The sequence below is a fragment of the Ambystoma mexicanum genome, chromosome 2q (genome assembly GCF_040938575.1).
Source record: "Ambystoma mexicanum isolate Mex_15411 chromosome 2q, UKY_AmexF1_1, whole genome shotgun sequence".
Lineage (NCBI taxonomy): Eukaryota > Metazoa > Chordata > Amphibia > Caudata > Ambystomatidae > Ambystoma > Ambystoma mexicanum.
The window spans coordinates 924,329,917-924,618,274 of NC_090924.1; positions in this window are offsets into that span (position 1 = coordinate 924,329,917).

Below are 288,358 nucleotides of genomic sequence, written 5' to 3' on the forward strand. Positions count from 1 at the left end.
CCTTCTTTCCAAATCACACACCATCACAACAAAGCACATCACAACACATCACCTCTCCTCACAAAACATAAACATCCTTCACGCACCCACAGATACACATGACGGAAACATGTAGGGGACACTCACACAGGGGTGAAACTCAAAAAAACATGGCAGATGTTTTCCCCCCTAACTCCTCTGGCTTGTGTCTCCACACATCAGCCGGTCACACTTGATGGTAGACGTCCCTTCCTATCTACTCAGGCTGCGTCACCACACCATCAGCCACTCTCACTAGTCGGAAGGCGTCCCACCCTTTCTGCTCAACCTTCATCTCTTCCATAGTTCACTCAAATCTGGCTCAGGCTAGTCTGCAAACCCATCCATGTCCAGTATCCACCCCTCACATTGGAGAAGTCCCACACCATAACATACACACACACCGGGTGAAGAGTGCGGTGTTGCCCAAAAACCACTAACCACCCCTTACACCGGAAGAACTAAGACCATACTAGCATTATATTCTAAGAGCGCGGTGTCGCTCCACTAATAGCAACAGTTGCAAACACAGATACACTCTGACAGTAAACGTCACACTCGCACACCTCTTCGAGAGCCACTCTTACACCTCAGAATGCTTCACACTCACACTATAAAAGTCCATAGCTGAACACCGCTCTAAACCTGAAATTCCTCAAAAATACGTTCGTCCCTCGCATTTATTAGCATTAATACTTTTGACATTGCAAAATACATAAAACCTGAAAGTGCGTGTTGCTATCATGCAACATAGCGCTAAAACTCCTCAATAAAGCTAAACTAAAGGTGAATGCCTTTTTAGTTGAAGAGCAACCTTCCACACTCACTGCCCCATCCACACACACTGCGCTGCGCCATCCATTACCTCATCAAAATGCTTCATGTGCAAGACACTTGTTAACGCATCAACCATTTTAAGTTACAACAATACCTGAACATTGCATATGTATTATTTCGTCCAACCCACGCTATACTATTACTAAATGGCTGAAGCTGATGAGCCAGCTTTATACCTATAAATCCTGTAAAATGTAAATAACAATGTTGTACACATTGAAATGTATGCGTCCACGTGCACATTTATTTATTTATTTATTTATTTTATTTGAATTTATAAAGCGCCCAGCAGCCCGAGGGCATCGTGGCGCTGTTACAGAATATTCACTTATGACATGGTACAGATAATTCATAGGCAGTGGTACAGGTGAAAAAGAAACATGACAGCGTTCCAGGGTTACATAGGAGCAGTATTAGAGGCGGTACATTTGGCAATAGACTGGTTGAAGAGATTCGTTTTTAGCACCTTCCTGAAGGTTGTGAGGGATTGTTCATTTCTTAGGTTATTTGGGAGCGCATTCCAAGCTTTTGGTGCTAGGACTTCGAAGCTTGTGCCGCCCGCTTTGACTCTGTTGAAGGCTGGGACGGAAAGCAAGCGAGCGTATTGATCCCGTATTGGTCTGTGTGCTGGGGCTTGGTGAATTCTTTCTGCTAGCCCCTGCTAGGTATGCAGGGGCTGTCAGGGCAAGGCGTCTGTGGGTGATAGTGAGGGCCTTAAATGTAATGCGTTCTTTGATAGGGAGCCAGTGGGCGTCTTTCCTTGCCTGTGTGATGTGCTCTCTCCCCGGGATGCTGAGGGTGGCTCTCAGGGTGCTGTTTTGTGCCATTTGAACTCTGTTGACGTTATTTGCGGAAGTGCCTAGGAGTAAAATGTTACAGTAGTCGAGTTTTGCGCCAATTGTAGCTCTCGCTATGTTAAGGCCGTTTTTTGGTGATAGGTGAGGTTTTACTGCATTTATGATTTTGGTAGTAAGTGCGGCTGAAGATGAGATGGCACTAACTTGTCTGTCCATTGATAAGGTGGAATCTAAATATACACCAAGAGTTTTCACTGCAGTGGCGGCTCTGATAATAGAGTTCTCTAGGGTGAAGGAACTATATTTGTCGTCTAGTTTTTTTTAGGGATTCTTTTGGGCCTACTAGTAGGATTTCTGTCTTTTCCCCATTTAGACACAGACCATTAGCTGCCATCCAGGCCTGGATGTGTGCGTAAGTCTTCTGGAGGGTGTCAAGATCTTGTTCATAGTTTCCTGTCAGTGGGAGAAGAATTTGAGTGTCGTCTGCATAGTTGGTAAAGGCTATGCCGAAAACTTCTAAGTCACTGAAAAGAGGAAGGGTGAATAGGTTGTAGAGAGTGGGGGAGGTACAAGACCCTTGTGGCACTCCGCATTCTATGGGTGATGGCGAGGCTGAGGCATGGTCGGAGAATACCCTCATGGCTCTACCCTCTAGGAACGAGGTGATCCATGCAGTGGCTTCTTGTGAGAAGTGGGCAGTGTCAATGAGGTGTTTACACAGGATCTTGTGGTCAACCAGGTCAAAGGCCGCCAATAGATCGAAGAGTAATAGGAGTGAGGTTTTGCCTTTGTCCATGGCTTCAAGTAGATGGTTCTTGAGGTCTAATAAGGCTGATTCAGTACCGTGACGGGGGCGGAAGCCGGATTGCCTTTTACCTAGAATGTTATGAGTTTCCAGGTAGGATTGGATCTGTAAGTAGGCAGCCTTGTCAAGAAATTTCAACAAAAATGGTACAGTTGTGATTGGACGGTAGTTGTTAGGGGAGTCAGGGTCAAGGATGGGTTTCTTTAGAAGTGGTCGTACCCAGGCTTCCTTAAGGGCAAGCGGGACTGTGCTGTTGGTGAATGAGGCGTTGATGAAGGTAGTGATTAAAGGGGCTAAGGCAGTGGCACAGTCTTTGACTATATTAGCTGGGCATGTGTCCCCTTTACATAGAGAAGGTTGGGTCTGTTTCATGATCTTTAGGACTTCAGGGATGGTGACTTCACTGAATGCAAACGGTGTGGGTTTGTTTGCGCCCTGCGGGGTGTCTGGAGTTCGTGATATTGCCGGAAGATTTGTAGTGGGTGGTGCAACAAAGTATAACAAAGCGTCACTCTAAAAACCTTCAACTAAAATCCTTATGCTGGAACAATACCCGGCTTGGAGTTACTTTATTGCATTGGGACTTTTGCTTACTTCACCTTAACAATGGTGCACTCGCTTAATTTCCTTGGGTGCGCCGGGATCCAACAACAAAAACATTGCGATCATCCTTGATCCTTCTTTTCAACCTGATACTTCGAGGTTCTATTACAGACATATCCCAACGCACTCCCCTTCCATGTGGGTAATTTCAAAAGCAAATGTTACCTCACGCTATTGCTTAGGAGCTCTGTAGGGACCTTTGTTCAAACCCCCTGCCAGCAGCCTTCATAATCCCAATACACCGTTAGCCCATGCAGGGGTGCTAATTATTCTCTATATCTTAAGGTGCTTTACTCAGGCATCTTTACATCTGTCCAAGTATCGAAAGCGCACTCCGAAAAGAATGCACACAGCGAATGGAGCGGCACTCCACCAACACCTACACGACAGTGTGACATCACCATATACACTGCTGGCATCTCAGAGAAAGGTTCTCCTGTGACCCAACCACCCAAAGGTTCCCATCACCAGGCCTCTAAAGAACCCTACACATTATTCACTGGGATTGGATGTCCCATTTCTTGAAACACAAAATATACCACCCCTTCATTATGTCATGGCGCTGAACATCCCAACCCTCAATGACATCAACATGTACTGACAGACAAAAAACTCTACATTCTCATTGGCTGGCATCCTTCAATATACAAGGTGGTTACCAGCTCAAAGATAATTAGACCTTCATGTTGTAGACAGCGTGAGCAAAAGCATCTCATCGAGCCCAACCAATAAGGTGCAGCGCGTACATCAGCGAGGTGAAGAACATTGCTGTACACCCAGTCCCATCACTCTGTTTGGATCCTTCCATCCCTCGCCCTTCTCGCCCCCCTATATCTGCTTGGCCCCACTACCTCACATTAATTCCTTTTCACGACACGTTGCCAACTGTGCTTGAAAAAACTTACAAGGCACTATTGCTGGATTATAATTTACTGTATTTAATTCATTTTTACCCTAGTATTCTTGCCTGGGCTTCTTCGTGCATGACACTGTGTCCTTCATGCTATCGGCTTGGATTGCATTACCCTTCTCATGAGAAAGAACTCCCCTTGCAACAAATAATTAGATACTGTCTGGCACCCTCTGGCATCCTGATTCACTGCCGAATGAAAACTTCAACTAAAAAAAAAAGCTGGCAGTCTTTAATATGGCTGCCTGAAAATGTTCTTCCACTGCGGGCCTACAAAGACATGACGGCCCTATTATTCACATGTTTCTCATGAAAACATCTACACCTACCCAACAACACTAAATCTATATAATAAACAAAAAACCCATCTCTTTGTCCTTCTATCTACCCCATATCAGTGCTATAAACCCTACCTGTTGACCCCAAACATCTTGCGCGTGTGGTTTACTGTGTAGCACCAGCTCCCTGACATATGACACACTATGTGTGCCCTAAATATGCCATGATGTCACACGTCACCACGTCACTCTCATAGTTTGCACATAAAGCCCCCTGTGGACATTGGATCTGCATCTTTGCACATGTTTATTGTGAAGATGTACAAATAATGGCAAGAATAATGGGCCTGGTCACGTTAACCAATTAACCCTCCAATGATATCAAAGAAATTCAACTATTGATATCCTTAGAGGAAGGAATAGAAATTGCAAATATTCAAATATGTAAGGACTTAAATATCGATGCAGACAATTTGATAGCCAATGGACGTAAGACAAAATCTAAATGTATACTCTATACATTTCAAGGAAATGTAATTGACACTTTCCATAAAGCAGTGTTCAAAGATATACATAAACCTATATATTCAGCAATTAAGAAAAAGTGCAGTCGAGCTGAAAATCTTACCTAGACTGAAAAACTTGATAGTCCTTCCAAATATGAGGACATTATTATCAAGGAAGCTGACAAAGGGGGCAATATTGTCATCCTCAACAAGATAGACTATGGGTCTGATTGACAGAAGCATTTTTTTAATAGCGTAATCCCATAGGAAAACACTCTATAAATCAGGCCCTATATCAACTCAGCACTCAAACATCTTCAAACACCAGGATGTTATACCAAACTTACAGCAAACCCTATAAATTAAATAATTCTACATGGAAAATTACCTACATTGAAATAGTACAGAAGCTGACTGCTCACTGAAGACTAAAATACTTTTAAATTGATGGACATATGAAGACTGTTTTTTTTTCCCAAACTATATAATGTATACACACCTTTACTAGATAGTAGGCTGATTACATGAGTTATAGGATGGATCACAAAAAATAATTCAAATACATTGATAAGATCATGAGACCTATTGTTCACAACCTTACATCGTACGTGAGAGATACACTGCATATTCTGCAAATATTGGACAAACTAGCATGGCAAGAAAAATATCTTTTTATCACAATATATGTGAAAGCCTTGTAGATTTCTATTGACCATGCACTAGCATTGACAATAATAGAGATTTTTCTACATTGAGGAATCAGCCACCTGCATGTTACACGTTGAAATGCTCAAAGAGCTTCTAAAATGTATCTTCGAAAAAAATATTTTTCTCTTTAGTGGAGAAGTACATAAAGTAAATGATAAAACAGCGATGGGTGCAGGTTTTGCCCCAAACCTTACCAAATCTTTAAGGGAGAGTATGAGCTGGTTATGCATTAAATAACAATGTTTTTGTTTCTAATATTGTAGCATTGCATTGATACATTACATCCTGCTCATTTGGAAAGGCACCCAGCACAAATTGTTACATTACACTGCATTACTTGATATTAATGATTTTGACATACCGATCAGTAACAGTTGCAGCAATATTAACATTGCATTTCTAAAAATAACAATTTATTTTAAGAACAGGTGGGTGGAACATAGACTTGTAGAAAACCCACACAAGTAAATGTAATGTTGCATGCACAGCATTTCCATCATAAAAGCACAGTAGAAATATCCTTACAGGAGAGTTTGTAAGAGCCCAAAGCAACTGTAGTGAACACAAATCACTTGAAATCGTGGAGGAAAATTAGGAAATTCAAATTGTATGTGATCCCTGTGCCTGGCACTACAGTATTATAGTGACTTGGCCCTGTAACCTGCCATGTTTGAACAATGTTTCTTGCTTATGCAAAATAGACTGTAGGATGTACTGCTATGTCTTTGCAATGAAAACCTCTCTCCTAGTTTGTTGGAATGCTTGCTTTCTCATCTCTTGCTTCTGGCGTTTATTCCTTTTGGCAAATGCAAGTGCACTCTAGGCTCTCGCTTTCTTAAAAAAAGCGGGACAGGAGAGCGGACATCATCACATCGCTAATGCTCTCACTTGCCTCAGAGCATATGGGAATCTTTAAAGACTGTAGGCACCAAAACTAACTGAGTTATGACACTGTGACTTCACTGATAACACTGGCTCACATGAAAGTGTGTAGCTGGTGTCAAAGGCTGGTATAATGAGACTTTGTTATTTGCTAGCAGGGTGAATGTTGTATGCAACCTTGACCTGTTGGGACCACCCCTTACATTGGAAAGCATGAACCCGGGTGGGTTTAAATGCCGGGGGCTCAGAAGGAAGGAAATGCTCAGACCTTTGTGTCTCGTGTTGTTGTTGAGTTAATCCTGTCACTGCTTTCTACTAATAAAGTGTTCATCAATCCACCAGAGTCATGAGTGGCCCTTTTTCTTGTCAAAATGGAGTATGAAATGATAGAACAGCGATTTATTCTGTGAGGATACAGTGATGAATCTGACAGAGTAATCGCTGATTTCTCAGCGCTGACCTCCTCTCATGGGATGGCAACAACTACCTGATCCTGACCCTTGGGGCGACTATATGAGGGAGGATCTCATGGGGAGAGACAGCCTCTGGGGAGATGTCATGGCTTCATTGAGTGGGATTTGGGGCCTCGTTACAAGTCCGGTGGTAACCGGTGACACCAGCGGTTTGCCACCGGACTCGTAACACCGTTTCTAACGCTTGAGATCCCTGTGCCACCGGGACATTGCAAGTCCCGGCGGCCTCGGATATCATGTGGCAGAAAGTGTAAGTGCCCATTCCCATACAGTCCCATGAGAATGGGGACACGGAAGCACCGGCACCATTGCTCAGAGGAAACATGCCCACTTTGAAGCAAGACGACACAGAGCAACACAGGTCCGATCCCCGGATCCACGCTGAGAAACCACTGGGTATTAAGAGCAATATAAATAACCTATCATGTCATGTCATGAAAACTCTGAAGGCGTTGAGTTGTAGTGTGGTGGTGCAGAAAGGGTGCCGGTACAGAGCGACCGGCACCCTTATATCCAGACCGCCATACTTGTAATGAGGACCATGGTCTCCCCCATTTTCTCTTGAAAATAACGCTCCCATATCTAATACCCTCATGGCCTTTTGTTATGTGCCCACTCTTTCTCCCGTGAAGAACAGGGAGATCACCCTCTCCAGTTCCACCTACCATTCATCCAAGAATCGTTCGTCATTTAAAACTATTGAAAATGGCTATTCAAGTCTTCTGAAACAATTCCAAAACCTGGACGTCATGTCCCAGAATGACCAAAGTGCTGGGATGAAGAACAAGAACAAGACTTGAGCAATGCAGAATGAGGAAAGCCCCAATCACAATGAGCATTGTAGTTTTGGCCCATAAACACTTGAACCCGGGAAGTTTAAAAGGCAAGTGAAGCAGGACATCAACATCTGCTGCTGGCATTAGAGAGCTGCAGCTCTCCATGAGGTTGAGAATACCAATGGTCAATTCCCGGTGTGGTGGAGCCAGGTGGCTCACCAGCAAAGAAGGATAAGGTTGCTGCACGAGAAGGACATGCTACGGGAACACTAGGAGCCAGAGAGGGACTCCTGGGCATTTGCAGGTGACCAGAAGCAGTGCTTTACTTACCAGAGCCTGGAGCAAAGCGAACACTGCAAGTGGAAGCTACGAGACCCAAAGAAACCTGGCAGAAGGGGTCGAAGAAGGAAGCCGACAAAGGTGCTTCTACGGTTGACCACAGGAGAACACAGGAATGCCAGAGAAAGCCGGTGAGTCTTCCCAGAGGCAGTGGGGAACCCGATGCACGTCGGCAGTCATATCGAATGCAAGTGAATGAACAACAAACCAGTGAGACAGAATGAAAGAAGGAACTTTAAATTAAAATGGGAAATATATTGCAAATGAAACCCTTCTAAATAGATAGATGTAAATTGTGCAAACATAGAAAAAAACAGGACAGGACATATTTGCAAACAAAGTGTGTGTGCGACTATAGAAAAGGGCAGTGAGCCTATGTGAATATAAGAAGCCTTGTCAGGAGAGTATACCAGGCAACAATCACAAGTGTATGACTATAAGAAGCCCTGGCAGGAGAGTATACCAGACAACCATCACAAGTGTATGAATATAAGAAGACCTGACAGGCGAGTATTCCAGGCAACCATCAAAAGTGTATGAATATAAGAGGCCCTGGCAGGAGATTATACCAGGCAGCCATCACAAGTATGTGAATACAAGAATCCCTGGCAGGAGAGTATACCAGGCAACCAGAACTGTGTTGTTTAATAAAAGTAAAACATTGTGTTGTTTAACAAAGAATTCCTGAAGATGAACATCAGGACTGTGTGCATAATTGTGTTGTTTAACGAAGAGGTCCTGAGAAGGAACATCAGGACTAGGATAAGACTGTATGATCAGGTGTTCAAGAGAGATATATCTGCAAAGTCAAGTTTGTACATCAATATTGTTGTGGGCCAAGAAATACACTAGGGACTGTTGAATGTAAAACTTCAGAGATATTGTTGTGAGACAAGAAAGGCACAAGGAACTGTTGAACGTAAAACTTCAGAGAACCAAGAGGAATCCAGGGGAAGGGAGCCATGCTCTGGAGCAAGGGCTTATATCATTGCAGAACCTTTAGGTTGAAGACATTTATTCTTCTTTTGTGAACACTTTTCCCAACCTTCCAAGATTAAAGATATTTCCTATTTCACCTTAGAGTTTAGTTTTAGTGTGAGGGTCAGAATAGAATTTTGGACACAAAAAAGTTTTTAGTTTGAACATTCTGATACCGACAGGTGCTTCGTGTTTGCTTCAGGTAGGGAAATTCCTCTTAGAACAGGCTCAGAGAGGCATTTTCCCAACCCCTTTATTTTTAATAAAAGTCTTTAACCAAAAACATGGCTAACTTTTGTTGGAGTTTCATTCCTGACTCCTCACAATAATCTCTTAGTGGTATTAGTGAAACATAAATAAGGGTCCCCTGTTTTATGATTATCATACGTAAATACAAATAGAAATCACTCTTTTTCACTTCAGTATTTATCTGTTAAAAATGTTTTAAAAAACTGAAATTCATGTCTCTTGTTGGATCTATAAGATGCCAATCATGCATTGTCGATTAAAGACTATGAAAAGTAACATAACAGAGAGGTTGAAAAATAATTGAATTTCTTTTAAACTTGTTAACATGGCTGCACATGTGCAGACCTTTATTTGTAGCACAAGAACGCAGCTCTGGGAGCATCTTATTATAGACATCCAGGTGCTAATTAGTTTTTAATGTAAATAAATGTGGAAAAATATTAGTTACAACTTAACACATAATAAATGCAGATAAATACAGATAAAATTACCCAAAAATAAATATGGATAAATACAGATGGAAATGGTGCAAAAATAAATACCATGAAACTCGGAGCCTTAAACATAAAACACATGGTTTATTGCAAGATACACAAACGAGAGTAATATCTCGTAACAACATTGGCCTATTTTGTTACTTGACAATGATTGAACTGCAAATATTCTAAACCCTTTATAGTATACACAAGAGAATAAACCTTCCATTCAAAATTATGAGTTCCATGAAAAATAACTTTGACAATAGCATGCCACAAATGCATGATGGCAATTGCGGTGGCATGGAATGAGGCGTCTTACCAACCGGAGGCAAAGTGGTGGCTATAAACATTTATTGAACAATAATCAAACCTAACTATCCATAACTAGAGGTGGTTTGCTTACCTCAACCAAACTAATATACGGGCAGTCAGGAAGTCTGTGTAGTCCAAATCAAATGTTCACTGTCATAGTCCAAACTCCTATTCTATCCCTACCACTTAAACACAAAGCCTGATCTAAGAAAAAGAGTTCTCTTTAACTCCTTAAGTGTTAAGGATGAGTCTGCTTGGCCTATTTGCAAAGACTTGATTAAAGCTCAGCAGTTAAGCAGTTAAATCCCCAGGAGAATGATTCCCTTCTCCTGGGTATGAATCTCTCACAGTGCTGTGGTCTTTGCTTCAGCAAATGTTCTGAGGTTTATACCCAAACAGAAAATAGTGACAAATTGGTATGACTAAAAGAAACAAAGTTCCACAATTTGGCAATCCCTAAAAAGAGAAAGCCTATAGTTGACTTTTTCCGGCACTCCAAATGCCAATCCCATTCCAGAAGATAAACTTTATTGGTGCAATCCTGCTATATTGTGTCCTAGACCTGCTTTGGCACCCAGTCAGCCTCAAGTGGCAACTTCTACTCTGCCAACCCCATCAGCTGCACACATTTAATTCCATAGCCCAGATTCATCACTCAGTGAACCACCTGGAGATAGCCACTCTACCCATATATGCTCACTAGGTGTTTCACAATGACTTTCAGCTATTGATGCAATATTTGATAGGTGGCCAGTCTCTTATGTATTTTCCACCTCACCCAAATCAAGCTCCTTTTCGACTTTCAAGGGGTTTCTGAATTAACCTCACCAAGGGGATGTTGCAGCATCTATATATATATAAAATGCTTGGGTATGGTTCTGTACTTCGCTGATGCAATTTATCAGTGTTAGGTTGCCCTCTGCTGTCCAAATGGCAAAGTGCACCCACTTCAACAACAGTTATAATTTCAAAATACGGATGCAATTTATAATGTTAGATTGCCCTCTGGTGTCCAAATGGCAAAGTGCACCCACTTCAACAACAGCTACCTTTTCAACAAACAGAATGAGCACGGTTCTATGCAGTTACCTTCACCTTCCACTATCGCAAACAATAGGAAATTACTTCTTTCCATCCCCACTTCTCTTCACACAGGGCATGGTAGGTCCAGTGTCAATGAAGAGTTAATTACCAGCTCAACGTTTCTCTGTCTAAAGAGCGAAATACTGTAGGACGAATGCCTCCTCATGAGCTAATATGGAAAGTAGGAGCTGTAATTATGTGACTATGCAATCTTATGCCATCACTGGAACTCTACAATGGAACAAGGTTGACAATTATGCATCTACAAAAACACATCATAGAGGCCTGTGTGATCGATTGAGCTTAGATACTGTTCTTGTACCACACATATCTCTCATTCAATCTGATACGATTAGCCTTTTCAATGACCATTAATAAGTCTGGAAGCAATCAGTGGTAATTCCAATATTTAATATGGGGGACAGAAGTGACCCTATGAATTACCAACCGATATTGACCTTCAAGATATGCTACAACGGTGCATGTTACACCGGGAACTGCTAGTAGTCGTTAATACGGTTGCTCAGGACAGATAACACAATAATTATTGTGCATGCAATTCGGAGCTCCGCTGATTCCTTTAATAAAGTTTACAAATTCCTTAGAATACTTGAAGATCCTGATAAGTTTTCAGAAGAGCTACAAGTAATAATCTATTGTAATAACCCTACCTGCGCCAATCTTAATCAGAGTTTATGAGCCAATATTCCTCCAGATGCTTTCCTTTTATTATGTGAAAGAAATCATCGGCCATTGCAAGAACCCCAGAGAGCTAATCTAAAATAGTTAACCAATTGACTTCTTCAAACCATTTCAGAAATCTGCACAAAAAGATGAACAGGATGAAGATTTATTCATGTAAAGAGAATACGGGTGAGAATACAGCTGGTTATTTTGAGAGGTTTAAAAAATGTTTTGTTAGCACACTGGGCTAATTTGGCAGAGGCCCTGCAACAAGCCATAGTCTCCACATTATTTATGGGTCTCCAGCTCAGAAATGCAGAGGGAATTTAATTAGTTAAAGAATTTAACTAAGGATTGTGTTAGCTGCACAGCATTTCCATGAGTGAGTAGAGAGACAGGAAGAAGGTTCTGAGACTAGACGGATGGCTCAGCAGATTCAGCACCCCCAATTTCCACAAGGGAGGGTATGACAGAGATTAGGCTTGCACCCAAGGGAGAGGAAGAAATAGAGGGTAAGGAATTCCTGTCAATGGGAGTTCAGAATAGACAGATGTTGAACCTGTATAATGACCAGTGTAATTATTGCAAGATGTTTGGCCATTGGAAATCTGAATGCATGAAGTGACCTGCTCAGGAGATGGCCCAGGTGTTGCATTCTCTTTTGTCACAGTCATTTCCATCACAACCTGTTTGATAAAACACACAATAGGACAGCCAGGGGCCAGTAATATTGTTGCACGAATGATTCTGCTAGAGCCTTCTGCTCATTATCTGTAATTTTTTTTAGTGGAAACAAATTTCTTCTTTGGCAGATACCAGACATGCTTGCTCAACTCTGAAAGCTTTTGCATTTCCACATGGGCTATGCCAGTGGTATTCAAACTTTTTTATGCCGAGCCCCCTTTTCGTGAAAATGCAGTTGTCGAGCTCCCTCCCCCCTTTAACTAAAAATAGTATTTCCAAGCCTGCCAGATGCCATACATGCATATCTATTTTCTATTGAAAGTAGTCACTGTACACCCTTTTTGAAGAGCATTGCACCCCCCACGCACCCCCCCTGGCCATCTTTCAAGGCCCCCTGGTGGTTGGGAGGGAAGTCCAACAGTTTGAAGGACACTGGTCTATTCTCTGATGAAGTGCTAAATGTGGTGGGTATTGGAGGTCAACTGATACCACATCCGGTTGCACAACCTGTGGCTTTGGGTTCTATTTCTACACATCAATACTTTTTCCAGCTCTACCAGTGAGATTATTACAGTACATTCTCCTGTGTAATATGTGTTGCACTCTTTGCTATTCTCGTGCTGGTCTATATTTATATTTAGATGTCCCATTGCATGGAGAATTTTTATTTAGGCCTGCTTTGCAAGAGTCTTCAAACTGGGCCGACTACTCATAGGATGATATTCTCTTGTTGCAATAGGGACTGTTAAACCATGTTCCTCTACGATTATGGTTCACACATGCAAATTGCCTGCACGTGTATGTAATCTTGAACCCGTACATATTACTTTGAAACCAGCCAAACCTCTTCTGTGTTTCTCACACTATCCCATTTCAAAATAATTGGAAGAGGGAATAAAACCTGTTATTTAAACTTTACTTCAGCAAAGAGTTATTGTTCCTACACATAGTCTTTGCAATACACCTAAATACTAAAAAGCCTGATTAAATAACATACTGCTTTGTCCAGGGCACATGCGCTGGTAAGGCAGCCATTGTGCCTAATTTTCCGGATCTTTTCTATTCCCACAACCTTTTTACTTGTTGTCAGGAATTTGACCATCCACATGGAATGGAATGATAGTAGACCAACTTCAGGAAAATGTGTGGGGCAAATCCACACACATTTTCCTATGCTCAAACTATGGCAAATGCGTAGGCTGTGTACTGTGGTCTGGACAAGGCCTACAGGCACCATCCACTGCTGTCATATTTAGTTGGAATGTGACAGCCGAGGAATGCACAATGGCATCTCCAGGAAGGAGGAGGATCAACCTTCCCCCGGCCTAGGGTCAGCCATATTAACTGACAAAGACTTCATGGATCCATGCTGCTCTTTTGTTAGGCCCTGCAGCTGGTGGTAGTGATTAAAATACCAACATAGAGTACTTCAAACAGGCCCCCAGGGGCCATAGCTGCAGAGGATAATGGAGGAGACTAGAAACTCACCAACCTTTCATTTGCAACTGTGTCAACTTGAAGCCAGCTCCCACCTCTCAGTATCAAGGGTAGTGAGCTGTCATGTCTGAATCTGTTGCTTACAGTAGGCCACCCCACTCGGGAGACCTCATTCATAAGGTAAGAGAATGTGGTTTACAGGAGCCAGAGAGACTGGTCTCACCACAGCTTCTAGGGAGACCTGTCACTTTAGCAGGGACCACACATGGAAAACCATTAACTGGAGAGACTCTTTGAAACCACAGACAGGAAGATGGGTGGGACTTAGTATCACAAGGGAGTGACACCAGAGCTCTTTCTGTTGAAAGAAGAATTCTGCCATTTTAGCTTTGGGGCACACCTTGTTCCTGGTTTCACCCCTTTACCTTTCATGTTGCAAGGCAATCTGATTATGACCTCACTCATACAGGAGATTGTTGGTAGAGACCCTGGGATTGGTTCTTTGAGGTAGGCTTAGCCTACACCAATCCCTTTGGCCCACCCGGCTTTAAAAGATGGCCGAGCCCCTCTTTTGACAGATCATCTGAAGACTTTGCAAGCATGAAGAACTTCCCTGTGACCCTGGCTGAAGGTACAGTCTGCCTTAAATCTTCTGCCAGTGAAGGAAGGCCAGGATATCCAAAGAGGGAAGCAAAATCCCTCCCTAAACATCTCCCAGGGAAAAGGGGGAGATACAGAACTCAGAGGACCCTCCAGCCGCACCAGAACTGGTATGCAGAGAGCACCCCACGTGACCTGCTTGGCTCTGCAGCAAGCTTCCAGGCTAGGAAGTGCCAGAAGGCCTCTGAACCTACAACCAATGACAAAGCAGCTGCCTACAACACACTCCATAGCTGTGGGCCATCCACCTTAAAGAATGACACAAGCCCATTGAAGAAGCTGGGAGAAGTGCATCGATGAGCATCTTCCGACGTACGCCTTAAAGGACATTTTCGAGCCAGTTGAGTTTCTCAATCTGCAACCAACGACAACACTGACTGTTATCAAGCCACAGTCACTTAAGGACATCCAAAACATCTCGACCAGTGCTTCAGAACCACAGATCAGCACTGACACAAAGATTCCTGACCCAGAGCTGCTGTGTAGGCCAGCCTGCAGCCATTCATTTAGCGTCACTCGCCGAACCACCTTACCGCCTGATACACGCAGTTACTCCTGTCTCAAACTCTGTCACAGAAGCCTGCAAAGCACCCTGAGGCCGACGTGACTCTGTTGTGGACCAAGAACATGTAAAGCACAAGGTACATTTTGCAGGTATATGTGACTTAGATGCGAATTTTGCTTCTTCCTAAAAGACATTTGCCCTTAAAGACATTTGAAGACCAATTGCTCCCTTTGTGCTAAAGCCAAGAATCAGTATCCAGAGTGCATTCATTTTCCTTCTTTAAAAACTTTCTTTCCTCTGCATTCCTTTACAGGGTGGGTTGTATTTCGTACTGTTGCTAAAGTCGATTTTCTTTGATGCAACCTTGACTGGACAGTCCCTTTTATCATTGCCTAATAATTGTATTTTCCCTGTGTTAGAACTTACCAACAATACATTACCTTTTGGAGATAAGTTTGCCGTTCCGTCCACATTAGTAAAATTGGACAAGGAGGTTTATAATTTGCTTATTATTCCAATCTTTTCGGATCCCTTCTGATGTATTAGAGGTGTGGGGCTGATTGATGGTTTCAAAACCGATATTCACGACTGGACCAGCGGTACCCCGGAAGTTGATTAGTGACACTTGTATTCCTGCAACAGCAACTCACTTTGCAGGTATATTTCTCTTCAGCATCCATACCCATACATGTTCTCCCTGCTAGCCAATATTTATTCATAGTTACTTATAAAAAATTTCAAATTCACAAGATTTCCACATGGGTAAGTTGAGAGCACAATTCTATTCTCTCAAATTTTGTAATGAGATCTTGATTCACTGAAATTCAAACAGGGGTCTGTTATGATCCAATATGTGGACAGCCTTCTGCTTGCAACCACTCATTCAAAGCTTCTCAGAAAGATGTGCTTGATTTGCTAACAGCTCTTGCTTTGAAAGGACATACGACCTTGAAATAAAATGTTCAATTGTGTCAGGCACAGGTCCATTATCTCGAACATGATATCTCAGCAGGTTCACACACTCCAACCCCAAAAACAAATGAGAGGTCTTCTTGGGAAAAGCTGGTTACTGCCACCAATGGATGATTGGCAATGCCTTGATTGTGAACTCTTGACAGAATCTTACCCTTGAATCAAGTGAGGCAAAACTGTCATATGTAAACTGATTTCTACGATGCCTAGAGCGTTACGCATGACTTTGACATATTGTGGTAGCAACATGGCTACTAGACATCAGGTACTACCATATTTAATGGTTATTAAGTTCATGCTTCCTAATAAGCCCTAATAAGCCCTGTGACTGTTTTCTGTCCTCTCAATAGTAAAATTCAAGGGTCATATAATTTCTGGAACAGTGATTGCTTTAGGAAATTCATTTGATGACGATTCAGCTTAAACTTTGGTCCTAAAAGGCCCTCTCACTCCTTTCATTGCTCTTATCATTGTTGCAGCTTACCAGTCTCTAACTGATACCATTTCTAGCCTGGGGTTTTGCAGGACTTAGCTCCTGAACAAGGGAAGTAGGCCCCAGGAAAGTTATAGGTTGCACAGTGACACATTGTGGAGCAGTCCAAATGGTTGCCTCATACCCCCCAGATAGCTTTTGCCTCATCCCGATAAACTGGTCCACTCAGTGGCTTATTCTGGGAAATAGTCAATGATATTTGTGGTAAACAGGGATAGTTTTGCTCATTATTTTGTAACTGTTACTCAGAAGTATTTAAGGCATGTTTTGTGTATCTTGCTCATAATGTGGGGCAAACTGTAAAAGCTTCACCTTCTGTGCATCCTGTTTCGGTGGGCCCCTTTTCAGATGTTCAGCTGGATTTCATTCAGCTGACTAGATAGTTGTCTGAACATGGACCTGATTACTGGATGGGGTGGAAGCATGCACTTCCGGCAAAGCTGAATCGGTCACTCTTACAAGGAACATTCTCCCAGAATGTATTCCTTGATTTAGCCATCCTGCAACTAGAGACAGTGACAGAGGCACACACTTTACTGGTCAAGTGGTCAGACATATTTGCAAGGCTCTGAATTCTTATTAATTTTTGTATTGCACCTATCATCGCCAATCCAGTAGAGCAGTAAATTCAGAAATGGGAACAAAAGGTACCAATTATCCAAGGTTTCCCAAGCGATTGACCTAAAGTGACCAGATGTCTGTCCGTTTGTTCTGCTTCATATCCACAATGAACCCAAAAGGAAGCATGGACTGTCATCCCAAGATATAGTTACTGGGCAGCGCATAGATATGGCTGTGATCCTTCCTTCATGTGATGGCAGGTGGATTTCTCTGTCTTCAGGTTAAAGAAAGTCTGCCAGAACCTGCTGATGGCTCTGCCCCAAACTCAAACCCAGAGATAAGGCGTATATGCGCGCGCATCAGAAAAAAACAGCGTTGCATCAATCGTGGTGGGGACCCCTCCAGAACCTGCTCATGACCCAGACCACTGTCAAATAGGAAGGGCATCCAGTGTGGATCCATGCCACTGTCTGCCAGAAGGTGCAGCCTTCAGGACCAAGCATCAGAACCGATTATGCCATCTCAGGAGATCCCTACATCACGCTCTTCTGCAGACACTGCATCATCAGGTTCATCCTCATCTAAATCTTCTCGTGTATGTTATTTTTCTGCGTTGAGTGCCGCAGCTTCCTCTACACCTCAGGATTCTGATGTGTCATGAACACAAGGCTCATCATCAGCTTCAGTCAACAGTGCAGTCTCAGCACCTTTGAGTGCATATATGGAAGCAGAGGAAGAGCAACAACAGACCTCTGCGCTCCATGGTTCCGAGCCCTCGTTTTCCTGCAAGTACCATTTTCATTCTTGCAGGGGAAGGGGACATGTACTTGCGTTTTTCTTTGAAATCACATTACTGACCTCACAAGATAAACAATAGCCCCACTGATTCATGCTAAGATTGCCCTGGGGATTACTGAGAGTGTGAGGAATAGAATGTGAAGCAGTAAGGAACTCCTGTGCACACGATACTTTTGTCTCCCCTTATATAACAGCATCATTGGGGTATTCCTGCTTATTTTTGGCATTCTGATTTTGGTGCCTTTCCTCTTCCACTACTAGCACATTCAGATGACAACTGCAGTTTACAGTCAGCATTATTTTTGATTTCAGAAAGGAAACCAGTTACATCTGTGTTAAATATGGCCCCTTTATCGTTCCTGTGTTTGTTGTCTGCATTAACTGTTCATACTTTAACACTTTTGTCATCCATCACAGGGCCCAGTTGTCTGCATAACTGCTGGCAATATGGTTGAATCCAGAACGGTAGCTATTGCAAGGTTGGCACACATCTTCCTCATGCTATAGATTCCAGATTTCACATGGCACCTGTCCCCTTTAATTTGGTGAGATTTGTTGTTCTTCCGGTGTTGGGGCTGGCGGACTACCACCATGTCTCCTGACTACCACCATGTTCTCCTTCATGCATTTGTCCTTTTCCCTCATTTCTGCGTCTCTTTCATATTGATCTTCCTCAACGGCCACATGGGGTATGCGTGTTCTTATCGTTCGCCCGAACATCACCTCTGAGGGTGTTTTCCCGGTGGTGCTGTGTGGTGTATTTCTGTAGTCTCGCATGAGTTAGTATAATAGCTTCTCAACAGGTTCTCCCGTAATGCGAGCAATTTGGGTGGTTCGTTTGATGTTGCTCATGAACCGCTCGACTATTCCATTGGCCTGGGGCCATAGGGGTGTCACCTTCCTGTGCCTGAAACCCATGTATTCGGCGAATCTTTGGAAGTCCTGTCCGGTGAAGGGGGGTCCATTGTCGGACTTCACTACCTTGGGTACTCCGTAGATTGCAAACATGCGATCCAGGGCTGGTATGGTGTGATGGGCTGATGTCGACGGCACTATCTGTAGATCAGGGTATCTTGAATATTCATCGACGGCCACCAGAATGTATTCTCCTCCCTCCATGGGCCCGAAATGATCCACTGCTATCTCTTCCCATGTCCCTTCGGGTAGTGCAGTCATGTTTAGGGGTTCTGGGAAGGTGTGTGGCTTTACGAGTGCACAGGTGGGGCAGTCTCGTAGTAGTTCCTCTACTGCCGTGTCTAGTTGAGGGAACCATAGCTTCTGCCTCAGCATCCTTTTGGTGGATACGATCCCTCGGTGTCCTTCGTGGGCGAGTTCTAGTACCTTCTGGCGCAGGCTGCGTGGTATCACGAGCTTTGTTCCTTTGAGCAGCATACCTTCATCTGATTTTGCAAGTTCCTCCTTCACGGCTAAGAAACAGGTGATGTCCTGCTTTATGTCTTCGTTCATGGTCTTTCGAATTTGTTTTGCATGCTTCCATCGACCCGTTTCTAAGCATTGAAGGATGGTTTGTATCCCTTGGTCTGTGTTTGATTCACGGGTTATGTGATCCATGTCTAGTCCTTGTGGCGTGTTGCTGTGGATGACATAACGTATGTACTGGTCAGCTATGGATGGTTCTGGCCCACACTCGTCTTTCAGATGTCTCGAAAGGAAGTCGGCGGGGCTCTGCTCCTTTCCCGGTCTGTGGGTGATGGAGAACTGATAGTCTTGTAGTCGGAGAGCCCATCGAGCTATTCGTGGTGGCATTTTTGCCTGAGGGTTGTCAAAGATGAAGACGAGGGCTTGATGGTCCGTTACGACTACAAAAGGTTTCCCATATAGGAACAAATGAAAATGTTCGCAGGCCCAAACTACAGCCAGACCCTCCTTCTCAGCCTGAGAGTAGGCTTGTTTGGTTTTGGAGAGGCTTCGACTGGCATAGGACACTATGTGTTTTCTGCTTTCTTCTCGGTCATCCAGTTGTGTCAAGATGGCGCCTAGACCGACTGGACTGGCGTCGACGATGAGTTCTGTCGTTCTTTTGGGGTCGAAATATGCCATGTTCCGGGCGTCGGAGATGCGGTCTTTGATTGCTTGAAATGCTTCTTGGCACTGTGGTGTCCATGTGAAGTCGGTGTTGAGCTTGGTGAGTGCTCAGAGGGGTTCGCTGATGGAGGCGAAGTCCTTTATGTACCTGGTGCAGTAACTTGCGAGACCCAAGAATGACCTGAGGTCTGATGTGGTGGCAGGCGGCTTGGCTTCTCGGAGTGCGCTGACCTTCTCCGGGTCGGGTGTCATTCCCTTCTCAGAGAATATGTGACCAAAGAAACGGAGTGTTTTCTTGCGAAATTCGCACTTTTCTTTGTTTAGTGTGAGCCGTGCCTCTTCCAAAGCCATGCACACTCTCATTAGCGTGTCATCATGTTGCTCTTGGTTTTGCCCGAAAACCAGGATGTCGTCGCTGTAGTTCAAGCAGTTGGGCACATGCTTGATGACGTTATGAATTTCAGACTGAAAGATTTCGGCCGCGGATAACACACCAAAACTTAACCGCTTGTAGCGGAAGAGTCCTAGATGGGTGGCGAAGGTGGTTATATATCGGGAGCTTTTGCAGAGTTCCAACTGGTGGTACCCTTTGTTGAGGTCCAGTTTTGAGAACACGGTTGCCCCATTCAACAGGTGTACCATGTCGGTTATTCTAGGGGCTTGGTGGCGTTCCCTTAATATGGCCTCATTTGGCCTTCTCATGTCCACACATATTCGGATGTCTTGGGAGTCCTTTTTGGGCACGGGTACAATTGGAGAGACCCATGGGGTGGGCCCTTCCGCCGGCTCAATGTCTGCCTCCAGCAGCTTAGTCAGTTCATTTTCCACTTGTTTTTGAATATTGATGGGTATTCCTCGGTAGTGTTGGGCTATGGGTGGGACATTGGTGTCGATGTGGAGTTCTGTCTGCCTGTCCTTTAATTTTCCGAGGCCTTTGAACAGTGATGGGAAAACTTGGTCTATGCTTGTCGTGGGGTCTAGATATTTGTGTACCATGAGGCGGTACAGTATGTGGATTAGTCCCATTTCTATTGCTGCTTGGTAACTCAGTGTGCATCCGCTCTCAGTGGCTGCCTCCAGAACGTGCATGGGGATCTTCTTTTCATGTTCCTTGTATCGACACGACGCCATGAAGAACCCTTTGCATGCCAGCAGGGTTTTTGATCCATATGGAAAGATGAGCGTTCAAGCTGGTTGCAGGCGGGGGGCATTTGGTATATTTTCGTAGACCTCTTCACTGATCACATTTACGGTTGCCCACGTGTCAATTAGAAATTCTGCTGCTGTCTGATTTACTTGTATTCGGAGTATTGGGCTATGTTCTTTTGCTGTGCTGTTTCCTAGGGTGTATAGGTATCCCTTCTTTCTTGGCGTTTCCTGGTGTCTTTCTAGTTGGTGTGCTTTTTCATCGGATGATGCACTTGACAGGCTGTCAGACTGTGACTGTTCGATGAGGCACCTTATGTACCTTCGTGGTCTTCTTCTTGCCTTGGGAAGTGGGGTCTTGTTTTCCCTCCATTCTCTCCTGTCGTGCCTTCTTTCTGTTGGTTCATCGTGGGGTTTGTGGCGCCCTGGTTCATGGGGCTGGCGTGCTCCTCGATGATGGTGGGGTGTTGCTTGACTTTGTTCCGGTTCCGGCATGGACTTGTGGTTTCTTCCTGCTCCTCTCATTTTGCTGCGGAAGATCAGGCACACGGCTTTGTAATGGTTTTCTCCACCATACGTGGAGCAGTTCTGGCCCATTGCGGGGCATGTTCCTTCGTGGGGGTACTCGTGTCTGCATCGGTAGCAGAAAGGATCACTGTTTCATGTGGTCCCCTCCAGTTTGTTGAGGCTCTCGTGTTTTCCATGGGTGATTTTTATGTCATCCAGGCCTTCAACTTGTGCGGCGAGGGCTGCGTTGGATCGTGCCAGTCGTAAGATTTCGTCTAGGTTGCGCGGCTGCTGCAGCAGTCGTTTGCGGAAGTCGGCGCTTTCACACCCCACTATGATTTGCGACCTGAGGGCCTCCTCATTGGAGTAATTGTTGAAATCACAGTGTTTCATCTTCGCTCTTAGTCTCATGACGAATGTGTCTAGGGTTTCACCTTTGTGCTGTTTGGTGGTGTGGAACACGTGCCGTTCATAGTCTACATTTGTGTGCGGTGTGAAATATTCGGTGAGCGTTGTTTTTAACTTGACGTACGTGTCTATGTTGCTCTCAGGTATTTCTTCAAGAATGTCTCGCACATTTGACCCTACGGCGTGATTTAGAAGGTTGAGCTTTTGTTCGTCTTCTAAAGTACTTGCCGCTTTGAGACACACTTCGAAGTCCCTCAGCCACCTCTTCCACCGTGAGCCAAGGGTGCCTGTGTCAGTGAGGTCGAAATTGGCTGGCAGCTGGGTTAAAAGGCTGTCCGTCATTTTCCTGTGGCCGGTGCTGACTGGCGTCACTGGAATGGTAAGTGAGTCTTCTTCTGAATTGCTCATGAGAAACAGTTCACACGTGTTATTTTAGCTGACCTGAATGGTGGTTCCCTTTGCCTAGCGCGGTGGGGCCTTGGTGCCAGCAGGGGGGCACTGCGAATGGGTTGCAAGTCTCTGGCGTGCTTGTTCAAACTTGTGGTGGAGAGGAGAGGGGCTATGTTCTTACCCCTTTGACGTGTTTTGATGGAGCGGGAGGTTCGCGCCTCCACCGCTCGTCTGCGCGTGCTCGTCTGCACGTGTTGCCGTTGGCGGGAGGCCAGTGCTCCTCTCCCGCCCGGGAAATGCAAAACGGGGAGTCTCCGCTCCACCTGCTGGTGTCTGGAGCGTGTGTGGACTGGGCCTCCCAGATGTTGCCGTCGGCGATTTCTGCCGCCGGATGACACGCTCTTGCGGGGAGCTGTCACAGCTGCTCCCCGCTGGTTTGTTGCGGCGCTCGCGCCGGAGGGCGGATGATGGGGAGCCTTTGTGCTCCACCCACCTTGGCAGGCCTCCAGGCACCCGAAACTCCGGGGCTCCCAGTGGTGTCAGGTGGCACACCACGAGCGGCGGATCGGAGAGCGCAGGCACGGCGGGACTTCTCGTCCGCCTCGTCGCCAGTGTAATGTGCCCAAACGTGGACCGCCTTACGCTCTGCTGTCGGATTCAACTCTCTACACTCTGAAAGAGGACCGACACAGAGCTGGGGTGCAACACATCTTTATTCCTTCACAGCAAGGCTCGAACTGCCTTTCGGGTGGTAACCCCGCCCCTCAGAATGCGCGGGTCGCAGCACGCGAAATAACCATGAACACAAACAGAGGACTTCTGTCCTCAGGAGAAAACGAATGAGGACATCACAGTAGTGATTTAAGATTAGCTTCAAAATCCTATGCCCAAAAACATTGCTCTGCCCATTATCCTCAATTGAGTTTTCATGTTTTCTCAGTTGCCCTCCTCCCAATCATGTCCACAAGAAACCTGCTGCCATTCGGTTATCTTCTCCTGCAAGAGTCTGTCTTTGCTATACTAATCATGGTTCATTTCTTTGGTAATACTCTCTATCTGACACACATAATGTTACTAATAATGGTGTGTCTTTTTCTTTTGCTGAATTTTCTTTTCACTGAATTTAGTTATGGAATTTACCACATCACTTCTTTAATATGTGGTCTTTCCGCTTAAAGCTGGAGCGTAATTCATTGGAATGGAAGCTGTTTTAAGGCTTTTTTGCTACCTACTATTATACACTTTACTGAATGCCCCCCAACTGCTAATGGGGCCTTACACAGGTACTCCATGTTTGGTACTGGTCTTCGGAAGCAGGCAGTAAACAGCTGTTGAGGCAGTGCAATTGGTGGCAGTTAGGTGCTGTTGAAGGCTGTGTCTCTTCCTGGCATTCATATATTAGGAATGAGAAATTATAAGATTAATGTGAGACTGTATGTGAGGGGCTTCTTGCCCCATGCAGCTGAGAATGGTAGTGCAAGGGGCAGTGTTTGATTGAGAGCTCTCTTCCCAGAGTATTTATTTTAGAAGATGGCTGGTAACCTTTGTCTTCGGGGAAAGTGCAATGCAGCCGCCCCAACTTCCGGAGCACGTAAACTCAAAGCCAACCTCTCTCCCGCCCACTCTCCACCCACACTTTAAAAAATAAATACATAGGCAATGCTGCCCTATACTTAATATTAAACCTATTTCCATTGACTTTTCAAAATATTCTATTGCTAATAACCGTTGGCTCGTTAGACAGATTTGGATGATCTTTTTCAAAGCAGCTATGTGGCATGGGCTCCTCTGAACTGGATGTCATGGAGGAAATTCAATAAGCAGTTCAAAGGTTATTTAGGAAAGAAAAAAGCGTTTTTTGGACTCCTCTATTCATTTTTCTATAGAGAAGAAGGTACTCCCAGTGAACATTCATAGTGGCAAAAACGTTGCCTTTTTTGGTTTTGGGTAAACAAATAAATTAATGAATCTTTTATAATATGCTGAGTACCGGAGACCAGCCTCTAACCGATTCGAACCTGTGCTGTCTTCCTTCCAAGTCAAACACGTTGCTCCTAAGCTATCCTCCCGGCACTGTGAAAACCGTCATATAGTTTTTTAAAAAAAATTGTTTATTGGTGAATCTGCGTAGTTACAACTTATCATGTCATTGTTTTGCACATTTGAACATCAGTTCACTAAGGGTGATTTTAAACATTTTCACCCCTCCACCCAACAACAATTACAACCCCCCCCCTCCCTGCCCTAGCCTGCCCCCAATCAGTTCGTCTTGGGCACCAGGATTGCCACTTCGATGGTCTCCTTGGGTCGAGTGTTCCAATCTTTCCGGGTGCACCTCGTGGGTCTCTATGTCTATTTCCAGGTCTGCCCCGCGGGGGGGGGGGCGTTTCAGTTCGTGTATGCTTACTTCTCCATTTAATCAACCGACTTCCCCCTCCATATCCCTGTTCCCTTCATTTTATGGGGGGAGCTCTTTTTATTTCATTCCCGCTCTGCGGTCTTCTCCCCCTATGTTCTCCCCTACATCTTCAACTTGTGGTCTCTCCGGGTCGTATTTTGACAGGAATGGGGCCCACTCCATGGCCCTCGTTGGGGTCTGACTGTGTAGTTCCCTGGGAGTTCTTCCATTCTGTATAAGTCCACTGCTTTTAGGGCCCACACTCTCTCAGTTGGGAACCTCTCTCTTTTCCATCCTCCTGCCAGGCACGCTCTGGCTGCCGAGACAAGGTAGTGTGGCATATGTGGGAGTTTCGCCCATTCCCCCTCAGTCGTTTCCATGCCAAACAGCACTACTAGTGGGTGCATGGCTCTATCAATCCCCTCTGCCCCTTTATCCACCCCAGGACCTCCTTCCAATACGCACTTTCTCACATTCCCACCACATGAGCCAGTAGTTGGCCAGTTGTCCACATTTCCGCCAACAGTGGGGGTCTGCTCCGGGAAACATTTTTGATATACTCATTGGGTCCAATTGCCACCTATATAAGAGTTTCAGCCCATGCAGCTTGTATTGTCATGCCACTGATGTGCAGTGGGCGTTCACACATAGGGACCTCCACTGCTCCTGCTCCATCTCCATCCCCATGTCTCAGTCCCATTTCCTCCTGTGTGTTTTTATGTCTTCCCCCTTTGCCTCGAGCAGCGCCTGGTATAATATGAATATAACATCCCTGATCCCCCTCTCTGTGTCTAACAGTTTTTCCATTCGTGTGACCTCCCTTTGTAGTTCTGCCTTCCACCCATCCGACATTAGCGCTCCCTTGAGCTGTAGGTATTTAAAGGAAGATATGCTTGCCACTCCCAGTGCTTCTTCCAGTTTGGCCACCTCTATGAATTTATCCTTTTTTAGGACCTGTCCTACCCTTTCTAGACCCACATCAAAGCAGTCCTGAAACCTTCCATGGTCTGGTATATAGTCCCGTTTTGGGGGGGCCCACATGTGACTTAGAGGCGAAGGCCACATCGTAACTCCCATCATCTCCCTCCTGATCCGCCATAACCTCCAGAGGGAGCCCAGGATTCTAGGTGAGTGCACAATGCCTGGTGCCGCTGATGTTGGTGCCCACAGCCAATCCCCCAGTATCACTGGTCGGAACAGATAGTTTTCTATCTCCACCGATTGCTTGTCCCCTTCCATTCGTAGGTGGGGTATAAGGGCTCTGAACTAGGCGGCTCAATAGTATTTCTGCATTTCCAGAAGTCCCACCCCTCCTTTTTCTTCGGGCTGCACCAATAGTTTATAAGCTACCCTCTGTTTTCCCCCTTGCTAAAGGAATCTCAGTATTTGCTTTTTTCTTTCTGCAAAGTGGGACTCTGGAAGTTCTATCAGGAGGGTCTGATATAAGTATAGCAGTCTAGGGAGGGACGTCATTTTGATGGCGTTCACCCTCCCGAGCCACGAGACTGTTAGTTTTGACCAAACTTCCAGATCGCTGAAGAGCCTATGCAGTAATGGGGGGAAGTTCTGTTTGTATAGGTTGTTCAAATCCCTCGGTATCCACACCCCTAGGTATCTCATATTGTCCCTTTCCACCGGGATTCCCAGTTTAGACCATTTCCTAAGTTGGTCCTCCGTACCTTCTTGGAGGGGGAGAAGGGTTGACTTGTTGACGTTTACTTTAAAGCCGGACACTGCCCCATATTCCTCTAGTGTCTTGAGTACCCTCTGTGTTGAACCTGTAGTGTCTGTGAGATATAACAGTATGTCATCTGCTTACATGCTGTGTGTTTGCATCCCTACTTGTATTCCCTGTATTAGATAGTCATTCTGTATCTTTTCCCCTAGTGGTTCCATTGTTAATGCAAACAGCAGGGGAGATATCAGGCATCCCTGCCTGGTCCCTCTGCTGAGACTAAGCTCCCTCGATCTCATTCCGTTTACCAGCACCCTCGCTGTTGGTCCCGAGTAGATCGTCCCGATCGCCCGGCACAACCTATCCCCACCCCCAATTTACGCAATATAGCAAAAAGAAAGCCCCATTCCACTCTGTCAAAGGCCTTTTAGGCATCCAGACTCAGTAGGGCCTGGTCGCTTAGGCTCCCCTTCACAAGCTCCATGAGGTCCAGCGTCTTTCCTATCGCGTCTGGGCCTTGCCTCCCCACTATAAACCCCATTTGGTCCGGGTTCACTATGCAGGGTAATTTACCTTCTAGCCTTGTTGCGAGGATTCTTGTAAATATTTTTTCATCTACGTTTAGGAGTGAAATGGGCAATAAGATCGGCATTGGGACGGGTCTCTCCCCTTCTTTGCGATCACTGATATCAGTGCTTTGCTAAATGTCGCGGGTGCCTTTCCAGTATCCAGTATGTGGTTGTATAGCTTTGCCATATGTTGCTCCAGAATTCCTGCATGATTTTTGTAAAATCAATACCTCAACTTCCATAGGGTCTCTCCCATACCCAACACCTTTAACTCAGCCCTTTTGGACAGCAACTCCTCTCTGATCCCATCAGTGTCCCCTTCCATGGCATGCATGTCCTCCTCCCCCTCCCTATCTCTTCCCTGATTTGCTCTTCCCTCAGTCCTCTCTCTCTTTTCTTCCTCGCCCCTTCTCTAATCAGTAGACCTCTACAGATGGCTTTACCTGCATCCCAGACTACCTCGGTGCTCACTTCCCCTGTGTCGTTCTGTAGAGGAGATCCCAGATATGGCCTGCACTCCAGCCACCCATTTTGAAATACCAGGAACATACTCGCCGAGATATGTGACGTATGAGAAACAAATAAACCCACAGAGAGCCGCACTAGGGCTCTGTCCAGTGCCCATCAGAAGAGCAATACCTGTTGAAGTGCCAATAACCAGACAACCACGGGCAGCACGGTACCCATTGAGACAACCGTATCAGCAGCTGGCACGAAATGAAGACTACTTACAAACTGTCCCCGGAGAGACCCAAAGGGCCATAATGAAAGACGAACGGTGATGACACAAGAGCCCGGACAGACGTACAGATGAATAGAAACAACAATCGAAAGATGACACACAAGGACGAAATGTAAAGAATAATGATTTAATGGACTTGGAAGAAGAAACGATGTTGACATATAAAGAAACGTAACCATGAAGTAAGATGAAAATATTCAACTAACAAACACCTGTAAATAGGCTTGGAACGCAAGAATCTAAGAAAACGGTACGGCTTCCTATGCTTAGTAGAAAAATAGAGCGGCAAGTGCCAACTATATATCTACCTCAATGAAGCACATTATACAAGTGCGACTCCATTTTACAAAAGCAGAATTAAGCCCAGGATGGTCAGGGTCAAACAGGCCTAGATTCATACTCCAGCTAAGCTAGAAGAAACAGCGGAATTGAAATTTAGAAAGATGCAGCCCATGCCTGGGAATTCGAGGACAACCCAAGGAAGGGAGGAGAGTGGCAACTTCAGAGAAGCTAAACTTTAGAGCATAGCAGTCTGCCCATGAAGGTCGAGATAAAGAGGCCCAGGCAGGTGGCGAGGCTGAAAGGAGAATCAAATACGCGAATAGAGGGAAAATGAAGCAGATTCACGGTGTACTAACACGTGACCAACCAAGCGCGAAGAGCTACCAACGTCTGATGTCACCCAAACCAGAGGATGCAATAACTTTTCCTGATAAGAAGCTACAGTTTCGAGGCCAACCCGGCCAACTAATTGACACATAGCCCTAAAGTACTGATTGATGGAAGGGAGGCAGGGTGAATCGTGGGGCACACTGCATCTGGGTGAACATTCTGCATGCTGCCAATTAAAGTGGAGATTTATGCCTATGGGTGTAACCAACCCAATCACAATGGACCAAATAATCTCGGGTCCTATAGCTAGTAGAACCAATGAGACGTTGTACTTATAGTGACGTCTTGCACGAGTGATGTAGAGGGATGGGCGTAGAGGCCCACCCGATAAGAGTTATCTAATCTTCACACTCTGTTACCATATACAGATATAGCACCTATACTTAAGTTTTCTCTGTAACCAATAGAATTGCATGACAAACTTTTGAGTGTTACATGTCAATGATGACAGTAATGTACTTTAACTATTGCTGTCTGAATGAAGAATCTGGGAGTTGCAGCGAGACAGACTTTGCACTACTGTTGATTTCCATTGTTTCCCCGTTTTTTGTACTTGTCATTAAATGGACTCCCCTTTGCCAAACCATTGAGTAGTCCTTATTTCATTGGTGTTGGAGTGAGAGAATCCCGCACCCCATCCACCTCAAGGTGCAGCTATCTCGTTTTAAAGTACTTGAGGGCAAGCTCTGATCCTATGGGCCCGTCAGAGGTTGCTCCGCCCTCCTGTACACTTCAGTTCGAAGTAATCAGTTATGTCTTTGGCTAGCTGGTCAGCGAAGACGAGGGTCCCACCAGAGGGATTCACTGTAGCGCCATATGCCTTGGGTTCTGTAGAGATCTATCACATCTAGGGTCAAACTGACCATGTCATGGTCCGTCCACCCCACTGGTGTGATGCTGCTACCCATCACTCTAGAACCCTGTTCCTTATTAAAGAGAAGCTAATCAATTCTGGAGTGGGTTTTGTGGGGAACTGAGTAGAAGATATAACCCTCTTCTCGTGGGTGTTGATTTCGCCACACATCCATCATACCTCACCTCTCCATTGCCCTACCAGGTGTCCCAGTCTTTCCGCCCCTCCCCCGTCCTTCCACTCCCTTCCTTTCCTGTCCCAGGTTTCATTAGCCAATGAATTCAAATATCCCCCATTATGTACAGGTCCACATCGAACCCTTGTATTTTATCGAATGCCCTCAAGAAGTTCTCTTGACCCTGGGTGGGGGCGTATATTGCTGCCAGTAGTATTCTCACTCACTCCAGTCTTCCCTGCAGGATCAACATCCTTCCCTCTAACATACTCATTGCCACACAGTCCTGTAGCTAACATTGGTTGTGGGGGATTATGCCAACACCGCCCCTTTTAACACTCCCTGAAGCCCAGTGCACCTGTCCTATACACCCTCTTTCAGCATTTGTTCCTCCCCCTGGATTAGGCGTGTTTCTTCTATAACGAGTATGTCTAGTGAAGCCTTCTGGAACTCCCTCACAGTTAGAGATCTTTTGGTGGGGGAGTTGAGACCCTTCACATTGAGTGTCCCCGCGGTCAGACCCTTCCGCAAATCATCCCTCCCCATCCTGGTTGCATTTCCCCTTCTCTCTGTGTCCTCTGCTTTCAGTTGTTGACCTTTTTCCACCCCATCCTTCAGTTAACTGGAGCCCGAACTCATAGTGTTCAGTGTTGGCCGTCCTGGTGCCAACCCCCTTGTAGAACTTATAACAGAACTGGTTAATGAATACAGTCCCCAACTTGGTGCATAAAAGATTAGTCTCAGGGATGCCCCCTCTCTCACAAGGGGCCACTTTGGAGCAAGGATATTTGCTCCCCTCCAGCAATTGACTAGTAGTTTCCTTGCCATCTGCCCGGTTTCAATTATCACATTGGCACTTATGTACACTAGTCACTGGGGTTTAGTTCTGATCATGGCTCCTGTCGTTGGGCTCCTTTCGGGGTGAGGGCCCAGTGATTCTACTGTATTTCCTCCTCGTCTGTCCTCTCCTTGTTCGCTGCGGGCCCAGAGCAGGTCTCGTACATTCTCTAATCATTGATGGGTCCAAAGGACTTCCTGGCTGGGCTTTGGTGTCTGCTGTGAGGTGTCTCAGGGCCTGCTCCACTTCTTCTGCCGACCTCAGCCGGTATTCCACTTCCTCCACCTCAAATTGCAGATAGAATGGGTAGCCCCATCTATACCGAACACCCCTCTCCCACAGCCATGTTGTAAGAGGTCTGCAGCTTCTTCACCATGCCAATGTAAGATTAGAGAGGTCCTGGTGTATTGTGATTTTAGAACCTTCAAATGCTACTTCACACTGTTGCTTTGCTCTGTTCAGAACCTCCATCCTGTCCTTGTAGCTCAGGAATCTTGCCACTACAGATCGGGTGCCATTCCCATATGGCCTGTCTCCCCTTTGCACTCTTTCGAGTTGCCCTATCTTGTCCCCCTCTGCTTTGAAAAGTTGGTGTATTAGGGCAATGACTTTCTCCTCCACCTGTCTCGGGGTTTCCCTGTCCGAATCCTTCAGTCCCAATATCCATATGTTGTTCCTTTTCTCTGTTTTCCAAATCATCCATTTTGAGGATTATTTCTTCCTCCTCAAGCTCCAGTTCCGTCATCCTCGCATCCAGCTTCATTTCTATCAAATCCGCGTTCAGCTGGTTGTGTTTGAGCCCTTTCACTTTATCTTCTACCGCTGTCATTCAGCCTGTTAGGTACGCCAGGGAGGCCTGCATGTCCCCTCTGGGGGCCTTGATCTCCGCCAGGATGTGCCCTGTGTCTTCTTTCGTTGAGAATTTGGACATGTCCATTCCTGTCACCATTTGTGTCACTTGGGTTTTGATTTACACTGCTCCTTCCTTTTTGGAGGTGTCCTGTCCTCCTGTTCTTTGTTTTTGTGCCCCTCGCCTTGTTTGATGATCTTCTCGCTTCGTGCCTCATGCGGTTCAGCTCCCACCAGACATGGGCTCCAGTGCCCTCTTCAGCGTCCTTTTGGCGCTCCACTTGTGAGCAGCGGGCACTGCGATGTTCCATTTCTCAGACTTCTTTGATGTTTTTATGTCCTCTTTCATCTCTCCTATGGAGACGTACCCCAGTCCGGCGCCCACTGCACTCAGGATTCACTGCCCTCACCTTAATGACTCTCTGCGGGGGCTGCAGGGTCGGGGCTATTATGGGGTCCTTCCCTTGGGCCCTCTCTCGGGACTGCTCAGGTACCGCTTGTCCCTGCTGCATGAACACTTTGCTTCCTCGAGTCTTGTGAGCTCTACAGTGTGGCTGGGTGATATCGGCAATCCTTTATGGTGGGGTCCACTGTACTTTTTGTGCGTGATTTCCCAATTCCGCCTGGGCTTTGCCACTAGTTGTGGCCTTGAGCTGTCTCATGCCCTTCTACAGCTCAGAGCACTTGTTTCTAATTGTGGTGAGTTCTTCTTGTGCTCCTAGGGCTGCGCAATGCTTTAGTGTGCGCTGGGGCGTGCTATTTTCCAGTTGCTTGGTCTACTTGGCGCGCTCAGCAACTGCCACGCCTGCATTCAGGGAGTTAACCTCTGTGCTTTAGTATGCTCCCCGAGTGGTGTACTTCATGCTGGGGTGCGCTCGGGTTAACACAGCCTCCAGTCCCCCCCTGGGTGTCCCATGGATGCTGTGTGGGTGTCCGCTTCTTGGGTCGTGCGTTGCGGGGGTGCCTACACTTTTCCTCTGTTGGTGGATTACAGTCCGCCCCAGCTCTCTTGTGTTCGAGCCCGGATTGTTCCCCCTCTCAGAGCTTTCCCCCGCTTTGCTGTCCTTGCCTCCTGTCACGGCCATTGTTGGTGGGGAGGATGTGTCCGCAGGTCCTATTCACCACACCGTTCTTCTGGCAGCTACCCCTGGTCCTACTTCATCCAGGCCGCCGTGTAGCGTGTAGACCCTCCACCTGTTCTGACTTGATGTCGTGGTATTTTCTTCCCTCGGCATGTGTCCTCAGTTGGTTTTAATGTCTTGTCTGGATGGATGTGCGTGGTTTGGTCTCCTCGCACCCAGGGAAGCGAGGGGCGGGCACACTGGCGGTTTCTGTGCTTGACAGTGTGGGTTTTAGGGATTGTCTTTATAGACGTGTGGCCTGCGGCTCCCCCGTTATGCCACCCGGTACACTTTGTCCCACTCTGCTCAGATGGCTACATCGGACCCCGACGTACCTTTCACAGTGAGCGCTCCGCTCTCTTCTTGCAGCGAGCCTCGCCCTCTGTCTTCCTTCTCCACGCCCGCAGGGGGCTGCTCCTATGCCTGTTGGGCGGACCGTTGCTGGTTGTCTCTGAAGTTTAGGCGGGTCGGTGATATCGCGGCCCCCACCAGACAGGGCCAGACCGAATCTCTGTGGCTGGAGTCGGGCGGGGAGCTGCTTCGCCTTCTCCTCTGTCTCCGGCAGTACGTGCCCTCTGCTCACAGCACCTTCTTGACTGCGCCTTCGTTCCGGGCGCATATCTCATGTGTTGAGGAGTCCGCCAGTGTGGAGTCCTTGTGCGATCCGGGTCATCCCATGAGGGTCTCTCCGGCTGCCCTCGCTGCCATGGAGCTTCCCTCTCACTCGTTGTGTGATGTGCCGACTGTGTGTATCTTGCAGTCTCCGGCGAGCCACGGGCCTTCCCTCCGCATTCCAGGGTTACCTCAACACCTCGGTATTCTGTCTCTCCTCCTTTTCTTTGGACTCTGTTTCTGCTCACGCAGAGAGCCGGGGTGCCTTCTCCCCACTGATGTGTCTGGATGCTACTGTCTTGGGCTTAGACGCTCAATATCATCTCCATAACGCTGGAGGGGACAGGAGCTACGAGCTTAGCGAGCCATCTTCTCCTCCACGCCCTAGTGGTCCATCATATAGTTTTTATGAAATTCGACATACAATGGGATACTCCAGTAAAAGAATTTTTACTATATCTCCCATGATGCATTGCAGCAACTGACACTATACATACTTTTGATTAGACTTCTGTTCTCTGTAAGTCCTTTTGAACACCCAAGTTTAAGATGTTCATCTCCTACTACAACCTCCTGATACACTGCTCAGGGGTTACACCTAAGTTCTCCCAAACGGGAACTGACCCATACTAGTTAGACAAGCAAACAATAAGGCCTGATAAAGAATCCTACAAAAGCGCGTAATATGCAGTTATGTTAATGTTAAAAGACATTTGTACCGCGCACTATCACCACCGGAGTGGTTCCCTGGCGCTCTGGCGGCTCTGAAAGAGGGGAGGTTGAGTTAGTGGGAGGAAGCAGGAAAAGTGCAAGAGAGCAGTGATGTGCTGTCGGCGGCCTCAGCCCGGTGGGTCCGTTGGCTGGGCCTGGGGTGTTTGCGGCCGGTAGTCGTTGTGTACTGTTGTGCAAGGCTATGTGTGTTTTTTTTTGTTGTTGCGATGTAGTGAAGTTTGTGCGGTTTGTTGTGCTGTAGGTTTTGGTTGTGTTTGGTTTGGAGTTTGAGAGGTGTATGCAGAAAGGGAAATTGTTAGTAGGGTTGGTTAGTTTGCGTCTCTATCCTGAATTGATGTGCTTGGCTTGCGTAGTCTCCCCTGATGCGGCTCTGTCCTGATCTGGGGGTTGTGGTCTTGACCACCTGGGGGGTCCGCATTGTGAGCAATCATATACATGTGCAACATCCGGGTCAAATTGAATGCCCCCTCCATTTGGAATCTGTGTGTGCATTAGCCACACCATTTCACAAGCCTGGTAGACAGTGGAAAGTCAGGGGGAGGGAGAGGAGGTGCCACTGAGGTAGTGTAGTTTTTCATAGACGCAGGGCAGTGGTCTCGGCAACACACGTATTCATACATTGAGTAAAGCATTTTAGTGTGGAAGGAGATGGAAGTTCAGAACATTTCCGTCGAGTTACTAGTCCCAACAATTGTGTAGGACTATTGGGAAGACGGAAGGTCAGTACTGAAACTTTGAACCAGTGGAAAGGCAATGATCCCGTATTTAAATTTTATGAAATGGGTGACGTCGGCTTGGGGTTTAATATACTTTAATGCTCTTGCTATTTTGTTGTGCTGTCAAATTTTGATTTTAACTTAGATTCTCAATACGATTGAACATTGGAATGTTACGATCTGGAGTCTGTTTTTTTTGTTCTAGTGATTATTTCAAAATACTAATGCTTTTGTTCCTGCATGCAAATTGACGAAGATGGGGGAGTCAAATGGTTTACAAGCTCTTTTATTGATGTATTTCGTTATTATGTGAGCTATGCATATTGAAGGGTATTTAAGGTATGTTGGGAAATATTATTAATGCATTAAGAGCAATCAAAGAAAACGATATGTACAGTCTTATTATGACCCAGTTTAAGAGCTTATGACTACAGAGTTATTAGAGAGAAAGCCAGGAATCAAGAGGTACCTTTCATTTGGAGATCGTAACATGAGCCATTTGAATAATAGTAGTGGGAAATGTTATATACGATATAGTCTTGTGATTGTAGAGATAGTACTTTTGAGTTGTTTCAGGGGGGCTTCAGAAGGGATGGTGGACAGTGGGTAGGATGGTAGTCTGCCAAATATACAAATGATATGTGAGTGTGATTTACACATTGTTCTGGGAGCTATACTGCTGACCCATCCACTATCCAAATGTCCATGGGCCACCATCAGCCTCCCTTTCCTAACTTTGTGCTGGCTAAACATGCGCACGTGCATTCTAGAATCCTCCTTCAAATCTCACATCTCTCCTCCAAGGGCATTCACCCCACACCACTTTGAGGCCATACCAATGGCTGTAGGTGCAATACAAAAACCATATAACAATCCTAGCTGCCAAGGTCCATCCTCGTCAAAGAGGTTTTGATTTAACACAAATCCATAAGCAGCTCAACCAATTGGGTATGTTGGAGGAGGGACAGAAAGTCTACCACAACATTATGACTTACTTAAAATATCATGTGGCTCAGATCCTGAGTCCTCCTGTAAGGCCAACTTTGTCGGCCCAAATCCCTCTAGTAAAAAACGAATTACAGAGCGGTCATGGCTAGCAGGGGCCTTAACTAGATCAACTAAACAGTTTTCAATTAGCAGCCCCAAATATTAAAGAAATGACAAATGTGGCTGTGATCTCTTGGAACTTGAGGGGCCATTTTAATATTTTAAAATAATTAAATTGTTTGTAACACTCTTAGACGCTATGAAATTATATTTATCAAGGAAACATTACTACAAGATGCTACCTTGGATGGATATGTTAAGAAATACCAACAGGGGGTTCAAAGGACAAAAGGGATACCACAAGGTGGCCTCTTAATTGCTATAAATTTATTTTGGGCCGCTCGTGTTTCAATTTTTTGTGACTGGTCTTTTAGCAGTGTGTATTACGACCATGGTAGATCAGAAGGATTGTAGCGAGGCGGTATTTCTCATTGGACACATTGAGATAAACTTGAAAATCTCTTCTAGATGGAACGAAGAAAATGATAATGAATATAATGTTTCAGGTGATTTTAACGTGAACTGTTTCCTGAACCATCGGAAACATGATAATCTGACAACCCCCACTTCTGTATACAAAAGCAAGCAATTTGTGAGGGACCGACAGTGGCTTAATTTTCCTGTAAAGTGAAATACGTTTAGACTAAATGGAAATATTCAAGGAGATCAGCATATTGAGGCAGTCGAATCCTGTATCAACTACAGGTTTGTTTCCGAGGCCTTGTATTATAGAGGGTTCCATTCTGTGATCTTAAATGCAGACTAGTGACCACAAGATACTCTGTGCAACTTTTTACAATACAGGAGATCACTGTGTCCATAAAGAGAAATCGTCTAATCTGGAATTTACCAGATGGTAATCCCCCGCTCCGAGCCTCCTCACAGCTGGAGGCCACCATCTTCCCGTGCTGGGGATCGAGGTAAGTGGTCCTCCCCTCCCCCATCCACAGAATACCCTTCCTAGCTAGCTTCTTTTCTGCCCACTTCAAGAGCAGACGCTCTAGGCACACTTCTGTCCCCAGCACGCCTGATCTGCGACAGGCTGTCATGGAAAGGATGAAGGGACTACATGTAGTCCCTTCATCCTTTCCATGGCGGCCAGGTTTGTTTACTTTGTCGTATAATTTTCAATGGAAACCATGGATAGGGAAAACTGACTTCCTTTTCCCTTCCACAAGCGTTTCGCAAAGAAGAAAGAAGCTTTTAGTCAGCATCAGTATATAGTCAGGCATTTAAATTTTGATGAGACCATAGTTTCTGAATTATTCAAATGAGTAGTAATTTACGAGCCCCGGGCCCAATGGCTTGTGCGTCAGGGTTTTTAACCATAATGGGCAAATATTCTCTTACTTTTTACGTGTATCTTGAATGAATAAGCTACCCACACTACCTGGAAGATTGAGCTTGTGGTCCACATATCTAAACAAGGGAGATACATGACCCCATGAATTACAGGCCAATTGCCTTACTGGATGCAGACTAAACTATTCTCAGCCCGGATCCTGAATTAACTTAATCAGTGGGCAAACAAACGTGCTATCCTAAAGAAAAATCAGGTAGGGCTCAGGAGAGGAGTGGGCACACATTTAAATGGATATATTACTGATCACATAGCTAGAAAAGCATGCAAGAAAAAGGTGCTGCAATTATATATGGCTGTTATAGACCTTTCTCTTAGGCCAGACAAAATCAATAGAAGAACAAGTTACTTACCAACTGTTAACGTTCTTTCGATTGGATGTTCCTCCAACGTATTCCCCATCCCAGATGCACTCCATCCAGCTTCAGCTGCAGTCCTGAATCTAGATTAACATTTTTGTCAAGCACTAGTCCAGCTACGAATCTAAAATTCTGAAATCAGTCTTGCATGTCGTATGCCTCTGTGTGTGTATACGTGGTGTTCACTGGTAGCAGAGGTAGGTAGCCAAGATGGGTGGGACAGGAATTCCCAGATGTGGGTCCTGGACTCCTGGGCCTTCTGTGATCCAAGCTACACCTCACTGATGATGCGCAATGAGGCCTAAACATATCTGGGCTTGCTTGTAACCTCATGCAAAATGGGTGGGGCGGGACTAAGCCTGATTTGCATATGGTCATTCCCCTTCTGTAATGGCATGGCAGGCTGGAGGGTTGCCCAGAGCAATAGCAGTGGCTTAGATTAATCATTAAGAAGCAACCAGCCATCCCTCTTCTGTTTTGCTGAAGCTGCATTGGCGACCCACCCAAACCTGCCCTCGCTCTTCTGTTTTCCTTTATTAGTACATACAAGAACACAATCAACTGTCAGAACCTATATATGACAATACCTGGACATCCCTCCAGTTCTTTGAACATGTCTTTACCACATGGTCAATTTTCTCCAAACCATTAGCAATGTGTGGGACTCTGTGCTGGAATGACGGGGTTTCTGCAGCATATGAATGGTGTTCAGTGCCAGGGCTCTCTGATGGATTGTTTGGGATTCTGAACGTTATGTATGAGGTGCAGTGCCAGAACACTCTGCTGGTATGACAGGGGTTCTGCAGTTTAGGAATGAGGTGCAGTGCTAGAGCTTTTTGTTGGAGTGTCAGAGGGCCTGCAGTTTATGAACAAGGTATAGTGCCAGAGCTCTGTGTTGGAGTGTTAGGGGTTCTGCAGTTTATAAATGAGGCAACGTGTTAGGGGTGTGTCTTGGAATGACGGGGGCTCTGCAGTTTATGAATGAGGTGCAGTGCTAGAGTTCTGTCCTGTGATGTTACAAATTCTGCAGTTTGTGGATGAGGCACAAGGCTAGGGCTCTATGCTGGTAAAACTGGGGCTCTGCAGTTTACGAACGAGGCACCGTGCCAGGGGTGTGCTTTGGAATGACGAAGGTTCTGCAATTTATGAATGAGGTGCCGTGCTAGAGCTCTGTGCTAGAATGTTAAGGGTTCTCCAGTTTGTAAATGAGGCACAGTGCTAACCACATGCCTACAACTGGCAGTAACTAAGGCTTTTATAGCTAAACAGACTAAATTAATCTACAAATGAAGATTTAACCTGTACAAAAATTAAACTAACAGTTTATATGCCTTGAAAAAGCACAAGTTTGGGCGAAACAGTAGCATGTGCCTCCAAAAAGGAGTAATGTTGGTATCTCTGAAAATGTAAAACACAAGACTGCATCTGACTAAGGTTATAAGCCCAGGCGCATCTGAACTTGGCAAAGCCTATTTATTGAGTTCTCACAATCCGACTGACTAGTGGGTATCAGTCAACAATATGTTCCGCTACCAGGTAACACAGCTAAGTAAATACAACTTTTTAATGAATACATAGAATGTGCACTACTCTCTGCTCACTACTTCACCATAATTGGGGCACAGTGTCAGGGGTCTGTGCTGGAAACACGGAGGTTCTGCAGTTCCTGAATGAGGCTTAGTGCCAGTGGTGTGTGCTGTAATAACGTGGGTTCTGCAGTTTATGAATGAGGTGCAGTGCTAGAGCTCTGTTCTGGGACATTAGGGGTTCTGCAGTTTATGAATGAGGCTCACGTGTCAGGAGTGTGTGCTGGAATGACAGGGGTTCTGCAGTTGATGAATGAGGCACAGTGCCAGGAGTATGCCTTGGAATGACGGGTTCTGCAGTTTATGAATGAGGCACAGTGCCAGTGGTGTGCGCCGGAATAACGTGGGTTCTGCAGTTTATGAATGAAGTGCATTGCTAGAGCTCTGTCTTGGAATGTTAGGGGTTCTGCAGTTTATGAATGAGATGTTGTGCTAGGGCTCTGTGTTGGAATATTAGGGGTTCTGCAGTTTATGAATGAGGCACAGTGTCAGGGATCTGTGTTGGAATGTTACGAAATCTGCAGTTTATGGATGTGGCGCAATGCTAGGGCTCTGCTGGTAAGACTGTGATTCTGCTTTTTATGAAAGAGGCACAGTGCCAGTGGCGTGTGCTGGAATGACGGCGGTTCTGCAGTTTATGAATGAGCTGCATAACTATAGCTCTGTATTGGAATGTTACAAATTCTGCAGTTTGTAGATGTGGCGCAAATTTGCTAGGGCTCTTTGCTGATATGACGGCGGTTCTGCAGTTTATGAATTAGGCACAGTGCTAGTGGTTTGTGCTGTAATAAGGGGGTTCTGCAGTAGGTGAATGAGCCACAGTGCCAAGGGGATGTGTGGAATGACACGGGTTCTGTAGTTTATGAATGAGGTGCAGTGCTAGAGTTCTGTCCTGGAATGTTGCGAATTCTGCAGTTTATGGATGAGGTGCAATGCTAGGGCTCTGTGCTGGTAAGACTGCGATTCTGCAGTTTATGAATGAGGCTCAAAAGGCACGACATCAGTGCAAGGCCCATGGGCATGGCTGAAGTCAACTTTGAACCCTAAAGTAGAGAAATAGCTATCAAAATTGACCCCGAAACCAACTAGCAAAGGACCTACCAACGTTCTGGACGAAAGAAGCAATAAAAGATATGCCTTGGGATCATGGAATACGAGGGGTCACGGCCATTTGACCATATTAGGAGACGTCGATTTAGGCCAATTCAATATCATATGTCCCCAAGAGACATGGCTCCAAGACAAACCAGCCTTAGACGGGTTTGTAGTTGAAATGTCTCCAGCAAGTAAGGGCCTCTTGGGGCGCCCGTCGTCGGGTCTCCTGACAGCAATAAAAATGGGCTCAGGCATGACAGAACCAACAAAGTTAAAGGAAACGTATGAGATGCTGGTCATTTTAACATCATGGAGCCACCAAACTAATCTACCGAAGAAGGAGCTCACCAAGCAATTGATCATAATAAATACATATTGGAATCCTCAACGAATGACAACCAAAGCCTATTGTACTAGAATTGGGGAAACGCTAGACTGGATCTACACAGAGTACAACAACGCTGACCTAATTGTGTGTGGAGATTTGAATGCAAATTGCAATGAACTAAATGAGGACAAAAAGAATTCTGGGCCACAAGGACTGGCAGTCGAACGAGGAAAGGCCTGGTGGTCAGTGGCCAAACCAAGGAACTTGCACAACATTGCAACATTGTTCCCGAAACAAATGAATATTCCGACATGGGAAAATCTAAACTCTAAAGCTACCCTAGACTACATATATGTAACTAGCAGTCCACTTCCCAAGATCCTAGAATACAAAGTCCAAATAACAATCCACAGTGACCACAACCTCCTGATTTGCACATGGCAAGGCTATCAGCCACATAAACAGTCATACAAGTTCAACGTCGAGCTAAACAACCAGCAATCTAGGGTCTGCCTTACGGAAGACGAAGTCCTAAAGCTAACAGTGAAATACGATCTTCCAGACCTTATTGACAAACAAGATCTCGCAGTGCGACCAAACTACTTACCGCTACTAATTTCCTATAGAAGACCTGTTACAGGCCACTTAAATAAGAAGGAGGTCACGAACCACATCTATGACAAATTGGTGGTGGAAAAAAGGAAAACAGTCTGGAAATGGAAGAGAACTGCAAAAAAAATGAACACATATGAAGCATGGGAGAAATGGCGAACCGAAAAAAAGGCTTACAACCAGTGGTTAAAACACCATAGACTACTCCTGTACCAACAAGATGCTGAAAAAATGTTGAGATGTCTAAGCACAAAAAAATCATCAGACTTCTGGGCACTAATTAAATCATCAAACCCGACAAGAACATAAGAACTTATGAACGCGGTCCCAGAGGAAAAATGGGAAACATACTTGGCGACCCAATTTGCCCTCCCGAAGCCCAATCCGTCGTGAGAAGAACTAGATATTACGTCCACATGGGTTGATGTATCGAATGCAGTTGACATCGAAATTGCCATTAATAACCTGAAAACATCGAGAGCACCTGGACCGGACGGCCTAACCAACTTGGACTTGAAACAGTCGCCGAAAGCATGGGCGGGGGTCCTCAGTAAAATATTCACCCCCTGCAGTCAAACAAAAATGGTTCCAGAAACGTGGCTAAAGGCCATAATTGTTCTGGTGTATAAAAAAGGTGGAAGAGAATATCCAGAAAGCTATAGGCCCATAGCGCTCTTGGATATTGTGGGAAAAATGTTCGCTACGCAGCTGCTGTATCACTTTAGAACTTGGGCAAAAAACGCGCCCTGTACAGACACCTTCCAAACAGGGTTCCAAAAAAACAGAGGCACCGCAATAAACATCTTGATGCTAAACATCTTAAAGGCAAAATTTAGCGAAGGCGCACCAAAAGCGTACCTCGCATTTGTAGATTTATCGAAAGCATTCGATAAAATAGACCGGGAGAAACTATGGTCTAAACTACACAACTGGAAATGTCCAGCGTCAATTTTGTGTCCCATAAAAGCCCTCCACGCCGACACCAAGATCAGGGTGAAACTGAGTAAACAGGGAGTCCTGTCCGAGGAGATTGCAGTAAAGCGAGGAGTCAAACAATGCTGTCCCTTAGCGCCAGCTCTCTTCATCGCCTTCCTTGGGGACTACCAAATTCACGAGGAAAAAACAAGAGCATTTCCACCAAAAATTGGGAAGGTGCCGATCTTGCGACTTCTTTACGCAGACGACGCCATTATTATTGACCAACCCCAAATTGGTCTGCAAAGCAAACTAGCAAATCTGGCAAGATATACTAAAGAAAACAATTTGGAAATCAATATAGCGAAAACAAAAATATTGGTCCTAGACAAAATAACGAAGAAGACAGTAAGACACCCGAAATGGTTTCTTGAGGGAACCAAACTTGAAGTCATAGACCAGTTCAAATATCTAGGGGTGCATATTGACAGCTCGTTCACAGACAAGTCAATGCAAGATCAGCTATGGGTTAAGGCGAAAAGATTAACAGCGCAAACCAGATTAATAGATAAAAAATTTGGAAAATGTTCCCTCCTTCCGGCGATCAATTTCTATAAAGCTAAGGTCGTACCAACAATCATCTATGACATGGAAACCTCACTGAATATACCGAGAGAGATATGGCAAAAGCTGGAAGGACATGTTTGGAAATCGATTCTAGGCCTACCAAAGTCAACATCCATGGCAGTGATTAGACGAGAATTGGGTCTAGTCTCTCTGTCATCCCTAGTAGAGCAGAGTAAGATGAGACTATACAGGAAAATCATGATGGCGGACACCCTCCCAATTTACGCCATCATCGCGGAGGAGCTCAAGAGTGGCACGTGCAAGGCACTCAACAAGTGGGCATCAACCCTCCAGGAAACTCTCAGAGAAATATCATGCTCGGAAGAAGATCTGAAGACCAACCCAGACCGAGTAAAAAGAAAAATGGAACTTATGGGCTGGATCAGGACGATAGATACAGCCAGAGCAAACAAGTTACTACTTCATCTTCCGCCGACTTTTAATATAGTCAAGAAACCCTTGAACTACTGCACGAAATTCCCAAATAAAAAAATGCGATCAACATTTTTGAAAGCCAGACTAAACCTGCTGATGACGCACGAAATTCGGACAATTCGGGCAACGAAGACAGATAATAGCTGTCGCCTATGTAAAGATAAAGAGCAAGTTGAAACACTGAAACATCTAGTGTTAAGATGCCCTAAGACACAGCAAAACAGAGATAAATATCTTCAATCATGTTTACAAGGGGCGGTGACGCTAGATGAAGAGACAGTGTGGAACAGGCTAATTTCAGGAGAGACAACAAGATGGACATTAAGCACGGTGAAACTAATAGAACTAGCCTTGAAATCTATCACCAACTCCCCGCCAGAGGGAGATAAACTTTGAAAACGTTGAAAACGGATTCCATGAGAAGAAAATGACCCTTGTAAAAATAAAAAAATTAATCTTTTTGATTAAAATTCAAGGAAAATAAAATGAGGCTCAGTGCCAGGGTTGCGTGTTGGAATGACGGGGGTGCTGCAGTTTATGAAGGAGATGCAGTGCTAGAGCTCTGTGTTGGAATCTTAGGGGTTCTGCAGTTTATGAATGAGGCACAGTGTCAGGGATCTGTGTTGGAATGTTACGAATTCTGCAGTTTATGGATGTGCCTCAATGCTCGGGCTCTGCTGTTAAGACTGCAGTTCTGCTTTTTATGAATGAGGCACAGTGCCAGGGGCGTGTGCTGGAATGACGGGGGTCTGCAGTTTATGAATGAGGTGCATAACTATAGCTCTGTGTTAGAATTGTAGGGGTTCTGCAGTTTATGAAGGAGGCACAGTGCTACAGCTCTGGGTTTGAATCTTACGGGGTTCTGCAGTTTATGAACAAGGTGGAGTGCCAGAGCTCTGTGCTGGAATATCAGGGGTTCTGCAGTAGATGAATGAGGCACCGTGCCAAAGGGCTGTGTGGAATGACAGGGGTTCTGCAGTTTATGAAGGAGATGCAGTGCTAGAGCTCTGTCTTGGAATGTTAGGGGTTCTGCAGTTTATGAATGAGGTGCAGTGCTAGAGCTCTGTGTTGGAATGTTAGGGGTTCTGCAGTTTATGAATTAGGCACAGTGCCAGTGGTTTGTGCTGTAATAATGGGGGTTCTGCAGTAGGTGAATGAGCCACAGTGCCAAGGGGATGTGTGGAATGACAGGGGTTCTGTAGTTTATGAATGAGGTGCAGTGCTAGAGTTCTGTCCTGGAATGTTATGAATTCTGCAGTTTATGTATGAGGCGCAATGCTAGAGCTCTGTGCTGGTAAGACTGCGTTTCTGCAGTTTATGAATGAGGCTCAGTGCCAGGGTTGCGTGTTGAAATGACAGGGGTTCTGCAGTTTATGAAGGAGATGCAGTGCTAGAGCTCTGTCTTGGAATGTTAGGGGTTCCTCAGTTTATGAAGGAGATGCAGTGCGAGAGCTCTTTGTTGGAATGTTAGGGGTTCTGCAGTTTATGAATTAGGCACAGTGCCAGTGGTTTGTGCTGTAATAATGGGGGTTCTGCAGTAGGTGAATGAGCCACAGTGCCAAGGGGATGTGTGGAATGACAGGGGTTCTGTAGTTTATGAATGAGGTGCAGTGCTAGAGTTCTGTCCTGGAATGTTATGAATTCTGCAGTTTATGTATGAGGCACAATGCTAGAGCTCTGTGCTGGTAAGACTGCGTTTCTGCAGTTTATGAATGAGGCGCAGTGCCAGGGTTGCGTGTTGAAATGACAGGGGTTCTGCAGTTTATGAAGGAGATGCAGTGCTAGAGCTCTGTCTTGGAATGTTAGGGGTTCCTCAGTTTATGAAGGAGATGCAGTGCGAGAGCTCTTTGTTGGAATGTTAGGGGTTGTGCAGTTTATGAATGAGGTGCAGTGCGAGAGCTCTGTGTTGGAATGTTAGGGGTTCTGCAGTTTATGAATTAGGCACAGTGCCAGTGGTTTGTGCTGTAATAATGGGGGTTCTGCAGTAGGTGAAGGAGCCACAGTGCCAAGGGGATGTGTGGAATGACAGGGGATCTGTAGTTTATGGATGAGGCGCAATGCTAGAGCTCTGTGCTGGTAAGACTGCGATTCTGCAGTTTATGAATGAGGCTCAGTGCCAGGGTTGCGTGTTGAAATGATGGGGGTTCTGTAGTTTATGAAGGAGATGCAGTGATTGCTAGAGCTCTGTGATAGAATGTTAGAGGTTCTGCAGTTTATGAATGAGGTGCAGTGCTAGAGCTCTGTCTTGGAATGTTAGAGGTTCTGCAGTTTATGAATGAGGTGCAGTGCTAGAGCTCTGTGTTGGAATGTTAGGAGTTCTGCAGTTTATGAATGAGGTGCAGTGCTAGAGCTCTGTGTTGGAATGTTAGGGGTTCTGCAGTTTATGAATGAGGTGCAGTGCTAGAGCTCTGTGTTGGAATGTTAGGGGTTCTGCAGTTTATGAATGAGTTGCAGTGCTAGAGCTGTGTGTTGGAATGTTAGGGGTTCTGCAGTTTATGAATGAGGTGCAGTGCTAGGCTCTGTCTTGGAATGTTAGGGGTACTGCAGTTTATGAATGAGTTGCAGTGCTAGAGCTCTGTGTTGGAATGTTAGGGGTACTGCAGTTTATGAATGAGGTGCAATGCTAGAGCTCTGTGTTGGAATGTTAGGGGTTCTGCAGTTTATGAATGAGGTGCAGTGCTAGAGCTCTGTCTTGGAGTGTTAGGAGTTCTGCAGTTTATGAATGAGGTGCAGTGCTAGAGCTCTGTCTTGGAATGTTAGGGGTTCTGCAGTTTATGAATGAGGTGCAGTGCTAGAGCTCTGGGTTGTAATCTTAGGGGTTCTGCAGTTTATGAATGAAGTGCAGTGCTAGAGCTCTGGGTTGGAATCTTAGGGGTTCTGCAGTTAATGAACAAGGTGTAGCACTAGAGATCTGTGCTGAAATATCAGGGGTTCTGCAGTAGAAGAATGAGGCACCGTGCCAACGGGCTTTGTGGAATGACAGGGGTTCTCTTGTTTATGAATGAGGTGTAGTGCTAGAGCTCTGTCTTGGAATGTTAGCGGTTCTGCAGTTTATGAATGAGGTGCATTGCTAGAGCTCTGTGTTTGGAATGTTAGGGGTTCTGCAGTTTATGAATGAGGTGCAGTGCTAGAGCTCTGTCTTGGAATGTTAGGGTTCTGCAGTTTATGAATGAGGTGCAGTGCTAGAGCTCTGTCTTGGAATGTTAGGGGCTCTGCAGTTTATGAATGAGGTGCAGTGCTAGAGCTCTGGGTTGGAATCTTAGGGGTTCTGCAGTTTATGAATGAAGTGCAGTGCTAGAGCTCTGGGTTGGAATCTTAGGGGTTCTGCAGTTAATGAACAAGGTGTAGCACTAGAGATTTGTGCTGAAATATCAGGGGTTCTGCAGTAGAAGAATGAGGCACCGTGCCAAGGGGCTTTGTGGAATGACAGGGGTTCTCTTGTTTATGAATGAGGTGTAGTGCTAGAGCTCTGTCTTGGAATGTTAGCGGTTCTGCAGTTTATGAATGAGGTGCATTGCTAGAGCTCTGTGTTTGGAATGTTAGGGGTTCTGCAGTTTATGAATGAGGTGCAGTGCTAGAGCTCTGTCTTGGAATGTTAGGGTTCTGCAGTTTATGAATGAGGTGCAGTGCTAGAGCTCTGTCTTGGAATGTTAGGGGTTCTGCAGTTTATGAATGAGGTGCAGTGCTAGAGCTCTGGGTTGGAATCTTAGGGGTTCTGCAGTTTATGAATGAGGTACAGTGTTAGAGTTCTGTCATGGAATGTTACTAATTCTGCAGTTTATGGATGAGGTGCAATGCTAGGGCTCTGTTCTGGTAAGGCTGGTGTTCTTCAGCTTTTGGTTTATTATTATTATTTTGATTTTATTGGTAGATGTTAACGAGGGACTGCCACAACCTTTTTTGTTCTGACAAACAATTATCACAGTCATGTGTACTGTACTGATGACACTCCCCACCCCCAACTCCTATACCTCGGCCACAAGCAAGGCCATCCTTGTGCTATGCCTGACACCTACATCTGCCCCACAGCTGCCCGATTCCTTACCAAGAATCTGGGGAGAACATCTGTGCTCCATAGTCCGGCCCTGAGCCTCCTAATGCAAGAATATTACTATGGGGCAGCCTTGTCTTAATGAGATAAGGACCACTACCTGACCAATCAGAGGGCCTAATTCTGAGACTGCCGGTGTGGTAAAAAAGTGCTGGTATTTGTGGATTCCGGCACTTTACTACACCAGCTGACTACGGGTTTGCCTTTGGGGCACCTGGGTTACCAGAGGTAAGCCAGGCTCGCTACTGGCAAAAACAGCCTTCATTACTGGCAGCCCTATGGGACTCCATGAATGGGGATTAATTCTGTCCCTCCAGCACTGGTACTCCGGTGGCAATGCCGCCAGACCGAGTGGCAGAAACGGTAACAGCCTTTGCCGGTATCCTGACGGGTTTACCGCCAGGAGACCGGCAAGGTTGGAATGAGGAGAGTGCCGTATGTCAGGCCAACGATTTCAAATTGTTCCTATGCGATGTGCACTTTCTCCAACTTGTAGCATTTCTTTTAGAAGTGATTGAGAAATGAATAAACACAAATAGACATTAAATAACTTTTTCCTTTACATTTGGTGTTGTTTTGTATTCTGGTACCTGATCACAAGTGATGAAAGGTCTTTGCTGCAAGCAACCAATGACCTACATATTTTGCTTTCGCCATAGCTAAATAAATACCATCAGAGATAACAAAATAAAAAATAAAATACTGCATACAAAGCACTCCCCTGCAATTACCTGAGGAAGTGCTCTCTGCAAGTGACCCATTTCTCTGCAAGTGACCTATTTCTTTCATTACAGCAGCTTGGAGTGGCTTTTACTTTTTGCTCATGTTTTGGGAGCCAATGTTAACCTTTGCCATTGTAAGGATGACTGATGTGCACACTGGTACAGGAACAGCAATTCCTTTACTTCAAGAATATCTTCTTTAGCTCTCTGCTATATCGCCCCAGGGCTACGCCTCCTGGTAAATCAACAGACTCATATTCTCCTGGTGACCTCACTCAATCTGGAACACTGCATATTCTGTGAGAATGCCACGGTTGTGTTATGTTACTAATGCGTTAGAAACACGTTCCACAGGCTATACCGGGTGTAAAAGTCAGGACAGCCCAATTTAACGGCCCAAGTGAAGCGATGCCGGTTAACAAGGGCGCTGGGAGCTTTATGCCAAGTATAGCCCGTGAAACGCATTACTAACGCTATAAGCACCCCAGGGTACCAAAGAGGTAACCCAGGGTGGTTAAAAAAAGCATTTTCGGTCATTGGTCGGGACGTGTGGAGATAAGATAGCCGCCATGGTTGTAGAAGGCGGAGCTCCATACATAGCCCCTCTTCTATCTCCATGGTGGCCGGAAAAGCAAAGCTGCTGTAGCGGCAGCATTGTGTACTGCCGCATCCAACAGGTAAGTGGGGTTGGATTTTCACAAAAGGGAATGGAGTGTGAGGGTATAATCGTGGGCTGGGGAGCCAGGCCTCAGGCGGCTTGGGATGCAAGCTAGATCAGGAGTATCCGCCCGTATTTCCAGCCTCCTGATTGGCCGGCTCCCGCTCGCTAGGTGCTCACGCAATCTATACTGTGAGCTGCTGCCATTTGCATGGTCTCCAGGCGCTCCAGCCTGCATCATTTACAGACAGCATTCGTAATGGCTGCGATGCATTTACATCCAACTGTGTTTGTGGTGTAGATTTGCTTACCATGATGTATTTGGCTCTTCTGTAAGGGCTGATTTGTAACCCCCTGCAGCAATTGACCTTTACTGACAAAGGTATTCTTACCACCTGAACCATAATGTGAACCTCTCTAGTGCTGCAGACCTTCACTAATGCCAGGTCAGATTCTGATGCATCTTGAACACAGGCATTCCAAGCATTATAATGAGAATGTTGCGTATTGATTTGCTGTATTTTAACTGGTCATAGTTAGAAGAAGAAGGCGTGGCTAAGATGCTGGGGTTTAAAAAGGTCTGGTGGTACAATAAGGCAATCCGGACTTCTGCCCATGGCGACATCAGAGAGGCACCAGTGGGTTCCATTTTAGCCCTAAAACATAAAATATGTCCCTGTTGATAGGAAAGGAAGCTCCAAATTGTTCGTTTGCTTGGTGCAGCATAAAGCCGTGCAGCAGCCCCAGATTTAGAACAGACTGCAGAGCAATTAAACTTCACATTTTCATTGTTTTTTGGAAATGTACATTGTAGATAAGAACATTTACGTCTATTCTGTAGTACATAACTTGTTCCAAAGCACATTATCGGGCTGCACATTTCAATCTATGTGTGACTAGATATTGTTTTAGAGCTGCCTCAGTGTTAAGGAACACCATTCCTTAGCAGCCTAGTCAATAAATGGTTGCAGGGCCTTTCTCAGACAGCTAAAGACCTGGCTGTTTTTTCATTATCCCTAAGCCTGCATCCAAGCTCCACTCTCGAATTAGGTTCACAGTGGCGTCAGACCATACACGCTAGCTAACCATATTATAAGCTTTCACCCTACCACAACCCTAATACCACACAACCTCTTGTTCATCTAGTATGTGAGTGGTTTGAATTTGCAGACCCTTTTTGTATAATTGGCCACAGCATCATTATTAATACTAGACCGTCCTCGGAAGGTCTATTTTGTGGAACAACCTTGAAGTTAATTATAAAATTCTGTAGCTTATTGCAAAAGGGAGAAAGAACATCGATCCAGTATCATCTATTACTATCATCTATTAGACAACTGCGAAACAGTATTCATTTAAATCTTAACACCTGAAGAATGCCCATGCTACTGGAAGACATCATGAACGGAAACATGTAGGGTGAATTGGAGCCTTATTGTTAGGTCTCCACTTTTTAGAATTAGAATATAGATCTTCAAAATTTGGTCTGGGCTTCATTTTTCTTAATTACAAATACCATTGTCTTGTACTACTGTTTCTGAGACAAAACAATCTTTCGTCAGGTTTTTTGGCAATTAGATTACTGTATGCCACTCAGAATGTAAAACAGAATAGGAAGTATTTTATTTTATTTATTTATTTGGATTTGTAAAGCGCACAACAGCCCGTGGGCATTGAGGTGCTGTTGCATTAAGACATCTTAGTTACAGGCATAGGCTTAGCTCATGGTTACAGTGAGCAAAGGACTAACGGGATGAAGAAATGCATATACATCAGTGCTTGTGTTTCAAAACGAGGTACATTCATAGCAGATTGCAAAGCATGGGAAGGCTTACTTAACATTTTCTTCGAAATAATGCTGTTAAGGTACAATTACAAAACAATAGTGTTTTAAGAGCTTTCCTAAATGCTGTGTGAGAGTCAATGTTTCTCAGGTGCGGCGGGAGGGAATTCCAGTTGGTTGCTGCAATGACACGAAAGCTAGTTCCTCCTGCCCTAGCCCTGAGGGTCTTAGTATGTGATGTGAACGTTGTTCATGTGTGAATGAGCTATTTGTTTGGTGTTCATAATATAGAAATGAACATATATATATATATTTATTTTCACTGAAAAAAAACTTTTGTTGAAAGACGGTTAAGCCTAGTTGATGTATCGCAACAAAACCCTTGATATTCAGTGGATGTGGTGAGTGATGACTAACCATTTTAACCTGTCGTCTCCCCATAGATGTCCTCAAGGATGTCGTTTTTTAAGTCATTGTGAATCTCTTCTGCGATATCCTGTACGTACTCATGGGTTTTGCAACATTTCATGTGATGCAGTTTTCTTTCCGAGCACATCTTGCAACGTTACTGCAGTAATCTCGTGAGATTCTCCTGGGATTCCATGAATAAACCGAAAATGTTCTACTCGTAAGTGGCTACTCAGCCCACGCGTAACTCCCCCACTTCACATGATGTCATCTTCCCCCCTCTAGCCTGATGTGATTGCATTCCTTTTATGCCTCCAAATAGCATTTTGAGCACCTTTCATTTTCGGCTTCCCTCAATATTCCCGTGGGAAAATCTTGCATTGAGCCGAAAAAAACATTGCAGTTTTTCTTTTCTGAAAAGCTTGTCAGCCTCTCTGCTAAAACTCACCATGGGAGATATATAAATGTTTTTGGGAACTAGGGGGCATCTCCACTGGTCAGATTTACCATAAAGCAGCAAAAGAATTATCTACAATGATTTGTGCCATGTTGTTCCTTTGCACAAATCTGTCCAGCGGTTTTCGCACCACGCGTGTTCACTCAATCCACTTTCTCTCTTTGGGAAAACGAATTGGACTAGGCCAAAAAGAGGTTTTTTTCTTTACATAGTAACATTTTCATCTTTTGACACATGTTCCCCAAAATGTCACGTTTTGAGGGGGAGCGGTGAGCAGGACCGATTTCATTTTTGAAAAATGTCACCCATATCCGTCCAGCGAGTCAAAAGGTATTTGCAATAGAATTTTCAGAAAAGTCTATGTATACAGACTTGACCTTAACTAAAGTATATTCATGTTCAATTGTGTAGATACTGTTCTTTTTACGTAATAAGATAGACATTTTGAAATTCATTTGTACTTAATAAGGTAGACATTTTGGAATATAATATCCAAATAGGTACATAGATAACTGTTGTAAGTAATACCAGTTCTTATGAAAAGTGAGGGAATAAGTTCCTAGTCACAGAGTACAACTTTTGTACATTTAGTATAACTGGCCCCACCATACTACAGTTGAAAAATGGTCACACTCATTTGGTTGTCCCCTCCATAACATGAACCCAGGGCAGTTATTTTACCAGAGAAACTTGAGTTTTTGAAGATCACCCAGCATGTTTGCAACCAAGACTGAAACCCAGACTCCAAACTCGGTGTCTGAGTCACTGCATCAGAATTTCCCTCATCCACTAAGCACAATGCAACAGCAAACCTGGCCTGCTCGTTCCTGCCTGCAATTATGTTTTCAGCGTCTGAACATCACCAATTAATCCCTGTGGTTTCCTAATCCTACTCTTTGGGCACTTTTGGCCCGGCATCACTACGACGACTCTTGCCATTCTTGCGTTAAAGAGGAAACACCCTTTGTGACCCACATTTGGAAAGATCGAATGAGAAGCTGCTGAACAAATTAGCTCAAGTCAGAAACCCATCAGTGCCACATATGTCTGCCTCAGTGTTTGTTTTCCGCTGCACGTGCTGTCTTGTGGCACCATTCCACAATGGGTCCCTGGTAATTTCTGAGTCCCTGTGAACCTCTGTGAAAAGCTAATGCTGCTGTATGTATGTATGTCCAGTGCTTTAAGTGGGCTAAGATATCGAGGGTAGGCTCTGACGCGCCATGCTGCAAATGTTTTCGGGGCGGGACCTAGTAAAGTTTTTTCATACCCTCAAATCCCAAAGCCTTTAAAAGAGGTGGGGCCTATGTAATTAAGAGTGACCTAACAGACCCAATCGATTTTTCATACGTGCAATGAAAGGGAGTGAATTCTACTTTCAAATATATACTAAACATAATTAATGTGCTTAAAAACATTGACCAAAATTAATTCAGGAAGGAAACAGAGGTCAACTCAACTCTCTACGGCACAAGTTGCCACCATCCGAGGGTCATCAAGAATATATCTACGGGGGAATTCATTAGAGCTCAACGCAATTCCCAAGATCAAGCAGTATTTGAAAGTGAATGTCAACTCCTTAATGTCCATTTCAAGAGAGGGGATATCCAGTGACAAGCACTAACAGAGCACATAACAGAGCACGAGAAATGGAAAGAAGCGGAACTCTCATCCAGCAACCTAAGAAGGACAAAGAGTATCCGCAGACAACTAAATTCATTACGAAATTCTGCAATGATAGCTATCTGGTCACAAGAATTTTGAGTTAACATTGGCATCTGCTGCATTTAGACAAAGACCTAAGTGGGTTTTTAAATCATATACCTGGACCCATATACACGAGGGCACCGACCCTCAAGAGCAAACTCATGGCTTTGTTCCTATCGGGTATGGTCACAACTCCAACTGTCAGCTGGCTACACCCCTTTCCCAAGGGCTTTGGCAAATGTAGGACGTGCACAATGTGCAAATATGCCCATGGCAATACACAGGAATGTATTGATGCTAAGGGAACTAAAATCAAAATTACTGAAAGTGTAAACTGCAGATCAAAGTACGTTGTTGATGCCATCCAATATGTTTGTGGACAGATTTATAATGGAAGCACCATTCATGAGCTTAGAGTTAGGATTTGTGAGCATATAGCGACAATATGGAGTCAGGATCTCAAATTCACGCTAGCAGTCCATTGGCAACACAGACACCAAATGGAGGTCAAAAAAGACTTGCGCCTCATTGGCCTAAAAAAGGTCTCCCTGGGAAAAGGGGGAGTAAACAGAGAATTGAAACTTCGACAAGCAGAATCCAGACTCATTTGTAAAATGCAAACCATGGAGATTGGCCTCAATTCGGATCATGAGATGGGGTGCTTTCCCTAGAGATGATGTATTTTCAATGTTAATCAGAACATTTAAATAATGGAATTAACTGTTCAGTTTTATCTAGGCATGGTTTCACAGTCAAGTAGTAATATGATGGGATCTCTTGCAGTATCACATATCCTTATAACAGCTGACCTATTCAGGCAGACACTGAACAACATATTCCCTTGTTAAATATACATGGGCACACAGCATTTCAATCGTGGGTGATTATACCCCAGGCATGGTCAGAAAGATGAATTAGAGTCAACATTGTGCAATCATAGTAATTACCCAGAGTATTCACTCTCTAACATGTTCAGGTTTTCTTATTCCTAAATATATTCATTATTTATTACCAATTGATCGAATAAACAAATGTGGGGTCAAAACGGTTCACAACACGGAATGTGCAAAATAGTTGTTTTTCTTTTATTCCAAACAGGTCAGGCAACATGTGACTCCTTATTCAGGTTTTCGTATTTCCTAATTATATTAATTATTTATTATCAACTGGTTCAATAAATAAATGGAGGACCAAAACGGTTCAGAATACATATAATAATAACCGTGTAATGTAATTTTTTCTCTTGCATTCAGGCGAAATGTGACTTCTCTTTAGATGGCGGACCAACGCATGACGTCATACGCACTCACATCACATAACAATAGTCCCTGATCGGCGCCCGCCGTGAACCATCACCAGCCAAAAATAGCACTTAAAAGTATCCTGCTCCAAAATGGAGGTAAGTGATTGATCATGTGATTACCTTTGGAACCGGTCAGATAGCACAGCCAGTAGAGTGCTTGCTTTGGCATCTGTGCAGCAGGTTCGAAACCCAGCACGGCCAAACTCAGCTGTTCATCTTTCCGAGGTCAATAAATGAGCACTGCACACCCTGGGAAAGCAGCGGTCATATGCCTGAGGATTTGTAGCGCTCTATAAAATGCAAACAAACCTGCCATTAGAGTTTCATTTTATTTTTATCTCTAACTGTCCCTTTAAAATGTACAGGAAATATGCCTTTCTGAAGATTATAAATTAAAGATTTGTGTAATCTGAACAGCACACTCGAGATGTTTTTGTCCAAATAAGGCACGGGGAGTTTGCCTCCCTTAAATCTTTAAGATACGTGCTATCGATACGACACATATGAGACAAGGAATTGTGTTTTTTCCGAGTCTGACAGGCCAATTATTTGCAATACACCACTATTTGCATCCACTGAATACCATTCGACGAATTTGGCTTCAGGCATGCAACAATAGATACGTGAAGCGTTTTTGGAAACGCTATGTGTTTGAATGACCGAGCTACTTGAACTACAGCATTTTAACTGGGCATCCGTGTTGTTATAGGACCAAGGGATCCAGCCCTTTCATTGCATCTCTTAACAGTTGTTACCACCGTATGTATTACCAGGTGAGCACACACACTGGAATACATTAGCAACAACTAAGGTGTATAATCAAGTCAATGGCACAATATGCGATTTCGTTTTGGAATTTAACAAGCATGCAGCAGTCACCGAGCCACATCACTTTGGCTAACTAGGACATATTCAGTATTAAGAATACTTCAAGCATGTACAATATAATCGATCACCTAATAGTCAATATTGGTTACACTGGGAATCTTGTACAACTAAACAGAGGTAGCACTGAGGTTCTTGAAGAATATGCATGATAACAATACGAAGGAGGTCACATTCCTTTTAAAAATTCAAAATTAAGTACAAAGGGGCACACGGTTAATTACTAATTACAATAATGTGTCATGAATCGTTTATTCATATGTATGTTGTTCTCCGCTCTCTCATCCATCCGTGATGCCCCCGCCCCCAATTTTTCTGTGAATGTACTGAATATGTATGTATCAATGATGGGAACAACTACTTTGTGTCGCTTCATTGTTTTAACAATTTGTGACCGTATCAATATAATGTTTTTTTTACTTGTTTGATATCATTTTAATGTTACATTTTGATATGCACAGCCCTGGTTTGAAAAAGGGGGGCCGAAACATGTGTCACAAATAAAAGGGCTATTTTAATCACCAATTAATGACCAATTTCTTATTTTCTGAACCTCATACATCTAATTATCAAATATCTGGATTTAAGAGAATGCATAGCGCTCAGTCAAGGATGTCTTCTCGTTTTCAAATCAATCATTTACCTTTAAGGTATGGGTATGCCTTAAGGACACCCGCAAAGAGCGACAGGCAACATACTAGAACCATTTTATAGACACAGTGGCGCAGAGTGACAGGTATATACCCAACTGTAATCCCTGTCGGGGTGATTTCCCAGGGGCCGGCAGGGCCGTCCGCGGACCTCCGGGGCTGGGGAGGCCCCAACTCCTCCTGCGTCCCAAAAGGAGTATGAGGCACACACAAGAGCAAGGTAGATACTGCTGTTTATTACAGAAACAGGCAGGGACGAACTCTCAGAACCAGATGCATCCGGGAGGCTTTCATCATTAGTGGGCTCGCAGGCCCTTTTTACCGTTGTATGACGCGCTAAGTGCGTCACCTGGGAAACTATCCCCAAAACCTAGCGCCCCTTCGGGTTGGCTCCCCGAGTGGTAGGGTCAATATAGTTACCTATAGGAAAGAGTGTTATTGGGTGGGGAAGGGTCAGGTGGTACGCTTGGGCCATCCCCAACAATTGCTACAACAAATTCGTTACAAGGGGACACTTGGTGATTGGCTAGACTACATTGGCATCATGATGCGCCCCTCATATTCTGCTTGGTTCATCTGCGAGCCCCCAAACCTGGGACCATCGTTGTTCCCAGCTCATGGGGTACCTGGTGCTGGCAACAATGTGTGACTATATGTCAGTGACGGACAATGGACGGGTCTGACTAGTGGCTGGTGTGCATGTCTTTCCCATCGCTGTAGGTGTCGAATTTGTCACTTTATTGTTGCAGACTGTGTCCCAGACGTGAGACCCCAGCGCTCTTCTGTCCCGTAGGCTTGGCATTGTGTCAGGTCGGCTTGGTGATTTGTATTTCGGCTCTTACGAGCGTTTAGCAGTGGCAGGTGTAACCTTGGCACGGGGAGCTTGGCATGTAGATCACTTTGCAGTTTTCGCCTGGGAGGCTTCTGCCTGGGGACTCTTGCTTTGCGGCCTACCTGGGCCTAGTTTCTGGGTGGCGGTACATGGTTCATAATATGGGGGTCGCGAGGGGCGACAGAGTGTCATATGCATTAGTAGATATGGAGGGAGGCGTCTTCATGGCGTTAGTGGCAAAAAAGCATCTGCAAGCAGATACACAAGCTCTTCAGGCATCTTGCGTTTCTGCCGTGCTGTAGGTGGCCTATGTGGAAAATAACAACAATGCATGTCTGTGGGTGTATACGGTCCTCTGTGTCATAGCACTGAGTATGTACTTCGTGTAGGTTGGTGTGTGAGTGACCGATGTGCATGGTGGCACGTGTGTTCTTTTCTGTTGGCTATGTCGTCATGGCATCTCTAATGATGATGGCGTTTGTGGTTACTGTTCTAATCGAGTTGGTCCATAAAGTCGACGTCAGTTCCACCTGAGGTTCCCGCACATGGTTTGCAATAAACCCACTTTCCAACTTAACCTTTCGGGTTCCTTGGGTTCTCTACTTTCACTGATGGTGGGTACAAGTCTGCTTCTATTATCTGCTGGCGTAAGCGTTCATATTCCTTTATAATGATGTCTGTGTGTTTGTCGTCTTCAGCTGGCATTAGGGCGTGCATGCCGATCATTTCTTTCATTTCTTCAGTAGTGCGCGCTGATCTTTCTTTCCATACCTTAATCCCCATCAGAACGGCCATTCCTAAAATTATGCATCCTGCCACAATCTTAAAATCATGTGAAAGCCAAGATGGCATCCAGGACCACATGTAGGAGAACCAGCTACCGTCCTTCTTCACTCCCTTCGCTTCTTTTACCATTTTGGCGTGCATTTTAGCCAGCTGTAATGCTGCCTCAGAAAGCGTGCCATTGTCCTCGTCGTTGTCAGGAACAAACGTGCAACATGAGCTCCCGATTTTTGCGCAAACACCTCCTTCCGTTGCTGTCAGGTGATCCAGCACGTATCTGTTCTGAAGCGCTACCATCCGCATTGCTCTCAGTTCTTCTTTTATCGCATTGAATCCATTAACGGTGGAGTTGATCGTCATCATTAGCTCCCATCGGGTAATCTGGATCCACTTCGTATTTGCATATGCCTGCATCCCTGGATGTATTATGGAGGAAAAGAACATCGCCGCCCTGCTAAACAGTCTGTTTTCTGGTGGAATGTCACTTAGCGCTGTTTGTGACCTTCCCCACAGGTAGTTCCCCGTCAGTGGTTTTCCTTGTCTTTTCACTCTGGACAGGCTGGTTGTGTCGTCCCGCTGCTTGCTGTCTCCTATCTTCACTGACCTCTTCTTCCGTCTGTTCCCTTCGTCCATTTTGGGGAAGTTCCCCATGTTGACGTGTTTCTGTGGTACTACCAAGGACAGTACATTGATGTGTACCATAGTGAATACTCCATTCCACAACAGTGGCAAGCTGTGGTATGCCTTTGCTCCGCAGTCCCAATAATGATCCATCAGAACACGCACCCCCCTCAGGAATCTTTATTGTTCTTTTGCAGCCATCATTTCTCCCAACATCAACTTCTCCGTCATGCTGGTAACACAGTGTTGGCGCTGTGAGTGGAAGTATTGCTATCGGTTCCTCGTCCTTATCCAACCATGTTACCAGTGTTGCACTCCTCGTCCATTCAGTGTAACATTTGTCATTCTCTCCTTGAACTGACATCACCGATGACTTCGCCAAAGTCACCATTTTACTTCCTATAACACCTTCTACCCACCCTTCTTTAGTGAATACCTTGCCATATATTAATATTAGCGGTCTGTCCCAGCATCCTGGTTCACCAACAACTTCCTTTGCATGCCATTTGCATGGTAGGTAGTTCAATGTGACCTCCTTTGTGTCTCCTTTGTCGGGTCCATCCATCATGTAATGGAGCCCTTGCGTCAGCTGCCAGTAGTTGTCATACATGGGTAGTGTTTTTATAAAGTTGTCTTCATAGGGGTACGTAGATCTTGATTTCCATCTTAGTGTTGCTTTTCTCCCTTGAAATTGCCCTCGTGCTTGGAACAGGGCCAAGTATATCAGGCACTCCACTGATGTTGCAGGTACCTCAGTTGCCACAAATGTTCTTGATGTGCTCATGGCGTATGGGATTAACAAGCACACATAGCAGTTGTCCTTAGTTATGCCTTTACCAATTTTGGACATATGCTGGTACCACATGTTGTTTGAGACGTGTGCAGATTCTGTAAGGTATGTGTCTACCCTGTGGGTATCAATAGAAATACTACGTTTATCTCTCTTTATGTTATATCTTGTACTACTTGTAACACCTGATGCGGTACCTGTTGCAGCCATGGTAGGGGGTGGGTTAGTAGAGGGTGATGCCATAACATAGGAAGAATAGTGTGCCTGCCAGACAGCGGCAGCAATTAGACCAGTGGTAAAAAATATCCCTAACATTTTTAATACAATTGCTAATACCATTGGCATACCTCTCTTACCTTTGCTGCGGTCCTGCAGCCACTTGTCTTTTAGATGGTATAGATGCCTGCCTGAAAATCTCTCAAAGTATGTGTTATTGGTGTTTTGGTCTTTTTATAACATAAACAAATTGGTGTGACAATGCTTCTGTGTTGTTGTCGTCCGCGGGCAGCATTTACCCCTGGCCAATGACATATGCGTTAGTGGCGTATATTCAATTCTCTTTACATTACCTATACAACAGTACTGCGTGGTACCTGCATGTGCGAGACAAAAAAGAAGAGAGCATGCACGTGTCCACACAGTGTGGTGTATATTGCGGATCGTTGGACAATGTTCTTTATTAGGTGGTGGATGGAGCAGGGTTTAGTCTATTCTGGGATCTCGTTACCATGGGGTGGGCTATGGGTGATTGGTCCTTTCTGTCCTTTGGGGGGTTTGGTGTCTGGGCTGTGTCGTTGTTGTAGTCAGTTGTCGTTGCTGATGCGTTGGCCCTTTCGTTTATGTGCGGGGGGTCGGTGCTTTGTAGGGCTTGATGTTGTGGAGGTGAGTTCACATGTTTTTTCCCTGTATTTGTATTGCTCTACAAGCTATTTTTTCTACTTGGTGGAGCCCAGTGAAGCGCGGGCTGTTCCACCTCCTATTGAAGTTCCTTAGGAGGACCTTGTCCCCCTATTTTACTGTCCACTGTGTAGGTTGTTCCTGTTCTTCGTTTGCTGTTCCTCCTCCCGTGTCCGTTCAATCTGTTGAGAGATAAAGGCGACACTAGTAACTAGGGAAGAGACATATTCATACATTTCTTCACCAAAAACATTGTGCACAGCATGACAGTCTTTTACTGCTCTTGATGGTGGTGTGAGTGGAATGTGCATTTGGCGTCCGGTCACCACCTCGTGGGGTGTGTGGTGATGGTCCGACCCTGGCTTATTTCTCAATTAGAAGAAGGCCAAGGGGAGGCACTAAAGCCAACTCTTTTTGGTTGTTTTCTGAATTTTTGCTATCTCTTCTTTTAAGAGGCCGTTGATGCATTCGCAGACGCCATTTGCTTGTGGGTGATACACACATGCAAACTTATGTTTTATCCCTAAGAGGGCAGTTATGTGTTGGAACATTTTGTTGGCAAAGTGTGGGCCATTGTCAGACCGTAGCACTTTGCATACTCCCCACCTCGGGAACACCTCCCTCACCAGAAACTTTGCTGCCCTGGAGGCATCTGCATGGGAGCACGGACCAGCCTCGATCCACCTGGAAAATGGGCATACTACTACAATCATGTATCTGTACTCTTGACATACGTTGATCATGTCGATGTAGTCAATGTGTAAGTGCAGGAAGGGTCCTTCAGGCCGGGGTATAGTACCTTTGATCACTTGCAGCGTGTGACCGGCCGTAAATTGCTGGCATCTGAGACAATTGCTAATGAAGTTTGCAACGTGTGAATTTAACTCAGGACAGAACCATGCTTCCTTTATTCGTGCTGCAATCACCTCTTTTCCTGTGTGTGTGGGGTGGTGTAGTTGGGCCAAAGCTGTTTTTAATAGGGCCAGGGGCATCACGATTTTGCCTGTATTATTCTGTCACCATAATGCGTCTGTGGGGGACATTGTGCATCCTATTTTGACCCATAGTTCCTTTTCTGCCATAGGTGCTGCTGCCTGCAATTCCATTATTTGAGTTTCAGGGATGGGTGTGTACCCATCCTTCTTCAACATCTATCTTACCCCCCCTTATTTTTTTGTTTTTTCTGGGAGGGTCCATGTCTCGCCAAAATACGCAGCATATTTAGCATGTGCGTCTTCTGTTTCATTACCTTTTGATATTGGATCATCCCCATTTGTATGGGCCTGACATTTCACTAGAGCTAATTCTTTAGGGTACTTCAATTAGCTCAGCAAGTAGTAGAGCAGGGTGCCGTCTACTCTTCTGAACCCTCTTCGTTGCCATTTTATTAACCCTGAGTACACTGTTGATGTGACGTATGCACTATCAGAATATATTGTTACCCTCTTGTCATTGCTTTCTTGGACGGCTAAAATCAGAGCTACTAGCTCTGCTGCCTGTGCTGAATAGTGTTGTGCTAGTTGGATGCATTTTACCGGAACGTACGTCCAATCGTCCCTCAGTCGTACCACTGCTGCGCCTGTTCGTCTCACCCCATCGCTCTGGTCAATTGTTGAGGACCCATCTATGTACATTATCTCTCCCCCCAGTAGGGCATTTTCCTCAACTTTCCTTGTGCTTGAATACATTTAAATGGGCTGTGTGCAGTCATGAGTGTAGTTGCCATCTTCCACTACCTCTGCTATAAACCATGCTGGGTTTACGTTACTGCACCTCACAATTTTCAATTCAAGTCTGGACAGTATTATTTCATAACCTGTTGCCCTTTGAGTGGTCCATGTACAGTGTAGTGGGGCACCCCATTGTTATTGACGAAGATTTTTCTACCGCAAATGCTGCTGCGGCCAGGCTCTGTTCGCACAGGAAGTGACCCATCATGACAGGATCTAAATGTCCACTGTAAAACGCTACTGGTGTGTGTCCCATGCTTATTTTTTGTGTCAGTACTGCTTTCATTACTGCTGTATCATGATGTGAGAACATGTAGAATTGTTCTTCATAGTTTGGTGTGGCTAGTACTGGTGCAGTTGAGATGGAATGTTTTAGTTCATTGAAGGCCTCAGTCATTTCTCTTGTCCACCCCAACTTTTTCTCCCCCATCTTTTCTTCTCTGAGGGCCTCAAGCAGTGGTCCTATGTATGAGCTGTAGTCAAAAACCCATGCCCTGCAGTATTTCCACCGTCTATCCACTCACATCAATGGACTCAATGAGGATTTCAGTCCAATCTAACATGTTTTGGCTTCCTTCCCTTGCCTGGGTTCTGCCTTGCAGGCGGCTGCCTCCTTCCAGCAGCATGTGTTATGCTCCCCAGCCGGGCGCTCCTCCGCAGGCTTGTGTCTGCTTTCCGGCGCTGCAGCTTCTTTCAGTTGATGTTACAGAGGCCGCTGTCATGGCGTCCTTTTGTATCCACCCAAGTGAGTGACATGCAGGTGGGGCAGCTCTCAGCCTATCCACACATCTCGTTTTTAGGCCCAATGAAATGGCGAGTTAGGCTTCCTGCCCTCTTTAGGCTATATGAACATTCGTGCTCGCTTTGCAGAGTGTTGCGAGAGGTTTTCAAGAATGGCTGCTCCCCTCGCTCGTCTGCATCATACTTTGGTCAAGCCGATATAGGTAAGACGCAATTTCTCGCGGGTTCCTTCTTATACACATTTAGTGTTCACTGTATACATCTGTCCATTCTTCTAATATTATTCATTATTTATTTTTTTCACTCAGAGGTTGTACACCTTTTATGCCAGTGATAAGGGACCACACCAGGCTACCCGACGAATGTGCTCTCCGCACTATATACTCCACCTTTCATCTGTGTATGCTATTTAGCTACAGGATTTAATCCACATGTGAGTACACACCTCTCTACTCCTCTCCCCATTTGGATAACTTCAATTTGTCCTTTCTTAATCTTTATTCTGATAAGTTCCCCCTTCCATTTCAGTTGTTGTTTTCTCCAATATGAGTCCTTACTCGATGCAGTTACACCAAGGGCCCTGTCGGTTCCGCTTTACAGGCATTACTGTCGTGGGCCCCTGAGCCCCCTTTTTTCACGCCTGTATTTCTAACTTACCCACAGCCTGCAAAATTGAGGTAATTGATTTCCTAATTTATTCTCTTTTAAACAACAACGGCAACTTTACTTTAATTTTGGAGTTCGCTCCCATTATGCTTTTAAATTTAATTTCATTTTCTTTCATGTCTGCTTCCCCACAGGGTTAAACTGTTGTGAGGTTCTTTCGCCCTGAGGAAGGCAACTTTCAACTATGCAAAGAAACTATGGCCAGACAGGCGGCATGTTAGCCGAAACGTTGTTGTGATGATGTCAACCTTGATTTTTTCTGAAATATTTTTTTGACACCTACACGTAGGCAGACCTGTCATTAGGATTATTGGAGTTAGAGTTTGAGTGGACACGGCTGTTCTGTGTAGAAAAGGAAGAACTTTTTACCTTAAGAACCGTCCATATACTTTCTCTCCACTAGTACTCCATTCCTTCTTTATTTCTTCTTTGTGACTTTATAAAAAGAACAACCTATTTATTTGTTCTTAAAACTAAATCAAATTTTCCACTGTGAATTACAATTCTGAGTGTTTTTATAATTTTTGTTATACTTCTCCGTTATTACAACTTTTGTTTTATTAGGATTTTCTTTGTTCAAAAAATAAATATTTCAAATGACTTTCTAGAAATTTGCCCTTTTTGTTTTCAGAGAATTTCACAAAAGTGCATGATACCAGAGTTTGGTACTTTTCTGAACAATTTAATCACGTTGACTTTGATACATAGCAGTAAGGGATCAATGGTGTTATTTTGGTCTTCTGTCCCCTCCCTTTCTGCTCATGGGACAAATCCCCCCCCTCTTCTTTGTATCTGCAGTATTGCATAGGCCTAAGAATTGCTGCAATTCTCTCACTGTCTGTGGCTGTGGTGTGTTCGTTTTGGCTTGTGCTCTTTGTGGTGCAATGTTTCTTCCTTTTTGTGAAATGATCTGGCCTATGTAGAGTACTTGTTCTTGGCAGTACTGTAATTTCTCCTTGTCTACCATGTACCCCTTTTCGGCTAGCACTGTGAGAATTTTCAGAGTCCTTCCTGCACTTCTCCTCTGTGGTGCTGCAGATGATGATGTCATCTACATATTTCAGCACCATACTTTGCATGTCTGTTTCCCAAATCCATTTGTATCACTCTGTTAAAGATGGATGGTGACTCGCAGTACCCCTGTAGTAGTCTTGTGTGTTTCCATTTTGTATTGCGCTATGTGAAACTTGTTAGATCTTGTGAGTCAGGGTGTAGAGGTATTGAGAAGAAGGCGTTTTTGAGGTCAATCACAGTGAACCACGATGCCTCTGCAGGTATTCCACACAGTGTAGTGGCTGAGTTAGCTGCTATAGGGTATTCTGCTTCTACAATGTGATTGAGTGGTCTTAGATCTTGGATGAAACGCCAGGACCCTCCCTTTGCCTTGCACACAGGATACACCGCAGTGTTGCACGGGGACTCTGATGGTACCAGTATTCCTCTATTCACTAGGGTGGTTATTGTTTCATAGATCCCCTCATCTGCCTCCTTGGATGGTGGGTACTGCTTTACTCAACTTTATCTTTACTCCTCCAATGCTTTTTATGCAACCTACATCATATGGACTAGTGGTGCATAGAGACGCTGGTACTGCTGCTAAAATCTTCCTCGTTGAATGGCACTTCTGTAGTGGCAGGTGCCTCCAGTGCCATTGCCATTTTTTGTGCTACTTCTTTGTATGTTACTCTCAACCAAATGTCAATGCTCAAACACCATCTCCCCATCTCCATTATCGTCTCAGAAGAGCTCCTCATATGATACCTGTGTTAATCGGCATCCCTCAGCTAAAGCTATAACTGCTCTCCATGCTCTCCCCTCCCTATCCTGGGCATGAACTGCAGTGTAGTCTGTGCTGCCACAATACTCTCAATGCTCACTGATATCATGGCCCCTTCCTTTTCACTAACCAGTGTTTCGGGTCTGAAAAAAGGTAAGCTGCTAGTCTCCTCCAAATCGCCCTCAAATCCTGGTAGCCATGCTATTGCCATGTCTGTTCCATATTGGAAGATATCTCCATCTACTGGTTCCGCCCTGGCCACTGTTTTGCCACAATAAGCCTGTACAATTTGGCGTGCTGCGAGCATGTTAATGCCTGGTGTAGAGCATAATAACGTAAAGGAGATGTTCATGTTCAGTCTGCTCATGATGTCCCTCCCTAGTATGTTAACTGGTGATTGCTTTGAGTATAGCAATGGGAGAGACATATCGTGATCTCCCACTGATAAGGAGATGTTATCAGTGAAGGGAACCAACCCCCGAGCCCCAGAAAATCCTTGAGTGTGCATAGCTTCGCCTGACAAGTTGAACTTTCCCTCCCTTATACAGGACCTAGTGGCCCCTGTGTCAACTAGGAAGGAAAATGTTTTGTCACCTATCACCACCTGTATGCGTGGTTCCTCCGCAGGGTTAGATGTTACTGATAGGATGGGACACATCAAAGACATCTGTGGGCTGTCCTATTGTGGGTATAGTGACTGTCCGTTCCCTGTGTAAGGGTTGTGACCCAATATTGTCACCCTCCCCAGCTGTGTCTGTTGTATAGGTGCGTCAGTGGATGATATTGCGTTGTCTTGTATTTGTGTAAGCTGCTGCACTGTTTGGACCTGTGGCTGTTGTGCTGTAACCGCCTGTTGTTGCAGTGTGCATGTTTGAAGTTGTGGCTGTGGTTGCATTTGTGCTTGTTGGGGTTGCTGTGTGGCTTGCTGCTGTGGTAGCACTCCCACCCCCTGTTGTGGCTTCTGTTGTTGGTAAAATTGTTGTTCCCCGTTATGCCCCTGCTGTCATTGTTCTCCCCAAGCTGCTTGTTCCGTTCTCATTCTACATGTGCGTGACATGTGTCCTACCAGCCCACATATCAAGCATGTTGGTGGCTCTCGTGCTTGCCATGGGTATCCTCCTGTGTTGTCTGAGTACCCCTGCTTTCCATATTGATTGTAACCCCGGAACCCTCCCCCCTGTTGTGGTGCAGCTGAGCCAAATCGTCTCCCTCTCATTTGTCCACCTCTCCCCCTGTAGTTGTTTGAGTACCCATTCCCCATTTGCATATAACCCCCTCCCATTTGTGCTGTATATGGTGGTGGTGGTGGCATCTGTTGTGCCATTATTTGTGCTTCTTGTAGTGGTGCTATCTGTTGATGTGTAGTGTCTTGTGTTACTGTGACCTGGGTGGTGGTGGGGGCTGTTATTAGTGGACCCTCCATAGCATATTTGGATACTTTCTTTTGAACTAATTTTGCTTCCTCTGTCTTTCTATCTTCCTCCTTTTGTTTCATCTTTTCTTGCCACACCCTGCAGTGGTGCACTATTGTCAGCTGTATCTCTGGCCATGCCTTAGCTTCCATTCCCACTATTTTCTTCAACTGTCTCTGCACTTGTTCTAGGAGCCCTTGAACCAGTATGTGATAAAGAATTGCTAGTGTTTTGTCCCATGGTTCCCGCGTTTCCAGGCACCACTTCTCCTGAATCTCCTGAATGTAATCAATAGGATCTTCATTCTCACGCATCTTGCGTGACGTTATTGCTCCTGTGTCTGAGGTGTCTGGCTATTGGACCCTCAATGCCTGCCATAGAGCGTGCCTACAGTTAGCAAATGGCGCTCCATCATGTGATGTGTCGTTTATTGTTACCCCTGGGAATCCCGCCGTCTTCCAAATGTCGTCTGCAGCATCCCCCAGTATTGATATTAGCAACCCTTTCACATCCCCTACCGCTAACCTTTGACCCGCAGTGTGTTTTTCCATTTCATATATCCACTTCCCAGCTCCTCCACTCAGAGATGGAAGTTTGCATTTAATATTTTCTTTATCTGCATGTTTCTATGGGACATATTGTGGTCTAGATCCCCCTCTCTCCAGGAGTAGCATTAAATTGTACTCCCTCACCTCCCCTGTCGTTCGTCTGTGTGGGGATATGTCAGTGTATTCGTCGTCTACTTCCATGTTAGGTAGCTCCTCGATGCTGTCAATATTACAGTATGTTGCTCTATCACTTCCTATGTTCTTGTTCCCCCTTCTGTTACCTTCCTGTCCATCCTGTGTATGTCAACTCATTCTTCCTGTCTGCGCCCCAGGAGGTCTCTAATCGGTTGACATATGGCGTGTGTAGTAGGGTTGGTGTTAGTGGCCGTGGTGCTTTTCTGTTTGTCTACTTTTCATTTCTTCTGTGTTTTGCTCTCCCCATGTCTCACATTCCCAGGGTGACCCGCAATCAGTACGTGTTATGTATAATTTACCTAAACTTTCCCTGTTTCGATCACTTCACCCTCCGCACAATCCTTCCTCCTCCTCACTGCAAAATCCATCTGGAAATGTCAATCCCCACTCTGTATGTCCCCCCCCACTGTTACTGTCTTTAAATCTAATAAGTCTATCTCCGTGTACTCACCTCCCCTCTCCGCGGCTCTCTGTGTTGATTTTGTCACAACTTCCTTATCCTGACGCGTATACTTTTTTGCCCCATGCTCCATCCTCCTTTCTCCTCTTTCTTCATTCTTTTTCTTTACTACCTTACCACCTATTTCTGCTCGTGCTCTGCAGAGTTCATCCATTACTGCGTCGCTCACTTTCCCTAATATCTTTTCCTCGTCTTCCTTGCTTCCCCATATTCCCCCTCCCTTTTCAATATGCTTTCTATAACCTTCCCTTTTTCATATTTTCACACGCTCACTGATATTATTTTCTTTTTCCATAGTCCCATTTCCCTGTCATTCTCTTCTCGCTCCTCCTCCTTCCTTCTCATATCCCATTGCTCCATGCGTGCCACTCTTTCCGCAATTGCCCTTATCCTTGCTTCTTCCTTTTTCCCTTCTTCCTCGTGTTCCTTCACCCTCGCCTTTTCTTCCTTATTTGCTTTCTTTTCTTCCTTTCTTTCCTGCGCTTCCTGCTCGAACTGTCTGATCAGTGCGCTCCGTACTTCCCTTAATTCTGACAGTCTTTCCTCCAACATCTCTTCCTTGTCTTGTGACAATTGTCCTGTCACCTTTTTACTTACCCCGTGCCCTGTCTGTAGGTGATCCATCTCTTCCTTACTTACCTTTCTCACTGCTTCCTCCTCCTCCCCGTTAGCTTCCCCTGGAGCTTCAGAAGCACCTGTGCTGTGCTGTGCTCTTCACCCCCGCCCCCTTTTGGTAGCTATCTGTTGGCGCGTATGGTGGTGGGCTGTATGCAGGGTTGGAATATCCCTCAGCTGCTGTTAGTTGTGAGCGGGCTGCTTCTCTCAGCTCTGTTACTGGATATAACCCCCCTTCCTCCTTTTTGCACTTCTTTGGCTTTCAGTATTTCCCCTTCACCTTCCTTCTTTACCTCTGACACTGCGAACGATCCTTCTGATTCTTCCTCACTTTCTTCAGTACTGGGTGGGTTTTTTCTCACTGTACTCCCACCCTCTCCATTCACCTTCTCCTTTTTTACCTCTTTCTCCTTCTTTACCCCCTGCATGGGGAATATTCCTGGTGCTCCTGGTGCACACCCCTGGAACATCTTCCAGAGATCGAAAATTTCTAAATGACTCGCTATCTTCTTCCCCTTGTATGTTTTGCATAGGTATCCTAGCAGGGCGTGTTAGGTACACATATTAAAGCTGCCATTAGGCGGCCAGGGTATCCTTAGCTTGTTGTCTGTTCCTTGTGTCCACTCAATGCTATATTTTACAATTTTCTCTCTGTGCGGTGTTAAAGTCGTGCAGATGTGTTGGAGTGGTGTTGTTAAAGCGCTTGCTCTGGGCCCTAATCCCGCTCCCGCCCCTATCCCGTAGTAGGTGGACATTTTACAATTTACACTCTTTTCAGTATCACCCTTTTACCTGGCCCCATAAGTTGGGGACTTCCGACTGTCCGCTGTAAGGGAAAGCAATCTTTTTATTACAATGCTTTTACTGTTCTGTTCTCCTGATGTTCAATTATGGCCCCCTTCGGCCGTGGCGCACAGAGCCCCCTGCGGCTGCGTGTCCTGTGTGGCTTGCTTTTGAGCCACCCCACCTTCCTGTGTTGCCGATACTTGGCACACCTTCAGCTTAGCTCCTCCTCCTCCCCCGTCCTCACTGCCCGTGCAGTTTTGTACTTTCTTATCCCCTTCCGCACCTCTTGTCCAGCGCGGGCCGGCGTTCTCTGTGTGCGCGGCCGCCTCTCCCCCTTCGCCCCTCCCTTACTGCGTTTTCTTGTCTCGATCACCCCTGGATGAGAACGAGATGATTATCGTGTCCTATACAAGCCCTACGGGTGACGTCACCAACCTTTACCACGCGTTACCGGTACGTATAATTACAAAGTCAATGAACGTGTGATATCATTGACACTTTTATTACTCGTTAACCCCACAGCTGTCTTCCCACCGCGTCTGGAGTGGAGTATTCAACAATCGATGAACAATTATAATCGGTCTGCGCATGCTGCGTCGCCTCGCGTGTGACACGCCCCCTCTCCGGGGGAGCTTAACTAGCCAATTATCTTCCGCACTTGGGGAACAATCTAGCTACCTCCTGCAGGAATACGTCATCTACCCGCCGAGCTAAAACACTAAATTAGTAGGGATCCTCATCTAATCATTGATCTACTACGTCAACTCATAGGAAAGCCACACCTCCCTTATACAGGTGTCTGCGATCTAGACCAATCAGCGCGATCCGCCAGTCATACGTGGGTGCTCGAAGCCCCACCCAATTCGTTCCATGACGCTGTAGGGAACGGCCCTCGTGCCTGTCCCGCTACACCTCACACATCTATCGCCACTTATTGATCAAAACCCTTTTCACCACACTGTAACAACCGCCCGCCACCCTCTTTACAATTCCTCCTCCCTCCCGCGCAACATTACATTGCTGGTTGTGTGTGCCATACTCAAATCAAGTCCTCGTTCGCCGGTGCCGCTCGACCGCGGGCACCCCTTCCAATCAGCTCGCCACCTCCTCTCGTCTGGACCACATCTGGACACTCGCCAACCGCGGGCGGGATACTTCTCAAGTTGGCTCCCAATGGCCAATCTCCAGATTGCGTTGTCCGGTCTTCTTGTAGTTCCGCGATGGTCCTGTAGTCCTCAAAAGGGGACAACGGCAGAGGGGGCCGCCTTGCCGGGTCACCTTGATGCAAGCGGTCTTGTGGTGGTTGCCCTTAATTTCGGCAAATCTCAAACATATCTCAGCAGTGCCTCCAACTTGTCGGGGTGATTTCCTGGGGGCCGGCAGAGCAGTCCGCGGACCTCTGGGACTTGGGAGGCCCCAACTCCTCCCGTGTCCCAAAAGGAGTATGAGGCACACACAAGAGCAAGGTAGATACTGCTGTTTATTACAGAAACAGGCAGGGACGAACTCTCAGAACCAGATGCATCCGGGAGGCTCTCATCATTTGTGGGCTCGCAGGCCCTTTTTACCATTGTATAACAACTACATGTGTCACCTGGGAAACTATCCCCAAAACCTAGCGCCACTTCGGGTTGGCTCCCCGAGTGGTAGGGTCAGTATAGTTACCTATAGGAAAGAGTGTTATTGGGTGAGGAAGGGTCAGGTGGTACGCTTGGGCCATCCCTAACAATTGCTACAACAAATTTGTTACAAGGGGACACTTGGTGATTGGCAAGACTACATTGGCGTCATGATGCGCCCCTCGTATTCTGCTTGGTTCATCCGCGAGCCTCCAAGCCTGGGACCATCGTTGTTCCCAGCTTGTGGTGTACCTGGTGCTGGCAACAATGTGTGACTATGTGTCAGTGACGGACAATGGACAGGTCTGACTAGTGGCTGGTGTGCATGTCTTTCCCATCGCTGTAGGTGTCCGATTTGTCACTTTATTGTTGCAAACTGTGTCCCAGACATGAGACCCCAGCGCTCTTCTGTCCCATAGGCTTGGCATTGTGTCAGGTCGGCTTGGTCACGTGTGGCGAGACCGTGGCTGGAGCAGAATTATAAGCATTTGATTTGTATTTCGGCTCTTATGAGCGTTTAGCAGTGGCATGTGTAAACTTGGTGCGGGGAGCTTGGCATGTAGATTGCAACATCGCGGACATGGCTGTGGGCTTTCGTTGGGGCTCGTTCTTCGTGATCAGCGCTTTGCAGTTTTTGTCTGGGAGGCTTCTGCCTGGGGACTCTTGCTTTGCGGCCTACCTGGGCTTAGTTTCTGGGTGGCGGTACATGGTTCATAATATGGGGGTTGCGAGGGGTGACAGAGTGTCATATGCATTAGTAGATATGTAGGGAGGCGTCTTCATGGCGTTAGTGGCGAAAAAGCGTCTGCAAGCATATACACAAGCTCTTCAGGCATCTTGAGTTTCTGCGGTGCTGTATTTGGCCTATGTGGAAAATAACAACGATGCATGTCTGTGGGTGTATACAGTCCTCTGTGTCATAGCACTGAGTATGTTCTTCATGTAGGTTGGTGTGTGAGTGACCGATGTGCATGTGGCACATGTGTTCTTTTCTATTGGCTATGTCGTCATGGCATCTCTAATGTTGATGGCGTTTGTGGTTACTGTTCTTATCGAGTTGGTCCATAAAGCCGACGTCAGTTCCACCCGAGGTTCCCGCACGTGGTTTCATTAACGGGCAGGCTCCCTGGCCGTGTGGGGTGTGGCCATAGTGGATCTTGCCATCTGGTGTGGAGGTGAACGGGTTGAATTCCTCTCGCAGGGGGTGCTTGGGCCGTGATGTCCTAGGCCATGGTTTGGATGAGAATGGGGGGAAGGGACTCTCCCATTTTCCCTCTTCACCCCATTATCCAAAATAAAACTATTCACATATAAAATAAAACTTCAAATCAAAATAGGCCACTGCTCCGAGCAATCCCATGGATCCTTTGAAAGAAATCCATGATTCTTATGCACTAATTAACATCATTGTAATGACAATACTTTAATCTGACCTGTTGGAATAATGAAACCTGTTTGAAATCAACCCAATTTAAAAGGTATTTAACTGATGTTATAATTATAAACCTGACTGCTACTGACATCTATTGGTGCAAAGTAGTATTTTCATATAACTTTGTATTTTCATTACTGCAACTGAAGAGATCCATTCTGGAAAATCAGTTCGGACAGTCCTGCAGAGCACCAGATCTAGGGCAATATTTGGAGACTGCAAAGGCTGAGATCTGGCTATCCCCAGCCCACCTAAAGCTATGTGTATATCATTATCTACTTGAGGTGAACCCATCCCATGGCCTGTGCAGTGAGATCTTCTATCTCTCTGGGCAGATTCCAAAATATTTGAGACTCAGTCCTCATTTAGGATAATGGGAAAGTCCCTCTGTATAGTAACGTCCTCCAGCCTTACCCCGTTGGCATGCTTATTCTCTGTCCAGTATCGGCCGATGTGGGTCCCGTGCTTGCTGGGCCTAGAGACGCAAGCTACTCCTCACTGATGACACCCAATGAGACAGAAATATGTCTAGGGATGCTTGTGGTCTCGTGCAGAAGGGATGTGACCAAGCAGTTTAGGCTGGGCTGCCCCTTTCCCTCCTTCCTGATTTCCCTGTACTTCCTTTGTCAGCAGGTACTCTCAGCTGTCCCTGTCATAAACTCTTTTCTTGAAGCTGTTCTTTACTCACCTTTACCATCTGATTCCCACTATCAATTCCTTACCTACCTGGCCCTCATTTAACTTGAAAGTCTAACTTGGTTGTATTGTGCATTTAACTTTGGCCATTGATTGTAACCTGCTAGCCCAGTGACTGTTCTATACTGCTGTACTTGCTTACTCCTCCCTCTGCCTCCTCTCTTCACACTCATGGCGCTTTCTGTTTCTCCCAACTATTCCAACTGCTTCTCTATCAACTGTCCTTGCCTTCTCACTAAGTCTTCAAAGAAGAACTTTAAAAAGGATATCTTGGTCTCCAACCCTGGACTCCCTATCGTTGATACCAATACCAGCGTCTCTTCCAGACAGACCCTCACCGACAGCCTCTTTGTTGTTCCTTCGCCGGATCTTTGGGCCCCCCATATGATCTCTGTGTTCTGTCCTGTCTCCTCCTCTCCTATAAATGGTGGCACTCGCTGGGAAGTCCTCATGGCTTCTTACGACTCCTCCAGAGTCATCCTAAATGTCTACGTAAATGGCACTGTCATGGTCCAAGGTCCTCAGGCCAATCTCCACCTCTTTGATAGGTGGTTCCCTCGCCTCATCAACTTCCTTTCCCTCCTCTCATTCCTCGACTACCTTGCCCACTCTTCCCTCCTCTGCCCCTCTTCAGGCTACCTCCACAACTCTGCAGGGCGTACCTCTGATTTGTACCCCTCCCCGGAATGTCTTTAAGACCAGCAACCTTCTTCATTTTGCCACTCTCAACTCTCGCTCTGCTGTCAAACACTCCTCTGACATCTGCCACCTCCTTGAAGAACTGGACCTTAACGCACTTGGTCTTACAGAGACATGGTTCACGGCCAGCTCTGTCACAAGCTTTGACACTCTCCTTCCTGATGGCTACAAGATCCTCTACGTACCCAGATCCACTCGGCATGGAGGGGGTGTAGCCCAGATCTTTCCTGAGTGGATTCTTGCCACTATCATTACCACTCAGATCTACTCCTCTTTCGAATGCCTTGTCTGCAGGCTCTCAATCTCTCCTAGTCACTCTCTTACTGTTGCTACTCTCAGTCGGCCCCCTGGTCAAATTAGCTCTTTTCCCTCTGAGTGGTCTGACCTTTCCTCCTCTCTCCTGGCCTCAACCACTCAACTCCTCCTCCTTGGTGACCTCAACATCCACCTCGATTCTCCCTGTCCCTCATCTTTGCTCTTTCGCGACCGCTGCGATTCCCTCTCCCTCTCTATCCTCCCCTCTGGATGACGCACTCTGCAGGACACACACTTGATGTCTTGATCTCCTCAGTCCTCCCTCTCTCTAGCCCTCTGACCACTTCTCTCTCCTGGAGTGACCATTGCCTTCTCTCCTCTCATCTCTCACTCCCTTCCCCCCTAGCCAAGCCCACCCCAACATTGCCACCTACCTTCTCGGACATCCAACCTATGAAACGTGTGTCAGTTGAGGCTTTCGCTGCCACCTTCCCTCCTCCCCCTTCTTCCTCTGGCTGACTAACACCCAGACACAGCCCTGTCCCTTCTCTACTCTTGATGCTCTTGCCCCTGTCATGAGGATCCGTTTGAAGTCCAAAGCCAAGTGCAATTCCTGGTATGACTCCGATTTAGCTACACTTAAACGTAAGTGTAGGGCGGCTTAGAGGAAATGGAGGGCTTTTTGCTCATCCTCTGACAAACTGGCCTGCTGCTTGCTCCAAAGGCAATACCGACTCTATGTCGGCACCAAGAAGAGAGTCCACATTCAAGCCTGTGTCTCTGCGGCATCTAACAACTCGGCTGACCTCTTTAAAATCTGCAAGGAGCTGGCTAATCCTGCTACAGTCTCTATCCCTTCTCTTGCCTCCCAGGCTCTCTGCAATGCCCTTGCCTCTCACTTTATCTCAAAATCCCAGGACATCCTCTCCACCCTCTCCTCCCCACCCCTCCTATTCCCTCTGAATCTGTTCTTGATAACCCCCGCTTAATCACCACCAACCCTACTTCTCGTCCTTTCCTCTTTTCTCCCCTGATGAGGTCGCTAAACAAGTCTGATCTATGAAGGCCTCGTCAAAACAGGTTCATCCCTGTTCCTCTAAAACCATCAAGGACCACATTGACACCCTTGCTCCGGCCCTTGCCGATTTTTGCAACTACTCCTTTGCCTCGGGATCCTTCCCCTCCTCTCTGAAGCACTCCCTTGTGCATACTCTCCTCAAGAAACCCACAGCTGATCCTTCCTGTCCTGCTAACTATCGCCCAATTTCCATTACTCCCTTTATGGACAAACTCCTGGAAAAGCTGCCGATCTCTCAGCTTAACCTTCATTCCGATTCTGTTGGCTGTCTCAATAACCATCAGTCTGGCTTCAGAGCTGCCAGAAGCACGGAAACTTCTCTCCTGAACATCCATGAAGATCTGCTCTCCAACCTTGACTCTAACATTCCCTCTGTCCTCATCCTATTTGATCTCTCTTCTGCCCTCGACACAGTCAACCATACCATCCTGCTCAACCATCTCTGTGACAACCTGGGTATCACTGATCAGGCTCTAGCCTGGCTGACCTCTTTCCCCTCTGATCGACCCTCCCAGGTCCAACTTGGGTCCTTCCTATCATCTATCTTCCTCTCTACTTGTGGTGTTCCCCAGGGGTCTATCCCCTCGCCCTGGCTTTTCAACCAATACCTGGCAACTCTCGCCGACTGCATTGCCATTTTCTACTCAAATTTCCAGTGCTACGCTTATGACACTCAGTTCATTTTCAGGCTGCCCCCAGCCACCTCCTCTCCCTCTCTCATCTCTGATTGCCTATCTGCCATTCAAGATTGGTGTGCCGCCAATGATCTTTGTCTGAATGCCAGCAAGACTGAGATCCTCCTAATCAGCACACCTTCACCATCCTTTCCCCTCACTCTCTGGCCAGCCTCCCTTGGCCCTCCTCCTACCCCACCTACGAGGCTAAGAACCTTGGGGTCATTTGACTCCACACTTTCCTTCTCTGCCCACATCTTTGAGGTCTCTAAAAAGTCTCAGAGGTACTCTGCCTTTCATCTCCTTCCCCCAGAAGCTCACTGTCTCCCAAGCACTGGTTCTTTCTAGGTTGGACTATTGTAACAGCCTCTTTCTAAATCTACCTGCCTCTACTCTCCGCCCTCTGCAACTAATCCAGAACAGGACTGCAAGACTTGTCCTTGGCCTCAAGCCTTGGGGTCGTATCCCTCCAGCTCTGACATCTCTCCATTGGCTCCCAATGGATGCATGGATTAAATTCAAAACCCGCTGCATTGTCTACAAGGCTTCCTGGGCCTGGGTCCAAAATACCTTCAGCTATCGCTACGCAAATACCTCCCCTCTCGGGGAGAACCATCTCCGGTTCCAGAAGCACCTAAAGACCTTCCTCTTTGCTTCTGCCTTCGCTCCCCTCCCCCCTGCTGAGCTGCTCTCTCTTGGCACTGTGCACCTGGCCACCCTCTGTCCCCTGGGCCCAGGTACCTGCTCACCCTGCCACCCTCCTGCACTGCCTCCTGGCCACCCCTTGCACTGGGGACTATATCTGTACCCATCCAGTCCCACACCGCCCCCATTTTCTTCTTTTTCTGCACTTATCAGACTTACCCAGTCTGCTGCCGTAAACACAGCACTTGCCACTTGCTGGCTGCACTATCACTTTTTATTGCCTCTACTATCTATTTATTTTTATTTATTATTATTTATCTACATATACATCTCCTCTGCTCCGCACTCTCCACTCTCCCCCTTCCATGCACCTTTCCCCTTTCCCTTTCTCATGCCCTTGCGCAGGCCTAGTAAGATCGCTGTTGTGTTCTACCGTGTTCCCCTCCCTTGCCTTGTCGCTCTCTAAAACACTTGTGTATAAGCGCAATATAAATAAAATATCATATCATTTCAAGCCTGATTTGCATATGGTCTTTGCCTTTTGTAATGGCTTGGCAGGCGAAGAACGATGGTCTGGGGGGGTTACCCAGAGCAATGAAAGAGGTTAAGATTTATTCTAAACCTTCTATCCATCACATCTTTTGTTTTGCTATTGACGCGACCCCTCAACCAGCTGTTTCAATGCTATGGTGCCCACCCCCACCCCAGTACCTGTTCTAAAGCTCGATTGCTCAATACGTTCTCTTACTTGCCCGACACCACTGCCTGTGGACAGCTTCTGCCAGTGTGACAGCCCAGCCCACACCGTTACATGCCAATAGCTACCCTCAGTGTCTCTTCACGCTAAGAAGCCCCAGCGGAATCATAAGACTGGACTCAACTGCAATGCTCCCATGCAATAACCTTAGCACCCTTGGGTGGGTGCATCATGTAGTATAACCAGTGTGCAGCAGCCATCTTTGATATGATATGATATGGCATTTGTAACGCGCCTATACAGAAGTGTTTCAAGGCGCGATGAGGCGGGGGGGGGGCAGAGGGAGACAGACAACGATCCTACTAGGCCAGGTGTCATTCAGATTGCGCAAGTGCAAGGGTAGGGGGACTGGGAAAAAGTGCAGGGGAAGGAGAGAGGGGAAGTGCAGTACATGGTTAGTAGAATACAAGATAAATAATAGGGCCAGCTGGTGGCAAGTGCAAGGAAGGTGCGGTACATGGTTAATAGAATACGAGATAAATAATAGGGCCAGCTGGTGGCAAGTGCAAAGGTAAGTGCCAGGAGAAGGGGCTGTAGGATACAGAGACAGTCCCGTAGTGCATGTAGGCAGTGCAAGGAAGAGTGACTGGGCCAGGACATGAGATCGGTAAGTGGCCCAGTTGCAGATTTAGTGCAGGTTCAGTGATTTTAGCAGGGGAGAGGAGGAGAGAAAGCAGAGGCAAAGAAGAAGGTTTTGAGGTGCTTCCAGAACCGGAAATGGTTCTCCTCAAGTTTCAGGGAGGCAGGAAGGCTGTTCCAGAGGGAGGCCCCTGCTGCGACGAGAGATCTACCACCAGCTCGTTGCTTGCAGAAGCGGCTGACCCTGAGGGAGTTGGAGGTGGATGAGCGAAGGGCTTGAGAAGGAAGATATTTAGGAAGAGAGAGTTGAAGGTATTTCGGCCCAAGGCCCCAGAATCTTTAACATTAATTCAGGCTCTCTGGGTAGGCATCTAGGGGCTGATGCCCCACTCTGCCACTGATGCTTAAATAGGCCAGGGTGCAATACTTGGGAAATACCCAACCCTCAGTTCAGTAGCAAATGGAGGTGAAACTACAGTACACCCCACTTTTACTGACCTACACTTTCGCCAAATGACTTTTTACCACATTTTTCTATCACTTTTTACCACATTTTTACGATATGTTGGCCGCAAAATGCAAATGCTAAATTGGAGTCAGGTGTATAGAAGGGGATGGTTGTGGGTGTTTTTCACTAATAAAAAAAGTGGCAATTCGGCAAAAGTGTAAGTCGTTAAATAAAAAGTCGGTAAACATTCATAGAACAGAAACAACTGGAGCACTAAACAACACCCTGGAGAAGGGGCACAGACTGCAGCGTCAGAAAACGTGAAGTACACATTTCAATCGATCCGAAACGGTGAGAAGGCGTGGCACATTACTACTGCTCATTATGCCCAAATTATCTCCCAGCTCTTCGGTTATCTGTGTTTGTTTGATGAGGTCACGTGCTTAGCGACGGATGTAGCAAAGGTCAACTTCCACTGAGGGGCTCTAAGTCAAGGAACTTGAATCTTATCCATTTTCAAAGTGTGCGATGTGTGCCTTTGCGGAATTATAGCAAAGAGACCGAGCTCGCGCTGCTGCCATCTGACCTGTGCCTGCTGATAGCGTATCTGCGTCCAGCGAGGATAATCGAATAGGTTCCAGCGACGAACAGCACCATCGTCTCGGGCTGAATGCCTCCAACGCGGGGGCACGCCCCTTTGCCAATACTTAGGGTTGAATAGAGCACCTTGGGCAAATGTTTGAGGCAGGACGCTTCCCTGTCCTCAAAGATAAGACGGCGGGTTCTGCAGTGATTACATCCACACCATGAAGGCCCACTTACAGTCAAGATGCACAGAGGCTGTTCCATTTCTCAATTTGCAGCATACCTTTCAGCACATAACAGTGCCTGATGACCCTCTGCAACGTGTCTTTATTACTGGCCAACACATGGGTTCCCAAGAATCCTCCCAAAACACAGTTTATTAAAATCAAGGAGAAGGAAAAGGTTCTAGCATATTAAAATGTCTGGTAGCAATTAGAAAAAAAACCGGTTCTATTCACGTGAACAGTGATAACACGATACATCTGCTCCAGTTATGTTATGTTGCAGTTTGTTTATGTAGAGGTAAACCCCGAAAGCATAAAAGCACATTGTAAAATGAGTTAACGAACTGACTTTGAGTTGTTTCAATATACAGGGGAGCATCCAGCATTGCAAGAGTGGGGGGCGAGCCACGAAAGAGCCACGAAAAAAATCCTGCTACTTTTCACTCCAAATGCAGTGTGCGCGATTCCATGCAGTATCATTCGCATTCAAATGTTTTCGTAATGACAGATGGCATTTAAACACATACACATAACAGAACCAAAAAAGGAAATTGCAGGACCATTACAGATTAAGGAAACTCATCTATTACAGCCCTTTCCAGGCTCTGTGGGGCAACATACATGCAAACCTCCTAATTTGCATACGGATTGCACCAACAGAGGTGACTACGCAGAAAAGGACATTGCAGGGCGCCTCATCAGTCGTTGATACCATGGAAGTGACTTTAGAAGAAGTTGTCATAAGTTAGCCAAGTGGCAAATAACCTGTGGTTCAAAATACCTAAATTGCACTATTATCATATAAGCATCAGCTCTATAGTCATTAGACGTTTTTAAAATAAAAGTATGATATAATAGCATTAGCTATGAAGTGAATCACAGTGCAGCAGATAAGACACAGTGCAATTAAATGATTTGTCCAAGATCACACACTTAAATGGTTAAATGGTGAAACCAGGATGTGGACAATTTAAGCAACTGAACACATCTTCCCAGGTTAAGTTGATATAGATATTTAATAAGGTTTTGCTTTGCATTTCATGTGCTTAAATAATAATTTATTTATAGCAATGCCTTGGATACAAACCACATTACATAATAAACTTGCCTGCCTCAAAGAAGCCTGGGTATGACTGCTTCTGAAAAAACCTGCGCTCGACCAAACCCTCCCAGGGAATTACAGACCCATCACCACGGTCCTTTTTCTATTGAAAATCCTCGACAAAGCAGCTTACCTGCAGTTCCACAAATTCTTAGAGGCAAATAACCTGCCTGGTCTCCGGCAGTCTGGATTACGTCCCGGCCATGGGACTGAAGCTGCATTACTGGACCTTGAAATTCAGATTGATGATTTCAGGTACGCAGGCAAACATGCCCTCCTGCTGCTCCTAGACATATCCACAGCTTTTGACTTGGTGGACCATGATACCCTATGCCACCACTTCTCCACCGCTGCCAATATTTCACCTAACGCTACAGCCTGGATCACATTTTTTCTCCAAGAAAGAGTTATGAAAGTTTTCTCTGACCAAGCTTGCGCCAGCCCTAATCTGATCAAATGTGGAGTCCCACAAGGATCTTGCATTTCACCCACCCTCTACAACTTGTTCATGAGGCCCCTTTTCAACTTCCTGGACGCACTAGGCATCACATATATTTATGTAACCCTTAATCAAGCCTTCTTACGTCTTCTCATAGCGCCTTGATGCCTGTGGGCTTTAGTGCGCTCTACAAATCCAAAAATAAAATAAAAATAACATACAAATTATGCTGATGACACGCAGGTCCTCATCCCCCTGACTGGTGACATGAGGCCAACAGGGAAACTCTAAACTCCCTCTATGCCACAATTCAACCGTGTATGGCAGAAAACTGCTTGTGCCTTAGGGTGAAGAAAACAAACGTCTACTTATTGGCTCACCAGGAACCCTAAAGAAACTCGATGTAAGGTACAGATTTGTCTCGATCGATAACACCTCCATCCCTGTCTCACAGGCGGTTAAAAACCTTGGGGGTCTACTTAGACTCTAACCTTTTAAAGGTCAGACAGTGTAATGCTATAGCGTGTGCTGCGGCCTACCATTCTAAACTGCTAACTGCAGCTAGACCATTCCTGACAGAACAGAACTGTCTCACGATAGCCAGAGCAACAATCCGGTCTCGACTTGACTACTGCAACACCCTCCTGGCAGGCATTTCTGCAAAAAACACCAGAAAACTCGTGACTGTCCAAAAGCATGGCTTTAGTTTTATTCTCCCCATCCTGCATGCAAAGTCATAAAAGCATCATGCAGATTAATGCGAGCCGAACAAATCGCCCTTGGGTTTTAAAGTCATACAGCATGCAGCATTATGCACATTTCTCCACGGGTCAAGTCCTAAAAACAAAAACATTGGGGGGACTCATTAACATACAAATTGAATGTGGCATCACCAGAAATTAGAATATCAAAGTGTCCTCTGAAAAACAGATGGGGGACTCCGTCCACCCGCATGTACCCTTGACGAGCACTGCCCTCACTTCTGATCACCCCATTCACATTTATTAAGGGACAAAGTCCCTTCTAATAGTCCTCCTTCCAATCAATGTCTAATGGCTCTCATTTGAATGCTCTGTTGATACAGATCAACGTGTCAGGTCCATGGGAGAGCCGCTTTGCTTCCCGTCGAATTTACACATGAAAGTATGAGCTCTGGAAAGGCTGAAACAACAGGGTGGGTCCAACATCCTGCTATGCCCTCACAGGCAGCTCGAAGCAAAAGTGTGACTTTCGCCATCCCGCTAAGATGGTCTGCAGATCGTCGGACTGACCTGTCATTTTTGGGCATTGTACTGCCAGCGGGATACCTCTCCCATTCGGCACCGGTGCCGAACGGGAGAGGTGTCCCACTGCCAAATGTCCAGGTGTAGCTTTTAAAAGAGCCACTAGGGAGGCAAGCTGCTCCCCTCCCACTCGGTACGCTACTGTATTTTTATTTATTTTTATTTTTTGGATTTGTAGAGCGCACTACAGCCCGCAGGCATTGAGGCACTATTACAGGATCAAGTGAGTAGGCTTGATTCAGGGTTACAAGAGAATGCGGCTGTCTATATTCTATTAAGAGCATTGCAAAGGAAAATAACCCTGGATTTAAAAGTTGATTAGGGAAAGTCTGTAACTATTAGTTTACTGCAAATTTCACACTCTTTCTCTGAAAGCACAGTGCACGAGGCACACACCATGCACACGGCTTATGCTTGGAAAGTCAGCCAACTTAACTGTAATGACCACAGTCTTGCACAATGAGTCTATGCTGAGGGAATTGGCATACCTATGTTTTTTTCTCCATGTGCATAGAGGGCCACCACGCTTGTGTGTTGGATGTCTGAAAACATGCAGTGGCACATCCTGCCGGGATCAGGCCCATCTGAAGATGTCTGGAGGCACATTTTAACATAATGGTTATGCCCCCCCTTGCTTGGAGCAAAAACCTTGCTTAGAGCGGAAAACAGTCCGAGGAACCCATCGGGTGGATACATTATAATGGAGACGAAGAATTACAGTATAGGGTTAATAGCCGCTGATTATCATGAGATGGCCAGCCCCCGGGGAGCTAAAACACCAAATGCCTGCTGAAAAGCTGTAAATCCATCTTTATCAGTAAGTGGCTGTTGTGACGGAACCACTGTTAAAAGGCAATGAGGTGACAACACTTTTGTATACCCAGAGGGAAGTGACTGTCGAAAGTGCTCCAGCAAACACAGCTTGTAAGGCGAGTGCTGCAAATCGCACATTTAAAGCCCCCAAACAAAAGTAATATGGAAAGGAATTTATTGCTGTGTTAAAAGACTACTGTCTGGTAACATGAGGGCAGTTGGTGACGGCCCCACTGAGGCTCAAGGCCCCTTTCAACTGAAAAGTTTTAAAGGTCTTGATGCCGCCCCGACCGGAATGCATGGAATCTGTTGTTGCCGAGAGATTTTCTGAGGAAAAGCAATTTTGCTTGAAAAGTCTCTGCTATTTCTAGGCTAAGTATGAACATGTAAGTGCTTCTAAGATCTATTAACAAGCAGTGCCACTCATGGGTGCTGAGTACATGTGGGCAGAGGGGTCAATTGGCCCCATTCTCCTTGAACAATGGGGGTAAGGGGATAAGAGTGTCATTTTGCCTGGTGGAGATTCTGCAACCAAGACAAAAATAAATCTTGATAAAGTGCCACGCTCTCCTAAATCACAGGGTGCAGCAGGGCTTCTGGCTTCTGTCCTGCTGGGCTCAAGCTTGATGAAGTGTTAGCATGCAACTTACAAAATGAGCCAGTACCGCTGACTTCAAAGTCAGGAAGGCTCTTTCATCCTCACCCCAGTCTTGGTTATGGCATAGAGTAGAAAGGCTATAGCTGTTGGAAGAAGAAGGGAATATTAAGGCAGAATTCTGCAAAAACAGTTCAGCAGGTTAGGCGACTGTTGCTGCGATGTTATAGGTGTAAACTTGCCTCTAAATCCTATGTCTTTTTTCTAATGCCTACTAATGTGCAGTCAAATGTGTTGTTTCGACCTAGGAATGAGTACTGTGATTAATCTAGCGGAGTCATCACCATTTCCCCAGAGATGACCTCTTCCCATGTGGCCAGGAGACAGAAGCCGCTTCCTGATCCTGGGGGCATTTATATGAGGGAGGATCACATGGGAGGAGACAACTGCAGTGGAGATATGGTAACTCCACTCGAGAAGATTCAGTATTCCCACCTTTCCCATGAGGAAGAACCCGTAATACCCAAGTTCTTCATGGCCTGTTGTCATGTTGATCAGATCCCCACCTTTGACTTAAACACGACCCATACATAATACCTTTTGTTTCCAATACGCCATTATGTGGAATCCTTGAGAAAAACCATGTTGGAGTTAAAAGTCTAATAATTACTATGGACTCCAACTTCGATAATTACTCAGGTACTGAGACGAGAAGGAGGATGCAGGAGTGTATACAAAGTACATGAACCCGAACTACAACACACAGACTAGTTGTTGCTCCCGACCAGTGCGCGAGAGAAGGCAATACAGAAGGCAGTGGAGAAGAGGACGCCACACTCCCGGTTGCAGCCCGTGAGTGAGAAGCACACTGGAAGGATTGCTGGCGCAGAGAAGGCCGTCGGAAAAGAGGAGGAGATGGGGGCTAGCCAAGAGGGTCACAGAGACACAGGGAGCCACCAAGGTGCTCCTAGATATCAGACTGCTCGCAGAGGCCATGCTCTTCAGTCCGGAACGAGAGGGGAAGTCACTGTGACATTGCGGAACTGCATAGAAAGCAGGAGGAGCGTTTGCACTTGCCACCGTGGAAAGTGAATGAAGGAGCAGACCCGCAAAGCCGCTATCATGATTGGAAATGCTGGAAAAGTCCAGTGAGTCTGCCCAAAACAGCTGGGGGCCCCGGTGCATTGAGACAAACACAACAAGATCAGTTGTTTGAAAATTACAAGATTGCTGAAGTACAAAATGCCCAAAGGCTGTTTGAATGTCACAAAGATGGGATGCAAAGTTCATACTCAATGAGAAGAATGTTTGAATGCAGAAAAGACAAAGTAAGAAGAATTTTTGAATGCAGACAAGACAAAGTGTAAACGCCAACTCCAGTCCAACACGGATGCATGAGATGCCAGTGTGGGGGAGCAGTTTGAACAATTGCTAATAAAGATAGATATACCAAGTGTTCACAGTGTATGTTATTCTGATACAAAAGGAACTGAACATCGCGCAAGAAGTCCTGCCAGGCGAGTATGTCAGGCAGCTGAGGTTGAGTAAGGATTCCTTGCAGCAGAGTATATCAGGTCATCTGAAAACCCATAAAGAAGTCCTGGCAGGCGAGTACACCAGGCAATTGAGATTGAACAAAGATTCCAAGCTGGGGAGTATACCGGGAAACGTACAAGGTTACAAGTAGTCTACAGAAAGACTACCACAGAACTTTATTGCTTAAACCATAACTTTGTGGCTCAGAGAAGGTCCAAGTCATAGGGCCTCATTACACCAAGTGCGGAAATGGGTTCAACGGCGCTGGTAATGGTAATGGTGACGGCGCCGTTAAACCCACTCTGCAATATTACGAGGTCCCCTCGCGGGACCCGCTCTGGATGTCTGGTGTTAGCGACCAGGGAGCTAACAGCAGGCCCGCTCGTAATGGGCCCGTTGTTAGCTCCCTCCCCATTCCCATTGAGCCCTATGGGGGCACGAATAGGAATGGGGAAGGACCGGGCCCGGGTTCCCTGAAGGAGGAAACACCAGGCCCTCCGTACTCGGAATGGCCTGGTATTTCCCCATTCAGGGAACCCGGACCTGGACATGATTTTGGAAGCAGCCATGCCCTTATTAAGGGCATGGCTGCCTCCAAAGTCGTAATGAGGCCCATAGACATTTCCTTGCACATTTTTGTTTTATTTCTTAGTGTGAAGGCCAGGATAGGACGTTTTGGACACAAGAACGACTTATTATTTACTGACATCCTGACACAGACAGATCCTTAGTTTTGCATTCTTGGTAGGGGGATTCCTCTTTATAATAGGGCTAGAAGGGCATTATCCAAACTCCTTTTCCTTTAATAAAAGTATTTGATTAAAATAATGAATACCTTGTGTCCGCCTCTAGTTTTTTACCCCTCACAGTACACTCCCTCCCTTCACCGTGTGTGGGAATTTCTTGATCTTTTGAGCTCTTGATGTTATACATTGTTGAATAGTTTTTGGTAGGTTGAGGTCTTTCCCTCAATACGCTACTGCACTTACCATGCATTTATAAAGGGAGTATCCACTGGCTAGAAGCAGGCAGTGTTATCAAAACTAGTTGGTCCCTGGAGAAAAATGGGACCCACTGCACCCAGGATGGACCCTCCCAATGCTGGCTCTGCACTGGAGACTCATTACGCGACAACCTCAGAGGAGCTGGAATCTTGAGCGTCTGGGACCCCTATACACCTACATCATTACCCCTTAGAATGCAACCTGGGATACTAGTCACAGTTAAGAGTGAAACAACCAATCCAACGAAACTGCCTGCTAAGCCTATCACTCAATAGCCTGAAGGAGCTCTCGGCTTCAACCTAACCAACAAATCTGCCTGCTAAACCTATCGCCCCATAGCCTGAAGGTGCTCTCAGCTTCAACCTAACCAATGAATCTGCCTGCTAAACCTATCGCCCCATAGCCTGAAGGTGCTCTCAGCTTCAACCTAACCAATGAATCTGCCTGCTAAACCTATCGCCCCATAGCCTGAAGGTGCTCTCAGCTTCAACCTAACCAATGAATCTGCCTGCTAAACCTATCGCCCCATAGCCTGAAGGTGCTCTCAGCTTCAACCTAACCAATGAATCTGCCTACTAAACCTATCCCTCCATTGCCTGAAGGAGATCCCGGCTTCAACCTAACCAATTAATCTGCCAGCTAAGCCTATGCCTCCATAGCCTGAAGGTGCTCTCAGCTTCAACCTAACCAATTAATCTTCCTGCTAAGCCTATCCCTCCATAGCATGAAGGAGATACCGGCTTCAACCTAACCAATGAATCTGCCTTCTAAGCCTATCCCTTCATAGCCTGAAGGAGCTCCCCGCTTCAACCTAACCTTTGTGCACTTCCGACAGAGACAGCCATTACTGTGGGAGAGCTGCATGTCCCTGAGATGAGACACATTTACCAGGACATCTTAGCTTTGAATCATCACTTTGAACCTAATTTAGCCATGATGGGGGTACCCCCCTTTGGACTTGTTTTTACGACAGTGAAGACTGCCATCAACCTGACACACTATGCTGGTTGGGGTGTGCTTTTGATAAAAGGCAGAGGATTAAAGGGTGAAGTTGAGGCCGAAGGAGCAGCTGGGGACTGGCCTGGAAACTTCAGAATAATGGCCTCATACTCACTGTTAATGGGTGCTGTCTTTTTCACATTTGATTAACAATGGCAGGCTGAATCCCTGCCAGCTCTGTGAGATTGACAGACCAGCCGGTATGAGCAGCACATGCTGATGATGGATGGACCTCTTCCCCACATAAAAGCCTGTGGTCAGAGAGAGCGAGCATAGAGCCTTTTAATTGGTGGGTTTGCAGTTCACGTCCACCCCTATTGACAGTGTCGGATATGCTGGATCAAGCAGAGGATATCCCTCAACCTATACCTCTCTACTCAATATCTGCAGGATCCTACTCTGCTTGGTCATAGTAAGAAGGGTTCTATCCTGGAGTGTTCACCTGGAAGGAAGCTGCCTTGTCGCAGGGTAAGAAAAATGGAGATGAAATGGCATTCAGTGGAGTGATGGAGGCAGCCAGGGAAAACGACTTGACTTCTCTGACGAAGCAAATGCAAAACAACATAGCAATCATCAGTTAGAAGTCACATACCCTGATAGATAAAGCTTAAACTTTTGATAACAAGAATGAAAAAGTATGCTGGTGAATGGTGCTGGGTGAACAGTGCATTGGCTCCAGAGAGGCTGAATTACAGGACCTAGAATGTACAATGGCTGCTTCAAAAAGACCTTTCTGCAGTTTAGGCAAAACATGCCCACCTTGCGAATAGGTCCCATACGAAGAGGAATCCTCTACCACCATAGCCGTGGAAGTCTTTTTTGGAGCACTACTTCTGGAACAGATAGGGAACCCTGTCTATTCACAGTATTTAGAAGCTGAGCATGCTCATCTATCCTGTGCTAGCTCGATCTGTATTTATCCAAACTGAGATCTGATACTTCAATCAGCAGATGAAAAAGGTGACGTACAATAGCAATTAGTCAAGATCTCCCTATTCTCCCCCGGAGGTTCAATCCTCAGGGGAATCCATTAATGATGATAGGACGTTTCTGGGAGATAGAGGAATGCACTACTTGATGCTGTTCCTGACCAACCTCACCATATTCAGAAGGAGAAGGCTTGTGTCTTTATAGACCTGGACGCTCTGAAATGTGTGAACTGAAACATCAGGAATTTTCCCCAGACAGGCTGACATTTTCAAAAGGCTCAATAGTTGAGATTTTAGTGTTGAGGTCCCCTTTGTTCTTTGTCTTTCCTTGATTTGGTGTTTCTGACACTCACAAGTCGCTCCCATTCTCATAAGAGTAGGTTGTGCTCACTCTGCCAGAGATTGTTGGTGTCAGCCAAGGTGATTCTTTGGTATTTTCTCTATGAAACTGCAGACGTTTGGCAATGCTTGAAGTTTCTGCAGGATTTGGTGAGTTCTCTGTAGCCTCCCTGTGTACTGTTCTGAGTGTCTTGGGCGTGCATGTCATGTTTACGTGGCAATTCTGGGCAACACTTACTGGATATGATATGATATGGCATTTATAACGTGCCTATACACAAGTGTTTCAATGTTTTGAGCTGATCCAGTTAGGCAGGTGTAGAGAGGGCACAGTGCAATCAGACATTATTTTATAATTAATAAGTTGTCGCTGATCATATGCACATGATCCTGAGAGGAGGGTAAGAGTGTTTCTGATAGGCTGGTATGATAACCATACATAGAACAGAATACGCTAGGACTATGAAACGTCGAAAAGAAAAAAAGACGTAAAGAAAAAACACTGTTCACAACCATCATGAAATGTGAGAGGACTTAATAACTGTGTGAAGGCCCGAAAAGTCAGGTGCTACCTCAATGGACATTTTATTACATTAACCTTTCTGAAAGAAATCCACCTGTCAGAGTGATTCTGCCTTTGCTAAAATCTGGGTGATTACACATTGGTAATGAAGATTCTTAACACTGTGCTGGCATGATGACTTTTGTACATGTAGATTTACTCCAGTGCAAAACGCTTGAAACTGACACCGAGTAAAGATTTGTTGTGTATTCCTCATGACTGTTATTAAGTTTATGATAGAATATATTCCCTGAATTTCGACTCCCCAAACATTTTGGGGGCAAACCTTGGTAGATGTCATGAATGTATGGGTTCTGAACTTATCATAGGAAGTGATTGAAATACCTACCATGACCTGTATCTTGAAGAGAGTAGCACTAGGAGTGGGTAAGACATGATTGCAACCAATGCCAGTAAGGTAGGTGAATATTGTGCAGTGCGCCTCTCTCATATGTTCAGTGTTTCTGCTATATAACAGGTGACCCGGCTGCAGACACCTAACTAAGACTGATATTCACTAGTCAGTCGAGAAAGTAACAGTTTATATGAGAGACAGGTGAGTATTCTGCGCCAGTTCTTCAATATCTCTACAGACTGCAAGAACCAAATTATCCATTAAATACAAAAAACAGTAGTTGCTTGATTTCCACAATTATTAATATTCTGTTTGTATGAACATTGGTGTCAATGTTATCCTATTGGAGGCATGTGCTTATGTTTCTCCCGTACCTGGGCTTCGTCAAGGCACAGTAGTTTGCACTCAAGTTATGAACCTAGAGTCCTCTTTTAATGAGTTAGCAAGTTCGCCTTGCATACACTTCCATCTACAATTCTTGGTTTCTTAGATAATATTTCCATCACAATGGTTTACACATGTTTATCACTATTAGTTATGCCTCTTATCATTGTTTCTTCACAATGAGCCAGTGTCCACAACTATTTCCGTCTCTAAAGTTCCTTCACAATGAGCTACTGTCCATAAGTTCTAGGTATTATATAGTTATTCTTTTCTTAGTTTAGTATCCCAGAAGATAATGACTTTTGTTCCTCCTGTGCATGATATTTGCATAAGTGCGATCGTTGAATAACATTGGGCCTCATTAATGGTCCAGCAGTAACCCTGCCATTGCCACCGGCGGGTTGCCGCCGGACCCGTAAAGAATTACCAGTGCCTGACTTCCCAGTGCCACCGGGCTATTACAAATCTTGTGGCAGGGAAGTCAGATGCCAGTAATTTGTTAATCCCCATTCCCTTCCTTATGGGAGTGGGGACACAGAAGCACCAGCCCTGTTGTTAATGGTGCCGGTGCTTCCGTGACGACTTTGCCTACAGTGACCGCTGTGCCCGGCAGGCTAAGACCTGTTGGACACAGCGGCTCCGGCAGGCAAACCCAGTAACTTCACCGGCACCCTTATTTCCGGACCGGCAAACTCGGTATGAGGCCCACTGCCTCTTATACCATGTAATGGTCCACAAATTTGTTAGTTCACTATTCTTTCATAGTTGACTGGGTTACAGTGTTCACATACGCAGAGCGCCGCCATCCTGAAAGAAAACTAAATGAGAAATAAGGATAACCACCCAAGAATCACATAAGAATTATACTGAATCAATAATAGAACAATGAAAAGGGATGCTCCATTCTAAAAAGGTCTACAGATAGAACACTATGACCCAATCAACTATAAAGGAATAGTGAACTATATAGGAACAGAAGTAAGCAGGCCTGGAGCTGCTTTTGAATATTGTAAGATTGAGAACAAGTACAAGTGGAATTGTCTTGAACTTGGGGAAGGAAAATCCAAGGTCTTGTGGAACTGTCTTGAGCTTGGGGAAGAGAACCCCAAGGTCTTGTGGAACTGTCTTGAGCTTGGGGAAGAGAACCCCAAGGTTTTGTGGAATTATCTGGAACTTGGGTAAGGGAATCACAAGACGTTTGTGGAACTATTTTAAACTTGGGGAAGAGAAGCTGATAGGTAAGCTAGGAGCTGGAAGAAGCTCAGAACTACTTTGTGTGGAACACTATTTTGTTTATTGCTGACGTCCCTACACATTGTCTAGCTTTAGTTGTGAGGGCAAGTATAGGTTTTGGGCCCAGACAGATGTTTAAGTTGAACTTTCAGACTCAGACTTTCCTTAGTTTCTTTAGGTGGGGAAATCCCACCTTAGCAACGGGCAAGTTAGGCCTTCGACCATCCTGATAGTTGAGCTAATAAAACATTTTGGTTTGAAATTTGAATCTGTTGTCTGTGTCAGTGTCTTCACACTTAGCAGCAAACTCCTGAATATATTTTGAAGTTTAAGGCTCGCATCAGTAGGGAACATTTATGGACTTTGCAGGAAAAGTACCTCGATTATTTTTTATGGAGTGAGGGTTTGATAACCACCTATTATTCATCAATATGTGATGCATTAAACTATATCATAAGTACTTGTGTCTTGCAGAAAAAGATGGGGTATGTAGTCTCACAAGAGCTGATCTCAATAAATTGGAGATTGAACTTTGCACTCTAGAGGAAACGTACAATAATTTAGGAATTCCACCCATCACTTTTGTGCTTACAGTTTGTCTGTTATGCCAGTTTCCTAAATTATGCCACACTGACATAAATATAAAATAACCTACACTTTTTTAGTGAGAATGAGTCAATGGAAACTTGATATATGTATCAGAATGTGATTAGTCAAAGATATTGGGAAGGTGACCAACAGCCAGCGTACTAGATTGGCTTCTCCCGTGACAAGTGCATGGTAGGGAAATTGAGGCAATCGAAGGCTCGAGGCTAAAATAAGAAGACAAAAGTAATGCATACAAAACATATTTTCTGCATTCTATAAGGAATTGTATCAGTCCCTGGTCCTAAAAAGCTCAAACATTGATAATATCCTTTATTGTTCCAAATTGGCCCAGGAAAGAATTGTTAAACATACAAATTTCAGAGGAGGCAGTATCTGAAACTTTTTAAGATGTTGCATCTACTAAGGCCTTAAGCTCATTGGAATATATGTTGAGCTCAAGCATAGTGGACTCACCTTCCGAACAAGACAATGATGTGCAGCATGGATTCGTCCTGGATCCATTGCTCGAAAGAGTAGGCGTTAAGCACCATATAAATCAAAAAAATAATAATTCAAAGAAATGGTGACAATTTGTTTTTTTCTCAAAAAGAATATACACAAACATTACATTCAGTATAAAATATACACTTTGTATTTATTAATTCATTTAGTGTACAATAGAACATTTAATACAATTTCATGAAAAATGTTTTTCTATTTTTCTTTTTTGATGATTCAAACCCCATACCCAGGTCAGAAAAGAATATACTTTCTAACCACAAATGTACATTAGAAAAACGCCATTAAACAACTGACTTAACACACAACATAGTGAACACTTAAAATACAAAAAAAGGTATGTTAATTGTGTTTACATCAAACCCAACATGTTTCTGTCAAAAGATCCTTTGCATCAGACATTCATCAGGGGATATCTTATTGCATCTTGTATTCCATCTTGTATTCCAGTGTCCACACACTTGAATCCTCGTGAAGGTTCTTCTTTTTAAAACACTATTATTAAAAACAAAGAATTCACTGAGTCACCACACCTAAATGTTACCAAGGGATTAATCCATACATCAATAGTCCGGGCATGCCTTAATTATTAAAACACCCAAATACGCATTGATAAGCCTATTAGCATGGAATTTCTGCTCAAAATACCTGATAAAAGTCACATTTCAAAGTTCCATTCAATGGGAGATAAACTTTTCAAAGACTCCTTCTCAGTCAGACTCTATAATTTCTTCAACAACTCTTCAAGTGGGAACATGATAGATACACTGCACAGAAAAACATTAACTGTGTTCAATATCATCCATTATCACTCCTTAACCTGGACAAAAGCATTTTTGCAAAAAATTCAACTCACATGCTGATATTATATTATAATAATAATACTCCAAATCCATCTGCAATCATCCCGGAAAGATCTACACAAACCAATCGCCTGTTAATCTGAGATAGGTGGATGGTTGTGTTTTTATTCTTTCCCATATCAAACTGACATCTAGGGAACCACTGGCGATAGTTTAAACAACTGAATATGCCTCAGAGTCGTTCGAACTGGGTAAGCTGCTTTCTGTGCATAACCTCCTGCTCGTGTTTTGTGAGAATTCCTTGCAGATAAAGCACTGGTATTCTATAACTGGAGGGGCCTTACCTGATTCGGAGGCATATATTCTGGCTGCTGTGGAAGAAATTGTACACCTATAAGAGTGCCTTCGGAAATCCGATGCAATGTAGACTGGTGTTTGATGACATGTATAATCTTTAGCCATGCCCTTTGCCATGTTTCAAGCAGCTGAATGTTGCTTGCTGCAAAATCACTTTCTTTTCTTCCTCCCATGCAGCACTGCCAAAAATCGAAGGAAAAACAGCCTGCAAAACAGTGGCTGACCTTCTGGAACAACAGTTTCTGATACTATTTCAGACACTAATTTGTACATCTTATGTAAAACTATTTAATACATAATTTTCTGACTCTGTGTGCATGTGTAACTATTTTTTAAAAGTGTCCTTATGCCTTTTACATTCTTTTTTAAAACAAATACAGGTCCTAACTTTTTAAGTATCTGTAATGTGGAAAAAAATCTTACAAAATGCTACAGTGCATAGCTTGGTGGTTACAATTTCACTGTACTCTGTTCACATTCACAAAACGTTTCTTTACATTTACAAATTATAATAAGAATGTGGGATTGTGATTCAGAAATGAAGGAGTCATTGTTTTCTATTTTGATAGATGCATGCTCTGCATTTGTATGGCTGCTATGTTGATGAGGTGCTTACGATTTTCTGTGGATTGCGTGGTCTGGTTTTCCTGAACCCGGAAGCATACTGTTTGATAGCGCAGATGCTACATACAGTCCTTTGTTACTGTCATCATCCCCTCGCCAGCACGTTTGGCTGGAGAAAGTGTTGAAGGCACCCACTAACCTTGAAACGGTTCTGCTAGGGGTATCTCACAAAGGTGAAATGAGCACTCTGGGCTGCACTGTGTGGGCATGCACCTGGTTACATTCGACATTTTATGAATCCCCTTCAGACTGTTCACATTTTCACCTTTACAGACTATGGAGTCTGGATATAATAAAATCTGACTCTGGAAATTTGAATCAGTTCTCTAGGATGAGAATAGTTTATTAGGAGGGATTTCATGCCACCCGATGGATACAGACAATTATTGGGTCATCACAGCAATTGCAGTGATGGTATATTTCAAGCTAAGAGTTGGGATTTCCAAGAAATGTTCAACCTTTCTTAAGATCACCCTGGCCTAAATAAAAGAAAGATGGTAAATTATGTTTGTGCAAGCACGGTCAGTGTGCACAGTGGTGTCTAGTCTTTTTTTTAATGTTATGGTTGATTTAATGTCAGGAAGCACGATAGCAGCTAAACTCAGATGGGAAGTGAAATCTAAAATGAGGTCTGTGTTTAGGACTAGGGGTGAGTGAAAATGTTGCCAGCAAAGTCAAACGTGCAGAATCTGCACTGGAATCAGCTTCCACCCGTTGCACAAAATCAACATTATGGTTCCACTGCCACTGACATTTCATATCGTTTTGTGCCGTTTTGCGCAAAGTTTTGTGTTTCGTTCCCATGTTGGTTTCATGGCGCTAGATTTTTGCAGTAACACGAGAAATCTTGTGTGGTTTTGAAATTCTTGATAGGTTCACAGCGCGACACGGGAAACTTTGTGCAGGTCTTTTTTGCGGTCCATGCTAGGTTCACGACAATAGAAATTGTGTGCAGGTTTTTTTTTCCCGATCTGTGCTAGTTTCGTGCAGCGGCACGACAAACTTTGTGTGGTTCTTTTTTATCCATGGTATTTTCATGCAGTGGCACAAGAAACTTTGCATGGTTTTCCACGTTCAGTGCTAGTCTCACGCAGCGATACTAGAAACTTTGCACTGGTTTATTTCGATCTGTACTAGTTTAGCATTGTGGCACGAGAAACTTTGCACATTGTTTAATTGTGCTAGCTCCGTGTACCGGCACAAGAAACTTTGCACAGATTTTTTCTCGATTCATGGTAGGTTCGCGCAGTGGCATGAGAAATTTCACGCAGCTTTTGTTTGTTTCGTACTAAGTTTGCGTAGCGGCACGAGACACTTTGTGCCACTCTTTTCAATTTGTGCTAGGTTCATGTATCAGCATGAGAAACATTGTGCCGCCCTTTTTGATTCATGCTAGGTTAGCACAGGGGCACGAGAAACTTTGTGGTGCTCTTTTCGATCCCTATTAGGTTTGTGAGACGGCACGAGAAACTGTGTGCCACTCTTTAGATATGCTGGATGGCAGAACAGCGGATTGGGGAAAAACGGATTGAAATCTTACAGATAGATTTTGCTTCTGAGGGTGGCGGAACAGAATTTAACAATTTGGCCCAAACCTACTTAGAACCTTTATGTCACCGCCAAAAATTTCTGGTTGACACGTTTTATAAACATATTCCAAAGCTATGACACCCCCTTCAAATGAAAAGAGAGAGGATGCAGACGTTATGCATCACACCTGGCTATGCCCTGAGGTAGCTGAGTCATAGAATGCATCTCGGCGAGTGCTGGCATTACTTCTTGAGGGACTCCGTCCTTTGCATGCAAAGATATTATATAGAAAAGCCACTGCCAATGTTAGTGTAGATACCGCTACTTTTAGCCAACAAACAGATTGCCTATATTTCGATGCACTCTCCAACTCCATCATGTAATGCTTGGTTCAAAGCCTATGGTGACGTAATGAGGCTGATGGCGTTTATAGGTAACTTTTGGCTGTGGCCCCATGGTCCAGAGACTACTGGTCCTGCTTCATGACTTATCTGAAAGGTCAGCTGGTAAAACAAGTAGATATCTCCCTCAGCTTATCAGCTAGCTATCATATATGTTCAGGAAGAGTTATTGGACCTCATTACATGTTTGGTGGTCTGGGAAAACTGCATCAGGAATTACGTTACTGCCACTTTTTTTGTGTGATCATGGAATTACTGCTGTTTCTTCCACCACTTCTAAATTATCATTTTTGATAGATTTATCACTGTTAATATGCTGACTATCATCAACTCTTGTAGAGCACACAGTGTGTTACATACTGTGTAAATGGATGAACATCAACAAACAGAGCATGGAAGACGTCCTAGTTGACGTCCTATTTGATCCATTTAGTGGTGGCTAGGCTGTTTGAGTTAGGAATTATCCTCAAAATCCTTTATTCTAGCACTGAAAATGTATATCCCATAAGCTTATTGAAGCCCCACTTCTTTTTCTGTTGTGGGGAAGTACTTAGGATACTACTGGCATATGTTGAGGTTCCTCCCAATGGTGTATCAACACTCTAATGCTGTCATTGACAAGGGTAGTTTGTTTCATGTGAAAACTGCCTAAGAGACCTATATATTACCCTTATGCTAGAGCACCACTCTGATTCTTAGAAGAAACTGTTGTAATCATAGAAAGGAAGAGCATGCTTTGTGTCTATGTGTGAAAGCTGTATAAGAGTGGGAGGGGTGTTGTGTCTTGTCCTGTTGGACATTTATGCATGCTTGTGGAATGTTGAGTGCATGTGGGATGATTGCGCAGGTCTGTCAAATGTTGGATGCATGGTATGAATGAGTATTCAGTGAGTGTTAGATCAGTCTTATCAGTGAGAGTTTGTGGATGGCCAGTGGGTGTCTTTATGAGTCATCATTAACCTGATAGTAACAGGAGCCTCCCTAAAATGTAAAATAAAGTATCTAAGAGCCTCATTTTGAGCTAATAGCATCAGGCTGAATTAACATTTCCATCAGTGTTAATGATATTTCACCACTTAATTATGCATTTTTGCTGCTCCCTATTCTTAGGTTCCACAGGACTTCATTGGGGAGCAGTTCTGTAACTGCGTGTGGTGACACCGACAGCACGATTAACACCATTGTAAGTGCAAGTAATACCTCCACCCACAAGCAGCAGTTATCTTGACTATTTTTTTCACATCACATAATGAGATGGGAGTGATAGCATAATTACCACCTCTTTTTAGCACTACAGCCAAAAGCCTTAATACTTTTTTCCCTCCGTTTCTTATCCGGACCTTGCTGAGGACCCTTTCTACATTACATCAAGTTGTTTCCTCTACCCAGTCCTTGTTAACTACATTGGACATACAGGACATGCTATGGGCAACTATTTGAAAATATAATATTGTCTACTCGCACCCGGGAAGGGCACTCAGCCAATCAGGTGGCTGGAACAGTGGACGAGAACACACTTTGTACGGCCCACTGTTTCCAGCCACCTGAGTCCCTTCGCCGGGTGGTGCCATCTTGATTGTGGGGAGGCAACAGGGAGCCGTTCCCTGTTGTCTCACCACGTCCCCACCCTCTTCCCACCCTCAAAAACAAACCTCATCCTTTCCCTGCCCCTCCCTCTCTCCCCACTTACCTGCTGGACTGGAGCTTTGTTCTCTGGTTCGGGCGCTTCTCCCAGCTGTGGCCGCTGTCATAGAAATGGAAAAGTGACTATGTCCCTTTTCCTAAGGTGGGGGTCAGCTTGTTTTTTTTTACAGGAGATTGGGTTTATACAATATGCGTGCAGCTCAATTCCTGTTTAGAAAAATAATAATTAAAGCATTTGCTCCCTGGATGAACCCCAGGGTGTAAATGGCTCTCACCCCCTTGTTGGGAGCGGACATGGCTGGTAATGGCCCACAAACCTCACTGTGGCTCTCGCTTCACTCTGGCCTGCCTATGCTCGGGCTAGTTGGCCATTACCGGCCATGTCCACCCACCGATACAGGGGTGATTGTCATATTAACTATGCAGGATCAAAATGTCTATTCTTAAGAATGATTGTGAATCTTGCTTTTCATGTAAAAGGGGCCTTGGAATTTCTTCTGCCACTGTGAATCAAAAGGGTACTTTTCAATTCGACCTTTCCGGTTGTACTGACTCATAGGCCTATTGATTTCCAGTGTTTGCCCTTTTCACATAGCTATTCCTTGTGTTACTTGCAGAACGCCCCACAGTCTGCCTTAATAGGCCCATTTTCAGTGTGAAGCTTGTTGAAGACTGGCAGGTCATTTTTCCTTTGGGCCCTTCAGTTCTGTTTGTTTGGGGCCTTTGACTAAATCCCACATCCCCCGCCCCCAGTTCTTCCATGATTCTTTCATGCGGAAGAGCAGTGCATAGTGGAGTTTTCATCCAAAGTCTTCTTTTTCATATATTTTTTTCTTTCTGTTGGAGCCCATCCAGCTCAATTTCCTTCCTTAGGGAGTGGGCATTCCAGCCTCCACTTCCGTCTCTCTTGTTGGGGGTTGCAGAATGGAACCCATTGCCTTTGTTCTTCCTGGGGTACCTAGGGTCCTCCCCGGACTCCCCTTTTGTCCCCAGGCTGGAATTGAAGGAAGTTAATTATCAAGCAATCGAAAGAAAAGAAAGGTTCAGTCCTTTTTACACAGCGTATTTCCCAGGACGATGGACATTGTATTAGAGAGAAGAAAAACATTACATAGAAACAGACATAACATTTCAGAACATCAATTCGAGAGAGAAAACATGACCTAAAAATAAAGATAACATGTCAAAACATCAGCATAACACATTTTTTTCTTTAGCATTTTCAAAGAATATTTTATTAAACTACTCACCTGTTATAAGTCTCCATTCAGAGTTTTCACCCTTTCCTTTCACTCCTCGGATGGTTTCTCTGCTTGACTTTCATTTGGCTCCTCAATCAGTCGTATGGCACTTCAGTGATGAAAGCTTTTCAACTGATTGATGTGGACCCATTTTTCTTCTGTGTGTTCTCCTTTTGGGATGCAGATCTTGTAGGCAACAGGTGATATTTTATCTACAATTTCAAAAGCACTATGCCAAGACGGAAGACATTTCAGCTCCTTGGTCCGATTCCTTTGAAAATTGTGCAGGTAAACCTTGTCCCCTATGTAAGGGAGGCATGGTATCACAAGTATGACACAAATACAAAACGTACAATTTGTAAAACCTTTATTCAATTTTTTGAGTTTTGGAAAAACTCCTACTTTGTTCTATAGCTAGGATGGGAGTAGTCTCTACCATCAAATAATTAATAAAACAGTCCTAGTTGAGTCTGTCAAATCAAAATGGCCTACACTAACAAAACCTAATGCCTACCCTATCTCTGGTACAAAAAGTGTGTAAAGGAGACTATGTATGCATAGGAAAATTGGTGTTTGAATATAAAGAATAAATGTGGCTGAGTCGGCTCTCCTCACCATGTTAGACAGCACAGAGTAAAGTGGTCTCTGTAGACAGGATGACACACTATGGCTCAGGTTCTCAAAACAAAGGCAGTAGAAAACATAGATCGAGGCCCGTCTGCCCTTCCACGTTAAAGTCTCTCTTTCTAGCTTTCAAAACACAGTTCAACAAAAGGTTCATGTCGGTCTCCTTTGATCGGGCTCGGACCTCTCAAAGCAACAAGATCACATAGGACTCCATCAGTCTGGCTCAGACCATTCATACAAAGCACTTGTAGTGGTTGCCTTCCCCAAGCTTAATTCACATTCTTTAGCGGTTCCCTTCCCTTAACTTATCACACTTCTGGCCCCCCTCCATTGGGCTCAGACCTTTTCCTGTTGTCAAAGATTTTCAAATGTGCATGGCTTTTACTATAGATCACCGCAGGACCACTTTGACTTTTCTTTTTATTCACACTCGTGTTATTTGCCCCAGTGTCTCGTGTTCTGGGTAGTACAATGTCATAAGCACAAAACTTCAACATTCACCTTTTTACTTCCCCTCTTTTCCCGGGGTTAATTTTGATCACTTTGCTTCTTATAGCTCATTCACTTTATCACTTCATAACAAAACCATTTCACCTTTCATGGAGACTTTTAAATGGGCTACTTCTTTTCGCCGGATCACTCTCCTACTCAGTATCACTGGTTTCACAGCGATCAGTAATTCAAAGTTCACCACAGGTCTTCCTTCCTCCTCGTCTCATCCACACGTGTGCAGCCTTCAATTGTGCGATATACTTTTGCAACTTCAATCTTTGCTTAACACCCACCTGTCTTTCATGTCGCTCACCAGCTGTGCGCATTCCTTTCTTGTATTTGCAATATTAATTCACAAGCCAAGTTTAATACCACAGGCTTGGCCTCTCCTCCCAAACTCTGCCATTTACCTGGTAGGGTCACTGGCGTCCTTGAAACACAATGCAGTCTTGTTGTCTGGGATATGGCCTTTTCCACATGTCTTTCACAGCTTTTTGGAGGCAAAGGTCTCCTGCAGGGAACTCCTGGGGTCCTCTACCCTTTACTCTCGTCCCTCTGTTTGTCGCTATGCTCCAGTAGGTTTGCCATCGCTCCGGAAGTTCTGCTCTTGCTCATGTTAAACCTTGCTCAGAGTGTGTCTCTATGTTCTGCCTTTGATTTCCGAATTCCCCACCCTCCTCTTGCCTCCGACCCCGTCCCCTCCACTGAGTTGCAAATCCCCGCATTTCAACAGTCGCTCCCAGGGCAGCCCTGAGCCCGGCAGCCACCCTGGCTAAGGACCCCAACACAAAGGGTGGCTCCTACATTGGCAGCTCCAAACTGTGTCTGCAGGTGTCAGCAGGGAAGGCCGGGGCCAGCCCTCAACCAGCAGCGACTATCAAGGCAGGTGTGGCCTGGGTGGGGAGTAGAGCAATTACTGTACTCTGGAAGCCCTGCTTCTCGGCCTACCCTCAGAACATAGCACGTCAGGCCGTTAATACTAACCAGCTTAACAACCAGATAGAACTGTGAATATTAGCCTATGCCACACAGATATAATTGTGAATATTAGCATGGGTCGCATCTAGACAGGATTGTGAATGTTAGCCAGTGCCACATTTAGATATAATTGTGAATTAGCGTGTGCCACATCTAGACAGGATTGTGAATATTAGCCAGTGCCACATTTAGATATAATTGTGAATATTAGCTTGCATCACATCTAGACAGAATTGTAAATGTTAGCTTGCATCTCTTATAGACAGGATTGTGAATGTCAGCCAGTGCCACATTTAGATATAATTGTGAATAGTAGCTTTCGCGACATCTAGACAGGATTGTGAATATTAGCCAGTGCCACATTATGATATAATTGTGAAAATTTGCTTGTGCCACATCTAGACAGGATTGTGAATGTTAGCCAGTTCCACATTTAGATATAATAGTGAATCGTTGCTTGCGCCACATCTAGACAGGATTGTGAACGCTAGCCAGTGTCACATTTAGATATGATTGTGAATATTAGCTTGCTCCACATCTAGACATGATTGTGAATGTTAGCCAGTGCCACATTTAGATATAAATGTGAATATTAGCTTGCGCCACATCTAGACAGGATTGTGAATGTTAGCCAGTGACACATTTAGATATAATTGTGAATATTAGCTTGCAGCACATCTCAACAGGATTGTGAATGTTAGCCGGTGCCACATTTAGATGTGGATAGTAGCTTGCGCCATATCTAGACAGGATTGTGAATGTTAACCAGTGGCACATTTAGATATAATTGTGAATAGTAGCTTGTGTCACATCTAGACAGAATTGTAAATGTTGGCTTGCGCCACATCTAGACAGGATTGTGAATGTTAGTCAGTGCCATATTTAGATACTACTATGGATAGTAGATTGCGGCACATCTAGACAGGATCGTGAATGTTAGCCAGTGCCACATTTAGATATAATTCTGAATATTAGCTTGCTTCACATATAGACAGGATTGTGAATGTTAGCCAGTGCCCCATTTAGATATAATTGAGAATATTAGCTTGTGTCACATCTAAACAGGATTGTAAATGTCAAGCTTGTGTTGCTTCTAGACAGGATTATGAATGCTAGCCAGTGCCACATTTAGATTCAATTGTGAATGTAAGCTTGCGTCACATCTATACAGGATTGTAAATGTTGGCCTGTGTTGCTTCTAGACAGGATTGTGAATGTTAGCCAGTGCCACATTTAGATAGAAATGTTGAGATATTCACATGCCACATCTAGAAAGAATTTGGAACATAGCATTTATCAAATCTAGCTAGCAAGGCCACTAACCACACCACTAACAATCTCACTCTTCTGCATACACCTCTCAAACTCCAACCAAACACAACCACACCCCTAAAACCTAGCAAATGGCACAAACTTCACTACACAGCAACAACAATACAAATCACGCATATCCTCGCACAACAGAACACGACAGCTACCAATGGAAAAGCACACCTAAGCCCAGCAAACGGTGCTAACCGAACTGGAGCCTCCAACAACACATCACTGCTCCCTTGCACTGTTCCAGCTCGGTCCCACTAACTCACCCCACCCCTTTCCTTTTCAGATCCACCAGAGCGCCAGTTGACCACTCCGGTGGTGATAGTGTGCAGTACAAATATCCATTAACATTAACATTAACATTTTATCTGTATGGGGAGAGCGGATTGGTATCAGATGCCTGACTTTGCCTGACCCGATTAGCGGAACATGTCCAATGAGATATGTAAAGGATAGCCTCTTTACTCTCAGTCCCCCTTTTCCTTGGCCCAGTGTTTTTGTGCAAAAGGGGGGGTTGGGACATTGGAGAATCCTATAAAATAGGATGGGTTGTCATATGTACGGGAAAGGGGGGAATACCACGTCCCACCATCGGTCGCCTCACCACCACTCCTCAAAGACCCCTCACCCAGGTGACCCTCCCATACTGGTCCACCCCCAGGGTCTGGATCGAAAGGCAATGGGCATGCCCTGGCCACCAGAGAGAGTGAAATCCCCAGGGACTAGTAGGTGAGACACCCTTCGGTTTGTCACACCTACCTTGTACTCCTTCTTGGTGCTATTTAGGTCATAATAGGTCTTAATTCCTTCAACCAACTTTTCTAAGTTGTGCTGAGCAAAAGCAAAAGCGGCCTGAGGTCCTTCCTTAAATTTTCTATCTACTCATGAGTAGTGAACACTTTTATTAGTGTCTGCTCCCGAGTTCTATAGAGCAGATGCTGAGGAAACACCATTTTCCATGCAGTCATAAGTTCAAATGGAGACATCTTTTTTGCAGAAGATGATGTAGACCTAATAGCCATCAGGACAATCAGTAATTGGATGTCCCAACTGTGTCTAGTGTCTGCCACAAACATTTTTAAGATACTCACAATTGTCTTGTTGTATATCTCTAGTCCCGCTGAAGGCCAGGCGGTAGGCAATGCAGAATTTTCATTTTACCCCTAGAATCTCCCACATCTTCGCCAACACTTCACTGGTATAGTGACTTCCTCGATCTGACTCAATACTTTTCAGGAGGCCCAAACAAGAGAGGATGTGGTTGCTCATTAGTGCAGCAGCTGTCTCTGCCTTACAATTTGGGGCTGGAAGACACTCTACCCACTTTGTGATCAAGCATGTCACAGTCAACATGTACTTCTTTCCTCTAGAGGAGCGAATCAATGGCCCGATGAAATTGACCTGCAAATCTGACCAAGCCAGTGTCATTCCCCTTTTTATAGGGGAGCTCTGTGTGTGAGTGAACTAAGTTGGAATTCAGCACACACAAGGCACCCCTGTTGAGGTCCTGACCCAGGTGTGGCCAGTACGCACACCTCTGGCAAGATTTCCAATGTTGTGTGAAGCCTCCTATGACCAGCAGTGGCCACATCATGGGTGTGGTTCAACATCAAGCTTCAGAATGAGGTAGGTGCCACCCACTGGTCACAGCCAGATAGGGCTCTCCTTACCAACAAACTGTCTTGGGACTGGAACATCTTGGAAAACTTCATCAACACCCAGAGATCCTCTTTACCAGCATTATCAGACTCTGTTAGAAGAAAACTCTGGGGGTCTTCAATGTGTTGATAGAATTTTCCAATGATCGGGTCCTCTTTCTGCTCAGTGATCAAATCTGCATCTGGGGTATCTTTGTTCCACTGGGCAATCGAGAGTTCACTGTTAGCACATGTTTGTGACCTGGTGACAGCAGCAACTTGGATTTCATCCAGCAGGGATTCTGTTTCTACGAAATCCCCCTGCAGAGCTCCAGTTTTAGCCAGCTTGTCAGCCAGGTAATTCCCAGTGTTATCTGACCCATCTATTTTGAAATAATCCCTTATTTTCTTCCTATCGATGGTCATCTCATTGAAGGTCACCTCATCGTCAATTGACTGGATCAGTTTGGCATGTTTTAAGGGTTTATTGTTGGCGCAAACCATGCCACGATTCTTCCAGTTAATAAGGTGCTCCAGGAGCCCATTCCTGACATAATCAGAGTCAGAGATTATGACCAGTTCCTTTAATTGGTGGTACACTGCAGTGAAGATGGCTTGATGAATGGCCATCAACTCAGCAACCTGACTACTTCAGGGTCCTATGTTGTACCCAGCAGAGGTTTGGGGGTATCATTCACCCAGGTATTCCCAAAGCCAGCCACTTTTCCCCCATTATCATCAACATGGTAGGAGCACCCATCAACATAAACTGTGGGCAACCCCTGACACGTGTCTTCTTCATAGACCTTGTGCAGGAAAGTTGAGTACACCTCCATGTTGTTGTTGGTTATTAGACTTACGTCCTCATGACAGTTTTCTTGAGCACAATCATGTAAGTCCACCAACCCTCGTGGTAGGGGACTCTTCTTGTTTTGGCCACATCAGACATCCACAGGAAAGGCTTGCATGGACAGAATCCATTAAGTAATTCTGGAATTGCCCGATTCTGTCACTTTGTAAATATTGCAAGGGTTGGTGAGGAGTCTTGACAATGATGTGCTCCCCCTGGATCAATGGGTGGTAATTTTTCAATTCCCGCACCATTGCCAGGAGCGCCTTCTCACAGTAATTGATTTTCTCCTCCACAGAGGACAATGCCTGGCTCGCATACGAGATGACTGTGTTGACCTTTTTGTGCTTTTGATACAATGCCGCTGTTCGGCAGGTCTCTAAGAACCTTGTCTCCAAGAAGAACTGCTTGTTCTTTATGGGGTAAGCCAAACAAAGAACCTGGGAAAGGCTTCTTTCCCCACTCCCACTTGACTCCGGCCTTTAATAAATGGAACAAGGTTTGAGTGACCTCTGCATAGTCTTCAATGAACTTCTGACTATATTTGGTGAGTCCAAGAAGGCTTCTTAATTCTCGAGTAGTAGGTTCTTTTAATTTCATAACCGCTTCTACCTTCTTCACCGGGGGATTAAGACCCTCCTGGGTGATCTTGTCCTCTAAGAAGTTCACTTGGGTCTTACACCACCTTTTGAAAGAACAGTTTTGCTCTGGCTTTTTGCAACTGGTCAGAACATAGCACATTTCTGCTATGGGTTCCTCCATAGTTTAGCGCTTGATCATAACATCATCTACATAGGCCAGGTTTCACCCTTTCGCCCAAATCGGGCATTGCCTTATGCCGAAAGTTTATTAAATTCGTTGCTAGATTTTATATCTCCAAAGGGGGTTTGGGTCCATCTCTATTGCTGCTCCCTGAAGGTAAATACAAGCTTGTATTGGTCTTAACTACTCACGGCTACTGTCCAGTAGCCATTGGTCTGGTCAATGGCAGTGTAAACCTTTGACCCTTAGATCTGGTCCAGTCCTTGATCGATGTAGGGAAGGGGCCATCTCGACATGTGGACCTGTTTGTTCAACTCCCTCAGGTCTGCACATAGTATGCATTGGCATTTGGTTTGAGTATCCGCGGTACCGGGTTATTAACGGTACTGTGGATCAGACAAATTATCACAAAGGATTCTTTATTTTTAATAATCTCTGTGAGTGACTCCATGGACATGAGAGGTAACCAGTATTGTTTCACAAATACTAGAGCCATCTCGGGGTCTGTGAGAATGGTGGTTGAATGAATGGATGTGCATCCACGGTCATATGAGTACACTGAAAAGATATCCTGGAATTCCAGGAATACCTCATTCAGCTTTTGGCTTTAATCATAGGTCTCACAGATATCAGCTAGATTGAACCTTTCTTCGACCATCTGCTGGAAACCCAGAAAAGACCTCGGGCATGGCAATTTTAGCGGTATCCTCCAGTCGGGTGAAGAGATCTCTTTTGATGGTGTTGACCTGGACAGGAGGTTCTAGGGATTTAAGGTAGTCGTTCTTGACTCTGAATACTACCTCCTACCTCTGGATATCACAGGTCACCTCTTCCACCTCATAGGTGCAGGAAGAGTACAGCATGAAATTCCTCCATATCTGGTAAATATCTTTTCTGGAGGAATACCGTTGCTGATTTCAGAACAGTCATTTGGGATTGGTCCAATGATTTCATTACCTAAATCAATAGAATAATGTTGGGCATTGTTTCACAAATACTAGGTATTGTTTCACAAATACTAGAGCCATCTCGGGGTCTGTGAGAATGGAGGTTGAATGAATGGATATGCATCCACAGTCATATGAGTACACTGAAAAGATACCTCATTCAGCTTTTGGCTTTAATCATAGGTCTCACAGATATCAGCTAGATTGAACCTTTCTTCGACCATCTGCTGGAAACCCAGAAAAGACCTTGGGCATGGCAATTTTAGCGGTATCCTCCAATTGGGTGAAGAGATCTCTTTTGATGGTGTTGACCTGGCCAGGAGGTTCTAGGGATTTAAGGATACTACCTCCTGCCTCTGGATATCACAGGTCACCTCTTCCACCTCATAGGGGCAGGAAGGGTACAGCAATAAATTCCTCCATACCTGGTAAATATCTTTTCTGGAGGAATACAGTTGCTGATTTCAGAACAGTCATTTGGGATTGGTCCAATGATTTCATTACCTAAATCAATAGAATAATGTTGGGCATAAACCACCATTCCAATGAAGGTGTCTGTGCCCAAAGTGATACTTTGAGGGTTGCTATTATCCACCAATGTTCGAATGGTGTTGTGTTCTAGAACTATTAGAGGTGCTGGATTTAAAGACATACCTTGATGTTGGAGATGGGAATTGAAATTCATATAAGCGTTCTGATGTTTGAAGTTTTGTCACCGCTTAATTTTGAGAAGAATTGTGTATTGTCATACCTGTCCTGGAATGGTAACCTCTTCTCGCACTTGAACTTTAACGGCATAAGGCAGCAATTGAGCAGACCAGAATGCTTTTTCAGTGTTGTGAAAGCCCATGGGGATACCCACCAATTGATTGCAAATCAGTTGGGAACGTCACTGCCCAAATAAAAGGTGGAAGGGACATCTCTAACAACCCAACAATTATGTTTTATGCTTTTGTTGCCAATGGACATTTTTGCATACACCTGCTAGGCAGGAGGTGTTTCGAATTCGGATTTTCAGGTCTACTTCCCATTTGTCAATCAATTTAAATGTGGTAATGTTCTGATCTTTTGGGAGTTTCCTGAATAACCCTTCTCTGATGAAGCTTCTTCCATTTATCAGGCATACTCTGGCAAGCACAGGCTCCTCCCCTTAATTTATGTGAATGGGGGGAAAAACAACTGTTTGCCCTTTTTCTGAATGTTCGTAAGACTTTGAGCTTATTCTTTATCGTCTTGTTTAACGGGACTCAACGTTTCTGCTGATTTTGAGCTGGTGTCAAATTTCAGAATGTTTCCTTCCAGTGTGGGATGCCACTTAACAAGTATTTATTTATTTTATTCTATCGTTTGCATGTTGGGACATTGAAATACATAAAAACACAATATACAAGAACAGTGTGGGGAGGAGGAAAACAGGCCAAACCAACTATGCCATGTGAGTAATCAGAACATGCAAGCGCAGCAAGGAAGAGGTAGGGGTCAGTGCTGTGGAGTCTGAGCTCATGGGTGAGCCACAGATGAAGTGCTAGGAATGTTTAGTGCTACACGGCCAGGAGCCGCGAGGGGTGTAAGTGCGAGCCATCAGGGCGGAGGGGCTAAGTGCATGTGCAGATAGACTGGAGCTTGGCCCATTGTGTGCAGGAGTTCAGGGCCCTGAGGTTGCATAAGGGTCCAGGACACCAATCCCAGCAACTGTGGATTAGCACGGGATAGAAGAAGGGAAGGAGGAGGTAAAGAGGAGGGTTTTAAGGAGCTTCTGGGACTTAAGAAGATTCTGCTCAAGGCACAGAGGGTCAGGCGGAGGCTGTTTCATAGGATGCAGCCGGCTGAGGAAAGGGAACGACCACCTGCCCTCTGTTTAGCAAAACGCTTTACACAGAGAGTTAGAGCAAGAGGAGTGTAGTGGTCTAGAGGGGGAGTATTTAGTAAGGTAAGGTTGAAGATAGTGTGGTCCCTGTGCCCAGACCGCCTTGTGGATGATGCAGAGGGATTTGAATTTAATCTGTGCAGCAACTGGGAGCCAGTGAAGACTTTTTAGTGCAGGAGAGATGCGGTGCCCGGGCTTAAGGCCAAGGATAAATCTCGCTGCCCTATTCTGGATGAGCTGGAGGGATCGCAGATTGGAAGATGGTAGATTCAGGAGGAGGCTATTGCAATAGTCTGGCTTAGAAAGAACCAAGGCTTGGGTCACATTGAGCCTATGGGGGAAAGTGAGAAAAAGGAGAATTCTGTTGAGAAGGAAGAGCTGAAAGTGGGCCTTCTTGGTAATGTCATGAGTGCGAGGGAGGAAGGAGAGAGAGGAGTTGAAGATGACTCCAAGGTTTCTGGCTTCAGAAGAGAGTGCAGGGGGAGATCCCAAAGAGGAAGGCCAGAGTGAAGGGAAGAAGGAGGGAGCAGAGGTCCTGATGGGAAAGATCTCCGTTTAACAGGCGTTGAGGTAGAGTTCATTGATGGTGCACCAGGACTGGATGGCAGCTAGGCAGTTAGGGATGATGGAGGGTGAAAGAAGGTCAGCAGGGAGTTTGAAGAAGAGCTGTGTGTCATCTGTGTAACACTGGAAGTTTGAAGATAAGGAGGAGATGAGGCGTGCAAGCAGAGCAAGGTATGCAAGCAGAGCAAGGTAGATGTTAAAGAGCCAGGGGGGGATGATGGAACCCTGGGTGACACCACAGGTGGAGAGGGGAGTAGGAGAGGACAAAGTGCCTAGGATGACTTGGGAAGAGCGGTCAGTAAGAAAGGATGTGAGCCAGTCCAGTGCCTGTTCCGAGATACCGAGGGTATCGTGGAGCCTTTGTAAGAGGATGTAATGGTTGCCTGTGTCAAAGGCAGAGGAGAGATCGAGAAGGATAAGGAGAGCTGGGGAGTTGGAATCCAGAGATTTGAGCACTTCTTCACGGGTGTTCAGAAGAGTAGTTTCCATGCCTCTGGATGCTCGGAATCCAGATTGATGGTCGTGGAGACCCCCAACAAGTTCAGTATGTGAGATGATTTGGCGCAAAACCAATTTCTCCAGCAGTTTCCCGAGGAAGGGGGTGATGAAAATATGGCGGTAGTTGGCAAGGCAGGTAAGATCTGATGATGGTTTTGGAAAAACTGTGAGGAAGGTTGATATTCAAGAATGGAGAGGGATTGCCATCACCGGTTTGCTCTCCTACAGAGATGGCAGTGATATCTGGGACTTGGTTATACTTTAAATGGAATTCTACTTTCTCTGAGCATTGATCAATTAAACGGCAGGTACCATTCATGCTTACATAATTAGTACTCATTTTTAGTTTGATAGAGCAGTTAGTCTGGGTCCAGAGGACCTTGTTTGCACAGTCGATCAGAGATGATAACCTCCTCAGGAGATCGTCCCCCAGTAAGCAAGGTGTGCCCTCTGGAGTCACCACTTCCACCAGCTGTTTTAATCAATGTCACCCCATTTTTATTTCCAGATCTGTAGTCCCTTCGACGGAAATGGCATTGCCATCGAAAATCTGGAGTTGTCTGGGAAGTGGAATGAGGGGAATCTGGTGACCCTCCCCTCGTCCTGAGTTTAGTTGGGCAAAGGCCTTTTTGGACCGGAGGGTGGCTTGGGAACCAGTGTCCACCAGAGCTGATAATTCACACTGACCCTGCACCTTGACCAGTGCATAGAATCTGCCTTCTTTCTCCTCCAGGGTGCAAAGAAAGTGTAATTTGCCAGCCCAGTGGTCTTTTTGCTGAGATTAAACTCCAACACTGGGTGATCTTGGGTGATTTTCTGTGTCAGAGATCGGGAATCTGTAAGTAACTTTTTGCAGCTAACAATGGGCGGATATGGAAAATCCTCTCTCTCCCCGATCCTTTGCCTTCCCCTTTTAAAGGAAGGCCGTTCTCAGAACCTCATTGGGGGGAGCACACCTCTGCCATTTCTATTTTGTCTGGCTCAAAATATTGGGGTTGGATAGTTTCTTGTTCTGGGTTGGTCTCCTTACTTACCCTGTCCAATTCAGGGTCTTTTGGGATCCATTTTTCTTTGGGAGGGATTCCCCTATTCCTGAAAGAAGGTTTGCTTACCTGAATCCTCCAGGGACTCTGCCCTTTCAAAGGGAATGATCCTGAGCTCCTCCACAAAGCGGGTTCTTCTTTGACCACTCTTACTTATCCTTTGCTTTTTGGGTTTTAGCTTCCCAGGGGTAGAAGAGTCATTTTCAGGCTGAGAGGTTTCTAGGGGTTCTGTCTGGGGAGAAAGGAAGCTTCTTCTAGAGCTTGGCATCTCCCCTACACCTGGGCCCCCTCCTCAGGAACCTGTGGCTTGTCGGACGTTTCCTCCTGTCACCCCTCCCCAGGGCATCAGACCTGGGTGTTGGGGAATTCTGGGAAGCAGGGTTAGGCTGAGGGTTGGACTGGGTCCTCAGCATGCACCCCAAGTCATCGGTCAATTGCTGGACCTGTCGCTCAAGCTGCAATACGTTTCTGGGTTATCGAGGTCTTGAGTCATACCTCTACTGCTCCTGAAAAGGGTAACTGCCCCTTCTCCCAGAGTAGCTTTGGTACTGGAAATGTGCCCCATAATTTTCCATCCTGAATCTCCCTTCTCCTGGGTTCAGGGATCTATTGTCCTGGAAGCAACGAGAGGAGGATTGTTTTGGAAGTTCTGGGGGGGTGTATGTGGGGGAAAAGTTCAGGTTTGGGGTTAAGTAACACTTCTCTCCTGAGGGAAGATTGGAGGCAGGTTTCCTGGGGCAGTACTTACCTGGTTGGGTTCCCCAGGTCGGGGGGATTGTATACATACCCAAGGATTGGCTTCGTACCCTTGGATCTAGGGCTAACATATTTGGCAGGGTCAGAGGGATCATTGTTCTGGGCCCGTCCCTGACTACCATTCGATTGGGCCGGGGTGGGGGTCTCTTCTGCTTTCCATTTTGCTTGTTGGCAGGAGGGTTATTTTTAGGTCTCCCGTCTCCAGTTCCAATGGAGGGGTAGTTCTCACCTCTGCCACCAGCTCAGCAGCGGGTGTGTTAGATGGCTTACAGGTTTTGGTGGAGTTTACTCTTAGTGGGGTTCTGGACCTCATAGATCCTGGTGACTTGTTCAATTACCCACTCCAGGGTCCTGTGCTCATGAAAATCCTGCACCAAGGGAGTTATAATGTATTGGGGAGCTCATAAAAATAAGTGATCACGAACACCCTACGATGGGTTTTCACTCGCCAGAAAGTCTGAGCAAATGCACGCTTTAACTTCTGCAAAAACTCCCTAGGTGCAGATCCTCCCCACATTGCAAATTATTTGCAGCCTTACCGGCCTCTTGTGGGTTTCTATGTATATAAACATGTTTTAAAATGGTCGCCTTCTAGGTGGACCATTTATAATGATCCTGGTCCATTTACCAAATGCGATGTAATTTAATCATTTCATTTCCGGTCTGGAATTATGCCATCATCTGCTCATAAAGTTCCGGGTGTTCCCCTACCAAATACTTGGCATTCTTGTGGTATTGGGTCGAAAAGATCCTTATGGCCTTGATTTGTCTTCTTGGGTCTTTAACAAAACCCTTGCTCTGTTTCACTGTCTTTTTCTTCCTCTGCGCCTGAGTCCATTCATTTTCTGACTCAGAGCTGCTATTTGTACTCCATCCCCTGTCCTGTAGGCACTCCCTATCTCTATAGGATTGGGAATATCTCCCAGGCTCATAGGAAGCTTATGGCCCTTACGTAACGTGCATGCAATGGATGGGATTGCAGTGTAATTCTGAGTCCAAATAACCGAACCAACTCAGGAAGATGGCAAAGGCACTGTTTTATTAATACTTTATCTAAAACAGGGAGGTTACAACGATCATCAACAGATATTCGCTCAGGCTTTGAATGATTTCTTCACAAAACATAGACTTGATACTAAAAATACATCAGAGGTCATACTACATGGCAAATAATGAAAAACTGAAAAAGTATTGTAATTGGTTCAAAGGGAACATCTAAGTATACTTTCTATAAGAGCTAGGATTAAAATTGGCTTCCCACTGTCAGGTGGACAATATATGCCTACCTCTAAAACATGTCATCATGAAAATCATTAAGTACACGGTTTTCAATTGGTCTTCAAACTATAAGGACCTTTGTTATACGGCCCTCTACAATTGGTTGGAATGCTTGTGCCACGTCTGGAACATTCAGTTCACTTAGCAGCACAAAGCCCAGACCCAGGTGCAAGGAGGGGGACTTCATTCTACCGCCCCACGCAATTAGCCCATCATCTCTTATCACCCAACCCCTCTGCCATGAAGATTGTCCTTGAACTTCACCTTGCAAAGTATCATTGTCTCTGGGAATATATCGGAGTGCAGGCACTTACTATCGTTGTTCTAGGACTCCAAGTTCAACTCTATTTTCATCCTTGGCTTACGTGACAGGAGAGCACAATTTGGTAAATTTTGCAGGTTTTTAAATGTCTTTAATGAATAAACTTGGCACTCTCTGTGTTATTTCTTTGCACCTTAACAAGAGATGATTCATCTTTGTACGTTCACTCCTTTCAAGAATAGATAACCAACCTTGGCTGCTTCAGGATTGATACCAGGCCAGAGAGTCTCAACATGCAGCTCCGCTCGGCGACACAATTCTCACCTTTTCTCTTCATGGGTCTTGGCCTACTAAAATTCATGAACCAATGTCCAGCTCCTATACAATGACGGCTTCGCCTGCATTCTATTCACTACGTATAGCCATCTTCTATGATAACTTAATCTACTTTGCGTTACATCAACTGTACATTTATTAAATGGCTGATTCTCTGCAACACTTTGTGCGCATACAGTCTTCTTTTCGCATATGTTATGTTATGTTATGTTACTTGGCATTTATATAGCGCCTTATGTATCATTGGTATGACCTCAAAGCGCTGGTAGGTTGAATGCCCTCGGGAACTGCAGTTCAAGTCAGTAGAAAGAGAGAGAGAGTCGTATAGTGGGCACACCGGATATGTGTGCAGCTGGTGTGGTTGTTGCATGATAGCTGCTTCTTAGCGGACGATGTGGTGATGAGGAAATCAGTTGGATGTGTTCAGTCTGGAGATGGACACGCAGACTGATATCTGGCTGTGTTAGGCCTGAGGAGACGCCTAAGCTAGCGGTATGTGCTCAGCTAGCTGTGCGTTATTAGGATGATAAGGAGTTTGTGGGGTCATGTTAGTATGAGGACAGCTATACCAAATGTGTCATAGTATAGCTGTGTTCTAGTTGAGTAATGGTGTATAGGAGAGAGTAAGCGTAGTAGTGTGATATGGTGGTTATCAGTAAAGCGCCTGCCTCCAGGCACGAGAGCAGGACTGCGGGCATACATAGCGACATACATATACAGTGGGACAGGATGGGTAGGGTAAACGTGTGATACAGGTAACATGGGGTACAGGTACATAGCATATACATAGCATAGATATGAGATACAGGGTTATATCGTGGTATATCCACTCCATCCACTCTGTCCTGTCCATCCACTCCATTCATTCTATCCTTTCCATCCATTCAGTTTACTCTATCCTTTCCTTCCACTCCATTCACTTTTTTGATCTGTTCCATCCTTTCCTTCACTTTTTACATCCGTTCCATCCTTTCCGTGCACTCCATCCTTTCTGTGCACTCCATCCTTTCCGTACACTCCATCCTTTCCGTACACTCCATCCTTTCCGTATACTCCATCCTTTCCGTACACTCCATCCTTTCCATCCTCTCCCTCCTTTCCATCCACTCCCTCCTTTCCATCCACTCCCTCCTTTCCATCCACTCCCTCCTTTCCATCCACTCCACCTTTTCCCTCAACTCCACTTTTTCCATCCACTCCATCATTCCATTTATCGCATCCATTCTATCCACTTTGTCCATTCCATCCCCTTCGTCCGTTCCTCCCCGTCGTCCGTTCCATACCCTTTGCCCGTTCCATACCCTTTGCCCGTTCCATCCACTTCATCCGTTCCATCCACTTCATCCGTTCCATCTGCTTCATCCACTCTGTCTGCTCCATCTACTCCATCCATTCTATCGATCCATTCCATCTACTCTATCCATCAACCTGCTCCACCCATCTATCCGCTCCATCCATCCATCCATCCGATCCATCCATCCGATTCTTCCGTTCCATCCGATTCGTCCGTTCCATCCGATGAAAATGTACTTGATTCGTAGCTCTGTCAATAGTTTCTATAGGATCCATGCATTCTCTTTAGCTAACATCTCGGGACGTTGCACATGTTTCTCGTGATGTCACTAGCTCCTCTCTTTGCTCTTTTTCAGATTCCTTAAGGGAGATCCTCCCTCAGATTGTCATCCCTTCAGGGATACATTTGATAGAGCTGTCTCAATTGGTATCTTCTTTTGAATATACGCTGCAGTATTGGCACAACTGCTGGTGTCAAACATGGCACAATCTCCGCTTTCCAACATATAGGAGGTAGGGGGCGGGATTAACTGCAGAGGCATGTAGCTGCTCCTCTACATTCCCCCCTCTGGTAGAGTCCTCGACCACCTCCTCAATTGTATCCACATTCTGGTATTTTCTCTTGAAGAAGTGCTTCTTTGGTGTCCATATCTTCATCACCCACCTCAGGGTGCCGACTGATATGACATGTTCATCTACACTCCAGGTCATGTAGTTGCATTTTCCATTTTGATTAAAATAGACCTATCGTCCCATGTACCTCTTATGAATTTTTGGATACAGGAACTTTGTTCCTTCAGGTGCTACGATGCCGGTCTCTATGTATTTTCTGACAGCTTCATCAGTCAGCTCCTTGAGTTTGAAGCCTGATTCAACATCAATCATCATCTTCATTCCTACAGCCTTCTTTGCTGTTTTTTTGCATTGGGCAATCACTATCCTGATCACAAAGAATCTGCACATTACCAATACTAATATAGCTTCACGAATCTTGAATATGTTTGCCAACCACTGAAGAACCTATGAGAACAAGGAAGCAAACCAAGTGTCATCTTCAATGTCACGAACACAGCCCAATGACCTGTTCTTGGGTGAATAACCCCTGGGAGAGACTCTACCAAATCTTTAGCTCACTGTCCCTTTCACAGAGAAGAAATCTCCCCGCATATCAGCCTTTGTCCTGCCCAGGGGCAGTCCTGTGCCGAAATGCTAGGCAATTCTCCTCTGAACAAGAGTACCATCAGTAACCCCATACACGTGCTTCAGCCTTGTTGGGCATCATCAGTGAGGTGAAACTGTTGCCTCTCTAAGAACAGTGAGCAAGGGGTCCACGTCTGGATTGCCCTGTTAACTTAGAGTGAAATCCAAAGTTAATTTATGCAAAACAAAGGGGGGTCTGGGAATCTCTCTACCAGCACGAACACAACCCAATGACCTGTTCTTAGGTGAATAACCCCTGGAAGAGACTCTACCAAGTCTTTAGCTCACTGTCCCTTTCACAGAGAAGAAATTTCCCCGCATATCAGCCTTTGTCCTGCCCAGGGGCAGTCCAGCGCGAAATGCTAGGCAATTCTCCTCTGAACAAGAGTACCCTCAGCGACCCCATACACGTGTTTCAGCCTTGTTGGGCATCATCAGTGAGGTGAAACTGTTGCCTCTCTAAGAACAGTGAGCAAGGGGTCCACGTCTGGATCGCCCTGTTAACTTAGGGTGAAACCCAAAGTTAATTTATGCAAAACAAACGGGGGTCTGGGAATCTCTCTACCAGCACGAACACAGCCCCATGACCTGTTCTTGGGTGAATAACCCATGGGAGAGACTCTGACATGTTCACTAACACTCCAGGTCATGTAGTTGCATTTTCCATTTTGATTACAATAGACCTATCGTCCCACGTACTTCTTATGAATTTTTGGATACAGGAACTTTGTTCCTTCAGGTGCTACGGTGCTGGTCTCTATGTATTTTCTGACAGCTTCATCAGTCAGCTCCTCGAGTTTGAATCCTGATTCAACATCAATCATCATCTTCATTCCTACAGCCTTCTTTGCTGTTTTCTTGCATTGGGCAATCACTATCCTGATCACACAGAATCCGCACATTACCAATACTAATATAGCTCCACGAATCTTGAATATGTTTGCCAACCACTGAAGAACCCATGAGAACAGGGAAGCAAACCAAGTGTCATCTTCAATGTCATCTTCAAAGGCCCCATTCTCTTCATCATGAGAAGGTATGAATGTGCTACATGATGGCACGATTTTGGCGCAACCTCCTCTTCCATTGCTGTGATCATGTCTAGGACATATCTGTTCTGGAGGGTCATTAGCTGTATGGCCCTCAACTCTTCCTTGATCATGTTGAATCCCTTTATCGTAGCATTAATTGCCTGCAGAAGCTCCCAACTCGTAATCTGCAGCCACATGGCATTGGCCATCGTTTGGAACCCAGGCATGAATATAGTCGTAAATATTGAGGCAGTCTTGCTGAACAGCTTTTGTTCATCAGGTATGGAGTCATATGCTGTTATTGATTTGGCTGAGAAGTAATTCTCTCTTCTGGTCAGATTGAAAAGTTTAAGCGATCTTCTTTTTCTCAAATTCACCAATGTTCAGGTCACTTTGTGGAATCACTAATGCAGGACCATGGATGAGCACTAAAGAACATAGGCAAAAAGCTGTGGGGAACCTTTATAATGGACACTCTTAACAGTGGACCTCAGCGCCCTTGGTATAGATAGTGATTGTCGCATGGATTGTGCAACAACAGTGAAAAATATGGTTCCTCCACTCCGTTTTAGAAACTAAAAATGAAGAAGGTAGTTGCACTTATTCCTTCATGCGCCAATTGTAGTTAAACGAAAAAAAGAGACTCCACTCAATTGGGATATATTGATTGTGAATTTGTATTATTTAGAATGAGTGCCCTTTGTGATAACACGTGTTTCAACGGTCTGTGCCATCTTTCTCAAATCAGGGCCAATGGTATTGGTTGTAAATATTGAACGTGGCTTGTCAGCATAGCAAAAATGTAAATTCACGGGTTAAATCCCAGCCTCTGCAGTCAAAAATACAATCTCCGTACAATTCCGTCCGCATTCGGAATTGTACGGAGCTTGTATTTTTGAACTACCCAAGGCCCATAGGCTGCTGGGAAGTGTAGTTCAAATGCTACTTCCCACATTTTACTAGTCTTTTGCTGCCCCAAACTCTATTCCTGACACTACTATTTGTTGCACTTGTTCCTTTTCTAGAACGATGCAATTTTATTCTTTAATCATTTTTAATACAATCATCAAATTTCTTTATGTTTGTGACTGTAAAATCTGCTCAATTATAGCAATAAGAAGCCTTCTTATCACTGGGCCTTTTTTAGGATTCTGCAAGAAAGTGTAAACATTAAGGTCTCTTCTAACAAGAGCAGGGTAAGATCAAAGTATGAACACTAAGACAGCTAGCACAAGCCGATGTACTACTGGTAAGTACTATTTGCTTAACCACTTAAAACAGGAATTCTCCATGAAATGAATCTGGATACTGATCTTGTTTCCAATTTCTGATCAAGAACTGACATTTAGGCATAACTTTGATGCTTCAATATGTATTTCTAAAAGTTAATTTCAAATTACTGGAATGCTCTGCAAGTCTATTCACTCTCTTCTAAAATATCTATAAGAACTGTCTATTTGAATTCCAGTCCAATACAAAATCTTTATCAGTTAGTCGTGGCTTTATCATCCTTCTTTGTCATCGATCGAGTCTGCACACGCTGAAATTCTTCTTCTAGTCTTGGTTCTGGATTAGCAACGTTGGGAGGGCAGGCCTGTCCTTTATAGATTTTCACATCACCCAGGTGCAGCCAAGCTCTTCTACCTGATATTTTGACAGCGGAAAGGAACACTTCCTCAACATGAAAAGGGCCATTGAAACATGGCTCATGCCACCTTCTTGTAAAATATTTGACTAGGACTAGGTCTCCAATGATATGATATGATAGGTTATTTATAACGTGCTTTATACCCAGAGGTTTCTAAGCGTGGACCCATGGATCGAACATGTGTTGCTCCATGTCACCTTGCTTCCAAGGCGAGCATGTTGCCCCTGAGCTATCCTCCCGAGACCCCTGAGCTATCCTCCCGAGACATATAACTTAGGTGGTGGTAATAGTTCATTCGGATTGGTTGTCGAATTATCTTCTTTTGTGTTCTTAGACCGTTCCCTCTGACACTTGACTTGATCTGAAAGGAAAGAAATGCTAGAGGTCATACATGTCAACCAGCCGTGCATATCATCACCTAAAGTTTTTGCTACGCTCTGGGCATCACTCGTAGACCTAGACAGAGGTTTAAGGAGCGTTCTCATATGACACCCTGTAACTAGCTCGTGCGGGGTGAGGAGGTGGTCCGATCCTGGCTGACTGCGAAAGAGGATATAAACCATACCCACTTCAAAGTCAATTTAATCTTGGCAATCCTTTACTTGAGGAGGCCTTTGAGTCTCTCACATATCCTGTTCAGTTGCGGGTGATAAGCAGAAGAAAACTTGTGCTTGATACTCAATAGAAGCCCTATCTGTTCGAATAGTTCATTGACAAAATGCGGCTCATTGTCAGATCTCAGTACTTCACACACAGCCTACCTAAGGACAACTTTGCACACTAAAATCTTCACTGTGCAAGTGGCATCAGGGGGTGTACACAGACCTGCCTCAATCCACCTAGAAAAGGGACACACCACCACTAATAGATACCTATATCCATTACATACCTGCAGCATATCGACATAGTAGAAATGGACCATTTGGTCAAGGTATTACTCCCCTAATCGTTCTCAGTGTATGCCCAGCAGTAAACTTTTGTGACACAATGCAGTTTTGCCATGAATATTGCAGCGTGTTCTAACAAATTAACAAAATAAATATGCAAATGTAGCAGCAAGACTCTCTTTAGTTATATGCGCTGGGGAATGCAACTGTTCAAGAGTGACCTTCAATAACATTAATGGCATCACTGGCTTTCCCGTGCTGTCTTGTCGACATTATGCTTCTGTGGGGGATAAAGAACACCCCCTTTGTTTCCATAATTCCTGTTCTTCCTGTGGTGCATTTCCTTGAATCTCTATTAGTTGGGTTATCAGCAAATTATGTTAAATGTTAAAGGTATTTGTACCGCGCACCATCACCAATGGAATTGGTCCCCAGGCGCTCTGGCGGATCTGTAAACGATAAAGGGCGGGGGGTGGGTTAGTAAGGTGAAGAGGGAGTAGGATAGTGAGAGGAGTGGTTGTGATGGTTTAGGTGCCTGATTTCCCTTTTCTCCCCCTTCTGTCCAGCTCTCCTCACCTGAACTGCCGGAATTACTGCTGGGATCCTGTAGCCGCCGTCGAGTAAGATAGTCCTTCTCCTTTTTTCGAAGTGCCTGCTTGTCACGGAGGGAGGCCACCTTGACTGCTGCTGGGAACAGCTGGCCGGGGACCTCCCTTCCGGAACTAAGCCGAAAATAGGGGAAAAAACCCCTGATGGGGAAAAAACCCTGGGACTCCTCAGGTTGTCAGCAAGGTAGTATTGAACGTGGCCGTGCAGGTGAGCAGGAGAAAGTAATAAGCAGGATCCGTGTTGGTTGCAGGAACAGTAAAGCAGCAGGAGGGTCCTACTGAGTGGAAGAATCCCCGAAACCCCTGCCAGCCAAGCAACTAGCGGGGCGAGGACCAGGAATGGGAGGAGGTCAGGAAAAAAACACCGGCAAGGCACCGGCAAGGCAGTCCAGAGAGAAAGCAGAGGAACGAAGGAAAAAAGGGGCGGAGCCTATCCGCGAGGACGGAACCGCAGAGAACTGAAACAAAAGTCGCCGAGGCACGGTGACTACAGGGAAAACTGGAGGAGAGAGAGAAAAGAGAAAAAACGTACGCCGTGAAGGGGCGCGAGAGCAGAGCAGAGCAGAGCAGAGTAGACGGAAGCTGAAACGGGGTAGGAGCGAAGAACCAGGAAGCAACGAGGGCTTCCACTGGACAGTTGCAACGCAGGGACCGCTGGGCCGGGAAGGTAATTATACTCCCAGCGGCCCCGCGTCGTGAGGAGGAAGCGTGATGGACACAAAGGAGGGACTAGTGCCCTGCATACCTGTGTCCTAATTTCCAACGCGGGAGAAGCCGCCAAGCGGAACGCCTGCGGGTGACAGTATGCCCCCTTCCAGACCGTATCACCCCCGGCTTCCCTGGGTGCAGGCGGTGAAATCTAGCAAGCAAACGAGGCGCATGCACCTGAGAAGCTGGTTCCCAAGAGTCCTCCGACTCCGGATAACCCTTCCAGGACAAAAGGTATTCCAACCTGCCTCGATAGAACCTAGAGTCCCTAATGTTGGAGACTTCATATTCTGCTTGAGTGGGGGTCTGTGATGGAGCAAGTCTGGGCACTGGTCTGTGATGGGAATCGAAATAGAAGTCTTTAAGGAGAGAGGAATGAAAGACTGGGTGAATGCGACTTAGAGAAGGCGGCAGCCGAAGACGGTAAGCCACAGGATTGATTTTGAGAAGAATGGGAAAAGGACCCAGATAACGAGGGGACAGTTTAGAGGGTCTTGTCCATTTGGGTAGAAACCGGGTGGACAGCCACACCTTGTCGCCTGGCTTCCAGTCCGGACATTCTTTGCGATGTTTATCCACTCCCATCTTAGATCGTCTCCTGCTGTTCTCCAAACTCTGTAATGCTGTGTCATGGGCATCCTTGATCTGATCTAACACCTCTTCGGCCGTCGGGGAATTGGTGAAACTGGGAATTTCAGGGAGAAAGGACTTAGGGTGAACCCCATAGGTACAAAAGAAAGGTGAAAGACCTATGGCAGAGTGTTTGGCATTGTTATACGAGAATTCTGCAGTAGGGAGTAGGGAAACCCAATTCTCCTGGTGTTGAGTGACGTAACATCTCAGATATAGTTCGAGAGTGGCATTAAGTCGTTCCGTCATCCCGTTGGACTGGGGATGAAAACCCGAAGAGAGTGCTCTCTCAATTCCTAAACGGGTACACAGGGCTGTCCAGAATCTCGAAGTGTATTGGCTTCCCCGGTCCGAGATGATCTTGTCGGGTAGACCGTGTAGCCTGAAAATGTCTCGTGCAAACACTTCAGCCATTTTGGTGGCTGTGGGAACCCCAGAAAGAGGGGAGAAGTGTGCCATCTTGGAGAAAGCATCTACCGTGACCATGATGCAGGTACATGATCCAGATTCCGGGAGGTCTACAATGAAATCCGTAGAAACCAACCCCCAAGGGCGAGTAGGCATTTCAACTTGGGTAAGTAATCCCAACGGTTTCCCCGTCGGATATTTTGATCGGGCACAAATAGGACAGGTCTTCACAAAGTCTAGGGTGTCTCTCCTCACGGTGGGCCAGGAAAAGGTTCTCGAGATGAGCTCCAGAGTGTTGATTCCCCCGCGATGACCCGCAAGGCGGGATGTGTGACACCAATCCAGAATCTTCTTCCGCAGCGGGCCTTCCGGAATGTATAGACGTTTCTTGAAGAACAGCCAGCCGTCTTTCTCTTGATAAGGAGAAGTGGGGTGCAACGCAATTCGAGGAAGCTCTTGACTCACGGCGGTCTTAACCCCTTGTAGGAAAGTACTGACCTGGGCCAATATCCGATGGTGATGAAACATGGGTTCAGTGTCTAGTGAAGCCCTTTCCTTGCTGGAGTCCTTGCGAGATAGAGCGTCTGCCAGACGGTTAAGCGAACCGGGAATGTAAGAGATCTGAAAATCATATTGTGAGAAAAGATAAGCCCAACGAGCTTGCCTGGAATTTGAGCACTCCATTTCTTGGAGGGCTTTCAGGTTTTTGTGGTCAGTCCTGATGAGGAATGGATGCCTGGCCCCCATGAGTAAATGGCGCCATTCGTCACAAGCCAATTTCATAGCCAACAACTCCTTTTCTAGGACCGAATAATTCAATTGGCTAGGTGAGAGAGTCTTGGATAAGTAGGCTACTGGATGCTCCACACCGTTGACAGTCTGAAGTAGAACCGCTCCAATCGCGATTGCAGAAGCGTCAGTCTCCAGGATGAAGGGCAAAGTCTGATCTGGGTGGTGGAGGATCGGAGCCGAGCAGAAAAGATGTTTGAGTAGTCTGAAACTGTTTTCGGTATCGGGCGACCAGTAGAACGGAGAGGCCTCTTTCTTGAGTAGGCGAGTGATGGGATATACTACTTCAGAGAAGTTGGGGATGAATCTTCTGTAATAATTGGAAAGTCCCAGAAACCTTTGCACCTCCCGGACAGATGTGGGAGCGGGCCATTCGAGGATGGCCTGAACCTTCCTCTGATCCATATCTATACCCTCTTCGGACAGCTGATAGCCCAGATACTGCACGGAAGGGACCGCGAATTTACACTTCTCAGCCTTCACTAACAGCTCGTTCTTTTGTAGACGTTCCAGGACTTGAGTGACATGCCCGATATGTTCTTGTAGGTTGGAGGAGTAGATAAGGATATCATCCAAATAGATGATGACGGAAGTAGAGAGCATGTCAGAAAACATTCTGTCCATAAATCTTTGGAACACAGCCGGGGCGTTAACTAGCCCGAATGGCATCACCTTATACTCATATAGACCGAATGGAGTGCGGAATGCCGTCTTCCATTCGTCACCCTGGGAGATTCTGAGCAGATGATAAGCGTTTCTGAGGTCAAGTTTTGTAAATATTCTGGCCCCTTGTACCGCCTCGATGATGTCGGAGATAAGTGGCATAGGATAACGATCACGGATCGTCACCTTGTTGAGACCTCTGTAATCGATACAGGGTCTCAGATCAGTAGAGTCTCTTTTTTTTATGAAAAACAGAGGAGCCCCTGCTGGGGATTTTGAAGGCTGAATCAACCCGTTCTTCATATTAGTGTCCAGATAGTGTCGTAACACAAGTTTCTCGGCCAGAGTAAGGGAGAACATTCTGCCAAAGGGAACTAGGGCATTGGGTACCAGATCTATAGTACAGTCTTCGGGCCGGTGAGGTGGCAGTATGGAGTGAAGGTTCTCCCGGAACACCTCAGAGTATTCTGAACAATAGTTGGGCAATGCAAACACTCTCACACAGTCCGAGGTATAGGCCGTAACGGATTCAGGGCCCTTCTGGCTCTTCGGAGAAAGACAATGTTCGGTGCAGTATGAAGAACCAAAGCTCAGCTGGTTCTTAGTCCAATCGATCTGGGGATTGTGTTTGCGAAGCCATGTGATTCCCAGTATGATTGGGAAATGTGCAGCCCGGATAATGTCGAATCTTACCACTTCTGAATGATGAAAAACTGTTAAGGACAGATCTTCAGTGGTATGGGTGATGAGTCCGGATGATAAGGGAGAGCCGTCGACTCCTTCTATCTTCTGTCCTTCCTTCCGGGGTATCCTGCGTAGACCGACCTGGTCTGCCCACAGGGTATCAACAAAGTTGCCGGCTGCTCCGCAGTCCAGTAACGCGAGAGTCTCCACCTTCTCGCCTTTTACCGTAAGAGTGGCAGTAACTACCATGAGTCTGGTATCTTCCTTGGGTTCAGAAGAAGAAACTGTAAGCGAAACATAGGGACGAGTAGAGAGAACTGGAAACCCCCGGACACTAGTCCCTATTGATGCCGAGGGTGCTCGTTTCCCTGCCTCTTGCTAGGTAATTCAGAACAATCCTTAAGAAGGTGTTGGTCTGACCCACAATAGGCACAAAGTCCCTTTTCCCTTCTTCGCCGTCTTTCGGCAGCAGTCAAAGGTGCTCTTGTGGCACCTATCTGCATGGGTTCTTCTGACGCGGCAGTGGAAGAGCGACGAGGGGGAGAGCATGCCCGAACATCCAGGGGGAATCCTGAGCCACGTTGTCTGCGTCTTTCTGTCTTCCTTTCTTGTAGACGATACTCGATATGCAGTGCAGCCGTTAGTAGGTCCGAAAAAGTAGGCGAGCGAGTAGACCTGGCTAACTCGTCCTTAATTTCCTCTTTGAGACCCCTCCTGAAAATGGCATACTGTGCAGGTTCTGGCCAGCCAGCGCCAGAAGCTACTGTCTTAAAGGCCGAAATGTATGACAGGACATCCAAGGAACCCTGCTTGACGTCCAACAATTCTTCAGAAGCAGTGAATGATAATTCTGGGCGTTCGAATGTCTGTCTCAGAGAATTCTGAAATGCTGAGTAGTCTTGAAGTATGGCATTGTTGCTTATGACTAGGGGAGTAGCCCAAGTCAAAGCATTGCCGGTCATATTCGAGATTAGGAAGCCGACTTTAGCTTGATCCGTAGAGAAAGTGCGGGGTCGGAAAGTAAAGTAGACAGTACATGCCTCTAGGAATTCCTTCACCTTCTTGGGGGCACCGTCAAACTTTCCCGAGGATAGTATCGTAGGTGGTAGTTCTGGAGGAGGGGGTTCCCTGGCGGAAACCATTTGTCTAAGGAGGGCGTTCTCCGCCTTGACTCCCTGGAGTTCTTGAGACATAGCTTGGATCGCCTTCCAAAGCTCTTGCACTTGTCCCTCAGCGGACATCGTGTCTTTACTTGGCGTTGCAATCTGTGATGGTTTAGGTGCCTGATTTCCCTTTTCTCCCCCTTCTGTCCAGCTCTCCTCACCTGAACTGCCGGAATTACTGCTGGGATCCTGTAGCCGCCGTCGAGTAAGATAGTCCTTCTCCTTTTTTCGAAGTGCCTGCTTGTCACGGAGGGAGGCCACCTTGACTGCTGCTGGGAACAGCTGGCCGGGGACCTCCCTTCCGGAACTAAGCCGAAAATAGGGGAAAAAACCCCTGATGGGGAAAAAACCCTGGGACTCCTCAGGTTGTCAGCAAGGTAGTATTGAACGTGGCCGTGCAGGTGAGCAGGAGAAAGTAATAAGCAGGATCCGTGTTGGTTGCAGGAACAGTAAAGCAGCAGGAGGGTCCTACTGAGTGGAAGAATCCCCGAAACCCCTGCCAGCCAAGCAACTAGCGGGGCGAGGACCAGGAATGGGAGGAGGTCAGGAAAAAAACACCGGCAAGGCACCGGCAAGGCAGTCCAGAGAGAAAGCAGAGGAACGAAGGAAAAAAGGGGCGGAGCCTATCCGCGAGGACGGAACCGCAGAGAACTGAAACAAAAGTCGCCGAGGCACGGTGACTACAGGGAAAACTGGAGGAGAGAGAGAAAAGAGAAAAAACGTACGCCGTGAAGGGGCGCGAGAGCAGAGCAGAGCAGAGCAGAGTAGACGGAAGCTGAAACGGGGTAGGAGCGAAGAACCAGGAAGCAACGAGGGCTTCCACTGGACAGTTGCAACGCAGGGACCGCTGGGCCGGGAAGGTAATTATACTCCCAGCGGCCCCGCGTCGTGAGGAGGAAGCGTGATGGACACAAAGGAGGGACTAGTGCCCTGCATACCTGTGTCCTAATTTCCAACGCGGGAGAAGCCGCCAAGCGGAACGCCTGCGGGTGACAGTGGTGTTCTGTTGGCAGCTTCAACTCGGTATACACCGGATGCTGAGCTTTGGTGTGGGTATTGGATCGGTGTCAGTCCGTGTGTGCTGTTGCCCCGGCTTATGTGTTGTTGCAGTGTTGTGAAGTGCGTGCGGCTTGTGGTGCGAGAGATGGTTGTGTGAGTTTTTGAGTGAGATAAGTATGCAGAGTTTGAGGTTATATTGGTTAGTGGGTTACCTGACCTTTAGCATGCTAACATTCACAGTATTGGCTAAGCGTGGCACTTGTTGGCCTTTACAATCCTATCTAGAAGCGGCGCAGGCCACTGTTCAGAATTCTATCTAGGTGTGGGCATGCCAACATTCACAATCCTATCTAGATGTGGCGCAGGCCACTGTTCAGAATTCTATCTAGGTGTGGACATGCTAATGTTCACAGTTCTGCCTAAGTGTGGACATGCTAATATTCACAATTCTATCTAAGTGTGGACATGCTAATATTCACAACTCTATCTAGATGCGACGCAGGCCAATGTTCACAATTCTATCTACGTGTGGACATGCCAACATTCACAATTCTAAGTGTGGACATGCTAATGTTCACAGTTCTACCTAAGTGTGGACATGCTAATATTCACAATTCTATCTAAGTGTGGACATGCTAATATTCACAATTCCATCTAAGTGTGAACATTCTAATATTCACAATTTTATCTAGATGCGACGCAGGCTAGTGTTCACAATTCTATCTAGGTGTGGACATGCCAACATTCACAATTCTATCTAAGTTTGGACATGCTAACATTCACAATTCTATCTAGGTGTGGACATGCTAATATTCACAATTCTATCTATTTATCAAACCCTTCTTGTACTAACATGGTTGTAACTACCTTTTCTTTAAAACTCTCAGTATCAAAACTTGAGATCTCTGGAGAATATGTAACCCTTTTGGCTTATACATCTGTCGCTTCGTTCCCACAAGAGATTAAATCTGTTTGCTTAGTATGCGCTGCGCATTTAATGACTGCTATGGCCAATGGAAGTTGTAGTGCCTTAATGAGCCTGGAGTGCTGTCTGCGGGGGGGGGGGTAGCCCTTGCTCTTCCAACATGCTAACCCTGCAAGTATGTTGACATCACATAGGAGGAGTTACTGCGCACTATCACTTCCTGCCCTTCGTATTTCTCGAGCACAATAAATGCTACTAATTCTGCTGCTTGTGCTGATAAGTGAGACGGTAGTCTTGCACTCGCTACTACTTCAAATTCACCAATTAACCTGTGTCTTATTACTGCAGTGCCAGAATGCCTTTCCCCACTAGTTTGATCAATTTTCGAAGAACCATCAATAAAGAGAATCTCCCATCCCGCTAAAGCAGTTTCCTTCACATGGGGTATATCATCATAGAATTCAACATAATTAGCAGAGTCATGTACATGATCACCTTCTTCTACTGGCTCAGCTATAAACGTGGCAGGAGTCAGTATTTTACATCTTACAATTATTATCACTGGGTTAGAAATCATTACCTCATAAGCTGAAGCTCTCTGGGATGTCAATGTGCCCTTGGGTTTCTCTGAAATAGCAAAGAGAGAATGCTCCATGAAGAGAGTCATAGAGCAGCCCATGCCAATACTTGTAGATTTCTCGATTGCGAACGCAGCGGCTGCCCCCAATTGTTCGCTAGGAAAGTGTCCTCTCATAACTTGGTCTAAAATCCCACTGTAATACCCAAAGGTTTGTACCCCAATGTGGTTTTCTGTGTAAGCACTGCTGTCATGACTGTCCCATTTGTGTGTGAAAACAAATCAACTTCCTCAGCATAATTGGGAATTTCTAAAACAGGGGCTGAACAAATTGCTTTTTTCAGCTCCTCAAATCCTTCCTCCATTTCTTCAGTCCATTCTTTTTTTGTTTTAGCCACTTGCACTTTCTTTAATGCTTGCAGAAGTGGTCTTGTGTATGTGCTATAATCAAGCACCCAGTTACATAGTTACATAAACCCCAAAACTGTTGTATCTGCTTCATGGTATTTCGCTTTGAGGTTTTCATAATTGCCTCAGCTCTTTCAAGTATCACTTTCTTCCTTCATCTGAAATCAACTGACCTATGTATAACACTTCTTTGTGACAATATTGTAACTTCTCCTGGTATACTTTATATCGCTTAACTGCTAAAATAGTCATCAACTGAACATAATCCTGTCTGCACTCATCTTCTGTAGTGCTACAAATTAAAATGCATCTACGTATTGTATTACCGCACGTTTGAGATCAATATTGCCGAGATCCATCTGTAGGACTCTATTAAAGATTGATGGGGACTCACAATACCCTTGAGGCAAACGAGTATGTTTCAGTCGGGTTTGGCGAAACATAAATGACCTTATGTCTTGTGTGTCCTTGTGCGGGATTGAGAAAAAGGCATTTTTCAAATCAATCACTGTAATATATAAAGCTTCCACTGGGATACTACATACTATCGTCACCAGATTAGGAACTAGAGACACTCTGCATCTACAATCTGGTTACTCTGCCTCATATCTTGTATACATCTGGGGGTTAGGATCTTCGTTGACACAGGCCAATGGAAAGCGAGAAGAACATGTAGTGGCAATTGCATCCCAGAACATGAGGGGTGCAGAAGGGAAATATTCTGCTGTTGAGAGACGCATTGACCGTATATTGGCCGATCTTACACTTTAAAAGTTTTCTCTGGGAGCAGCGCTTTGTGGTAAGATCAGATCACAAGCCATTAGAACAGATGATGGCCAGTGTGGGGTGGAGTAAAGGTTCCCCTAGGATTTCCACGTGGTTATTAGGTCTTCAAGGATATAACTTTTGTGTTTGTTATTTGCCGGGTAAAAGAACTCGGTACCAGACTGTCTTTCAAGGCTGCCTTTGGATTCATCTGAGCGGGAGGAGTGCTTTTATACTGATGAGTCGATAGTGGCGAGTACTGAGCAAGGTGCCATTTGTGAGGGTGAATGGGAAGGTGCAGTTGAGGATGAAGTTATGTTGAAGACGATTGTAGAATGGGCTATAATTGGTTAGCCTGACAGAGATGTTTTAGATAGAAGGTTTGAGCCCCATCTTGAGGTCAGAGATGAGCTATCCTTGGTGGAAACGAGAATGAGTAGGGGAGTGAAATGTGTTCCACTGGAAAAAATTAAGAAATAATTGATTGAGTTGCCTCACCAAGGACACTTGGTGTGAATGGTAGAAAAAGGAGATTGTGCCAGAGCTACTGGTGGCCTGACATGGACAGCTTGGCGGAGAAGCATGTGGGTGATTGTGTGGAGTGTGCGATGAGTGACAAATGTAAGGTTGTGCGTGAGACTCCCTAGATTCCAGTAAAGATATCATATCAGCCTTTGCAAAGGGTAGCTGTAGACGGAATGGGTCTAAGGCAAGGTTTACGAGATTTCTTCAAATTTTTATTCGTGATGGTGGATTATCACTCCTAATGGGTGAAATGAGTAGGTGCGAGGGAGGCCACTACTATTGAGTTGATCAGGTTTTTGGAGAATGTATTCTTTAGGGAAGGGTTTCCAAGTATTTGGTAACAGATAACAGAGTGCAATTCTCATCTGAGATGATGAAGAACTTCTTGACTGAGTATTCTATAGAGCATGTGTGTAGGGCCTTTTAGGTTCTGGTAGAACGATTGAATAGGTTTATAAAGGATGGAAATAAATTGACTTTGAGACCTGCTTTACAGTGGCGGGTTGGGCTGAGAAAGTTGGTTTGGGGTTACTGCACCACCCCGCAGTCTGTGACCAAAATATCTCCTTTTGACTCATTAAAGGGGCGTGAGCCAGGAACAAAATGTTTTCCCAGTTGGTTAAGATTAGCAGTTCCTATATGGGTGGACCGTGAGAAAGTAATGAAGGTAGTAGATAAGGGTAAGGAGTATTACAAAAAGGTTTTTGATGCCAGTCATGGGGTGAAGGATTGTGTGTGGTTGGTTGGAGACTTGGTTTGGATAGAAAATCCCCATTTGGTACCTAAATGTCTTGAGAGCAATATTTTTGGGACCGAAAAAATTACTTCTGTGAGAAAGGGAGTAGTAATTGTTGAAGGAGGCGAGGTGTGGTCTAAAGGTAGGTTGGCTCCTTACAAAGAGGTGATGGGAAGGAGTGAGGCTGGTAGAAGTGATGGAGTGGAAAGCAATGGAGTGGTGATGTGGAGATTGGTGGACACATTGAGAATAATAATATCAATATCAAATGCAACATTTTGGGCAATTACATATGTCAGGTGTGGTGCTTCAGACGGGGGAGTTCTTGATGGAATTCCAGTTGGAGTTAGAGTGAGTTGCAGAGAAAAGAGAGTTCCGAGTCACCTGAAGGATTTTGTCCAATTATGCAATTTTCTTTATTTCTGTTTTGTTCCCTTTTTCTGTGGTGTTCTTGCGTACAACTGTTATCTCTGTTAATTTAGGAATATAATCGGTTTGATTGCAGTATTAAATGTTTCAGCTTTGACTTAGGCTTTGCTCAAATAGGTTACTTCAGTTGTTCCCTTTTTAGGAGCAAAGATATGTTCGAAGGCGTAGACAGTGTAGTGCCTGAGCTGAAGGCCCAAACGAAATCTGTAAATGCCCCCTCGGCAGCACAGTGTGGGCATTTACAGAGGTTAATGTCACTGTGGTGAGGTGAATTACATTAGCTTCAGGCCCCACTTGTTAGACAATCCTGGCTATGCCTCTGGATATGTTGCGTTCTTGATTCTATTTCTTCATTCTATGTGTTTTCCCTTCCTTGTTTTGAAGTGAGACAGTTGAGTGGCCCAGCGTACCAGCAGCAGATGCTGCGCTCTGTGGGCTTCAATAAAGGACTTGTTTAAATCATACCCTGTGGAGCCAGCCCTTTCAGTAGACTTTGACAACATCTGCCTACCTGCAAGCAAAATGTCTGCCATTAGGCTGCTGAATTACTGACCTCCTGCGACCCAGGGATGGTAAATCAGAAGGTCTGGCTGCTTGGGCATTTTTCTCCACAGTGTCTGTTCATCGCACAGGCTGTGCACCTTGCTAGGTCTTGTGTAAAGGTACATGAATTCGCCACGATCCTGGAAACCAATTCCTTAAATCGCAGAGCAAGGCTAAAATGGAGGGTGGGAGGGTGTGTCTTATGCACAGCTTCATAAATCTGTGTTGCTCAGGGATGGTTTTGCTTAGAAGTGGGTTTTTACGTTTTCAAAATATATAAAACCACACAATACGATCAATTGTACTAGCACCCGGGCGGAGGAGCCAACTAATCAGGTTGCTCGAAATGCAGTCTGCAACCGCTAATCTCAGCCTGCGTTCCGAGCAGCCTACTGGCTGTTTCCCCCGCCCGCAGCGCCATCTTCCCCCAATCTCCCTTATTTTATTTTTTGTATGTTTCCCTTCACATCCACCCAACTTACCTGTTTTCAACGGCGGCTTCTGCTGTGGCTCTCTTCCCACCGTGGGCATGGAAGTAGGGATTCATATGGAGCTGCGCCTTCCATTTCCATGGGGGCCATCTTTAGACAGTATTTTTATTCATTGAACGGATTGCCGCGTGCGTCCCGGTCAATGAATGAAAATACTTTCATTAGCACCCTGGGTTGCCGTTTGGGTAACCTGCATACCTGCCTACATTTGAAAATCAAAATTCCTGAGATTTAAGCCCTGCCCACAGTCACACACGGCTCCTACCACACGCCTCGCCCACCTGTCAAAAAGGTAAACTCAGGTGTTGTAGCCTTCAGTTTGCTTACTATAGTATTGAAAATAATTCATTCAATGCTATAGCAAGCAAAATGAAGGTGGCCCCGCCGCCAAAATAATAGTGCTTTCAATCCATGTCATTGGATGGAAAGCAATATTATTACGGCGGCGGTGCTGCATTCATTGCTGTGGCAGCCATTCAGGTGGAGAATATGACGGACCCGGAAAGAATCTCAAAATTCCTGAGATTCAAGGGACTTTTCCAGAGACCCGGAGAAATGCTTAAAATTCAGGAGTCTCCGAGAAAATTCAGGAGGTTAGGCAGGTATGGTAACACGGTGTTCTAGCCTTAAGACCCTGTCCCACACGCTGGTTCGTGTTTTATCGGCCCAGGCACCCTTGTTGAAAGCCCAGCTGCGCTCTGGCCTTTAACTCGGACCCCGGGCCGATAAGACCCGATCCGGCGGCTAGTCAAGTTGAAGTAGCAACAGTGTTATACAATTATTTAAAATATTTTTTTTAAAGGCTTATGTTGCCACGATTCTGACATTGTTTCAGGAGGCTCCATGCTAAGCCCTTGTAGGGTGGTGGACGGGGTTATGTCCCGGCAGGATAGCTCATCGACAGCGTGCGCGTCTTGGAAGCAAGACGACACGAAGCAACAACAGGTTCGATCCCCGGGTCCGCGCTTAGAAACCTCTGGGTGTTTAAGCGCCTTATAAATACGTAACTAAGACAAAAAAAAACACAATTACGCAAACAATTCCTGTAACAGCGCCTCGATGCATGCGGGCTGTGTGAGCGCTTTATAAATTTAAAAAATAAATAAATACATGCAAAGTTCCCAAATTGAAAGGAGGGTGCAATGGTGGAAGGTAAAACACAAATGACTGTACAGACCACTGTTAAATGTTGCCATCTATGCACATGAATGCATTCATAAATATATTAAGACCCTTGTGCATGAACTTAACAGAGAGCCTTCGTAGTCCCCTGTTTTGAGTGATAGACAATAACATGTTTCATGGTGGCACAGAATGAATAGTCAGTCTAGTAAGTGTCGTGTGTGTGTGTGCGCGGGTGATTGCATGTATGTGTGTACCTGTCAGCTTCCACGGCACCTACGCCCTCATGGATGTGCTCCTGTGTGCTACTATGTGAGCGATCCGGGACTAAAGGTTGATGAGGATAATAAGGCCGAGGCGCCAGTTGAGTGAAATGTCAAGTAGATGCATGCATTGCAAAAGGACTCAGCCTTGTCTATCAGCAGCCAATCAATGACACTTGAACCTGGATCATTACTCCACCTCTGCAGGCAGCTGATGGACATCCATAGGTCACCCTTTAACGACAATAAGAGCACGGTGCTATGCTAATGCTGGAGTCGTGTAAAGGATTCGTGTTTCCAATGTTCGCTTCCGTCCCTACCGCACATAGAAAGGTAAAGAGTCTTACACAGTGAGCAACAAAAGGCTCCTGGGAAGCTGCCTGCCCAGTGCCCCTTGTCAGATCCAGAAAGCCCGCCTCCTCCCCCGACCCCCACCCCTGAGGGATTAGTGGTGTGAATTTCACAGGTTTTCTTTGCATGCTTCAGGGCTAGGACGTGCTCTGATCAAATGAGGAAAAGATTAAGGCGAAGGCAGCCCTTCAGCTGTATTTATTTACATGTGAATAGATGTCAGCAGCCATGAGAGTGTTCGCCAGAAGTCCTGCGTAACCCGGATAGCTCACTTTTAAGGAATGAAGCCCGGGTCTGCGTTTGAATTTTGTGTCCTGCGTAACCCGGATAGCTCACTTTTAAGGAATGAAGCGCGGGTCTGCGTTTGAATTTTGTGTCCTGCGTAACCCGGATAGCTCACTTTTAAGGAATGAAGCCCGGGTCTGCGTTTGAATTTTGTGTCCTGCGTAACCCGGATAGCTCACTTTTAAGGAATGAAGCCCGGGCCTGCGTTTGAATTTTGAGCCACGGAAGTATCATTTCTTGCGTGTTTCCGGGGATCGGTTACCGCATCACCTGTTAAGTTGTTGTACTGGTAGACATTTGTTATCACATGTAATCCCTCAATTTGTTCAGGAGAATTCTCCAAATCCCCGAGAAGATCAAACGATGTAACGCTTTGCTTTGCGTTTGAACGAGGACCTCCTACTTTCTCGCTGCAGAATGGCCCTAAGCGCATTCCGTATTCCCTTGTTAGCTGCCAACACTAAGCGCCCCTGGGGGAAGTCTTTGCAGTGAGCGCATCTTCAAACAGAGAAAAGTGAATGCATTTTTTGTCTCCAGGTGTTAGCAGTCTCCATGCCTCCCTAGATTGTGAAGAATTTTCATTTTTCGGTGGTGGGAGGTTTTAACAAATGAATATTGTAGTTTATTTTTTAAGCAAACATGCTGTATGCAATCTTGAAAGTGTGATGCATTTCTAAGAGTAATTAATCTATAAGCCTTGCAGACCAAGGGAGGGGTCATTATTGTTGGATAATGACCCACTTGCCAAGTTATTTGTATTTATTTATTTATTTTTATTTATAAAGCTCACAAGCAGCCCATGGGTATCATGGCGCTATTACAGAATAAGCCGGCTTAGTTACATGAAGAATACAGTATGGCAATACAAGACATCCACGAGGTCTTGGTTAGACAAAGAGCCACGTTTTGAGAGCTTTACGGAAGGCAAGATGTCAGGGTTCAGCCCTGAGATTGTGTGGGAGTGAGTTCCAATGCCTTGCTGCAATGTATGGGAAGCTTGCTCCCCCTGCCCTGGCTCGTTTTACTCTGGGACTATCGGTTGGTTGGAGTAGGGTGTTCTGGTGGGTCTAGAAGTGTCTGCTCTGTTGATCCTTGTAGAGAGGTAGGGTGGGGCAGAGTGGTTGATGCACTTGTGGGTTATGGCTATGGTTTTGAAGATGACACGTTCCTTGATGGGGAGCCAGTATGCCTGTTTCCTTGCGGCAGAGACGTGTTCCCTTTTGGGGATCCCTATGGCTGCTCGGATGGCGTTGTTTTGAATTGTTTGGAGTTTCTTTAAGTTCTTCTCAGAGGTGCCTGCGAAGAGGACGTTACAATAATCTAGTCTTGAGCCAATTATTGCTCGAACAATAGAGAGGCAGTTTGCAGAGGTGAGATAGGGTCTAACTGCATTTAGCAGTTTGATGGCGTAAGCTGCCGAGGAGGCAATGGCAGAGGTTTGTCTGGAGATGGAGAGGGAGGCATCTAAGTAGATCCTCAGGCTTTTACCGACTGTGAGACAGGGATTTGGATGTTGTCAATAGTGAAGGCTGTGTATTTGGTGTCGAGTTTGTTCAAGGTTTCTTTGGGACCTACCAGTAGGAGTTCAGTATTATCTCCATTGAGAGATAGCCAGTTAGCATCCATCCATGCCTGGCGTTGAGGGACTTGGTGTCTGTCTCATAGTCGCCAGTGGGGGAGAGGAGAACCTAGGTGTCGTTGGCATAGTTGGTGTATGCTGTGCCTAGGGAGTCCAGGATGTCAAACAGAAGTCTGGTAAAGATGTTGTAGAGCGTGGGGGAGATGTAGGTGCCTTGACGCTGCAGCAAATGGTGGCTGGGGTGCGCAGGCCTGGTCGGAGAAGACCCTCATGGCTCTGCTGTCGAGGAAGGAGGAGATCCAAGCTGTCGCTTTAGGGGAGAAGTGCAATGAGGATGTGAGGTGGTGACAGAGTATTTTATGTTCCACAAGGCCAAAGGCTGCCGATAGGTCAAGGAGGAGGAGCTGGGCAGGTTTGCCTCTGTCCTTAATATAGTCCAGCACATTCTTTAGATCCAGCAGGGCAGATTCCGTGCCGTAGCCCGGGTGGAAGCCAGATTGTCGTAGGCCTAGGATTCGGTTGGATTCTAGGTATTGTTGTACCTGTAGGTAGGCTGCCTTGTCTAAGATTTTTAGCAAGAAAGGGACTGTGGGTATGGGAATATAGTTAATAGGGGCTGCAGGGTCGAGTGAAGGTTTTTTAGGAGGGGGCATACCCAGGTTTCCTTGAGGCTGGGGGGACGATCCCCGTGGTGAAGGAGGCATTGATGACGGCTGTGAGGAATGGGGCAAGGGTAGCTGCACAATCTTTTGATTGCGGCAGGGCATATGTCACCTTTACAGTTTGAGGGTTTGATTCTTTTCATGAGGGTGAGCACCTCAGGTTCTTTGACCTCTTTGAATGCGAACAGTGGTATGCTCCGAGTGTGTGGATTGGAGGAGTTAGTGGAGGGTTGGTGCGGTGGGGAGGTGAGCTGGTTAGAAAGGATTTTGCTGTGTAGGTGGTCTAGTGTGCTGAGCAAAGGCGATTGTATATCAGTGCACCAGGCTTCATCCTTGGTCACAGTCTGTGGGGGACTGGGGGGGGTGTTTCCATCTCTCTGAGGATGGCAAAGACCTCTTTGGCGTAAGACTTGCCATTAGCAATCCTGGAATTAAAGGATGTAGCCTTGGCTTGGGTGATTGCTTTTTTGTATTCTCTGGAGAGTTTGTTGAACTCTAGTTTTGCTGAGTCTAGTTGGTTTGTCTGTCAGGTTGATAAGGTGGTGCATTTTTTTTGCGCGTAGGTCTTGTAAGTAAGTGGTGAACCATGCGTTGGTGTGTCTTGTTGATTTGGCTTTTCATGGTGCTAGTAAAGCTATGGTCTCAAATGCCTGTTTTAGAGTGGTGTTGTATATATTTACTAGTATTTCTGGGTTGTTGGAGAACGGTGGACTGAGAGCCTGGGTCTGGAGGTAGGGTAGTAGCATGCCTTTGGTGAGCTTCCTAGAGTTTCTAGCCAGTGCCGGTGGGAGAAGAGAAGTGTGGAGGTTCTTTTTCTTAGGGGAGAGATGGGGAAGAGGATGATGTGGTGGTCAGTCCAGGGGCATGAGAGAATGGATCTAATGGACGGTGGCCAGTTATGGTTGGCTAGCCAGTCCAAGGTGCGGCCCTTGATGTGAGTGGACTCTGTGATGGATTGCCTGAAGCCTAAGGTGTCTAGAGCTTTGGCAAGAGATTTGTCTCGAGGATCTCTAAGATCATTGAATCCTAGATTTAGGTCCCCTAGGATGATGGCCTTGGATGAATTTTTAAGGTTGTCCGATATGAGGTGGGTGAGAGTTTCTTGGAAGCCTGCCATGGGGCCGTAGGACTAGTAGACAATGTATATTGTGATAGTGTAGTTGGGCGATGGGGACAGTTTAAGAACTAGGTGACAGCTATTCCCTTCAGCGGGGGTGACTATCTGTCTGACAGGGATGGACTCCTGTGCTATCAGGGCTACCGCCTTGTGGTGGGGGCGTTCTCGTCTGAAGATGGTATACCCTGGAGGGAGTGCTAGTGAGATGGATGGGCCTGAGGCTTCATGCAGCCAGGTTTAAGACATTGCTAAGAGATCGAGGTTGTGGGTGGTGAGCAAGTCGTGTATGTGCAGGGCATGGGCTGTGAGGGAGCGGCCATTGATAAGTGCGCAGCTTAGTGTGGTCTCTGAGTGAAGGGAGGATGAAGTGGCGGCAGGTGTATGATCTGAAGCGGTAGCTCTGGTGGAGGCATTGGGAGAGAGGGTATTGATCACATCAAAAGCAATATTGGCAAGGTCGGCAATAGCAGTGGTAATCAAATGCACATTGGAAATAGAATTCACATCAATAGCAATATTGTCATGGGTAACATTACCCATGACAATATTGCTATTGATGTGAATTCTATTTAACGTTAGCCATGGTGGTCAAGAGAGCATTGGGAGTGTCATTGTTCGCGTCATAGCCCAATTGTTTGCGAATATAAGTTGGCGAAGAGCCATTATCGCAAGCGAAATGGAATCGTGCAAACAAAAAGGAAATAAGGTTATTGTTAATGCATGCAAACCCATAACTTGTACTGTTAATTTAATGAGCATGGAACCAAGTAACAATAACATTTTCACATCTTGGGGGTCATAATTGATATCACCTGGAGGCGTAAAACACTGTGCCCCATTTTGCAGTCCCTCCAAGGTGTAGGAGGGCAGCAAAGAGGAGTTTTCATCTCCACTTTGCTTTCCTCCACCATCTTGGAGCAGCACCCGGTTGTAAGCCTGCATGACAAAAAAATTACCACCACAGGAACAAGTGAGGTAAGGTTTTCTTGGCATGAATCATACCTGGCTGGATTCACTTTTTTGAATTTGGGGCCTCAGTGATCCTCCTTTTTGGCAATTTTCCCTAAACCTCCTTCCTGCCCTCCAGTGGTTGGTGGAACTCGTGGGTCATGTGAATCGGAAAGCTGCTCGACTGCTCTTCTTGCAGATACACTGCAGAAAACAGCACGGTAAGAGCTGTCTCAGCCCAATTCACTCCTGGCTGTATAGCATTTTTTTTATTTGAGGATACAATGACCATCCTTTGCCTTCTATCTTCACCCGAGCCTTCTTTCTGCCCTCCAATGGTTGAACATGTGGGTCACATGACCCAACACTCCCCTGCTTTAATTAAAGACTGCTACTTCGGCCTCTGCCTGGGCCGCCGACAAGGACAGAGGCTAAAGGTGCCTCCTGTTTGCCTGTGCTCCTGGTTCCCTAGCCCTACAACAACTCCTGATCCTGATTTATGCTACAGTCAGGTGAGGGACAACACCCCCTTTACCCCATGCTGGTGCTACCCTACCCAGATCCCAGCTATCCAAAGTTGTGAATTGTTTCTATATGGTGTCTTTTATTTTTTGTCTCTCATCTTGGTCTCCCTAAGGAATCAGCCTCCAATTCATGCTTTATATTGTTGCCTACCAATCTTGGTTTTCCGACAAAGCACATTGGATATGTTCTATATTGCGCTCTATCATTATTGTCTTTTATCTAGATTTCTCAAGGAAAGTGCACTGCAGTGTCTCTATATTGTACACATAATTGCTTATCACATCTAGGTACCCTTTGGAAGCATGCTACATTGAGCCATACAGTGCCCTATTGTGTCTGATGTAATTTGCTTCTAGGTATCCCTACGAAAGCGCAAGGATATGTCCATATTGTACTGTACTGTGTTTTCATAACTCAGTACACTTTTGAAAGCACATTGCCCTATACTCTACTCTCCTTCCTGAAACTGTCCAAGTTGATGATGACAGGTGGTTTGGATCACTATTCTCTTGGGTCCCACAATGGATGGCAGACATATTCAAGTTTCTGGGAGCCCTGCTAGTGATGATATTACTAGGATTTTGTGTTATCAAGATAATAATCTTGCAATGCCAGAAAACTGTGAAGAAAGCCATAGGGATGAAGATCACAATTGATGTAAAGCCAGGATGGAAGCCCAAAGACCTGACTGATGAAGAAATAAGAGACTTTGTGACGGCCAGCATTCACGCACCAGAAGGAACAACGTTTCTCTATCCCAGGAAACACAGAAATTATGTAGAAAGATGGGTTTACTGTAGCCCAAATGGACAATGTCAGCTCATGACATGGAAAAAAGACGAACATGTAAGAACAGCAGGAAGCCTGAAAGGAGTAATAAAGATATGGGCCCTCATTACGAGGCTGGAGGTAACCATGCCGCAATTAGCAGCATGGTTGCCTCCTTACCGCATACCGGGCCCGGGTTCCTCAAATGAGGACTTACCGGGCCATCCAAACCTTGGAGGACCTGGTAATTCCTCGTCCAAGGAACCCAGACCCGGTGCATCCCCATTCAAGCCCACATAGGGCTCAATGGGAATGGGGAAGGAGCTAACACCGGGCCCGTCAATAATGGGCCCGTTGTTAGCTCCCTGGTCTCCTCGAGGGACCCAGTAAGGACGTCTGGTTTTACCAGACGCCCTTTGCGGGTCCCGCGAGGAGACCTCGTAATAGGGCGGAATGGGTTTACCGGCACCATTACCGATGCTGGTAAACTCATTCCGCCAACCTCGTAATGAGGGCCATGGACTCCAAAGAGACACTTCTTCAAACAATCATGTATAGACCCAGAAGATGAAGAAGGAATGAACCCAGGCCATGGAGTGAAGATGAATACAGAAGAATCGAGTAAAATAAATCCGAAAACGGAGTTGAAAGTGGTTGATGAATCGCCCAGAGGGGGCATTGTAGAGGAGGTCCCAAATAAAGCCTGCGCTCCACTCACCCATTTTGAAGTACCAGGAACGTTCACACCGAGATATGTGACATATGATGAGCAAATAAACCAGCAGAGAGCCGCAGTAGGGCTCTGCCCAGTACCTATCAGAAGAACAACATCTATTGAAGTCCCAGTACCCAGAAAACCATGGACAGTAAGGTATCCATTAAGAAAACCCTACCAGCATATGAGACGAAATGAAGATTGCCTAAGTACTGTCCCGGAAGAAACCAAAAAGGTATTCATGGAAGACGAATGGTGACGTCACGAGGGCCTGGACAGACTCACAGATAGAAGAAATGACAACCAAAAAAATGACACACAGAGACGAAACGCCATGAATAAAGATATTGTGAACCCAAAGGAGGAGAATGATGTTGAAATACAAAAGAAGCTTAAGCTGTAAGAAGGATGGAGATATTCAACCAGATAATACCTGTACATATGCTTGGAACCGCAAGAAAGCTAAGAAAACAGTGCGGCTTGCTATTCTAAGTAAAAGAATAGCACGGCAAGCGCCATTATACATAATCTACCACAAATCGAAACACAATGTTATAAGTGCGATTCCACTTTGCACGAAAAGCAGAATCAACTCAGGTTACCAGAGGCCAAACAAGACAAAATTCATATTCTAGCAAAACGAGAAGAGACTGCTGAATCAAAACTCAGCAGATGTAACTCGTGCCAGGAGAGCCAAGGTCATACCAATAGAAGGAACGAACAGTAGCTACATATAATTGAAACTTAAGAACAAAATATCCTGTCTTCGAAGGGTCGATATAAGGAGGCGTAGGCAGGTGGCAAGCTGAATAAGAATTAAATGCACAAATTGAGAGGAACCAGACAAATTCACGGTGTGGGTAGCACGTGACCAGCCGAGCGATAAGGAGCAAGGGTTCACACCTACGCTTGGCATCCGCCCAGGCAGAGATCCCAGAATTTTTCCAGACAGAAGATGCAGTTTCGAGGCCAACCACAGTGAACTAATTGACACTTAGCCCATAAAGTGATGATTGATTGAAGGGAGGCAGGGTGAGCTAAGGGACGTCCTGCACCTGGTTGACCGTTCTGCATGCTGCTGGGCAAAGTGGAGAATTATGCATGGGGTTGATGCCAACCCAATCACAGTGGACCAAATAATCTAGGGTCCTATAGTTAGTAGAAACAATGGGACTTTGTACTTTTAGTGATGTCTACAGTAGTCATATCTGAAGGAAGGGCTTAGACGCCCACCAGACAGTGTTTACCCAATCCCCTCACTCCGTTATCATATACAGATATAGTACCTATATTAAAGTTACCTTTTCCTAAACAATAGAATTGCATGTTAACTTTTGCCATGTTAACTTTTGAGTGTTACACATCAATTATGACAAGTTTTGAGTATAAATGTCACAGTTTGTATGAAGTTCATTGGAGTTGAAGCGAGAAGGACAATCGCATAACTGCTGATTTCTATGACTCCCCGTTTTTTGTACTTGTCATTAAACGGACTCCCTTTGCCAAACCATTGAGTTGTCCTTATTGATTGGTGTTGGAGTAATAAATCTGCACCCCCATCCATCTCATAGGTGCAGCTATCTCGTTTTAAAGTACTTCGGAGCAAACCTCGGCTCTATGGGCCGGCCGAGGGTCTCTGGAGTACACTTGCATGCCAGTGATTGGAAGCGTAGAGAGGGGACATGAGACCGCTCATTCTCAGAGCAGTTCATAAATGGGTGCTTTTAGACTTAAAGGAGAGAGTTAACCTCTTGTAACATTGACACTGCACTAGATTCTCAGAATATGCAAAGAAGTTAGATGACACCACACAGTTAAGTTTGCCCCTGCCCACCGCCCGTGAAGTTAGCGCCTCTCGCACCATTTGAAGGGTTAGCCCCCCTTAAATGTAGGTTTTGTTACGCCCCTGAAAACAATCACACACACGATTCACCATACACACACACCCAGCCACCCATGCATTTAAGTGTGCACCCTTTCACCATACAGACACACACTTTTTTTGTTGAAATAATATATATATGTTTTTCTTTTTTAGTCCAAGGGGACCCCCCCCCCAGGACATGGGGTGGTGGGCCCCCCACACTGTGGGGGCTTTGGGGGCCCCCGCTACCCTAGTGGAAAGCAAACCCGCACAGATGCCAGTTGCCCCTGGTCTACTCCTACCAACATCAAAGCACAATGCCTTGTCTTTTCCCTCTTCTCCACTAACTAACCCCTCTTTCAGATCTATGAGAGCGTACAAATCCCAATAACATATCAAAACATAACATAACAAAAAGGCTTTGAGAAAGGGAGGAAGGTTGTTTGACAAATCTTTTAGCAGCGCTTATCTTGGTTTATGACTTTCAAAGCCAATGGTCTAAATCCCCAGAGAAAGATTTGACTTGTAGGTTCTGTAAAAAACAGGATGAAACGTTAAAACACACTGTTCTGCACAGCTTTGAGAACAGAGAGAACTAAACTCTTGGGTAAAGTTATAGAAAGCTAAGCATCTCTGAACGCGAATGAATGATGGCAAAGATGTTTTGATGAATTAGACAACAAATTGATAATTGACTTGACATTTTTTCTGGATTCATTAGCACAGAGGCTAGTTTAAAAAAGTTGTCTGCTGCAAGAAAAAGAAATAAAAAGATGGTGTTGGTCTGTTAAGGATTACAATGAATCTGATGATTTGATCTTTTCTTGTGCCTTGTTCTGTCTTTGATTTATCTTTTTTTTTAATTGATTTTAGTCATTTATTTTGTTTATGCAATTCAAGTCTTGCTTTAAATGGTTAAAGGTTTGTAACAAACCAAATAAAAAATAAATAAAAAATAAAATAAAATAAAATAAAAAAAGGCGTTTCAGAAAAGGGGGAAGGTTGTTTGACAAATCTTTTAGCAGCGCTTATCTTGGTTTATGACTTTGTTTTTGTGCGCGTTCTTGGTACTGCTAAATGCAGGGATGGGTAACACTCAACCATGTGTTACTATAACAATAGTTTGAGGTTAGAAAAGTTAATCCATAGGCATGCGCTCAAAAAATGAGATATGTGGAGAGCGTATAGGTGTAGCGTTTAGTTTATTGGGTACCATAAATCAAACTGGTTATATTTTCTCATATATCCAGTTTGGTTTATGGTACCCACTAAACTAAACACTACACCTATACGCTCTCCACATATCTCATTTTTGAGCGCGTGCATATGGGGGAAAGTTTCTAAGCTCATAACAAAAAGGCATAAATAATGAATGCAAGTAATACCTTTGAATGCGTATAAAAGAGGTGGGTTAGCATTCTCTATTTTCTGCGGGTAACCCCAATGTGCCTTTGGTATTTACATTGGCATGGGCAGCCAAGTGCCTGTTGATAATATTTAAATCCACCCGGCAGTCGTGGGGAGTTGACAGTGGCGTGTACAGACTCTTTTGAGGGGTGGCCCAAGTGGGGCCCTGACTTATGCAGGGGTGTCATGAAGTACTGTGCGCACGCGCGCACGCACACACACACACTCACGTGTTTAGGATAATGGGGTGGCACCTTGGGTAGCCAATCATATTCCAAGAGATGCATGTGCCACCCCAGGCCACTCCCTGGACAGGCCTAGGAGTACGGGTACGTATGTTCATGCTTGTGGATTGTGCAAAAATCTGCCTGGGCAGTCACATGGAATTAGGTTTGGTTTTGTCCGCACTGCCAGTAGGCTTGGAATGTGGCATTCTGAACAATCTCTGGGCTATACCAGTTCATACAGCCTATAGATTGTCCAATGAGAGTGCTTGGTTTATACATTGTTTTACAAACCTTCCACACAACATATTTCCCTTCTTCAAGTAGTTCTTTTGAGAATGGCATGAAATGTACATACCTGAGGAAGGGAATTATGTTGTAAAGGAACGCAGAGGGGTGTTATATAGCATAGCTTTTCATGGCTGTTGAAGAAATACGGGAAGGAGACATGGATGTTAGTGAGATGACAGGGAGAAGCAGATGTGACTCTTGAAGTGGCAATGATGATTCAATCCAGAAGAACCAGGAGTCTGTGTGTTGGCGTGTTTCTAAGTGGTTCCTGGGGATGACGCTTTGGGTTAGTGTGTAACCAAATGGGGCCCCAGGTTTTGGTGATCTGCCTGCCCGGCTACCGCTCAGGAACCTCCTGTGAGAGAGTCGGTGGTCCAGTGGGTGTTGGTGTGTGTGGTGGAAAGGTTGAAGTGGTGTGGTTCATGCAGGGGAGGATCTGCATGGCTCAGTTTAGGGTAATGTGAGCCAGTGAGGGGCACTAATAAGAGTTCAGATGCTTTGTATCTGGGGAGGCTATGTATAGTATAAAGTGGGAAAGAAGAAAGGATGTATAGATTGACAGGAAAGTGGTCCTCCCTATCCTTGGTTTATTCCTGTGATGGTAAAAGGGGTGATAGCTTTAGCAGATTCCAGCTATCCTTCGGCTTTGTGGAAGGTCTTGATTCCACATGCTCTTAGTGGAGGCAGGGTTTTTGATACCAGCCTGATTGGCTCCAATCTAAAAGACAACGCTCCTGCGCTACAAGAGAGGACTTGGTAATTCAATGTCAGTTATGCAATGCATCTTGGTGAGGTTGATCTGAATGCGAACAGCCTACAAAGTGTACATTCAAGAGCTCTAGTTGTCATTGGCCCATTATGGGACTCTTCTTGATGGCTGGTCTTGGAGTCCCATGTCCGAGGAAGGTTGTGAAATTCGATTGGATCCGGCCTTGGGAATGCAAGTATCACCGGAGTTTGCTATATTGTGGCCTGGAGAACAACCTTGGAAGGTCCAGATTTGCCCGGGCATGGGACTTCATAGGTTGGCTGTCAGGAATGAAATGGAGGATTCTCCTTGGTGTTTACTGTTGGAATGTGGAACTGTCACTCGAGCAATGTTGCTGAACCGAAGCATTCTGGCAGGTGCATATGGGATGAACTTCGTCACAGTGGCTTCAGGGTGTCTGCCATTCCAGGTATGGTAGGCAGTGCACCGGGCTTTAAATGGTTTGTCAAAATGCTTGTAAGATTTGTTCCCATCTTCCTAGTCATTAGGAGGAGCCCCACTGCTGAGTTTGTAATCGTTGTAGACAGTTCAGCAGGTTGTCTTGGAGACCTATGTTAAGGTGTTGGAGTAACCAAGTCTTAGGGAACTGGGGCAAAGCCAACCTGGGTTCTATGTCATGACTTCAGATATGGCAAGCTGAGGCAAATGAGACACAAGTTCTGAAAGCTTGCAAAACTCAAATTGTATTGGCCTAATAGAGGTATTACCTTTTCAGGGTGGCTGCAACAGTAAGTCAATCTCCCTTATCCTCTTTGGATATATGGTGTTATCACCATTTATGTTCTCATTGTTAGCTTGTCTGTCATGTTATGCTATTCTCCTAGCATCACAGGGTTCACTGTTCATTGATCAAACTTCAGATGCAAGGCATGTGATTTAAGACAACCATTTCTGTCTGCAGGAAATCTGTTTGAAAGGTTGGTTAATTGAAGCTACCAAGAAGCTCCGGTTGCAATAGAAACCTCTTAGCCAAATGTGCTTTCGCTGGTACTTGATTTCTTAGCAATCCAGTATCCAAGCACACTGTCCTGAATTACAGCACATTTTAGTTTTGGGTGGTGCTTTAAGCACTGCCTACAAGCCAAAACTATTGGCATGGGACGTGATGCTAGGAGAGAGATGGGCTCTAAGGAGGGACACTCATTTTGTGGGTGTTGTTTGGCATTTTACCCACACATTGACCGCCCATCGCCATTCTGGTCCCTATGGCCATTCCTACTTATGTGTTACCTCTCCCTTCCCAAAAATGACGCCATGGGACCTAGTTGTACTAGCTTTGTGGATTATGAGGATGTTGTTTCTGTATGGATTAAGACGGCTTCAAAGGAGCTTGAAATTATATATTTAAAGCAACACATTATAATGAAACCTCAACATAATATATCATGACCTACCCAGCTAGTAGAAAAGGAAACCAGCATCATGCCGCTACCCCCACCCCCAAAAGGATTGAATGAGTACATACAATAGCCCTCAGGTACATTCTAGGTAATGTGCATTTAGCTTTGGGAAAAGAACACATTGATACCAGCAGAACAAGGCATTACAGAATATGTCCAAGGAGAATAGCTGGTCAAGTGGCACAGAGCCTGCCAACACAGGTTCGAATCCCGGCAGGTCCAAACTCAGCCTTTCAACCTTCCAAGGTCGACACCGTGGGTAATAATAAGCAGCGCTCATATACCTGAGGGTTCGTAGCTCTATATAAATGCCAAATTATTATTATTATTATGTTTCGGCAGCTTAAACATGACATGGTACGGCATGATATAGCACAGTGTAGCATAGCAAATCAAACTGAGGGCAGCACTTCTAGTCTTCCAAACCTGTTAGGCGAACCCAGGCCTTCCCTCTAACCTGCACCTCCACCGAGCCCTGCAACACAGGCCAATATCAAGGCAAATTTGATTCAATTTTCTTTTTCCCAACTGTAATTAATTTACTGTTACAAGAGAAGAAATGCATAGCCCTAATTGGCAAACAATTATTTGTCTCTGAAGCGCACCAGCACCTTACTACTTATTGCTTCTCTTGCTCTTCATCATCTAACTTATCCAAGACCTCATGCACCAATTAGGACCTTCACACAAGCAACACCAGGCAGATATTTAGCCTCAGCCAGTCCTCAACAACCCCAAACATAGTTTCTCGCAGTAGCCTATTGATAACATGACTGGGCAGCCTGAGGACTGTCCATTACTCAGCCATAATGAGCAAACTGCATGATATGCTTCAGACTACGCTCTACTGGAACCTCAGGGGCATCAATGCAGTTGGCTCTGCGAGGCCACGACCATGGAAGCTTAGCTATTTATGAAGAACAAACAGCATAACATGGGAGACCTAAAGGTCCAACAGTGTGATGCCTGCTGTCTTGTCTCTCTTCATAGCCCCTTCACTCTCTGTCATTCACTCCCACTTCCCTATTTCTATTATTAGCCCTACCTGGGTCCCACCCAAAAATATATGAAACCCATCATGCGCTCTAGAATTTTGTGTCAAATGCAGCTTCCCTGATGTGTCCTTTTGTGCCCATTAGGGGTCCACCCTATGATCACCTTATAATGCAAGGATGCCACTTGTACCTTTGCAGGAGAACTTTGGATGGTGTGTTGTACGCAAATGTTTCCAGAGCAGTCCAGCACTAGCTTAAGAGTGGTGCAGCCTTCAGAACCCTGCGAGAACTCCCAAAAATGAAACTAACATGGTGGCTGGGCTTTAGAAATTGCACGCACATGGTCCAACATTCAGCTGTGATTTTCAAAACAGCAAAGGACCCTTACTTCAAATTATCCCCAGGATCACCCTGGTGCCCCACCTATAGAAAAAGGTGTGCATGGGTGTTCAAGGATTTGAAGCCCCCTGGGCACCAGAGCCACAGCACCAACCCTTGGGGGCACTGATGCTCACTCCCTTAACCTGGCTTTTGTTTTTGACACTGTGCACAAAGAAACCTACTATGCCTTTTACTGCCATTACAAAATAGGTGTTCTAGTTGTTCCCTGTATTTTGTTACACGTCTTCTCGAGTCCATGCCAGCCTGATGCTGTTCTTTTGAGTAATAGGCCATTTATGTCATGTGCCTGGCAGTTTAGAACCTTACAATGCCACGTTTACTATAAACAACATCTCGCAATTTCTCTGCAGTTTCTCTGTTGTGAATCACCAATGCAGCACAGAAATAGCTGCAGCTGTTTGGAAACCAAACACATTTCAAACAATTTTCATGCAGCTATGCATATTTCCCTGGAAGCAGTGTCACGGCGTGAGAATGGCGTAATCCTCTGTGTGTGCTAGTCAGCAGTGCCAACTTTAATTCACACTTTGCACCATGCAGAATTGTCTGGCTATAAAATGCACCATTTCTATTGATTCTTCCTTGATGACCAATATGCATAATGTGTGAACTTGGACTGCATTGGACAATATGGGCGTGTATTGCTAACATACGTAAAACTAAAATCAAAAGTCGGACACATATTAAATAATCACTCTTTATTTATTTATTTCTAAGGCGCCAGAGCCCACAGGCATCTGGGCGCACACTTAACACACAGACTTACATAGAGAGACGAGACAAATAAATTCACGGTCCAGAGGCAAATTTAGCCATTAGGAGGAACTGTTCATTAGAATAGGTGAATTTACAAGGATTTCCGGTAGACCCTAGGTTCTCATTCAATCTTAAGTCAAGTGGCAGTGAATTCCAGAACTGAGAGGCATAAATAGGGAAAGATCTTCCTAGGCCCCTGGTACGTTTCACTTCAGGACAGTTTACTAGTGCCAACTTGGAAGAACACAATGATCTGAACGTAGCATAGATCTGGATTGTGGCTTTTAAGTAGGATGGAGCACACCCGTAAAGTCAGTGATGAACGAGTGCATGCTTTAAAGTTGATTCGATGATGTGTAGATAGCCAATGAAGATCTCTCCTGTGCTGAAGATTCAAGAAGGATACCTAATGTTTTTACTTTGGTTTGGACAGGAATAATGCCGTTGTTAATAAGAAAACCTTCATATTCAGAGTTGAGCTTGGATTTAGCCTGGGACGAGCCAAAAATGAAGAGCTCAGTCTTTTCTCCATTGATACACATCCAATTTTCAGACATCCAAGACTTTATCAGGGTGTAAACACAAAGAAGTTTTGATGAGTCCTGGGAGGAGTCTTCAGTAAGTTCCAGTACTAACTGCATGTCATCCGCATAGTTCGAGAAACATAGGCCTGAATCCTCAAGGAGAGTGCAAAGGGGTCGAATTTCGACCACTGGGCAGACCACGTTGTATGGCAGCTGGAGGGAAAAAGGCATCGCCCCAGTGTATTCGGGACACGCAATGTGATGCGAAGGATTGGAACCATTCAATTACTTCCTTAGAACAATTTCCTATGGAGTCAAGAGTATTCAGAAGATGCTGGTGGTCGAGCAAGTCAAAAGCTGTAGATAGGTCGAGTAGGATCAGGAGGTCTGTCTTCCCTTTTTCAATGATGCCTAGCATATGAGTTTGAAGATCTACCAGAGCTGTTTCAGTGCTGTGTGCTGGCCTTAAGCCTGATTGCCTATTATGCAGTATATTATTTGTTTCCACAAAGGATTGGAGTTGTTCGGAAGCAACTTTATCAAGGAAGTTACAATTTGTGTTTGGTCTAAGATTAGCTGGATCCTTAGGATCACCTCCAGGTTTTGTTGGGAGGTGGGTTCACTGTTACTGTCTTAATTGAAGTGGGTACTTGGCTTTCTCGAAAGGAAGAATTAACTGGGCAGGTAAGGAACAGAGCAAATGCAGATCCATATTCAAGGAGAACTTTAGGTGGGAGAATATTTTCGGCGCATGAGGTAGGTTTTAATGAAGGAAAGTCAGTGATAGAAATCGTTGATAAGGAAAATTGCGGAACATATTGAGTACCCTGAACAGGAACTGGAGGATTTTTGTTTAATCGTGTGGAAATGTGTGCAATTGAGATATTTTCTGTAGCTTTTATGATTTTAGATTTGAAATCTGACTGAACGTCAGCACAGTCAAGTGCTGTTGGAGAGAGAAGGGTGGGATGTGTTTATTACTTTTCTAGAGATGTAAGTTTTAAGAATCTGAAAATGTTTCCATGGTTTGTTCTCTGATAATCTGAGTATTAAAGAAGTTCTTTTTTGTTACTATTATATTTTGTTTATAGAGCTTACCTTGTGTCTTCCAAAGCTCTTTATTCTCAATTGATGGGAATTTCAGCCACTTAGCTTCGAGGGTGCGTTTCACTCTCTTCAGGGCACACAAATCAGGAGTAATTCACTTTTGAACCCTAAAATAAGGTCTAACCAATTTGGGCTGGAGCAGAGCAATTCTACTGATCATATCCTGGAAGGTGCTGGTGTAATTGTTTATTAACGACTCTACAGAGTCAGATCTAGCTGACATAATGGTGCCCAGGCAAGTTTGAATGTCAATAGACTGAATTTTCTTGACCTTCTTGATGTTATTGAAAGGTTTCATAAGAGGCGCTTGGAGTTTTATGGAGATTTCAACTACGTAATGATCTGGCCATATGCAGGGAGAGGTCTGATCAATATGAGCTTCAAGATTCCCGGTCACAGGCTGATCTAGTATGTTGTTTTTGGCATTGGTTGTGTCATTATTTATGACATGATGGTCAATATTGTTGAGGTCCTGTTCTAAATCAATAGCGGCTTTGTCTAAAGTATTTCCGTGCCAACAGTTTAGATCACCTATGAAGAAGGTAGAACACTTTGGACTGGAACCTTTGTTCAATAACTGCGTAATTTCATCATTAAAATCTGGCATAACAGAGGGAGGGCAGTAAATCAGTATAAAATAAATACACAATTGATTCGTTGGTGTCAGTTTGATGTGCAAGAGATCACAGCCAGAGCAATTACATGGGGAGGGGAAAAGATTCAATTCAGTTTTAGTAATAAAGGTGACTCCCCATACCCCGCGCCCTGACCCTGCTCTCTGTTTTTACAGAAGATGGAAAAGCCTTCTGGGACCGCTAGGTTTATCAGTGGGCCACTGACATAATAAAGTTGTGAATGTCTCAAGCTTGGTTATTTAAGGATCTGGTGTTCAAGAGTGCCATTTTCAGTGTTCTACTAGCTTCGGACGGGGAAGGAAGGATTAGGGATTTATTTGCAGTTGAATTTTGATTTCGGTCATCACAAGAAGGGGCAGTCTGGTAGATGATGCCTTGTGGCAGCAGGGGGGGGGGGCCAAGGCATCATCTACTTTGTCTGATCTGCCATCTTTAGCTAACTCCTCCTATCGTGGACGTGCCCTCTGTGTCAGGTGTATCCACATTTACAGACCAGAGGTACGTGTTTTGTTCAGACAGAAAGTACAGAGAATTGGGAGATGGTTCAGCCTTCAGATTGGGCGGGGCCAGTTCAGAGCTATTACGAAGGTCACAGCAAGGAGCATCGGGGAATTTAGTTTCAATTGCACATGTTTCTCAACAATAGCTTGACGTTTTCGTTTTTTTTGTGTAGTGAGCAATAGGGATAAGAAATGGTTGGACATACATGATAACATCGAAGTTGCAGTCTAAAGTAGATGACCGGAGACAACGACGGTCGGGATTATAACAACCTCTAAATGTACAACTTACTCAGTACTGGGTGGTGTTAGGATGAGCGAAAGGAAACCGCTGTGTATGCCGATGTTCGCCGATGACCGGCGAGGAATGGCTTGACGTGGAAGCGCTGAAGCGCCTGACGTTTCCACAAGTAGCTCCCTAAAACGGCTGGGAGTTGTAGTTACAGGGCACCAGAGCGGAAATGCTCTACATAGAATGAGAGTGCTTTTCTCTCTGCTGCGAAACAGTCAATCAATTACAAGTGGAAGCGGTTTTCATGCACACAACGTTCTTAACATGCAACAGACAGTTTCAGAAATTAAATTGCTCAAATTAGAATGTAAGAAGAGGAAACAAATTAAATTCGGTCAGAATGCCTTGTCACAAGGAATCTAATTCACAAATATTCTACACAAGATTCTAAGCAATTCCTTCATGAACACTTCATTGCTAGTGCAGAAGCAATATAACTCACATTTCTAGTTCTGCACTTTTTGTTGAGTCTAACTGCTGGATCCTTATACTCTGACCCCATCCCTCCCGCCAGTGACCACCACACGCTCTGGTCTCAAGTCGAAGGAACATGCAGGTGGACAGAGTCACCCACATTTTTCAGAGGGTTGAACTCATCCTCTATGTTTGTTTTCAATTGATTAAAACAATTTAAAAAAGTGCTCCTGCCACTTGAAAGAGGGTAGCTCTGCCCGGATTCGAACCGAGGTCTTCCGATTCAAAGACAAGAAACGAAACGTACCAAGACCACAAGAACCTTCAACCAGCTGACTGTAAAACACTCCTATTGACTCTTTGCTGTACAGGATACGTTTTCTTATACATTTGAAGACAGAAGGTGTGCATCTCTTCCATTTAGCAAGCAAAGTTTTAAGAAAACTTGTTATCTTGGCAAATTCCTATTTGTCCTGTACACTTTCTGAGTTGGGAAAGTCACCCTAAAATTAAATATGCACATTTCTTCCCCTTTACGTTCACTGCCTGTGATGCCAGAGTCCCCCCACTTTTGTATTCAGTACTTCAGCTCTACTGCTCTCATCCCGGCTTGTTTTCACTATATAAATAATGCAAACTTATATAGGCATACAATGTCTGCTATGTATATTAAAAGACAGGAGGGAAAAAGAGGGGCAATGATGCAGAAAAACAGTACCAGTGACATCATTATTTTAAAGTATCTTTGAAGTATAGAAGGGTGCCTTAACCTGTCTCTGGAGTAAAGTATGAGGCCAGAAGGTCAAAACGTAGGGGCCTCTTCTCCATGCAACACTGCCCTAGTCCATTTGTAGTGGCTGGAAAGCTTTGGGCCGGTGTTCTTGGTACTTTTTTTAAGGTTAGAGATGCGATTTGCCAAAACGAGCAGGCTTGAGTGTATTCAACAAAAGCGGCATGGATCGAAGAAGAGGAACAGCACAAAAGCTCAACTGTTCTGATGCTGGCAGGCAGTGTTCGAGTCAGTGCAGTTCAACAGGTCCAAGGCATCTCAAAGTACAGAAAGCAGGCAATTTAGTTCCAGTAGGTTGAAGTATCAAGTCGGCTTAAATAGGGACATTCTTTTGTGAAAATAGCTGTGTGCGACTATCAGGTTTCCCAAATGTATTTTTCACCTTGGACTGCATATGATTTTATATGCGCACCGACTACAGTTTCTGCACTGTTTATGCTGAAGTGCTTGCATGTTCCCCCTGTGTGTGTATTTTGTTTCTGGCACACTGGATATCGTCCATTATTGACATTGTGTCTTAGTTGTGTGTGTGTGCAAGTGACCCAACCTTGCTAGTTTATGTCATTGGGTTTAGTCCAATCTGTCCCCTGCACCTGAGGTATATGGGGGGTTTGTGGAATTCCTCCAGCCCTGGGAAAGGACTCCAAAGAAAGCCAATAACCCCTGTTGTTAAACCTGTTCCCCGCCCAACTACCAAAATTTCAGAGCCAACAAGCTGGCCTGACCTTTTTACCCACTTGTCCATCCCCACACCTGACGCCCTGCACTCTATATTTCATCTCCCCTGACGCAACAATTAAACTCCCCTCTGTGCCCCAAATGCCCCGAACTCTACAATTTCAACTCCCCTGACCTGGGAATCACACAGAATCTAATTTCACTTATCCCCCACCCTGAAATTACCTGAACAAGTGTGCTCAGCACTATATCACATCTCCCATAGAAACCACACAAAAACGTGTCACTGGCAACACATGTTGTGTTCCTGGGTGAGAGGATGGCCCTGGAATGGGTGGTCACAACAGCCTCATATAAGCCTGTGCAGAGAGGACTGTGGGCTTCCCTTTTGTCTGCTGGTGGTGTGTGCTGACCATGGAGGTTGAGGGCAGAGAGGTCGCCTATAGAAGGAAGGTACCCTTGTTCCCAGTCTACCCTTTATTCTTTCCTTCTTCCCACAAACTGTTCTATTTCTCCTCTCTGCCATACTTCCCCTGCTCTCTCTCTCACCTCACTCCTTTTCTCTCTCTTTCTTTTCTTTTTCTGTGTATCTCTCTGTCTCTTTCTGTCTGTCTGTCTCTCTCTGTATCTCTTTGTGTCTCTCTTTCACTCTTTCTCCTTCTCTCTTCCTCTCTTTCTCCCTCGTGTGCCCTTGTGCTGTGCACGCTCTCTCACTGGGTACCACCTCTCTCACTGGGTGCCGCCTTTCTCATTGGGCACCCCTCTAACTCTCACTTCCTTTCACTTTTTGTCCTCCTTCTCTCAGCCCTCTGTCTCTACCAACCCCCTTCTTCCACTTCCTCTCCAATCCTTCCCTTCGGGTCCCTGCTCCCCTGAGCATCCAGGAGTACTCCACAGGCCCACATGTTCCATGCAAGTGCGTGTGCCTAGCTGGTGTGTCTGCCATCAATGCCCTACCTTGTGCCTGCAGCCCAGTGTAGACCATCACCTGTGTCCAGTGTGTCTAATTTGTCCTGCTGGCAATGTGTTTACTCTTCTTCCTGTAATAAATCTGTTCCTGGTTTCTACAAAGGTGTTGGTGCCTTCATTGTGTTCCCACATTTCAGTGCAGCCTGCCAGTTATTGCCATGGGGGCTCGGAGGATCCAGTCTGTCTGCGTACATAATGCACCGCCACCGGGTCTGTTGACTCCCTGGTCCAAAAATGTGTCCCTAACTGGGTTCTCCCACACGGCCTCCCTCATTTTGGCCTGCATCCCACTTCCACAGGTTTCTGGTGCCTGTTCCTCGGATCTAGAACTGGGTCTAGGTCCCTGATCACCATAAGAGCACCTTAACGTCTGAACGTTCTCTGACTAACCTCACCCCTGTTCCACAGCCTGCACTCCTCTCCTCTGTCCATTGCCTACCTTTAGCAACAGGCCTTTCTAGCCATGTGGATTCTAACGCGACCCCCCCCCCTCTTTTCCAGTGATTTATGGACCAAGGCCTGCCAGTCCCAGAGAAATGGTGAACCTGCCCTCCATTCTGTGGAAAAAAAAGAGTCCAGTCTATGGACTCTCCTGTCCCCTGCATTGCTGGTAAACAGACAAATATGTACCAGAAAATCTATTTAACACATTAAAGCTTTAATCAAATTATACAGTACAAATAATACAATTAGTGAAGGCCATTTCTTTACTTCTATGTCTTGCGCAGGCCAAACAACATTGGTTGTGCTTGACCCATTTCGGGGTAGATACCCCTTCTTCAAGAGCAAATCATACTGAAATGTAAAACACTTCTTAACCTTCCAATGAAAATGTATTAAGAGCCCTAAATCCCAATGTTGTGCAAGAAATCTTATTCAATCAACACTCACATTGCCATATTACAGATAGTACAGAGAGTACAGGAATGTCACTGATATACCAAAGAACCAACAGGTTGTGACCATGTGATTATCCAAAAGAAATAAACTGATTCAGCCCCATACCACTGCCCCCTCCATCGTGAAGCATTATGAAACCATGCACGTTGTGAATAGCCATAGTTAGAGCCTGAGTAGCAGGGACCTACCTGGCCTTAACTTAAATGGTCAACAAGTCGAACAAAACAGAGTTTCCATATACCTACATCATATCAAAAACCATATGAAGGCAATATATATTAAGACCTAGAAGTGTATTAGCCAAAATAGCCCACCACTAATTGGTAAAGATGCACCACTTACCCTATCCACTTATGTAACAAAATAATCCAATATGGGATCCTCAAACATGTATAGTGCGGCATTTGTTCCCAGCCGTTTCTATTTTAAACTGCTCCTATAAACACTGAGATCATATTGCCCTAAAGAGGACACCTTCAGAAGATGTGGAATGCACCCCCTCTTTCTAAAAGACATATAAAAAGAAAATCTGATAACGGCATTCAGAACGGGTCGCTTAGAGAACTAGAGTTCTTACATGTAATGTGCAAAAAGCATTCACCTGACCTGCTGAGTATCCTTCTCCTCTAGGCGTGTGCCGCGGAACTGCGAGTAACGCTGTATGCGATCCAAATTTCCAAAAAGCCGTGAAGCGACTAAAAGAAAGTCATGTGTTGGCCTCTATGTCAATGGAGATTAAAGAAACCTAAAAAAGGACATCATATGCAAGTGCCGACCCGTCGCCATCTTAGGTGGGTAGCGCCTGTCCATATATCTAAGTTTAATTATTATGGTGGTGATGCTTCACCAGACCTAGACAGTGTAAACCACCCTAATCCTTTAAATGTGTATTCCCCCTAATAAGTCTCATCCTTGTTGGTTCATTGGATATCTTCACAAATATGTCACAGTAATGTACGTAAATCCTCGCTAGATATTCTTCCATAATACATAATTACTGTTAATGGTCCTCAGCATCATTAAATATGTGACAGAATAATTTAGCAATGATAGAGTACAACAATACTAGGATTCTCTGTATACCAAAAAGACAGGTAGACAGTGACATCATTCATACTGTATGTATTATGAATATGTAATGAAAATCCAAAACATCAGTGATGCACCCGATAATGTGCATAGCTCTACATCTATTAATTACACTGCTAATTCAAATAAGCATGTAGTATATGAACAATACAAGTATGGACTCCTGGTCTGGATATTGATAAAATGTAACAATTCGCAAGTATATAATTGAAAATCGAAAAGTGTATCTCAATATACTCCTTATCACATAAACAAAACATGTACCATGTGTCATTTTCACCTTAGTGCACAGTTCATAGGAAATAGTATACCCATAAATGTGGTATGCCTGTAGCTAGATAACAATGTGTCAAAACATTGTATATCCCCCAACAGTATATGGTATGGTATGGTAATGTTTATTTGCAAAGTGCCTATACACAAGGCAAGTGTTTCAAGGCACTCAAGGAGGAAGGAAACAGGGGAGAGAAACAACAGTCATTCAGAGCCCTTGAGTTTCTGAGCAATAGATAACCAGTCTGCCAAGGCAGAGTAAGTGCATATAACACAGTTAACAGTGTAGATAAAAACAAATATGTCTGACGATGATTCTGTAGTTTTTCCAAGAGCATACAGGCGCCACCATACAGGAAGGGAGACAGGGAGGAAAAGTTAGACGATCTTCAGGGCATTGTACATTCAGATCGTGCAAGTGCATAGACGGGGAGGAGGACAAGTGCGGGGGCGGAATCTCAATGCGCCCAGTTGGTCAGGAACTGGATAAGTGCTGAGAGATGCCATTCTCAATGAGTAATTGACTGAGTGCAGTAGCAAGGCAAGTGCAGGCGCTGAGGCAGGTGCTGGAGGACTGGCAAGAGTGCCGGAGACCTGTGAGACTCTGAGGTACTCCCGGTGGCCAGTCAGCAGGCTGTGTGGAAAAGGAGGGACATAGGGATAAAGCGAAGAGAGGTTAGCAGGGTAGAGGGAGAGAGAAGGAAGAGGAGAAGAGGAATGTCTTAAGAAGTTTACAGAATTTAAGGATATCAGCCTCAAGACAGAGGCCAGCAGGGAGAGAGGGAGGCCCCTGCTGAGGATAAGGATCTCCCTCCAAATCTCTGCTTAGAGAACCGACTCACTCGCAGAAGGTTGGAGGAAGATAAGCAGAGGGCTCAGGAGGGACAGTATTTAGGAAGGCAACAGTGAAGATAGCTGGGTCCCAGGCCCCGGAAAGCCTTGTGGACAATGCAGAGGGTCTTGAACTTGATCCTTGCAGCCACACAGAGCCAAAGGAGGGATTTCAAAGTCAGAGAGATGCGGTCACAGGGCTTGAGGCCAAGGATAAGTCTTGCGGTTCTGTTCTGGATGAGCTGCAGAGGGTGCAGAGCAGAGGCAGGGAGGTTTAGAAAGAGGATGTTGCAGTAGGGCTCATGAGACAGTGAGCCTCTGGGGTAAGGTGAGAAAAGGAAACATACCTCTGAGGAGGTGCACCTGGTAGTTGGACTTTTTAGAGATGCCTGAAATGTGAGTGGAGAAAGAGAGAGTGGAGTCGAAGATGACCCCAAGTTTTTTTGCCATGCATGTGGGTGCGAGTGCAGGGCCAAGGGAGGCTGGCCAGAGTGAGAGTGGGAAAGCAGGAGTCCCAATGTGAATGATCTCAGTCTTACTGGCATTGAGGCAGAGGTCGTTTGCAGCACACCATGACTGAATTGCGGACAGACAGTCAGATATGAGCGAGTTAGAGGAGGTGGCTGAGGGTAGCTTGAAGGAGAGTTGTGTGTCATCCACATAGCACTGTAAGGTAGAGGTGAAACTGGCAATCTCACATGCCAGGGCAGCCATGTAGACAATGAAGAACCAGGGGAAAGGTTAGACCCCTTTGGGATGCTGCAGGTTCAAAGAGTGATAGTGGAGAGAAAGGGTGCAAGTTCCACCTGCGATGGGCGGTCGGACAGGAAGGAGGTTGACCATGCCAGAGCCTGACCAGTGATTCCTAGGGTGTCACAGATATGTGCAATCAGGATGTTGTGATTTACCGTATCCAAGGCAGAGGAGAGGTCAAGGAGAATGAGGACAAGGGAGTGTTAGTGTCAAGATTTGAGAGCAGGTCTTCACAGGTGTTCAGAAGAGCAGTTTCTGTGCCTCTGGATGCTCTTAAACCAGACTGATGGTCGTGGAGTCAGCCAGCAGATTCCGTGTGTAGGGTGAGCTGAGAGATAGCCAGCTTCTCCAGGAGTTTTCCCAGGAAAGGGGTGATAGTGAAGGGGCGGTAGTTTGCCGGAATGGAGGGGTTGGAAAAGGGTTTCTTAATCAGAGGGTGAACAAGTGCTTAAGAGAAGTTGGGAAAACTCCAGTGGCAAAAGAGAGATTGCAGAGATCAGCCAAGGCTGGGGCAAGAGAGTCAATGTTGTCCTTAATGGTTTTGGAAGGGCAGGAGTCCACCTGTTTGGACGAGGCCTTCATAATCCGGACTTGTCTGGCAACCTCATAAGGTGTGATGGGAATGAGAGAAGCGAGGAAAAGTGATCGAGGGGCCCAAAGGAGGCTCCAGGGGTGTTGGTGAATGATGTGGCATGGAAGTGACAGTGGAAAGGATGTAATCGGTTTTTGAGGAGAAGTGAGAAGCCAGTGCCGAGCAAAGTTCCTGGGAAGAGGAGGCTGCTGCAGTATTGACCAGTTCCTTACAGACTTTGAAAGGTTTGGCCGTGTTGTTTGATGCCGTGGAGATGCAGATTTGAATAAAGACTCTTTTCTTTGTGTGGATGAAATGTCAATATTGCCTTTGAAGGAGGCGGCAGGCCAGTTTGTCAGAGGGTCCACCTGACGCATTCCATTTCCGTTCAGCTGCCCTACACTTGCATTTAAGAGCAGCCAGATCAGAGTCGTACCAAGGGTTGCACTCATTGGAACGCTTCATTCGAACCCTCATGAAAGGGGAAAGAGTATCAATGGTGTTGGAGATAGTGAGATAGAAGTTAGTGAGGACTGTGTCAGGGTGGGAGTCAGCTGCAGGAGTAGGAGGCAGAGAGTAGGTGGAGGCAAAGGTAGCCGCTGTCACTCTTTTCATGGGTCTGGTGACTTGGAAACCGAGTGGCTAGGCCAGGTGTGCTGATGCAAAAAGGGAGGACAGCTTTAAGGGTGAAGAGAGAAGAGAGTGGTCCGTCCAGGAGAGAGGGGTAGAGAGAGGGATGTCAGTAGAGATGAGAGCATCCAAAGTGTGGCTCGCTATGTGTGTGGTGCCAGAAGGTAAGATAGAGAGGGAGAGGGAATTGCATGGGTTGTGGAAAGGTCTTGAGGAGCCAGGAGAGTCCAATTGGATGTTGAGGACAACCAACAGGAGGAGTTGAGAGGAGGAGGAGAGTAGAGAGGAGGCCAGGTCAGCCGATTCCGAGAGGAATATAGTGGACGGTCTTGGTGGCTGATAGAAGGTGGCCATAAGGAGAGAAGATTTAGGAGAGAGTGAGAGCCTACAGACTAGGCATTTGAAAGAGGATTAGGCCTGAGTGGGGATGGTAGACACAGGTATCCATTCTGGGAAGATCAATGCCACTCCCCCCGGCTCTTTAAACCTGGGAACAGAGAGGATCTTGTATCCTTCAAGGAGAAGTGTGTCAAAGCTTGTGACAGAGATGTCCTTGAACCATGTCTCTGTGATGGCGAGAACATCAGATCCATGCATTCAAGGGGGTTGCAGATATCCGACAAGTGTTTGACAGCAGAGCAAGAGTTAAGCGAGGCAATATGGAGCAGCTTGCCATCTTTGAAGGTTTTTTCCGTGGGGAAGGGTGGCTCAAGGGATGGCGGTCCCCCCGAGCATGGCAAGAGAGTTGGAGGGATAGTGGAGAATGGCAGAGGAGCCAAGGTTGTCAAGGGAGCCGAGACAGTGAGGTACGGCAAGGGTGCCTATGCAGAGGCAGAGGAAGGCAAAGCAGGCAAGGGAGCCTGTGCAGAGGAGGAGGAAGGCACAGCAGGCAAGGGAGCCTGTGCAGAGGAGGAGGAATGCACAGCAGGCAAGGGAGACTGTGCAGAGGATGAGTAAGGCACAGCAGGCAAGGGAGCCTGTTTGGGAGGAGAGGTAAGGTTTGAGAGGCGAGGTAGGAGCCTGTCAAAAAGAAGAAGGTTGGGATGAGGACCCTGAACCATGATGTTTCCATTCAGATAGACATTAATGATGACTCCGTAAATAGCGAAGACGTCAAGGAGGACTTCCCAGTGGGTGCCTCCATAAATGGGAGAAGAGGCGATAGGAGAGAGAAAGGAGACCATGTTCCAGGTCCATAGGTCGGGTGAGGTATTGACAAAGAGGATGTCTGTGAGACTCTCTCTTTCGGAAGCTGTGACATAGGTGTCTGCAATAGGAAGGCCTAGGTTGGAGCCCAGTATGTTCTTCTTAAATTTCCTCCAGCCAGATTTAATTATAGGAGAGGGATAGGAAATAGAGAAGCAGTTAGAGAAAATAGGAGAGATAGATAGTGACATAGCTGCAATGGCGAGGAGGACACTTAGCAGGATGATGTACTGAGGCGTCCTGAAGGGGGTTGGGAGACAGAGGGAACGAGGGGGAGGGTACTGAGGACAAGGTAGGATGTGCAGGACGTTAATGCAGGATGTACTCAACATCAAACGCTGTTTGTTAAAAAGGTAGTAAGTAACATTTATAAACCCCGCAAGAAACGATTTTAAGAATGGCAATAGCAAGTGCACAGCCAAGTTCGATTTTAGCTAAGGCAGAAAGAGACACAATGCAGCAAATATGCTGCAAAACACAGTTTTGAACCTGATCCACTTGGCACAGGTGTGAGGTCAAACATTAGGATGGAGGCACAGCTAAGAACAGTTTTCAAGCAGACAGGCAATTTCAAAGCAGGAAGGAGGCACTTTGTAGAAACCTTTCTGTGACATAGTTTGAAGACATAGGAAGAAGAGAGAGTTTTGGGAATGCCGAAAACCAACAGCGTCTGGGATTACAACTAGAATTAGCTGGTGAACATTCTCCTTAAGATGGCCACTTACAGATAGAACTGAGTGCAGAGGCTTTTCCCGAGACAGAGACAGATCATCTGAGAGGATTTTAAGATCAGGCAGACGGACTGAAAGGAAGAGCTTATCTGGCAGTGCTGCCTGAAGCCGGTTGATGCCGCTACCTGCCTGGGCCTTTGAAAGGCAAACTAAAAGTGAGTCAAATGATCCCATGGCATTTAGACAAATGTCCCAAGAATTAATTAAATCCCAGATAACAATTAAAAGTATTTTGGAGGAACCTTGTCTTCAAGCTGTGTCACAGAAAGGTGTATGTAAAGTGTTTATGCTTTGTGATTTATAATTAAAATTGAAACCTTATGTAGATACACCATGAAATGGCCTTTTCTGCTGCAATTTGGGATTTCTGGATGCTTTAGAGATCTCATGTTCAAATATGGATGGTTTCTGCCATGGTAAATATATGGGAAAAGTACCCCTACTGTACATCATAAGGATATTGCAAGTCACAGAAGAGTTTTGTGACCAAATAGAGTAACAAGACCAAAGCCTAAGTTTCTTAATAAGGTCAGGAAACTCCCAGGTGACTTGCTTTTTGACTCCATTGCCAGCACGGCAGGAGGTTCTATGTGAAAAGTCCTCGTGATAAAACTCTCTAGTGAAAAAGACCAATTTACAATGACCGATTTCATCTTGATTGCAAAACTAGCATTGTTAAGCATTGCCAATGGTCTTTTTCAATGTAGAGCTTTAAAATTAGTAGTTTTTTTTATTTAATATTGGGGAGTTTCACAGCCAGAACCCCCCATTGCTCCTCTACCCAGCCTACTCCGATTGAGCCTTGCTATTGGCTGGAAAATGCTTCATCTATTCACATGGAAACAAGCCGGATGGTGACGCCGGACCAACCCATCATCGAAGGCTGACTTAAAAAGCCCAATTTCCTGTTTTGGCCTGTCGAGGAGCGTACTGCTATTCAGGCTTTGATTCTACCCTGTGCAGCCTTTTTCGACATTTCCTCTGACACTGCTTCCGAAACACTCCCTGAAGATCCTTGGCCACAGCCACCGTCTCTCCAACTCCAGCTCTTGCAGCGCAAGGTAAACCACTCCCCTTGTGGAACACCACTGTGCATCGTACCCTTTATCTGCTTGTTCTCCTATTCCCCTGCTATACACTGTAATCCACCCCACCACAATAGTCTATCCATCACTGTGGTAGCCCATTACCCCCTAAGCATTGGTAGCTTATCCTTACCAAAGGCGTTGTATCAGACCCACGTTATGCTCATCATCAACCCTCTTCTTCTTCTACCACCCACCCACCTCCTACTTGCAGCTCTGTACTATAACTCATGCTGTGTGATGCTTCCTACATGATGTCACTACTACTTAGTGAGGACCCTAACGTAATTACTCCTACCTGATATGGTCTGGCAGCCTTGTGATGCCCATCCCGTAAACCGATGCAATAAAGGTTAAGCTGCATCATGTCTTAATTCACCTATTATGTCTGTAACATGCCAAAATTGACTTGCAGCCCTGTGCTGTTTTAATCGACCAACTATGTCTGTTACAGGTCGAACTAGACTTGCAGCCATATGCTGTTTTAATCAACCTATTATGTCTGTAACATGCCGAACCTGACTTGCAGCCCTGTGCTGTTTTAATACACCAATTATGTCTGTAACATGCTAATCTTGAATTGCAGCCCTGTGGTGTTTTAACGCACCAGTTATGTCTGTAACATGCCTAACTTGACTTGCAGACCTGTGCTGTTTTAATCAAACAATTATGTATGTAACATGCCGATTTGACTTGCAGCCCTGTGCTGTTTTAATGAACCTATTATGTCTGTAACATGCCTAACCTGACTTGCAGACCTGTGCTGTTTTAATCAAACAATTATGTATGTAACATGCCAAACTTGACTTACAGGCTTGTGCTGTTAATACACCAATTATGTCTGTAACATGCCTAACTTGACTTACAGGCTTGTGCTGTTAATACACCAATTATGTCTGTAACATGCCTAACTTGACTTGCAGACCTGTGCTGTTTTAATCAACCAATTATGTATGTAACATGCCGAACTTGACCGGCAACCCTGTGCTGTTATTATTAATTCATGTACTGGCACACCTGATCTAGCCCGCACACTTTGTGGTGTGGCTCTGTTAGGCCTTGCTAATAAGAACCCTTTGCTGCAACCTGCATTTGTGATTTTGCACTCCTGAGAAATCCGCACTTACACTAACTAATGCCCTGATGCCCGAGGGTTTGGTGTGCTGCTATAAATGCAAAATAATAATAATAATGATATCCTTTTTATGTATAGTCGGGGGTATTATATTTCTTATAATAAATGTCAGCTTCTCTACAGAAAGTGAAATGTGACACAAAAATACATACATGCAAAAACAATTAAGAATGACTATTCGAGATGGTAACATAAATGACTGCAAGGTAGACACACAAATTGACATTGGGGGTTTGGTTCTAAAAGGTAGAATAGTTCTTAGACAAAACAATCCATATCGTTTTCTGTGAAACCATTCACAAGTATGGTCATCGGAGAAAAGTATTTGCTGTAACATGGGTCTCTGATTCATGGGTTAATTCAAATATAACATGTTGGAGACTGTCTGTGACACATTATTGTTTCACAGCTTGGATATAGATACAATTGGATATCTCAGTGGTGTGAAATTGGTTGTATTTAAGGATTTGGTCCAGGAATTCGGTTTCTTTTTCGAGTGCTGGTACAGCAGCACCTAACTCTCACACTATTCTCAGGAAATCAGGTTCACCTTACCAGCACCCCAGTGCCATGTGTTCAGCAACGTATACATTATAATTGCTTCAGAATACATGACAGCCTGCAATATGTGTATAAAAGCCTGGAAGTGACATCACAACTGACCTGTAATAAGAAAGCGACACCACAACTATTCTGTAATCAGTTATTTCGCTTCAGTTGTGATGTCACAATGTCTGCTGCTTGAGCCAGCAGACGGAATTCCAGCTCTTACTACCGCACCTCATTAAAGCCTTGCAAAACTTTTCAAATTCATTGCATCCAGAATAGTTTTCTGTGTCACTTTACAGCTATTAAATAACAAGGAAGTGTTTGTGGTAGAAAGTTTCATGTGTGCCCTACTGGAGTTTAGCACACGTGAGAAGAATCTGCATGTTATTTATTACTTATGTTAAAGGACAGGCTACTTGTACTATTTTTCTGCAACACATTAGGAGCTGCATTTTTACCTGAAGAAAATCCAGATTCTATATTGATGATATGGATCAGAAAATGGAAGATCTCTTAGATTACATTATGCAAGAGATGAGGTATTAAATTGAACAACAGTGTGTGGCCATGTATTATAAGGAATAAAAAAAACCTATCATACATAAAAATAATATTGGAAATCACCTGGGAGCTAGATCCCTGACCTTATAAAGGAACTCGGCCTTTGGTCTCGTTCCTCTATTTGGACACAAAACTACTCAGTGAATTGAAATATCCTTGTAACGTACAGTAAGGGGGTACTTTATTCCATATACAATTCACCAATACTACCATCACCAAAGCTGCATAACCTTGGGAAAGGATTAAGGGACTCGAATCTTGTGTTGGCATAAACCATTGTTGCCAATATCAAGTCCAATCTGAAAATACAGCAAACAGTTCTTTTCATATGAATGCACAATAAAATAGCAACTATTTTGAATGAATTGGAGTGCGTATGGCTTTAGCTTAACGCAAGCACATAGAGCGCTATCCATGGGAACCAAGATAATTGTGTACTGGAAAAAATCTTATTTATTGTTGACTTTAAAACACAACCATTGTTCAAAGGTCAATATTAATTAAGAAATTCCGTCTTTTATTATTTTTATTATTTTTAAGTATAGCAACAGTTCTTTTCACTTTTGGAATTCTAATTCTGGAGTACAGGCCTGTTTGGAACACACTGGTTTGACACACATCAGTTCTTAGTACTCATTAATATTTATATTAAAGGACTGGTGAATACCTTTGATCAACCCAGGCTTTCGCAAATGTTCAATTACCTGCTTGAGCCAGACTTTGTTTGCTTGAATCAGCCTAACTTTGTTTACCTACTTCACATCGCTTTCATCTAGCCGCAACAGCCGCTCTTCATCTGAACATTGGCCAAGAGATGACATCTGATCATCACTTGATGAGGATAACCAGTTTCTCTCATCCTTTTTATAGATTGCATTTATTTAATCCTCATATTTACCGCTTACAGTTCAGAAATATACACCTGCATACAGAGCGTTTTCCAGCAACGGAGCACAGAGCTGGTTATAGAGGTGCATTAAAAACACGGGAGAATTACTACTGATCAGACATGTTGGTATTGTAATGTACTCGCAGGATCAGCTGGAGGAACAAAGCTTCGGCACATCAAAGATAGAACCCATCCAAGCGCCGCAAGCACAAAAGGAAACCAACACTAAGCACTTTACCTCTTCCCAATCTCCCTTTGGTTTTCTAGACTTCCTGTTTCTCCTCTTACATGCTGCGCACTGAGGGCCATGGTATTGTACAAAATGACCTACTCCCAAATGTTTGACCCCAAAGGTTCGACCCGCAATTTTCTGCATATATATATATATGTGGGGGGTAAAGTGAATATAAAATGTTTAGGGGTAAGGTGGGGAGCTCTGGGGCGTCTCCGCCCACATATATGTTTGCGGAAAATTGAAAAAAAAAAAAACAGACTTTTGGGAATCAAACTTTTTGGTTCAGTAAAATCACGCAGATCCGAGGCCCACGGGCGAATTGCGCCCTATAAAAGATATTTAACATTAAAATTAACACCTTCTAAACATGCAACTCCCGTAAATACAAGTTGTGGTTAATTACAGATACTTGGGGTGTAAATGAGAGTCATTTTTATTTCCACAAGTTACATATTCAATCGTGAATTATAATATACCCTCTGAAAAAGAAAAGAATGTGGAATTATTGGAGACACTAGGAGTAAATACATATCCCCAAACTGTGCACCGTCACTGTTTCCTTTCTCTGATAATACATATTCCAAGGGCATAGCTACCAAGTGTAATAGATGCAGAATATTTGAGCCTGTGGTTGTTTTTGTCGCACTACATGCTGGGACTTTTTGGCCCACAACTACAAGTTCCATCAAGCAATTAGGGGCAAACAATAGGACTGGCTCGAGGAGTCACGCATGGAACTGGGAAACCTGGCAGGGAGGCAAGGGTACTTGTTGTACACCGTCCATTGAGAAAGCAGAGCCTCTGTGGTGTAAGTGGACATGTAAAGCAATCGAAGCTCGAAAGTATACAAAGGTGGTATAGCTATCAACATTAAAATCAGTCTTTAGACATTGGCCATTCATTGTCTGGAGAGCTGGAGAGAAACAAAAATCCAGTAAATTGTGTGCCCAAAGCCTACTTTATAGGCTCGTGCAAGAAGCTAGCACCACATATCTCATGCTTGGAACCTTTTCTAACTATTCATCTGCCAACCACCACCTCAAAATGTATTTATTTTATTTAATTATTTTTTTTAATAACGCACATAATACCTGAGTTTTGTTTCTAATGGTGGATCGGGATTTGAATCTCTGTTGCTTTGCGTGGTCTTGCATAAAAAATCAGCACATTGCCCCTGTGCTATCCTCCGTTACAATAACTCCTTCATCCTGTTTAACCCCACAATAAAGAGAGTCTGTTAGGATTAATAAACAAAATCTTGCAAAGAAATTCTTGGGATGCAATAATTAAATGTAAAACCACCCTGCATTCCATTTAGCATCATATCAGATTAAATCAGAATTGTCCAAATCCAGGCCTCAAGGGGCGCAAACCTGACAGGTTTTCATTATAACCGTCATTATATTTCCTGAGAAAAAAATGCCATACATTCAGAATAATTGTATGCAAATTTATCTCAATCAGAGGTATTAGGAAAATGCAACATGTTTCCGACCCTCGAGGTCTGGAGTTGGACAACTCTGGTCTAAATTGAGTTCAAATAATATAGGTGGCAGGGTGCACCCTTTATGTACCCATCTTAAAATCAGTTTCCTCAAGGCAGCCCTCCTCCCCCACTTGCTTTCTGCTTAAAACTTGATGGGGTGTTCTGATATAGTAGCTGAATTAGTTTCAGGACACTCCATTCCACAGCCAAACTGTTCAAACTGCCCGTAACCAAATGCGGTCCATTAGCAAAAACCTGTGCCATGGCAACCAAGTAAAGTCAGTAACTTTAAGTTGTAGCTATTAGGTGGTTCTTAAAACGGATTCGTTTCCTTTGGCTGTACAGTTTTAATACCCGACCACCTACAGTACTAAAAAACTTATGACGTGACATGTGTCAGCACTTGGTTGTACAGTACAACAATAAAGAGTGTTCTAGCTAGTACACTCTATGGAAACATTGGCATATCGCGTTACCTGACCAGCACGTAAGCAGAAGCTACATCAGGCGCGACCTTGCAATATAGCCAATCACATTTCAAAGGTAAAAAGCATCCATTTTGAGAAATGTGCAGCCATTTTGAGACAGTCATTTCACAAAACAACTGTAAGCAAAACTAAACCAAGAGACGAGCTTGTAAACATCTAATATGAAAGAGGTTCATTGGTGCATATCTCTGCAGATAGTGCCTAATCTCCACTGTCTGCGCACGTTTGGTGTACTTAAGTGCCTTTGAAGGGTGTGTGTGTGGTGTCATCGAAAACTATCAAGAGTACTTGTTTGAAGATAGGCTACCGTCAGTGGCTTCTGATTGTGCTGCAGGGTTATCCGTGAACAGCGGTGTCCGTCCTAACTGAAGAGGAGTATGATAGAGCATGTTCGATAAATAGTGTCGAAGGTGCTTTAAACCCCACACGAGAGCCAATGTTCTTCTCTGCCAACTACCAAACTGGCTGGAAGGAAACTGCTGACACGCTCAGTACGAGGGGATGCAGATAGATATAGTCATTTTTTCTGGCCTGGGAATGTAAAATAGCCGTGAGCCCCGACCAGATATCTTCTTATATGCAGAAGTCCCAAAGGAGCCCGCGTGATTGACAGCAGAGAAATCCATGTGACTTAAAGCGCTGATAGGGAAGATGGACGCGGTTTCTATCTGAAGTGTCTTTCTACTCGGTTTCAGACATGAGAGGAATGCAAGGCACTCTGATTACTAAACAGAGCAAATGTGGAGCTCTGCGCTGTTCAGTTACATGGGGCATCTGTGCGTCATTACGAAACCACATGTTGGGGTGTTGATGGCTGTTAGTTGCATTGTAATGTAAAACCTGTGCGGGACGCAGCTAAGTACAGTCAAGGTTAACAGTTTAGATGCATGCTTCCAGGACCAGAAACAGAAATATTTTACATATATAATTTCCTTACGAGTATTTGTCTACCGCAGAGCTGGCTGTATCTCCAAGAAGCAGCAGAGATAACAGACATATTTTCATTACATTGTACGCGTGAAATGTATGCAGTGTCAATCACTCCTGGGAGCTGCACAGTGGGAGAGTAATCCGGTTAACAGGAGTGTAGGAAGTGGAAGGGAAAGTCGACTGTTACCATGTCATTAGACCAGTGGTGTACAGACTTTTTGGGTCTGGGCGCCCCTGAGCAAAATTTGGCCAAAAATGCCAAATGGACAGTATGGCTATGAACTATTGCGCACCATCACTGCACCCTACTCCCAGTATAGTCCCTGGGCTCCCCCACCTGCTCCCATCACAGTGGCTGGGCTCCCTCATTCCACTCTTACCCAGTCCCTGGGCTCCCCCATCACAGACCCTGGGCTCTCCCCACCCTGCTCCCACCACTATCCCAGTGCTCCTGCCCATCCTGCTCTCACCACAGTCTGTGGGCTCACCCAGCCCGTTCCCAACACAGTCCCAGGGCCAGGGGTAGCTGCTGAATTTTTGAAGTGATGGGGCATAAATATTTTGCTAAAAAATGCCATAGCGACAGAGCTCAGTGAGGGAGCCCAAACCAATCAATTGGGGTTTGTGGGGGTTTTTCTGCCCGTGAATTTATTTTTAATAATGGGTTACAATGTTGCATTTTAGATCATACTTTAAAAAAATGGGTAAAAAGCCAAACTGTTTCCAATTGGCGCTGGGGGGTAAAGGGGGAAAGCATGGTATTTTTGACTGGACATCTGATAGCTATCCAGTAAAAGAAATACCATCCCTGTCCCCTGGGCTCCACAGTGCCTCAGAAGGAGAGTTGATTTTGGCAGGTGGGTAGGGGGATTGTGCAACAAAGGCATTTTTAAAATGCCTTTGTTGTACAACCCTCCTTCACCCTATACCCCCCACTCACCAAAATCAGCTCAATTGACTAAAACAAACACACACACCCACATACACATTCACACAGCAATCACGCTATCATTCATACGAGGACCCATCACCATACACTCACTCATAACACAAGCATACACGCACCCATAAACATATTTAAATAAAAAATAAATGAACATAAACTTACCTTCTGCAGGGGCCTGCATGTGGGTTCTGAAATGCCCTGCTCCAGGTTGCTCTGTCCGTATGTGCGAGGAGCTCTCCCTTGCACATACAGATATGCAGTGCCCTGGCCAGAATTTCCAATGAGCTATGCAAGGCTGGTGAAGCAAAACATCCCCAGCGTTGCATGGCTCAGTGAGCGTGTGCAGCTGGGGAACTGAACTGTCAAAGGGAAACAATGTTTCCCTTTGACAGTTCAGCCAGCCCAGAAGCACTCCCTCAGCTGGAAAAAGCAGGTGAGGGAGTGCTCAGTGTTTCACTGGGCTGGCTCCTCGGCTCCTCCATAATGGGTGAGGGGGCCACTGGGTGGCGCCCCTTCGTCCATTATGGCTGAGCCGCCAGGCTCGGACTGGCCTATAGGGCAATGTCCGTACAAACAATGCAAAATGCTAGTGTAGGCCAGTCAAAATGGGAGACTTTTTTGGCCAATATGGGCTAGTTTGATGAGTTACTTCACTATTCAGCTAGTAGTTTTGACCATTGTTGCTGAATAAATATTCTTTAAATATCACAATTTTCTTACATTTTAACAAAAAACACCACCTTGGGTACTAATCAAACAGTCTGCGATTAAAGGAATGAATATCCATTTGCAACATTCAACACAAATTATCTATGGTGTGGAACACAATGGCTAACTACAGGGCGCAGCACAGTTATATCTCAGAGTCCAGCAGGGGAATATAACAAGGTTACACCAACAGTTCAGGCATGAAGTATGGCTACTGTACGTAATTTAGGCTCCATCTAGAGTATAGCTAGCTTACACACTTAGACTGAATGCCAAAATGGCTACCTTACACAATTCGGCTAGATTTTTATAGGCAATAAGAGTGGTGGGGTTTTACTGGAGTAGAGTAATGGCTGAACTCCCCGCCCACACCACACTTACCTTATACTTGACTGTAGGTTGTCTTCATCAGGTGTCCCAGGCAAACACAGAGTGGTGCTGCTTAGACCGCAGCTGCCCTTTGCCTTGTGGCCCTTAGCCAACTGGTGCCCTGGAAGGGCCTCTGAAATGCTGCTGTTCCAGTCACAGGGGAGGCACGGTTCAATGAGATCCAAAAGGATGGGCAGGGGAGGAGTGGGGAGGGAGGGTCAGATGATGGATGAAGGGGATTGGGAGAAAGCAGAGGGAAGCAGGGCGAGATGGCCACCAGGACAGAGGCAAAGAGACACCTCACTGCCTGAACCAATTGCTGAGGGGTTAGGTGGGGGAAGGAAAAAAGTCAGTAACAGGCAAAGCACTACAGCACAAAGGCAGGGCACTCCAGAAGTAGACCAACTCAAAAAACAGGTTGGGAGTCAAAGGAAAACACCAATTAAATCCCTCAGAAAACCAAGAAGCAACTCAAAAAACGATTGCAAAATACACCCAAAACCAAGTCAAAATTGATCAGAATCCAAGAAAGGCACTCACCAAGCATCAGGCAGGCCCTAAGACTGCTTACCGAGTGGTCTCTGTGCAGGATGATTACAGATTCCATTCAGCAAGGGAGGGGGAACAGGCAGAGATAGCCACACAAGAGGGAGAGATAGCCACTAGGACAGAGGCAAAGAGACACCTGACCGCCTCAAAAGATGTGTTTTTAATGCCCTGCCGATGGAACACAGAATCAAGCTTCTGAAAACGTTGATGCAGAGTTCGAAAGACAGACGCCAAGAACTGCAAAACACCAGTCTCCTTACATCGGTTCCTGGGAATGTTCAACAAAGAGCTTTTTTAGGAACGAAGGTTTTGATTGTATGCTGGCAATTAAGTCTCATCAGCCCAAAGAATTTGCATAATGATATGATATGATGTGGCATGTTGTAACGTGCCTATACACAAGTGCTTCAAGTGCACGAGGCAAGGAAGGAGGAAACAGAGGGAGGACAGAGACAACGATCTTATTGGGCCAAGTGACATTGAGATCGTGCAAGTGCAGGTGAGGGGGGAAGGGAAAAGTGCCAGGGGAAAAGGGAGCAGGCAGTGCTGTACATGGGATCAAAACAATAACAAAAACTGCGGCCAGCAGGTGGCAGGTGCAAGGGTAAGTGCAGATCGTCTGAATACCGTTGAGTTCTGAATGGAATGAAGTATATATGGCAAAGTCGCCACCATCTAAACAAGCATTGGCAACTCCAACATTTTGGGCTTTTGTGTGGGCACGCGACTCGTATTAAACAGGCACTACCAGAACAGTACTACTAGGCAATATGATGGCAGCAGCTGGAAAATAGTGTGATTACCGGGCATATGAGAGCAGTGCCTGGTAAATTACCAACACATATCGACAAGTCATAATGGTTGGCTTGTCAATGTTTCTTTTAACAAGCTTTCAGTGCAAGAACAGATACATCAAATGTAAGGCATTTTCATTATATCAGTCAATCATTTACAGCTGCAATCAAGCCATTAAGTGAGTATTTGGAAGGAATACTGGAAGACCAAAATGTTTAATGTTACTGCTTGGTAGAACTAGCTCAAGGAGATCACTGGGGGTGTGTTGAGTAGGGAGTAAGTGGAATGGCCACAGGGATTACCATGCACAGTAAACGGGTGGGAAAATAATCAAATACCCATTAGCTGTGAGTCCCTATTCACTCATCATCTCCCTTCAAGCTGTTCTCCAACACAATTGTTTCAGATTAAAGGTGGTGCTTAAGTGCCACCTAATTGCCAAAACTAAAAAGGCAGACTTCACCACCCTTCCAATATGCAAATGGACCCCTTGATCACACTGCAAAAAAACAACCAGATTCTTGATTTTCTTTGAACACAATCTGCAACATGAAAAAGGAGGAAAAGGACTGGGGTACAAGAGGGATCCATAACCGAGTGTTAAGGCCCTAATAGTACAATTTCAAGGTGTTTACCTCTGCCTCTCCCAGGCAGTAAGCTAGAAACCCTGATTAGGTAATCACCAAGTCTTAAGATCTTAACATACACCTGTGTGTCAGCATGACAGTGATCAAGCCCAGTATTGTCCAAAAATCAAGGCTCGATATAGATTTAAACAGTGTGGTGAAAGAGTTCCCCTCTCCACCAGCCCACCTCCTGGATGGACTCTGCAATCAATTCCAAAAGGCCTAGAGAAAAAGGAACCTAGTCGGAGAACTTGAGTCCTTCCCAACAGGAAGAGAGCAAAACCAAGCGAGAGATACATTAGAAACCAGTTATGGTGTCAAGACTACTTAATATGATCTCATGGTCAACCATATCAAATGCAGCAGGAGTGCCCAGCATTACAAGCAAGAAAAGGGATCCTCTGTCTGTATATGAAATCCCTAAACAGAAGTAAAGGCAGTTTCTGTCCCAAGACTAGGTCAAAAGACATAATGACAGTCCACAAGATTTAAAAACAACGTTCCACATTGTTCTGTAAATGGGTGGCGACAATGGTTTTTAAAACTCTTAGTTGCTAGCACAGGACGCAACGAGATGTTTAGGTTTTCAAAATTGTTGTATTGCTAAAGGGCTCATTTAAAGAAAGAGCAACAACAGGAGCAGCTAAAGCATTAGCAAAAGGGGTAGTCTCGGAAGCCAGAAGATCACACTTGACAAACAGGTTTAAGGGATGAAAATGCAGGAGAACCTCCTCCACAAACTGCATGAAAGTCAAAAAATTGTTCAGATGGATTGGGGTTCGAAGCCCGTGGTGGAAATGTTTGAGGGAGAAAAGACCAAAACTTATGTTTCCGAAAATAACTTTCAGCCTTTTCTCCCCTGAACATTTCCAACTTGGCCCCTTCCCCCACTCACACCCCCACCACCCTACTTACCTTGCAGCGGCGCACTTCACTGTGTGCCGCCGACTCTCTGTGTCCCTGCAATGCCTGTTCACTTTCACTTCCGTGATCGGGAACCGGCGTTGCAGGGTCCTTTTTTTTTCTTTTTACTTTTTACGGGATCGGCAACTGGGGACACCCCTGAAACTATTGCTCCCAATATAGTGAACAAAGGTGCGGGGGCCACCCCTGCAGCCCCTGCAGCCCTTGCCACCGAATGGGGGATTTGGTCGAACTTTTCGGCCGTTCAGAATTTTGAACAGCGAAAATTCGGCCAAATCTCCCATTCAGGCTTTTTGGACTTTTGAGTTTAGACAAGGGCGTCTCTCCACTGAGGAGAAGAGGAACATGCATTCTCCTTTATTTGAGTTCATTCTAAACAGCTGGTATTTTAGGAGGGGGAAAAACACATTAGTTTTCTGCCCTTTTAAATGATGCATAAAAAGGGTTAGAGATGCACGTCAGGTTAATAAATGATTTCCCCACTTGAATTGAGAGATTTTTGCAGATTAAAAAAATGCTTAGATTTGCAAATGACAAATTTACATATATTGAGCGCTCCTTTAGATTTGTAAACCTGTCATTCCCCACACTTCATTGGCCCTCCTCTGGTAGTCTGTTTTCTATGACTGCAGGGAAGGGGAGACTCGTGGAGGAAAACGAAGGTCCAACTACTCGAAGAGGCCACAGAATCGCAGGCTACCCAAAACATGGTTTTACATTGTTCGAAATATAAAATAAAAGACTTCAATATGAGGGACTGGAAGGTTAGAAATAATGTCATCAGTTTAATTTTAGTATGTGACATAACAGGCCAGGGGTTCTAGTGCACTTGTTTATGGTATAAAAGGGAACAGCCAATTAAAAATAAAAAAAAAACATCTTGCAAAAAGATCACTTTAGCTAACAGTTAAGGTGTTGGTCAGTAGAGAAGTAGGTCTCTCAAAAAACAGGTCAGGTCATTGTCCCTTACAAGGCCAGGCTACAGGGATTATATTTATTTATTTGAAAATGTATATAGCGCAAACTAAGGCTGAGAAGGGGTGTCTAGGTGCTGAAGGAGAGGGCAGTGAATCCAGCAAAAGAGACCTATATACTTAAGAAATTAGCATATTGGACAATCAGAACAGATGCGTTTTTAGTGCCCTGCGAAAAGCAAAAATTCTCCCCAATGTTATGTAACGAGAGGGGGGAGAGAATTCCAGAGTCTGGGCATCAGAACTGAGAATGACCAGCCCCCAAAGCCGGGCCCCGTTGAAACCTAGGGACTTTCAAAAGCCGTTGGTCTGCAGATTGCAGATGTTTTGTAGGGCTGTAGCGTTGAATCGTCTTCTTGAGGTATTCAGGCCCAGAATTATGCACAGAATGATGTGTAAACGTTAGATTCCGTCCTCAATGTCATGTCAGTTTGATGCTGCAATTATCTGGTCAGTCATACCAGATATTTAAGTTCACTCCGGATTAAGAGGCATTACATTTAAGACCCTGTGTTAGAAGTGGTCAAAGCAGTCTAAAAAACAGTGTCCATGACAACAATAAAGGACAATTCTCAAAAATGCGATTTGATTAACATACTTATATGTATCTATAGTATGATGAAGAACACTTGTGAGTCAATTTCACAGATCACTGCATTCGGCATTGAAATAGCCTCTCTTTAAAAATCAGAGCAATTCCAAAACCCGGTTCAATTTAACCATTTAATCAGATTGGAGGGGAAAAAATGCCCCAAAACCCTGCGAGAACCAAGCCTCAGGGATCCAAACGATTAAACATAAAATCAAGATAACGATGTTGCACTCCTTAATACATTAATGCATAGTAAACAGTGTTGCAAGCAAAAGAAGGGATGGACCCATCCTCGAGTGGTATTGTGATTTGAAATGAATGCAAGCTGACTGATTTTCACTAGACCTCGGAGTTATAGATTCCTTGTTATGAAGTTGTAGAAGAGCCTCTTTGGAACAGAAAGCCATATTAGTAAGGAAAGTGACAAAATAGACAAAAAGGATGTAATAATATGCGTCTCTTTCCACTTCCCCTGGTGTGGTGATGTCAGTGTGGAATGTAGTGATGTCACTGTGGATGGAGTGTGGTGATCTGATTGTATGTTCCATGGGGGACAGTTGGAAAAGGAGAGCTGGCTGGCAAAGACGTGCTGGTGTTCCTGCTGTACTGCTTACTAATAAACCCATAGTAACTTACCTGCTGGCTCAGGTGTGTTGATGAACAATACCACTTTGTTACGAAGAACATTTTTACCATTCAAAGGTGGCAGCCAAATGTTAGACCGGTTTTGTGTCAGTGCAAAATAGCCCGTGGTTGGTAGATGAATGATGCTAAAGTCAAACAGCTCAAGGTGAGCAGAGAAATTAGCACAATGGACTTTTGAAGGCCAACTCAGAGTCCTCATAAAAAGTCTGGGTAGTGTAGTGCATGGAACTGGAGAAAGCACCCTCCATTGCCAAACCTTTTGCCCTAGCACACAAGGCACAAATTAGAAGACTTGTGAACGCTTTTCAGTGGTTTTCTCAACTTATATACCAACCAGACTCTCAGGATGTCACTAAACGCCAAAGCTACTAGCCATCCACCCTGCTGGATGAAAAGAGTTTAGTGGAAGATTTTCCCATTTATAATGTTTGAACTTCTGGGACACCTCAAGATTAAAGAATACTTCATAAGAATCTGCAGAAGACCTAACACTCGAAGACTCTGCAGACCTTTTGTTGCAGAGATGCTATAAACCTGGCATTCCGGCATCCAGGTGCTAGAGCGCAAACAGCCAAGTGGGCAATAGAACTAGAGCACAAAAAACCCTGCATTTCATGTCACTGATCACCAGATATCCTTCCCCCTACAGTGAAAGCCCTCTGAGGTGACTATGAAGCAGTATAACCACCCTGCAGAGAAATGAAGGTTATAATTAAACTTAAGACAATTAATTGCTTGATTTTCAAGTTGCTGCATGCCTCTCAACAGCTGCATCAGGTGCCGAACATTGAAAGTTAGGGTGGGAGATAAGGGAGAAGATTTGAAGATGGATAAAAATAGGTAAGAAACCTTTGCAGTTAAAAGTCACATTTCAGCTCCTATGTAGTTCCACATAGGGTGGGAGGAGAATGGATACACATTTTTGTGGAAGACCTCAATGACATTAGGGAAATCTCAGATTTAAGCACAATGTCATTCACATCCCTGGTCTCCCCAAAAACCTGTCTTGAGGTGAAGAACATATAGATATTTGTTGAACCTGTTAGTGGCATTGGGAATAATTGAAGGAAAAGGGTAGTCTTTGTAAAATTTCAGATGGCTTTGTTGCAAACTCAGTGTAGGAGTCAAGCTGTTCCAGAAAACAGTAGCTTGTTGCTAGTATTTTCCTCTGTGTGTGAACCTCTCTTGTAATAGGTCTAACTAAAGAACAACTTAGGGCGTAAACATTATTTAAGCCTTACTACCCGGGTGGGGCAGAATTTTCAGTCATTAGGTGCTTGGAAAGCCTGACTTAATGGCCCTAAGCAAAGCAAAGCCCATTGAGGAGGGCTGTGGCACACGCTGAAAAGGTTTTGAGTTGAGCAGATTTATCGTAACAAAACCCTTAAGATTCAGCACATTGTGGAAGTGAAGTGAAGAGACCACTGCCTTTGCCGTGTCCACTGTATATTTTACACCACTACCGGCCTTCGGATGTTCCCATTCTATAGATTAAACCACTACCAGGCCACTAGCCATGGCCTTTGGCTGTGCCCACTGTATATTTTACAACACTACCGGCCTTCGGATGTTCCCATTCTATAGATTAAACCACTACCAGGCCACTAGCAATGGCCTTTGGCCGTGCCCACTGTATATTTTACAACACTACCGGCATTTGGATGTTCCCATTGTATAGATTAAACCACTACCAGGCCACTAGCAATGGCCTTTGGCCGTGCCCACTGTATATTTTACAACACTACCGGCCTTCGGATGTTCCCATTCTATAGATTAAACCACTACCAGGCCACTAGCCATGGCCTTTGGCCAATGATATTTATTTATTTATTTATTTATTTATTTGTTACATTTGGATACACGCCCAAACCCTGATTGGTCACCCCCTACTTCACTGTAGCTGTAAAAATAATTAAACATTTTTTAAAATAACTTGTCCCCATAACCGTGGGTACTACCAATAGCCACAGTGGTTCTGTAGTTAGATACATGCGGTTATCGGGAAAAATGATGACAGTCAAATGCTTCCCTGCACTCCCATGCACTCACTGCCCTCAAGGCCTCCTCACCTCCCCAGCCCTCTCCCATTCCCCAAACACCCGTTGTTTCCGTGTGAAACACTTTCATTCCCACTCGCGTTTTCTTCTGTAGCCGTGGTAATCCTGCCAGAGGCGTAGACAGGTTAGGGCCTGAGAGGGCCAGGCCTACCCAAAATCTGTAAATGCCCACTCAGCAGCGATATTTGGGCATTTACAGATGTCCATGTCACTGCGGTGGGTCCATCTACATTAGCTTCAGGCGTCACTTGTTAGGCAATCCTGGCTATGCCTCTGAATCCTGCCGAATAACTACGGGAAATCGTTTGTGCTCTTAACTTCGTCCCTAGCCCCCCTCCAACTGCCCAATTTCACATGGTGTCCTCTCCCCCTCCCCCCACCTCTAAGCTGATGCCATTTAATTGTATTTCCTCCTCTAAAATAGCATTTTTCTGTCTTTTATTGTTGTGTAGCTGCTCTTATAACTGTGATTATCTCTCGCATCGTAAAAAAAAAAATATGTCGACTTTTTCATTTCTGAATAGCCTCTCTGCTGCAAAGCAACATGGGAGATATTGCTACAATTTTGGGAGAAGGGGACACCCAAAGTACTGGATGCCATAACCCCAGCCTCCCTCCCCACCCTGGGAAATCAAGTCAACGCTTCGTGTCTAAATTGTTTCATACCTGGTCCAATTCTGTCCAGCCAGCAGTTTTTGCCAAGCACTCCATGCCCTTTTTGTCTATGGGAAAATTTATGGGGACTAGGCCAAAAGTGTTTTTTTTCTTTTTTGGTAAACCTTTATTTTTTTATGTATCTTTCCAAAAATGTCCATTCTGGGGTACCAGGGGCAAGGAGGATGGGGCATCAATACATTTTTGTCTGCAAACTTTCAGCCAAATCCATCACACGAGTCTAATGTTATTAGCAATGTGTTTGTTTTTATTTCCTACTGTACTCCGTATTCAACGTAACTATAGTGCGGTGACCTCCGCTCTATAATACAGATGTATACATAGTATCTATAGTTGTGTGTAACTAACTATGAATATGTTCTAAACATGAGATTGAAAGAAGAGACCATTTAAGACCAGGCTTTTTCCAACTTTTTCCAACTTGAGAAGTTCAGCAAAAACGTCTTGTTGGGAACTTTGCAGAAATCTACCGATGGAATAAAAACTTTGCACAGCCCTGCCTAGGAGTCAACACTGTTATCCTTTAGCTCTCAAGTAAAGGCTGTCACAAGACCTTTTTTCTATCTCCTGGGATTACTCAGAGCAAGGGAACCCCCAAGGATTACCTTTGTTCTTGTAGAATGTGTTACCCCAACTTGATTGCTGCTCTGTAATCTCTGCGGGAGTACCAACCTAAACACAGCACATCTTACAAATGGTTCAGAACTATGCCGCCCTACTCATCTTTGGGTTAATAAGATCAGATGAAACCGCTGGCTCCATGAAGCTTTTAGATGGTGCCAGTTACACAACACACACGCTTCAAGATGTATAAGCTTAGTTTAGAAATTGCAATGTGCAACCCTTCAGTCATAGGCACCTTTGACGCAAGAGCAAGGCTTATCTGCGGCCCATACATACGTCCACAACCAGCAGCAGTAATCTACCAGCTGACCAGACGCCCACGGGCAGCTTCCAATTGCCTGCTTTGCCACAACTAAAATACACTCATTATGGGGGTGCATGTTTGCATCATCAAATCTCTTCCCTCTGGACACACTCTTAGATCATCTGCACCTTGATCAGGCCGAGAAGAAAATTAAGGTGTGCGCTGAAGACCTATTCATTCCTCTTTGCATATTTATTTATTTGTAATTCTTGTATAGCGCTACTCGCCTGTGGGCCTCAAAGCGCACATGGATCTTCATGAATTTCCCAGCTTCTTGCGCCACCCTTCCACCTCTACCTTCTATGCACCCTTCCCCATTTTATCATTTTGAAAAAAAAGTGTTGTGTTTAGATTTACAACAAAAAAAATACAAATAAGACAAAAAGATAAAATATAAAACTCAATGTGATTCTTATAACAATTGTAAAATACAGAACAGACGGTAAACGGGAGCGGCAACGTGCTCCCCTTGGAAGCAAGACAACACGGAGCAACAGGGGTTCGATCCTCGGGTCAGCGCTTAGAAACCTCTGGGTATTAAGCGCCTTATAAATAACCTATCATATCACTATCATAAACTAGCACATCGTGCTCAAGCCTCCTGTCTTTCTTGTATTGTGAAGCAGGCTTTCGGGCAGCAACCTGCTGAGTGTGTGGCTTGTGGACACTTTTGGATGTATGTTTAAAAAGACTTGCATAAACAATGAATTAGGTATCCATTACACTTGGTATAAATCTTACTTAACTTTGTATTTGTTGGCGTGAAGGTTCCTAATGGTAGTGCCTATAAAGACTCTCAACGTGGGTATACAAGCCAAAAGGAGTAGCATACACTGTGCACTTAGGCGTGCATTAATCACTCATCTCTACAACATGTTTCCACTTCCCACTCATCTGCTTCGTCCCTGTGCAAAGTTTATTTTCTACCCCTAGCACTTTTGTTAATATTTCCAGATCTGTGTTTGAAGCAATTCTCCCTGAGATGGCAACACTATGCTTTGCAGATAAGTCCCTGCATAGGTCCTCAACCATTTTTAATTGTGAACATCAAAAGACTCTTGTGGTAGTTGGAGGCTGAATGGGTGCACATACCTGGCAACGTTCCCAGCTCCATGCGGGTCTCTTTGGGCCAGTCCTGTTTTTTTTCTGCACTGCATGCTGGGACTGATAGGCCCACCCTTACAATGGGAAAAACAAAACTACATGTTCCAGCATGAAACATTTGCTTTAGAGCAAGTACAGCATTGGACAGCAAACCCTAATGCCAGTAATAGAGGCTTAGCCCTAAACCAGTAAAATTAGCCACAAACTTAAGATCATGTAAAACAAGGTCTTCAAAAAGTACACACGCACATATCTGTTTGAATGCTCTAACGGTAACATAATGCTAGAAATGGTTGCTTGCAGAGCACAAGGAGTCCATGCTATCCCGGCAAACGATAAGCCTACCTGAAAACCAATGGAAACATGAACTATTCAGTATAACTGCCACCCATTGGTAAATAAGGGGTGCAAAGTTGTTTTTTTCTGCAGCATAATTGTGCTGATAGGGCTGGCATGCAGCTAGGGGAAGTGCTGGGTTTTCAGATACACCGGCAGCATTTTGCCCACGCCATTCATTTAGCAAATTCGATTTCCCGCTAATTGCTGTTGTAGCATGTGCGTGAAGTTCATCAAAATAAAGTTGTATTGTGAATGTTATTATGATAACTTCAAAACAAAATACTTATAAACCCATTTGCAGAAGATTATGAGCTAAAGTACCCTTAACAGAAACAAAACATACATAATGCCGTTCGAGAAGGTTAAGTCACATTTAGCATGCATGACATAGGGTAAAGTCCATGCAAGTACACGTGAGCTCCTGCTCGCGGAGCCAGTCTGGCTACACCTGCACGGGAGCGCAGCATCACTCCCTCTCTGAGTGACCCCCTGCGTTTTCTTTCTCGTCTATTTAGATGCCCGCTATCATGTGGTGTAGCGAGGAGGATGTGGTATACATCTTCCAGTATGTGGCACGGTACATGCCCAGAATGATGGTATGTGGGGCGGTCATACCGTCTCCAGGGTAGGAACGTCATGTTGGCCGAGGTGGCCAATGGAAAAAGGGGGGACATGAGTGAGATGCATCAAAAATCAGGGACCTACCACCGTTGGCATGTTGGTTTGGGCCACCAGGTAGAGCTTTGGGAAGCCAGGATGGGGAAGTTCAGGAGGCCGTGAAATACTTCACCCCAAAAGAGGCATGAAACAACAGCAGCACAGGTGGCATCAAGCAGTGAGATGCTTCTCATCTGAAAGAGCAAGGCGACCTAATCTGCAATTACTTAATCTGCAGCAAATTCGCCTAACCAATGGCTGGACGCTCATCATCATAGACAACATGCAGCACTTGAAGCACCTGGGAAAGGTTGATTGTGGGCCCTAGTGGACTGCTTGCAGTGTTTTTATCCTGAATGTCCTACATTCATGTATATACCTAACAGTCACACTCTCAACTATGTAGAGCAATTACCAGTCAAGTCAATCAGATGTGACTCATTGCTTTCCCACGTACACTACATATGCTTAATGTCTGGGGCTTATATTTCTTCTTTAAGGGCCCTGAAGTGAGTAAGATTACGAGAGGGACACTTTTTTCCGCCAAATTACAATAAAAGAAATAAAATCGATAAGGGACATGTGAGATCTGTGTGTCGTTTAGCTTTTCGAACTTTGTTGATAAACTGTCTGAAACTCCCAACTTTTAGGTTTTTTAAACGTTGCCAAAACGTGTTTCACTGCTTTGTACTTTACTTTAGCTGTATCTTACATTTTAATTGTTGCAACTCTTGTCAACTAGTTTTTAACTGGTTTGCAGTTTAACCTTAAACTTGATGAGAGTGAAGAATTTTTGGACTGTACATTTTAATCAGAGAGTGGCGTATGTGCATACAGAGAGCAGAGCCTTGCAAATGCCCACTCACGTGGGTGATGAGTTGTTGCACCAGTGGAGTTAGAATTTGCCATTGTATTTAACTCCCTTGCCTCTATTGCGACGGCTGGCAACCACGGCGAAACAGTGCTTCTTGCTGCGTGAGCTCTACATTGATACCTGTTCCTTTGCCTCTCCCTAGGTGGAAAGCAGCAGACTTATGCACTAGGACCCCTCAGCTGGGACCTTCTGATGGGAGCAGGACTGGCACTGTGGCAGCACCTCCATCACATGCTCTGTAGAACTTAAAGCGACAGAAGAAGACAAGTGAGCGGGGCAGGCCTCGTACTAGAACAGACATCGGCAGCACAGTAGAGGTCCCAGGGAATGTGTGCACCCTATATGCATACCACCATTCCTCCCAGCAACAGATACTCCACACAAGTCCCTCTTACAGATCCTAGAGGCACGTCCTGCAGATCGAATGTGTCTCCAAGAATTCAGCTTGTCGTTCTTGTCACAGGGAGATCTGCTGTCGCTGTAGCTGCCCTTTGTACCGGCGTTCTCCTAAAAGGAAGATTGGAACTTCCTGCTCTGCACTAGAAACAGGCAGTCTTCGGAGATCCCGCCTCTAGTTCTCATGCATTTCAATGGTGCTTCTGGGTCGTTTCCCTGGAACATTGTCCATTATGAATAAGATGGAATCATGACCCTTTTCATTTCCACCTGCCGGTTTCTCTGGGGGGAAGGGTGACTTCCTCACTTCTTCTGTCTTGCACGGGGAATGGTGCCAGGTCCTGCGTTTGGGCAGTGGCTGGTAACAGTCCCCCTCTGCTTAACAAGTGAGCCCAACCCTCTGTTCTGATTTCTGCAGCGGGGCTGGCAGGATTAATTCTGCTGGATCGCATCCAGTCTGTCATGAAGGTAGGTGGGGATACCTGCGGTTGGAAGCTAACCAGATTGTTTACTAATACTTTGACTCTTCAGTGGTGGAGGGGTGAAATTCGGAAATCCTGGTGTATTGTGACATGCTTGCGTCTCAGTATGGGGCAGTTGTCTATGGGGCCATGAGGAATACTTTCTATTCCAGCTACCCCTGAATGGTGGTGATCATTGTGGTTCCACCAGAGTGACTAACGGGCTTCATTCAATACATCTATCAGGGTTCTATCTAGGAGGCGATGGATATTGGCTTGAGAGGTGTAAACAAAGACTGGAGGGTAGATGAAAGTTTGCGTGGGTGATTGCAAAAGGAGGACATTAGGTTTGTGAAGTAGAAGGATTTGGCAGAGTTCAGTGCTGGGTTAGGGCAGCAGAAGTATTTTTTAAGGCTAGGAGTAAGGAAGGTTTCCATAATTTGCACCAGCTTTTTAGGTCATGGCACATGTTTGTTTTAAGGGTCTACATTTCACTGGTGATCCAAGGATTGGGATGGGAAGGTGTTAATGTGCAAGCAGGATTGGGTCAGTCAAATGGACTCATAAGTGAATAGTGAAAGTCAGAGAAAACATGGTCAATGGAAAAGGCATGAATAGGGGGACGAGACAGGAGAGAAGTCCTCGCATCATCAAAGTATGGGGCAAGAGAGAGCTGCCTGAATTTCCTCTTAGTCATTGAAGAGGGGAGATGAGGAGCAAGGTGGATGGATCGAGATGTTAAAGTGAACAATGGAGTATCAGAGGGCAAGGGGTCAATAGAGAGATTGGAGGAGGGGAGTGAATTAGAGAGAAAGACATGGTCAACAGTGTTCCTGCCAGAGTGGTGAGTAGTTGGAGAAGAGGGAGTGGTTAAGTAGGAGGGATTTATTTTCCAGACAGATAGCTGCAGATGACTTGGGCAGTTTAACGTCCCCCAGCGTGGCATTGGGGATGTCAGTAGGAAGTGACTGAATGAGAAGGGTCAGATCCGGGATGAAGGAGTTCAGAGGACCAGGGGGTCGATAGAAAGCCAGAACAGTGAGAGGGGGTGGAGGGAGGAGTTGAATAGTGGCGTATTCAAAAGAGGAAGAGTTGATGTAAGAGTGGGGTACAGGGACAGTGTGGAGAGCCTTATTGACAAGGAAGCCAACATCACTTTCCTTATCAACAGGATTGAGATAGTGGAAGAAGTTGGCAGAGTCCGTGTTTAGATCTGCTAGTGTAGCAGAGTTATGAGGGGAGATCCAGGTTTCTCAGAAACCAAAAAGAGACAGTTGAGGATGATAAGAGTTGAAGTGGTCAGTGATGTAAGGAGACTTTTTTGCTGAGGGATTGTGCATTTCAGAGGCCAAGTGAAAAAGTGACGGAAAGTGGGGGAGAGAAGCAGATGTTGTACAGTAGGTGAGAGGGATATATGACGATGGAGATCCTAGAGGCACAGAAGCGTCTTATTTGAGGAGCGTGGGGGCAGGAAGGAAGGAGGAAGATGTGGAGGCCAGAGGTTGTTGCAGACGTTACACCAAATTGAGGCTGAAGGCTGTGAGAGAAGGAAAGCAGACGATTGAATAGAAGGATAGAGCGAGCAAAATCAAGATGCAGGATGGACTGTGGAAGAAATAGGCAAGTGAAGACAATGAAGAAAGGTTGCAGCCCAAAAGAGAGAGATGGTAGGTGGTTGAGCAGAACGGGTAGGGGTGACTGACTGGCTGAGAATAACCCAGTGTATGTTCTGAGTTGGGCTAAAATGGGGCTGTAGGTAACCAAATGACAGTTAACAGACCCAAAACAGCAATGATCCTCGGTCTTGTGAGATAGCATAAACTCCAAAGTGAATGGCTAGTCAGTGGGTCTCATCTTTCATGTACTGGGTGTTTGTTTTAGCAGTGCACGGAGGTGGCGCGAGTTATGGTTGCTTAGCTTACCTTAACTGCTGAATTTCTGGGGGGTTTCGGTTTTACTTGTAACCATAACATCCCTTAAACAAAGTGTTTTCATTGAATTTCATAGGTTTTTATTAGTGCAACTTAACCATAACGTCCCTTTACCAAAGTTTTTCATTAAAGGATAGTTCCGGGACTTTTTTTTTTATTGTCCCTACGGGTCGGCCATGTGTTTGTAAGCATAAATCGGTAGATCGTAGGAAACTTTCCTATGGACCTTACCCGACTTTTCGCCCATTATCGCACTCGAAATCAGCCTCCATTTTGTGATAATCCTATCATTCCGCCGCATCGACCTGGCTCACCTGCCTTTGCGGCACTAAATCAAATCCCCCGCCCCTGAAACAGACTTTATCAAAACATTCATATTCCCCGCCTCTATCCGTGACGTGACTGAGCTGCGTAGGCAAACGCGCCCAGGCGTCTTCTACGCGACTCCACACAGAACCCGGAAACCAACACAGATCAGCTCACAACACAGCGCGCCACAATTCGGAATATGAAACTGTACTTTGAAATCAAACCGCAAGATTGTAAATGTGGTAAAGTACATTTATTGGACATCAAATGTTTTGAGAATATTCATCGATTTGCATTTTTATTTGCTCATGTTCCAAAAAGTTCGTATTGAGGAACGCGATGGTCCTTTCCTGTACACAGGGTCTTAGAGCATCTCACAATACAGCACCACAATTCGGAATGTGAAACCGTGGTTTAAAAGCAAACGGCAAGATTGTACATTTGGCAAAGTACGTTTATTGGACATCAAATGTTTAGAGAATATTCAGCGATTTGCATTTTTATTTGCTCATGTTCCAAAAAGTTCGTATTGAGGAACGCGATGGTCCTTTCCTGTACACAGGGTCTTAGAGCATCTCACAATACAGCACCACAATTCGGAATGTGAAACCGTGGTTTAAAAGCAAACGGCAAGATTGTACATTTGGCAAAGTACGTTTATTGGACATCAAATGTTTAGAGAATATTCAGCGATTTGCATTTTTATTTGCTCTCGATCCAAATTAGTTCGTCTTGAGGGAAGCGATGTTCGTGTGCAGTACACAGGGTGTTGGTTTACGATAAAAATAAGCTCTTCGGTCGCACTGATAATCGCATGGCTGTTCCAACAACGAGGCACTAGGCCACCACAACGGTAGGTATGTGGCATCTAACCGTTAGTACCGCGTAAGGGCATACTTGTACTTGGCGATCGTCCCATAAAATGGTCAGGGTGGTAACGTTGTTCACGCGGAGAAGCAACTGGCGGCTGTAGAAGCCGTCCGCCGGTGTCTGGTACTCGTGACACAGACAGTAGTGAATGATGTACCTAAAAACATAAAAAATGAAATTAGTCTCACCATCAGATCCTTATTAAAATCATAGCGAGGACAGCGCTACTGGGTGTACACAAGTGTTTAAAGGCGTGGCGAGGCAGGGAGGGGGGGGAGTGGAGTACAAGGTAAGTAGCATAAAATAATAAATAAATAGGGCCAGCTGGTGGCAAGTGCAAGGTAAGTGCAGAACAAGTGCTGGGAAGGGGGGGCTGTAGGATACTGAGACAGTCCCCCAGTGCAGGGGTTGACAGGGAGGCAGTGCAGGTGGAGAGTGGAAGGGCCCAGGACCGAGGTCGCAGACAGTGGACCAGTTGTAGCAGGGGAGAGGGAGAGAGAAAGCAGAAGCAAAGAGGAAGGTTTTGAGGTGCTTCAGTAAAAGCAGATGTTTCTCCTCAAGATAGTGCGCGGTAGAAAACAATATGCCACATAGAACGAACAAGTACAACTGAACCCGTCTTTAAAGCCACTGTATAGTAATGAAATTGCGGTATAAACTCATCAAAAGTTACTTACATTATATTTGCATTTTCCATTGTGTCTCTGTGTAGGGCAGACCCGAAACACCACTCCTTCTTTGCCGACGTTACTTCTTCTAATGAACGTGGCTCATCGTTTCGTTTCTGAAATTTTATTCATTATCTTTTCTTAGTCTTTCAGGATGGTCCCGGCCTGTCAAGGTCAAATCACAATAGAACCTTATATTCGGTCGTGGGCCGTTCCGCCACCCGAGCAAAACATCAAAGCAGCTGACCTTCACTTTGAGCGAGCACACATTTCTAGTTAGCTGCAGTTAGTTTTAGGGACATCTTGTCTGCGTGCCTTTTTTTTTATTGTCCCTATGGGTCGGCCATGTGTTTGTAATACGGAAACATTCTATAATTTTTGTAAAAATGATTTATATTACTGTTTGGTTTAATTGCAATGGGCCTGCAACATGAGGAGACTCGAGAGAACAGACAATCAAATTACAATCATTTAAACCGTGATGTGTATTTCTCAATGAGCTCTGCTTTAGGTGGACATGGAACAGAGGCAATGTTGGGTGGCAATGCAGTTGTCCCCTGCATAGGTTCGTTCACCACTCCATGTATGTGCCTATCTAGGACGTCAACGATAAGTTTCTCAATAAACTCATATTGCATATCCTCAAACACTGGTTTGATCACCCATTGTTTACTTCTTTTAGTGAAGGCCTTATTGTAGCGAAGCGTCCCTAAAGTTCCGGTCGTCCTACTTTGTTGACGGCCAACATTATGGTTATGTGCCAAGACCGCTAAAAGAGTCCGATTTATCATGCCCTCCATGCCAAAATGCAATCGTTTTGGCCTGTACTTGAGGCACATATTGTGGAACACCTCCAAATCTCCTGTGTGGCAGAATTCCGTGAGTCCCCTCAAAGCTTTTGTTATAGTTTTATCAAATACAATCTTTTCAATGGCTTTGTGAGTGGGTGATGAAGGAATCAACCACTTCTTCTTCCGTGCCTCCTCTGTGGACAAATGGCCATGTTCACATTTGTGGAAATGTTCATTTGTCGACCATCGATGTACGTTGCTACAGTGCAAAATTACTGACCGCCATTTTTCCAGTAGAATTTCCAACGACCCTTCACATGTTTTTGAGCTCCACCAAAGATGGTTGCTGATTGACTTGGACCACTGTGAAATACCTTGCAATTCCTTTTTTTTACCTGCAGCCGACAATTTTTTATTGATTGATTTTGCAAGATGCCAAACGTCAAATTGGTGATTTATATTTTTGTACTGTTCTCTCATTGTCTTGGCAATTGAAACGTGTCTGTCCGTGGCTATCAGGTCGATCACCATTCCCCGCGATTGTAGTTCTTGCAATGATGCTACAAAGCCAACTTTCTCCATGGCCACTGAGGATGTACTTTGTGACACCTGCACGACCACCGAACTCACAATTTTCTTACTTTCCATGTCCTGAAAGTGGTAGGTGCAGTACTTGGCTGAAAATCCTGGGCTGTCGCACTGTCCATCACCGGCTAGCCTGAAGCGTTTGCCCGCGAATGTACTTTCCATTGACATTTTTTCCATTCTCCAAGCTTCGCTGATGGCTGGAAATAGATAATCGGTTTGGTATTTGTAGAACTGACTTTTCGCAATGAAATGGATTCCCACAAACTGAAAGAAATACTGTAACTTTTTAAAACTTGAACCACTAAAAAGTGCGGCCGCTGCACAAAGTAGATTGCCTGCTGGCAGTTGCCCCAGCATGGGTTGTGCAGACCATGCGAACGGATGATATTGTGTACAGGTGGCATGTATTTTAAGGTTAGTGCCTCGAATTGCACGAGTCACATTAATCAATGGCTCCCCACATACTTCCCCACCAACCCAATGCCCACATTTCATCATCATAATAATATCCATCAAACAGCTATCGAATACAATGAATTTGGCCTCTTTCCTTATACTGTCACTCTGCATCCCAGCTGGTTCGGCCTGTAACGTTGAGGACATGTCACTCGCATGGAAGGTACAATCTCTGATATCGTCTTCCGCTATGCTGAGTGATATTGATGGTGTTTCATTGTCGTCCACTTCATTCTCTTCCATTGCAACATCTGTTCCTTGTCCGGAGATGGGAGAAAAAAACAATGTCTTCAACTTTCGCGCGCTCTTATTTTTTGCGGGTGTGGATTCTGTGAATTGATCTCCGACTGCATCCAAACTACCAGGAGGACATTCACTATCAATGGCTGGTGGTGGTATAGCTCCGTTGTCAATCACTTCATATTCTTCCCATTGGCACGATGCATCTCCAGTCTCAAGTCCCTGCCAAAAGGTTTGACAAGCAACATCTCTCGTTCGCTTCACTGTCTGTGTAGATCTAGTTCTTACACCCACTCGCAACTAGAGGACAGATTAGAAAAGGGATGTTCAGTTTAAACACAACTTACAGTATTGAACTATTGACAGTGAAAGACAACATAAAATAGTGAACAGGACACTAACCTTCTTTTGCTTTCTTTTCTTTGAAACTTTCTTGCCTCGAACTTCAACATCTGGACGCTGTTGCTCCGACTCGTGTGTGCATGTCTCCACTTCCTCTCGCGCTGCAACGACTATATTTTCATGATAAGCACATCCATCACTCACTGAGGCTCCATCGACTCCCTGAAACATAGAACTTTCATTAGTATGTATAATAATATTGAAAACACAAAATGTACTTGGGGACCAATACCCATACGTACATCTCAATAGCAAAACACGAATGAACGCATTGTGTAGAACATTCAAACGACAATAGTTCACGCATTGTTGATCTAGTTAGATTGAACTGTCAAGATCCATACCTCGGGCTCCGCATAGACTTCCATTGATGATATTATTGAAGATGACGCTTCAGCAACTCCCTGAAACACAGTAATTGCATTAGTATGGTTTTCTATTTTGTTTAAAAGAACATAAACTTTCTGCAGGCGTCAACGGCTCATCTAAATAGACCTGCACAAATGATCAGTTGTCTAAAATAAATAATGGATATCTAAATATGATTCGATTTGCTCCATCGTTGGAAGTGTCACCACCCAGAGATCTGCATCAACTACTAGGGGTGATGTTCTTGTTGAAGAAGCTCCGTCAGCTCCCTGAAACATAGTACTTGCGTTAATAAAGAAGGAAGTATAGCGGGTGTAATCACGTCATTTGATCTCGCATGATTGATCTGTCAGTATCCATACCTCGAAATGCATAAGAACATCAAGGGACGCTGTAACTGCGGTGCACACTTCTGCAAGCTGTTGCGCCGACCCGTAACTGCATGCTCCCCCTTCTTCTTGGACTAATGCTCCATCGACTCCCTGAAACATAGGACTTTCATTAGTAATGAACACAATATTGAAAAAAGAAGACACATAGGAGGGCGACGACAGAAGGACATACCAATGGCTAAAAACGAAAGAAACATTGTGTGTAACAATCACGCTACAAGAATGCAAGATCTGATGATCTCCATCGATGGAACTGTCCGGAAACGTACCTCGAGCATCTGAGTGACATCTACGGTTGTCGTCAATGCGTTGGACTCCTCAGCATCTCCCTGAAAGACAGTACTTGCATTATTTTGGATAACAATAATTATAACTGAAAACAAAGACTAGAGGACGAGTACTATGGTGTACCATTAGGTAAAATAATTACACGATCAATTAAAACTATTGATTTACATGCCTAAAACAAGTCAGTGTCAGAGTAGCTAAGTAAGATTACCCGATAGGCGCTTGAAGTGGCTGATGACTGCAATAACGACACGGATGGAGAATCTTCCGCCTTCATATTGAGTGGATACATAAATGGGGAAATTATTGTTAGCTAATGCTACACACTACCGCAAGGCCGAGAGACAAATACGTAAACTTGACTCACCAGTGGAGGGATGTGGACGAATAGAGTGGGAATAGTGGTTGAGAGCAATTTTCGCCTCGCTCGAGGTGTTTTCTTCTTTATTAGCAATGATGTGGAGTACATGTCTGGGCTAAAGTGCCTGCTGCAGATGCGGTATCGATCACCCCTCTTGTCCGCAAAGACTTCTAGGACTCTACTTTCTAGCTCAGAGGCTGGATATCCGCAATATCGGACCCATTCTCTTATCTGATCTATTGTCTTAGGGAAAACATGCATTATAGTATCTTCAGATTTGTTATGGGTCTTCGAAGGGCAACCGCCAATGGAACAGGCAGGCATTATGGAAAGTTCTGAAAAGTAAAGATCAACAATTCTCTATGAATACCAATGTGTTAAAACATTAAATGACACATAAAAGGTTCAATGCAAGGTCCGTTTTGGTTCTTGGAACTATACACGTTATTCACATGCGGATAAGTATTTCAATAACTTTCAAAAAATAGAAAAAGTAATTTGACTAAACTCAGAACATGTGACTAGTTCCTTGCATGTACTGTCGTGAACGAAAAGAAAACATGGATGCAATTTGATGACTACTAGCAAATAGATATAAATTAAAAAATTGGACGCAAAATGATTATGGTACATGGACTTACCTTGACGAACAAACAGTTAGATGCAGGGATCAGAGTAGTTTCTTGTCGTAGAACAGGGAGCAGTTCACAGGTTGCAAACTGACGAGTTTGCTCAAAGTGGTCACGGAAGTTCACAGAGACGAAGAGCAGATAACCAGCACCTTCACGGGTTGACTAGCAAAGCGCAAAGAAGTTCTCATTAGAAATATGAAGTGGGTTATAAAGAATTCGAAACAGGGGTGTGTTTGTGAATGAATGACGTGTATATGTCGTGGCATTATGCGGATTGCAGGGGGGCGTCCAGCGTGAGGGGGGATGCTTGGCAGGAGACACGGGGTCTGGAGGTAGACATGGGAACAACAACCCATGCTCTATAGACCACTTTGAAGTGTACATGGTCTTTGGCACCTCTTGGCCTTTATCGCTCCCTGACAGCTCCACTTGCCAGCAGCGCAAGTACCCCGGTGCGAACTGCCTTTGATAGGGCGGGGGGTGGATCGGGGCGGTGGTCGTGCAGACAAGACCCGTTTGCCGCAGGGCCTCACCAAGGAGAGGCCATCTAACTGAATGTAAGAGGATGGCTGCAGGATCTACTACATGGAAGGCAGGGGGGTGAGTTTATAAATACCTCACCCTCCCAGGAGAATATATGGGGGTCATCTCTGTACCCGGTGCCCAAAAAGAGGATTTATTATGATCAACCATATTTATTATTTACCCATAACCATGTTTTGTATCAATAAAATCCAACAGCTTTTTATTGCCAACGCTTGATGCCAACCCACAAAAGAATATATGTATGACTGCTGCATATATGGGTTCAACGGTTATGTGGATTGAAGGTGTGCGGCCAGCGTGAGGGAGGATGCTGGCCGGAGACATGTGGTGTGACAAGACAAGGCACTGGAAGGCTATTCAACGGAGACACACTAGATTCATTTAAAAAATCAAAACAACCATTGTTAAAATATATGTTGTGCTTTATTTTAGATTTTAATTAAACATAAATAATAAACATTACACATTGTAAAGTTGAGGTTGCAGCACATCGAGGGAAAATCCGCGGTATTGTCCACTGTCACTGGGGAAATGTTGTCTAATGGCAAGTACCGCACAGGCAGGTATTACTCTCCGAACGCGGTGTCCGAGCCTCCCGTGAAGCCACCAAGTGAAGCAACGATAGGCCACCAGCCTGTACCACCTGTGAAAAAAAAGATGCAAACTGTATTAAACTGACCAAACTTTCTTATCAATGTCGATTCAGGTAACACATGTCATTTTTCTTAGAAAAAAATTATATCTAGAAAATGCACTATATGGAACCAATTTACATGCGTTCGAATGATATGTAAATGTAATTTTATATGTGGGAGACGACCATGAAATAGTGGTGGCATCACTGACATCACAAACAGAGTATACTTACTCGTTACTCGGATTACGCGGACGAACAGTGCCACGAAGTTCGTGCATAAGCACCATCATCATCCTCAACACTGTCCGTGAGAGGCAGGCTTCCCTGAACTCTGGCAGCTCGGTGATGCATTGCGGACTTTGCTCGCCTTCCTGCAGACTTTGCTCGCTTTCCGAAATGTAGGCCAAGCACCCGGAATTTTCACGGCAGCAGCAGTTCTCCTCCTCAGTTGGCATTAGCTCGCACCGATTGCACGTGCACCAGGTGGAGACGCCGTCCATGCGACATGGTCCAGGCTCTTCATCCGTTGACTGGTCCTCCCAACTGCCGTCCGAATCCCCATCGTTTTCGCGTGCTTGCCTTTCCAGTAGTTCCTCCTCGGTGTACTCGGGCTCGTACATATACGGCATTATTGTGGCCATTGTGCGGTAAAGATAGTAAAATAATTTACAGAGATGGTACAGGTGTTCACACGGGCTACAAGCGGCGAAGGTAGCTGACCAGAGCACTGAAACGAGTCACAGAATACTCAAAGTAACACAGAGAGAATAATGGAATCGAAAATATGCTGCTGTGTGTTGTGAAACGGTGTGTTTATACTTATTGGGGAAAGAGGCGTCCTGCCATTTCCATGGCAACACGTCAATAGCTGAGGCGCAGCGATTGTTGACACGAGACGTGCTTGAAATGGGCGGTACGCGTCTGCTGATGTCAGGCTCAGGGGCGGGGGATTTGATTTAGTGCCGCAAAGGCAGGTGAGCCAGGTCGATGCGGCGGAATGATAGGATTATCACAAAATGAAGGCTGATTTCGAGTGCGATAATGGGCGAAAAGTCGGGTAAGGTCCATAGGAAAGTTTCCTACGATCTACCGATTTATGCTTACAAACACATGGCCGACCCGTAGGGACAATAAAAAAAAAGTCCCGGAACTATCCTTTAAATATAGTATAAAAGTACATATATAGTTGAAAGACAATTCACACAATCCCATATACTGTAAATGCATCCAATGGAAACGTGTTATAACTAGTGGGACAAAGACCCTGCCTTGCTATGGGGATCACCAGTGGGATGACCCAGGAGTCAGGTTCCTCCATAAGTTCGAGGATGATGGCCTATGGGTGAGACGGGGCAGGAGACAAGCACATTGCCACCACATACAATTCTACCCTTTAAGAGGAATGAGGAATGGCTGTCCTGCAGGACCAACATTGCCTGCATGCTTGGCTCCCCATCTCACATGTGCAGAAATCACATATAAATGCACAGAGGGAAAGAGAGGGATCCGAATTAGAACTGGAAACTCAACTGTAAACTAGCATTCCATCACAAAAGGCATCCACTCGCATACAGTCAAGAGCAGCTAGACTAATGGAGTCCACACCCAGGGGCAGGACATGACAACCAGAGATAGAAAGACCCAAGAGGAGGAGCTAACCAGTCCCAAATACATCAGAACTGGACCCCATCTTCAGGAGTGGGGTCCACCTACCTATTAACACCTACACGAACTGGCTGAAGAGACACACCTGTGTTTCCTTACCACAGAGAGAGGCTGGAAGGCAGGGCCATGGTGTGGCAAGTAGAGAGAGGGATGCCAAAGGGGGTGGGTGAGCTAATCCTTAATCCAACATCGGGTCTCTAAGCCTGCGGCACAGCCGAACATCCAATGCCCATCTCAGCTAACACACCTGAGTCCGCTTTCACCAGAGACAGGCAGGAAGATGGGGCCACACAAAGGCATACAAAAGTCCAGAAACTCATTTTGAGAGGCTGGCTGTTTGGAGCAGGAGCTGGAGGTGGGCTGCACTTACGTTAGGCATAGAAGAGGCTTGGAGATCAATCAAGTTTTACAGGACTTGCCTGCATGCATGGAGTGCAAAGAGTCAGATGCGTACCCCCCTGCCTGGCAAACAAGCCCATAGTGGGCAAGCAACTTTATTATGGCCACCAGGCCACTTAAGTGAATTATACCCCAACCTTCTTGCTTATTCTTTCTGTCTCTGCGGCTGGTCCAAGCTGGATTCATGTAAACGAATCAAGCTGAGAATAAGGTGAATCAGTGGTGGCTGGGCATGCAAATGTGCCATATGTAAATGTATGCAAATGTGAGTTTCAGATATAGGTGTCCTGGCAAAGACAAACCAGCCTTTCTTATGAAATAGACAAATTGTCAAACACCTTTACACTAGTAGGGTACTTAGTGTTGCATGCTATGTTAGGCTGTGATTACCTGGATATCTGCAAAACACTTAATAACCATGGGTGTAGGATTGTAGCACTGTGCGTCTTTCCATAGTGCACGTCGGCACCTAAATAGGCTTATGTATATACATTGATATATTTATTATTTATTTATTTGCATTTTTAAAGCACTCACACAGCACTGGGGCATCGAGGCGATTTTACAGGAATATGTCTTAGTTGCGTATTTATAACGCGCTTAATACCCAGAGGTTTCTAAGCACGGACCTTGGGATCGAACCTGTGTTGCTTCGTGCTTCGAGCACGTTGCCGCTGAGCTATCCTCCCGGGACACATGATTACGTTACAAGGGCCAATTGAGCGACAGTCAAATATGTAATAGTCTTTTGGTAGATGCTCTGTGTGGGTTTATTGGGTGCTTTGTGAGGTTACATGTGAGGGCTTTGGAATAATGTAGGACAAGAGGAGTGAGAATGCAAATAATGTTACCATTAAACTCTTTGACCTTTTTGGTGATGCTGACTACATTTTAGTGTTTTCCCTCACTCATGATATATAAAGCAAGTTATTTCAGATTTTTATTTTAAGAAAATGTCATTGATTATTTGCTATTTTCCTCTGCAGATTAAACATCACACCGCCCCTCAACAGCATATAGAACTGTCAAGTGTGAAAACATCGGTTTCCTTGTTGAAGCTGCTCTGGTGTGTGTCTGCCATCTTTTTCAGCCCTCTAATAATCTAGAGTCCGTGGCTGAACCAATAGTCAGTACATAAATAAATATGGACGGTTTCATGGAAGTACCATCACATTGTGTGTAGCGAAACCTTCTTTTCTTACTTCCAAATGTAGATAGATCTTGCTTCCACCCATTTAACTGAGTGAAAGGTGGATATTTCTGTTTTTACAGTACTACTGGTTGTTGCAATGCCCATTATTATCTGTATTATAAGCATTTTGGGCCCTCAAACTCCTTTTAGAGCATGTACTGTATCATGTGAAGTACACTATAATTGTCATCTAGTGGGCATTAGTTTTAAGCATAATGGCCCGGATGTCACATTAGCCTCCCAGTGGAGTGCTGTGATATTGGGGCTGACTTGTCTCTCTGTCGTCCATGTACTTATTTCGTGTATTTAGTGTTTTTGCTAGAGCAGGGCTCGCACACAGGCTGGGCTAACAGCGGCAAAGAAATTTGAATCCACGGCGAGCGGGCTAAAGACATCTTTGATAAGGTTTGTTTGTTTGTTTGTTTTATTTATTTATAATGCGCGATTGTACCCCGCGGTATCAGGGCGCAGCATATAAGAAATTTTAAAGCTTGGTTACAATACACAGGGAAGATACATGATACAAAAATAGGTACATAAAGTTATATACAGATCAGCAGACATATTATAGGACTGTAATATACAAGTGAGCAGGAAGGCACACGTGGTTACAATGTGTGCGAGTAGCGCTAGGCATTACATTATCTTAGTGGGACCCTAGTTTCAGCCAGGAGACAACCTTGGATTGGAAGTTCTGGTAGGTGGGCAGGCTTTGATGCACAAGCGTTCCCAGTTTGCCATGCTTATATAGTATTAGGTAGCAGCCGTGGCGAAGGTGCCAGCAAGTCAAAAGCGCCTGACCACGGGCTAGATTTCCGGATAAAAGAGCATATTCAGTCCTGCCAGCTGGTGGCTTCCTCCTAGGCCTCCACATTTTGCCTCTCTCCCAGGCCCCTGTCCCATTCCCCTCTCCCTTTCACTGCCCGCACTGCCTCCTGCCACTCTCCCTCTTCCCAGAAGCCTCCTTGACACATGCTCCCAACCATTTTCTGCACGCCCTCGTTGCTTCAGACTTCAGTGCCAAAGAAATGAACAGGGGTTTCAAGTAGAGACCCGGCTTCCATTTCCAGGGTGTACATGTTCATCCTAAAAAGCCACAAATCACTTTCTTGCCATTGCCCAGGCACATTTTTTTAAACACCCCCTTTCCGTAGAGTGGCCCAGAGGAGCTTATAGCAATAATATTGGCTTTTTTAGGGGTGCCCTAGAAGCAACGTGCTCTGGCCTATTAAATCAGGCCATGGGCCACTGCCACCCAATACGGCCCTTACAGCCTGGTGCTTTCACTTCATTCAAATCTGCTAGTGGGAATGACCACTCTTCTTCAAGGAAGAAAATGTGCTAACCAACTAAGTTCCAGACTTAGGGCCTGTTTCAAAGAAGGCTTTTATAATGGCGCAATCCCATTGAAAAACGATCTGTGAATCAGGGCGTCAGGCTCCATGCCCTCAACTGAAAATTTGAATATTACTGACATCTGGGTTTGGGGGCCACTACTTTGACTGAACTACAGCAGAGGGGTCTGTACCCGGGTGGGTCTTGGAAACGGTGACTGCCGTGCAACAGAGTCTTGGGGTTTTAGATGGCATGTTTACTAAAACAACAGAATTTCCATTATTTAGTCTGTTAACCCTACATAGTCCACTGTCCACAAACCCAAGTGCTGTAACTGGAGCCAGTAGAAACCCTTTGCTTCAGTCCATCTGGAAATTGCACTGTAAAATGCTAATGGGAGCTGGGTTGAAAACGCCAAGCTCCAACACTCCTTTGTGTTTGTTTGTCTTTGAGCTAGCTTTATCAATGATTAATTATAAACCCAGAAATTCTGGGGGTGTACCAAGGTACCTTGTCCCAGGTCTAGGCATGGTACTTTTTGGAATGAATAAGAGTAATAATACACGTGTTATACGCTTCTAGTAATTCCAGTACTTCTTCCGTGGAACCAGAAACTGCCACTGGAAAATGCAAGTTACACATGTGCTAGTTACACATTTTCTTATTTTCCCTTGTTTTATCATCTGGAGTATGAAGTAAGGGCATTAAATGAGATGCCTTTTTATTTGAAACAGCACCCTACAAGAAAACATCGAGGTGAAATGCTACGTTTTAAATTAAATCTATTCCCCACCATGGAAGTTATGGGCGCCAGACAAGACATTGATCGATCTCTGCGGCTTTGTAGATCCTGTACCTTGCGAATTGAATCAATTCGACATCTGTTAACAGAATGCCCAGCTGCGCCTGAAATCATTTTAATCTTTTTGGGCGCTTTGTTTTAGATGAAAATGAGTTCATTACTGAGTGGTTCTGGGCAAGAATTTTAAATAGTTTCGAGACTTCACTGGGCATATCAGTTTTAAAGTTTTTAAATGTGTGCTGTCTTAAATTAATTGTTTTATACTCTGCTATGTAATGAAGGTAATTTACATTTTGGAGGTAATATATGTTTACAACTTTTTATATGATATATTTTGTATGTTTTTAGGGGATTGATGTGAATTGAATTGTAATGTCATTGAATTTTTCTTCTGTTTTGCAAAGGTTATTTAATAACCATATGCAATAAATAAATAAATAATAGTTTCCCTCTTTGTGGATCAGCATTCCTTTTGTTCTACTGCCTACCATTACACACGCACCGCCTACTTATTCAATCATATGCCGTCTAACACAATCCCATCGAATCTTCCCAATTTGTTAGGTTTGTGCAACCCTATATTATTCCCTCTTCCCTCCGCCCCATGTTTTGCCTTGTTCTCCTGTCTTCTCCTTTCACAGACTTTAGCTTGGTTGCCCAGTCGGGGTGCAATACACCATTTTCTCAGACATGGTGCCATCATCAGGAGACAACTAGGGTGGTGATTGGCACACTACTAAAGTTTAATAACATAACAAACACGAGGCTTGAACCGAGGAGCGCTAGTGTAACGATAAGGTTAGTTGCCACAGACGTATTTCTTTGAGACCACAACATTAAAAACAAACCTTTTCTAGCTGAATAACTAGGTCTCAAAATGCTCTGATTACTTACCGGTAATCTTCATTACTCCTAGTCCTACTCTTCCTCGTCACAGTACTTACTTCATGAGGCACCCGCCTCCGACACAGGACCTTCTTCTATTTCTTTAAATCCCTATAACTCCTCCCCCACATCCATGTCACTCAGTTTCATATTACCAAGCCGGAGCATGGGACCTTCCCCGCAGGGAGGGTGAGGAGGGTCGTCAGTACTGTGACGAGGAAGAGTAGGACTAGGAGTAATGAAGATTACCGGTAAGTAATCAGAGCATTACCTCCACGTCCACTCTTCCTCGTCCCAGTACTTACTTCATGAGGTATACCAAAGCATCAACGGGGAAAAGGTCCCAATGAGACAGAGCCAAAAACAGTGCAGCAAAACACACCCACAATAACTCTTAAATCACATCCCCACAGACAAAAACTCCAACCACGAAGGAACCAACCCCCGAGTGGGAGAAACTCAACCCATAGCGGTTGATGAAAATGCCTAGACCAGCCAAGGCGGCAGCCATACAAATCTCTTGCAGAGAAAAACCCTCCTTACATCGGGCCAGGAAGCCGCGAAACCCCTGGTAGACCGCCCCTGATTGTGCGCAGGCACAGGCAGGCCAGAAGCCACATAGGCCCTAGAGATCACAACCCGGAACCACCGGAAAATGGAAACCACAGATGCGTTATGCCCAGCCCCAGCCAGACCATAAGCAATCAGAAGACTATCAGATTGGTGGAAAAGGCAAGCCAAGCCAAATACTCCAACGCGTCCCGCCGGACATCAATGTTAAGCCGAGCCACCTCCTCAGGCGTTCTTGGATCATGAAAGAAGTCAGGGAGAACCAGACCCTGAGAGGTGTGAAACCCGAGAGACAACTGAAGGGAGAAACTTCGGACCACACCCCGGCACCACCGAGTCTGGCAGCACCCTCAGGAAAGGAGCGTGACATAAGAGAGCCCCAATCTCCCCAAGCCTACGGGCAGAAGTGAGGGCAATAAGAAAAGCAGATTTCAGTGTAAGATGTTTGATATCAATCTCGGAAATGGGCTCAAAAGGAGGCCCATGAAGGAACCGTAATACAAGAGGGAGATCCCAAAAGGAAAGCCCTTTATCAGCACAAGGAAGGGAAGAAGAAAAACCCTGGATCAACTTCCCCACCAACACCTCCCCATCCAAGTGACCGTCAGAGTCCCCCAAAAGGAATTTCATGGAGGCCCGCTGAGAGCAAAGCCTGGAAAAACTGCCAGGCCCCTGTCAAAACCCCTCCTGGAGGAACCGAAGGATAGCAGAGGCCAGAACGCAGGGGAGGGATCCCAGACTGCCCATACCAGTCTCGGAAATGGCCCCAATGTCTGCCTAACACCTTCAGAGTGGAGGGTCTAAGAGCATCCATTTGGACTCAACTACAGGTTCTGAGAACCCCTGAGATATCAACCTAGACTGAGCAATAGCCACACCGCCCATTGCATCCGGTGGAATTCTAACCGCAGATCCCCTTGAAGGGGACACGGCCACCTCGGAACCAGCCAAGGTTCCTAGGAACGAAGCTCCAACAGAGAGGGGAGCCAACTCCGGCGGCACCAGAACAGAGCTAACAACAACACAGTCACCCTGGACACTCAGATGCGCCAAACCACCCGGGGCAGAAGGGGAATAGGCGGAAAGGCATAAAGGAAAACCCCAAGGCCACTGTACAGAGAGGGCGTCCCTCCCCCAATCCCCTCAACCTGAAACCGAGAGCAGAAGAGGGGAACTTCTGCTGAGGCCGGGGATGCAAACAGGTCTAGAACCAAGGACCCTAATCTGACACAGGTCACCGCAAAGACCTGGGCCAACAGGACCAGTTCTGCAGAGGAGTGAAAACCGGCGTCTGAGAAGATCCGCTTGAACATTGTCCACCCTTCTGATCCGTGAGGCCAGCAGATACACCAGATGAGATTCCTCCCAGGTGCCTATCAGCGCTGCCAGAGCATTCAAGGAACAGCCGGAACCCCTTTTGCAGTTCACATATGCCAAGGCCGTCGTATTGTCCGATCGGACCAAAAACCGCCGACCGTCCAGCAACTCCTCGAAGTACACCAGAGCTTGCACAATGGCCCAACTCTTGCCAATTGGATGATCACCGGCTCTCCCCAGATCTCACAACCCTTGAGCTGAGAGGACCCCCAATGTATAAACTTTCTGCTGGTGTTGGTAGTAGGAGAGGTCACAGGAGGAAGGACCATGCACACCTCAGCCTGTAGACCTGAAACCCCCCGCCACCATAGCAGGGACACTCGCAGCGCTGGGGACACTGAAAACAAAACTACGAAAGCCGAGATGTCGGGAGCCAGTGGGAGAGAGTATAAGACACCAGGAGACGTAACCGAAGACAGGCTCAAGGAACTGGAAAACATGCAAGACGCCACGTGCCCCGTAACTTCAGCAACAGGTGAGTCGAGACATACTGCCTTCTGAGAACCCAGCCCAGAACAGCCAGCATTTGGCCCCCCTGCACAACATCCAGAGTACGCTCTCCCCAGACGTCCGGACAAGCAGTGCAGGGTCTTGAGACCCATAAGCAGGTGACACATCCTAGAAGGCATTGGGACCAGGAACACCCGCAAGTAGAAAACTTGACCCTGAACAGGGAGAGGAACGGGCAAGACGGTAACCCACAACAACCGTTCGGAGAGAACGGATCCCATGGCCAACTACTTGGACCGTGAGCTGGGTACCAAAGTCCTAACCATGCAAACCTGGACAGGAGGAGACAGGAACGGCAACTGATACCCCCTCCAGACGGATCCCATTACCCAGGAAGCCGAAGCCCACCGGTCCCATACACCTCCGAGAAGATAGAGACGAGGAGCCAGGGAAAACCGCCAGTCACTGCACTTGCACCAGAGGGAAATCACAGGACGTTGAAACAGGCCTGCGCCACAATATAACAGCATGCTTGTCAGCCCACAAAAAGATTTGACCTATCAAAAGGAAGATACTGGACAGCCCAGAAGTCCAGCAGACTATGGCCCCCTCAGCCGACAGAGGAGCCACCAGGCTGGCGTCAAAGGGCAGAGTACTGTCACAAAGCGGGGCAAAGCAATCCATTCCGGATAGCCGACATCAAAGGCAACCCCCTACCTGAGGTATGCCTATACTGGAAAACCCACTGAAGTGACATCCCCTCCACCGGCACCAGGGGCTCTGAGAACCCCTCTAAGCACAGACATGTGCCACCATGTGCCCTATCACTTCCCACAAGTCTGAGAGGAGGCGTGAAAGCAACACGTCAGCACCGGAGGACCTAGGGCCTAAAAGAAGAGACACTGGGAACCCCCTGCATGGCCGTTACTTCCATGATCATTTTCCATAATCCCATGCCGGACAAGGGAAAAGCAAATCAACTCCTTTGACTTTCCCTTGCGCAGTTTAGAGGAAGAGGACAGGAGAAGGAGTCTGCGTCCATAGCTAGCACAGACCCAAACACACCACATGACTGAGAGGTGGCTTGAGCCCTGTATCCAGTAGCTGGTAGCCCCATGCTCTAAATCGTTCCAATGCATCGGTCTAGGAAGGATGAAGGACCGAGTCAGCACCGCTGAGACTCGAACCCGAAGTGTAGACTATGCCAGGCCGGTACCCTCCCGGCCGCTTGCAGATGTTTCCAAAATCTGCGCCGTATTCACAGGCAGCACGCAAGGAATGCAGCCAACATCCGGTGCATACTGGGCTGTGTGTGTCTGAGGAGCTGGGGGTATGTGACATGTCTGTGACAGAACAGAGCCCCGCACTTTCAAATACTCTGTCACAGTCACCCCACGACAAGAAGCAGAGAGTCCTCACAGCAAAAAAGGAAGGCTAGCCCATACTGCCAAGTGCTTGCCATCATTTCCAATAAAGATGTGTACACAGAGCACGAGGTAACGGCCTTTCAAAGGAGTCAAGATGGCCATACCAGCAAGAGAGGGGAAAACATCAAGCACAGTCTTCCCCTCTCCTTACCTTCCCCCAGAGAATGCAGCTGACATCCGGTGCATCCTGGGCCGTGTGTCTCTGAGGAGCGGGTGGTGTGTGGCATGCCTGCGACAGAACAGAGCCCCCGCACTTTCAAATACTCTGTCACAGTCACCCCACGACAAGAAGCAGAGAGGCCTCACAACAAAAGGGAAGGCTTAGCCCATACTGCCAAGTGCTTGCCATCATTTCCAATAAAGATGTGCACACAAAGCACGAGGAAAACGGCATGTTGAAGGAGTCAAGATGGCCACACCAGCAGGAGAGGGGAAAAATATCAAGCACAGTCCTCCCCTCTCCTTACCTTCCCCCAGATAATGCAGCTAACATCAGGTGCATCCTGTGCTGTGTGTGTCTGAGGAGCGGGTGGTATGTGACATGCCTGCGACAGAACAGAGCCCCCGCACTCCCAAAGACTCTCTGCCACTGTCACCCCACGACAAGAAGCAGAGAGGCCTCACAACAAAAGGGAAGGCTAGCCCATACTGCCAAGTCGAATCAAGATGGCCAAAACAGGAGGAGAGGGGAAAAACATCAAGCCCAGTCCTCCCCTCTCCTTACCTTCCCCCGGGCCGTGCAGGACCCGGGACACAATGCTCACGCTGCGGTCCGGAGCCCAGCAAAGAACCGAGCGAGGCAATCCAGCTCAACTGTGACCCCAAGCCCCGCAGGGGGCCCAGGAGCAGTGCCGCACCTGAGGGAGCCGAGGGCCCCGCCACACAGCCCCCCCCAGGGGGCCAGCAATCGGTGCTCCCCAGTGCCCCGCACCGGGAAGAAAAAGTCCAACCTGCCGGAGGCAGGAAAAATTTAAACTGAGTGACATGGATGTGGGGGAGGAGTTATAGGGATTTAAAGAAATAGAAGAAGGTCCTGTGTCGGAGGCGGGTGCCTCATGAAGTAAGTACTGTGACGAGGAAGAGTGGACGTGGAGGTAATGTCAGTGACTGTGAATCTATTAAAGGCCATCACTAAACGGGTGTGCTCTCAAGTCAGTGAGTGAGCACTCTACGAGAGAAAATAGAGGGGGCCTCCAAAGGGACTAATCGCCAGCATTCATGGCCATTCGTATAACTTTCCAAATTTAACGTACATTTGTTTTTGTATATTGCAGACTATATGACGATTTCCGGCCCAATGTAAACCCACTGAGGACAATATGCTCAATGTGAGCTCTATCTGGGGAATTAAGAGTCATCTGGACGAGCAGCCCTGTCAGCTGGTAAATGCAGTTTTACTCCATTTCTGAGCTAATTGCTAGCCACCCGCATTCCAAGCAGTCTGATGGGTCAGTGATACCCCCATCCGCGCTCAGCCCCATTCATGAAAACTCACCAGGCCTTCAGCGCGGCGCTGTATTTCCTGTTGACCTTTTCCGCCGGGGTCAAAGTTGAATGGCAGGGCGCTCTGCCTGTTTCTTGCCAGAGAGGAGCAGATTGGTGGAACTCATCGGGGCTCTTTCGTTCAGTGAGCGCAGATCTCTCCCTAGACAGAACGCGCGCCGTAGCCTGGATGCCTCTTATATTTTTCTTAAGCAACGGCCAATCATCTTCCGCTGCTCAGGGGGTGATTTCCGGTAGAGCAACACACGTTTCCTTCTTTTGTTTCTTCTGTCATCTATATGCACATCTCGCATACCCATGACATGGAAGTGAGATGTCAGACCATAGTGTCTTTGATGCATGTTTTACACGTGCCATGCTTTGTCAACGAGTACACACAGTAATGTTAATGGTTTCAATGGGATAAGAAATTGAGGGGGCCCTAACACGTCCCTAATCACTATTTGGAGGTCGGGCCTAAGAGGCGTCCAGAGCGGCCTAACAATCATAAGTTGCCTAGGAACCCCGAAAGAGGCGCGGCCTAGCAGAGGTGCTCGAGTTGTCATACCTGAATTGAAAGGGGGCAAAGTGTATTTTAAAAAGATGTGTAAAATCTAATAAAATAAAAGTGCACAAAAATAGATAAATAAAATATTCTAATCTAAAATCAATATCAAATCGAAATAGGTCACGGCGTGTTCCAGTCACTCCTTAAGACTGCAATATAATAACATTGCAAAATCCAAAAGGTGTATTCTCTCTATTATACTTCTTTTCATTTCCTTCATTGTTAGAAAGCAAACATCTAATACCAAATGTCAGTAACTAATGATGTGTTTCGAAAACAGGGAGAATAGCGGACAGAATAGTCCAAAACATTAGCCAAAGGTTGCAAACCCCTGGTACAGTGACATCCAGGAGCAGCATTGTCACTCATCACCTTCTCGGTTACTTTAGAGTTGTAGGAATTTGGGCAATGGTAGTCAGTTTAGGTAGCCCCAGCAGAGACCAGGCTAAAGGGCAATTTATTTGAGACTGCCAGGCAGAGCTCTGGCTAGCCCCTGCCCACTTAAAACCGTGAATAATGTCCACTTGCGAGGCAGTACACAGGATTATGTGGGCTGTCTGAGGGGGAGGGACCAAAGTTTTCTAGGCTGACACACCACATGCTGACAGACCACCTGTTCCCTAGCCGACAGTAAAGTCCAACCCCTCAGTGTTAATTATTTTATTATTTATTTATTTAGTGTGTTAGCTGTTTATAAGTGTATACCAGATAGATAATGTGGAAGAAAATACAGCTGAATACAATGAGTAGCCAAATGATAGTAAGTTGGAATGTATTTGTAATTGAATTCAGATAAGACAGAAAGATACATACTGATTTAAGAAGTCTAGGCATTACATTCCCTGCACCAGCCTGGCATAGTTAGGGAGACTCCATTTTGAATTGCATATATTCTTGCTGACAATATGGAGTTTCACACAGATCTGGGATTTTAGCCGGCATGCTCCGGTAAATGCAGCCCCAGCCTGTATGTATGTAACTTCACACAGGTAGCAGGTTTCTATTCAGGTGTGAGTTAACCTGACTTCAAACAGAATGTTGATGAGGCTATGTCAGTTTAATTGGGAAGCGTGCGTAATACTGCGCTGCTATCTTTAAGAGTTGCAGTGAGTAGCCCAGAAGAGTCCGGCGCTCGACCACTTTCACAGAAAGGAATATTGTGTTTTTTGAAAAATGTGACAACCTCTTAATACAGTCATACGTTGTTTTGCCGAATTCATTCGTTACAACGTGTTCAAAGTCTATATAAGAGGCTATACTGGGGGTGGAGTATAATGCAGGACTGGGATTGTGGAAGTGTGCTGTTTGTGTGTTTCCTCTACAGCACTGCTAACACATGTTAATCAAAGCGTCCTCACTGAGATGTGAGTGCTGTGCCTGCTTTCTCTAGCAGTGGTGTGCCAGCCCTCCTCAGCAGTGCTCACAGGCTCTTAAGTCTGATGAGTACTCCCCAGTATTTCTGCACAGACTGCAGTCTCAAAGTTACCAGAGCTGCTACTGCGAGTAGTGGCATCGAAAAATATATGGTGCGGAAAGGTAGTTGTGGCGTGAGGGCATGCTGGGTAAGGTGGCAAGTTCATGCTGCGGAAAATACTGCAGCTCACCGGATAAACCTGTGCATCCCACAGCTCTAGTGGAATGCTCCTAAAATCCCAGAACATGTGCAAGAAAACGACCAAGAAACAGACCGTCTCAGTGGATAGTACTGAACTCTGGAACTCTGTACCATCATCCTTGAGCCTCGCCCCCTCAAACCCACCAGTCAGGACACAATCAAAACCATTTTGTCCATGCTCCATTGCGCACCAATCCCCATGTAGCCATCATATTGCTCTACTCCTGTAATTAACCCTATGCTTATACCTCCCTAATCAGTGTATACATTCCCTTTACATTAAGTGCAACCTCTTACCAGGGGCGGACTGGCCTATAGGGAACTCTGGAGATTTCCCGGTGGGCCTCTGCACCCTGGGCCTCTTTTTTGTGGTATTGTGATTTTTTCCAGGGCCTCTTTTAGTTCCCAGTCCACCCCTGCCTCTTACTCTACATCAACAACTGTGCATGCATATGTAACACGCGCAGCTCTGTTTGCCAACGGCATTGTGCCATGTAAAGGGCCAGTTCTGGCTATAAATATACTCAAATAAAATGATTGAAATACATTAATAATGTGGGTTTCTGCATTGGTACTAGCAGATGCCATTGGTGCATGTGGAAAGGTGCCGAGGGTGAACCAGAATTGTGGGGGGTTGTTAGTGGGGTAGAGGGAAAGGCAGACCATGGCCCATTGGTGTTGATGATTGCAGGTAGAGGTAACTGACTACTGAGAATCTATGCCATTCTTGGAGGGTAGCGGTGGAGACACTTGGTGTGCGTTTCATCGAAAGTGGTGAGCCCAAGGTCAATCAGCAGACTTCAGTGTTGCGAGGACTTGGTTAGCCTCTGGTGTTGGCAGGGTGTGATAGGGCTGGAAAAGGGAGCCTAGGCATAGCTCAGTTAGTTCTGTATATTTGTAGACCGGTATCTGCTGTGTGCAGGGGCTTAGTGTGTCAGTAGTCTCAAGCGGGATAGATTAATACATGAGTCGGTTAGTGGGTGGGATACGAGGTAAATAAGCTGGGGAAGTTTTCATCAGGGATTTTTGAAGAATGGATTGGAGCTTTTGTATTAGGGTTGAACCAGTGGGTTGACAACATCTCCGCTGAGGGTAGATCGGCCCTGCTGCTGCTGATCTGAGGGATTGAACGGCTGAGAATGTACCTAAATGCATGAGTGCCGGCTGTTGTGCTGATTTGATAGTGGCTTGTGTTCCATTGGATAGACTAGAGGCAGCGATTCTGTTAGACCGCCCACACCACTGGACAGCTTGGGTACAATATTGTCAGCATGGAAGTTGTGTTGATCTTGAAGAGACAGTTCCGGATGAAAGACCATCGAATGTTCACAATTTGTGCAGGCTTTGATGTGTTCATGGGTGTGCAGAAAATGCAGAAATAATTCAGTTGGATCCAAGAGCAGATGGTGTCCAGGATGTGGAGAAGAAGTGAGAAGGTATGTCAACATAACTGTATGTCAGTATGTGAACATTAAATTAACCTATAGTTCTCCTACTTTGACTTTTAATGAAGTCAATTTCTTTCATTACCACGGCCATTAGATGGACAATTGAAATATGGTGATGATCTCTCACTTGACTTTGGAATCTGCTGTCGTCTAGTATCCATGCGATTCTCTACCTTATCCCTCCTCCTTTTATCCTTCTTGCTATGTATTACCTAGGATTCTTATTTTTGATATTACATATTTTTTGCTGATATCTATTGAGACAACGCCAAAAAAACTAGCAGCAATTATTTCCCAGTAAAAGTGATCAAAAAAGTATATGCAATCACTAGAGCAATTCAAGAAAAACAAAACATTCAAAGGAAAAAATATACAATCCAAAATAGAAAGCATCAAAAAAAGTGCTAAAATGCATCACTATAGCAGCATCAAGAAGATCAAATGATTCAAAAAGGCTTGACTTGCAATATGGCATGAAAACACAGGATTTTAAAGCTTTTGGAAAGGATGCTTGATCAGAATATAATCTAGTGTCACACAAATAATTGCCAGATAACTCGGTTTGTGATAACATTTTTGAATGATGTTAGCATGTTTTTAAAAAGAACAAAAGGGGGAGTCAGTATAGTTGGTCAATTTTTTGGCACATTGTCAAGTCAGACCACAAAGATATGCTATGTTAAGAGATGTTGATAACACACAAGTCACCACTGCAGTGGTCTAACAGTTCCTTGACTTGCCAGGAGAGAGTAGTATTGCGTCCCCGCTAGGAGTATGTAAAAGTTGATGTGTGAGAGAATAGAAAAGGAGAGAAGAGGAGGAGAAAGGAAAAAGTATGGGAAAGGTTAAACATGCATTATTTGTACAGGTAAGAAAGGGAATGGGGCTATAGTTGGAATTTGTGATACTTACACGACTGTAGAGCAAGTGTTGAACTATCAAAGCATAGCACTGATCAGAAAAGGGAACATGTTCCTGGGAATAAGGATATATTCATGAAGGTAGATTCCATTTCTCCCCAGCAAGCACCAAAATGAGTCAGTGATTCGTTTCTTAACGGGCATGGGATGTGCTCAAGCATACCCTTGAAGAGTGGAGGCTTGTTTGTGTGTTTGGCGTTACCATAACCAGATACATCTGGGATTGCTTTGCAGAGGGGACAGAGCCCAGAGTTGACCGTGTGCAAGGTACATGAGATGGACACACAGGGGAAGAGAAATCAGGTCTGTGGACCACCCCTGAGTTGAGTGTGCCATACTTACATGGCCATGTAATGAAGGATCGGTGCAGAGGGAGGAAATAGTGTAACAGTCTGATAATATGTTGTATATGAACGTGCAGTTACTCCACAGCTTGCAGTCCCTGTGCAGGGGTCTCCATGTGTTACATGACTCACCACATAGGGCTATGCTAGAACTTCAGACCTCAGTAACACCACCTCAGAGCACTGAGGGTGAGCAGCAGGGAGGGAGTCTTTGAGGTTACAGCCAACAATGTATTCAATGGTTGTAGATTGAGACAAAGAAGCTGGAGAAAAGTGCTGTCAAACTGCAAATGCAAGATACCATTATTGCTTGGTCTGTGGTTCAACAGTGAAGCGGGTTTATGAGAGGTGCATCCTGCGGAAGAGCTGATAAGAACTGGATTGGACAAGATTGGCAATTTTGAATGAAAGAGCAGGGTCAAGATAGAAACCCTGGCTGTGACTCTTCCACATTCCATTCATTCATGTGTATTATTAGACATTTGAATTCTCTATCCACGTTTCACTGCATAGATAATCTTCTTCAGGTGATACAAAAGTAATCTTTAAAGTCTGTTCGTCTCGAGGTCCTGCTTGCATCCTGTGACTTGCAGAGTGCCGATTTCTCAATGCCTTTCAGGTGTTGCATTCACCACTTCTAGACATTGTAACCTCTACTCTGGTTCCTCTGCTCCTACCAACCTACCCACAAACCCATCTTTGTTATATGTAGGACCCGGCGTGCCATAGGCCACTCTTTAGCAAGCTTCAGGAATATAATGTAACTTATAAGTGGACGCCATGGATGCTCATTGCATATAGGCATTGTGCACCAAGAGATTCCCTATCGGCTCCATGTAGGAGACAAGATCCCTTTCATCTGGCCAAAGGGAGACCAGCACGACCATTTCAGAGTTTGGTCAAATTAAAAAGCTGGAAACCAGTGCAAGACACAGCTCCCAATCTCCATTTTAGATTGCAAAGTAGGTTGGAGTGTGCCATGAGAGATTGCATCAAATGCAGGTGAGTGATCCAGGAGGACGCGCAAACAGGCAAGTGTGATACCCAGCAAACTCATGCCGTTGTCCATCACCTGAAGAATTGCAGTCTTAGTGCCACACCAAGTGTGAACGTCAGGCTCATTACTGTGAAGATAAAATATGCTGTTGTGACTTAAAATGACTTGATTTCAACGTGTCCAACTCTACGGTCATTTAATACTAATTGAGCAAAGAAATAGATGGGTTTATTCATCAGGTACTTGAATCGGGTATAGTCTCCTAACAGCTATACCTGAATAAATGTTATGCTTTCTTATAAGAAACTGAATTGCACTAATAATTGCTGATGAAGTGAAGATGGCCAGATTGAGGGGTATTCATCAAAGACTCTTCTGATGCCTTATATACCACTCTGTGTTATCTAAGTATCCATGGGCCATCATAGAAGAAAAAAAGGACAATTTAAAGAAAATGCTTCTCATCATTTGACAATTCTCAAGAGAGAATGCTTCACTGTTGACCTGTGCTACACTACACTAGAGCACTACTAGCATGCCCTAACTAGGGGTGTCTTGCCTCAGGTGTGTTGATGTGTGTAACATAATATTTGGAAACATAGCAGAACAGAGGGCCCCAGATAAACAGGGCTTCAACGTGGATGTATTATCTGAGTGTGCTCTGCATGACACGTGCTTCATTTCCCTTTCGTGTGCATCCTCTGTGACTTCCAGTACGTGTTTCCTCCCTTACCTTCTGCGCCGATCGCTAATTGAATGTCTCTTCTCTTACTGCATGTGTGTGCCTGCTCTCTGGCAGTCTGCTTGATCTACTGTAGGTGTTGACTTTCTGTTCTTCTGAAACACCTTCTCCTGATTTCTTTTCTGTGGTCATCACCGTTTTCCTGTGATTTCTTGTGTGTGGCTACTTTTTGATGTTCTCTGCTTCACTACTTTATGCACTTCCATAAAACCTTCATCAACTGTAGTGGCTGCTCTTTGATCATACATCATTTGTCTAGCTTCTCTATGATCTTCTTGATCTCATTTCTTCGGTTTGTGGATGGCCTCAGATTTCATGAGTGCTGTTCGCTTAGCTCCTGGGTGGCATCCATATAGTGTATTGTGTGTGGCTGCATTCTGATGGGCTGTGAATATGCTGCATAGTCTCTGGTGTATGATATGATGATATGATAGGTTATTTATAACGTGCTTAATACCCAGAGGTTTCTAGGCGCGGACCCGGGGATCAAACCTGTGGTGCTCCGTGTTGTCTTGCTTCCAAGGTGAGCACGTTGCCCCTGAGCTATCTTCCCAAGACAATGATGGTGCTTTTATCTCCATTCATTTACTGGCTTCTTCCTCACCTGCTGTGTATGCTGTTCCCTTATCGACAGTATGTGGTCAATCTCAGTTTCCATCCTCTGAAGTGGCTGCCCACTGATCTCCTGTGTGTTTTTTCCTCTCATGTGTATTTCCTGTGTCCTTCTGCTGCCTGATTTTCTGTAGATGGCTATCCTTCTTGGAAAGCAGCACTCCCAGCGGTATTGCGTACCATTTGAAAACTAGTTGTGATATTGTTATGCAGACAACTAGAGGAAATCTTATTCCTGTAATTATTAGTCAAAACATTTGGAGGACTTGCTCCTCCAAGGAACACCTTCAACGTGTATTCCTATGTCAGCAAAACGGAAAATATTAAAGAAGTTAAAAATAGTACCTGTGATAGGCAAAAATAAGAATACTTGTGGAAAGCTTTAGCGTGCAATTTGAAGCAATGAATAGGGGAGGATATTGTACCAAAATTCTGACTCCAAAATTCTGACATAAACAATACTCTGCATTTGCCCCGTACCAAAATTCAGACTAATTTTTGGTATTCTCGGGTGTAATCAAAGGCCCCAAACCAACAGAACTGATGTGCCATGTGAAAAAGGCCTACCTGTCATTACCAAAGGAAAGGCAGCATTTTAATCCACAAAGGTCCCTTTTACATGAAAAGCAGGATTTTTAAACACTAACACCAAAACAGCTTTGCATATGTGTTTGCAATTTAAAGCAAGACATGGGGAAAATGCCCCCCTACCACCATAAAGATATTAGGGAAAAAAGGGTGTGTGTGTTGACAAAAAGTAATGTATATTATGCTTTGCATGCAAAATACAAGCAATACGGGAAAGCAATAACTTTGTTCCATGTGTCACATGAAGATTAATTTAGGCCCAAGGCAGACACTTTTGGCTTGTTGGTGAGCAACCTTCACGAAGAACACCCCCACTGCAAACCTGGCTTTACATCCCCCCAGCTATTTACAAACAACTGCATTAACATGTGTCCTGCGATGGGTGTCGAAAGCCAAGTGTCTGCCAGACTTGGTGTCTTTGAAAGCCCAACTTGGGGCAGGACAGATGGCACTAGCTCGGTGCATCCCAGGAATTTACGATCTTCAAACAACCAACTTCAAAGAGACTAATAAAAAAATACTCACCCGAGAGAGACAAATGGCTTGGACGAAGCAGAGCTCCTATTTGAATTAACCTAAAGATTTACTGTACATTTAAAAGGACTATTATAACTTAGGTTTTTTTCTTAGTAACCAAAAGTCATACTTTCTTAATTGATGTATCATTTTTTTAGGTAATTTTCAGGTGATTTAGGTGATATAAAATTCATTCACCTTCGACAAAGGGAACTGTAATTGCCATCTAAAATAGGTTTCTGGCTGATCTGAAAATGTTCAAAATTTGACAGTTGGCGAACAGGTGGAGGGTAACATTAGGAATAGGGATAATAAATTGCATGTTTCTTACTATTATACTTTTTGTAAAAATGGTGGGAAATTGCCAAATGGTTGTGCAAAAAGGTGCAGACCTGGCTGTCATTTTATTTAATTCCCCATGATTAGCTTACACCAGAACATATGTATATTATGGCAATTACTAGTAAAATCTGAAGTTTTGGCACAAAACTAGTTTTTACCAAATTTAACATGAGAACAAACAGGGATTGCAAATGGAAGCTGCCATATGTCTGCTCCAGACTCCTAAGCCAATCCGTCGAAAGAGGATGGATTTGGGAGGAGGGAGAAGGGTAACTGTCCCATTCTATTTGTGAGAAGATTGTAAACTTGAAGGTGTCATCGCTGCTATATAAAGTGGATGCACTATGATTAAAGGACAGAGCTGGTAAAATTACCATCAAGAGAGTGGCGAGACTTACTATCTGACAGCTGCAAGGAAACACCAGATGAGATTGCTGAGAGGGCATCTGGTTTGAGCTGTCCATTGCTGGGAAGGCCTAGAAGCTGACTGGGTCCTATAGTGGAGTGCTGAGGACCATCCTTGAGAGTGGAGTGACCAGACCCATGTCCTGTCCTTCCAGAGGTTCCAGAAATGCACATGGCTTTCCTTAACTTTAAACAGAGGTTTTCTATGTAAGTAGAATTGAACCCTTTGCAAACCAAAAGGTGAGGGGATCTTATGGCCTTAAATCCTTTCCCTTTATAGTGGGCAGTGGGGCAAAACTGGGTTGATACTTAGCCTATTTGATTACAAATATCAATGTAATTAATTCCACATTTGGCAGAACACCACAAGGTGATTGTTGTTAAAATTAGAAAGTAACAATGCTCATTCCCGGTGTGCACAGAAAACTACAGACTGTAATTTAATTGGGTAATTCTATGGGTCCGGGATACCCAACACAGGCCTTCAACTGGAGGGGGGTCTGAAATTCAAAATTCTCAAATCATCACAATTTTTGCTATTCAGATTCCCCAACACAGGCCTTTAAGTGAAGAGGGGTCTGAAATCCCACATTTCTCAATCATCCCATGTTTTGCTGTCCAGCTTCACCAGTGCAGGCCTTGAAGTGGAGTGGGGTCTGAAATCCAAAATTCTTCAATCACTCCAATTTTTCTGTCTGGCTTCCCCCACAAAGACCAAACTAGGGGGGGTCTGAAAAACCAACTGCTTAATCACCCTATGTTTTTTAAAGAAAAAGGTGTGGGTGAAATCATAATTGGCATATACATTGTACCAATCAGTAAACCAAACTGCTAGTCCTTTTAAGCGTGCAGAAACATGTAATTGTACAGTATTGCATATGTAATTGTTTTTTTATTGATCAGTTTAATTATTTCTTGAAGTGAAATTTGTATAATTTGAAGAATTGTGATTTGTGTTCTTTTCAACTCACTTGTGTTTTTTTTTTATGTTGAGAGAAGTTTATTGTGCTGTGCGACAGAAAAAGTGGTGTTTGACATTTCAGTGTGATTTTCTTAACATTAATTCAAATAAATATAAATCTGTTTCCTGTACACTGGCCTTGTTCTTGGCTCATTGGTAGCTCAGGGGGAGGGATCCAAAGGGTATTAGATGAATTGGAGATAGGGCTGAATAAAAGAACTGACAATAATTGTTTATTATGTGACACTTAGCTTGGGGAGGGGAGTCAGGGGTTGGGGGTGTCCCCACTTCTATTACATGGAAAGCGGAGGACAAGGAAGTAAACATCAAGTTTTAAAACTGAAAAAGGGCCCTGCATCATCAGTTCCAACTCCGAGTAGTGGGAGCGAACTGATGCCGCAGGGATAGATGGAAGTTGGCAGCACACAGAAATGTGCAGCGGAAAAGGTAAGTAGGTAGGGGGGAAGCAGGTAGGGGATGCAGGGAACAAGTGATCTATGTGATCACTGTGCCTTGCCGTAATGGAAGTTAGCATTTTCTTCGTCGACATTTTCTGCAGCGCAGTGATTACATAGATCCATAGGGGAGTACTCTGCGTCAAATAAAGCGTGGATTTTGATCTCTTCACCTTTCATTTCTTCACATGTGTACGGAAAGAACTGGGCACCTTGGGTTAGGCTTATAACCGGCGGGCAGCAGGACAGCTATGGCCCTCTCGCTGCCCCTGTGAATCTCCTCCTTAGTCAGCATTGCATTAGGTAATGCGCACCGCAGTCGCCACGAGGCGTTCTTGGCTGCCTGCCTGTGCTCTATCCCAGACTTACTGGATAACATGTCACAATTATTTTAACGTTCATTGAGGGAGGTCCTCCCATGCAGCCTGTCACCAGGTCATTATTCACAGGGAATTCAGCTGGCCTTGAATTGCAGCTTTTCCTCTTACATATATTAATTATGGAATCCGTTAAATAAAAAGGCAAAGAATTGTATCAGGAATCATACATTTTCTTAGAGCTTGTTCCATCACAGAGTTTGAATTGTACCTCGTTTAAAAAATGTTTTTAAAAAGTTGTTCTTGTAGGACAAAACAATACAAAACAGGGTCGAACATAAGGCTGGGGGAAACTCTGAAATGGTATGTGATATTATGTTGCCGCCCTTAGCGGGACCCGTTAAGGGACCATGGAGCTAATAACGGGCCCGCTATTTGCGGGCCCGTTATTAGCTCCTTCCCCATTCCCATTTGAGCCCTATAGGGGAATGGGGAGCGATGATGGGAGTTGTAGGTCAAACATCTGGAGAGCCACAGGTTTCCCAGCCCTTTTGGCCAGTGTAATATATCCAGTGATGTTACCGAATAGAATGCCTTGTTTACCGAAACCGAAATAACGAAAAAATATAGAATTTTCAATGAAAATGCATATGGGGGTGTGGGGTAAATGGAAAAAAGGGGTAGGGAGGGGGTTGAAGAGGGTTTAGAAGCACAGGGAAATAGGGTTTGAGGGTGGGAGACCCCCATTTGTTCTTTTTTTAATCTGTAAAAAAGTTTCGGTAAAAATGTATTCTCTGAAAATTCTTTCCGTAAGATCACAAAGATCCTATTGAATGACAGTGGGATCGACAACACCTAGACTCACATTGCTCTGAGGTCCCCCCCAACCACTGCTGCCGCTCATAAACCTGCTGTCCACAGTGGCAGAATCATGAAACATCTAAAGACACAGAGGTTCTTCTCAGAACTCCCCCCCCCACGCCAACGGCACACACAGTTCATAGCTATAGTATCCTACATTCACAGATGCATCCTGCTTTGTGGTCCACTAACCACTATTTGACCCCCATAAAACCACTGTCTATAGTGGCTGGATCAATACACTTCTAAAGATAAGGTGGTGTGGAGCAGGTATGTATGTGCCAGAGCATCGCACCATGGTTGGCACAACTGCAAAGTGATTGATTGCATGTCTTTAACACAGGCCACACCCTGATTCAAGATACCCTGACATCATCCTAGCTACACCACAACACCACCACTTTTGCCCAGTTTAAAACTGTTATAAGAAGAAAGGCTAGTACACACTGCCTACAACTTACTGTGTCTGGTCAAAATGGGGTGGAAAAAGCGAGTTGCTTAACATAATGAAACATCCTCATGGGCCAACTGGTATTTTCGGCTCCACCGTCAGGAAGACTAACCTGTGTGTTTTAGGGAGTTGTAGCAGTATAGTTGAGTGGTGTACACCATTGAAAGGCATGAACATACCACAATTTAGGCAGGGCAGAACTGCAATCCATACCTGAAAAATACAAAAAGCTGCATCAGTGTTCAGGACACATGTGCTCTAAACCTGTAGCATCACAGAGATGGGACGCTTGCGATATCTTACACAGTATACAAAGGTATTATTGCCTTGGCAGCTAACTATCTGCAATATCAGTGAAACAACTGCAGAAAGATAAGAAGAGAATGTAGAAGGCATTTGTAGCATGGTACTCAATGTGTAGCTCAACCTATTAATTGTGGCGGTAGAATCCTTCAGTGGGTAGTAAGGCATGGTATTGAGGTGGATAGGATGGACGTGAACCCCTGTCCGTGGCCCGATCACAGTTTTGTAACTTTTGAACTATCATTACATTCAACCATTAAGAAAATGAATCAAACTCAGAGGAAAGTCCAGTGTCGCAACCTACTCAAACTCACTCCAGAGTCACTAGCACTGCTTTATTCCCCTATTAAGCCAATCTTGCCCAGTATAAGTCGACAGTTACCTGTCAGCTATATAAAATAGAATGATGACTGAGGCCATTGATAGTCTTGTGCCTCAAAAACCAAGACCACAAAGGTCTACCCCTTCAAAAAGCTGGTATTCATCAGCAATACTAAATCTAGAAATTAAGAAACAGAAAGCATTGCGAAAATGGCAGAAAACATTCTCGGCCACTGGCAAAACTGAGTATTCCTGTGCTGTAATAGAGCACAAGGATGCTATCTATGCTGACTTAAAAAACAAAAGGTTCCTATTAAAATCGAATCAAGACCACTGTGTCAGATACTAGGGAACTTTTTAGGATCTTAAAAGAACTAGATTATCCATGCCCAAATATTCATACAAAGGAAAGTAACTCAGATTGGTGTACCCACATTGAAAAGGCCATTGTCGGCAAGATCCATACGATAAAAAAGGACATTGATACTAAGGTTACCAAACTGACTCCATTATCTGCTCTTGATCATGCCCAAAATCAGTGACTGATGAGATCCTGGGTATACTAAGAAAGTTAAAACCCACCAGTTGCAGAGGCAACATTTGTCCGGTTAAAGTAGTGAAATCCTGTGCCCAGCTGCTTGCCACGTTGATTACTAAATTTGTTAATGCCTAATTTAAAGATATATTAGCACCTCGAGACATTAAGCAAGCTTGGATCACCCTCCTCTTGAAGAAGCCCACACCTGATCCCAGTATTGCCAGCAACTATCGCCTGATTGCCAACTCCCCCTTCCTTATAACGGTACTGGATAAAATAGCACAGGGACAGGTCCAGGCCTTCCTGAGCACAGAAGGCATATTAGGCCATAAACAGCCAGGCTTCCGGAATGCCCTTAGCACTGATTCCATCTTGTTGGATCTTAAATCTAACATTCCAAATCATGGCGAATGGTAAGACATCACTTTTGATGCTCCTTGATCTGACAGATGCGTTCAACCTGGTGGACCATTCCATTCTAGCCAGCAGACTGATTGGGAGAGCCTCTTTCTCCAAGGAAGCGGTCAACTGGGTTGTATCATTTCTGTCAGACTGGACTGCAAAGGTTTTCCACGAGGATGCAATGTCAGAGGAACTGACTCTGGAATGTGGTGTGCCACAGAGTGTTTGCCTATCTCTTACTCATAATCACTGTCTCTTTCCACACTCAGGTGACTACCTCAAAGACACTGAGATCATAAACGCAACCTACAACAAAAGTTCACCTCTGAATGTTGCTCAATGGTCTAGCCTTGAATAACTCAAAAACCGAGATTATCATTTTAGGCACTGGCCCCAAGCTTCGCCATCTTGATCCAGCCTACTCCACCTTTCAAATTGCAGATTGTCTTTTACCCACCCTTAAGAAGGTGAAAACTCTGGGTGATACCATTGACCATGAACTCTCAATGAGGGCACATATGAGCTGAGTAGTATCTAATACATCCTACTACATTAAACTACTGACACAAATCTGACCACATCTGGAAATTACCAGCTGTGCCACCCTAGCTAGTGCCATCATTGGGAGTCACATTGACTATTGTGCACGTGTCTTACTGGGCGTTGGCAAAGGGGAGCTAAGTCGCCTTCAGGTTGTTCAGAACAACGCAGTGAGGGTAGTAGTTGGTCTGCGTAAAAACTGATCATGTGTTAAAAGCCAGGAGAGCACTATACTGACTCCCTGTAGAAAAGAGTCATGTTCTGCATGCTATGCATCTTGCATGCCTGCCTGTATGGCAAGAGCCCAGACTATCTGTAAGCCCAGCTTAAATGGCTGCTGGACCGAAGTAACCTTAGATCCACCAACTCGGGCCTACTTCTCATCCCCAAGACAAAATTGACGCAGGTGAAAACTATGTTTTCCATTCTCGTCACCACGCCTATGGAACACACTCACACTGGACATAAGGCTGTGTTCTAGTCTATCCAGTTTTAAAAAACACCTTAAAACATTTCCCTTTGAATGAAGACTGATTCGTGTTTCTTATCCCTTCGCTTTTTTATGTTCTGTGTCGTATGTGTGGTATAAGCGCTCTTATACCTCTGGGCTCTGTTCCATCACTCTAGAAATAAAATAAATTTAAAAAATACTGTTGCACCTTTACTAGAATGTACGCAGTGTAGGATCCCGAGTAGAGCTAGAACATGCCTAAACACAAAAGCAACAGGGACAGCACAGTACAGTACATTCTAACTCAAGGGCCTTTGCAAATGATGTGTTGTATCTGAATTTAATAATAATATCACGAACACCACTGGAAGTCATGCTTATCCTTTTATTTTCATACTTCAACTGAACTCCCATCAAGCCCCCCCCAACCTTCTAAATCACCGTTCTCATTCCATGTTCCACTCCAACCTAAGATTCCAACATCTCTGCTACACATTTACACAATTTTACACAAAATTAATACCCACAACAAACAGTTAAATTACATTTGTTCAATCAAACACGTTGGCTTGCGAACCACTCTATGTGGACGACATGCTGGCTCTGAGACCACATCTGATGAATTAGGATTGGGATTTCCACCATCACCATATACAGACCTTTCCTCCTCCAAGTTTACAAGACCAACCCCAATCCTTTGACCACCAACTTCCATCAGAGTAGGAATATCATTTGCATTTGATACTCCCAAGTCATCTTCATCCACTATAGTTAAGCCATTGTCACGGGAAGGACCAGATTTGCCCAACTCACAATCCTCTTCCTCAGAGTTATTATGAAACAGTCTTTTGAAAAAGGAAGCATTCCTAGTTATCTCATAATCATTTCCTTCAGCAGTGACCATAGGTCCTTTGACATCCTTAACTTTCAGCAGTATTGGCCAATATTTAGAATTCAACTTCTTACGCTGTTTCTGTTGAACCAGTACACAATCTCCCACCTGAAGATCAATCTCTACAGCTTTCCTTTTGCGATCTGTCCATTCTTTGACCTTCATCCTCTTTAGTTTATCCCTCTCTCTAATGGCAGTGTCTTCGGCAGCTGTGTAATCATCCACACATTGAAGCCTTGTATGAGGCTTATACTTAATCATCAACTCTGAAGGAGAATGGCCAGTCATATCATGAGGAGTATTGCGATAACTCCTCAACATCTGAGAAATAGCTTGTGGCATTGATATATTATCCACAAATGCTTTTTGTTGAGTTCGCTTGAGAGTATTCATAAACCTTTCCATCATGCCATTGGCTTGAGGCCATAATGGCGTAATTTTTTGATGTTTTGATGTTTAAAACCTATGTGACCCGCAAACTTGCTAAAATCATGACCATGAAACAGTGGCCCATTATCCCTTTTCACCACTTTAGGGACTCCCCACTCACTAAATAGTTCATCCAGCACCACCACAACATTGTGGAAAGCCATAGATGCCACATGCTTCACTAAAGGAAACCGCAAATATTCATCAATAACCACCAATAAGCATCCTCCTTCATCTAAAGGTCCAAAGAAATCAATAGCCACACGATTCCAAGGACCATCAGTAAGTGGCACCACCTGAAGAGGCGTTACATGGACACTCAACGTTGTCACTTGACATACAAAACAATTTTGCAAGACAACTTCAACAATTACATCCAAGGAAACCAAACCTGATTCCTCAGTATTTTCTTAGTGTTTACGACCCCTCTGTACCCTTCATGAGCTAGCATCACAAGAGTCTTTCTCAAACTTTTTGGAGCTATTAGTCGATTTCCCATAAGAAGTACTACTTCCTCTGTTGCTGACAGTTCAGTGCTCATTTTTGCCATTTTTTTTAAGGTCTTTCATGTCTCCTTCCTCTACTCCTTCTTCCATGTCAAGACAATGGGCCTACATCCTACATACTTGTTCCAGAGCCTCATCATGTTGACTTTGACTAGTGCCATAAATCAAAATTTCATCACTATAATTAAATGCATTCTTCACTGGCGATATGACCTTTCTTATTATTTCCTGAAATATCTCTGCAGCAGATGAAATGCCAAAGCTGAGTCGCTTATATCTGAATAGGCCTTCATACGTGCTGAACGTAGTTATGGGTCGGGACTCTGGATCAACCACCAACTGATGATAAACTTGATTCAGATCTAATTTACTGAATCTAGTAGCTTGATTCAACCGTATTATCATGTCCTCAATATTGGGATCCAGGTGCCTTTCTCTCTGAATGGCCGTATTAGGAATCCTCATGTCTACACACAGACGAAGATCTGCTTTAGGCACTACTACCAATTGGGATAACCAGGGTGTCGGACCACCTACAACTTTCTCAATAATGTCATTGTCACTTAGTTGTTTCAATTCTTGTGATACTCTCGCCTGTAAATGAAACCCTATGCGTCTCGGATGTTGAGGAACAGGTTGAAAGACGGTATGCGTACACAAGGTTTACAGAAGTGACGGAAGATGCTAGATACGTTGAAACAAGTTGGTCCATCGGAACCCGCAGGAGGAGCAAGTTCTAGTGGTGTCGGGTCTGGACTTAAGCCAAGTAATTATGATTAACGGGCGACAACATATTAGAAACGGTGCTTAACCAGGTGGCGACGATAACGCACGGACCGCCATTGTTAATAGTTGCGGCGTGGTGTCGGCTAATTGCACGTGGTGTTTACTACAACAGAGAGCTGTTTTACTTTGAAGACGTGCTTACTATGCCGTGGATAGCATTATTTATTAAGCTACCATGGGTCACAGATGAACATTATTACACGAAGTGTGAAAAGAAAAGAAAACCTGCATGTCGAATTTCCCCTGAAGAAGTTCTGTCATTGTTCTAACATAATGTTACACAAAGAACGAAACATGTTGGGCGCTGCTGTTGCTAAATTCTTAGGCAACATTGTTTAATTAATTATTAAGTTAAGTAGAACCTTGCATAGCAAGGATTCGCCTAATTAGGACACTAAGGGTCTATAGGGAGCAACTCAGAGGTTGAGAGCTTTCTGTATTTTGCATTCAACAATTGTATGAATAACAGTGTGTGAGTCAGCAAGTGTATGCAAGGTGTGTGGTTTGAAAGGAAGCACTATAGCACTTTGTGAGTTTAGAGAACTGAGGTATGAATTTTAGGCAGTCTTTAGTCTGCATAGTGTTTTATTTTATAAATGACTGTTTAATATATTTTTAACATATTGTCTTAATAAAATCTTTTTTGTAACATTACCATTTTCTAGTGGTTGATGTAATTTTAGAAATAGGTGTGGGTATTCTTACCCAATAGTGTTCTTCTTCCCGCTAGTGGGGCACAGGATAAAGGCAACGGGGTTCTTTTGTCTAGAAGTATTCGCAAGTTCACTAGGGGGGACGAATCTCATGGCCGCTAACATTTTACCCTCAATCTTTTGATTGTTTATGTGAATCGACTTGTCAAAATGTAGATGAATCATGTGATCCTTCAATTTCCCAACTCCTTGAAACAACCTTGGAAATCTCTCTTTTAACCTTTCCATATTCAGCACCTCCCTTGACATGACTCTCAGATCATCATGTTGTTGTGATGGAATACCTTGTATTGTTTCTGACTGTTTATATTTCACATCAATGAGTCTCAGTTCTGTGGAAGGTTTACAGCTAATAAGGCATCTTCCTACAACGGGGCATTTTATGACATGTATATTAGTTGGCACACATTGTTCTCCATGAATTAAATCACATTGAAATGGTCCTCTATTAGACAGTGGTTGTTCTGCTACCCATTGAAAAATTTCAGCCCTTGACGACTGTAGGGGATATAAATTAGCAATCCTCTCATATGCCTCTTCACTCATAACATTTACTGTCGCCCCAGTATCTACTAAAAATTGTATTTCTTGTCCGCATAAGCTAACTGTTACTTTTATGGCTGCTTTACCCTCTGCGGTGTCATATATCAGCCGTACATATTCTTTACTATATCTATCATACTCCTGATAGTAATCCATTGACAGTTCCTCTTCTTGACCAGAGACAGGTGGATTTTCATACGGATCTCCATATTGTGTCTCTTCTTGATTTTGAATTTGATGACAGACTAAAGATTCATTCAGTTCTTGACCACCTTGGTTTGTTGTTCATATCTGCAAATTGTCCATAGCTCAGACGAATCCTGGTTGAGAAACGTGTTGGTTTGGTTTTGACATCACATTAGAACTTACCACCAGTTTTCCTGTATAGGTTCGTCCTCCAAAGTTCCTCTGGCCATCATATCTCCTGCTTGACATCATCGGTGCATTGTAACGACTTGTTGGCATTGTCACTCTTTCTCGACACATCATCTGAAAATGATTCTCTTGTCCACATCGCAGGCATAATTGACGCATGACAGGACACGTACCCTTATGAGGAAACTCAAATCCACATCCGTAACATTGTCATTCCCCTACATTTCTGCGTACTGGTCCTTGTGCAGTACCAGCATATCTCTTTTGCCATTGTGTACTTTGATTTATAGCAGCAACGGTGTCCATTCTGTTTGGATTTTCAATATTTGCTGCTTGTGTGTCTACTCTTTCGTATGTCCTTGCAAGCTCTAATACTTCCTTTAAAGGCAGAGGTTTTTTTAACAAGTGTTTTCTGAATTGAGATGACAAACATCCTTCAATAACCCTCAGTCGTATTGCTTCATTATCATTCAAATTCATAAATTCACAAAATGTTGCTTTCTTTTGTAGCCTCAGCACGAAGTGAGCTATGGTCTCATGTGGGCTTTGCACACATTGGTTGAATACATATCTTTCATAATCCCATAATTAGTCGGCACCGATTGGTGCTATTACTAACTGATATGTTGTTCGCTCCTCAGATGGTATTGTTTTGACAATACTCTTCATTTCATTCCCTACAAGGTTTGTAAAAATGTCCAATTTATTTGTTGCATTTTGGTCTCCCACTGCTCTTAAGAACTCCTCAAATTCATCAATCCATTCCTGCCACCTTTGCCCTTAATTCTCTTGTGGCTCCAAATTGAATGGATTCGGACGGCGTAGATAATTGAACGGATTTGTTGACATAGGTGTTCCAGAGACACCCTGAAAATTGCTTTGTTGTAAATTTATGTCTCCCCCTGCATTATCTGATGATATGTTTGTCTGTTTATATGCTGAGTCTTTTGTTTTATATATCTTTCACCTCACCTTCATTATCAGTTTGTTTGACTTTGCAATTTGTTTTCTTTCGCTTTAAATATCGTTTGCTTTTCCTCTTGCTTTTTATCTTGCTTCTCCTGTAACTTTATATTATTTTGTTTTTATACACACTTCTATGATAGCTCAGTTACACTTGTCAATTTTACTTTCACTTTCTTTCTGTATGATGCTTCAATCGATTACATTGCCATGACAGCTTGCAAAGTAGCATAACATTTCATGTTTACATAGTCTTGTTCATCTGTTCCTTTTTTTGTTTATGTTTTCTCCACTGTGTCGTTATGTTGTTACTCCTCTGCTTTATTATCAAAGTTCATTTAGGCATTTTATTCTTTACATGGATCATGTTTATCATATTCATTTCATTCTCTCTTGCTTTTACCTTTTTAATTTGATGACAGGACGCAGTAGGGTTTCTGACAGTCTTTATTGACTGAGAACAAGGGAGAATGTCTTAAGGTGGACTGGTGGCGCAGGGCGCTTACTCACTGTTAAACTGACCAGGTCCTGTGCTTCCCCAGTTACTTCACTGTGGAATGGTTGTGCTCACCGGTGGCACGCCGTAAACTCATAGGGCCCCCATGAAGCCTCCATTGGCTGTGGTGTTATGCCCTATGAGCTGTAGAGATGGTTCTGGAGTTGATTCTCCTTTTTGTGTAATCAGGAGCAGCGCTCCTGTACGACCGCTCTAGCTGGCAGGGCGCCAACTGTGAGGCGGGAACGTTTTCCCGCGGAGCGTGGGCTCGCGAGATCCCGTGTATCGAGATCTCGCGAGAACACGCTCCCGCGATCACGTGATGTCCCCACACACCTCCTCTGCTGGAAAAAGGAATGGGAGGTCACTCCATGATGAAGTCCGCATATTTCCCGGGCTTCCTTCTCTCTCTCTGGGGCCTGCCAGGATCCGGGTATGTAGCGGGATCGATGAAGTGTCCTTGGGAGGGTGCTGGTGAATCGGGATCTCTTTGTCCAGCTCCTTGCTGTGGTCCCCTGGGTGTGGTTGGGAAAAGGGAGCTTGCGAAGTCGTTGCGATGTTGCGGCTCTATGATGTCTCCACTCGGGAGATGATGGTTCTCGTATGGCTCTTGGCCGACCTGATCTCCTCCAGTGTCTCCAGGGGAGTGTACAGTATCATCTTTCCTGCGGTACATGGCTACCCTCTCTAGATTCCATCTCTTGCCATCGCTGGTGCGGATGTGGTTTGTCCCTCTCTCCATGACTTCTATGGGACTGCTGTATCTGGAACCTGTGATGGTGTCCTTGTGGGGAAGTCGTATCTTCACCAGATCCCCTTTGTTGACTTGTGTGTGTCGAGCGGCTCGGCGCAAGTCCCCCTGTGCTTTCATTGCTTCTTTGTTGCGCTGCATACGGCACGTTACGTCAGCCATGTCGACGTCTTCGTCGGCCCTCACTTGCTGAAGCCATGGTGGTACCAGTGAGGATGCCGCCCTTCTCCCCCTCAGCAGATGGAACGGAGAAACACTTGTGACGGCGTTGGGGGTGAGACGGTGAGCCGCTACAGCTTCTTTGACCGTCCTGTATGGGTCTAGGCCCGAGGCGTGGGCCAGTTGCAGCGCCCCTTTGATGTCATTCCCCTACATTTCTGCGTACTGGTCCTTGTGCAGTACCAGCATATCTCTTTTGCCATTGTGTACTTTGATTTATAGCAGCAACGGTGTCCATTCTGTTTGGATTTTCAATATTTGCTGCTTGTGTGTCTACTCTTTCGTATGTCCTTGCAAGCTCTAATACTTCCTTTAAAGGCAGAGGTTTTTTTAACAAGTGTTTTCTGAATTGAGATGACAAACATCCTTCAATAACCCTCAGTCGTATTGCTTCATTATCATTCAAATTCATAAATTCACAAAATGTTGCTTTCTTTTGTAGCCTCAGCACGAAGTGAGCTATGGTCTCATGTGGGCTTTGCACACATTGGTTGAATACATATCTTTCATAATCCCATAATTAGTCGGCACCGATTGGTGCTATTACTAACTGATATGTTGTTCGCTCCTCAGATGGTATTGTTTTGACAATACTCTTCATTTCATTCCCTACAAGGTTTGTAAAAATGTCCAATTTATTTGTTGCATTTTGGTCTCCCACTGCTCTTAAGAACTCCTCAAATTCATCAATCCATTCCTGCCACCTTTGCCCTTGATTCTCTTGTGGCTCCAAATTGAATGGATTCGGACGGCGTAGATAATTGAACGGATTTGTTGACATAGGTGTTCCAGAGACACCCTGAAAATTGCTTTGTTGTAAATTTATGTCTCCCCCTGCATTATCTGATGATATGTTTGTCTGTTTATATGCTGAGTCTTTTGTTTTGTTTATCTTTCACCTCACCTTCATTATCAGTTTGTTTGACTTTGCAATTTGTTTTCTTTCGCTTTAAATATCGTTTGCTTTTCCTCTTGCTTTTTATCTTGCTTCTCCTGTAACTTTATATTATTTTGTTTTTATACACACTTCTATGATAGCTCAGTTACACTTGTCAATTTTACTTTCACTTTCTTTCTGTATGATGCTTCAATCGATTACATTGCCATGACAGCTTGCAAAGTAGCATAACATTTCATGTTTACATAGTCTTGTTCATCTGTTCCTTTTTTTGTTTATGTTTTCTCCACTGTGTCGTTATGTTGTTACTCCTCTGCTTTATTATCAAAGTTCATTTAGGCATTTTATTCTTTACATGGATCATGTTTATCATATTCATTTCATTCTCTCTTGCTTTTACCTTTTTAATTTGATGACAGGACGCAGTAGGGTTTCTGACAGTCTTTATTGACTGAGAACAAGGGAGAATGTCTTAAGGTGGACTGGTGGCGCAGGGCGCTTACTCACTGTTAAACTGACCAGGTCCTGTGCTTCCCCAGTTACTTCACTGTGGAATGGTTGTGCTCACCGGTGGCACGCCGTAAACTCATAGGGCCCCCATGAAGCCTCCATTGGCTGTGGTGTTATGCCCTATGAGCTGTAGAGATGGTTCTGGAGTTGATTCTCCTTTTTGTGTAATCAGGAGCAGCGCTCCTGTACGACCGCTCTAGCTGGCAGGGCGCCAACTGTGAGGCGGGAACGTTTTCCCGCGGAGCGTGGGCTCGCGAGATCCCATGTATCGAGATCTCGCGAGAACACGCTCCCGCGATCACGTGATGTCCCCACACACCTCCTCTGCTGGAAAAAGGAATGGGAGGTCACTCCATGATGAAGTCCGCATATTTCCCGGGCTTCCTTCTCTCTCTCTGGGGCCTGCCAGGATCCGGGTATGTAGCGGGATCGATGAAGTGTCCTTGGGAGGGTGCTGGTGAATCGGGATCTCTTTGTCCAGCTCCTTGCTGTGGTCCCCTGGGTGTGGTTGGGAAAAGGGAGCTTGCGAAGTCGTTGCGATGTTGCGGCTCTATGATGTCTCCACTCAGGAGATGATGGTTCTCGTATGGCTCTTGGCCGACCTGATCTCCTCCAGTGTCTCCAGGGGAGTGTACAGTATCATCTTTCCTGCGGTACATGGCTACCGTCTCTAGATTCCATCTCTTGCCATCGCTGGTGCGGATGTGGTTTGTCCCTCTCTCCATGACTTCTATGGGACTGCTGTATCTGGAACCTGTGATGGTGTCCTTGTGGGGAAGTCGTATCTTCACCAGATCCCCTTTGTTGACTTGTGTGTGTCGAGCGGCTCGGCGCAAGTCCCCCTGTGCTTTCATTGCTTCTTTGTTGCGCTGCATACGGCACGTTACGTCAGCCATGTCGACGTCTTCGTCGGCCCTCACTTGCTGAAGCCATGGTGGTACCAGTGAGGATGCCGCCCTTCTCCCCCTCAGCAGATGGAACGGAGAAACACTTGTGACGGCGTTGGGGGTGAGACGGTGAGCCGCTACGGCTTCTTTGACCGTCCTGTATGGGTCTAGGCCCGAGGCGTGGGCCACTTGCAGCGCCCCTTTGATGAAGCGGTTGGCCCGCTCGACTAGGCCATTTGCCTGTGGGTGGTATAGACTTGCTTTCCGCTGTTTGATGTTGTTAAGCTTGAGAAATTTTTCCATTTCCCTGGATACTAGTTGGACTCCGTTGTCCGTGACGAGTTCTTCGGGCAGGCCCTCCCGCTGAAATATGGCGGTGAGAGTTTCAATGACTGTTCCCGTAGTGATGTCCGGGGTGAAGTCAGCTTCCACCCATTTGGAAAAGTAGTCGACCAAGACTATCCCGTATCTGTGCTCAGGGGGCATGTTGTCCAGCGGCCCTATGAAATCCAGCCCCAGTTTTCGCCACACCCCTTTGGGGACTTCGGTGGGCAGCATGGGGGCTTGCCTCACGGCTAGGCGCTTGTCGCTGTTGGAGCATTCGTGGCACCTATCGACCATCTGCCGAACGTCCTGGTCCATACCTGGCCACCAGTATGCGTCGCGTATCCTTCTTCTGGTCATGTTGCACCCTAAGTGGCCCGAGTGTGCTCTGCACAGTATGACTTTACGGATTCCGCTGGGTGGGATGATTTGATCACCTCTGAGAATGAGACCGTTCATGGCGGTAATTTCCTCATTCACCTTCCAGTAGGGACGAAGGCCTTCAGGGATCGCTCTCTCGTTGGGCCATCCATTTCGAACCCAGGTGCTTACGTGCCTTAGAGCGAAGTCCTGCTCGAACTCTTCTTGCCAGTGGCGCTCGCTCATTTCCATGTACTCGACGTTCCTCAGGTCGCCGATGGACGCAACGACACATTCGTCTTCCAGGAATGTGGTGCCGGGGGCGCTTTGGTTGAGGAGCCTGGACATGCAGTCCGCTTGTGCGTTTTTCCAGCCCGCAATGTGTTGTATCTCGTAGGTATACTCTTGGAGCTTCGCGGCGATCCTGGCCAGTCTGGGGGTGGCCGTCCTGGTGCCGCCCGGGCTCAGCATGTGGATTAGCGGCTTGTGATCGGTGATCAACTTGAATCTTGTCCCCCATACGTATGATCTGAAGTAGTCGACGGCCCAAGCGCATGCCAACATCTCTTTCTCTACCGTAGAGTAATTCTTCTCGGATGAGGATAATGCCTTGGATGCAAACGCCACAATGTTCTCTGTGTCGCCCTTTTTCTGGGTCAAGGTGGCCCCTAGGCCGTATGCGCTGGCGTCAGTGGTGATGTAGGTGTCCCATTCAGGGTTGTATGGTTTAAGGCACGGCGCGTGTAGAATCCTATTCTTGATTTCGCCGAAAGCCTCATCTTGTTCTGGGCCCCAAGAGTACGCTGCCCCCTTCTTCAGAAGCTCCCTCATGGGAGACGTGGTCTCAGAGAACCTGGGGACGAATTTGGCATAGTACTCAGCTAGGCCTAAGAATGAGCGCAGTTCCTCTTTAGACATCGGCGCCGGTGCCTCAGTAATGGCCTCCATGAGGTTCCTTTTGGGGCTCACCCCATCACTCGAGATGCAGTACCCAAGATACTCTACTTTGTTCACCCCGAAGACACACTTTTCATGGCGTAGGTGAATGCCTTCCTCCTGAAGTCTGCTTAGGACTGACTTGAGCGCCTTGTCATGGGTCTCGCTGTCCTTGGCGTATACCAGAATGTCGTCTTGGAAGAATGAGACATTGGTGAGGCCTTTCAATAGGGAGTTCATCATCCTCTGGAATGCGGATGCTGCGGACGATAACCCGAAAGGCATGCGGGTGTATTGGAAGGTGCCGAAAGGAGTGATGAACGCCGTCAGGGGGCGGGAGGACTTGTGTAGGGGAATCTGGTGATAGGCATCACGCATGTCCAGCTTCGAGAAAATGGCCACCTCTTTCATCATGAGGACGATCTCGTTGATGCTGGGGAGCGGGAAGCTATCCGTGATCACCTCCAAGTTCAGGCTTCTCAGGTCGATGCAGATCCTGAGGTCGTTGCTGGACTTCTTCTTAACTAGTACCACCGGACTCAGCCATTGCGAGGATTCCACGGTTTCAATGGTTCCTTCCTCGACCATCTTCCTCAGGTGAGCGTCCAAAGCTGGTCTTGCGGTGGCAGGTACCGCCCTTACTTTGTGCTTGACTGGGGTGGCGTTGGGTTTTAGTCGAATTTTGTGTACGAAGTTTCTCACTTTTCCCGGTCTCTCGGAGAACAGGTTTGGAAAGATCTCCTTATAGTTTTGCGCTGCTCCTGACGAGATCATGAGCACCTGTTCCGGAGTGCTGGGATCTAGTTTCATGCTGAGTTTGTGTTGGTCATCCCACCCCAGCACGGCTGGACCTTTGGGGGAAAAATACACCTTGGTGGTGGTAGACCTCCCCTTGAAATCGATGCGGGCCTTGATGTAGCTCAACAGGTCGACCGTTGCCCCTCCAAACACGGTGGGTTTTTGCCTGGTGGATCTAATCTCCACTCTTTCTTGTCCCATCATCTCCTTGTACGTGTCGATGGGCAGAATGGTGAGGTCGGATCCCGAATCAGCCATGACGCGCGTTTCCATTCCGTCCACTTTAATGGTGCAGTGGGGCTTTTCTCTCCTGGCATGGGGGGCATTGACCATGACAACCATGGGTCTGTCCAGCAGTTCATCCTCATCGGTGGAGGTGCAGTCACCGTCAACACGGGACACGGTTTTCTCCCGCCACATGCATGCTGGAGCCACGTGGCCAATGCGTCCGCACTTGGAGCATTCTTTATTCCTGGCGGGACAGTCGCGGTCGTTCGCCATGTGCTTGAGACTGGCGCATCTGTAGCATTTCAGTGCCTCCTTTTTCCTGGGACTTTTATCCTTGGGGCCGTCGCGGGATTGCTTGTCTCTGCGACCTCTCCATTGTAGCGCCGCCATTTCGGGCACAGGCAGGTGACTTCCCGCCTCCTTGCGTCTGCTGGAGGTTTCTTCCTCCGCCCTGGCAATCTGGATGGCTTTATCGAGGGTGACCTCCTTCTCCTGGATGAATTTGTCCTGCACTTTCCTTGAGTTGGTGTGGACGACGAGCATGTCGCAGATGACCTGTTCTGCATTTTCTCCGAAGGCGCACAGAGAAGCGAGTTCCCTCATCCTGGTGATGTAGTCATCCACGGTTTCGCTCCCTTCCTGTTTGCGAGTGTAGAATCTCAACCTATGCAGTACAATATTCTCCTTATTAGTGAACCTCTTCATGATGCGACGCGTGGCTTCTTTGTACACGTCGTCGTCATCGGCGTCTTCGTCGGCCGCCGGTATTTCTTTAAGGCCTGCAAAGATACGCTGACCTTCAACCCCTAGCGCATTCAACAGCATCGCCCTCTTCCTGATGGCGGCATATCGCGTGCCGCCCACCGCTTCCAAGTAGGTGGAAAAAAGGGGTTCCCATTGCATCCACGGAATCGCCGGTGTCCCTGGCAGGGGGAGAAACGCAGGGGGTGGCGTGGCGCCTTGCATGGTGGGTCCGTGGGACTTCAGGTATCCTCGTCGCCAGTTATGTTGTGGCCTGAATGGATGACAGGACGCAGTAGGGTTTCTGACAGTCTTTATTGACTGAGAACAAGGGAGAATGTCTTAAGGTGGACTGGTGGCGCAGGGCGCTTACTCACTGTTAAACTGACCAGGTCCTGTGCTTCCCCAGTTACTTCACTGTGGAATGGTTGTGCTCACCGGTGGCACGCCGTAAACTCATAGGGCCCCCATGAAGCCTCCATTGGCTGTGGTGTTATGCCCTATGAGCTGTAGAGATGGTTCTGGAGTTGATTCTCCTTTTTGTGTAATCAGGAGCAGCGCTCCTGTACGACCGCTCTAGCTGGCAGGGCGCCAACTGTGAGGCGGGAACGTTTTCCCGCGGAGCGTGGGCTCGCGAGATCCCGTGTATCGAGATCTCGCGAGAACACGCTCCCGCGATCACGTGATGTCCCCACAACTTTATTCATTATTTAACATGCATGTCTCTGTTCAGTGGACAAATACAGCTCTTTGTTATGGCTCCCACATGCTAACAGTGCTCAATTGTGTAATTCTGCTTGTCACTTGCACGCTCTCATATTTTATTCATATCCCATTGAAATACATTTCATTTTATTCTTTTCACTTTCACTTACTTGTATCACTTGTTATTATTTCACTCTGTTATGGTTATCGTATTTCGTTGCTCCGACAAACTTTACCTTCTTTTTCTAAAATGGGGGCACGTAGTTTGACGTTTTTAGGTTCATTTTTCTAATGATTTGTATTTCTTACTTGCTCATGATGGTGGCACTTAACTTTACGTACTCAGGTTCTTTTCTCTGACTGCTCCAGTGCCGCTTTATCGTCACACTCCTTGCGCCCTCTCGCGCTTCAGGTACGTTAACTCTATGTTTAAAAAATACTTTCCTTTTCGCTTCTTTCACGTTTCAGTCTCTTATTAAATTTTTTTTTTTTAAGCAATTTCACCACAGCCACGCCATGTTCCTCACCAAATCTTTTTATGATTCTTTTTTTCTGGATCCTTTGTTTTTCTTTTCCGTCTCGGGTTATTTCTTTCTTGCCGTCTTCCTGTATTACTATTTCCTCATACAAACCGCTTTCTCTCTATATTTCGTCCCCATTTCCCCTCGTAGCCAAATTGTTGTGTCTGAATTTAGTAATAATATCACGAACACCACTGGAAGTCATGCTTATCCTTTTATTTTCATACTTCAACTGAACTCCCATCAAGCCCCCCCAACCTTCTATATCACCGTGCTCATTCCATGTTCCACTCCAACCTAAGATTCCAACATCTCTGCTACACAACATGAGGGTCCAGAACATGACACACTTTATCAAAGTGAATCAATGAAAGCTCCGTGCACTTTTTCTATTGTTCACCTGTGTCTGAAGTACAGACATGCAGCTGTAAGGTAGCCTTGGGGCCACAGTGTGGATGTGGGTATTGAGAATGGTGTGTGGTGGACCAGTGCCCAGAGGTGCTACTGTGGTAGTTCTAATGCTGAGGCTTCAATTTATCATCTCCTGGACATTGGCATTGCTGCACCACCATTTGAGTACAGATTTGTTTTACAAATGCCCCACAGAATGAATTCCGTGAATCAACTAGCCAGCGCTCATGTGCTCCCACTCAGTGTGTGCCCTCAAGTTCACCTGGACACAGCAGCACTGTAGACAGCACTGTACCTGATAGTGGCATGTGGATAAATCCCTCTATTTTTTCAGTTCTTTTTTTGGAGGAATCCACACTTCACCTTCCATCTTTTCTGCTCCTCATTTCATGATGAAGAATCCATCCCCCCTGCAGGTTTTCAGCATCACACTGATACCGAAGCCCTGGTACTGTATTAAAACCTGGAGAGTTATAGATGTTGGTAGCGGGGGATGGGGTTCATTTTGAGAAGAGTGGGACCTGTGGGATACAGCAGGGTAGACCTCTGGGTGAAATGAGCAGGGATTCTGACCCTGCCACCCCCGTGACTAATGGTTGACCAACACCTTGCCATGCCTCGATATGACCTGCCCTTGGCAGGCAAACGTCCCAGCAGGCTACTGAGCATAGCACCTGAGCATGTAAGTGTAAGGTTTGAGGCACCCCTTAGCCTGCTAACCAACATACTGCGGAAGGTAAAATGGGGGACTGCAGTCCTCCAACTCTAAGCTGCCTCTCCACTGGACCTAAGGTTCTTGCCTTCCATAAGCCAAGTTATGGTAGTGTCAGAGTCTCCTTACCAACCCTTTCCCTCAACTTCAAAACATAGATGCTTGTTTTGTTCCTCATGAGGTACAATGTGTCTAGTTGAGATTTGAGGGGGAAAGAGGGACAGAGCAAAAGAGAGATAGAGAGACAGAGAGAGAGAGAGAGAGAGAGAGAGAGAGAGAGAGGGGAGAGAGAGAGGGAGAGAGAGAGAGAGAGAGAGAGAGAGAGAGAGAGAGAGAGAGAGAGAGAGAGAAAGAGAGAGAGATAGGGGGGGTGATATTGGGAGCTAGAGAGATGGGACCTGTCTGCAAATGGCAAGGGATAGAAGTGCAGGGTTGCAGGCTGTTTTTAGTCGTGTAAGGGCTGTTCCTGCCTTCGATCAACTGATTCCCCTCCGACATCTCCTACCAACTTACACTACACACACAAACCTCCCACAGAAGGCAACCACAGGCATAGACATAAGAACATCAACACCAACCAAGCCATGACCAAGCTCTCCTCTTCAGCCCTGTTGCACTCTCCCACATCAGCGGCTATCCAGCCCCAAAGTGCTGTAGTGTATCAGACCCTTGTCTCTTCCCCATGGATAACATACTTCCAGGCTTCTCCTACCAAACCCATACAGAGCTGATTTGCACTCAGGAACCGGGTGTTTCTGACCGGCACTCACCAACACCACAGACTTTGCCTCTGCGTTTCCCACTGTCCCACTAACAAAAGCCGAACCCCTTTTCTCTCACAGAGCCAAGCGCAGCAAGGCCACCAATAGTGGCAGACTGGCGCTATGCAAGACCACTTACATTACATTATTTTTTCACCAAAAAAGGCTGTTTCATTGACACGTATTATCAGTATTGTATGCCTCCCTCTCTACTTGTTTATGCACTTGCACGATCTGAACGAACCATGAATTGAAGGTCGTCTATCTCTATGCACTTGGAAAAACTGCAGAATCGTTCTCAGACCTATTTTCTGTTATTGCAAATTGTATTACATGCACTTACTCTGCCTGTGTATACTTGTACCATTCAGATATTCAAGGGCTCTGAATGACTGTTGTTTTTACACCGGTTCCCCCCCTCCTTGAGCGTCTTGAAAAACTTGCCTTGTGTATAGGCGCTTTACAAATAAACATTACCATAACATGTCAACCCCACCCTCCCTCTTACTCTCTCTTTCTCTTTCGCTCTCTGCCCAATGTGTCGCCTTGCTCATTATGTCTACCTTATCTTCAGTCTCCCCTTTGCCCTCTATCTGGGTTCCTCTTTCACTATCTGTTTCCTTTTCTTTACCATTTTGCGACCTCTCATTTTCTGTTGCCGTTGACAAGGATCTGAACACAACCTTTAATACTCTTTGAAGCTGTATTAGTCTCTTCCATTCATGTTCCTCCCCCACATCAGTGTAAAAAATGATCACCCCAATATAGCCAGCATTGACTGAATGTTTGTGACTATGCACTGTCATATTAGAGCTGACAATAAATGAGTGCCTAACCCGCAGGACAGTAGATAGTGCAACATGCTTGGTATGGCGAATGACTTCATCATGGACAGTTGAGCTTACGTCTAACCCCACACTGTGGGGTTGAGTGGAGTAGTGCAGTTAGTTTGATTCTAGGTACAGTGGAGATTGAGAAAAAATGTAATATGTGTGTGAGGTGGCAAGGTACTGTATTGAGCAAAAGGGAACATCTCATGTCCGTTGAAATGACAAATGTCGATGACCAGTACTGTAATATTTACAATGTTGCTGATCACAATGCATATGGGCCTTGGAACGTGTCCTTGGTCCTTCAATTTATCCGGGCTTTTTTTTTAAATTTCAAATAGTATAAAATAAATTAGCCGAACATTTTGCTTTGGACAGGTCACTTTATCAAAAATGTTTTATTTTATTCATTTATTTTATGTGATATAGTTTTGAAAAAAACTTTACACATAACAAAATAGTACAGCATAATGGACAGTAAAATACATGTACTAAAAGGGCAAAAAAAGGATGTTCTTAAGTTAAAGTAAAACCTGGCATCTCATAACCAAATATTAATAGTGATCTGCAACCATAAAATATAAACTATAGATTCCTGTTAATCACAGTTAATGCCACATTTGCACAAAAATCTTTCACAGGGCACCATATCTTGATAGCAAAATTACGCAGATACAAAGAAGAATGTCCGAGGGATGACTAACTATTAATTATAATCATTATAAAAGAAGCTTTTGGCGTATCACGTTCATTCATCGCCAGTCATTTTTTTGATGGGTTTCTTACCGAATTTATTTTCTTTGAAAACACTAAACGGAAAACATACAGGGGGGTTGGACATGGTTATATACGGGGTTGGGGGTAGGGGATAGGCTAATATAAATAGGGGAAGGAGTTTTGGGGGAACCCCCTCAAAAAAAATAACAAAATGTTGAGATTTTCAGGAGAAAAACTATCGGTAAAAAAACCATCGAAAAAAGGTCTGCCAAAGAAGGAACACAGAACCCCCTTGGCAATATCTGATCCCTGCAAAGGCGTTTCCATGCACAATGTACATCTCACAGTAAATAGTCTTCTTGAAGTTAGCATTATGCTTTACCAGCATAACTTTGATTATTTCCAAATGTGATGCAGGCAACACGGTCCTCTTTCCACACTGTCACTGTGGGTAGAGGTCCATTTCTGGGTGCTGAATACGGCAAGGGACCGTCTCCCCAATCTACTGTTGTTGGTCTGATCCAGTCCATGGTGCTGCTAGGGTTTCTGACATCCTCATAGCTTGATGAGAAATGTAAACATGGAGTGAAAAGCAGATATACAGATAGATAGATAGATAGATAGATAGATAGATAGATAGATAGATAGATAGATAGCGAGATAGATACAATTAAGAAACTGATGGAGCAAGTACTAATTTGGATGTGGCCTTCTGTAGAAAAGGCCAGCACTGATAATCTCCTAGCCCAATATTATGATATGTTGTATTAGTAGGTTATGTTATGCTATCCTATGTTATGACATTTATGGGGATTATGCTGCACACCACTTCCATTTGCAGAGTCTCCTGATTCTCTGGCAGATCTGCAAAACAGTGTCTCTGGTTAGCGGGGACAGAAGGAACATGCCAGATTGCTCTGCCTGGGTTGATCTGTACAGACCAGAATTAATCTGAACTCTGCATGCATGCCTGTTTCAAGGTGTTCTGCGTCGAGAGCGCAGAGGCATCTGTGTCCAGTGAGGGGATTCGTGTGCTGGGGGCTCAAGGGTGCATTATCTTGGACTGTGCTAAGTAAATTGATTGTAGAGGTCTAGCACTCAGCTGTTTGATATGTTAGAAAAGTTATTCAATTGCCATGTTTGAGTGGTTTATCTGGTATGCGCATAGTGTGTTTGAGCAATGGGGCTGATATGAGGTTTCTAAGCGTGGACCTGGGGATCAAACTTGTGGTTCTCTGTGTCGTCTTGCTTCCAACGTGAGCATGTTGCCCCTGAGCTATCCTCCAGAGACGCTAGTAGGGGGAGGTTAGTGGAGGATGCGGTGAGCAACTTGGAGGATGCGTCTGATGTAGTCCTGGAGACATATCGGTAGAGGTGCCCACCGGGTAAGGCACCTGTGATGAAATGTCCCAAGGCACCCCGTGTGGGCGCGTATCACTAGCAGTAGATTCTGTGGATAAGAGCTGGGGAAATGGGAGAAGTGGAAGACATAATGAGCTTGAGTAGTGAGTATTATGCAGAGAGTGGGTGAGAATAGTTCTAGAGGAGAGCTCCAAGTAGGGATCCAGAGAGGGCAGAGTCCTGGTGCGGTTGGACATGAATAACTCAGCGCATGGTACAAGGGCAAGGTGCAATTCGTAGGAGCTATTTATTGAAGTTCCATTGAGCAATCGGGAGGTAAATCACATGAAGTCATTATTGACATTGGGGTCCAACGAGCAAACTCCCAGTGAGACAGCAGGAGCAAAACCAGAGAAGGGCAAAATTACAGTGGGACACTCAGCCACAAAACCACAGTGATTCATGTTTACAGTGGGATACACAGGAGCAAAATGACAGTGGTACAAATGGGAGCAAATCTGAACATGCAGAAACACAGCAAAACTCTTTGAAGTAGTTCAGAATAAGGTAGGTTGAATGGTGATCAGGTTATTGAGGGGTTCAAACAGCCAATCCACACATAACAAGGCATAACATGGTCTAGCCATACATGATAAGGCCACCACAAGGCATTACAAAAAAGTACAAGTCATAGCAAAGCATGAATAGGTCTACCAAGGAAAAAAAATCTGGTCTTCTCTCTGCACTCTTACCACTGGTCTCAGCCGGAAGCTCTCATCTTTGCCAAATTTGCAGAGGGGGGGGCAGACAGGGACCTCCACTCATTATCCTAAGCAAAGTGCTAAGGATTATGGGAGGCAGGGACCTTTTGGTTCAGAGAAAGAGCTGCCTGAGATATGAAGCTCACAGGTTCTCACTTGACCTTCCTTAGTATGTCGATTGGCAAACAGAAAGCTATCACACACCTCACTCTAACTTACTCCAGTACTGTGCTTAGTAGGCCCTCCTGGAAATACTGATCATCATGCAATGAGCAGCATTTTGCCGGCATTCATCAGGCAATTTGGGGCTTGTGCCAGAATAACTGGTTCTCCGAGAAGTCAACCCCACTATCTCCAAAAGGCCTCAAACCTCTCTCCCACAAGGCACACAGCCATAGGTCTAAAATGTATGCCCACACAAGCCCGATCCCCTCACCTGGTGTTGAGGCGTCCCCATAACTGATACTGCAGTCCTGCAGGGTCTTCTTCACAGGAAGTTCGTTGAGATGAGCAGAATGTACAGGGCAGCTTGCACCAGCACAAGTGTGAAAATATGTTATGCTTCAATGCAGTTTTTTCACTGGCACAATATAAATGAACCATTTCCAAGTGATCAACTACACCTTTGACGAATGGGAATTCCTGTCTCTGAGAGTGTCACAATAATGGGTGTGGCCCAGCACTAGTAACGTTTCCTGAACGCTAGATTTCCATAAAAAGGGCTGCGTTGCATGCTCAATCCAACATGGAAGAGCCAGAGCCCAGAATGCAAGAGAATGCAAAGTAGTAAATAATGGCTTCAGCGTATGGCGAATAATAATTCCCAAATCCATTACACCTAGCTTTAACTAATGCCTTGCGTGTCCAACTGCAGCCATCAGGTGCCAAGTGTGGCTTCATACGTGCTGTTATTTACATCATTTGCCAGGCTCAGTCTCAAGTGCCTAGGTATAATCCTAATTTGTCAGATGCAGATATATATGCCCACTTCCAGGCAGAATATTCCCCTGCCCAGCCTCGTATACAAGGGAACTTTGTAAATTATTTATTTAATTACTGTTAGTGATATATACAGTGTTTGTGCCTTCAATTGGGCACTCTAGAGAATTTTACCCCAGATGGTTTGGTGGCAACTTGTGAAGCCACCTAGGGAGATCAGCTAGTAAGAAGGCTGTCCTTGTGGACGGTCTAGGTGATGTGGAACATATTTGCCTGCTGCTTTCTTCGGCTCTTTAGGATACCATGTTCAAAGTGCATGTATGTGTTACGCTCACCTGGTTCCCACAGGGGCGTGGATCGGACCGGGACAGCTGCGGTTTTCACCAACGTGATACGTAGTGAAGAGATGGCAGTCTGGACTGGCCCGCCTAATCTTGTCTGCTGGACACATAGAAGTATTCTCCTGCAAGTGGAGAAAGGGTTTTAGCCACCCGTGGACTTTAGTGATGGCCCCCCCAACTGTTCTCGTTCTCCCCGCTAATCACCTCCGATATCCCCTCTTGGTAACCTCACCTTATGTTTTTAAATGATGAGCTCTCCATCCTGCATGGCATGCAGGGGCGCGTAGATACCAGTTACTTCACTGGTTTAAAGGTACTGGAGGAGTTCCGGAGGAATATTGACTCCAGTGTCTATAAAGTTCAAAGAGTTCAATATGTCCGATGTTCACTCTTGTTCCATTCCCTCGTTAGGTTGCAGCTGGGTCCAGAAGAATATTGCCTGGAGGCAGCTGATGGCATTCAGGTAAGAGTCTGTATTACCAAACACTGTCCGGTAAAAGTTGCATGAGTTTAACTTGCTGTTTTCTCTCCCTTTATATGTGCGGCATAGAAAGATGCAGCAAATTTAAGGATAATACCTCCGGTGGTAAAGCAGGTAAGCCTATTGTGGCAAAGAGATTGTCTTTGTCGGTTTTCTCGGCTCACCTTGTTATTCCATTTGTTTTCCCCCCAGGTGCTGGGTTTCGATGAAGAAAATGATGGAGGCAGCACCGATTTGAAAGATGCGGTGGACTTGTGAGTATAACGCGGCGCTGCTGCTGGCGAAGCGACGCGTGCTGAAATAATGTCCTTTCCAGGCTCGGAGATGTGCTGGGTCCGGAATCAGGTAAGGAATCAAATAATGTCTGTGATCTAACCTCTTTTCCTTTCGTTTCCTTTTGTCTAGGAGCTCTGGATTCGTGGCGGGCGTGGCAGAAGACTGGATGCTGACTTGCAGACACGGTGAGCGTTACGCTGCTGGATCCAGAATAACCCAAAGCATGAGTTGCTGTTCGGGCGTGGTTTAAATAGCCTGCAAAGTAGTCCCAGGTAAGAAGTTCCCCAGAACCACACCCAAGTAAAAAATAGTCCCTGTAATAAAATAGTCCCATCCAGGCCTCACGTTGGCTTGGACTCATTTGCAGCATGGTCTGCATAAGGTAAGTAAAGTCTATGAGCCTGGCGACTATGGCGCCAGGACTGATTTCTATGATGGGCCTGGCGCCTAAGGCGCCAGGACTGAATCCAAACATCCCTCAGCCGGGGCTGTTGGGGTTTTAATGAGTATCTGGATGCCTGCTCCCGGGGATGATGGACTCGATCTGGATGCCCGGGGGTAGGCATCATGACAGCACTCCCCCCCCCAAGGCCCCTCCTAAAGTGGTTCTTCCCCTTGGCCCTGGCTTGTCTGGGAAGTCCCGATGGAATTTGTTCACCAATCAAGGAGCATGAACGTGGTCAGTAGGTCAGTAGGTTCCCATGACCTTTCTTGTGGTCCGTAACCCTTCCAGTCGATTAAATAAAAAAGTCTTGATTTAACCATTTTAGAGCCCAGGATGTTTTTTACCTCGAATTCAGGTTCTCCATCTATTAGGATGGGGTCAGGTGGTTGGTTAATCTTGTCCCGGGTTGAACTGGTTTTAGAAGTGAAACATGAAAAACAGGATGAATCCGCATATTAGAGGGTAATTCTAATTTGACGGCCACCGGGTTGATAATGGCCTTAATGGTGTAAGGTCCCAAATATCTAGGATTAAAAGTCTGAGTTCCTTTCAGAGGTATATGTCTTGTAGCCAGCCAAACTTGGTCTCCGATTCGATATGGTGGGGTCTCACTTCTATGTTGATCAGCATTTTTCTTGTATTTCTCTTTTGCTTGTTTCAAATGTTTTGTTGCATCTTTAAAAGCTTGTGTAATAGTAGAATGCAGATGAGTTACTGCCGGCATTTCTAAATGCTGGGACGAATCGAGTTCTGAGGTTCGAGGATGATGTCCATATATCACCCTCATTCCAACCCAGGTGGTAAGTTCCCTACTTTACCACCATGGTGTAAACTCTGTTTACACCATGGTGGATGGCGGATTTACCGCCCCATTCCAAGGTGAGTGGGGCGGTAAATCCCCAATCCCCATTTACCCTTCCCCATTCCCATTTTTGCCCCATAGGACATAATGGGAGTGGGGAAGGCGCTAATTACGGCACCGTAAATTATGGTGCCGTTATTAGCGCCAAGGACGCTTAGCGCCTTGGTACTTAACGCCTGCTAAAAGGTGTTAAGGTGGAAATCAGGCGTTAAGGGTTAACGGCGCCGACGGCGCCGTTAAACCCTTAACGCCTGGGTTGGAATGAGGGCCATGGGTCCGGTTCCTGAATGTACAGAGTTATTGTATGCGTATTCAGATATCCATAAATTGTCCTTCCAATTACTATCGGTTTGGTGGTGCACACAACGTAGGCATTGTTCAAGAGTCTGGTTGGTTCTCTCCATCTGACCATCGGTTTGGGGATGGTGATTGGTTGATAACCTTACGTCGATATGTGCCAATTGACAACACTTCTGCCAAAATTGCGAAATGAACTGACTACCTCGGTCAGAGATCAATACGGAAGGAAATACATGTTTTCGAACAATATTTTCGAGAAATTCCTTGGCCAAGATTGAAGCAGAAGGTAATCCTTTTAAAGGAATAAAGTGGGCCATCTTGGAAAAAAGATCCACAATAACTAGAATGGTGTTGAATCCATTACATGGCGGTAGTTCTGTAATAAAGTCTAAAGACAAAGTGTGCCATGGTGTGGGTGGAATATCTAAAGGTTGTAAAAGACCAGCTGGTTTCTTCTTTTGACTTTTGTTGTGGGCACAGATGCCACAAGACAGTACAAATGACTTTACATCTTTTCGCCAGGTGGGCCACCAGAATTGTCTTTTAATTTTAGCTTCAGTTTTTGCAATACCTGGGTGCCCTTCCATCAGAACTTCATGGCAATTGGAGATGACTTGTTCTTGTAGTTCCTTGTGTGGTAGAAATAGACGCCCTTGATAGTAAGGTAGGTCATTGACAACTGAATAATCTGGGCACTTTTTATCCCAGTCCTGTAGGGCTGCTTAATCGAAAAGTTGGTGGATCTTTAAATGAATATCTTCTAAGGTCTGTAGAGTAGTTATCCCAAGAATTCTTTGTTCAGGAATTATAGGCACTGGTTCCGGGTTCGAATATGTTTCTCGCATCCCAATTTGGGATAAAGTGTCTGCCTTACCATTCTTATAACCTGGTCGATAAGTGATCACGAAATCGAATTCGGCAAGGAATAAGGCCCATCGAAGTTGACGCGATGATTGGGCCTTGGCTGTTTTTAAATACTGCAAGTTCCTGTGATCGGTGATTACAGTAATGGTATGCCTGACACCGAGAAGATAATGCCGCCAAGCCTTGAAGGCGGATTTGATGGCTAACAACTCTTTATCGGTAACCGCATAGTTTAATTCGGGGGCCGAGAACTTTCTGGACCAAAATGCTACTGGATGAAGTTGACCAGTTTCCGGATCCTTCTGGGACAGGACAGCCCCCATGGCTAAACTGGATGCATCGGTTTCAACTATGAATGGGAGCTCGGGCGTGGATGCTTTAAGACAGGTGCCGATGTGAATTTCAATTTCAGTTCTTGGAAGACTTTTTCAGCCTCTTCGGTCCACAAGAATCGTTTGTTTTTTCGCAAAAGTGCTGTGATGGGGTGTACAACATATGAGAAGTCAGGAATAAATCTGCGGTAGAAATTAGCAAATCCAAGCATGCTTTGCACCCCTTTAACTGAACTGTGTGATGGCCACTTGAGAATTGCGTCCACCTTTCGAGAGTCCATTCGGACTCCTTTTGGAGTCAGGATAAATCCAAGGAATTCAACTTCTGTAGCATGAAAAACACATTTTTCCAATTTTGCATATAACTTGTGCTGGCGTAGTTTCTCAAGGACTGCACGAACGTGCTTAACATGGTCTGATTCTGAGGAGGAGTACACTGGAATATCGTCTATGTATACGACAACACAGACGTCAATGAGTTCACGAAGGACATCGTTCATAAAATACTGGAAGGCTGCTGGTGCATTGCACAACCCGAAGGGCATCACCTGATATTCGAAAAATCCGTTCTTGGTGCGAAAAGCGGTCTTCCATTCGTCGCCCTTCTTTACACGTACCAGATGATATACCCCTCGGAGATCTAATTTAGTGTAGATGCAAGCATCCTTTACTTGGTCTAGTACTTCGGGGATCAGAGGCAATGGATATCGGTTCTTTACCATGATCTGGTTTAATGCGTGGTAGTCTATGCACGTTCTGAAGTCACCTTCCTTTTTGGGAATGAAGAATAAAGCTGAAGATGCGGGGGACTTAGATGGACAAATGAAGCCATTAGCAAGGTATTGGTCCAAGTATTGTAGGTGACGGTTTTCGGGTTCCGTAAGGGCATAGATCCTACTGCATGGAGGTTGTGCACCGGGTATGAAGTTGATTTGACAATCGTATGATCTATGAGGTGGTAAGGTGTTTGCCTGTTCTTTTTGGAAAACATCCTGGAATTCGTGATATTCCTGAGGTAACTGCATGACAGGATTAGCGACTGTGGCCAGGCTTTTGTTCAAGGTTTTTTCCGGGTAACAGGTGTGTGCACACTCCGGGAAGGTTACTCTCTTCTCTCGCCAATCAATACAAGGATTATGTGTTTGCAACCAAGGTATCCCCAGTATTATTTGGAATTGCGGGGCTTTGATTAAGTCGAACACAATAGTCTCTCGATGCCCATCTTGACCCAACAGTGTCATCTCTGTGGTGGAATGAGTTACAGGCCCAGAGGCAATTTCAGTTCCATCGACTGTGGTGATAACATCCAAAGTGGTCTTTTTGCAGAGAGGTAGATACATCCTAGAAGCCAATTCGTGGTCCACATAGTTTCCTACGGCCCCGCTATCAATGTATGCCCTAACTGCGTGCATACGTGATGGCTGCCTTGGATCAAAAAGGAACATTGGTATGATTAGGTGCGAGGTCTGAGTGTCCTTCTTTAAGCTCGGCAAGCGGACCTCTACTCTTGTCGGGCGTGGTCGTTTCCCGAATCAGGTTCTGTTTGATTTCTATCTGCAACTACTTTCTTGGATGGTTTTATAGGGCAATCCCGTAGAAAATGTCCTGAGGCCCCACAGTACAGACACAACTGCATCTGTTGTCTCCTTTCTCTTTCTTTTTGAGTTAAGGGTCCCTTAACCCCCCGGATCTGCATTGGTTCTGATGCATCTGTTCCTTTGGGAGTAACATTGGGTTTAACCAATACCCGATTCTCGAACTTAGCTCGATCAGCTTTTCTATTCTGAAGTCGGTGGTCTAGCTGGACCACTAAGTCTATATATTCTGCGCAATCCTGAGGTGGGTTCACAACTTGGGCCAAAACATCTTTGAATTCACCCCGAAGTCCACGATGAAATAATGTAATTTGCTTTACCTCTGGCCATCCGGTTCCCACACCAACCTATTAAAGGTTGCGATATAAGTTAGCAGGTCCTGGTTTCCTTGTCGTAGGGATAGAAGTTCGTTATCCAGGGCCTGTCCCTGTGAATGTCTGGCGAATAGTCTTTCCATCCTCAATTGAAAACCCTGAAAATCCCGAAGAAGAGGGTCATCCTGGTTGACTAATGGAATTGACCAATCCGCTGCGCTGCCACTAAGGTATGACAGTACAAATGCTACTTTGGCTTGGTCGTTTGGAAAAGCTCCTGGTCTGCATAAAAAGTGCAAGCGGCATTGGTTCATGAACACGGCAAACCTTTTCGGGTCCCCAGCAAAGTGTTCGGGTGGAGCTAAAGGAATGCTCCCTGGTAGAACCACTTGCACAGGGCTGCTCAATGAAACGGGGGTTGAATTCCCCCCAAGTCCAGGTAGTGGTGTTTGCCCGGCTTGGTTTTGCAGCAGTTGTCTGGCAAGATCATCAGTGTGCTCCTTTGACACAATCAGTTCTCTCCTGAGGGCAATAGTTTCTTGGCGCGCGGAGTGCACTTCTGCCCTAGGTTCTCCTAACAATTGGGCTAGTTGGTCGGTTTCTGAGGTCTCCATTACGCTCGGGTGGGAATTTGTAGATAGGCTTTGTGTTCTGTTACGCTCACCTGTTTTCCACAGGGGAGTCGATCGGACCCGGACAGCTGCGGTCTCCACCAACGTGATGCGTAGTGAAGAGATGACAGTCTGGACTGGCCCGCTTAATCTTGTCTGCTGGACTCGTAGAAGTATTCTCCTGCAAGTGGAGAAAGGTATTTAGCCACCCGTGGACTTTAGTGATGGCCCCCCAACTGTTCTCATTCTCCCCACTAATCACCTCCGATATCCCCTCTTGGTAACCTCACCTTGTGTTTTTTAATGATGAGCTCTCCATCCTGCATGGCATGCAGGGGCGCGTAGATACCAGTTACTTCACTGGTTTGAAGGTACTGGAGGAGTTCCGGAGGAATATTGACTCCAGTGTCTATAAAGTTCAAAGAGTTCAATATGTCCGATGTTCACTCTTGTTCCATTCCCTCGTTAGGTTGCAGCTGGGTCCAGAAGAATATTGCCTGGAGGCAGCTGATGGCGTTCAGGTAAGAGTCTGTATTACCAAACACTGTCCGGTAAAAGTTGCATGAGTTTAACTTGCTGTTTTCTCTCCCTTTATAGGTGCGACATAGAAAGATGCAGCGAATTAAAGGATAATACCTCCGGTGGTAAAGCAAGTAAGCCCATGGTGGCAAAGAGATTGTCTTTGTCGGTTTTCTCAGCTCACCTTGTTATTCCTTTTGTTTTCCCCCCAGGTGCTGGGTTTTGACGAAGAAAATGATGGAGGCAGCGCCGAGTTGCAAGATGCGGTGGACTGGTGAGTATAACGCGGCGCTGCTGCTGGCGAAGCGACGCATGCTGAAATAATGTCCTTTCCAGGCTCGGAGATGTGCTGGGTCCGGAATCAGGTAAGGAATAAAATAGTGTCCGTGATCTAACCTCTTCTCCTTTCTTTTCCTTTTGTCTAGGAGCTCCGGATTCGAGGCGGGCGTGGCAGAAGACTGGATGCTGACTTGCAGACACAGTGAGCGTTATGCTGCTGGATGCAGAATAACACGAAGCATGAGCTGCTGTTCGGGCGTCGTTTAAATAGCCTGCAAAGTAGTCCCAGGTAAGAAGTTCCCCAGAACCACACCCGAGTAAAAAATATTCCCTGTAATAAAATAGTCCCATCCAGGCCTCACGTTGGCTTGAACTCATTTGCAGCATGGTCTACATAAGGTAAGTAAAGTCTATGAGCCTGGCGCCTACGGCACCAGGACTGATTTCTGTGATGAGCCTGGCGCCTAAGGCGCCAGGACTGAATCCAAACAGCCCCCAGCCGGGGCTGTTGGGGTTTTAATGAGTATCTGGATGCCTGCTCCCAGGGATGATGGACTCGATCCGGATGCCCGGGGGTAGGCATCATGACAGCATGTGCCCAGAGATCCAAGAAGCCTCGATTGTGGCAGGTAATGGCACCAACATGCTCAGATGATTATATCCAAAATGGTGGTGTGCCAGCAGGTTTTGAGGTGCTGACCTTAGAGACGCAGTGGCTGGTGATGGGACAGAATCTGTTCACATCTTCAGAGGGTCGATCATGCAATTTCTGTGAGATGGGCATTTTTAGGTCACCATCATTGATACATACCCAAGATGATTCTCAAGTTTTAGATTTTTGTCTACATGCACTTGTTACATCATCTAACATTCGGTGGAACTGCTCCACACATCAGGTTGCATATCTGACACTTCTGGAAATGCAATACAGAGGAAAGAGGAAGACACTTTCTCACAGCCATTATTATGCCATGTGCAAACGTGTCCCAGATCAGCATGTGTCTGGAGCTTGTAGACCTCATGTAAGTACATTGGCATGTGGGTAGAACCCTGGAGGCCATCAGTTAGTGGATTGCAGGATGCTGACACCGGGCAATTACCAGGTTGCCTTCAAGCAGTGACATAAATGGCTGCTAAGAACACTGTCAGCAGAGCACACATCTCATCGTCGCTGGCACTTTTGGTCAAAGTCGCATGGAGTATGCCCCAGATAAATGTGACCTGCCGTCAACACTGCTGGCACTCTAATGGGAAATTACAGATTCGTTGGAGACAAGCGACAGATTACACAAAATAATGTAATGTACTGTAATTTTTCTTTCGTATAGTGCCTTTATCCTATTGGTATGGCCTGAAAGCACTGTAAGAGAAGGCCCTCTCGGCACTGTAGTCCGAGGTTTGGGAAAATTGATCAGAAGAGTTTAGAATGTGTGTGAATTTGGCCAAAGCAAAGTTAGGTAGGGGTGGCCAGGTCCCTACTAGCTACCCATATCGAGCTGGCAAATGGACGGGTGATTTGAAATTGACAACACAGTATGCAAGAGTCCTACAATTCATTATGTGTCCAGCTAGACCACATTTCTGTCTACAATGGCAGAGGTGTTGTGCAATGTGTCATTGGAAGTGGTGTATAGTTGCAGATGTGTGGAAGTGGGTGGCCTTTCCTTCCTCCATCTTCCATAAGCATGAAGTGTGATACGTACGCATGTTCTCTGGCTGGCTTTTTGGTTTTGTAGGTGTAGCCTGGACTCTCTCCTGTGTTCTGCTAGAGATTCTTAGATTATTTTTACCGTCATTTGATGATTTCATTGAAGTTCGTTGCTGCCCCAAACTACCTGAGGTAGTTGACTAGCTCAAGAGGGCAGGGTTTGTCAGGGTGGTAGGGAGAACAGCTATATCTTATCTCTACGCATCAGATGTCAAGTGGCATTGAATTCCATACAGTGGGGGCATGGACGGAGAAAAAGGATCCTTCTATTCTAGTCGATTTGAAGGTGGGGAATCACAAGAAGGAGTGCAGTACCTGAACGCATGTTTCTGTTGGGTTGGTAGCAGGTGATTTTCTATTGATATTGATATTGATATTTTATTTATATCGCGCTGGTACACAAGTGTTTCTGAGCGCGTCAAAGCAACGGAGGGGAACAAGTGAGATCAAAAACAACTATCTTACTAGACCCAGTGACATTGAGAACGTGCAAGTGCATGGGAGAAATATTGAAGGTATTCTGCGCCTATCTTGTGGAGGGTGCAGTGAGTAATTGATGCACATGGCTTTGAAAGCGGTTTGACGCCTGACCATGATCCAGTGGAGAATGCAGAGGGTGGGGGAGATGCGCTGTCTGGAGCCGAGGGCAAGTAGGAGCCTAGCTGCAGAGTTCTGGATACTTTGGAGCTTTTTGAGTTGATAAGCAGGGCTGCCCAGGTAGAGCGAGTTGGAGTTGTCTAGGCAGTAGAGGGCAATGGACAAGGTGACAGTGGCTCTCTGTGGGTTGGAGAGGTAAGGGAAGATGAGTCTAAGAGTACGGAGGAGCAAGTAGCAAGATGTAGACACAGTGTTAATGTGATGTGAGAGTGTCAGGTCAGTGTTCATGGTGCATCCCAGGTTTTTAACTACTGTGAATGTAGTGGGGGTGCTAAGGAGGAAGGCCATGGGGTGGGTTGGGATTGAGGAGTAGGTGGTTGGCCATTATGCAGTGATGGATGTCTGTAAGGCAGGATGTAAGGATAGGTTAGGGGTTGGAGACGGACTAGGGGATCGTAAAGATGATTTGAGTGTTGTGTGTGCAGTTGTAGCAGGTGATGGTGTGTGAGCGGATAAGTGTGGGGAGAGGGCTCATGTAGAGGTTGAAGAGCAGAGATGATAGGCAAGTACCTTGTGGGACTCTGTTGTTGACTGGGCGGATGGTCATGGTGAAGGGGTGGATGTGGAAGATTTGGTATCTATTGGTGAGGAGTAAAGAGATCCATCTTAATGCTGTGCCCTTATGCCGAGGGAGTGGAGTCTGTCAATGAGGATGGTGTGGTCTATGATGTGGAAGGCCCCAGAAAGGTCAAGGAGTATGAGTTTGCCACAGCCCTCTGTGTCTGCATTGTTTTTGAGGTCATCCCAAATGGAGAAGGTGGATTATTCAGTTCTATCGAGGGGTCTGAAGCCGGACTGGGTGGGGTCCAGAAGATGGTTGGATTCAGTAAAAGTGCAGAGCTTGGAGTAGTCTGTTCAGTCAGTGAGTTTGGCTAGGAAACAGGTGTTAGAAATGGGTCTGTAGTTGGCTGGAAGCAGGGGGTCATTGAGGGTTTTTTGGGGAGGGGTTTGCTGTGTGATGTTTTCAATGCTGTTGGGAATATGCCTGAGGTGAGGGAGGAGTTAAGAATTGATTTGCGATGCCATCTGCACATGTTGAGGTAAAGATTTCTTTGAGGAGGGCAGAAGGGCATGGGTCACTCAGGGATCCACACGGATGACTGCTGGCGAGTCGCTTAAGGAATTCACGCCTAGAGATGTGGGAGAAAGAGGAGAAGATAGGGTGGGGGGAGTATTAGAGGGTTCATACGGGGTGTAGGTGGAGTGGTGGGAGTGCTGCTAGTTTTATTCCTATAGTGAGGGTTCTTTACTAGCGCTGTGTTGTAGAAATGGTCAGAGATGGCATTACAAAGAGATTGGGAGATGTAGGAGTGAGGGAAGAGCAAAGAGGGGCCATACATTTAATGATCTAGTGGAGTTCCTTGCTGCTGTTATGGGCGTTAGAGATTCTGTTACCATAAAAGGATTATTTGGCCTTCCAGATTTCGGCTTTGTAGACATGGGTCTGATGGGCATAGGCTGTGTTTTTATAGGAAGATGGGTCGGCCCGCCATCTCTGTTCAACGGAGTGCTTGAATGTTTTCAGGGATTTGATGAGAGGGGTGAGCCATCTGGGCGAGGGGCTTTGTCTATTGGAGGTTAACCATGAGGGGGGTGAGAGGTAGGTGGGCATTGGAGAGTCAGTGACTGATGGAGGGTAGTCCTCCGTCACCTGGTAGGTTGGGAAGCAAGGAGAGCAGGGGGACAGCCAGGTCCGGTATTACTATGACCTTGTTCCAAAGGGTGGATGTGGGGGGACAGTACAGTGTAAGCCATGCGCAGAAGGGGGTGACTGCGTAGTCCGTCCATATGAGCGGCAACAAGTGTGGAGATAAGGTTGATGTAGCTGTAAATTTCATCAAGAGTATGTCCTGCCGTGCAAGTGGCACCTCTTATCTGCTGAGTCATGTTGAGAGCTTCGGCGGACAACTCACCACCAGAAGCTAGGACACTTGCAGACTTGAAATCCGCTGCTGCAGAAAGGAAAGGACCAGAAAACAAGCCTTCTCTGCCTACGCCCCAAGACTATGGAACTGTTACGCTCACATGGCTCCCACAGAGGCGTCGATCTGGACTGGACTGCTGTGATCTCCACCAATATGACGCGTAGGGCCGAGATGACGGACTGGACTGGCCCACCTAGCTTCGTTTGCTTGGCCTGTAGGAATATTCTTCTGCAAGTGGAGAAAGGGAATTAACCACCTGTGGAGTTGAGCGTAAATCCGCCCACCCCGTTGTTCTCCCCACTGATCACCTTGGATGTCCCCTCTTATAGTCTCACCTGATGATTTGAAAAGATGAGCTCTCCATCCTGCATTGAGCGCAGGGGCGCGTAGATAGCAAGTTGCTTCACTGGCTCGAAGGAATTGGTGGGTTCCAGGACAATATTGACTCTGATATTCCCGGCAAGACGCCGTAAGTATGTAGTTCGTAAGAGTTCAAATGCCTGACTTTCACTCATGTCCGATTCCTTGCAGGTTGCAGCTTGACCTTACTGAAGAGTTCCTCGTAGCAACCGGTAATGTTCTGGTAAGGATTTGTATTATCCAACACAGTTCGATAAAATAATGTCCATATGTAACCTGTTGCTTTCGCCCTTATTCAGGCGCTGAGAGAAAGTATGAAGTCTCGGGGAATAATGCCTCCGGCGGTAAAATCAGGAAAGTCTTTAGTGGTGAGGAGGGTTCCCCTTGTTAGTCCCTTGTTTCACCTTGCTGTCCTTTTGTTTCCCCTTAGGGGCCGGGGTTTGGCTAGGATGCAGTGGAAGCTACGCCGACCCGTGAAGAAGAATAGTACCCCCAGTGGTAAAATCAGGAAAGTCTATGGGGGGTATTCCTCTGTGTATTCCCTTGGCTCACCTTGCTGTTCTTGTCTTCTCCTTAGGTGCCGGAGTGCGGCGGGAACATGCAGGAGGATGCAGTGAAATGTGAAAATGCTGCGAAGGCCGGTGAGTTCAGCGCGGCGCTGCAGCAGGCGATGCGACCCGCATAAAATAACTTCTTTCTTCCAGCTCGAAGGCGCAATGAATCGGGAATTCAGGTAAGGATCAAAGGTATTGCTCTTGTTCTAACCTTTTCTCCTTCTTTCTCCCTTTTTCTAGGAGCTCCAAACTCGAGGCGGGCGTGGCAGAAGACTGGATGCAGACTTGCAGGCACGGTGAGCGTTACGCTGCTGGATGCAGAATAACGCGAAGCGTGTGCTGCTCTTCGGGTGTGGTTTAAATATCCTCCAAAGTAGTCCCAGGTAAGTATTCCTCCCCAGCCCCACCCGAGTAAAAAAATAGTCCCTAGGTAAAATAGTCCCTTCCAAGCCTCTTTTGGCTTGGAGCTCTTGCAGCATGCTCTGCATCAGGTAAGTTTGCAGCATGGTCTGCATCAGGTAAGTTTTAATCTATGAGCCTGGCACCTACGGCGCCAGGGCTGCACCCAAATAGCCCCTAGCAGGGGTTGTTGGGCTTGCTTGGGGTAACTTGATGCCTGCTTCCGGGGTTGCTGGACTTGGTCTGGGTCCCCGGGGGTAGGCCTTATGACAGGAACCTCCTCCCGTCAGCATCAGACTCACCCCCATGCTCCTACAAATACAGAAAAGAACTCAAGACTCACCTCTTCAAGGAGTCTTTCCTCCTCATATCCTAGGCCTTCACGTCGGCCCCCACACCACTTGACTCACTAGACGCTGTCAGCATCTCTCCTCCCTGTCACCCTGTACAGCCGCACCACTCCTGTGTGCCCCTCTGTATCCTACACCCGCTATATATCTGTTCTGCTGTTACCTCTGAAAAGTGCTCCATTATGCATTTGTACTGTTTCTATCTCTGCAACACGTTCTGTTGTTTATCTGTATTGTTGTATTACCTCTGTAAAGTGAGCCATTGCTTCTCGAAGCTAGGTCCGTATTTAATAAATGCCATGAGAATATTAATAATAAGAATAAGAGGTGTGAGGTTGAGGATGCTGCCGGGGTGATGATTTCCCTGAGAGTGTTGACAAGGCTGGTGGGTGTTGTTCATACCAGGGGTGTTGAAGGAATTGTTAAAGAGGGACTGCACTGGGTTGGGAGAGATTTGGGATGTCGTACTGGTGCGAGAGAGAGGTGTGTTTAAGGATGTAGGGGCCAGATAAGGTGAGGTGTTCAGAAAAGAGATTGTCACCACACACAGTCTTTTGTTGTATGTATGTAGCAGGCAGAGTGATTTGTATACATTCCCCATACTTTTTTCCTTAGTTAGAACCTTAGCAGCTCCCTGATGAGCGGAAATGTTTGGGACAAGGGGTGGGAACTAGTCTTCCCGCTTGCACCACACCATCAGGAAGTTGTTAACACAGTCCACTTTGAATCTGGACTCATCAGCATGGAAGATCTGTGCCAGGAGTAGGAGGGTCATTTGTCAATGGAGCCAAAAGCCCTGTGTATCCATATCCTACAAACGGGGACTTGGTGTGGGGGCATGCCAAGAGTAAGGAGCAGCACAGTTCCTCACATATGTTGATCCTAGCAGGTACATGCAGCATTAACTGGCATTTGAATCTAGGCTTGGCATATGGTGGCCATAACTGGACACTGAGGTGTCACCTTACATGAGATATGTACAGCATACACATGAGATATAAACTGCCAGTGGATATCACCAGTCATCCATTTGAGAATGAGCTTGGCACATGAGGATATGGACTCCCCACTTGGTCTCTACTCTTTTCCCTTTCTCCTCGTCACCCATTAATGGTGGCACTTGATGAGAAGTACTCTTGCCATACTTTTCCTCCTCTAGTTGCATCATTAATGTCTATCACAATGGCACTATCATGGCCCAAGGCTCACAACCTACTCTTCTCCTTCATGACTGCTGCCTGCCCTCTCTCAATAACTTCCTCCCTTCTTCCACAACCCCTCCTTCATCCTCTCATCTAACCTCCCGACCACCACCGCTGGGATAACCATGCCCCTGCACCCCTGCTCGGAAAACTTTAAAACATGGTAATCAGCTTCATTTAGCTACTCTGCATGCTCGTTCTGCTGTCTGTCTTCTTCTAGAAGAGTTTGACCTCGATGTCCTCGCCCTTACTGAGACATGGTTCAATGCCAGCTCTGTCACTCCTTTTGACACGCTCCTTCCCGAGGGCAACAAAATCCTTTCCAAACCCGGGGCCAACCAGCCCGGATGTGGTGTGGCCCTGATTTTCCCTGAGTGGGTCCCTGCTTCTATCATACCTAATCAATGCTACACCTCTTTTGAATGTCTTATCTGTAGGCCCCGTATCTCTCCTACTCTCTCACTCACCCATGCCACCATCTACAGTCCCCCTGGCCCTATCCCTCTTTTACACTCTGAATGGGCTGACCTCACCTGCTGCCTCTTGACCTCTACTTCCAAACTCCTCCTCCTCTGGGACTTCAACATCCACCTCGAATCTCTTGAATCAGCCACTGCACGGTTCTGTGACCTATGTGGCTCCCGCTCGTCTACTGTTCGACCGTCCGGTCCGACCCACTCAGCTGGACACACTCTGGATGCCTTCATTTCTGGAGACATCCCCATCTCTAAACCGGTCACCAGCCCCCACTCCTGGTCTGACCACGCTCTCCTTTCCTCCCACCTGAGGCCCCTCAGCACGCTGTCCGAGCCACCTCCCACACTGCCAACCTCCTTCACAGTCATTTGACTAATGAAGCGAGTGTCAGTCGCTGCTTTTGCCTCCACTATCATCCCGCCTCCCATCCCTGCTTCTGACTCGCCCTCTGACTTTTTCCTTGCTGGCCTTCAGCTCTCCATCTCTAACACCCTTGATATCCTTGCCTCTGTCATGAGGATCCACCTGAAGCCTGCCACCAAGTGCAACAGCTGGTTTGACTCCGATCTAGCTTCTCTGAAATGTAAGAACAGAGTTGCTGAATGATAGTGGTAGACCTCAGGTTCATATTCTGACAAATTGGCCTGTCGCCTGCTCCACAGACAATATAGTTTTTCTATCTGCTCCAAGAAGAGGGCCCACATCCAAGCCTGCATCTGTGGAGCCACTAATAACACGGCTGAACTCTTCAAAATCTGCAAGGAACTCTCCAATCCAACTGTAGTCTCCACCTTGCTCCTTCCTTCCCAGGCTCTCTGCACTGCCTTGGCCTCTCATTTCACATCTAAAATTCAGGACATCCTGTCCTCACTCTCCACCCCCCCATCTTCACTCCTGCCCCCGCTGCCCTGTCTCCCTTGCCACCTCTGCCCCCAATCTCCTCTCTCCTGCCAAGAGCACCTGATGAGGTCTCTAAAGTTGTCCGCTCTATGAAGGTCTCATCCAAACAGGTGCTCCCCTGCTCTTCTTGAAACATTAAGGACAACATCTCTCTCACGGCGACTCTTGCTGAATTCTGTAACCACTCCTTCACCGCTGGTTCTTTTCCACTATCCCTCAAGTACTCCCTTGTACACCCTCTCCTAAAAAAGCAGTCAGCTGACTCATCCTGCCCGAGTAACTATCGCCCTATCTCCACCACCCTCTTCCTGGGTAAACACTAGTTGGTCCTATATACTGAATGTGTTGGTTGCCTCATGAACATCAATATGGATTCTGGGCATCCATAGGCATGGAAACTGCTCTCCTGAACATCTGTGAAGACATTGTGAGAAACCAGAGGGTGTCTCACCCACTAGTCCCCGGGGATCTCTCTCTCAGGTGGCCAGTGCATAGCCATCGCCTTTGGATCCAGACCCTGTGGATGGACCAGTGTAGGAGGATCACCTGGGTAAGGAGTCCTTCGGGAGTGGGAGTGGAACACCTGAAGGCGAGACGCAGTATCACGTTCCCTCTAACACCTTTGACCCCTCCTACCAGGTAGGATACTGGGGAACTTTAACTCTCCCCTTCCCCACACGAACATTGCTACACAGACATCCCGCTCTGGGAGAAAACAGAATAGTACCCGAGCAATGTACCTGAACTGTCCTACTAACATGGTCAGGCAGAGTCAGGCAATTACTTTTGACAACACACACCTGACTTCAATTGAACTTCCCCACACAGATGAAAGGCAGAGCACGAGAGCCAACTTTGAGCGAGGTAAAGCACACAAAGGGGCAATTCTTCCTAGGCAGCAGCTGAACCAATGGAGAGAGATGGCAGACCGAGAAAGTAGAACAGGGAAGGAGATACCTTTGACCTTTTCAACAAGTGATTGTTAGACTCCTAGGAACTTGAAAGCAGCATGTGTAAGGCCAAGAAGGGAAACCGAAGAATCCTGCATTGTGTGTCCGATATATCCAGTGCCCTCAGGCATGACTGACGAAGTCAGGGAGGAGCAGCAGCCACTGTGGTACCGCCCTTGGCTCCCAGATCAAAGCTGCAAACAGAAAAATCAACACAGCCAGTGAGATGAAGGAAGCTGTATGAGTCTGATCTGTGTTGAAGCAAAGGTTGCAAGCGGCAACATTGTTACACAAAAGAGCGAATGTTGAAGAGTTAGATGAAAGACATGGGTAAAGGCCAGGCAGCTGATGAATTGTTTGAACATTAAACGTGAACTAATATAAAAGATAGCAGAGTGGTCCTGCACCGCGTGTGTGCCCAATCAAAGGTCTCTGACTGATGTCCCACAAAGAAGTGACAAAGGGAATTGTCATATTTAAATGTGAAAATGAAGAATAGAAATCGAGTAAGAATGAATCAAAGTGGTCCTGCAAGTGTATAAGTAAAATCCATTGCACAGTCGAAAGTCTGATGGAGAGCTATTGTGAATTTAGCGAACTGTGAAATAAGGAGAAAGCGAGAGTGCAAGGTCCAAGCCCGATCAAGGGAGACCTATTGTGAATTGGTGTATAAAAGGGGTCCGAGCCCGGCTGAGGGTGACCAAGAGTGAACAGTGCACCCGAGACTTTGTAAGCGTGAGACTCCTGAACAGAAAGGTATTTTGATGTTGTGTTTTGTATCTAGGGCATTCCACGTATGAGGGACTTTTGAACGGAAAGAGTCTTTTTTCACAGAAGGCCCTGGTTTATATCCTTAACTGTACCCTCATGCTAGAGAAGCCAGTGTCTGTGCTAAATTCGAGCGTGCCACCTTACCCCATGTTGACAACATGGGCAAGGGAAGACTATTGGCCGGCTGTCCTGAAATATTGTTTCTTGAATACTTTCTTTTCCATACATCATTTTCCCACAACATTTGTGTTTAGAAGTAGGGATTGGCAATATGTTTATTAGTATAGGCTTTTTATTATGATAAACTTCTTCTAGGGCTGTGTTATTTTTACTTTAATGGTTGTAGCTTGCTCCCACCCTTAGAATTAGGGTTAGATAGGGATGCATCCAACCCATTGAAGTTCAATAAATTGTAATTGTAATGGGTTATATATAACTCACTTAATACCCAGAAGTTTTTTAAGCACGGATGCGGGGCTCGAACCTGTTTTGTTCAGCGTCATCTTGCTTCCAAGGCGAGTGCGTTGACCCTGAGCTATCTTCCCCATACAAACACCCTTGTACTGTAATCACTTGTGTCTGTCTTCACTGTTTGATACCATGTTTTCTTAAAACATGCTCACAAATCGTAACTCTAACTCTCCTGCTGTCCTCATTCTCCTAGACCTCCCCTCCACCTTTGACATGGTCAACCCTTCTATCCGCATAAAATGGCCACGAGGATCCAATTCAAGACCCCCTGCATCATCCACAAGGCTTTCTGGGGCCTGAGATCATGCTATCTCCAATTTTCTCTCTGTAAATACTTCCCTGCTAGAGACCTCCGCTCCTCTAACTCAAACTCTCTGCTTGTCAAACGCTTCTCCAAACAGAGAGTATGGGGCAGGTCTCTCTCTTCTGCTGGTGCGTCTATTTGAACAGCCGCCCTGCCCCTCTCAGACTTGAGCCAGACCTCCTTAAGTTCTGGAAACTTCTCAAAACTCTGCTCCACCTCTTTCCCGTCCCTGCTAATCATCCCACTGCCACTGAGACTAGCTGCCTGGTCTTTCATGAACCTCACAGATTACCAGGCCCTCTACCTAGTCAACACCAGCAGTCCCTCACCTTTCAGCACTGCCCTTGCGTGCCCACTGGGCACGCAATCCCTGGGATTTCTCTGCCCTAGCACTTAGCCAGTGGCCTCCCACCTTGGCACTTCCCTCCCGGGCTCCCACCAGCGACTTGCCCATACCTTGTCCCCCCACTCCCTTCCCTTCCATTCCAGGACTTCACTTCACTGCACTTGCACATCCGAATGTCACAAGGCCTAGTAGGACCACAATAGTTTATTAACTGTTTTTGTGCCACTGTTATTTACTCCTTTGCTCCCTCCCCACTTTTGCCTTGTGGCGTCTGGAAACACCATTTTGTTGTATAGGTGCCTAACAAATGCTCAATGAATAAATTAAATAAATCAAGAAGTGATTGGACTGAAATGTTCATTTTTTTTATTTTCGTGTTGCTTTCGAAAGGATATTTTAAAAGATCAACTTTGTAACATATACAGCAATATTTTCTCTATTCCCAGACGCCAAATCATTTCATAGATATATATCCCTATTGGGACGAATCCAGGTAGTTCGTCCCTTCTCCCCAAGGGGGGGGAAACACCCCCTTTGGCACTAGTGAGGTGAGCCTGCTACGCTTAACGCCCACTAGGGGATAAGCTAAGCGAGATCCCACTGAGGATGACCTCCCGTAGAGACCAACCATAGGTTAGTGTTATTCAGAGTGATATTTTGGGCAGAGGTGCTGATGACACCCAGTACAGATGTGGTTTGACCCAGGACACACTGAGGGTAGGGCCTCAGCCCATTCCCTCAATTGCTCAGAAGTGCTTCATTGGAGCTTAGCGGGGGAAATGCGGAAGATTTTGCTACTTTGGGGAGCAGAGGGATTGGTGCAAGGTGTGTTCTATTTGAGATGGGCCTTTGTGCTCTGGAATTTCACCTACATCACCTCATGCTGGCAGGAGGGGATTGAGCTAAGCGACCCTGTTATTGACAGCCCCTTTTCATGTTATTAAGGAAGCATATGCAATAGCTTGAGCCTCATTACAGAAACCTTGCACCAGTGCAAGTGTAATGTTGCACAGAATTAAAACGATTGAATGTCTTTTTGCATCAGGATATATTTGTCCACGTGATAAGAGGGCACTCAATTAGCACTCAGACCTGTTGCTAATATCATGCAAAGATTCTGTACCAAGGTCCATCGTGTGCTAACGCTCATTTAGCGCCTCGTTACACAACAGATGGACATTCCCTCTGCTGTAAAGTCCCTTATGCCTTTATGAATGCAGAGGATACAACGTGCTTGGAAAATGAGTTGAATTTGAACATTCGTGCATCTGCGAAATGGGCAGAGCAAATATCATTTGTTAGTAAATTTTAGCTTTAGTTTCTCATGAAAATATAATTTCTTTTAATTCTCAGTTGGATCGACCCAACCGAAAGCCTAATGATAATCTCTGATTCCAGGTTTGGTAACGGGCGGTGAAAGTTGCCAACGGAGAAGATAAGGAGAGGTGCCATGAAGGGCTGGGCCTGATTAAATAGTAAATTAGCAACCATTTATAAGGTGGGTTCTCTATGCCAAAAACAATACCAGGAGATTGTTTAATATGTTGTTGACAATTGGTTCTATTGGAGCAGAGTTACTAGCGGAAACCCGCACATAGATAAACTGGCTGCTAGTCCATTCCTGCTTAACACCCACATGTTATTTAACATGCAAAATACCAGTGTGAGAAACCTGAGTAACTTGATATCCTGCGTCCCCTTGGGAAGATGCAATACTCTGGCAGTTCAAATATGTAAACAAAAATTTCCGAGAATTCAGGAGTGCCCCAGAGACAGAGAAGGAGATCTCATGGCACTGAGGTGGGCGGGGAGGAGCGACCAGCATGACACAGTCAATTCAGAATAAACCTGAGAGAGCCTGTAGAGAAGGGAAAGGGAAGGAACGCAGGTGTGCTTGATGAGCTAGACCATGGTCTGAGAATCCAAGCCCTATGCACGATCTCGGGCCGAGCGCGTCCATTCCACAAATAGAAAGCTCTAATTGGAGTTTGATGACATCCACAATGAATACACACGCACCACATTCACATAGGATCATTTTCAACTAAATGATCTGCACATCTATATTTTGGCATTTTGACAAGGCAGGTGAATTGCTGTTTTTCGGTCAGTGGGCGCGCCTCACCCATCCCAGTGTTCTTTGTCTTGCTCAAGTAATCGCCCCTTCACGTATCAGGGTTCTTGGAAACATGTGTATATAATGTAGCATAAACTTTAGCAAAAAGAAGGCAATGTCCAAAACAAGCCCACAGCACGTATTCAAGCAGAAAATATGCTTTGTGGCAACTAGGAAGCGCCTATCTGTGGAGAGGAAGCAGGTGTGTACAGGGCCTCATTACACGGATGGCGGTAAGGATTTACCGGTACCGGTAAAATACCGGTACCGGTAAATCCTTACCGCCTTACTATGAGGTCCCTTTGCGGGTGGCGGGATTTAACGCCTGCTTTTTGCAGGCGTTAAAAACCAACCCGCAAAGCGACCCAGGGAGCTAATTACGGTACCGCAATTTGCGGTACCGTAATTAGCGCCTTCCCCCTTCCCATTATGCCCTATGGGGCAAAAATGGCAATGGGGAAGGGCAATGGTGGAAGGGGGAATTACCGTCCCGCCAACCTTGGAATGGGGCGGTAATTCCCCTTTCCGCCAAGGCGGTGCCGGTATTTTACAGGCATGAACCATGGTGCTAATAGCGCCATGGTTCTCCGCCATCCGTGTAATGAGGCCCTGTTTCTTTTACTTCGATACACCGGTTTAGGATGATTTGTTCAAATCTATTTGGCCGTTGGCGAATTGGTCGCATTTTTTGTACAGGTTCATTTTTCCACCTATCTATGCAGGGGAGAACCCCTATGCCCCCCACAGCCCCTCCCCTTTACCTCTATTTATTAATTATATATGTATGTATGGGGCAAAATGCACTAAAGAAATTGCGACCAATTCACCTGTGACCAAATCTCCAGTGCAGTGCCCTGCCCATCCCGATACAATAGTGCCTTAAAAGCTGATGTGCAGTATAGTGTCCAGAAAGGAGGGCATTATCAATGCATATGTACACTCTACAGGGTTCTTTTCTCTAATGACCAAGTTGAGAGTCCAGGACAAACGCTTCATTATTATGATTATGACATATTTTAAAACTCTCTGAAGGCCATGATTCATTGGAAGTTATTTGTTATAAATGTGATATGCCCTCCACAAAGAATAAACATAGTCAAATAAAATAGATGTCTTGCGATAGTGGCCCCTCAGGAGGGTCTACAACCCCAGGATGGCTCACGGTGCGATACCTGAGAACACAAAGCCATTTGCCCATCAGACTCACATCAATCTGCAGTGTTCAGCTATTCAGAAATATCCTCCATTAGTACCCCGGCGAGAGACATCAGAATGAAACAAGCATTCTGATTGGCTCTCTCCAGGTCCATACCCGACCGGGAATCCCTCTGTCGGGATTCCACGGGCTTTTTCCCCGGCGGGGGGCGTGGCAACCCCTCAGCCTATGGGAGGCTCGAAGCGAGGCCTCCCCACGGCTGAGAGGCTGCCTTCGCCCCCCAACGGGGACTCGGGCTAGTATTTTTTTTTCCCTTCCCTCTCCTCCCTCCCACCGGCCCCCCCCCCCAACTTACCCTCTTGTTTCTGCATCCCCGGCGGGGGACGAGGGAAGTCTCCAGCCGTGTGGAGACTCGGGGCGGGGCCATCCCCGCTCCGCGCCTCCGCACGGTTGGGGGCTTTCCTCGTCCCCCGCTGGGGACGCAGGTACGTTTTTTTTTTTCCCCCTCCCCCCCTCCCAACCCCACTTACTTTTTTCTTGATCCTTTTTTGCGTCCCCGGCGGGGGACGAGGGAAGTCTCCAGCCGCGTGGAGACTCGGAGTAGGGCCATCCCATCCTGTTCCCAGCACGTCCGCTCCAAATGACCGCCATGGAAAGGGAAAACGGACTCCGTTTTCCCTTTCCATGGCGGCGGCCATTTTCTTGGTCGTTTTTTTTCTGTCCCGAAACGCTGCAGCATTTCGGGACAGAAAAAAATGACTTTTAGTACCCCGGTCACGCAAATATCGGGTCATATTGCTTAATTGTCAAGTCAGCAGAAGTGAAGGTCCTGCTTTATAGACCTAAGGGCATGCCAGGAGATAGTTCAATAATCAAACAACAGAGTTCCATTGTCTCAATGCACCTTCCGGTTAATTTGATAATAATAAAAGGGAAATATGTTCTCTTTTAATATCATTTATTCACATCAAAGTTGTTAAGTAGTACACCCTCTCACGCCTGCACATCAAGCTCACCCTGTCTATTTCTGAAAACAACCCTGTTAATATAAAACTTTGCTAATTCAAAAATGAACACAAACCTAAACATTCAGAACACTTCCTTCAAGGGAAAACATATCTCTGGTCTGGTATATCCGTCCTGAGTACTTGGGAATAGTTATAACCCATCTCTTTCTTTACCCCTACATATTCTGTTCCTTTGTACTTGTCTGGGAACTTCTTCATGGGAATTATGGAAATGGAGGCAATCTGTTGATCCTGTTTATCAAATAACAGAAACGGCCTGACTGACTTGTTTATATTGTAAGAAAAGGTGTACATAATTTTTAGTCATGAAGATATGTGTTATTAATACTATATAGAGTACTAGCAAAAAGTAGACAGTCATGATAACACACTCATCAATTGTTGATGATCCTGTAGGTTGCTGTTCTGAGTCACTTTTCGTTTGTTGTGCTTTGCACTCTGAAGTATACTGCACTGACAATGGGCGCATGTGGCTGGCTGTCATACCCCAGAGCAGACGTGGAGGGGAGTCGAGAGTTGCCGTGCTGCAACATACTACTCATAGGTGCGCTTTCCCCACCTGTCACCTCACCCTCGCGCAGTACAGTGTGTTGTGGTTCAAATATCTCGGAAATGGTGCATTTTAGGGCCTTGAAATATGTGTTTTAAACCTTTACATTTTATTTCTCACATCGAGACACTTACAATGAGCTTTGTCTGGTCCTTCCATGACCACATTGATGTTTTGCAGATTTCAGGCAATTGTCTCATGTGTGAAGGGGCTGAAATCCAGGGAAAGGGGTGAGGTGTGCAAATGTCATGCATCCAGTAATGTCCAGAAGGTCCTAAGAGGTAACTATGCAAAATGTGGTGCAGATTGGTGGAACGTTGTGGAATTGTATAAAGAACAAGCTAACAGATTTTCTGCTTTATATAGAGAGAAGATCGAGATCTGTTGCACTAGTCCTCTGTATACTTAACAAGAGGGTGGGAGCCACTCTACTGAGAACGAACATAGCTTAAATAACTTGTTCTGTGGAATTTCTTCCTCTCAGGAGGGCCTACAACAACGTTTTAGCCCACTGACCCTTCACAAAGGAGAAATATCCATTTGCATATCAGTCGGGTCCCACCCATGATGGCAGTCCAGCACTGAAATGCTGGGCAATTCTCCCCTGTGAAACCCCAAGTTTCACAAATGTAACACAAGTGTAGGAGCCCCTCTCCTTGTCCTCAGTTTATACCTGTTGGTTCTCCAAACAATTCTTCTACCTCTTAGATCACAGGTGAGCCTATGGAAGAATGACGTGAGGATATGGTTGGATTTATCTCCAAAAAACTTCCTTCACCTAATTTCAATTCAGAGGATCTAGCAGAAGGTAGTACAGCTCCCCTTCATATGTATTGATCCCAATTAAGCAGCTGGGTATGGTTCACCAGTCATCACAGGGAAATGTCTCGGTTGCCGTATGGTGCCATTGTACAATTGTATATGTATGATTGTTTCAATCAGGCCCAATATTCATGTTTGTTTCTTTCAAACCTATAGTAAACAATGCCTTTATGTTAATCTTCTGCAGTATTGCTCTTCCCTGGCATTTACTACCTTTGCCACTTCATGCTCCTTTTCTGAGGTATCTATAATATAGAATATGGCTGTGTATAAGTACCTGAAAATGGTACATCTTTTTCTGCTAGTGCTCATTTTCTAATGTTCTTAACTTTTTCTCCTCACGATACTAATACAGACCTCTGTCCCTCTGAGCAAAGTGTGGAAAACACTGCGTCGCACGCAAAAGTGTTTTAACGTATTAATGAACGTGGAGACCTGTCAAGTGCATATTCTTTTCTCTCTGGCAGTGCGAGCTGAGAGGACCATATTAGACGTGTGTTAAAACATTTTTATGGGAACAAATTCTTTGAGGTCGTGAGGCCACACCTCCTCCTATTAAATGTTTTCAAACATAGTAGCTTCTACAGCTGTATTTGTAGAATTAATTGGTCCTCCAGACCTATCACGTTATCATTATTTGTAGAAGAGGGTGCCATATTGGCCCAATTTTTAAGTTTTTTTTTATATTTACGGTACGGCCTTACTTTTCAAATAGAGTTTTCTTGTAACACTTTAGACATGTTTTAACCCATGTGGCTCCCATACAATATCAATGAAGAGCAAGAGCACTAATAATAGACAGGTGGTTACTATTTTCATTAACCAATGATTCTGGACCTAGCTCTTCATAATTGTATTAAGAAGGCATTACTTTGATCGATGTATTGAAGTTTCCTTATAGATGGGAATAGTAGTTGACTTTAAGAACACCTAATTTTCCTGTTGAGCAAATACTTCAGGGCCAAACCTGTTGTCATTGTATTTGGAAGGCATCAGGTTTGATTGATTCACTGAGACCCCTTCATATATGGGCACATTAGTTGAATGTCAGACCACTGAGGCCAGGCTTTATCTGTGCTCCATTTTAAATCTCTAGCTAATGTTAATTATTTGTAATTAAGTGAGAAATATGAATTCATGTGCTTTATCTCACTGTAGCTTTCTCTTCTTGCTACACTCAACATAGGACCAACCGAACATTACTTGAGATAAGGCCATCTCAAGCATGTTTGTCATGTCTGCTTCCACTCTTCAACTTAAATACATATAGTTGTATTTACTAGTGTACAATTCCTTTTATTTTCACTGTCTCATGTTACTGGTCTTAATGGGGTACATAAGATGTCATAGTTTGTCTATTTTTCTTTTCTGAATTGTATGAGTGTGGGGGGGAGTCTGAAGCTGACGGGGCAGAGATTCCAGTCTTGAGGCATAGGCAGGGAAGGCGTGTTTTCTGGTCCTTTGCTTTTTGCAGCAGCAGATTTCAAGTCTGCACATGCCCTGGCTTCTGGTGGTGTGCTGTCTGCCGGAGATGCTGAGTTTCTCTGCAAGGTAGCTTGGTGACTTGAGGGCGACTGTCTTATAGATGATGCAGCAAGACTTGAAGGTGATTTGTGCGTGCAGTGGGAGACAGTGAAAGTCGATGAGGGCCGGCGTGATGTGGTCATATTTGCGTAGACCCTTGATGAGGCATACAGCTGTATGACACTTTGCAAGGGCACAAGGGTGGACGACAGGAAGCTTATGAGAAGGGCATTGCCCCATTTAGGTGGGACTGGGCAGCAGGAGGGAGAGATGATACGAGGCTGTCTGAGTTTTCTTAGCTATGTGTGTCTTGAAGGAGTTGAAGAAAAGGGCACAGTGCCCTCCTTGGCATTGGCAACTGTGGATCAGGAATGCAGAGATTGGTGACATGAGGCAGAGAGGAAGGCAGGCAACCTGGACTGATTTTCAAAACATCATCTTTATTCAGACATCAGAAAATAGCAGCAAGGAGCTCTTAGCATCAGCTCCTTTTATACCATTTCAAGGCTTATGTAACTTCACGATTTATTACACAATACATTTTGATTGGTTCTTAAAACTAAAGACAACCCCCTTTTCATTCTGGAATTGGTTGGCTTCACTGCCACTCATCTGGTCCACAAAACATGTCTGGGCATGCCTCACTTGACTGGCATAGAGCAGTGAACTTTCAATGAACTGCTATCAGAGAATTATTTAATTATTTCAGCATGACCATTTTAAAATCTACCTGACCTTGTCTCAATCAAAATGGCTGACCTCTCTGTTTTTAAGCAGAACTCATATTCATTTACGTTTTCAGCCTAGATTTTCAATATTCACAATATATGTATAGGATATGAGTTACCCTCCGCTGCTTAAGGCATTCTGACCTTTAAAATATGTTGCCCTAAAGTGTGTATTTTTGGCCAAGAAAGGGCTAAAATTCAGATGTTTGCAATACTGGAACTATTGATCAGGCTGACAAGTTATCTGCTTTTGGTTTAAGGGAGGGGGGTCTCTAACACCTCCTCTACAGAGTGGTGTTTATCGATATGGAACCCAAGGGTCTTGGCACAGGAGGTGAGCTCGGGTGTGAAGCTCTCAAGGTACATTGTTGATAGCCTGGTCTATATGTCTGGGTGTTCGGTGTTGTTGGTGAGGAGTAGGAATATGGTCTTGGAGAAGTTGAGCTTCACGTATGCACTAGACATTCAAGACTGGATCAGCGAGAGGCAGGTTATGAGCCTGTAGATGTCCTTGATGGAGTCAATCTTGCGGTACATGTGCCATCAGTGTATTGGTGTATTGGTGGAAGTGGATGTTGTGTGTGGGCAGGAGGGCTCCCATCGGCTCCATGTATAGATTGGAGATCACTGGGGAGAGGATGCAACCCTGTGGGACTCCACAGGTGATGGGTAGCATTGTCGATCTAGAGGAGTTCATCTGAACAAGCTGCTGGTGTTTGATGAGGTATGACTTGAACCAGCGTAGGACGAGATCACTGATCCCCATGTGCTGAACTAGGATGTCTGTGACCACCTGGTGGTCCACTCTGTCGAAAGCGGCTGAGAGGTTGAGTAAAACCAGGAGGCAAGGGTGGCTGTCGTCAAGGATGTTGAGGGCGTCTTCAACCACCTGGATGGTTGCTATCTCTGTGCTGCATCTGGGTCTGAACCCGGATTGGTACCTTTGGCGGTGATTGTTGTTATCAATGTGTTGCTGCAGTTGAGTGGTTACCTTACCTAGGAAGGGAAGATGGGTGATTGGGCAATAGTTACCTAGTTTGTTGGGATCCAGAGTGGTTTTCTTTGGTTTATAGTGACTTTTTCGAACGTCACATTTTCGAAATGCCATTTATTTGACACCAAAATGGTGGGAAAAAAATGGAATGGTTTTTTAAATTTTATTTTTTAAATAAACCCCCTGTTTTTTTATTTTTGACACTTTTTTTAACGAACGAAACAAAATTAAAAAAACATTAAGAATTTTTTTCAGCATTTTATTTTTTACAAAATGGCATTTCGAAAATGTGTTTTCAAAAATGTAACTGGATACCGTTTTCTTCAGTAGAGGGAGGATCCATCCTGTCTTTAGGGTCGATGTGAAGGTGCCTGGATTTAGGGAACTTTTGATGATCTCCAGATAGGGAAGGAGAGATTCTGCAAGGAGGGTCTTGAAGTTGGATGCTGGGAGGATGTTGTCTTTAAACGATGTGGCTTTGAGGAAGGCCAGGGTTTCTTCCAGGTCCTCTGTAGAGGGTGTCTTGAATGTTGTCCCGGGTGTGGAGATTCCGTGAGGAGGGACGTGAAGTGGGCTGTGGATGCAGAGCTGGAGTCTATGTTCTGGCGAATCTTGCTGATTTTGCCGATGAAGAAGGTGTTGATGGGGCTGGATTTTTCTATGGATTGTGGTATGGCAGGGATCTGGTAGTGGGTTGATGTGGTGCTTGACTGCTTTGAAGAGGGCTCTGCTTTTGTTGTCAGCTTCTGCTATGGTGTTCTGATAGTAGGAGACCTTGGCAGCTTTGATTAGTTGTCGGTGGGTTGCTCTGAGTTCCTTGAGGAGAGGCAGGTTGGATGCAGACCTGGAGCGGCACCAAGTTTGTTCTTGTTTCCTGATTACTCTTTTGTTGAGGTTGAGTTCTTGTGTTCTTATCCTGACACTCCATACATCCATTGTGCCAGTGCTTGGCTCACTGTGTGAGTCTTCTGTTCCATACCTCCTGATGAAGACGTTGTGCAATAGACATACCATGTCGAAACCGGTTGAGCTTTGTTTCCTAGGGATGTGATCTACATTACATTTTCACCCTTAGATCCGCCCTCATGATAGATTGTTTTAATCATTTCTATTGTATGCTTTTCTACTTCTAGAATATATGAAAATTGTTAGACGGGATGCGAGGATTTTGCTCACTCCCTACTATGAATTAACTTTGTCTTTTTTAGCTATTGTTGTTTGGATGAATGTCATGTTGAATGTTGTATGGTTTGAATGCTGCACTATGAATGGTTTTGATGATGGACTAATTTTAGCCATGTGTAATATTTACCCCTATTGTTGTGATATGTAATAATATGTTCTTTAAAGTATTGTGTCATTAATTGACTATTTTTCAAATTTCTGTATCAAGATGAAATAAAAATTGATACAATTTAGAAGCAACACAGTTTTGCTCTCTGGACACATTTTCCGGATTTCTGAGTTCTTGTGTGTACCAGGGTGCTAACGGTTTTGGTTTCCAGGTGCGTTATTTCAGAGGTGCTTGTTGGTCGATTGAGGCTGAGAGGGTGGCGTTGAGTGCTTCCAGTAGAGATGAAGGTTGGCAAGGTCTTCCGTGAGGGCTTCCACCAGGAAGTTCTTCAAGGACCTCAATGTTTCTTTGATGGGTTTCCACTGGGAGTACTTGACTGGCGGGGTGTGCAGGGTGTTGAAATTCACAACCCGGTGCCCTGACCAGTCAAGGGGAGAGGGGAGCTGTAGTGGAGGGAAGGCAGTGCAATGATGATTAGGTTCTCTTTCTCATACTCTGTCAGGGTGCAAAGACCCCCCCCTTTTCTTGGGACCTAAAATGTGCATCTCTCTTTCTCTGCACTTTATAGACCAAGCGTCCATCGCCAGATTCCTAAAAGCCACAAAAGACATCCTTGTTCTAGTAATTCTGCAAACTCTTTCTTTTATTTTTCTCCCTATGTCTAACACTTGCTTACAAGCAAGTGTTAGTACTATACAAAATCCTATAATGAAACGTGTGGGCAATAGCAGCAACTGTACATTAGAGAAAAGATAAGACATTGGGTTTTTCCAACACCTTTGTTTTGATGCTTTACATGGCGCTAACATGTCAGCTCATGGTTGTTTGTAAGCACTTTGAGACACTCTGGTCCTGATGACACGCTCAAGTGAGGGGGAGACTCAATTGTGAAGTTCCAAACTAACTACTCTATCCTCTGCTGCTTTATCGTTAGGCCTACTTACCTGGAAGTTTACTTTCTGCTTCCACGGCCATTAAGAAGCCTTCTTAAGACATCGCTAGCCTCTTATTGGAACATATGCACATAGCACATTCTCCTCAAACTCTCTTATTTCTCTTGGTTCTGCAGTTCCCTCTCGCAATGAATGGTGGCAGTGGGATCAACCTGTAATGTGTGCATAGCGGGCAAGGAGTTGCTGGGAGTCCTGCTCTTCACACACATATCTGATGGGTGTTAAGGTCAGCGAATGGGAGTATCCAGCATGACAGGAGTGGGGGCAAAGTATGGAGAAAACCCCTACTTTTTGTGGGGGAACCAGGTCCCCACCATATGCAGTCATAAAAGAGGGCGAGAACTAAAGGGCAGTCTTCTTGGGTTTCCATGCCCCTCCTCAACAATACCACTACAGTCAAAAGCAGTGACAGCTGATGAATTTGTAAAGTGGAGGGGAGCACAAGTGTTCCCTGCATGGGCTGGACGTTGTGTGTGGTAGGTCGGCTTTCTTTAAATAAGGTTTTGCAATCATTCATTTTCTAGCACAACCGTCATAAAAGGGGATACTAATGCATAGAAGTTACACTGAGTTCTGCAGGGCAAGACCTGAAATGCGTCAATAGCTGCCAGCTCACCGACCGTGCACAGGAGAATTGTGCAACTTGTACTGATACCGGCTGTCCCCAAAGAAAAACTACAACGACTTTTAAGCAGGTTCTGCCTACATTAGATCAAGATATCTGTCTCACTTTCGTGCTAGTTGTGTCCAAAGAAAACGAGGCTGGTCTCAGCTACACATGCCAGCCTTGTCACTGTAAAACCCATTTTTATTTTGCAAGTGCCCAAATAAAACATGAGGCCTGGCTCTACAATATTTGCCCATGCTGCCAACTTTCATGTTACTACTGCCCAAATCAAATCCTGCAGTCTGTCAGAATATATGCCTGTGGTGCTTCTTGTTCTGCATCATGTTTCTCTCAGTGCCCATAAACTGCACATGTGTCCCCAACTCCCTTATGCACACACAAGAATACACACATGTAGACACAGATTCATAGAAAGACGCATGAAAAACAATGGTTGTAAACATGCATTTTTTCTTTTCAATGGCTCTAAAAGCCAGGAATGGTTAGTTATTTCACACCTGACATTGGAGCACTTGAGATCTCGTTAAACTGTCCTATAGTTCTTACTGTGTTCAAGATCTTGACACCACAGAAAAGCTTTTGTGATAAACCCAGTTGCCTGTAGTTAGTTATTGGTTGACAAACGTATGCATCGTCAGGCTATGCTTAAGGTACACAACATTTGCACAGCAAACAATCTGCAATAACATACAACAAGAGCTGAGCCGAGCTATAACATTGCTTTATCTAAAATTACCACTGCACCATGCATATGGTCTGACCACTTGTTTGTCGCAAGCCAAATACTGCTCCCACTTCCAAATAAACCCAACCACGAACCCCTGCATAAAATTATGCACAGGAATTACAAGGCACTCACTACAGATAAATTAACGGAATGCTTGACCTCCCTTATGCAAACTACGAGTGATGCAGATCATCCGGATCTACTTGTGGAGAAATATAGTACCCAAATGTCTTTCCTACAGGACGATGTGGCTCCTATGAAGCCTAAAACCACGAGGAAATCTATCCATCAACAAAAATGGTTCCCTCCAGAGCTGACTAAACTAAAGGCCACCAAGCAATGCGCAGAGCGTGCTTGGCTTAAAGACCAAAACTCGAATGATAGAGCCCCTTGGAAAGTACATGCGAAAGCATACAAAGAAACAATCACAGAAGCCAAGCGGACCTATTATAACAATCAAATTGATTCAGCTAAGAATGACACTAAGGAACTCTTTCGTCTCTTCAGGTCCTGGGAGAAACCAGAAGTTTTAAACCATTCAATCACACCCACTAAAGAGGACTGTGTTAGAACACAGAAAGCCTTCTCTGACAAACTGACATGCGCTCAAGATAAAATTCGGAGACAACTCAAAACCAAACCATAGATATAAATTCATCTGTTGTAAAGGAGGTACAACCAAATTATATGATCAATCATATGGATCGAAAAAGGAGGAGTTTCAATCAACCCATACTGGTTTTAAATTTCCAGAAATTACAGTCACTGAGGTTGAAAATACCATGCCATGAACTCGACTAGCTGTCCAGGGGAGCTCATTCCGTCTAAAATTATTTTAGACCATCAGAGCATCTTTGCACCATTTTGTGCAGATTTGTAAATGCCTCCTTTAGGCATTGCACTGTTCCACAAGCCATTAAAACCGTGTCAGTCACCCCCCTTCTAAAGAAAGCCGGCTTAGACCCTAAAGATGCCATTAACTATCGACCTATTACAAACACCTTTTTTTCTTAAAACTGGTGGATAAGGTCGCCACAACACAACTTCAATCTCACTCACATTGAAAATACTAGCAGGTTGCATGAGAGACAATCAGGTTTTCGCCGTTGCCATGGCACAGAGAGTGCTCTGGTTGATCTTCAGACCCACATGCTGTCTTTAGTTGAGAGATGTAGACCGGGCTTATTAATATTACTAGATCTCAGTGCAGCTTTTGATCTTTTGGATCACAAGATCTTACTACACAGACTGCTTGACACAGGTGGCTTGGCTACCGAGACCGTAAACTGGGTCAGATCCTTTTTGGAGAGTAGAAGATCCAGGGTACATTGGGAAGAGGCGTTCTCGGAAGTAGAGACCATCTTATGTGGTGTCCCGCAGGGAGCATGTTTGTCGCCTCTGCTTTTTAATATCTATATCGTCCCTCTCTGTAAAGAACTGGAGAAGCTGGGCTATTTCTTTACAAACTACGCCGACGATTTCCAGCTGTCAATGGAACTATCAGGAGACCACCAAGCAGACCAATTTAAATTAAATGAAGTATACAGAGTGATAAAAAATTGGATGACCACAGACTGGCTATGCCTAAATGCAGGAAAGACGGAACTCATGATTTATGGGTCCAAGAAATCGAGAGAGACTTTAGCCCCGGTTTTCTCTGGTTTCTTGGTTGATGACAGCCACATCAAAGTAGTTGACAAGGTGAAGACACTAGGTGCGTACATGGAGGCCTCCCTGGACGCGGGTGCACATGTAGATGCCTTGAAAAAAACACTCAATATCATTTGCGAGTATTGAGGCAGGTCGCCCCTCTAATCTCAAAAAACAATCAAGCAAAGTTAGTCAGAGCCGTGATTTTACCACATCTTGACTACTGTAATGCTCTATTGGGGGGGACCAGTAGAGAAGACGTTCATAGACTGCAGAAAATTCAAAATGCCTCTGTGCGTATAATCTACAGCATGAAAAGGCATGAACCCACCTCCGATGCCAGAAGGGAGCTACACTGGCTTCCGATATCAGCCAGGATTTCCTTTAAAACACTAACACTGTGTCATAAGTGCATCTATGGGACAGCCCCAAACTATTTAAAGGACAGAATTTCGGTTTACCAACCTGAAAGAAACCTTCGCTCTACATCCACTCTATGTCTGCAGGTGGCTAGGACAAAGAGAGCCCGTGGAAATGGACGTTCCTTCCCGGTGCTCGTGGCTAAGGCTTGGAACAACCTACCATAGGCGCTCAGAGACGAAAGCAATCATCTGGCGTTTCGGAAGCTCCTAAAAACAGAACTGTTCACTTAATTCTATCTTCGGTTATCTTCACTGACCTTTTTCTTTTTTTTTTCTTTTGTTTGTGAAGGAGCGCTTGGATGCCTTAGGGCTTTAGCGCTATAGAAATGTTATAACATAACATAACATAACAGAATATTGAGAGGAAAGGCACACCAATACATGGTGTGCCATGTCTGCTGCGGCCATGAAATAAACTGCTGCCTTTTCAAGGTGCATTGTTGGCAACAAAGACAAATGTGAAAAAGGGATTTGCCACCAAGGAGGCCCGATGGGGGAGTGGCCAGGGCACTTTCTACGAACCGCAGATGCTGGAGGATAAGTGCCACAGAGTTAGCCGCTGGGAAAAAGTCCTGCACTGCTCCAAAATATCCTAATTCTCTCCACTGTGAAGCCTGTATGACGGCAACTTGCACCTGCTACACCCCAATATTGGTATGCCATTGGTTGAGGTGGCTGCAGGTCTGCAAGGGGAGGAGGAGACTCAAATGGGATTCAGTACATTAAAAAGCACGGCTTTAGTGGGTAAAGCAAACTCATATTGTCCACATACACAAAACACAGAAAAAATTATAGCATTACGTTTTACATTTTTAGATAGTGTTTCGTGTCTGTTGCATCAACCTCTAAGGACTGTAATAAAAAGTTCTATTGTTATGCGATGATATTAAATAATCACCCTCAGAAGGATGATGGGCTTAGTTTGACATGCTGGTATTCAAACCTGTGTCCTGCAGGCCCAATATGAATACCAGGCGTGAGCGCCTTTTATATTTAAAAAGTTTTTTAAAAAAATAGAAATGTCTGTCTTGGGGTGATTAAGCTGTGTACAAAATAGTGCTGCCCTGTAAGACAAAGACAATTTTCTAAAGCTAAAGGCTTGCAGTTGTGCTCATTTGCATACCCATAATGCCTTGCTCATCTGGCTCTGAAGTTCAGATGAACTGCAGTGATGGTTACTCTGTGCCGCTGTGGCATGTGTGGCTTGGCTCAAATGGCTAATTCTAATTTTTTTGAAACATCATAGTAGTATATTTCTTAGAACTTTGTGAACAGTCAACCACAGCACCCTCATCAAGAGACTGGAAGAACTAGGGATCGGTGACACTGCGCCGTTTTGGATGACATCTTTCTGGTCTGAAAGAACAGAAACAGTATGGCTAACACCATTCAAATCCATGCCGTGGGACACCACTTGCGGAGCTCCCCAAGGCTCCTCGTTGTCCCCACTACTCTTCAAAATCTATATGACGCCACTAATCAAGTTCATCAAAAGACACAGCTTCATATGCATCTACAAAATCGGCGATGAACAAGAGGAGAACCTCCCGCCTCCCATCCCGCCCACTGCCCCTGATTGGCTGTGTCCTTCGGTAACGTTGGTCTAGCGACCCGCTCCCAGCACCTGCTCCCATTTCCCATCCAAGGAGCTGGTGAGTGAATCCACCGTGCGTGACCCCTTTTCTGGTAATTTTGTGTAAAAAAAGTGTCCCAAGACCCCGTGTGCCCCTGTGCTGCCCAGCCTCCCCTTCCTGGTCTTCCCCTCTCGCACCCGCCTCCCATCCCACCCACCACCCCTGATTGGCTGTGTCGTTCAGTAACATTGGTCTAGCGACCCGCTCGCAGCACCTGCTCCCATTTCCCATCCAAGGAGCTGGTGAATCCAACGTGCACAACCCCTTTTCTGCTCCCTTCTCCTGCAGACCGCGACCGGTGAGTGATCCTGCTCTTTGGCCCCTCTGAGCCACTAATCCGACCATTTTTGCATAAAATATCTCTTCACCCCCTGCCCATCCCACGTAGTTTCTCAGGTTGCCTCGTCCCATTTCCTGATTACAGCCTGCCTCCCTCCTCCCTGATTGGCCACATAGGTGCCTTGTACCAGCTTCCCAGGGCAGCTCTCTGCCTGGCAGCCCCTTTGGCTAAGGGCCCAAGGAAAAGGGCGGCTCCTACAGTAGCGGCTCCACAAAGTGTCTGCAGCTGTCAGCAGGGGAAGCCATTGAAGCCAGCAGCGGGCAGACACCAATAAAACGGTAAGTGTGGCATGGGTGGGGTGTAGAGCAATTACTCTACTCCAGAAAGCTCCTGCCACTCTACGTTACCTTCCCATAACGTAAACTGCCAATTAAATAAACCATGCACACCTAGAGAGATCCGAGCACCAATCTAATTCAATGCTGGGCTGTAAATGTTGTCCTGCAACACTTTCTAACATACATGCATTAATAACTAGTGCCAATCCCAGAGACAATAGTGAAAAGTAGCCACATTGAGACGGGTGTAACAATGTTAGCATGTCCCACTCTTAGTTTGAATTGTGAATAATAGCATACATCACACTTAGATGGAATTGTGAAAGTTGGCATATGCCTCTCCTAGATAGAATTATGACTGGTAGCATGTCCCTCACGTGGGCGCATTGCGAATGATGGCATTGTCCCACTCTTGGTTGGAATTGCGAAGGTTAGCATGTACCACATTTAGGCACAATTGTGATGAATAGCATGTGCCCTAAAAGCATCACTATGTTAATATTGAACTTAGAGGTTATTCCCAACATCAGTGAGTGTGCCCTAATAGCGTCACTGTGGTAAAGTTGAACTTAGAAAGTGTGCCCTAATAGCGTCACTGGGTTAAAGTTGAACTTAGAAAGTGTGCCCTACTAGCGTCACTGTGGTAAAGTTGTACTTAGAAAGTGTGCCCTAATAGCGTCACTGTGTTAAAGTTGAATCTAGAAAGTGCGCATAATAGTGTCACTGTGTTAAAGTTGAACTTAGAAAGCGTGCACTAATAGCGTCACTGTGTTAAAGTTGAATCTAGAAAGTGTTCCTAATAGCGCCACCGTGTTAAAGTTGAACTTAGAAAGTGTGCCCTAATAGCGTCACTGTGGTAAAGTTGAACTTAGAAAGTCTGCCTAATAGCGTCACCATGTTAAAGTTGAATCTAGAAAGTGTTCCTAATAGCATTATTGTGTTAAAGTTGAATCTAGAAAGTGTGCCTAATAGCGTCACTGTGTTAAAGTTGAATCTAGAAAGTGTGTCCTAATAGCGTCACTGTGTTAAAGTTGAATCTAGAAAGTGTGTCCTAATAGCGTCACTGTGTTAAAGTTGAATCTAGAAAGTGTGCCTAATAGCGTCACTGTGTTAAAGTTGAATCTAGAAAGTGTGCCTAATAGCGTCACTGTGTTAAACTTGAATCCAGAAAGTGTGCCGAATAGCGTCACTGTGTTAAAGTTGAATCTAGAAAGTGTGCCTAATAGCGTCACTGTGTTAAAGTTGAATCTAGAAAGTGTGCCTGATAGCGTCACTGTGTTAAAGTTGAACTTAGAAAGTGTGCCCTAATAGCGTCACTGTGTTAAAATGATAGAAAGTGTTTAAAGTTGAACTTAGAAAGCGTGCACTAATAGCGTCACTGTGTTACAGTTTAATCTAGAAAGTGTTCCTAATAGCGTCACCGTGTTAAAGTTGAACTTAGTGTGCCCTAATAGATTCACTGTGGTAAAGTTGAACTTAGAAAGTGTGCCCTAATACCGTCACTGTGTTAAAGTTGAATCTAGAAAGTGTGCGTCACTGTGTTAAAGTTGAATCCAGAAAGTGTTCCTAATAGCGTCACTGTGTTAAAGTTGAACTTAAAAAAATGTGTCCTAATAGCGTCACTGTGGTAAAGTTGAACTTAGAAAGTGTGCCCTAATAGCGTCACTGTGTTAAAGTTGAATCTAGAAAGTGTGCCCTAATAGCGTCACTGTGTTAAAGTTGAATCTAGAAAGTGTGCATAATAGCGTCACTGTGTTAAAGTTGAACTTAGAAAGCGTGCACTAATAGCGTCACTGTGTTAAAGTTGAATCTGGAAAGTGTTCCTAATAGCGTTATTGTGTTAAAGTTGAATCTAGAAAGTGTTCCTAACAGCGTCACCGTGTTAAAGTTGAACTTAGAAAGTCTGCCTAATAGCGTCACAATGTTAAAGTTGAGTATAGAAAGTGTGCCTAATAGCGCCACTGTGTTAAAGTTGACTCTAGAAAGTGTGCGTCACTGTGTTAAAGTTGAATCCAGAAAGTGTTCCTAATAGCGTCACTGTGTTAAAGTTGAACTTAAAAAAATGTGCCCTAATAGCGTCACTGTGGTAAAGTTGAACTTAGAAAGTGTGCCCTAATAGCGTCACTGTGTTAAAGTTGAATCTAGAAAGTGTGCCCTAATAGCGTCACTGTGTTAAAGTTGAATCTAGAAAGTGTGCATAATAGCGTCACTGTGTTAAAGTTGAACTTAGAAAGCGTGCACTAATAGCATCACTGTGTTAAAGTTGAATCTACAAAGTGTTCCTAATAGCGTCACCGTGTTAAAGTTGAACTTAGAAAGTATGCCCTAATAGATTCACTGTGGTAAAGTTGAACTTAGAAAGTGTGCCCTAATAGCGCCATTGTGTTAAAGTTGAATCTAGAAAGTGTGCGTCACTTTGTTAAAGTTGAATCCAGAAAGTGTTCCTAATAGCGTCACTGTGTTAAAGTTGAACTTAAAAAAATGTGCCCTAATAGCATCACTGTGGTAAAGTTGAACTTAGAAAGTGTGTCCTAATAGCGTCACTGTGTTAAAGTTGAATCTAGAAAGTGTACCTAATAGCGTCACTGTGTTAAAGTTGAATCTAGAAAGTATTCCTAATAGCGTCACAGTGTTCAAGTTGTAATCTAGAAAGTGTGCCCTAATAGCGTCTCTGTGCTAAAGGTTGAATTTAGAAGGTATTCCCAACATCATTGTGTGCCTGGTCGCATACACTTTACTGATTACAACAATATCACACCACTATGCCTACTCTCTCCTATACACCACCATTCAACTAGAACACAGCAGTACTATGACACATTTGGTAAAGCTGTTCTCATACTAACATGACTCATCAAACTACCCATCATTCTTATAAAACACAGCTAGCTAGCACATACCGGCTAGCTTAGACGTCGCCTCAGGCCTAACGCAGCCAGAACTCAGTCTGGATGTCCACCCTCCAGACTGAACACATTCAACTGATCTCCTAAGCACCACACCTACAGCTAAGAAGCAGCTATCATGCAACAACCACACCATCTGCACACATACCTGGTGCGCCCACGCACTTTACGACTCTCTCTCTCTCAACTGGCTTGAACTGGCGTTCAACCTACCAGCGCCTTGAGATCATACCAATGATACATAAGGCGCTATACAAATGCAAAATAACAGAACATAACCTAACAACTACGCAGATGATACTCAAATCATCTACCAAATCGGCGATGAACAAGAGGCGAACCCCACGCTAACAGAATGTCTAAAAGAACTCTACCAATTGATGAAAACTAACAGCCTCAAAATTAACCCAGATAAAACGGAAATCATGATTACGCCCGACAACCAAGGAAACAGCCAGTACATCCCGTGGCCCACAGAACTGGGGACGCCGCCTAAACTGTCCAAAGTAGTGAAAAACCTGGGAACCCTAATGTACAACGAGTTAATTTTAGAACCTCAAGTTAATGCTATAATTAAGAAATGCTTCTTCCATATTCACACGATCAAAAAGATTATGCCCTTCCTCTCCTTCATGCACAAAACACTGGCCCTCATCTCCCTCATCATGTCCAGGATAGACCAAGCTAACAGCATATACCTCGGAATGCCATACTACTTACTGAGGAAGCTGCAATAAACACAGAATACAGCTGCCAGACTTCGCCTCAAACTCTCACGGAGAGACCACATCACACCGCGCTAAGGATGCCACATTGGCTCCTGGTCAAAAAACAAATCACCTTGAAAACAATGTGCATAACACACATAGCAATCCACTGCCAAGGAGCAGAATTCATACAAAAGAAAATCACCTACTACAAGTCACCAAAAAGACTTAAAACAAGCAACGTCTGCCTAGAACCTAAATCCTACACGAGGAAAAAACGTGCTGGGCCAGCATTCTCTTGCATAGCCGTAAAACGTTACAACATCTGTGCACCATGAAACGATTACACAACAGGAAAGGAGTGGGCAGTAGACCGGACCAGAGTGCTGGCCAGGCGAGAATAAAGGAGCCCAACTTTGAAAGGTGGAGGGATACTAGAACGGTATCTCATCCTGATAGAGGGCCAAAGGTGGAAACAGGGTACAGAGATGTGTCCCACTTAATCAGACCACCTAGGGTGTGAAACCCATCACACATAAAGCAATGCCACCATACGCAGACACTGTGCAGCTCACGGTCTGACCAAGATGCACAGGGAACACATCGCTCTTGGAAGAACTCATGGAGGTGGTAATCACTATGCTGTAGAAAGAATCACCAGGGGAAGGTGTATGTGTTGCATTTAGTCAGAACATCGGGGGTAGGAAATGTACTGCCAATAACTAAACGCACTAAAAACTCACCCTTCTGCATACATCTTCTCAAACTCTGAACTAAACACCACCATACCTCTATAGCACCACAAACTGCACGCACTTCACAACACCATGACAATGAAACAAACCATGCGTAATCTTGCCTAACACCGCATGGTGACTACAATGGAAAAAACACACCTACGCTCAGTGACCAGTTTCTCCGAACTGAAGCTGCCAACAGCACATCACAGCTCTCTTTTTCCCTGTTCAGTCCTACTAACACACCCGCCACCCTCCTTGCATTACAGATCCGCCAGAGCACCAAGAGACCATGATGGTGGCAACAGTGTACAGTATAAGAGCCTTTAACATAACATAAGATCATTGGAGCTTCAAAGCCCTATGAAATGGCAAGAGGCGCTACACAAATATCAAATAACATAACACAGAATACAGTAACATGTTTAAAAATCATAGAGGCGGGTTCTTTCTGTTTTTAGTTTATCTTTTAAGCCAAACTGATTTATTTAACACTCCTCTGACAAACATCTTTATCAAAGAGTAACAGCTCATGAGACCTTATAAACGTATTTTAATTGTTTTCATGTCTTATGTATATTGGTACTTTAAAAGTGGGAATGGCATGCATGTTAAGAGTGGCTGGACATGCTCACTCGTCTGTAGGAATATCACTCTATGCTTATTGATTATTGGGCTAATTTTAAATTCAGAGACAAGGACAACATTCATGCTTGTCTTTTAGCAAATCCTTAAGGAGCTTGGATGGTATTATGTAAATTCCTTAAAAAATATTTCCACACCAGCATTGCTGAAGCATTTGGATATTGGCTAAAGCCGCTTAATATGCACGGCAAGGTGCAGGGTGCTGAGCGGATCCAAATGCCAGTCTATAGATTGGGAACACTAAAGATCACATCGCTGGGAGGCTGACAGAAGTGACACTTTGCAAAGTGCCAATGATTTATGCCAATGCCCTGCCTGATGATACCGTTATAGACAGCAGTGTCATTAAAGCGTCCCCACTGACTTCATCCCACTGTTATGGTGCACAAATTATAGGTGAGGCAAAAGATCGAAGCCTTCCTCCTCCCTTCGGAGTCCAACGATCGTGCATTTTGCACAGGGGTCAGAGAGACAGGCCGTGCTCTGGGAAACTTCCGGCCCTTTCTTTGTTGCTGGATTGGGACAAAAGCAATCTTTGATCCCTTGAACGAACCATATTTTAATAGACGGAACACTGCGTTGGCATGACTTTTTCTCTGACCCCTACATCTGTGGCCATGTGGTACTGTGCTGTGTTTTCTGTTCTGCTGCACCTTAGTGGTCAATTCCATAGTCCCTTCTCCAGCTAAACCACACGAAGCAAACTATACTTATAATGGCACTGTTTATATTGCCACGTGCTCCCCTTTTCTACCCACACGCTGGCCACACTGAGAGCAGTTATACTATATATTTAATTGTCTATGCATATATGTGCATTGTGGATTGGTCTTCTGCAAAGCTTCCCCTCTCAGCCCCTCCTGTTCTAAAAATCTGGCTCCGTTGGGCCTGATGTCCCCCAACAGATGAACACAGCCCCTCCTCTTCTAACAATCTGGCTCCGTTGGGCCTGCTGCCCCCCAACAGATGAACACAGGTCACATCCATTTCAATTTCACATCCGAATCCTGTAGTTGTTCAAATGAGTTCAAATGTCTTAATGTGTTTCATGGTTACAGAGAGTGTATTGTTAGTGTGTGTGTTGTGAACAATGAAATGGGCACCACGCGCAGAGTGCAAAATGTCCCTTGTGATTCAAACATGCAGCCCTCTTAACACAGCCATATTTGTCAAATATGAAGATCTGTGGTCATTCTTAAGTTCCAAAATACTCTTTGATTTTAGTCAAATTAGCCAGGAAACGTCATTAGTCCTATTTGCCCCCCTTTCCTGTCTCGTAGGGTATTTTAGAAAAAATGTGCAACATGCGTGCACCAAACTGTCCATCTTGGAATGACACCTTTCAATCAGAAAATAATGTGCATAGTTATACTAGGTTTTGATAATGTGCTTTGCTCTGTAAGACAAGTGTAATGTTCTTATTACAACTACGAGGGCTCATGCTAAATGAACAGTGTACAATTTTTATAAAAGGCGTCCGTTTATACTGTTAGCACATTGAAATCATTTTTAATCGGTTGTTTTTACTTGAATAAACACCACTGTTTCCTCTGAAAATGTCCTTCCTTCTTGGAAGAGTAATGCTCAGATTGGAATCAATGATCTATTTCTTCTGTGAGTACCATGGAAATACTTAATTTAATGTTTGCTGGCCACTGATTGCACAAGCACTAATAATTACCTGAATAGAAAATAACAAAGGCAATTGGAGGCACTGTTCCTTACGAGGCCTGTCAGAATCACAGCATCCAACAGAGTGCTTATCCGATTCCCCTTCATCTCCATCTATGGGGACAATGCGTCCTCAGAGTGATGGCAACATGTATGCAGGTAAACAGCATTGTATGTCTCCAAATACTAGGTTGTTACTCACCTCGGGAGATGCCTGGGTCCCTGCTGCTGTCATTCTACTTTTCACCAAATAAAAATGGAGCACACTCTCCAACCTCCTCTTTCAAAATGTTGTGTTTTTTCTATGGTCGTACTGCAGTCAGCAATGGCTGGAGTGGCTGTAGCAAACGCGCACCGGGCAGTGCAAGTGTCGCCCCGAGAGAGTGAAGGAGACATAGAGTGAGACAGGGAGGAACGGAGAGAGAGCTCTCGATCAGTGTATGAGTCGCCGGGTTCACTTAGTATGGTTTAATCTGCTTGGACTGTGCCTCTGACTAGATTGCTTCTGTATAGCACCCGCTATTGATTGGTTCCTGAGCTGCGGTGCAGCCAGCAGACTCTTGGATTCAGCTAATGATTAACTTGACTAGATAGTAAGTGGCCCACATCTATTGGCTCCTAGATCTTACCCTGATTTATCTACTTGCACAATGCACCAGAGCCATTTGCACCGAGATCATGCCCCATAATATTTGCTACTGGTATGATCCCCAGTTAGTGTGCCTTAGGTCATCCCCACATGCTCACTGGGTGCTTGGGCCCCAGAATATTATGTATGGAGCGTGCCTCACATCCATTTTTTCCGTCATTTTACCTCAGACTAAATTGCCTAGACCGCGCCCCGTTACCTCTAGATTATGGTTCAGTATATGCGCTCTGACCGTGTGTCAGATTATTTTGCTTGCAAAACAATTTGCCCTTGATCCGTGCCCTCGATCCTTGCCCTCGATCATTCATGAGGTAGGGATCACGGCACAGAATAATGTATTGTCTAGACAGCTGCATCATGTTAATCTGGACTGCCCTCTTCACAACATTCCCATCCAACTAACCCTAACCCCCAATGTTCACCTCAACCCAGATTCCACACCTCACTACACATGCCTCGACCATTCACGCTTCTGACTACCACACCACCATTGTTATCCACCAACGTCATACACTGCTCATGACATCACTCTGTGGGCTGATTACCCAGTGAAACTGCATCTTACATTGTTCAACAGTTTTCATGGATTCATTTTTAGATGTTGCTCTTCACACTAATTTTATAAGGACCCTACTCAGTTTGGCATACTTTTATGTTTCTGTCTCTCTGTATCATTGTTCAAGTCAAGTGGGTTTGCAGGGATGCTCTTTGTGTTGGCATATGTGGCATCATGAGCAGTTCAGCGGGGGCAGGGCAGTGGACGAGTTATGATTTTTTTATGCTGGCGCTGGTGCGGTTATGGTTACTTTGTAAACCATACCTTTCAATATTTGGGTTTCTGTTGTTTCACGTTGCAGGCATAACGTCCATTTAAGAAATTATTGTATTGAATTTAGAGTGTTTTAAAAGGAAACTTAACCGTAATATCCCTTTAACCAAAATTGTTTCTTTGTTTCCTTTTTAATGATATGCAGTATCATACTGACGGTGCTCATTGGGCACTGTGCCCAAGGCATGGACATCACCCCCAAGTCAAACAATGAGCCCAGCGGATCTGGCCACAGGCATTGTCTAGCACCTTCTATGACTGGGCATTACCTTTGGGCCTGCCCAAGAACCCCTGAGCCACCAGTCCCAGTTACAAATTTGACTGCGCTTACCCAGTGGATTTGCTAGGTCTGGAAAGACCCAGGGCTACGCTGATGTCAGAACTGTTGGGACTGGGGGCTAGCTAGTCTTTTGGCTGTAGCTCCTGAGATTCTATCCGGGGCTACAACCAAAAGATCAGGCGCTATAGCCCCCTTAGCCCCCCCCTAGCTACGCCCCTGCGCTTACCCTAGGAACACACAAGCCTCCCGATAGGCCGGTTATGCATGGCCTGAGGCCACCGGGCTAGCATACATACCCTATGGTGGCTTTGACTGCGGCGGACCATTCTGCCCTGTCCCAGGAAACCCCAAACCATCAAATTAGACCACAGGGCATGGCCATGGTCTCTGGTCATGTCCAGTGGCAACTGTGACCAGTACAGCAACTTCGGCCAGGGTCGGATTGGCCCCTCGGCCAATCGGCCCGTGGCCGTTATGAAATCATTAGTCTCCTGGGGGCCGGTTTCTGCCCCACGTGTGGGCCGGTTTGAGCGAGGAAAAAAAAAATAGTTTTTTTCGCACTGAACTGTGCATTGACAATAATAACATGCCCAGTTCAGTGCGAAAAAAAGTATTGTCTTTTGCTTTGTAGCCACGGGTGGCCCACACAACTATAATGGTTTAAACTCACTGAATCTGGTTGTGTGTGCCTGCATGCAGCGGGTCAGTGGCTCGCGCCGCTGCATTGTGCATTTTATTGCACATGTTTGTTTCCAATTTTGGGCTTTCGGCAGTCAAGCCCACGCAAGCTCACGTGCTGTGCCGCCCAGGGTTGCAGGCAAAGAACCTCTGGAGTGGAGTGGGCTGGACCTGGCTGCCGGCTGGCCCCTAATTACAGTGCCTCTGGAAGATCACCTGTCTGCTCTGCAGGGGGAAGGGGTTGGGCTTGCTGGGGCCGGGGCAGCATAATCAAAGCAAGGTAACACTTGTTACCTTGTTTTGATTTCCATGCATGCAATTATGGTTATGCACACAAAAAAGTAGACGGGTGGTCCGGACCAGATGGTGCTCGAGCCCGGCTCATGCTCCGCTCACACAGAGAGAGCATCACTCAAGAGGAGATAGTGTGTGTCCGCTCACACAGAGAGAGCATCACTCAAGAGGAGATAGTGTTTGTTTGCAGCAACATGTCAGTGTGAGAACTCACACCTGGTCTGAGGCGCCTGGAGGCAGGATGCCTGCAGAGTTGGGCTGGGCAAGGGGCGTGCACATTAAAGTTGATTTCAATTTTGCAGGATGCAAGCAACCAATTTGTTGCACGCCACTTTGCAAAATTGAAAACAACTATTGTCAATTAAAATGCAGCAAGACTTCGTGTCGCCACCAGCCCTCACTGGCACTGCCCACCCCCTACTGACTATTTTGCGTGGGCCCAGCAGCCTCTCTCTGACCCTGCTGTCAACTGTGCTGAGCTGCCCTGAAACAGACTCACAGCGCAGAGAGGTCGAGCTGCAGCTTGCAGAGCTCCTTCAGGCTTCATCCACGCACGCACAGACAGAAAGTAGGACCACTGCCAGGGCCCAGGAGTCCAGGACTCAGGAGGACCAGGGCCACAGGCTGTGCGAGTCAAGGTGGAGGAGGAGGCTGCTGTCCGGAGGAGGCCAGGTGGCTGCTGTCCTCACTGAGTCTCGGAGTCTCGGATGGACTCGGATTCCAGACATTGAGGACCACTCAGGCAAAGCAGCAGTGTGAAGCAACAGCCAGAGATGGCTGCTGCCCCCGCCAGCCCAGGAGTACACAGAGCGGCACTGACTCAGGCAGCCACCCAGGCCAGCTAGCCAGCCGGCACAGAGGCGACCCTCCGACCCCCTACCCCACAGCCCACTCACCACCACAGGTGGCTGAGACTGCCTGCCTGCTGCTGGTAGCGGAGAGACGGAGAGACGCAAACAGCCCTGAGCTGAGGTAAGAGATGCACCGCCCTGATACTAGCCAGCACCATATGGACACATTACCTTGTCCCCTTGAGGATCATATAGAATTTCTATAGTGTTTGGGCTTGATGATCGACATATGTTTACTTACTCTCATGCCATATTACTTGAATACATCCTTTAGCCACGTAGAGCAGAAGTTCATAAACCAGAATCACACCTTTCACTGACTTATCGTGAAAGATGTGGCCAGCGATAGCTTCTGAGACCCATAATATGCAACGAAATTTGCCATGCTGGAAGTATATACCCAGGGTCCTGGGTAGAGCTGCCAATGTAGGTCTCTGGGCTTAGAGCCAAGTGGCAATTAATTCAAATCCTGCCCAGATCCTAAGTGCATGTGTGCTCTTGGTGCAAATAATGCTGTGCCTCCGTTACCCAAGCAGAAGCAGATAAGCGTGCGTCATGTGCGGTGTGAGCAGAAGGTAAGCGCAGAACTGATGAAATGCTGACCCTTCCCGCTGGGATGGAGTGGGGAGCTGAGACATGTTGGTATTTGACATAGGTTTAGCAGAGGGCGTACCAAACTGAACTTAACTGGTCTGCTGTTAAATCTCAGTTACCAGTTTAATGGTATCCACTACATAATAATTGCTCATTTTACTATAGATGATATGATAGCTCAGTGGGTTCAGCACTCGCTGCTGCAATGTGTTTGTGTGATCTGCAGGTTGCACGTTTAGATCCCAACAAGGCCATCTCACTCTTTCAAGCTTCTGAGGTCGATAAATGAGTACCAACTCAGGTTAGGTGATATTGTATGCATATTTGTTCTAAGTGCAATACAATAAAATATTATCATTTGGCCTTGAACGTCAGCTTGCACTCACAGTATTTTGGCAATATGGATCTATAAACACAGATATTAATGATACAAATGGTGATCCATTCTTGTATGCAAAGTTGTTATTTTATGAGTTGTGTTGTAATGTAACAGACACATGAACCCTCCATAAGTAGCATTTTCTCTAAAGTCGTGAATTGACGCAATTCACGGATGATGGTTTGAGGGCCACTTTTTTGAGGTGAGGGTGGGCCACTTTTGTTTGGGTGTCCGGGCCTAATTCTTGTCCCAGTCCGACCCTGACTTCGGCCATGCCCAGGGAATCCCTGAGTCACCCAATGTTCTCATTGGACACAGCTGAAAGCCATGCCCAGTTGCTAGTTTGCACGGGACAGGACCTTGAGCCCTGAACTGATCAGCCACAAACTATGGCTCTTCCTCTACTCTGAAGTCGGCAGGGCCCATAGCATTAGCCATGGCCAGTGATGAGTGTGGCTGGAGCGTGTCCTGCATCCTTATGCTGTCCTTTCCAAAGTGCAATGGCTCTCTTTCCCACTGAAGTGGTCAGTGGTTATGGACTGTAACCACAGCCACTGGTCCCTATGCCCGGCCCTAACCCTTCCTACATGAAATGGCTACTATGCCCCTTGAAATGCAAACTGGGCATGGTCGGTGATCATGGTCAGTGCCCACTGTGCCTGCGACATAGCCTTTGCCCATGCTCTTGGCCCTATGAAGGAAATGTACCCTATTAGAGGCTTGACCGCCCCCAGCTGAGTGTGGAGGCCACCAACCTGGTGCGCAGGTCGCGTCCTGGGGCTGAGACTCGAATGTAGACCACAGATCTACTTGCAAGACCACAGGCCCAACAAAATAGCCTGCAGACCCTGTGGTCATGCAGCCTTTATTTATTTAAAGGGATATACTGTACCTCTCTGGGGCCTCTTTCTCTTTCCCTCTGGCCGAGCTGAGCCTGTTAGAGTTACTATATGCCCCTTTTCAAATGTGTTGCCATGTGCGGTTCGCTCTACCCTGCTAAGAGTCCATGGACACAATGTCGCCCCCCCCCCCCATGGCATCCAACCGGTCTCCCTTTCAAGAGCCAGTTTTGATGGCCATGCTGGGTCAGTGGCCTCGAATCCCCCTCCCGCCCCCAACATTGAGTCCCAGGTGGCCAAAAAGTGTTATATGTGTCTGCAGACTGTTTTGAGTGAAACCCGAAATAACTGGTATTTTCTCACCTTTGGGTAGGTTTAAAAGAACCCTCTGGGCCGATTTGTGGCACATTTTTTAAATGCACGACTAATGGACGATATGTCCCCTCCTCTGAAAGCCTGACACACATCTATCCACCTGTTTGGGCTGCAGATGAGAGCAAACCTTTGTGCAAAGTGATTTGGAAGGTGTGCATTTTGGAATGGTTCCCATAATGTTGCCTCCCACTTGACAAAGCCTCGCAAAACGTTCACACAAAAAATCAGGGTCGGGACCGTCCTTTTTTGTTTGGTTGCGAAAGTTAAGTTAAGATTCGTCAAACAGTGTAAAACTAATAAGCCTCCCGTGTAATAATCATAAGTTCGGTCTGGCTCCGTAATATGTGTGCGTACAAAATAGCCTTCAAGGCGTGCTAGGGTGGCGTGCAACCGTGGTGTTGTGATGGACAGGGGCGAGAGTTGCATTTACAAGCAAATTGGAAGGGTTCCCTTAATAATGAGCAGGTGTCGCTGTTTTGCTTAAGGCGAATGTGGGAATAAAGGAAGGAGCTGTTGGTGTAAAAGGGATTACACTGGTTCTACGACTTGCTTAGATTCCCCTGGTAGACACCCGGCCGACTGTAAGTGATACTGCGGCAGAAACCACGCCCCGTCTCTGACCAAGAGCGAGCAAAGACACTCTTATCGGATCACCGAGGCCTTGCGTCTTTCAGGCCTCGGTGGAAGGTCCGCTGCATCTCCCTTTTTGTGAGCACTGTCGCTTTAACGCGGTGTAATGATGGCACGAGTCAGAGCACCTGTATGGATCAGTATGGCCCAGCCTCGGACTGGCCGGTGGGCAATAGGGCAATTAATGCCCGGACCAAAAAACCTAAAAGCTAGTGTGGGCCAGTTTTTTGGTTCAAGTGGCTCACTTTTTTGGCCACTGTGGACCAGTTTGATGAGTTACTTCACTATGTGGCTAGTAGTTTTGACCATTGTTCCGGAATACATTCTTTAAATTGCACAATTTGCGTCACATTTTTTTATAACCCCCCCCCCCCTTGGGTACTACTCAAACAGTGTAAAAGAAAAGGAATGAATTGCCATTTGCAACTGTGGGCCACTTTTTCATTGGTCCCTGTGACAATGTTATGCCCCAGTCCGACCCTGGTATGCCTAGATTAAACTGGCCATCTCAAATAATAACCCCACCACCGCGCAGCACCCAAATGTTACTAGGGTCTAACATGAAAGCCTATCAGGCGTTGGCATTGCGTGACGAGTCCAGCCTCAGCTCAGCATTCACCCGCCTGCCTTGTTATATACAACCACGCCACCTGCTCTTCGTCTACTAACCATTAGTGAAGAATGTTAATAGAGGGCACCTCTTCCTGTGGGACTCTGCCCCAGAAATACGCCATGGCTCTGGTTTGTAAGATTCGAGGGCTTTGGTGTATGCCAAGCGCTCCCAGCCACACCCTCTTCTCGCTGACTGTGGAAATTAAAAGAGGACTAATGTCCACCATGGTTTTATATGCGCGGGGGTCTGGGTGGAAGTACCACCGTAGATAAAAACAATGGGAGTGAGTAGCTCCACACATACCCCCTTAGAACTTTCTCCAGAGAGTGTGATCGCCTTGCGGCTCCACCATACTCGCACTTTTAAAGGACTGATGGTCATGGTCTCCACATACTGAGAAAGGGATAGCCAGGGTGTGCAGTTAAGTGCAGTTCATTTTGTTCTATTTTTATTTATTGGATATTTGTAAGGCGCCTATACAACAAATGGTGTTTCAAGGTGCTACAAGGCAAAAAAGGGGTGAGGGGACAAGGGAGAAAGATAACCATAACCGTCCTCCTAGGCCTTGTGACATTCAGATTGTGGAAGTGCAGTACAAGAAGTGTGAGGGAGAAGGGGGTTAAGGGTTGTGGGGTGTGGCATGGTGCTGGGGGGCGAGGTATTAGTTATTGTAGGCAGAGTACATTAGCTCCATTTATGCTGTTGGTTAGTGAGGGTAAAAGGAGCCATGTGCCATTTCTGTGGCATGTAATTAGGGGTAATATAGAGCAGGTACTGTTGGAGGGAGGGGAACATGAGTTAGGGACAGGGCCAGGGCCTGTTTCCATAGACAGTCAAAGTGGCATGAAAATCAGGTACTGGTTATAGTGGTTGTAGAGAGGGTTGTGGAGGTGTGCGCTAAATGGGCGGTGCAAAGAGTACTTTTGCAGTGCAAAGTGACTTTGCTCCGCAAAAATACACTTTGCACCGCTCTGTGAATCAGGGTGTGTGTTGGTAGTACAAAGTCACTTAGCACCGCTCTAAAAGTTCCATGAATTAGGCCCTAAATATTTTAATTTTGAACAATACATGGCTGCTGTGAGTGGATGCATGGACACAATATGGCTGATGTTTGATGACAGAAATCATAATCTGCGGCCAGTCAATGCAAGATCAGCTCGTGGCCGTTTGCCTTAAACCACCCACCGTAACCAACACAGTAATTCAGATGGTGAATCTCAGTGTGAGCCTGACGAGAACGGCCTTTAAAAAAAGTCTTCATAATTTCTATATTTCCCATCAAGTCTCACCCCTAAATCCTTAGGTGTTGTCCAGCCTGCATTTCTGCAATTGTGTCTATTAAGGTCCTCAAGACTATTTTATAAAGGCTCCAATCTGTCCAGAATAGTAGAGATGAGCGAATACTTCTCCTGGTCAAAAACAGCTTCACTGGTTTCCTGTCATAAATAAAATAGAATAAAATGCATGCCCTGCTGCTAAACCAATATGGCCTTTTATCTGCATCGTCCTAAATTTGTTAAACAAAAATGCAGGCTCTGTAGTATGCCTTTGGTCGACATCTCAGATCCACAAATCAAAAACATGTTTTGATCCCTGAAGATAATCATTTGAAATGGGGATCCAGATCCTCCATATCCCAACCTTCACACATGTGAAATTCACTGCCACTCCCCGCCCGTCCCGCTACGACACAAAAAATAAAATAAATAACCAAATACAAATACAATACATAGAGAAGCACTCTCTATTCTGCAAACCTCTGAATCTTTATATTTCCACCTTGTGGGCTATTTCCTCTAAAAATCTTCTGCAAAATATGCCTTGCTCGCCTATTTGAAGGGGAATAGTTGTGATCTGCAAATATAAAATAATTAAATAATCGAATTGGCATTGGAACCCTTGTAAGCAGTGCCGTGTTCAGTAGTGAACTGGCCATGCAAGGGCACAGCAATCGCACCGTCTGGAAAGTCAGGAAGGTTAGAGGGTTATGGTCAATTGGTGCCATGAGCACTGTGCCACAAGGATCAGCGGTTAGCTGGTTCAGAGCTCAGATAACCAGAAGGCCTTGCCCTCTGACACACCGAGCACCCTTGCAATGTAGGCTGACGTCTGCAAGGGCAAGCACATGTGGGTCTTTCAGAATGCTATCCCTCCAACATTAGGCACATCAATCTGAACATTGTATGATTACCCAGCTCAGGAAAGGGTAACGTCGGGGTGCCTCCCATGACTCTTTTTAGAGAATCAAATGCTGTCTGGCAAGCCGCACTCCACTCCAATCCACCTTCTGCGGAATCTTCCCTGTTGTCGGTTCTGTTTTCAGTGCTGTAACCAAACTCAAGAAGGGGGGGTGAGGGAGGTGGTCACTGACTGTGCCCAGGTAGGCCCTAATCGCTTGCTGTGGCAGTTGCACAGGACCGGAAGAAATTACTTCCACCACAGCCTGAACCAGCTTCTAGTGCCATCTACCCACTACAGTCACACAGTATTTTACCTCACCTAGCATAAAAGTGGTATTTCTCTGCTTTCACAAATAGCCCTTCCTATTTGGGCTAAAGATCGTGATATGATCACGATATACCATTGTAAATGACTCCAGTACAGAAAGCACTTGATTCAGCACCTCTAAGAGTCCCAGGGGGAAGGTGACAGTTGATAAGACCCTACTCCAGTCATCTGGGGCACCCTACTGTTCCTGCTTGTTG